The sequence below is a fragment of the Capricornis sumatraensis genome, chromosome 4 (assembly GCF_032405125.1).
Source record: "Capricornis sumatraensis isolate serow.1 chromosome 4, serow.2, whole genome shotgun sequence".
Classification (NCBI taxonomy): Eukaryota; Metazoa; Chordata; class Mammalia; order Artiodactyla; family Bovidae; genus Capricornis; species Capricornis sumatraensis.
The window spans coordinates 13,116,110-13,404,467 of record NC_091072.1 but is presented as its reverse complement, the minus strand read 5'-3'; the positions used below and the strand labels follow the sequence as shown (position 1 = coordinate 13,404,467).

Genomic DNA, 288,358 nt, shown 5'->3' with positions numbered 1-288,358 from the left:
AAAGACACCTGACATTACTAGTCATGAGGGAAATGCAAATTAAAGGAACAAGGAGCTACTACAGCACACGACAGCACACATATTAGAGTGGTTGAAATGAAAAAAGAACAGACAATAACCAGCACTGACAGGTTTGTAGAGTAACTGGAACTTTTATGCACGGTTTCAAGCGAAATTCTATCGTTGAAATTGTATGACTACTCTGTAAAAGGGTTTAGCAGTTTTTTAAATGATAAGCAAACCATAGGACTCATATATTTGACTAGTAGCTATTACACAATAAAAATAAATGTATAAAAATATTTGTACACAGATGTTTATAGTAGCTGCATTTGTAACAACCAATAGTTGTACAGCTTAAATACCCATCAACAGTTGCATGTATAGAATTTGTTTATACATACAACGAAGTACTACTCAGTGATAAAAATGAATGGGCTCCACACAAACCACATGGATGAATACCAGAATATTTATGCTGAGTGAAATAAGCCAGATTTCCCCAGACAACTATATGATTGAATGTATGTGAAATTCTGGAAACTTCAAGTTGACCTGTGGGGATAGAAACAGATCAGTGGTTGGAAAGAGATAGAATGTGGAATATAGGAAGGAGGGATTGCCAAAGAGCATGAAAGAACTTTTGGAGTGATCCATGTTCTTTCATCTTGATCATGATGATGGTCTCAGGGGTGTATACATATGTCAAAACTTATTAACTTATACCCTTGAAGTATGTGCAGTGTATTGTATGTCAATTATACCATAAGAAAGCTTTTTTCTTTTAAAAAAAAGATTTTTTGGGGGGGGAGCCATTTTTAAAGTTGTTATTGAATTTGTTACCACATTGCTTCTGCTTTATGTTTTGGACTTTTGGCCACAAGGCATGTGAGATCTTAACCCAGGGATCGAACCCAAACCCCCTGCATTGGAAGGCAAAGTTTTAACTACCGGACTACCAGGGTAGCTCCAAGCTTTTTTGAAAAGTATGTAACATAGGCATATTGTGAAGAATAAGTGATTTCAGACTTGAAAACTTAGAACAGCATCTGACACATCATAGGCATTTAATGCATGCTAAGGTCTTACTCCTATTACTTGCATTGTTTCAAGAAGGGTGTTGCACAGTCATCACAGGCTTTAAGCAAAATCTGCAGTGATCTACTTTCTACTTTCTGTAGCAATTGCCTTTTTATGTTACTGCTCAACCACGGCAGCATTGACAAAGTCTAGGGTAAAGCCTTAACACTAACCCCGACCAAAGGACACTTTCTCATGTGTGCATTTAACCAATGTGAGAGTTGTTTTAGAAAAACACAGTCTCTTCAGTGTAAAGTTAAATTATTTCTGCTGAGAAAGGCTTTTGATCATTCCTAATGAGCCACAATAATTTAGCACGATTGAGCTCAATAACTTATCTCTGCCAAGCCCCTTCCCTTTCACCCACCCTGAATGCTGACTGGGACTCAGAAGTTTCTGAATATTTCACTGTTTCTTGGGGAACTGGAAGAGAAGCTAGCCCAACTCTCAGGATAAAGAGAATCCACGTGTTTTGTCAGTGGTGTAAATTGTCCAGGTATTAAAGAAGCGATTATTTTCTCTTCACTTCTTTATGCATGCACCATGGTGCTCTAACAACATTGCTGGGCAGTTCACATCATGGCATAGAGATTCCTGTTGAGGTCTTCCAAACCCTGTAAGAGGCGGCCTTGGAAATTTAATAATTTACCAGTTTGTCTTCAGGTTCAAGCTAAAGGTTGAAGCGTTTTTAGGTTCAAGCCATGGGCAAGTAAAGACATTTGTTGAAAGTGCTGGGAACTGGCCAGGAAAGTCACAAGCAAGGTGGCTGTAAGCTTAAGTGAGTATGTGCAGATGACTGCATTTGAGAGTTAGATTCAAGCTGAATAGTGAACTAAAACACAAAGAGGAAACTGAAATTCTACACAGGTTTTGCTTGAAGAACACCAGCGCCATCAGCATCATCAAGCTTTTTAAATGCACTGCCCTGATAACTTTCATCTTCACTATTTAACAACAAGATCTCTTGCCTTCAGCTTTTCCCTGGCTATCTTATGCATACTCTCTGAATCACAGCGGGGGGACAAAGCAGGGGAAAAAGTGAAATTTATATCATTTTTTTCTTTAGCAAATATGAGTTATATTGCTTTTTGCCACTTTCTTAGCAATTCTTTGTGTGGAAGTTAAAAGAGAAGGTCGAGTTCAGGTTGGATCAAATGTGATCCTTGTCCTCATATCTACACATAATCAAGCAAAATGCAAGTTTATTGCAGGCGGGGGAACTGTCTGGTTCATCATTGCATCCACAGAACCTAAAACACGTTGACTAATCGGGCACGGTGTGCTTTAAAGAGAAAAAGAGACAGAATTCTATTTTACATGCTGTGGAATTGTTATTCATTCATGTCTGTTTTAGAGATAGGAGAAATAAGATATAGACTATAACTGATTTTCCAAAGAACAAAAGGCTGGAAAGTCACAGAGCCAGTATTTTTATAAGTAAACCTTTTATTGAAATATTATAAGCATATGAAACACCCACCCATCATAAGTATCTGTCTGGGTGAATTCCACAAATTTAATATTTTATGTGATGATCATCCAGATCCAAAAATTAATAAAATACCTTCATCCAAGAACCTTCCTCAGAAAATATTTTCCTACCAATTAACCATTATTCTGACAACTAGTATCATAGATTACTTTTGCTTCCTTTTGAACTTCATATACACAGAATGAGATAGTATGAGTTTTTTGTTGTTGTTGTAACTAGCTTCCTTCACTCAACATCACATGTGTGAGATTCATACATGTTGTATGTGTGACAGTTGTTCACTCTGCTTGTTGTCTCACAGTCAAAATACACCACCATTTATTTATCTGTCTTACTGCTGATAGATATTTAGATTTTTTGCAGTTTGAGGCTATTACAAACAGTGCTACTATGGATATGTGTGGTGTGAATCTCCTGGGTATGGAACTAGAGGTGGAGATGTTGGATCCTACGGTACACACGTACTCTGCTTTAGTAGGCATTGCTAAACAGATTCCTAAAACGATTGTTCCAGTTTATAGTTCCCCTAGAAGTGAGAGTGTTAATTGTTCCACATTCTTGCCAACACTTAAAATGTTAATTTTAGCAATTATGGTAAGTATGCTACGGTACTTCTCTGTAGTTTAATTTGCATATACAGAATGACTTACGAAGTTGAGTGTCTTTGTTGTTGTTGTTGAGTTCCTAAGTTGCGTCTGACTCTTTGTGACCCCATGGACTGCAGCACGCCAGGCTTCCCTGTCCTTCACCATCTCCTAGAGTTTGCTCAGACTCATGTCCATTGAGTTGGTGATGCCATCCAACCATCTCATCCTCTGTCACCCACTTCTCCTCTTGCCCTCAATCTTTCCCAGCATCAGGGTCTTTTCCAATGAGTTGGTTCTTCGCATCAAGTGGCCAAAGGATTGGAGCTTCAGCTTCAGTATCAGTCCTTCCGATGAATATTCAGGATTGATTTCCTTTAGGATTGACTGGTTTGATCTCTTTGCTGTCCAAGGGACTCTCAAGAGTCTTCTCTAGCACCACAATTTGAAAGCATCAATTCTTCAGCGCTCAGCCTGCTTTATGATCCAACTCTCTCATCCTTAAATGACTACTGGAAAAACCAAAGCTTTGACTGTATGGGCCCTTTGTCAGCAAAATGAAGTCTCTGCTTTTTATTATGCTATTATGTTGTCTAGGTTTGTCACAGCTTGCCTTCCAAGGAGCAAGGGTCTTTTAATTCTGTGGCTGCAGTCACAGTCCGCAGTGATTTTGACACCCAAGAAAATACAGTCTGTCACTATTTCCCCCTTTTCCCCATCTATTTGCCATGAAGTGATGGGACTGGATGCCGTGATTTTCGTTTTTTTGAATTTGAGTTTTCAGCTAGCTTAATCACTCTTCTCTTTTACCCTCATCAAAGGGCTCTTTATTTCCTCTTCTCTTTTTGCCATTAGAGTGGTATCATCTACATATGTGAGGTACATATCTGAGGTTCCCCCAGCTTTATCCCAGCTTGTGATTCTTCCAGCCTGGCATTTCACATGATGTACTCTGTGTATAAGTTACATAAGCAGGGTGACAATATACAACCTTGATGCATTCCTTTCCCAATTTTGAATCAGTCCAAGTGTTTTTGGATATATTTGTTGGCCAAATGGTTAACTCTTTTGTGAGTCATCTCTTCAAGGCTATTGCCTGTTTTCTTCTATTGAACTTTCTTATGTATTTGTCTAGCATCTTTATATATCCCGGATGTTTATCTTTTGATGAAATTATGTATTTCAAATGTCTTATTATTTTTAAATATATATTTGACAGATAAAGTCTTAATTTTAATAGATTTTATTTTATAAATCAATTATTTTATGAATAATAATTTTGGTCCTATTTAAGAAAATTTTGCCTTCTCTATTCTATATTTGTTTCCTAATTCATTAATTTCTACTCTTATATTGACTGTTTCATTTTTTCTACTTTCTTTAGGTTTATCAAACTATCTTTTTCTTAACATTTTTTATTTTAAGTTTCAAGCAATTAATTTTAGCCTGTTAAAAATATAATTATAATATATACTATGAATTATACTCTAAGGAACATTTTTCTTTCCACAAGTTTTGGTATATTGTATTTTTTATTGTCATCCATACAACAGGATTTAAGCCCAGAATTTATCATTTTAATCCCAGAATTCTTTTGTCATACATAAATGAATGGTTCTCAAATTTGTGTGTGAAAAACGGATACCAAAAGCAATAAAATTGCCATTTTTAGTCTGCATATTCTGTGCCAGTAAATGGTCAAGGCTTTTCCTTATTTATGTTTTATATTCAATACTAACAATACCTTGGGGTATGCATTGTTATTTCCTCTCTACAAATGAAAAAGTGTGTTCAAGGAGGTTAAGGCATTGCATCCATCTCACTAACATGTAGTGCAACCAGGATTTGAAAGTAACTGCGATAGGCTTTGCTGCCTCTTAGGTCGATGTTCCTTTTCTTCCATGCTCTCCTATTCCATGCTACTTCTGAAACAGGAGGGAAGGGCTGTGTTTAGTTCCTCAGTCGTGTCTGACTCTTTGCAACTCCATGGACTGTAGCTGGCCAGGAACCTCCATCCATGGGGATTCTCCAGGCAAGAATACTGGAGTGGGTTGCCTTGTCCTCCTCCAGGGAATCTTTCCAACTCCGGGGATTAACCCAGGTCTCCTGCAGTGCAGGCGCAGGGAAGGGGGAAGGCCACTAACTTGGAAAGAAAGACAAAGCCTGAGGACATGACTTAAACTAATTAGAACCAAACAGGTCAAGATGGTGGATAAGTTGACTTCTACTACACCTTGAGCCTCAATATAAGCTCATCATAACTCAGCAGAGATAAATGCCACACCCACCAGCACCATGACAGCTTCAGGCCAACCATCAAAGGCCAAAAAGTGGGTGGTGGCCCAATTCCTGGAAATCTCCACCCCTTCCCTGAAAAGATTAGAATAATCTTCCCACTCATTAGCCTATGAAATTTTACCCAGCCCGTAAATACTAACCATGCCATATTTCAAGCCTGATCTCTCCTTCTAAGCTGGTCAGTCCACTGTCTGTGGAGTGTGTTTCTCTCTAAACAAATCCACTTCTGACCTATCAGTTTGTCTCTCGCTGAATTTCTTCTGTGATGAGACATCAAGAACTTCAGCCTCATTAAGTCCAGAGACCAAGTGTGATCTTAGTTGGAAGACTGAAGGTTTGGCTTGGCTCAAGTCCTGGCCACGTGGGTTTGAGTCACAGTCTGAGGTTCAGTTTCACTTCTACACATATACCATGCATTTACGTCACAGAATCTACAAATTATAGCTGAAATGAGCAAAGTATGCCAGACCCTTATATTTTGCAGGTAAGAAAACAGCTGTATGGCTTATCCAAGGCCATTTTGCCCAAGCTCCTCTATCCATGGAATTCTCCAGGTAAGAATACTGGAGTGGGTAACCATTCCCTTTTCCAGGGAATCTTTCCAACCAGGGATCAAACCTTGGTCTCCTGCAATGCAGGCAGACTCTTTACCATCTGAGCCAGTAGGAAAACTCATGAATGTTTGAGGTAGAACCGAATATAAGATTCCAGATTTCTGACTCAGTTCACATTTCAGGAACAGGCAACAGTGCTGCACCATCAATGATACATACATAACCAGACAGTTCACTTGATTGCAAGACTTGGGAGGTGAACTTGTCAACATTACTACAAAAAATGCAGAACTCAGCGGTGGCCACAGGACTGGAAAAGGTCAGTTTTCCTTCTAATCCCAAAGAAAGGCAATGACAGAGAATGTTCAAACGACCACACATTTGCACTCATCTCACTCACTAGCCAATTAATGCTCAAATTCTCCAAGCCAGGCTTCACCAGTACATGAACCATGAACGTCCAGGTGTTCAAGCTAGATTTAGAAAAGGCAGAGGAACAAGAGATCAAATTGCCAACATCTGCTGGATCATTGAAAAAGCAAGAGAGTAACAGAAAAACATCTACTTTTGCTTTATTGACTAAGCCAAAGCCTTTGACTGTGTAGATCAGAACAAACTGTGGAAAATTCTGAAAGAGATGAGAATACCCCACCACCTTACCTGCCTCCTGAGAAATCTGTTTGCAGATCAAGAAGCAATAGTTAGAACTGGACATGGAACAACAGACTGGTTCCATATAGGGAAATGGGTATGTCAAGGCTGTATACTGTTACCCTGCTTATTTAACTTATATGCAGAACACATCATGCAAAATGCCAGGTTGGATGAAGCACAAGCTGGAATCAAGATTGCTGGGAGATATATCAATAACCTCAGATATGCAGATGGTGACTGCAGCCATAAAACTAAAAGACACTTGCTCCTTGGGAAAAAAGCTATGACAAGCCTAGATAGCATATTAAAAAGCAGAGACATTACTTTGTCCACAAAGGTCCATCTAGTGAAAGCTGTGGTTTTCCAGTAGCCATGTATGGATGTGAGAGTTGGACTATAAAGAAAGCTGAGCACCAAAGAATTGATGCTTTTGAACTGTGGTGTTGGAGAAGACTCTTGAAAGTCCCCTTGTACTGCCAGGAGATCCAACCAGTCCATCCTAAAGGAAATCAGTCCTGAATATTCATTGGAATGACTGATGCTGAAGCTTAAACTCCAACACTCTGGCCACCTGATGTGAAGAACTGACTCATTGGAAAAGATCCTCTGATGCTGGGAAAGGTTGAAGGTGGAAGAAGGGGATGATAGAGGATGAGATGGTTGGATGGCATCAGAAGAAGGGATGACAGAGGATGAGATAGTTGGATGGTATCACTGACTGTATAGACATGAGTTTGAGCAATCTCTGAGAGGTGGTGACGGACAGGGAAGCTTGGCATGCTGCAGTCCATGGGGTGGCAAAGATTTGGACACAACTGAGTGACTTAACTGACTGACTGAGAGGTAAACTTGTCAATATTGCTGCAAAAAAATGCCAAACTGTGATACTCGTCCCCATTACCTGCTTAAAATATATTTTAGTAACTTCTTCAAAAGCTTTCTTATCTCTCACTGGTAGTCACTGAGGGGAATTAACATGGAGAGTATAGAATGAGAGCTCCCAGTTTTTGGCAGGAATACTTCCTGGATGTGCTCAAAACTGTTATCTGGGTTTAAACTTGACTTTGAGAAACAGAATTCAAGTATGTGGATTATACTCGGGTTGACTGATGAAATCCCATCTGCCAGTGTTTTGTGTGTATGTGTGTGTGTGTGTGTTGTGTCTCTTGGCCTCTGGCAGGATTAGCAGCTTACCCCCTACCCAACTCGCCAGGGAATTCTATTAAGGGTACCCAGCATTTTGATATGGGGTCTCTGTGGTCTGTGACAGGAAAGAGGAGATTGTGGCTGTATGATGTAACCTCTCTTCACTATCCAGACTCCTTTCCAGAGAGAATCTCTGTCAAATATTCTAAAGGCAGAGAGGAAGTCAGTGAGAGAAGCTATAAGCTGTAAAACTCTATTCTGAGAAGAGACATCATTCCAATGACTGCCTTGTAGTTTTTGCTGAGAGACAATAAATGGTACTTCTCTATGGTTAGGAGAAATGAGAAATCCTATTCCCATGGGAAAGAAAACTACATCTCCATGTATGACAAGTAGTTAACATTATGGATAGCATCTGCCTGAGCTCTTATCATGATGTAAATTTGTTTTCTATTCACTGGCTTGAAAAGTAACAAAATAACACTGAAATGTGAATGAAACACCAGCTACAAATTTTATTACAACTTCCATAGTAATCTGACTATGGGGGAAAAGTTTAGGTGAGAAAAGAAGCAGGCAGCAGTTAATCAACTCTCGTATTTGTACCCTATATTGGAAAGCCAATCTGTTTATTAGTAACAAGCCAAATGCTTCTTGGAATGAATACTTTTTTTTAAAGCTTTGCCAACATTATATAGTCAGAGTTTACGTAAAGTTCCTGAAGTGCTAACAAGTTCTAACTTGTTGACAAGATTGTTTATCATCTCTTTTGGATGAAAAATAAAATGAATTTTTGGCCACAAGGCTCATAAAAACTAACTTATGCCTGTTTTTTTTTCTCCCCCCGCCCCCCAGGTGTAGATGTACTAGTGGTGAGGTTCTGGATAAATCTACTTCAGATTTATTCTTTATATTAAACTGCTCAAAGACAGGACTCATATTTCTTACAAACCCAGTATAGCACATAAGTTTAGGTGAGTTTGAAGGTATGCATTGACAATAATATATGTACTGGGAACTTTCAAGACTTATGGGATAATAACAGAACTCCTTGAGGTGAACTCTAGCATTTCAAGTGGACATGGGAGACTTTATTAATTATCTTTTAATACTTTATATACATGATTTCCTCAAGGGTATGGCCTGACTTTTACAGAGTTGCTCATTTGTATCATTTGCAGCCCTATGGACTGTAGCCCACCAGGCTCCTCTGTCCATGGGATTCTCCAAGCAAGAATACTGGACTGGGTTGTCATTCCCTTCTCCAGAGGATCTTCCCAACCCAGGGATGGAACCTGAGTCTCCTGCAGATCTTGCATTGCAGGTGGATTCATTACTACTGAGTCACCAGGAAAGCCCCAATTCCTTCATATACGTCCATATATATAAATGAAAGGATTAAATAATACATGAGGAAATTGCATATATATTAGGGAATTATATCAAATACTGATTTTTTTGTCTCTCTGAGTGACAATGTTATATGAGAGTTTTATTTCTATCTTCATCCAGTACTTTCTTTTCCAAATTTTCTATAATAAATATTTATTTTTATAAAATATGGGCTTCCCCGGTAGCTCAGCTGGTAAAGAATCCACCTACAATGCAGGAGACCACGCTTCGATTTCTGGGTCAGGAAGATACCCTGGAGAAGGGATAAGTTACCCACTCCAGTATTCTTGGGCTTCCGTGGTGGCTCAGTTGGTAAAGAATCCGCCTGCAATGTGGGAGACCTGGGTTTGATCCCTGCATTGGGAAGATCCCCTGGAGAAGGGCATGGCAACCCACTCCAGTATTCCTGTTCAGAGAATCCCCATGGAAGAGGAGCCTGGTGGGCTACAGTCCATACGGTCACAAAGAGACATGACTGAACAATTAACTATATATTTCTTAACAAAGTCTTGAATTATTGAGTACCTGTATCTAATTTCTGATGGAGAAGGAAATGGAAACCCACTCCAGTATTCTTGCCTGGAGAATCCCATGGACAGAGGAACCTGCCAGGCTATGGTCCATGGGGTAACAAAGCCTTGGACGTGACTAAGTAACTAACAACAACAGCTAACTTCTGAAAGGGAAGAACTTGCACACAGTCTAATTACATTTTAATCAAGTCTTTCTACATATTCTACATAATCTCCTTAGTACTCCCTCTCAGTTAGCTAGTTTTATGCCTGTGTTCAGTCTAGGGTTTAAATATTTTTTAAAAATCTATTTCAGAAATTACATTTCTCATTTTCTACTTGTTCTTGTTTTATGCCTGCTTTTTTCCCCTCCCATTAATAGTTGCTATGCATTTAACTCCTAGATTATATGATTATTTTATAGCAGTTTTTCAGAATGTTTTATTTATTTAATATTATCTAAAGAACATTTATGTTCTGGTTATTGTGACTTTGCATTTTTTCTTAGTGTGAGTTGTGTGTTTGTGTTTGGAATTGTGGTTTGTGGCTTTCTGCCTTTTACTTTTCACCTATGGTCACTCCCTAGCTGACAGTATCTATCTTTGTTCAGTTTCTTCCAAGCTTCCAGCTCAGAACTTAGTCTTTCATTGGTGATCTCAAGACATCATAGGTCTTGTACTGAACCCATGGGTGACTGTTTTCAGATCTGGTCTTAAATCTATACCCATGTCCTTCCATCCTCTCTCTAGAGATGTTGCCTCATGGGACTGTCAGCAGCAGCATTTTCCAGTTTCCTTTTGCAAATGAGTTTGGGGAAAGGAACTTCACTTCCCTTATTCCTAGTTTCAATTGGTAATTTTGTGTTTTAAGTGTTACTTTTAAGTGTTTGGCTTCAGAGAGAGGCTTACTCCTGAAAATCATGTATTACTTTTAGAAAATAATAATAATAATATGATTTTGTTTCAAACACCATTGAATATGGTATGCATTGGCCAACAGGAGTGAAAATTGATTTTCAGGTAGTCTCAGTACAGAAGGATGATCTCAGGACCTCAAAAACAATTTCAGAGATGGAAGTGTACACAATTATCATAGGTTCAACTTCCTCATTTAAAAACAATGAAACTGAGACCTAGGGAAAATGAGTTGCTTCTCCAACATTTAAATCCCAAGCATGTGGGGAAAATGGGCAAAGTAAAATTTTATTCTTTATTCACCAAGGCAAAGCCTATCATAAGATTTAAGATGAGCTGTTCTCCCTCTTAGAAATGTCCCCCAAGGGCCAAAGGAAATTGTCTGCACTATAGAAGGCAGAAACAAAGAAATCAAATTGTTTCATCTACAAACTGCAAGGCTAGAGGAGCGAGGTCAATCAATATGTGTATTATTGCATTTAGTCCTGGCTGGAACACTATCACAGACAAGCCTTAATTTAGGTTTCTGCTTCTTCTACCTACAAAAGTCGGCCAGGTCCTCTGTGTGGAATTCTCGTTGGTAATAGTCTTCTCCCCTGCTGGAAAGTGTCAGCAGACCGTGTACGGACAAGGCTACTCACATCTATATATTGATTCCGATCCAAATGAGAACCCTCTTCAAGTGACAGGGTCAAATTAACTTAAAATACACACAGAGAGAGTGCAAAGCAACTGGAAAAAATATGAAGAAGGTCTTGCGAAACACTCTGCATTTCTGATCCATTTCACTAAGGAAAAGTGACTGATAGAAACAACAGAACTTTCCAAAAAATCAGTTTTACTTCATAAATTTAGATTTCTTCTCCAATCCAGCAACTAAATGTAATATTAAAATCTTAATGGTGCTTTCTGAGTTTGCATAACTTACATAAGTTTTTCTCCCTTAGACTGTGGGGATTAGTTACTGTTATAGCTACAGTGGGCTTCCCTGGTAGCTCAGCAGGTAAAGAATCACCTGCAATGCAAGAGACCGTGGTTTGATTCCTGGGTCAGGAAGGTCCCCTGGAAAAGGGATAGGCTACCCACTCTAGTATTCTTGGGCTTCCCTGGTGGCTCAGATGGTAAAGAATCCACCTGCAATGCAAGTGACCTAGATTCGATCCCTGGGTTGGGAAGATCCCCTGGAGGAGGGCATGGCAACCCACCCTAGTATTCTTGCCTGGAGAATCCCCATGGACAGAGGAGCCTGGTGGGCTACAGTCCGAGGAGTTGCAAAGAGTCAGACATGACTGAGCAACTAAGCACACGCAGCTTAGCTACAGTGGCCCCACTCGGATCTCCTCGTCAGGACCATCACCCAACCAGCAGCTGCAGGAGAGCACTAGCCCTGGTTGCTCACAGATGCCCACCTCTTGGGGCATTGCCCTTGACCTCAGGGAACTTCCACTCCTAAGAATTTGCTTCCTTCCCAGATATGGCCAGTGGTCACCTCCAGAGAGCGTCCATGCTATTGATCTGGCAAATGCATTATTTTTCCTATTAGAAAGGAGGTTCTGAAGCAGGTCTGGCTCAACTGGTGCTGACTGGCCACAAAATACATTTACATTGTCACATGTCATCCCTTCCACCCTCATTCCAAAAGGCCCTGGACTATCCGGCCTTTTCACAGAAGATTACATTGGCCCATCTTATTGACATAATGTTAATTCATCAAAGTGAGCCAAAACATGGCAATGACACTGGAAGTCTTGGTGAGAACGTGCTTCAGAAGATGGAAGATAAACCCTATGAACACTAAGGCCTCCTCTATTAGTCATGTTATTAGGGATCTAGCGGCTGGGTTATGGTAGGAAATTCTCTCCAAAGTAGAGCAGAGTTTGCCTCTAGGCCTCTGTCACTAAAGGGGAAGCTCGGAGCCTATTCGAGCTCTTCAGGATCTGAAGGCAGCATATCCCCGCTTGGGAATACTGCTCTTACCCACAATGAGAACTTTGTGGATCCACTATGAGCCAGGCCTGGATCAAGATTCCCTGTATTATGAGAACCCCATATATCCCACTTTAATGGGGGACAGGATAACCTTGTATCTCAGAATATCACTGTCAGCATGAACCTGATATTTAACAGTTCTTGAAAGGCCTATATACTATCTGTCTTTCCTTAGCGTACATTTACCCAGGAAAATCATGGTAGGTCCTTCTAGGGAGGGTTGGGAAATTCCTACATTTGTTCTTGCCAGAGAGTTGCAGAGTCATTCTTCATTTTGACTCACCTCTTCTTTGTTAAATGGATTCTGGGCCTGAGAACTGGCTCATGTCTGGAAACTAAGCAAGAATGCTGAACATTTGCTATCATATGGGCTTTCCTCAGCCTCCGGGTCATTTATTCTTCACTTATTGTTGTATGAAGTAAGTCTTGTTCTTGGTGGCTGCCTGTCTCTCTTGCCCCCAAGAATTCTGTATCCTGGTAACCGTTTCATAGCTCCCTGCAGACCAGGACTCTTAGCTACTGCTTGTATCTTGACACTCGTTACAATAACTTTGCCCACTTGACTTTACTCTGTTAAGTGCAGCCACCTTATATATCAGATCTTATATATAAGATCAGATCTTAACCCACTGATATCAAGGGGCCCAATTGTGTAACTTCGCCTGCTCTTCTTCCCTGGCCTTCAGAAGGCAGGTACCACTCAGCGTTCCCATGATACGTTTGCTCAGTTCTCCAGTGGATTCCTCATCTCATTGGCAACTGTAGTGTCCTTCAGGCCATCTAGAATGCAACCGGGCTTTCTCTAGCTTGCTCATCTCCCTGGGCATTTTGATCATGCCCTCCACTGTGTGCTGTGGAAGTTCTGGCATTTCATCTTCACTTAGTGTGGCCTTAGCTTTCTCCAAGCTTTCGGAAGCATCCCATCGGCATATCCCCTGTCAGGGACTGGCTTGGCCTGGTGTGTGTGCTGTGTGTCTCCCCTGTGCCAGGTTGCACAAGGGTGTGGGAGTAATCCTGCAGGCCGGTGACTCAAAGGGGACGTCCTGTCTCAGACGAGCCTCCCCCCAAAGTGGGGCAGAAGCGTGTGGGCACACTTGGCCCCTGGCTCACCTTTCCCTCCTCCTCTCCTGCCCAGCCCAGAACTACTTCGGACAATATGTATTTTCTTAATACCACACATTCTGAGAACTATTGGGAACATGAATACAATGTGAACTTAATGTTAGATGATATGAAGGAGATGTTTCAATATTTTGGTGCTGTAGTGGTATTGTGAATGATTGTTTCAGCAACGATGCTTATTTTTTTGAGCGGATACTAAAGAATTTAGGGTAAACTGTCAGAATATCTCTAGTTTTAAAAACCTGGAACAAAACAGATAAAAGAAAAACATTGACAAAGTATTAAATCTAGGTGATAGGTACATGGATGTTCACTACACTAAACTGTTATTGTACATGTTTAAATTTTTTTCATTATAAATTTTTTAATGAATTCAAAACACAATAAAATTCATAAAATTAAAAGAAATCTACCTTGCCATGTTAATGATATAAAATTATACATATGAGAGAATAAGTAAAGTACAACATAAGGTACATAGACGGTGCTCAGTAAATGCTACATAACATTATTCTCCACTGGGAATTCTCTGTTCTTGAGTAAGGACTCGTGTGTTCTCTTAGAATAAATAGTGTGATCCTCTGAAAGTAGCTTCACTTAACATTCATCTTTTTAGGGTAATGAAGGATAAATCCATGTTGCTTGCCCAACAAATACTATTAGCATGAATACAGAATATGTTAATACTATTGTAGCTTGAAGACAAATGATCAATAAAGCAGACACCTACAGTACCATCCCAGCTGTGAATTTCCTGCTGTTTGGGAAGCATCCATTAAGTGATGGTTATTAAAGGCTGACAGAGCAGCACATTTCTTGATTTTCTGTGCTCCAAAGAGTGTTCCAGTCCATGAAGATATGATTTCAGGAGGTGAAGGTGCATTTAGCGTATAAATAGCTTACAAGCAGAAAGTTGCGTGTTTTCTTACCACCCCATTAGGCTATTTTATAATTTTATATTCTATGAGCTATGAATTGATTTAAAAATTAATGAGATTATAGAATTTATTTGAAACCATTCTCTCACTTCAAAGGTGAGGAAACTAAAATTCAGGGAAACCTAAGGACTGTCCAGACCAGAAAATAAGACCCTCAGTTTTCAGTTCTGTGTCCTGATACACAAAATACACACAAAGCATGGTTTAAAAAAAAAGAAAGAAAGAAAGAAACTTTGGAAGGGACTTTAACATAATCTGGACATTACTGTCTATTATATTCTCAAATAATTTTGGTTCCATCAATACATATTTATTAATTATTTACCAAGTGACAAGTGATCAGGATACTACCAGAACTATGTTTCTTGCCCTCAGTGAGTTCCTAACCCGGGGGGGAAATTAAATGAACAACTGTATATAAGTCAGCTGAGAGCTGTGGCAACATCAGATAGAGAGGCGTGGATGATGCCAGAGCTGGCCCTGAGAGCAGACAGATGTCATGGGGCCAGTGGATCTAATCTGAGTCACAAAGACAATGAACAGGTGCTCCTCGGATGGAGTAAGAATGACAAGGGGCAGTGTGAGTAACGGCACAGAAACGTGAAAGGGCTTGGTGACTTTAGAGGGAAATGAAGCTTGGGGTGCAGACGGTGGGAGAGATAAAGTTACCAGGGGAGTGGTCCTCTGTTAAAAAAGTGTCTCCATATCAGAATCACCCGACAACTTTCAAAAAATACTGATGTCCAAGCCCTGGCTTCCGGACCACATGATACTTGGATATCCAAGGGCAGCTGCAGACATAGGTATTTGAAGAGTTCCCAGATGATTCTGCATGCAAGGTTGAATACAGTGAACTTAGGTGAGCCTTCTATGATAGGAAAAGTTTTAAGGTCAGTAGTTATCCGGGTCTTGCTAGTCTGATCTGGGGTCAGATCCTGACTATTAAGACTTTTATTTCTGAGCAAGTTCTCTTAGTTTAAAAGCAATAACTTTATCTGATGACTCAAAAACCTAGCTTTGGCTGCAAGTATTAGTTGCTGAAACACTCCTGAACTCTCTATAATGAATGGCAAAACCAACACAGTATTGTAAAGTAAAATAAAGTAAAAAAAGAAAAAAATTCAGAATCAGGGTAAGAAACTCAACTTAAAAGTTAAAAGACTCTATTTTCTCAAATTTAGGTCCCCACTAGAATATCTGCGGACACAAGTATCAAAGAAAACCCAGTATAGGATAATGTAAACTTTCTTGATTTGCCAAATTCTCATATTACAAGCCCAACCCAGAAGTTCTCCAGTGTTGTTTTAATTCAATCATTTAACTTTCAATTATTTTAAAACTATTTATTGCATATTTATGGTGTGCCAGGCACTGACCCAGGCTCTGCAGACAAGAGCGGTGAATAACTCACCCAGGTCTGTATCACAGAGCTTACATTCCATCAGAGGACTTCTTTCAGTTCACTTTAGTAGTTCTAATTCCATCCTCTAATTCTTTGACAGATATAAGCGACTCAGAACAAATTTTGGATTTGATTAAAATATGCAATCAGTTTTTTCATCCCTCTTCCTTTTGCCTTCTGCTCCTTTTCTTAGTAATCTCATAAAATACCACTGTCGTTATATGTCATTCCCGGTTCAAAGGTATCCAGCAGATCCCCATGGCTTATAGCAGTGAGTCTGTGGTCAATTTTTAACCTCCTCTCCCATTTCATAGGACTTCCTTTCATAGGACTTCCCTGGTGGATCAGATGGTAAAGCCTCTGCCTACAATGCAGGAGACCCGTGTTTGATCCCTGGGTTGGGAAGATCCCCTGGAGAAGGAAATGACGACCCACTCCAGTACTCTTGCCTGGAGAATCCCATGGATGGGGGAGCCTGGTGGGCTACAGTCCATGGGATCGCAAAGAGTTGGACACAGCTGAGTGACTTCACCTTCTTCCCATTTCATCCCTGTTTGAAGGACCACTGTTGTGTCATCTTCTATTTTTGAGATGAATAGGGCACATTCCCCTGGTGGATCAGATCGGAGAATGAAATACAAATTCCTAGTGACAACTTCAGCCACACCTGACCCTGCTACTCCCTGTTCAGCTTGATCAGCTTCTGATACAGGAGCATTAGTGGTCTCGGTGTTACTTGCGTATTTTCTACCTTCTTGCCTAGAATCTTTCTTCATTCTGCTTCTTCTCCCTTCAAGTCCCCAGTGCTTTTCGTATCTTCTGCTCTTCAGCAATTGCATTTTTTTGCTTTCTTGAAATATTTTTCATGTTATTATTTTCATCTCTATTTACTTCAATAGATCAACGGCCTCTTGAGGGATCAGGGCTGGATTTCTTAAATGTGTATATTATGCATAGTCCGTGAAAGTGGTGGGCACTCAGGCAGTACAGGATGAATACAAGAGCTCTGGGCTCAGAATCTGCAGACCTTAGTTTATCCAGTTACCAAAGAAGGGAAGAAAAATAAATTTATCTTTTTTCTAAGTTGCAAATCAAAGTCTATTAACTTACCAACAAGGGAAGATACAGCAATGAAGAAATTCATCTATTCATTGGTTAGAGAAAGAAATCAAGGGATTTTAAGTGTTCTAAAGTCAGAGTTAATGGTTCTGCTAGTTAATTGTTAACTGAAGACTAGTTTTATAGATAGAATAGAATGAGTCCATGGATCCAGCATGATTAGTTGAAATAAGCCTCATTGTTCACTTTTTTGGACAATGTCTTCAGTTAGGTCCAGTAATGTTAGTTGCTCAGTCGTGTCCAACTCTTTGTGACCCCATAGACTGTAGCCTGCCAGGCTCCTCTGTCCATGGAATTCTCCAGGCAAGAATACTGGAATGGGTAGACGTTTCCTTCTCCAGGGGATCTTTCCAACCCAGAGATAAAACTCATGTCCCCTGCATTGCACACAGATTTTTTGCCATCTGAGCCACCAGGGAGCCCAGTAAGGTCGAGTAAGGGTCTAGGATATTGAGATCACTCAAAGTTCACATCGTCTATCTGTGTCAGCTGTTTAGGGTCAGTTATTATGACACTCAGTAGTGAATGTGCTAACTAGGAACATACTACCTTAAGTAGAAATTTTCCTCTGTGATGATTTGTTTAAAAAATGTTTAATGTTTAACATGTATACATTGCCTAGCATGTCATGCAGACTTAATACAATTAATGCAACATTTTTCTTGAGTAATATTTGCTAACTGATTAATTTTTGCATTGGTCCCAAAAGACATGTCCTTGAATTTTTTTATCTTTGGGAAGAATTTGGAGAGTGAGGAGAACTAAATATATTGATTTTAACAAATATTACTAAGGGGTAATATATAATTCATTTGTAGTCAGTCAACACACTCCGTCTGAATTAAATTTTCTTTAAATTTATTGAGGTTGGATGTATGGCCCCAGTGTGGTTTCTTTTCTATGAAAATGGATTATATCCTGATCATTGATCATATTGAGTTTTTCTGTATTCATGCTAATTTTCTGTCCAATCATTTTATTATTAAGACAAGGGTCTTGATTTTTCCACATACAATTTGGTCTTTTGCCTATTTCTCCTTTCAGTTCTATTAAATTCTTTTAAAATTGACTATTTCTTTCAGGGCAGTTTTCATTTCACAGCAAAATTAAATAGAAAGTATAGAGATTTCCCATATGTTCCTTGTCCTGACACACGTATGGCTTCCCTCCTCATCCATATCCCCCACCAGAGTGGTACATTTTTTACAGTTGATGAACTTGCATTAACACATCAGTATAATCCAAAGTCCGTGGTTTACATATATATAATGCAAAAGTTTTAGTTGTACTTAGGAGGAATAGGGGAAATTGTTTAATTTATCTTCCAAGAAGCAGCAATCCCAATGCAGTATTTAAACAAATCAAAGAATATGCCAAGAAATCCATGTAAACAAAAGGTCAGAACTTTTAAATTAAAGACAGGATCAGCTTTACTGAATTTCCTCTTATTTCAGGCTCCAATATGAACCTCTGCAGCATTGTTATTGATATACTTTATATTTAAAATTTAAGATTTACCTTCATAGAGCAGACAAAACAACCAGTGGCTCCCATAAGAGAGAAATGTCTGACTCGAGTAGAGAAGGTCCTGAGTCAGCTGCTTAGGGCTGGGGAAGAGCGCCATACATGGGCAGGACTTGGGGCTCCTGAGTTTTTATCTCACCATCTTCAGTCTGTATTCCCCTGTGCCCCCCGCCAGGGTCACCTTGTGATGAGCATGACTGTGTCAAGTGAGGAGAAGAAATGACAGAAGAGCATGAAGGGGTCCTCTCTCGGCTGAGACAGCTCTTTTCAAGCAGCCTTTCCACAATTCTACACGTTTCCACATCCATCTTCCGGGTAAAGATTCATCCCTTTGCCATGCATGGCTAGCTGGTAAAGAAGGTTGGGAAGAGGGTCTTTTATTCTGGGCTGCAATGTGCTCAACTAAAAGTCAGAGGTTCCCCATTTAAAGAGGAGAAGACCAGATATTGGGGGGAACGGAATTAGCAATGTCTAACAAGCATTACTTCCATGTTAGATCCCAAAGAGCGAAGGAAGCTGAGCTAATTCTTATTTTATAATGCCATACATACTGATAAATAGTGATAATTTTCTTAGGAGGAAAATGCAAAGTCAAATGCATTAAGTGTGCTTCAAGAATTATAAGATACGTGCATGCTGAGAATTATTGGAAATTATCAACGCTGACAATTTCGCTCACCATCTCCCTAGGGCTGGTTGGGAAGTTCTGCTTTATCATTCTGGTTCATATGAATGGGTGTTATTTTAGATCCAAGGGGTAATTTGTCCCATTCCCTGAGAAAATATCTGTGGGGTTTTTTTTTTCCCCTTTACATCCAGCCCATTGCTCTGAATATTTAAGAGACAAATTCTCATCAGCTTCAGGATACTGTGGTTGATGTCAATATGGACTCATTCCCTGAGTCCAAATCTCCGAACTTCTCACTGCTGAGAGCTCTAGGGCAGTGGCTGGAAAGTTTTCTTGGACAACTGATCAACCAGAGCAGCATATCTATTCGAAGAAGAAACTTACATTGTAACAATTTTGAAGAAGGGTAATAGGTTTTGTTTTGCTTTCTTTGCATCACCCACCCCAGTGCAATATCAGGATGGAAGCTCTAAAACAAATGCTGAAAGGCACGATTTTATTAAATCTTCAAGGCAAAGCTCAATAAAGCCAGGCGTCTGCAATAGGAAAAGTTTTGTTTGAAAGCAAAAATGCATCAATCAATCCATCAATCACAGAAAAAATATAAAGCACCAGTAGAGTAAACTATACCATTTTAGTTCCATTGCTTGCATTTACCTGACTCATAGATTTTAATGTAACAGAGCTTTTGTGAAAGATAAATTCAGAGAACATTTCATTATACCTCAATTTGGGGGAACAAGGGCAGAAAGGGAAGAAATAACCTTTGAAAAGACTTTGTCAATGAGAAAATGCTATTCAGGTGATAGGATCTTAATGTCTCCAACAATGAGTGGTAGTCATGTGGTATCATCTCTCAAAGAGATAAAGATATTCCCTTAAGGTTACACATGAGGAATCCATCACAGTCAAGGCTTGAAGGGACCTACACCTTCTAACTACAGAAAACCATGCTACTGTCCAGGTCAGGGACACAGCAGGCACAAAATGAAGTGAGTGTCATACAGAGAGAAGTCAGTCAGAAAGAGAAAAACAAATATCGCATATTAACACTTGTACATGGAATCTAGAAAAATGGTCTAGACGATTGTGTGCACAAAGCAGAAATAGAGACACAGACACAGGAAACTTGTGTATGGACACCAAGGGGGAAAAGCAGGTGTGATGAATTGAGAGATTGGGATTGACCCATATTTAGTATTGATACTATGTATAAAGTAGATAACTGATGAGAGCACGCTTTATAGCCCAGGGAACTCTACTTTATGCACTGCTGTGACCTGAATGGGAAGGAAATCCCAAGGGGAGGGAGAATATATGTTTATGTATAGCTGATTCACGTTGCTGAACAGTGGAAACTAACAGAAGCCTGTTAAGCAACTATGCTCCAATAAAAAATAATTTCAAAAAAAAGTGAGGCAACGCTCGAGAAGAGCAGAGACGCAGGAGGGGCAGCTCCCCCGGTATCATCATATCACTGACACACACCCTGTCGTCCACCTGAGTGGCCAGTCCCTGTGTTTTCATCTCTTACCATGATTTTCTGAAATGTGATGTTCCTCTCATCACTGTTCATGGCTTTTCAATTCAAGCCACCATGAGATTCCAACCATCTCATCCTCTGTCGTCCCCTTCTCCTCCTGCCTTCAATCTTCCCCAGCGTCAGGGTCTTTTCCAGTGAGTCAGTTCTTTGTGTCAGGTGGCCAAAGTAATTCATTAATCACTTGCTAGTACTGAGTCGCTGTAATTAATTCTTATGAGAGATGTTAAATTTAACAAGAGAAACCAAGAAAGGAATCTCTTCATCCAAAAGCACTTGCTGGTGAATAAAATGTCTTGGAGAAAAGAGATAGGGCTGTTAGCACTTTGTCACCCTCCAGAGACTTCTGCCCGGATGAAGCTGCTTCCCCAGGGGAGGGGGCAGGAGTTCCCTGGCTGCCAACAGTTCCCTGGTTGTCCTTCTGACTTGAAGAAAAGCACGGGCCGTGGTCATATTTTTCCCTTGGAAGCTCTGCTAGATTCTCTAGGCACATGAAAGGTCAGGGGCTGAAGATGGGCAGAGGATGCTTTTATAATTAGGAGAAATATCTTTAGCTGAGGTGCTTCCCTGGTGGCGCAGTGGTAAAGAAGCTTCCTGCCAGTGCAGGAGACGCAGGTTTGATCCCTGGGTCAGGAAGATCCCCTGGAGAAGGAGATGCAACCTGCTCTAGTATTCTTGCCTGGAAAATCCCATGGACAGAGGACTCGAGTGGGCTACAGTCCCTGGGGTCACAAAAGAGTCGGACACAGCTTAGAGACTGAATAACAAGACAGCAATCTATGGATGTAACTTCAGCCTCCTGGATTCCAAGAGATGTTTTCTGTTTTCCACGTCATAATTCAAGACTGCGTGTGTGGGAAGAAAATTTATGTGCTACAGAAGATGCATGAAGTAAATTTTGAAATAGTAAAATAATATATATTCAATCACAACACTATAGATAATTCTGTTTAATAAATGGTTCTTTCCTATGTTTAATTTGGCCTAAGATTCCATCAGATATCTGTTACCTCATCATAAGATTTTAAACCAAAGAGACAAGTTCACTATGTTAAAAGGGAAAAATTCTTTCTCTTCAGATATATTAGCAAAAATGGGTTGGAATGTTGATCAAATAAAGCTTGACAGAATATAAATCTCTCTTAATAGGTCTTATCCTCTTTTGAAAAATGCAGCAGGGGAAAATGAAAATAGTCTCTGCACAAGCTTTGAATGGATTTAATCCTCCACATTGGTCTTCTGACTCGGCTGTGAAACAAAGGACCTGGAAGACCAAGGTAGGAGCTTAGATTCTTGCATAAAATGGGATTTGGGGTTTATTCAGAATATTGCCCAATCCGGAAGAAATCATAATCCAGAACACATGCCAAACTAGAAGCCAGTTCTGAGGTTTCCTGTCACCTGGCATTTAAAATAAAATTTTAAAAAATGTATTTGGCTGCACCAGGTCTTAGTTGCAGGATCTTTCATCTTTGTTGTGGTGTGTGGAAGCTTTTAGCTGTGGCATGCCTTTTGTCCAGACTCAGCATTCATTTGGGTTTTGATCAGATTTGCAGAGTAACCGAGCAGGCAGGACCGACACATCCAGTGTATACAGATTTTCTGTTCTTCAGAGCATGGGCAGCTCCTGTACACGTGTGCTAAGTTGCTTCAGTCAGGTCTGACCCTCTGCGATCCTCTGGACTGTAGCCCACAGGCTCCTCTGTCCATGGGATTCTCCAGGCAAGAATACTGGGGTGGGCTGCCATGCCCTCCTCCAGGGGCTCTTCCTGACCCAGGGTTCGAACCTGCGTCTCTTATGTCTCCTGCACTGGCAGGCGGGTTCTTCACCACTAGCACCTCCTGGGAAGTCCAAAGTGTTAATTGCTCAGTCGTGTCTGACTCTTTGTGACCCCATGGACTGTAGCCCACCAGGCTCCTCTGTCCATGGAATTCCCCAGGCAAGAATACTGGAGTGGGTTGCCATTCTCTTCTCTAGGGGATTTTTCCTACTCTACCCAGAGTGAATTCTTCTATTTTCTTGGTAGTGGGTTGAGTTCAGGGACTGAACTGAATGATTTTTTTTTTAATTGAAGAAATAATACTCAGAACTTGGAGATCACACTGTCTTTAATTAAGTTATAAGCATTTGTCATGCAGTGTCCCTTAATAATGACCAAATTAATTATTGTGTTTACATCTTCCTGAAGTTTCCTTAATTCTTTTTTCTAGCTTTATTAAGATATATTTGACATAATGACATTGTGTGCATTTAAGTTATACAACGGAGAAGGCAATGGCACCCCACTCCAGTACTCTTGCCTGGAAAATCCCATGGACGGAGGAGCCTGGTAGGCTGCAGTCCATGTGGTCGCTAAGAGTCGGGCACGACTGAGCGACTTCACTTTTGCTTTCAACTTTCATGCATTGGAGAAGGAAATGGCAACCCACTCCAGAGTTCTTGCCTGGAGAATCCCAGAGACAGAGGAGCCTAGTGGGCTGCTGTCTATAGGGTCACACAGAGTCGGACACAACTGAAGTGACTTAGCAGCAGCAGGAGCAGCAAGTTATACAAAGTGATGATTTGATACATGTATATATTGCCAAATGCTTACAACAATAAAGTTAGTTAACAAGGTTAGTTCACGTAATTACCATTTCTTCTTGTTTCCGTTATGTTACAGTGAGAACATTAAAGCTCTGCTCTCATAGCAACAGTCTGTGAAGCACTATTGTTATCGTATTGGTAGACAGAACACTATTGTTAGCTGATATTTTCATCTTATATCTGAAAGTTTGTGCCCTTTGACCCATATCTCCCCATTTCTCCAACACCTCAAGCTGTGGGGGTCACCATTCTACTGTCTGTTTTTGTAAGTTCAATGTTTTTAAGTTCCACATATAATTGAGATTATAACTTGATAAGAAGAGTTAGGGGCCTCCATTCATGGCAGAACAACAAACTCTAAGTTTAAAATATCAATACATACCACCTTTTCCCAGAAAAAAAAGAAGAATTTCCTTTCAGATATTCTTCACTTAAAGTTTAAAGTGAAGTAAATATTAAAAACAACAAAATTCATGTATCCTAAAATACAGAGTTTAACAAGTCAAGGATTCCATGGTATTGAATCATAGAAGTCATTAGAATAATCCAAACGCGATTCCTTTTTCAAATTTGAAACACTATTTCAGAAAGTTAGGCAACGTTTGAATCATTGTTTGGTTGAGACCCATGCCTGTGTGCTCGAGTGTTACTGAACCGGTATGATCCAATCACTTTAAGTATTTCTTCTCTTCCCAGAACTAGGCAGTTTGGGCTCAGTGAGGATTCATGAGAATTGCTCTGCCCATTAACCGTAGAAGAACAGAAGAGAGTTTGATAGCCTGAAGCTCAGAAAATCTTTAGAATTCACAACGGTGAGATATTTTAAGGTAGAAATCAACCATGTAGATTCCAATTCCAGATTCCTGAGAACAGAAGCAACAGAAGATGTCAGGTGCCAACTGATGAGCCCTTCCTTCCATGGGTTACCCAGCAGAGCAGGTGTTGAAAAGCAAGGACTGCCCTGAGTCAGAGAGGAAGGATGTCCTACACTTCATAAGTATGTGTTCAACGAGCGGCACTCTAAGTAACATGAGAAAGGCTGGAGATTTCTGGAGAAGACTTGGAATACTTCATGGCTAAACTGAGTCTGTGTGAGGTTATCAAGAGGTGTCACAGCAGAATCATTATAACATTGTGTCTATAATTAACAATACTACATTACACGCTTAAAAATTTGCCAAGAGGATAGAGCTCATGTTAAATGTTCTTACTACAATTTAAAAGAAATTGATAAACTTAATTTAAAAAGAAGTACAAGGAAATCTTAAAGTTTATTCAGTAGTTTTATTTCAGTAGTAATATTTATTTTATTCTGAAACTTTCTTGTGAAAATTGTATTATGCTACAAATAAATAGTCATTTCCGTATCATTTTTTATGTACCATGATTTCACTGTATGGGAAAAGAGACACAGATCTAAAGTTCAAGAAATTAAGTAACTCTTTTCTTATGTCATACTTGAAATGAAAATTGTATAGATAGATGCAAGATTTTTTTTTTTAAATTATGGCATTCATGAAAGGGCTGATGACCAGTGATATCCAAGTAAAATTGAGTACCACTTGTATCCAAAGTTTGCTTTCTCAAAACCATTCTCCACTAAAGGTGACAGTGTTCTTTTCTAAAACTGTCTCCAGATCTGCTAAGGCAAGGAAAAGGTATTGGGACATCTTTTTGTAACAGAAAACAAAAATGCATTCAAAGACTAATTGAATTCTGTCAAAAGGACCCAGGACCCAGTTGAAAGAGATTCTACTGTTCAAACTTGAAACAATGTGAGCAAAATAATAATGATAAATGTATTTCATTGTAGCATGTTGTGAACATACAATTTCAGCCCCCTGAAATACATGTGTGTGGGCTTACTCTCTCAGTTGTGTCCGGCTCTGCGACCCCATGGACTGCAGCCCTCCAGGCTCCTCTGTCCATGGGGATTCTCCAGCTGAGAATACTGGAGTGGGTTGTCATGCCTTTCTCCAGGGGATCTTCCCAAACCAGGAATCAAACCCAGGTCTCCCGCATTGCAGGCGGATTCTGTATCATCTGAGCCATCAGGGAACCCCATATATGTGTACGTATGTGTATGAAAAAGTGAAAGTTAGTCATTTAGTCTTGTGTCTGACTCTTTGTGACCCCATGGACTGAAGCCCACCAGGCTCGTCCATGGAATTCTCTAGGCAAGAATACTGGAGTGGGTTGCCGTTTCTTTCTCCAGGGGATCTTCCCAACACAGAGATCAAACCCAGGTCTCCTGTACTGCAGGCGGACTCTTTACCAGCTGAACCACCAGGGAAGTGTCTGTATGTATATACATATGTATATATAAAACATTGTGGATTGAAATTTGAAATTGAAATTACACACGTGAAAAAGACTTTCATTAGAAATGACAGTTATACTAACTTCTTACTTTAAAAGTAAATCAATAAGAAAGAATTAGTTAGGCATTTATACTTTTGTTTTTCTGACTATGAAATGTCACCAAATGGCCCTAATTGATGAGGAAACAATATCTCATTATAGAAGAGGATCAGCTAATGATTATAGATGAAATGACAGGGAGAAAAACACCGCCACTGACTAGCTCGAGTCAGGCAAGGATCACTGATGAATGCTAAAATCATTACGTGAAAAGCGCCTGTGCTGAAAATGCTGCCACTCAGGTTAAGCCCCACTTGTCAAAGGGGAAAATATCCCCTGAGAATGGAAAGATGGTTTGTCTCCACCATGAATAATGGGTCAGCTAGTCACTTTGTGTTTCTTGATGTGATGTAACATAAAGCACTCGACATCAGCAGCAACTTATTTTGTTAAAATTGTGATAAAATATACAAAACATAAACCTGTTTTAACCATTTCTAAGCACACCGTTCAGCGGCCTTAAGCACAGTCAATATTATTCTACAACCTTTACCATTATCAATCACTAGAACTTGTTTTCATTGTCCCACACTGAAACCTGGTACTCACTTCCCAGTCCTCTCCTCTGCAAGACCCTGGGAACAACCATACCACCCGCTGTTTTTAGTGAAGTTAAGTCAGACAGAGAAATAAAAATATCATATGTCACTAATATATGGAATCTAAAAAGATGATACAAAGTAGCATATTTGCATCATAGAAACAGATTCACAGACTTCAAAAACAAACCTGTGATTACCAAAGGGGAAACATGGAGGTTTATGGAAAAATTAGGAGTTTGGGACTGACATAGGCTGCTGCTGTTGCTAAGTCGCTTCAGTCATATCCGACTCTGAGAGACCCCATAGATGCCAACCCACCAGGCTCCGCCACACCTGGGATTCTCCAGGAAGAACTATTGTATATAAAATAACCAACAAAGCCTACCACAGAGCCGGAGAAGGAAATGGCAGCCCACTCCAATATTTTTGCCTGGAGAATCCCAGGGACAGAGGAGCCTGGTGGGCTACAGTCCATGAGGCTGCAAGAGTCAGACACGACTGAGTGACTAAACCACCACCGCCACCACCGTATAGCACAGGAAACTACTCAATATTCTGTAATAACCTATATGGGAAAAGAATCTGAAAAAGAATAGACATATATGTATATGTATAACTAGATCACTTTGATATACACCTGAAACTAACACAATATTTAAATCAACTATGCTCCAATATAAAATCAAATTCAATTAAAAAGAACTTGACTATTTAAGAAACTTCATATGTGTGGAATTATACAATATTTGCTTTTTTGTAGCTTGTTTATTTCACTTAGTACAATGTCATTAAATGCATTATCTATGTTATGATGTGTGTCAGAATTTCCTTCTTTTTTCAGGTTGAATAACATTGCATTTTATATATATATATATATATATATATATATATATATATATATATAAAACACTATATATATATAACACTATATTTTATTTATCCACTCATTTATTGATAAGCATTATTCCATCCCTAGAGGAGTCTGGTGGGCTAGAGTCCATGGGGTCGAGAAGAGTTGGACACGACTGAGCAACTCACTTTTACTTCCAAGGATGAGACTGCCAATCATGCTTTTTTTCATGTTGTTTTAGATATTCAGATATTTAGATATCCCTTTGTAAATTTTAGGATAGATTTTTCTGCATCTGTAATTTAGGAATTTGGGATTAACATATACAAAATACTATACATGAAATAATTAACAAGGACCTACTGGATTCTACTGTAAGAAACACTGTTGGGATATTTATAGAGGTTGCATTGACTCTGTAGATAGCTTTGAGTAGTATTGTCATCTTAGCAATACAAAGCCTTCCAATCCCTGAACAGAGAATGTCTTTCCATTTCTTTGGGGTTTCTTTGATTTCTTTCAGCAGTGGTTTGTAGCTTTCAATGTACAAGTCTTTTAACACTTTGCTTAAGTTTATTAAGTAGTTTATCCTTTGAAATGCTCATTAAAATGTAATTGTTCACGTAATTTCCTTTTTGGGTTATTCATCATTCTCATATAGAAATGCAAATGATTATTGCATGCTGACTTTGTAGTATCCAACTTCACTGAATTAGTCTATTGGTTCTAACGGGTTTTTAAAAACTCTTTAGTGTCTTCTACATATTAACTATTGAATACAAATATCAACTACTTATAAACATTTAATGCAATTATTAAATTATTTTAAGATACGATCTTTAATCTAGCTAAAGATTGTGTGATTGGTAAACTGAGATATTTTGCTTTTTCCTTTTCAATTTGAATAGCTTTATTTTCTTTATTTTTCTTACCCGGTTTCTCTGGCTAGGATGTCCAATCCTATGTTAAATACAAGTGGCAAAAGTGGGCCTTTTTGTCTTAGTCTTAATCCAAGAGGAAAAACTTTGCATCTTTCACATTAATTATGATACTAAGTATGCTGTTAGCTGTGAGTTTTTCATATATGACCTTATCATGTTAAGGTAGTTTCTTTGAATTCCTGGTTAGTTGAGTGACTTTATCATGAAAGTGTGTTGAATTTTTCCAAATGTTTAAATTTTGTCAAATGCAGGGTTTTGTGTTTTTTTTCTACATCAGTTTAAATAATGATTTTTTTTTTCTTTTCTGTTAATGTAGTGTTTTACATCAGTCAATTCTTGTATATTGAACCAATCATGCCTTCCAGGTATAAGCGTTTGTTAATCATGGGTATTTTTTTTTTAACATGGATTCAGATTGTTTGTATTTTAGGGGGAATATTTCCACCAATATTCATTAGCAGTATTGGTATGTATTATAGTTTTCTTTGCTTTGGATTCAGGATAATTCTGGCCTCATAGAATGAATTAGGAAGCATCCCTTCCCCTTCAACTTTTTGGAAAAATCTGAGATTCTGTCATTTTAAACGTTGGATAAAATTCACTAATGAAGTCATCTGACCCAGAACTATTTTTGTTGTTGGAGGGTTGTTTTTTTTTTTTTAATTACCAATAAAATTTCCATATTCTTTATGGGTCTATTGAGATTTTCTAATTCTTGATGATTTAGACTTAGTAGGTTGTATGCATCTAGGAACTTGTGCATTTCTTACAAGTTATCAAATTTGTTGGTATGCAATTCTTCATAGTAGTCCCTTATGATTATTTTTATATCTGTAAAGTCAGTAGTAATGTTCCCACTTTTGTTTCTGATTTTACTTCTTGGAGACTGTTCTCTCTCTCTCTTTTTTTTTTTTTGCTAAGTTAATCTAGCTAAAGATGATCAATTCTGTGATCTTTTTGAAGGAGAAACAAGGATCTTAGTTTCATTGATTTTCTCTATTGCCTTGCTGTTCTCTCTTTTACTTGCCTCTGCTCTAATCTTTATTATGTTCTTCCCTCTAGCTTTTAGTTTTCTTTTTTTTTCTTGCTCTTTAAGATATAAAGTTAGGCTGTTCATTTGTGACACTTGTCTTTTTTAATATAAGCACTTGGAACTATAAATTTCTCTCAGCTGAAAATGTCTGATTTTTAAAATATATACATGAATTTTGTTCTTAAATATTATACATATATCTGTGTATGTGTGATTATGATAGAATATGGCAAAATATTGACAGTTGTTTCATTTAGGTGGTGAGTATGTGGAGGGTGGTTATACTGTTCTCCTTGCTTTTAAATATGTTTAAAATTCTTAAAATTCAAGAGGTTGTCTAAGTTGAGTAGAGCAGGATTAAAGAGGGTTTCAGAAACCCCTCAGAAGAGCTTAGATGGTGGAAGTAGACAGGGAGCCGAGGTAGCGAAACAAATTTGACTGTGGTTCAAATACTCCCCACTTCCAATAGCCTCTCGTCACGCCTCCCTAGTCACACATGTGTTGGTGGTTATAAGCTAGGGAAGCATGAATCTGTAGACCTTAGATGAGGCAGATGTTTATCTCCCCAGTAGATTATTAGGAACTTGAATATACCAGCAATATTTTTTCTTCCTTTTGTCACTCCTTATAACACCTACAGAGGCTTCCCAGGTGGCTCAGTGGTAAAGAATCCGCCTAGGCTACAATAAATGGGATCGCAAAGACCTGGACATGACTGAGCACACACACACACACACACACACACACACACACACACACACACACAACACCTATACACACAGATACTGCAGTAATTCTAAGTCACCAAGAGACTCATGAGACCTGCAACAGGGAGATGATAGATTACAAAAAGTGCTGTAATCCTTCACTCCGACCTTTATCCATGCCTCTTTGCGATGTGACTTTACAGGACTTCCTGCAAGAGGCAGAACCGCTTCCTCAGTCTTTGCATCTGGGCTGTTCTTTCTTTGATTCAAGGACGTGGCAGGAATGTTGCTGTACTGGGTCTGAGCCTCCTTCTCCACACGCCCTGCATGCCTCTTTTCCCTCTCAAGATCCTCGCGACCCCTGTTGTGTCTCTCAGACACAGGCTAGCCTGCTGTGTATTAACAGGTACTTGCTATTGTCCCCAAAACCTCGGACCTGAGCTCCTCATTGATTGGAAGCTGACTATAGATGCATTACCTAACCAAGCGGAAAACAGAAGTGCTGATGCACAGAACCGTTAGCTAAATAAATGTTCATTGTTTTAAATTACTCTATTTGGGGTGGTGTTTGGCAGAGAGAAAGATAAGTGATGCAAGGAACAAGGGGGAGGAATAAGAAAAAGAAGAGGGAGAACTAGGCAGGAAGGAAGAAGAGAGGACCTGAACATATAGACACTTTTTTCATGGCAGTCCTGCATCCTGTATTATATTTAACCAGGGTTGCGGCTGCATTGGTAGCATTCAGCACAGTCCCCAAAGTTATGTTGCTTTCCTTCTGTTTTATCAAACTCAAGATTTGAAACACTCATACAGATGAGTGTGTGTGTGTGTGTTAATCACTCAGTCGTGTGTGTTAATCACTCCATCGTGTGTGTATGTGTGTTAGTCGCTCAGTCGTGTCCAACTCTTTACGACCCCCTGGACTGTAGCCCTCCAGGCCCCTCTGCCCATGGAATTCTCCAGGCAAGAATACTGGAGTGGGTGACCATTCCCTTCTCCAGGGGATCTTCCTGACCCAGGGATCAAACCCAGGTCTCCCACGTTGCAGGTAGATTCTTTACCATCTGAGCCCATTCTTACAGATAAAAGAACACATTACAATTCAGGAGAAATTCCTTCATTTGCCATCATTTCACATGCACAGAAGCAGCATCTAGCTTCTATCAAAGGGTAGGTACTCAGTCTCACTGAGCAACTTTTCATTTGATTAAGCCGACATATCTGAACACTATTGCTCCCCTGTGTGTGTTAGGACATTGATGCTTTACTTTTTAAGACTGTTGATGGAGGTGTGAGTGGGGTGATTTATTTTATTTTATTTTTTTGGTAAAGACTTTGATCAGGTTTCTGAAACCACAGAAATCCTGGACTGTAATCGGAAGCTTCTAATTTCTTTTTCTCCGTCCTCCTTACGTCTTTCCTCTGAGTATAAAAAATATGTATATCGGGAAATACATGTGGAATATTATCCAGTGAAAAAATACTTAGAAAAACCTGAAAAAATTGACTAATATCAAAATTTAGGCTACCCTGATAGCTCCATTGTTAAAGAATCTGCCTGCAATGCAGGAGATCGTGGTTCAATTCCTGAGTTGGGAAGATCCACTGGAGAAGGGAAAGGCTACCCACTTCAACATTCTTGGACTTCCCTTGTGGCTCAGCTGGTAATATTTAGAAAAAGGACTTAGAAAAACCTGAAAAAAAATTGATCAATATCAACATTTAGATAAGAAATATTTACTTGACCTACCATCAAATGTCAGTGTTCCATCTTGCTACTGTGAGAAGACCTCAAAAAATACCTATGGACAGAGGAGCTTAAAGGAAAAATAGAAGAGGTAAAATCAGAGAAATTTAAAACCCAGTAATCACTCAATTGCTTATCACCCTGCTGAGGGTTTTGAAAATGTACAAGAAGTCTGGGGAAACCAAGAGGCCAAAGTACTTATGTTATCAGAGGATAGTTTGGAGAAAACAGAGGAGACCTAGAACAGAGACCTTTGAGCTGCTATTGCTTCTGTAATTTTGACTTCAGCCATGTTTCTTTTAGATCTTGATCTGTTCATTCAATGGACTCGTCTAACACATCAAAATAAAATTACGAATAAAGGAAATCAGTCCTGAATACTCATTGGAAAGACTGATGTTGAGGTTGAACCTCCAGTGCTTTGGCCACCTGATGCGAAGAGCTGACTCGTTTGAAAAGACCCTGAAACTGGGAAAGATTGAAGGCGGGAGGAGAAGGGGATGACAGAGGATGAGATGGTTGGATGGCATCACCCACTCAATGGACATGAGTTTGAGTAAACTCCAGGAGTTGTGATGGACAGGGAGGCCTGGCATGCTGCAGTCCATTGGGTCGCAAAGAGTCAGACACTACTGAGCTACTGAACTGAATTGAATGCCAGTAAATTTAATTCAATGTATGAGTATTCCTAGACCTGCCAGGCAGTCAAGCTGCAGTAATCAATGGGCTCCCATGCACCTCCCATCTCACCCTCCCTCCCTCCAGGGTCAGAACAGCTGGAGGAAACCAATGGTTCCCAACACATGTACGCAACAGAATTACTCTAGACGTTTTAAACAAGATGAACATCTCTGAGGGCAGGAACCTGATCATCTAAATTCAGAAAACTCTTCCAGTTAGTTTCCCTGCAGCCATCAAGGTGCTGCTCCATGACCAGATTTTTGGAACCCACTGGACAATATGAAATTATGGGCAAGAGTCATAGGGTATTTGTAGAGCTTTTGGTGAATTGATTTCTATAACATTTGTCTGGGTTCTTCCACATAAATGCACCATATGAATGAGATTCTGAAGCACGAAGTACAAACAAAATCCTACAGAATGAAGTGGGCAGATGGAAAGTATAAAAAAAAAAAAACAAAACTGGAGACCAATGCCCTTTCTAAAAGTCATCCCCTATTCCAGCCATCTGGGAGTGAGGGTTCAGGTTTTGTTTTTCAAATATATCTAGAAATCTAGATATTTTAAAGTGAAATTTATCCATTTAAAAAGGTTAACAACTCATTTTTAAAAGTGTAAAAACACTGACCTTGGACCCTACTGGATATTTCTCTGGGCTTGAACAGGACAGCCCTATGAGCTACCTTAGGGTATCTGCAGATGGAGGTTGCCTTTGCAGGAGCTGACTTTGCAATAAGTGTTCTGGGACCTCCCAACCAGCACAACGGTTAGGACACCCCCTTTCACTGCCAAGTGCCTGGCTTTAATCCCAGGGAACTAAGATCCTGCGAGCTGTTTAGAGTGGCAAAAAAAAAAAAAAACTAAAAAATAAGGTATAATAAATGTCCTGAAGTATTGCAAGTATCAAAAGACTTAGACACAACAAGGAAATCACACTAGATTGAATAATGACTAATCTTCACAAAATATAATTTTTTCACCTTGGTATGCATTACTGTAATATGACCTCATCCTAAAGACAGGCTGATATGGGATTCCACAACACTGCTCTCCCCACGTATAACCTCAAGCATGAGCACTTATTTCCTTTCAGTGTCTATTTGCATGAGTTTATATACACAGAATGTTTTTTTGGCTTGAGGAAGTCACGTTATGCAGAGACATTGGGGATAAAAAGGTCTTGGAACAACGTCTTCCACACTCAGTGTTTCCTGAGCTGCGGGTTTTCAGTTCTCATGCAGAAGGGTGTTAAAAACCACAGGATAAAAGAGTTCTTTCCTCGAGAGATCTTGTGAGACTCTCAGCCCAAAGAGCACTCAGATGAGAACGTCAACACAGAGTCAGGAATATTGTCATTCTTTCTGTTGCTCCTCAGGTTATCCCATGGCTCCAGCCCTTGAAGGACTCAAAGACAACGCAGCTTCATTTGGCATCTCAAGAATGTGGTGGCTGTTAGTAGATTAGGTCAAGCATTCAGCATCCTTCGGAGGATGGCACTGGAAGTGACAAATGACCTATTTTGAGACACTTGGCAGCAGCCACTATCCACAAGGAGACCAGGGTTGACCTAAGCCAACTCATTCCTGTATATCAGTGAAACGACCCAGGGAATAGCCAGAAAATTTTATCCATGGCCACCATATACCTACCACTATCACCACTATGGCCCTACTAGAATGCATTACTCACCCTAATGGTACCTTTATTAAGGCTGACCTAGGCAATGGCACCCCACTCCAGTACTCTTGCCTGGAAAATCCAATGGGCAGAGGAGCCTGGTGGGCTGCAGTCCATGGGGTTGCTAAGAGTCAGACATGCCTGAGCGACTTCACTTTCACTTTTCACTTTCATGCATTGGAGAAGGAAATGGCAACCCACTCCAGTGTTCTTGCCTGGAGAATCGCAGGGACTGGGGAGCCTGGTGGGCTGCTGTCTATGGAGTCACACGGAGTCAGACACGACTGAAGTGACTTAGCAGCAGCAGCAGGTTAATCAGCTCTTCAGAGTTGTTAGGTTCTTTTGGGTGGATGTTGGTTGCCTCCAGTGATTAGTGATGGTTGGAGCCATTTATTTTTCTCTGCAATATCATTGCCAGATATTGTGCTTTAAAGAAAGCAAAAACTGTACCTAAGTGCCAGTGTTGATGCTACCAAAAGTGTCATCGATATTGCTGCAAATATTGCCACAAGTACCAATATTGATTGGTGAGCAGGTTTTAAGATATCTGAATAATGTGGTCTTGCAACTCAAGTGAAGCCCCACTCTCCACCCTTTCCACACTCTCCTCTCTACGTACTCAGCAAATCACTTGCACTAAAGGCTCATCCAGCCCCAACAAGTATTCTGATGGCGGAAACAGCTATGTTCCTAGTTTTATTAGAGCAAAGAATTCTCTATCAAGTGGGGAACTTGGGAATGAGTGGAGTTCAAAATCTAGGGTACTACTCAAAAACTATTAGCCTGCTGGGATTGTCAGAGTGTTAATCAAACAAGCATAGAATTTTTTTTCTGTTCAAATCTTTCTGCCTGACATATATTGACACTATTCATTTCTCCAATGACATAATTTAATATTCTTTATGTTAATTAATAAACCCTCTGGTGCCAAATCAGACTGATATGTGAGGCACTTACTGTAGTGGAATGTGAACTATACAGTAAGGTTTTCAGATTCTAACCAACCCACTCTGATATATTCTGAAAAGTACATTAGCAACTAACATACTTCACGTGCTAAGCAACCATTCCTGCACTCTAGATCAATGTTAATTTAGCTATGCACACACACCCCACACTGCGAAGTTGAAGCACTTCAAATAAATTTTAGAAAAGAGAGTAATATTCCAAGAAGCTCACTTTTCAGTGAATTCAGTTTACAGTGAAAGAATCCCTTAGGATTTACTGATCTTATCCTCTAATCCATCATCTAGGAGCAGCTGACTCCGTTCAAGTCAGTTGAGTGCTTCATGAAGACTCTGTGTTAACTAAGGGAAAACACCCAGCAAAACAGAGGTGTTGTGCATAGTATTGGAATTCACTCCACACCAACAACCAGAAATGGAACTCTTCCTTCCTGAAGCCACAGGTGCAGGATCCAAGAGATCAGAGTGAAAGGATCCCCTCTTAGTTTTACACACATAGTAACCATCTCACAAATTTCATCTTACGCAGTAGCACAATGAATTTATCAACAACCATGTTCTTGATCAGTATTCCCGTATCACAGACATTTCTTTTGGTTTAGTCAGTTGCTGGAAAAGCTCAGGGTAGCCAGGTATGTTACAGCTTCAGATTCAGTGGGACCATTCCTGAGTCTCTTCATGGAAGCACTATTCTGAAATGGTGAAATCTGGAAACCGTAGGAGCCTGCAATCTCGGTATTGGACAACAAAAGAGTGATAATTAATAGTAACAACACTTTCTTCCTGATGATAATTTGAATCTCATTTCACTATTTGGGGGATTTCTCACATTATGAGTAGAAGAGAAGCAGAGCCTAATTCCACCCCAAAAGCTCAGGCACTCCCTTTCAAACCCTCCCTGTAGTCAGCACATGGACACGTGATTGCACACCCAATACCGAGCAACCACTGGACCTTGAAGAAGGAACTGGTAAAGCAAAAAATCGAGGCAGGAGGAACTTCTACAAAAGTAGATGTGGGGCGTATCCATTTTCCAAGAGCACCAAAACCTGAAATGCCAGCAACAGCGTTCAGTTAAGTCCCTGACTGTCCTGGTGAATAGAGCTCATATGTGTTCCGAGTGAGTGAAAGTTGCTCAGTCGCGTCCGACCCTTTGTGACCACATGGACTATACGGTCCATGGAATTCTCCAGGCCAGAATACTGGAGTGGGTAGGCTTTCCCTTCTCCAGGGGATCTTCCCAACCCAGGGGTGGAGACCAGGCCTCCCGCATTGCAGGCAGATTCTTTGCCAGTGGAGCCACAAGGGAAACCCATATGTGTGTAACAAATGACAGCCGTCTTAGCACCTTGGAACCTTCCCTGGTGGCTCAGCTGGTAAAGAAACTGCCTGTAATACAGGAGACCCGGGTTTGATCCCTGGGTAGGGAAGATCCCCTGGAAAAGGAAATGGCAACCCACTCCAGTATTCTTGCCTGGAGAATTCCATGGACAGAGGAGCCTGGCAGGCTATAGTCCATGGGATCGCAAAGAGTCAGACGTGACTGAGAGACTAACACTTAGCACCTTAAAACAATGCAAATGTATTCTCTTTGCAGTTCTGTAGGTTAGACGTTTGGGATGACATGACTGATTTCCCCACTCTGGGTCTCATAAGGAAAAAACCATCAAGGTGGTGACCTGCCTGAGCTCTTATCTGGAGACTCTGAAAGAGAATCCATGTACAGGAATGGCTCTGCCATGCACTCTGCTGACCCTGCAGGTTTCTGCGTAGACCAAGCAGATGAAGGCCTGAAGCCCAGCTCTTCTGAGCCTGGGCAGGGTGCCCATGATCTTCCCAGAGCCAGAGAGCATGGGAGCATCGTAGGAAACTTCTGTGAGATCATCTTTCCCTGCACTTAATCTTCCTATAAGACATTTCCTAGGTAAGGATGAGGTATGGGACTTTCTTCCCTGCCCCTTCCCCCCATCAGAATAGAGTTAGAGGATATAAAACTGCTAAGCTGTAGCCTTGAATTGGCGTCTTAGTGGTGAGATAGTCCACAGTTTGCGTTATAGTCATCTGGATGCTTTTGCTTAGTGTCATCCTTTCTGGCATGGAGCGATGTCATCCTTTCTGGCATGGAGAGATGTCATCCTTTCTGGGATGAAGAGATGTCATTCTTTCTGGGAATCTGAGACGTTCCCACTCTGGTGTGTGGGACCAGAACCTTTGACTGCTCTTCCATCTTGCTATTTATGTAAGTAATAAACTGAGGCCCAGTGTTTGCTGAAATGCAGGTTGAAGCAGTTGGGTCTTGGTCTTACCCTTGCCTTGTCTTGCCTGTCATTGTTGATCCCCTTCTCAGGCTCATGCAAAGTGTTGGCAGAGTTCAGTTCTTTGCAGTAGCAGGCTGAGCTCCCCACATTCTGGCTAGCTGTCATACAGGACCCTCTCTCAGCTCCTTAAGGCCACCTACCCTTCTCATCATGTTTCTGGCTCCATCTTCAAACCATCAGTGGTGCAGAGTCTTACTCATGCTTGGAATTTGACTTCTCCCCCGCCACATCTCTCCTGCCTCTGGTCAGAAAAGCTATTTTAAGGCTTATATGATGAGACTGGACAAACCTGGATAAAACAGGGTAGCCTCTTAATTTTAGGGTCCATTATCTGAACTACATCTGCAAAGCCCTTTTTGCCACATAAAGTATTCTATTTATAGTTTCTGGGGATTGGGAAGTGGACTTCGTTGGGGCTCCATTTTGCCAATTATAATTGTCCGTGATGGTTTCCCAACAGACCAGATTTGTGTGTGGTTTTTGCTTTCTATTGCTTTGGCTCCAAGGACCACACGTTTACTGGTCCAGCATTCTCAGCTATGCAAGCTACTGTGAGTGGCTAATATTCTAATATAAATTCATTTTCTTTGTGTAAGGGTCATTTTCTGTTTCTTGCAACTAAAGCTGACTGATACACATGATTTTCAGCAGTATTAACAAATACCCGATGACATTTCCTAGGGTTTAAAATTCTTTTCCAAATTATTACAGCTCATAGTCTGGCACTGTTTAGTAGAATTAACAACTTATGCATTTTTTTTCTTTGTTGGACAGTTCCACCTCTGACTTCTGGTACCAGTGACTATAACTCTAGCTTATGAAATAATCCCTATATTCATGACTGACCATTATAAAAGAAAATGATTGAGGAAATAAGCACCCAAAGACTGACACCTTGCTTCTCACTCTCAGTGAGAATCATCCAACCTGCTCCTCATGCCTCCGTCTGAGCCCCAATCAAGATTGTTACACAAATTATACAAACATCATCTGGAGTTACAGAGAACCATCAATCCACTTCAGTTAATTTCTTGGGACTATAAGTAGAAATAAGCATTCCCCTACCTCTCCCTGGTGGATCAGATGGTGAAGACTCTGCTTGCATTGTAGGAGACCTGGCTTCAATCCCTGGGTTGGGAAGATCCTATGGAGAAGGGAATGGCTACCCACTCTAGTATTCTTGTCTGGAGAATTCCATGGACAGAGGAGCCTGGTAGGCTACAGTCCATGAGGTCTCAAAGACATGACTGAGTTCCTAACACTTTCACTTTTCCTCGAGGAGAGGATAAGAGATAATCCCACAATGCCCTGCTTCCCAAATTACTTAAGTACCATCTGTTTTCTCATCTCTTTACCGCTATCTCCACTGTCACCCTCTTCCTGTTTGGAACATCCCATCATCCAATACGTTCCCCACACCTTCCCACCCTTACAAAGCTTCTACAGTGCCCCTCGGATTTCCTGGAAAAAGTAAATCTTCTAACTCTTCATGGCTTTCAGTTCAGTTCAGTTCAATTGTTCATCTGTGTCCGACTCTTTGCAATGCCATGGACCGCAGCAAGTAAGGCCTCCCTGACTCCTGGACTTTATCCAAATTCATGTCCATTGAGTCTGTGATGCCATCCAACCATCTCATCCTCTGTTGTCCCCTTCTCTTCCTGCCTTCCATCTTTCCCAGCCTCATGACTTTACCTTTATTGAAAACCGTCTTTCTCCAAAGAACTCCATTTCTGCCAAGTGTTTTTTCAAGGGGAGGCCTTTTATGTCCCTCCCCTCCCCAGTACTGCAGGGCAGTGAGGCGGTGTGTTCTCCTTCTCCCTGCTGCTTCCACACCTCTCCTTGCTTTTCTCACGCCATCCCAGCCCCTCTGATACTCAGACCATCAGCGCAGACTAGAGGGGCCAGCCCGTCAGTTGCCGTCACCTGCAGACACCTTGCTGTTTCTCATTCCTTCACTGCAGACGTGCTTTCTGTGGACTCTGCTCCGACTCCATCTTCTTAGAGACGCTTTCTAGGACCAGCTCATCACAAGTCATTCTGTCTCCTCCCCACTCCTCTAACTCTTCACCACATTCATTTCCTTTGTAGCATTTATATTGTAAAACTGTTTATTAACGTATTTTTTCATTCCCTTGAAGTATATTTCTCTGGCTAGAATACATCAGAGTTTTTGTCTATTTATTTCACAGCTGTGTCCTCAATACCCAAAGCAGTATCTGACACCTTAAGTAAAATTGCCTACCTGAAATTGGGTTAAAATAGCTATACACGTACTTCATAGTTCTACCTTGCTGTTTTATCTAAGTAGCCAATTTTCCATACTATTCATAGAATAATAGGATTCCTTCTCACTCACATGCAGTGTTTTCTCTATTACTCATTACATCCTTACTTATGGTCTATTTTATGATTTTTTTCCCTCTGTCGCTTGGATGCATAGGCCTGATAGTTCTGGCAAATTGGTAAATTTTAATCACTAAGAACTGATAAATTTTGCAATAAATGAAGTGCTATATGCTTAGTCGCTTCAGTCATGCCCGATTCTTTGCAACCCCATGGACTGTATCTTGCAAGGCTCCTCTATCCATGGGATTCTTCAGGCAAGGATAATGGAGTGGGTTGCCATGCCCTCCTCCAGGGGACTTCCCGACCCAGGGATCAAACCAGTGCCCCCTGCCTTGCAGGCTGATTCTTTACCACTGAGCCCCCAAAGAAGCCTGCAGTAAATGATCGGGGCAAGTTATTACTTTTCCTCTTTTAAGCTTTTCATTGAAAATCTTTTCCAGATGAACAACAGAGTTCAGACTTGGGGGCATTTTCAACATAGGATGAAAGTGGAACAGATCACGAAGGGAGAAAGATCCTAAATTTGTTTATATAAAAATATGAACTTCTGTACTTGGAAAGCATCAGTCATGGGACTTTCCTGGTGGTCCAGTGGTTAAGACTTCATCTTGCAGTACAGGGGGTGCCTGGTGGGAAAGCTAAGATCTCACATACCCTGAAGCCCAAAATGCAAAATGGAAGACAGAAACAACATTGTAACATATTTAATAAAGATTTTTTAAATGGTCCACATCACAAAAACATTTTTTTTTAAAAATCAGTATCAAACTTGGGAGAAGCACCCTCATGCCGCTTAGCAGTATTTGGGGAAGGGTCTAACGGACACTGTGAGTCCTCCTGACATCAGGGCGTAGCACTTCCTTCACTCTTCTGGGAGGGAACAGCCCTACCTGCGGACAAGCTACCCAACTGCCGGCGAATGCTTCAAGAGGAAAGGGATGCTGCAACCTGCCTTGCATCGGAGGGCTCTGGGAGCCAGTCTGAAAGAGAGAACATGACGATTGGACACATTCCAGTGTGTCTGCAGATCTGAGAGGTAGACTGGACAGAAAGGGGAAAATTGTGTGAGCATGTCTGCTAAAAGAAAGTGTCAGAACTTTGAGATCAGTAGGAAGATGGCTTCTAAGAAAAGTCTGAAGTTGGCCTGGCCCCCACAGCACCACCTCCGCCCTTGGCACACTTGTGCTGTCTGAGAAGTTGTGTTGGAGAGTTGGGGAATCTCACTACCCTGGAGTGGGAAACCTCTTCCAAGGAGCAGCGTAAACATGTAGAGAAGCCCATCAGACTGACCAGAGAGAAGAGCCCCCACGTTGCTTCAGGAATATGGTGAAAAGCATCGGGCTGATTGTCAGGGACTTGGAGACAGAAGGAGCAGCCATCAAGAAAAGGCATGGATATCTGATCCTTATGTGAGTTCCTCCCCTTCCCTAACCAGGTTCCTAAAGAATAATGTGGTGAGGGGGACCCCAGAACTGCTTGAGACTCTGAACCTTAAGACTGGCAGAAAATTTGTCATCCGTGACAGGTGAGACCAAGACACCTATGGATTACCAACAGAAGAGACAAACACAGTAATTCTCACTAACGTGAAAAGTGTTCTCAACACTGAGACAAAGGACTGTCTTTCCCATGGGAAAAGAAGGTCAGTGAATACCAACAGATAATTTACTAGTGAACATAGGAAACCAGGATATGTCACTCCAAAAATATGCCTCTTTGACATAAAAATTATTTTGAACTGAAGGCAATTAAGAAACAGTAAACACAGAAAACACTCTCCTTTTTTCACCTGAAGGAAAATGACAAACTCTCGGTTCTGGAAATAGATTTGTGTTAGCATAGACATGGCACCAGTGGACTCTGCAAACAAACCTTTGTTAAGCCCTTATTTTCCTAGTTACTTCTTCACTGTTTACTACCTCTAGCCCAAACCCTTTGTCTTGTCAGTTCTTTGCAAATGTATCGATTCTTTGTCTAAAAGCCATAAAAGCTTCCTGCTCTGGTCCCTTCTTTTGGTCTTCATTCTCATGAGAAGACTCCCTTGTGCATGTAAAAATTCAATAAAAAGGGTCTGTTTTTCTCTGACTGTCTTTGTCAGTTTAATTTTCAGACCCAGCCAGGGACCCTAAGAAGGTTGAGGAAAAATATTTTTCTACCCTGCATGAAGAACCATGACTTACAAATGCATGTGCATAAACATTCCATTTAAAAATGAAAGAAGGAATGGAAATTAAAATGATAAGATACATGAAATTATCACCTGAACTGACATGCAGAAAATGTGAAACACAGCAATGTAGGTGGAAAAGAGAAGACCCGGGAGCTCAAGAGGGAATAAAAATGGTAAGAGCTTTCCAAGAAGAGACTCGACGATAAATATCAAACATCTAAAAAAAGGCTTGTTTTCTTTGACATAGTAATTTCACTTTTAAGACTCAATTCAAGGAAGTCACTAGAGCAGGGGACAAATATTTACAAAGATACTTATGGTAGCATTTTTATAATTAAAAACATTGAAAACCCGAATACCTAGAAAATGGCTAATTAATAGATTGCACATTACACAGTCTTTGAAACAATATTTTAGAGTAATTTCAGTGACATGGAAAATATTCACTATCTAACGTACAGTAGAAGGATAAAAATAGATGCATACCTGTATACAGTATGACTATATACAAGCCATAAAATCACTGAACTATAACTCAGATATCACCCAGGCCCCTGCAGTCATTTTCCAGATGAAGAAATGTAAGTTCAAACTGAGAAATTAAGGGACTTTCCTAGTGGTCCAGTGGTTAAGGCTCTGGCTTCTCCTGCAGTGGGCAAAGGTTCAATCCCTGGTCAAGGAACTAGGTTCCACATGCTGTGGGTCACAACCAGTTGAAAAAGAGGTTATGGTTCAAAGAGAATAAAAGGACTTTTTCAAAGTTACAGAGTTGGGAACGGACTGGACTGGAATTCTAGCCCTGGTCTTGGAAACTCCCCATTTGTAGCTCCTGGAGTTTGCTCACATACATTTCCTAACTTATGTCATGCATTTTTAGGAGTTTCCAGCCTCCTACCTGCATCAGCACATTACTGTCTTTTCATCTGCGTTACCCTTATCAACCTATTAGGACTCTCGTCCTTCAGACTGTTATCTCCAGATCCATATCTGACAGCATTCAGGGAATTCTTTTCTAACTGCTTTGCATCCTCTCTTCTCTAGATTCTTTTGTTCTTCTTATCTGGACCATATCATCAATACTTCAAGAAATACACATTCCAATGGGAAATGTCCCAAGGCCTTCTTAAATCCACAAATTTGAAAATACCACCGTTATCTATCATTCTCTCCATAAAATGTCATGAGATATAATGTAAAATTTTAAGTAAGCCCCATAGACAATGGCTGATTCTGTAAATTCAGTACTAATGCCTTTTATACAGATATTAAAATTAATCCTGGTGGAAGCAATTGCTGAGATATCACTGATTGCTTACCCTTGTCTCTCTGTAGAGTACATTATAGTTCTGAACTGAACTCACTATTTGAGTCCTTAATATTATTTTCTGGCTGAGAAACATAACGTTTGAGCACCTTAACTTTTATCCCAAACTTAGATGTTGACTTTCTCTCAAGGTCATTTTTCAAAAGATCTAAAAGTGTAGCTTTTTTGGTGTTGCTTTATTTTTAACTTTAATCATTAACTGTAGTGAATACACAGGGCCAGGCAGACAACAGAGTTGAGTCAAGATTTAGATACAGAGAATCTGTTAAGCTCACCTACCAAGAGACTCAGTATCCTAGCCCATCCTAGAACATGAAGTTCAAATTCATAAGGTCTGCAAAATTACTAATGAAGCTATATATTCCTAAATAGTAAAAATCTTAAATGTTATCCACAAAAGTCAAGAAGCCATTGCTTTATTGTCTTGTGGTTCTTGAGTCCCAGAAAGATACTTTATAGTCTTTATTATTATATATTTTATTCCATTTCCGTAGGTGGCACTAATGGTAAAGAATCCACCTGCCAGTGCAGGAGACACAGGAGACGTGGGTTCAATCCCTAAATGGTAACCCATTCCAGTATTCTTGCCTGGAGAATCTCATGGACAGAGGAGCCTGGCGGGCTACAGCCCGTAGGGTCGCAAAGAGTCTGAAGAGAATAAGCACACAGACACACACACACACACACACAGACACACACGCACACACACGCACACCTTATTCCATTTCCAAACAGCTTAAATAGAAGCCAGTGTCTTTGAGATCTAGCCATTCTCCAATATCTCCTATATAATAGTCCTAGACGACCCCCACTTCACTCAAGGATACTCTTTACCTTGTCGTTAAGATCATAGACCTGGTCAGGGATAGAAGCACTGACCTTTAGATCTCAAAGCATGTTTTTTTTTTTTTTTTTTTTCCTTTAAACTATGTCTCTTCTTAATTGCAGTGCTAGATTGTATATAAGAGAAATGAGATTTGCAGTTAAATTTCTAAACTAAAAAGATCCGTGGGGAGGGCATATGCGTTGACTTTGAAGCATCCCAGGTGATTCTCATATGCAGACGGACCCGAGGACCAAGCTTCCCAAGTGGTCTGAGTCCACTCACAATGTTTCTCCTCCCCTTCCCCCCTGCATGTATGTTCATTCTTGAATTTCATGACCTTTTCTCAACTGGAATGATTTTCTCTATTTCCTTCATCCTCTGAACTCTGCCTGCTCCTTATTACTGTCTCCTCCATGAAAAGTCATCTGGCCTCATGTCCCTCTTTCGGGCTGCACACCTGAGGTTCTAATTAAGCACTAAAAGCTTCTTCATAGCTTCCCTCTGCTTTTTGTGTGTCTGCCTTCTCTGCACAGCCATCTCCTCCACCAAACCCATCTTTTTGAAAGAGTGAACAGATTCTGCAAAATGCACTGGAGGAGCCAAAGAAGATCTATTAATCTCAGCTTACTGAGTTTTTTTTTTTTTTATCAAAATGAAACAAATATGCAAGAAGTAAATGCCTACTGCCAACCCTACCCTAAACAAGGATCATGTACCTTAAAAGTAATGATATGTAATTCCAGCTACACACTTCAAGTACTCAATGTCAGATGGTGTTTGATAGGTTATTTTTCCTGTTGCCCAGTGCATTTCAGTGTATCAGAGCTCTTTCCCTGTTATGAACAGTTTCCAGGGCTGAGACCTCAAGTCAAAGTACTTCCACGGGACCTGGGCCAGTCACCCAGAGTCCTCTCTTTCCTGTCTCCCAGGAGATGGTCACGCCGTTAAAGCATCACAGCATCTCACTGTGACTTCTCCTTAGAAGAGCTCTCCTCCGTGCTGCTGCAAAATGCTGCTAATTAGGTGTGAGGGCTGGCCTCATCCCTCAGCGCCCTCCCCTCTTTGCCTCCAACTCATGCCCACTTCTCTCCTCCTTAGTGTGAAGAGCTCCCCTAAGAAACAACAAGATCTCCCAATCAGAGCCCTGGAGGCAATCAGGATAGCTCTATAAGGCCATTAAAGAGCCTTCATTAGTGTCGAGTGCCCCTTTGTAATGAATCACGAGGGCTAAGAGGAGGAAGGAGGTTTAACCTCTTTGCAGGGAAGCAGCCTCAGAAGCCAAGGGTTTTATCTGCACCCGCCCTCCTCTCCAAGATAAAGGCAGCAGTCTGTACGTAACAGGCCAACTGTCAGGCAGCATTGCTGAACAGTGATTCAGAAGAGGACAAAGTTCCCTCAATCCTCTTGAGGCAGAGGAGGAGACAGTGATGTCGAGGAGGAAAAAAATTTCCTTCCATCCTCTTAGGGTCCCTGGCTTGGTCTGGAAACTGATCTGACCAAGACAGTCAGAGAAGAGCATACAAAGAGAACGAAAATTTCACACGCGGATGAAGGCGATCACCGAAGAATGCAAACAGAGGAAGTGACCAGATCGATCCAAAAGCTATTTTGTCCAAGAAATAGCAAATTTGTGAAGAATGGAAAAGACACAAAGGGGTTGGGCCAGGGGTGATTCATGGAGAAGAAATAACTAGAAAGATAAGGGTGATTTTAGCAAGGTTCACTTATAGAGCCTTTTTGGCCCTAAATTTCCTGTCTCTGGTGCTGAGTGTCTTTGTCCTGCCCTGCACAGAGAGGCAGGGGACCTTTTCACAAGGGGACCTTTATGACCTGTTTCAGGGAAGAAGGATGGCAAGGCAGTTAAAACAAAACAAAACAAAACAAAAACTGCTTCTTCCCATTAAAAGAAAAAAGAATTCCTTAAGATATTTAATATGCCAAGTTGCCATATTTTCGGGTGACCTGTCCTGAACCCCATCAATGACAACACTGATTCTGGAGTCAGCTAAAGCATGGACTGGGCTTTGAATCATCAGCACCGCTTGTTAGCTCAGAGACATGGGTTAAGTGTTGAATTTCTCTGGACTTCAAATCTTCCATCTCTAAAGTAGGGGGATTGATATCTACCAGGCACTGTTGTGATGATTTGGTGAGACCATCTACATAAAGTGTTTAATATGGAACCCTGACAGCTGGGATTATCGAGTGTCCAAACTGCCGTCACACTGAGGGCTTAATTCTTTAAATTCACAAGGTGCTTTTTCTCATAGCAGCTAACTTGACTCTCATGCAATCCATGAGATAGACATTTTCGAGGTAGGTATTGTATCTCCCAGGAGACTTTTCTCGCCCTAGCACTGGTAAGTGGCAAAGTCAAGACTCAAAGCCATCACTTGGGGTCCAGGGCACTGGCCCCTGGCCACGAAGGACCTCTGGATTCTCCAGAGGAAGAGTCAGCATCTGCAGAGGCTGTGATTCTCCTGTGACTAATGAATGATGTGTTGTGTTTGTTTTTATTCCACATGCTTGCTTCAGCCAGGCAGCATTGAAGCTGGGAAGTCCAGCTCTCAAATGCTGTCAGTTTGTTTAATGATTATTCTAGGAGCAGCTGATTTCTATTAGGAGGCAAGTGACAGATTGCCCATTAGATAGAAATGCATGTTTTTCAAAGTAGGGAGCCTCAGCCCTCAGGGAAGCTGACCTGGCTTGACCCAACCCCACACCCGATCACAAGGTTAACGATATGATTATCGGAGTGTGGATTGGCCAGGCTGGGGTACTAGATTCTGAGCATCCCTACTGCCAACTGCTGCCTCACTCCAGAACCAGGTGGGGGACTTAGGACGGGAAAGAATGGCAACCAATGTGTGGCAGGTTTAGAAAAAAAGTCTGGAAACCAAAAGGGCCCCCAGAAACTTTTTCTTCAGCTGCAGAAAGGATTAGGGAGGACTCGCAAAGCCAAGAAGAGTCCTGGGCCATCTTTCTTACCGCACTCCTGTCTTTCTAGGGGAGACTTGTTGAATTTCTTCTACCTTTCTCTGCTTTGGTTTGTTTTTGTTGTCGTTTATTCTAGTATCCCCAATGTTACTGTAACATCAGGAGGAGGGAAAGCATAGAGAACACAGAAACATCTATTTGATGAAATGATGTTTGGATGGATGGTTGAAACTAGTTCAAATGAAGAAGCTGAAAGAAAGCAAATTCGCTCAGTCATAACCAACTCTTTGTGACCCCATGGACTGTAGTCTGACAGACTCCTCTGGGGATTTCCCAGACAAGAATGCTGGAGTGGGTTGCCATTTCCTTCTCCAAGGGACCTTCCAGATCCAGGGATCGAACCCTGGTCTTGTGCATTGCAGGCAGACTCTTTACCAGGTGAGCCACCAGGGAGGCTCACTCATATTTTTTCTCTTTATGTACTTTGAATGTTTAGATTTTAATGGGATGAGAAGATACTGAACTCATTTCTTCTTAACCTTGAAAATACTGGTATCAGTAGTTTACAGCACACAGTGTGGCAGCCAAATTTGCATTCTAAAATAGGAAACAACTAGCAAATGTATTAAGGGTGCAATTACTTTGAATAATTAACAAAATCATTGTCAATCCCAAACTCCCAGACTATCCCTCCTTCCCATCCTTCCCCTCTGGCAAACCCTGGTGCTTTGTTTTGTATCATCTCATTAATGATTTTTATAAAGAAGTATTAGTCGCCCAGTCGTGTCCAGCTCTTTGTGACCCCATGGACTGTAGCCACTAGGCTCCTCTGTCCATGTGATTCTCAGGCAAGAATCCTGGAGTGGGCTGCCATTTCCTTCTCCAGGGGATCTTCCTGACCCAGGGATTGAACCCATTTTTCCTGCATTGCAGGCAGACTCTTTGGCAACTGTGCCACCAGGGAAGCCCAGAAATAAAGATTCCCCTATTTCTTAATTTCTTGGGGAGATCTGGATTATCTGTGGTTGAGATCACTCATAAAATAGTGTTTGCAGCAAGAAAGGTCCAAGCAGAAAAAAACATTTTAAGTGGAAATGCAGTAAAATAATTTACTATTTTGGTTCTTTCATTAGATTTATTAATCCAAGGATGGTGCCTCAGGGCAAGGATTAACTTTGCAAACCTAAATTCAGTTTGTCTGATTCCTGAAAATCCAAAGGGGAAAGGTCTCCAGAGCAACCCGATCCCAAACTCATGAGATTCCTGTGCAGGGTCCCAAACATCCCCTCTCTCCAGCTTCCTTGAGCTAAGCCAAGGCAGAACGGACAAATAAAGGAAGACACAGGCTTTGTTTCATCCACCATTTCTCAGGACTCCATTTCTTCCCCAACTCTGAGCAGAAAACTGCAAAGGTGTGATTTTAGAAGGGCTCATTCACCTGTGCCCCAAGGTGGAAAAAACAAACAAAACACACCCAAAACCCTAACCCTTTTTTAAAAAGTGGGGAGCAGGTAGTGGTGGGAGGGCCTTGAAGGCAAAAATTAGTCGCTGTTGCACCCTAATGGCAAGATTTCCAAAGAACTACCTTCGCTTTGGTGGTCTGCCTGCAATGCAGGAGACAAGGGTTTGCTCCCTGGATCAGGAAGATCCCCTGGAGAAGGGAATGGCAAACCACTGTGCTCCAGTATTCTTCCCTGGAGAATTCCATGGACAGAAGGTCACAAAGAGTCAGGGATGAGTGAGTGACTAACACACACACACACACACCTTTGCTTTGGTGAGTACGGTGGCCCCTGGTGTCCCCAGAAAGTTGGTTCTAGGACCACTCACACCAAAACCCCAGATGCTCAAGTCTCTTATATATAAAATGACACAGGATGGTTGGCCCTTCAAATCTGCCGAGTTTCACATCCACAGATATGGAGGGCTGACTGTTAAGTGCGGTGGCATCCGGCCCCAGCTCTTGGCACTAGTGGTTACAGACAGTGTAAGTGCGGAGGGTCCAGGGAGCTTGCTCAGCGATGGCTGCTCCATGGAATTGGGCTTTCTCAACCAGCAAATAATATGTTACCAGCAAATTGCTTTCTCCTTTCCCTGTCTCTCCTGGCCAGAAAGGTTGCGATCCATCATTCTTCTATAGCATTCTCCTGCTCCACCCCCCAAATAAGTTCATTGCTTCTTAGAAGTGAGATCAAAAGATGTTTTAAAATACTCAGGAGGCCCAAAGATCTTACCAAAGAAACTGCCCATTGGAGCTTGATGATGAATAAACCCTTGTAGGTTTATCTTCTTCCTTCCAAAATGCCATGCATTTGGATTGGGTGGGGGTGGGGGGGGGTGGGGATGATAACTTTGCTTTCATAAATTGAAGAATATATTCCTCTGCCTTGATCTCGTCATTTAAAAAAAAAAGAACTTCGGGATAAATAGATTTAATGCTCAATAATTCTTATACCTCAATGCTTATCTACATAGTTTTTGCATATTATATTTTAAAAAGCCCTTACTTCAAGGACATACTACAAGAAGAAAATAAGTGTATTAATGCAGCATTTACATTGAAACTCTATATCAAGGGCATTGCTTATAGAGGCAGTTTTTAGACAAATGCAATTAAAATCACAATGCTGATGAAAAAAGTCAGAAATACTAATAAAGAGGGCAACATTACCCTTTGATGAGAGAAATAATAGAGCTGGGCGAATAAGCCGAGCTCTGTTTTAGAAGATGTTAACCAGTCTCAGAGCATTTCATTTGCCTCATGCATGCTTGTTATTTGTTGGGGTTTTCTTTAAAAATAAGTAGATGAAAAGAAATTTGGTTTCTAGAAGTTATTTTTTATCTGTAGAGTTTTCATTTCTCTCCTGACATACTTGGAAAACTGTTGGATTGTTTCCCCAAAACTAACATGGAGCTAAAAATCCAGTCCTTTCATCTCCTGCTGAAACTCACAAGGAGACTGGGGTATTTGGAGAGGGGTGTGTGGATGAGTGCACCAATTCAGTGGGAGCTGATACAGAAATGATGGCTTTCATCTCCTCTGCTGTTGGCGACAATTCCGTTTTTCAATCTAATTTCCACGCTGGATATGATTTTACCTAGAAACTCGAACACACAGTTCACTGAAATTGGGATATTGGAAACACACTCACATAGTACCCAGAAGACTCATGCAACCAGCTGCTGGTACAATGCTTGGTTATCCACCTTACCTTGGCCATGGTAGACCAGTAGTTCTAAACAGGAGCAGGCGAGAGGAGGGACACAGCAATGGCTTTGTGATTCTTGCATTGGAACCCCAGCCGGAATCGTTGGTTGGAGCTGCCAACACAGGCCTCCCCATGGTTCCTCTCACACCACTCTTGCTGATGGGCATTAAGCATTCCAGTGAGGTCATCAGCTTCATGTTCAGCTGGCCTGATTGCTGGAGAGGCTGATTGCATTGTTCACTGTCCTGAAAAGATTTTTTTCAGACTCTCAAGAATTCATAGAGATTGTATTAAAAAAGAAACAAAACTCCAGAGTTATGAACTGTTTAATTTATCCTTCTATTCTTTCAAAAGGGACAGAGTCACAGAGGATAGAGAAAACCTCAACAGAAAATGGGTTTTTAGTCCATTTAGAAGCTCTGTGCTTTATAGAACTTGTCTCTGAGCTTCTGTTTTTCATTTCTCCTTTCTACTTCTTTTCTGGGACGAGTCTTTCATCTTCTTCAGTTCAACCGCTCAGTCGTGTCTGACTCTTTGTGACCCTATGGACTATATAGCACGGGCTTCCCTGTCCATCACCAACTCCCAGAGCTTGTTCAAACTCATGTCCATCAAGTCGGTGATGCCATCCAACCGACTCATCCTCTGTCATCCCCTTCTTCTCCTGCCTTCAGTCTTTCCCAGCATCAGGGTCTTTTCCAATGAATCAGCTCTTCGCATCAGGTGGCCAAAGTATTGTAGTTTCAGCTTCAGCATCAGTCCTTTCAATGAATAGTCAGGACTGATTTCCTTTAGGATTGACTGGTTGGATCTCCTTGCAGTCCAAGGGACTCTCAGAAGTCTTTTCCAGCATCACAGTTCAAAAGCATCAATTCTTCAGCGCTCAGCTTTCTTTATGGTCCAACTCTCCCAGCCATACATGACCACTGGAAAAACCATAGCTTTGACTAGACGGACCTTTGTCCGCATCTTTGTCCATCCTCTTAAACACAGCAAAACCAGAACCACCAACCAAAACCCTGCTTTTGTCTATTTCCTTATGAAATACTTCCATCTACTGGCCAAGCAGGTAAGGCTCATGGCTCAACACTTTTGTTCTACTTGCACTGGGATTTATGAAGACCACTCTCCAAAAGTCTAGTACAATAATCGGAAATACAAAATCAGAAATTTAAAGATCTTGTAGAAATTCTTTACTTTGAACCTAGCAGTTCACCCAAGTAAACCTACCTACCCCATGTATTTGACCCATGTTTACAGTTTGTAAATACCCCCAAATGAAGTATAAGTCTGCTGAGAAAGCAAATTAGTGAGAAGAGATGGGAGACCAGGCAGAGAGATAGGAAGAGATGGCCTCTCTCCCAAAACAGCATCTTTCTAATCAAATAGCCCAGGGTACAAGGTTCTGGACTTAGAGATGGAATCAGAGATTATGGCTTAGGTACGATTTCCTCTGTGAAGAAAAGTAATTCCTTGAGACCTGAAAAGAAATAAAATTGTGTTCCAAGTTAACTTATCAAAGGAGATACCCTTTCAATAAAAACGTCACTCAGAAATGACGCTTCTTACGTCTTGCTCATTTGTTTTTAATTTTGTACATTTTGTACCTGTGGCTCATTTGTTTTCTGCATCTGGAATTTTGTACCTCTTAATGTCCCTCGCCTATTTCTCATCTCCTTCACCACTTCCTCTTTATCCATTTGTCTACTGATGGGCACTTAGGTTGCTTCCATATTGTGGCTACCGTAAACAATACTGCAATGAACGTGCTTAAGCTTGTATGTACTTTTTTGATATAGTGTGTTTTCTTTGGATCAATACTGAGGAGCGGAATCGCTGGACCATATGGTAGTTCTATTTTCAGTTTTTTTGAGAAATCTCCATACAGTTTTCCATAATGACTGAACCCACCTGCATCCCCACCAACAGTGCATGAGGGTTTCTTTTTCTCCTTGCTACTTCTCTCTTTTTTTTTTTTTTTTGAAGATATTTTTTTGTGGACCATCTTTAAACTTTTTAATTGAATTTGTTACAACATTGCTTCTGTTTAGGTTTTTTGGCTCTGAGGCATGTTGGATCTTAGCTCCCCAACCAGGAATTGAAGCTGTACCCCCTGCATTGGAAGGTGAAGTCTTAACCACTGGACTGCCTGGGAGTGAAAGTGAAGTCGCTCAGTCGTGTCCGACTCTTCGAGACCTCATGGACTGTAGCCTTGTAGCCTATCAGGCTCTTCCGTCCATGGGATTTTCCAGGCAAGAGTGCTGGAGTGGATTGCCATTGCCTTCTCCAGGGGATCTTCCCAACCCAGGGATCGAACCCGGGTCTCCTGCATTGCAGGCAGAGGCTTTACCGTCTGAGCCCCCAGGGAAGCCCTGCTGGGAAGGACTGCCTGGGCAGTCCCTTGCAATTTCTTTTTGATGATAGCCATTCTGACAGGTGTGAGGTGATATCTCATTGTGGTTTTGACTTGCGTTTTCCTGATAATTAGTGATGTTGAGCATCTTTTCATGTGTCTGTTGGCCATCTGTAAGTCTTTTTTGGAAAAAAAATATCTATTCAGATTCTCTGCCCATTTTTAATTGGGCTGTTTGAGTTTCTTTGATATCGCATTATATGAGTTTCTTGTTCATTTTGAAAAAAGAATCCATATGGGAAATGAGGTCAGAGAGTGGAATATGGAAAGATGTTTACAATCTATTAGAGAACTAATCTGGGTTTACAGAATTAAAGATTCATAATGTGTCAGAGGGCTTCCCTGGTGGCTCAGAGGTTAAAGCATCTGCCTCCAATGCGGGAGACCCAGGTTTGATTCCTGGGTCGGCAAGATCCCCTGGAGAAGGAAATGGCAATCCACTCTAGTATTCTTGCCTGGAAAATCCCATGGACAGAGAAGCCTAGTAGGTTACAGTCCACAGGGTCTCAAAGAGTCGGACATGACTGAGCGACTTCACCAATGTGTCAAAGCTGGTAGAATCTCAAACACCAGAACAGACTCCTCACTTTACTGAGGCAATGGTTAGGATTGGAGGTGCATGAGAAGCCCATGGCAAGACTTCCACTTTAGAAGTAAACCCACAAATTCAACAAAAACAAAACTGGAAGTTTCTGTCTGGATTTTAAATACAAGTGCATTGTTTATAAAATATATAATTAAAAAGCCAATAATTCCTAAAAACATATGCTCACCAAAAATAGAATGGGCATTCTGTTGGGCTAAAATCCCTACCACAGTGGACCATCTTCTGTGCTCTGTCCACTTAGAATAAATGAGGAACACCAGAGAAAAGGAAAAAAGTGCAATGTCTTTTTTAAAGGGCGGGTTTCAATAGCTCAGAGATGTAAATAGAATATGGATTAAATCTTCCTCAAAAGAAAACTTTCCTTAAAATTGATTCATCTCCTATCTTGCCTATTCCATGCAAATTTACAGAGAGGAATTAAACCAAAAATGAAAATTGAAGAAGGTGAAAGGTAAAGATTTGGTGACTAAAATAGCTTCTCAGAAACATCTTGAGAGACAGTATAGCATTTCCAAAGTGATGGATGTATTAAGTCAACAAGAAGATGCCTATCTCAGAAATAGCTTCTTCTGTGGAGTGAGTATCCTGTGGAGCTGAAACCATCTTCAACTTTAGACCTGGTTTTGTCATTGACTAGCTGCCTAAACTGAGGCCTAATACGTCTTGACCAGTGTGTTTGACTGTTGCTGTGGATGTACCTGGGGGTATAAAATAAACCCCTGCTTGTCAAAGTGGAAGGGAGGGTTGAATCATTAACTGGGATGGATGCTTTTAGGCCCTTAAAAGATAATATTGCAATATTATTTGTTATTTTCAGAAGCATTAAAAGCATAGGCGCACACACACACACGTTCATGAGTGTTGCTCCGTACACTTAAAAAATGAAGTTCTTACTTTCTCAGATGCATGTTTCTTGAAAAGAGCAAATTTTTTAAATGAAACATTTATTCAATCTCATTATAAAGTATAATTTTTCCAGAATATTTGAGTGCCCAGAGGTAAATTACAGAGATGTGTACAAAGTGAAGCTATTTTTCTAATGAAATCACTGGCATGTTAAAAAATTCATCTGAACTGAAAAAAAAAGAAAAAGTTAATCAGTAGCAGAGTCTTCATTTCCTAAGTGCGATCTTAAAGGCATAGCAGTGGTAGGTCCCCCATGGACCACCCGGAAGTACCAGGTAGAGGGCAGGGTCAGCCTGGACGTGGCCACCCCCTCATTCCCGCCTGCAGACCTGACTCCCTGGACTCCGTTGTCTCACCCCTGCCCACTTGTCTCCACCCAGCATCTTGCCTGGACTGACCTCTTCTTTGGACCAGTGCTTTGTCTGCGTGGAAGCCAGGACCGTCCTTTTATGACAGGCATTCTCTCACTTAACTCTCTTCTTAAAAATCCTTCAACCGTATCCTCTTAAGATAAAGTTTTCATTTGATTTATTTATTTTTGGCTGATTTGGATCTTCGTTGCTGCATGCAGGCTTTCTCGAGTTGTGATGTGCGGGCTTCTCCTTGCGGTGGCTTCTCTTGTCGCGGAGTGTGGAGTCTAGGCACACGGGCCTCAGCAGTTACAGCCCGTGGGCTAGTAGCTGCGGTACACGGGCTGAGTTGCTCTGCAGCAGGGGTACTCTTTCCAGGCCAGGCGCTCAGCTCGTGTGCCCTGGGGTGGATTCTTAACCACTGGACCTCCATGAAAGTCCCAAGATGAAGTTTTTTGTACTTTTTTTTTAATCGAAAACTGGAAAACGAAGTTTCCCTCCTGACATCCCCAGCCTTCCCTTGGGCCTCTGCTTTCCAGCTAACCAGCCTGTGCAGAAGTGCCATTTCCCTTCCACCTCCACCTACGAGAGACCCCCAGCCTCACAGCGTTTGTCCAGCTCCCCCAAGCCCACAGAGGCTCTGGGCCTAGGTAGCTTCCCCCGTTTCAGACCCCAGCTTCAAACACAATCGGCATACTCAAGTCAGCCTCCTGAGCACATCTGGGGAGCCTCAGCTGGGTGAGGGCCCTCCTTCTACATACTTGACTTCTTCCCTAGACACGTGGCCAGTTTCTAATTGTAACTGTTTTCCTTTGATAGCTGGATCCCCTGGGAAGGGATGAACTAGTCTTTTTTATTCTCCATCGTGCTTCCAGTTCTTGGAATATAGTATCTGCTCAACGTGCGTGCTAGGAGGCACATACACACAGACACACACACCATGCCACTGGGTATACACACACACACCCCACTGCCATGTCCTGTGCATATACACACTCGGCTGATAGCACTTCTTTCAGAGGACAGGTAGTACTTTGACAATATTAAATGGCAAACGTCAGGAAGCGGAAAAATATCATTGGTGATGACAGCTTAACCAGACTAAGTCAACAAGGTGAATGAACTTCGACTTGGAAACTGTGATCTTATTTTCCACATATCTATAGGCATATAGTGTGAGCGTGTGATACGAACAAAATCCTTCCTCCTTTGGTCCCTTCCTTCCTTCTCCCCTCCCTCCCTCCTTTCCTTCCCCCTTCCCTTCCTTTCTTTATCTGTTTCCTCCTTTTCTTTAGAATCAATGTCATTCATAACAAGAACTCTACTAGCTAAGCGTACCTTTTCTTGTATTGTTTTGTGCTTTTCACAATACAATCCCACTACCTTATTGAGTTCTTAAAGATGCCATCAAGTCTGTATTATCTTAAAGTAAGACTGTTAAAAAGTAAGTGACGTGGAAGACCCCACATAGTAACTTAACAGAAGGACTGTGTTTGGAGCTCAGAGCTTTGGACTCCTAGAACAGAGTTCTTTATCATGCTGCCCTCTGCTAGCCAACGAGCTTAATGACAGCCTTTTGTGAAAATTGTAGGTAAACTGAAAGGAAGGAAATCTGCCCGTGGTAGCCTTTCTAGGAAAAGCTATCACTATCATTTGCCACAGGTAGCCGAGTCAAGGCGGGCCCCAAAGGACAGACAACAGCATGAAGAAGACTCATCTTCACAATAATTGGGGGAACTAGCCCCTCCGCCGGGCACTGACATTTTGCCCACTACTTGTGCACATCGAAAGGCATGACATTCCTTACACCTTTGAAAACACCAGAGGAAATAAAAGCTATTGCTCTCATTTTGAACTTTGCCTCTACCGGACCAAAGGGTTTGCTGACAGGGCAGGGATAAAAGCAAGCAAGGAGAGAGTCCCACAAAAGAAGAGATGGGGGGAACGGGTTCCTGAGCTCAAAAGCAATCAACCAGTGCTCCCCCTCACAAAGTTGCCTCCTGCAACTCCTGTACTCTGCCTTTCCGACTGAGAGGATATACAAAAATCCTGAAGTCCTCCTCTCATCCGTCCCTCTGAGGTTCCTGAGACTGTGGTATCGCTCAGGAGAAGAGTCAGCCTGTGGACTCACGCACGATTCGAGGTCATCTCAGTCAAAACAGAAGCTCTCTTAAAGTTGCTTGCACAAGCCAGATAGATGGCTCCTTGACCATGGCCACGAAGGATGCAGCTTTCTCAAGGTCATGGAGAAAGTCAGTAACAGCATCCCATCTACGTCCTGGACCTTCTGTTATTCATTCAGTTGCATCCTGTGAGTCGGCACCTCATTGGTTACTGGACCCCTTCACTGTTGCTGCATGAGGGGTTAGGACCCTGACACGCTGAACTCTAATTCCTGGAATCGTTACCATGTGATCATGACATCACAGAGGAGGCCACCGGACAGTTCTGTCTCAAGATGTTTCTAACCAAGACAAAGGATGATCTTGAGGAAGGCGCGGGGAAGTTATCTTGTACAACTGAGATCCAGGCGGTGTTTATTCTTTCCTCCATTGTAATCTTCTTCTGTGGATTCCTCATCTTATTCATATCCAGGTTCATCAGGAGGAGTTTTAAGAAATGGAAAAAGAGCAAGGGAATTTTCCTGGTCAGTTCCCCTGTTACAAAGATCAGAGACAGGTTTGGCTTGTGTTTGTGTTTGGAAGACCACAAAGGCATCTCCCAGCTTTCCTGGGCTAAGAGCTGTGGTGGAGTGACTTAGAAATGTGTCCACCCTGCTCGGGGGCAGGACGCCAGGCCGTCATTCCAAAGGGCACAGCTACACGGCCAGGCCTCCTCTCCCACCTCTGGGAGAAGCAATGTGGGTGATGCTGAATGTTAGCTCTGGAAACAGAGGTCACTGATTTGAAAAAACATCTACTAAGACTGAGTTTCTGGTGGCTCAGAAGGTAAAGAATCTGACTTCAATGCGGGAGAACTGGGTTCGGTCCCTGGGTTGGGAAGATTCCCCTGGAGGAAGGAATGGCTACTCACTCCAGTATTCTGGCTTGGAGAATTTCATGGACAGAGGAGCCTGGGGGGCTACAAGCCATGGGGTCGCAAAGGGTCGGACACAACTGAGCAACTAAGCTCGCACAGCACTCTGTCTATGCTTCTATTTCGAATTTTAAAATGACAGTCGTGTTAGGTACCACGAGGGAGGCAGAAGAGATACCAGGGTCAACCTCACTTTTCCGGATCGTTCGTGCAAGAGGTTCAGGTACTCAGAAGTGTACACTGCCTTTTATACACGTTAAAACAACTCAGGAAGCTGTACACACGCACCCATAGAAACCCATGCACACGTTGCACGTGTCATCCAGCCGCAAATGCAGAGACACTTTTTTATGCCCAAACAAGCTTTGCAAGGGTGGGGGCTGTTGAATAACAGCTGGAAAATGATAATGGTAAAGAGCCATGGTATCTTATCCAGGAAAAACTCTGCTTAAGAGACTGTTGCTGTTCTTCTTCAGTCACTAAGCCTTGTCCAACTCCTTGCAACCCCATGGAGCCCGCTAGGCTCCTCTGTCCATAGGGATTTTTCAAGCAAGTATACCAGGTTAGGTTGCCATTTCCTTCTCCAGTAATCCTCCCAACCCAGGGATCAAACCCTTGTCTCCTGCACTGGCAGGCGGATTCTTTGCCACGGAGCCATCAGGGAAGCTGGCTTAAAGGACTAGAAACACTCAAATGCTACATAATGGCTATTCCGGTACCAGTGGTTGAATGCTCTCAGTTATTTTTCCCCAGCTTCATTTCTCTCATTTCCAAAACAAAACACATTTCAACTGTGTTTTGCAATTAATCCTGAACAGTTCCTTGAAGCACTGACTCTTGATGCTAAACACTAACATAAAAGAATTTATAACTAGGTAATTTTTTCAGGGCATTGGCAATGTCATTACATGAAATTCAGGTATCTGCATTTGAGAAGTGTCCAATATGGAAGTTTATAGATTTTTTTTTTTTTTTTTGGCTAAATGAGCTTGCTGTGTGCTCAGTCACGTTCGACTCTTGGTGACCTTATGGACTTGCAGTCTACCCAGACTCCTCTGTCCATGGGTTTTCCTGGCAAGAATACTGGGGTGGGTTGCCATTTCCTCCTCAAGGGGATCTTCCCCGTCCAGAGATTGAACCTGAGTTTTGCCCGTCTCCTGCATTGCGGGCAGATTCTTTACCACTGAGTTCCCAGGGAAGCCCCAATGCTATTACTAATTATTTCTAGATTAAAGACAACAAGCAGTGGCATTACAACTGGAAAAAGAATCCTGGGGTTCTGACTGCTTAGTGATACTACTGGGATGCACAAATGGGTAGTGGATATAGTGAACCTGCCTTCTATCTTTAGTTAATTTTTTTTAGTGCACAACTGAACTGGTAGAATTATTTAGTCTCCTTAGATTTCTGCTTCCAGAAGTGTATGTTCTCCCCCGTTATATTCATTTTTCTGTGGTTTACAAAAATTTGAGAACCCATTTGTCCACAAACATTTGCTGTATTTTTCATGTCTTTCTTTTGATATGATTTATGTCTGCCTTCCAGTCCAGAGGTACCTTTCACTTCAGATAGGAAGAAGAAGTTGCAAAATGTTAATCAGTGGGGTCATAGCAACCAACAGACTGTGCGGTTCTTTTAAATCCTGAGGAGAGAGTTTGATAACAATTGAATGACTTCTTAATAATTTGTTAGATCTAATTGAATTGAGAGTGTTGTATTTTTCTCTAAGCCTTTGGGAATGTTGGCCTAATGCAAAAAATGCTACAAAGCTAGGTACTGCGGAAAGTTGTTTTAAAAAAATTATTTGGAGAGTCATAATTTTCTCCTTAAATGTGCATTTTAAAAGATTTACTACATTCATAAGTACGATTTTATTATATCTTAGGGCCAATTTGTTTTCCCACAGAAGGCACCTCGATTTTATAATGGAATTCAAATGAGTGTTCCATATTCATGCCATTGAATATCTTTAAAAAAAAAAAAATTGATGCCCAGACAACTTCCCAGGAATGCACAGGATGAGTCATAGGTATTAGAGGCAATCGTTGATGGAGATATGAACTCTATCAAATAGTCATTTAATGAGACTTCTTACCATTCATAAAATATAGATAGAGGAATTATATCATTTCAAGAGCCTGGCTCCACATGAAATGAGCTTTTCTAAAAGTCAGAGGTCTTAGTCTACATGGTGAGATCAATGCCCATTCACTTGTGTCTTTTTGTGGACTAGTTCAAGACTAACAGACCCAGAGGCGAATTCAGCCTCCAGTCTGTTTTCATTGTCCGCCCACGAGTATGTCATTTAATTTTGCTATACCTCAGTTTCCTTCAGTATAAAATGGATTCAATCAGACTTACTTTGTCTACCTCATAAGATTATTATAAATTTCAAATACAGTCATCCCTTGGTATCAGCAACAGGTTGGTTGCAGGACATCCCCCCCCATACCCAAATCTGAGGGTGCTCAAGGCCCTTATATAAAAGGGCATAGTACTTGCACATTCTTTGTGCATGTCTCCAGTACCCTTCAAATCATTTCTAGATGAGTTATAATAACACGTACAATGTAAATGCTGTGTAACTAGAGGCCAACACCCCACAAATTCAAGCTTTGTCTTCTGGGACTTTCTGGAATTGTTTTTCCAACTATTTTCCATCTGATGTTGGTTGAATCCGCAGAGGTGGAACCCAAAGATTGTATAATAAGTAAAGGCATTTTATAAACATGAGGAAGGATCATAGTTTCAACAGGACAGGATACCAGATAAGGAATTAAAATCAACATAAAATGGCTAAACATTTCCCTCTTCTTTCTTGCTAAAAAACAAAACAAAACAGATACTTAACTAACCACCTAGAAATCCACTTGTAATCTTTGTTCTTTGTCCATGTATCTTGATGGAAAAGTATACGACACTTATTCCCAGAGCAGAAAGAAGCTTGCTTCTCTCAACCCTGATCATTACGACAGAGTCAGTGTGAAGGATATGAGACAGACATGGCAAAGACTGGCGGGTTCAGAAAGAAACTACTGCGGAAGAGCAGTAAAATGCAAACCGAGTCAGATTCATCCTGTGAAACATGGAAGAGGGGACTTAAGGTTCCTGGGGTGGGACAAGGTGGAGAGGTTCTGGCTGATGTCACAGCAGGAGATGCCATCGACCACGCATGAAACCCATGACCTCCTCTGAGACCCACTCTCCATTTCTTTCTCTTGCTTCTAGGAATTTAATTCAGGTAACATGAGACGTAACCATTCAAGAAGTCTCACCTTCCAGGGCCACTTTCGTGATCGTATAGAAATGCTGCTCTCGGCACAGACTTTCGTGGGACAGGTATTGGTGAGTACGTTCCCAGTGGCCACTTGCTAAAAGACTTTAGCCACGACTGTGATGCATGGTCCACGCAAAGGCGTCTGCTGTTCCCTGGTAGCCTTTCCCAAAACATCACTACCTCCTAACGGCTGTCTCCCTACGTCTACGCTCTCCAACTTACGATTCTGCTTGCTTTTCCCTTTGGAGTGAAGAGAATCACTTGGCATTGTATTTTCTATTTATTGTCAGTCTATCCCCCAGAAGAAAAACTTGATTAGGGCAAAGATGGTGTGCATTCTGTTCTCCTTGCACGTAGATGGTTTGTTCTCTTTGTAATGTAGATGGATGCCGGGCATATAGCTGACGCTCAAATAATGTTGGTTTGTAGTGGATTCTCTGCTCTGTAAGGGACAGGTATTTCCCCCTCCTTTGATGCTAATAGCTTCCTTTCTTCAGTGTTGACATATATATACACTACCATATGTAACACATAGCTAGTGGGGAAGCTGCTGTCTAGCACAAAGGGTGCTCTGTGATGACCAGGACGGTGGGATGGAGGGGTGGCTGGGAGGGAGGCTGAAGAGGGAGGGGATGTATGTACGCTTATAGCTGATTAATGTTGTTGTACAGCAGAAACCAACACAACATTGTATAGCTATTATCGTCCAATTAAAAATAAATTTTAAAAAGCTAGTCTTTTTTTGCCTCTGACTATTTATCATTTACTTCTTGTTTTCATCCAGGTAAACTCTGATGCATTAAATTCAATCCAGGCATCATCTCATCAGGGAAATTTTACCTTATCTCCCTAGCTCTCTTGGTAAAGACTCTGCCTGCAGTGCAGGAGACCTGGGTTCAATCCCTGGGTCAGGAAAATCCCCTGGAGAAGGAAATGGCAACCCACTCCAGTATTCTTGCCTGGAAAATCCTATGGACAGAGGAGCTTGGTGGCTACAGTCCAGGAGTCGCAAAGAGTCAGACATGACTAAGTGACTAAATTGCAACCACCGTATTAAGCTAAGAGTCCCCATCTCTAGGTTTCTATCATTTCTACTGTTCTTAAAATTATCTGTGCGTAAGCCTGTCTCCCCCCACTGCTCCATGGGCTCCTTGAGAGAAAAAGACCATATTGCGGGGGGAAAGTTTATACCCCATTGTCTAGAAATAAAAGACGCCCTGTAAATGAATATCACCCTGATCATCATTTCAGTAGTATTGTTTGATGTGAAACATTCAAAATCAGAATCTGTAACGTGAGGGTGTGCTGCCATCGCGTGGTAACACGGTGGAAGGAGCTGTGTGGGAACCAACGACGACCGTCTTTTGTGATTCATACATCGTTCTTTTCTAGCAAACTCAATGTTACTTAATTCAGATCTAACTAGCTTTTAAAACTTAAAGTACACAAGTAAAATTGTGTCGATGAACTCTGCAGTGAATACTGAATCATCTGAGAATGTGCCTCTCTCTTATTTTTTTTCTCCTAGAGTTTTGGTCTCTTTTTTGAAATCCTTATCCCCAAGACCTGTTAGAGAAGGATTTTCTGGTTCTTTTTTAAACTTTTATCAGGGATTTGTTGGTTAGGCTCTTGTCAAGTGTTCAAATCATGTCAGATTATATGTGGACAATGTTGGGACTAAAGTAGTCAAGGTGACTGGCATGAGGCAAAAGAGAACTTAACACCGTCTACCGTATAAGCACTGCATATAGAGAGTGGGTGGGAAGGAATAAGTGTTGAGTACATGCCAATATATATTATTTAATGGTGGGAAAATTGTTCTTTTGATCTGACAGTTTATGATTAAATAGTTGGAACAATAGAAAGCAGAATAGTCTGGCACTGAAAGACAGAATTGAGAGTCTCTGTGAGGGTTCCAAGCAAGTGTGTATGAAAGGATGGGGTGGGGGGGGGGGGATGGCTCCTTCCTTCCACCCATCCTTCCTTCGTAATTTCCTTTCTTCCGTCTTTCCACAAATATTTGTTGTTTGCAACTACATGCAAAGCATATATTCTCGACATGGTGAAAAATGCAGGCAAGAGTCTTACACTGTGGGACTGAATCCTCGTGGAGGTAGAAGTGATAAATATGTACATAAACAGAAGGGATAAATACAGATGGTTATCAGTAAAAGAATGATGAGGGGTATGTTTGAGAATTTTGGTGCTTTTGGAGTTAGACCACATTAGATGCAGTAATCTGAGAGGAAATCTCTAAAAAGGTAAGATTTGAGCTGAGACCTGAAGAATCAGAAGAATAAAGAGATTAAAGAGCGGAAGGAACAAGTTTCCTGTTTGAGAGAAGAGACTTGTGGAAGGAGGGGTTCAAATTACTGCAAACGCCAAATGAGGTTCCTGTGTCAGAGGCCAGGAGGTAGGAGAACAGTGCGGTCTGAGTAGAGATGGGAGGGCCCTGCAATGCTTAGGTTGCTCAAATGGGAGGATTTATTCTGATGCAACAGGGAGTCATTGAGGAGTTTTTAAGAAGCATGGGTTGACACAGTATAATTATGTTTTTTTTTTTAATTAATTTTTTTAATTTAATTTTAAAATCTTTAATTCTTACATGTGTTCCCAAACATGAAACCCCCTCCCACCTCCCTCCCCATAACATCTCTGTGGGTCTTTGAAAGGATAAATAAAATTGACAAACCACTAGCCAGACTCATCAAGAAGCAAAGAGAGAAAAATCAAATCAATAAAATTAGAAATGAAAATGGAGAGATCACAACAGACAACACAGAAATCCAAAGGATCATAAGAGACTACTATCAGCAGTTGTATGCCAATAAAATGGACAACGTGGAAGAAATGGACAAATTCTTAGAAAAGTACAATTTTCCAAAACTGAACCAGGAAGAAATAGAAAATCTTAACAGACCCATCACAAGCACGGAAATTGAAACTGTAATCAGAAATCTTCCAGCAAACAAAAGCCCAGGTCCAGACAGCTTCACAGCTGAATTCTACCAAAAATTTCGAGAAGAGCTAACACCTATCCTACTCAAACTCTTCCAGAAAATTGCAGAGGAAGGTAAACTTCCAAACTCATTCTATGAGGCCACCATCACCCTAATACCAAAACCTGACAAAGATGTCACAAAAAAAGAAAACTACAGGCCAATATCACTGATGAACATAGATGCAAAAATCCTCAACAAAATTCTAGCAATCAGAATCCAACAACACATTAAAAAGATCATACACCATGACCAAGTGGGCTTTATCCCAGGGATGCAAGGATTCTTCAATATCCGCAAATCAATCAATGTAATTTACCACATTAACAAATTGAAAAATAAAAACCATATGATTATCTCAATAGATGCAGAGAAGGCCTTTGACAAAATTCAACATCCATTTATGATAAAAACTCTCCAGAAAGCAGGAATAGAAGGAACATACCTCAACATAATAAAAGCTATATATGACAAACCCACAGCAAACATTATCCTCAATGGTGAAAAATTGAAAGCATTTCCCCTAAAGTCAGGAACAAGACAAGGGTGTCCACTTTCACCGCTACTATTCAACATAGTTCTGGAAATTTTGGCCACAGCAATCAGAGCAGAAAAAGAAATAAAAGGAATCCAAATTGGAAAAGAAGAAGTAAAACTCTCACTGTTTGGAGATGACATGATCCTCTACATGGAAAACCCTAAAGACTCCACCAGAAAATTACTAGAGCTCATCAATGAATATAGTAAAGTTGCAGGATATAAAATCAACACCCAGAAATCCCTTGCATTCCTATACACTAATAATGAGAAAGTAGAAAAAGAAATTAAGGAAACAATTCCATTCACCATTGCAACGAAAAGAATAAAATACTTAGGAATATATCTACCCAAAGAAACTAAAGACCTATATATAGAAAACTATAAAACACTGATGAAGGAAATCAAAGAGGACACTAATGGAGAAATATACCATGTTCATGGGTCAGAAGAATCAATATAGTGAAAATGAGTATACTACCCAAAGCAATTTACAAATTCAATGCAATCCCTATCAAGCTACCAGACATATTTTTCACAGAACTAGAACAAATAATTTCAAGATTTGTATGGAAATACAAAAAACCTCGAATTGCCAAAGCAATCTTGAGAAAGAAGAATGGAACTGGAGGAATCAACTTGCCTGACTTCAGGCTCTACTACAAAGCCACAGTCATCAAAACAGTATGGTACTGGCACAAAGACAGACATATAGATCAATGGAACAAAATAGAAAGCCCAGAGATAAATCCACACACATATGGACACCTTATCTTTGACAAAGGAGGCAAGAATATACAATGGAGTAAAGACAATCTCTTTAACAAGTGGTGCTGGGAAGGTCAACCACTTGTAAAAGAATGAAACTAGATCACTTTCTAACACCACACACAAAAATATAATTATGTTTAGAAATTCAAGAGGCACTAAAGTTTGAAAATAAAGGAATTGTCAAAGGCAAACTAGTTTGTTTCATGATGTATGTGTGTGTGTGTGTCTGTGTTAATTGCTCAGTTGTGTCCAACTCTTTGCAATCCCATGGACTGTAACCAGCTAGGTTTCTCTGTCATATGTGAGAGTGTGTGTGTGTGTCGGTTCAACTCAGTCGCTCAGTCGTGTCTGACTCTTTGGACATGGACTGCAGCATGCCAGGCTTCCCTGTCCACCACCAACTCCCAGAGCCTACTCAAACTCATGGCCATCAAGTCGGTGATTCCATCCAACCATCTCATCCTCTGTCATCCCCTTCTCCTCCCACCTTCAATCTTTCCCAGCATCAGAGTCTTTTCAGATGAATCAGTTCTTCACATCAGGTGGCCAGAGTACTGAATTTTCAGCTTCAGCATCAGTCCTTCCAATGAACATTCAGGACTGATTTCCTTTAGGATGGACTGGGTGGATCTCCTGGCAGTCCAAGGGACTCTCAAGAGTCTTCTCCAACACCACAGTTCAAAAGCATCAATTCTTCAGTGCTCAGCTTTCTTTATAGTCTAACTTTCACATCCATACATGACTACTGGAAAAACCATAGCCTTGACTAGACGGACCTTTGTTGGCAAAGTAATGTTTCTGCTTTTTAATATGCTGTCTAGGTTGGTCATAGCTTATCTTCCAAGGAGCAAGTGTCTTTTAATTTCATGGCTGCAACCACCATCTGCAGTGAATTTGGAGCCCCCCAAAATAAAGATGTAAGTGTGTGTGTGTGTGTGTGTATAGTGTATAATTAATATCACAATTGATATCACTTTTATCCTTCTTTATTTCAATATCTTGTTTTCCTCCGTTTATTTTAATTTCTTCCCCCCACCCCCAGTCAGTTTTAATGAAAATCGTTCTATAGCACATGCTACCCCAGCCATTCAGGGTGAGAATTTTCTAATAAACCTTTTCTGAAACAAAAAACTGCTTCATTTCACACTATCCAAGGGTGTCCAACCCCAAGTTTGGGGATGAGTTGACTGGATGGGCCCTGAGTTTATTGGGAGAAATCCTCAAATCTTGACAGATGGCACCTCACAAAGGGCCAGCACAGTGAGTACTAGCTTCCAAAGAAAGAAGGATTGTTAAGGCAATGCAACGTCCTGTGCCTGACGCACAGTGAGGCCAAACAAACTGAAATGTTGGAGTATGGAGCAGACAAAGGTTTATTGCAGGGCCATGCAAGGAGACCAGTGGTTCGTGCCCTGAAAAGCCCAAACTCCCACTTTCAGCAGAGTATTTTTAAAACCCACTGGCTGATGATGAGATAGCAGGGTGGTGTCATGGGGTTAACATTATCAGTCCTTAGGCTCTGGCCTGGGGCCAGGTGCTCAAGGTCATTAAATAGTTAACATCTTCCATTTGCTGGGGGCTTCCCAGGTAGCTCAGCTAGTAAAGAGTCCGCCTGCAATGCAGGAGACCCCACTTGAATTGCTGGGTTGGGAAGTTCCCCTGAAGAAGGGATAGGCTACCCACTCCAGTATTCTTGCCTGGAGAATCCCCATGGATAGAGGTGCCTGGTGGGCTACAGTCCACGGGGTCGCAAAGAGTCGGACACAGCTGAGTGACTAAGCATATTTGTTGAAGAGGAGGAGGTTTTTTCCATTTGCAAAACAACTCAGGAAATGTGCATCAAATGCTATTATCTAGGTGCTTCAGAGAGGAGCTAAAGCAGGAGACATGGAGGAAAGCCTGCCCCACCCACGTGGCCCCATGGGGCCCTGCGAGGCTGTGGGGTCAAGGAATGATAACCAAGCTGCTCCACCTTGTGAAGCTTGGCCTTGAAAAGGATCATCCTTCAGTTCAGGTCAGTTCAGTTGCTCAGTCGTGTCCAACTCTTTGTGACCTCATGGACTGCTGCCATGGGTGGAGTTCCTCACGCTAGCTCCCTTGTTTGTGGCCTCCCGGCCGTGACAGGCACAGACTGCAGCACGCCAGGCTTCCCTGTCCATCACCAGCTCCCAGAGCCTACTCAAACTCATGGCCATCAAGTCGGTGATGCCACCCAACCATCTCATGCTCTGTCATCCCCTTCTCCTCCCATCTTCAATCTTTCCCAGCATCAGGGTCTTTTCCAATGAGTCAGTTCTTCACATAAGGTGGCCAGAGTATTGAATTTTCAGCTTCAGCATCAGTCCTTCTGATGAACATTCAGGACTGATTTCCTTTAGGATGGACTGGGTGGATCTCCTGGCAGTCCAGGGGACTCTCAACAGTCTTCTCCAAAGCTTTTGAACTTCTCCACAGTTTAAAAGCATCAATTCTTCGGCGCTCAGCTTTCTTTATAGTCCAACTTTCACATCCATACATGACCACTGGAAAAACCATAGCCTTGACTAGATGGACCTTTGTTGGCAAAGTAATGTCTCTGCTTTTTAATATGCTGTCTATGTTGGTCATAGCCTTTCTTCCACAGAGCAAGCGTCTTTTAATTTCATGGCTACAGTCACCATCTGCAGTGATTTTTGAAGCTGAAAAAAGTCTCTCACTGTTTCCATTGTTTTCCCATATATTTGCCATGAAATGGTGGGACCAGATGCCATGATCTTAGTTTTCTGAATGTTGAGCTTTAAGCCAACTTTTTCACTCTCCTCGTTCACTTTCATCAAGAGGCTCTTTAGTTTTTCTTCACCTTCTGCCATAAGGGTGGTGTCATCTGCACATCTGAGGTTATTGATATTTCTCCCTGCAATCTTGATTCCAGCTTGTGCTTCTTCCAGCTCAGCGTTTCTCATGATGTACTTTGCATAGAAGTTAAATAAGCAGGGTGACAATATACAGCCTTGACGTACTCCTTTTCCTATTTGGAACCAGTCTGTTGTTCCATGTCCAGTTCTAACTGTTGCTTCCTGACTTGCATATAGGTTTCTCAAGAGGCAGGTCAGGTGGTCTGGTATTCCCATCTCTTTCAGAATTTTCCACAGTTTCTTGTGATCCACACAGTCAAAAGCTTTGGCATAGTCAGTAAAGCAGAAATAAATGTTTTTCTGGAACTCTCTGCTTTTTTGATGATCCAGTGGATGTTGGCAATTTGATCTCTGGTTCCTCTGCCTTTTCTAAAACCAGCTTGAACATCTGGAAGTTCACAGTTCACGTATTCCACAGTTTGTTTCCTCCTAAATCATCATGGTGGTCAATTTCCTGATCACTGGGCTTATTTTCATCGCTGGAGCAGCTTGGATGAACTTGTTATTCCCATGCTCGCGCTCACATTGTCTCCCCAGTCACCTCTGCCAAGGGCCACCAGTCGTCTTGTCAACCTGGAGATCCCTGAATCGGGAACCTTGGCGGCCTCACCTGGCCAGGCACAGCCTAGAAGCCACAGCGCAGCACTGCGCATGCCCAGCGCGGCCCCACTGGGCCTGCGCGCCTGCACCCTGGCCAGTCATCTGGGCTGAGTGCTTTTCAGCAGGTTATTCAGTTGCGTTTCATTTATAAAAATTTTTTCCTCTGAACACGTCTTTGGTCACATTTCATAGGCCTTTGCAAGTGATGTTCTGGTTTTTAGAAATGCCTGATTCGTCTTTAAGTTGTTTAAGTTTTAATTTTGATTTACTGTTGGATTCGTAATCTATCGAGGCGTGCATGCTTTTGTTTCCTTGGGAATGGAAGACTCTCTTTTCTATTTTGGTGAAATTGATGGACCAAGAATATCACTGCCTTTATGATCTCTAGTTGATGAAATTTATGGGGAAATTCTTTGTTACCTAGTACATGGTCAATTTTTATTACTGTGTAATGAACTTTAGATTGGAGAAGGAAATGGCAACCCACTCCAGTGTTTTTGCCTGGAGAATCTCAGGGAGGGGGGAGCCTGGTGGGCTGCCGTCTGTGGGGTCGCACAGAGTCGGACACGACTGACGCGACTTAGCAGCAGCAGCAACAATGGACTTTTGAGAGAATGTGTATGGTTTGACATAAAGGCACTATAATGATGTTATATGTATTTTCCTACCCTTAATTAATTGCTGACTGCTTGGAAAGGGCGTGTCCAAATTTTTCATTCATGATTTTATAGTTTTATCAAATATCTTGCATTTCTATCAGATGTAGAGTTAGATATTTTATATAGCATCAATTGATGCATAGTTACCTATTGTATCTCCGTGGTCGATAGTGCGTTTTACTAATATGAAATATTCATTTTTGTCACATTGACTAGGTGTTTTTTGTCACATTGAGTCGGGGTTTTTTGTAGATTTTTTTACCCCTGGGATATTTTAGGATTAATATTAGCATGTAACATTGCTTTCTTTTTATTCATACTTGACTGAGATGTCTTTGCCCAGCTTCTTTCAGTCTTGATTTCTTATTTCCTCTTATGTGTCTCTTTAAATACCATGTAGCTGGATTTTTGTGTTTATTGATTTAAGAATACATTTATTTGTTAATTTACCAGGAGAATTTAATTATTTTCCTTTATGGTGATCTGTTTCATTGGTCTTTATAATATTTAGAGATTGAATTTACTGCATAATAAGCTATCTAAATATCTGTGGCTTAAGCAAACAAACGGGAGGTCTGTTAGTAAGGAAAGGGAGAGTGGGTATTGGATAAACAACTAGGACCTTTGTAACATATTTGTTCCTTATTGGGGAGGCAAAATGACATGGTGATTGAGAATTTTGAAAGATGTGAACTTAAAACATTGGCTTCTGCACTTCATCTTGAGCAAATTAATTTTTCCCAAACTGCACTTCTTTCATGTAATGTGAATAACCTTCCTTAAAATGCTGCAGGGAGTATTTTAAACCCTTCATGCAGTTCAGTTCAGTTGCTCAGTCTTGTCTGACTCTTTGCAACCCCATGGACTGCAGCACACCAGGCTTCCCTGTCCAGCACCAACTCCCGGAGTTTATCCAAACTCATTTCCATTGAGTTGGTGATATCATCCAACCATTTTATCCTCCTGCCTTTGATCTTTCCCAGCATCAAGGTCGTAGGTGTACTAAATACTGACAATTGGCTGATATCTACATTCCTTATTTGTTGAGGTGAGTGAAAGTTGCTCAGTCATATCCAATTCTGCGACCCCATGGACTATACAGTCCATGGAATTCTCTAGGCCAGAATGCTGGAGTTAGGTAGCCTATCCCTTCTCCAGTGGATGTTAGTGACCCAGGAATCAAACTGGGGTCTCCTGCACTGCAGGTGGATTCTTTACCAACTGGTCCTTATTTGTTGTTTTTTATTCATTTTATTTCTTTTGCATTTTGGGGGTAATATAAATGGCATTTATTTTAAAAGTCAAAGTTTTCCAAAACTTAATTAGAAGAGTAGTACTGTTTTTATAATTTTGCAAATGTCTTTTCTGTCTGGTCTAGTTCAAGACAGCTAGAATCTTAAATTTGTTTCTAGAGGCAGTATGTTGTTTTGAAACATACCAAGAAAACCCAGCTTCATGTAGGTCTGTAGTTAGAAAATAAAGGACCTCACAGATTTCCCTTTTGAAGGCTTTGGGATTCCTGGGGCAGAGTCCTCAGATCACACTCTGATAGTATGTGGCAGGGAGGTGCAGTGCTGTTTTGGACTAGAGAGGGCAGAGATCTTTACCTAGCTCTGGGCTCAGCCTCTGCCACCTTCCCCCAGAGGCCTGTGTTTGTGTGGCAGCATTAGCTTCTGGCCTGTGAGCTCTGAATCTATCAGCCCACAGCATCAAGGGAGCCATTGGCGCCTCTCCACCCTCCCAGGTGAAGTGACTTAGACTGCAGTGTTGCAACTGGCTTGGCCACGTTGTAAGCGGCCATGGAACAGCAAACAGACCCACTATTAGTATTCCCATGACAGATTTCTGGATTTCGGCTCTCTTTTCTGCTTATCTGTTTTGGATGTGGTTGTTGGTATAAACCCCCCTCAGTGTTAGTGACAAGCCTCTAACAGTTGGGCTGAATTAATTGTGGTTAAGTCAATACACAAGTGGCCTCGTGAGTGCTGAAATTGTTGTTGCTTCGTCAGTAAGTTGTGTCCAGCTCTTTTGCAACTCCGTGAACTGTAGCCCACCAGGCTCTTCTGTCCATGGGATTTCCCCGGCAAGAACATTGGAGTGGGTTGCCATTTCCTTCTTTGTCTTTTGCATCTTTTGACTTGGGTTTTTCCATTTTTAATAGAATATCATAAGCATTTCAGGAAATGAAGTTCAGAACAAACTCCCCACCTATATCTCTCTCTAGTCATACCTCTGCCTGTTTTCTAGCTGTATACTGCTCTCCCATGAGACTATTGGCACATTTTTCCTCCACACCACCCCTCTTTTTTTCCTGAAATTGTTGAAATAATCTGAACATTCAGTTCCAGATTGCCACTGTTTTTAGGGGTTTTGTTTTGTTTGGGGCTTTTAGCATTGTACAACTGGTTAGATTTCTTTCTTAATATTTTCTTTAGAGTTAAAAATTCCATTAATTTTACCTGTTTTATTAGGCATCACTTTTCTTATGTAACTTATTTTAACTTTCTATTTTTTTTTTCTTGAGTACTTGCCATATTCATTTGTGAGGGAAATTGTAGGTGTGTACTTTCTGAATTCTTGGATGTCCAAAAATTCTTTTTTGTTGCTCTCAGAAGTAAACTGTAATTTGGTTGGGTTTAGAATTCTTGGCTTATAATCTTTTTTCCTAAAATCTCTGAAAGTGCTGTTTCAAAGTGTTCTGGCTCCTTAAGGGTACTTGCTAGATACTATGTCCTTGTTTCTGGTCTCTGAATCCCCTCTCTCTCCTCTGCTTTGCTATGTGAGGCTAGTGCTCAGCAGCCACAGGTCGCTTGTCACCCTTGTGCTCTAGAGTGGGGGGAGGAACCCCTCCTTCTGTGTTTTGCGTCTGTTTTTTTCAGCCTCACTTCATCAGTTTTCTCACTCCAGCAGCCATGTTTGGTTTCCATTCCCAGTTTTTGCCAATGGTGCTGGAACCAAAGCTAACTAGCCAATCCAGGACGCCTCCGCCCAAGTCTGAAGCCCATCTCCAAAGGGCACCTCTTTTAAGATGCTCAATATTGAGAATCCTGACCTTTCTTTGTTGATCTCCTAGTACCTGGGGGTACAGCTTCTTGCAGTTACTGCCTGTGTTACCCCATGTTCCTCTGCCTTTCCAATCCTCCAGTACAGTTTCACAGATTTTTAGAATCTCACCAGGAACACTAATGGGAATTCTGAAATGTTTGATTATATATTCTGTGAGGCTTCCCTGTTGGCTCAGAGGTTAAAAGCGTCTGCCTGCCATGCGGGAGACCTGGGTTCAATCCCTGGGTTGGGAAGATCCCCTGGAGAAGAAAATAGCGACCCACTCCAGTACTCTTGCCTGGAGAGTCCCATGGATGAAGGAGCCTGGTGGGATACAGTCCACAGGGTCCCAAAGAGTCGGACACGACTGAGCGACTTCACTTTGACTCTTTCACCGGAAGTTATTTCATCTGCTTTGTCGGCCTGATCCTCCTGTTTTCTCATCCTTTCTGTGTAATTGTCAGTTTTCTGTTGTCTGCTCACTGTTGCAAAGGAAGATCTAGGGTTTGCGTAGCGCCCCTTGTCAACTGCGCTGGCGGCTGTTTGTATTCTGAAGACACCCATAACCATCCACCAGCTGAACAGGGGTTTTAAGTCCCACTGGGGCTTCCCGGGTGGTTCAGTGGTAAAGAATCTACCTGCCAGTGCAAGAGATGCAGGAGACATGGGTTCGATCCCTGGGTTGGGAAGATCCCTTGGAGAAGGAAATGGCAACCCTCTCCAGTATTCTTGCCTGAAAAACCCCATGGACAGAGGAGCCTGGTGGGCTACAGTCCTTGGGGTCTCAGAGAGTTGGACTGAGCATGCACACACCAGGTAGAAATCAAAGCCCAGATGGAGGGCTTCTACCTCTCCCAGCCAGCCAGCACTTCCAGACTTTGTTCCTTCAACCCAAGGGAAATTCCTAAGTCTTCTCAGAATATCTCCCATTTTTACCTGAACAGCCTTCACAAACTATTAGCTCCCAGAGCCTTATTCTGGTTTGGGACACATTTTCTTGTTTGTTACACATAATTTCTGGACCATCTTTTTTACATTTTTGCATTTACATACTTTTTACATTTTACATCCTTTTTACATGAAGTTGATGTTCTTCTTGCATAAAGCTAAAATTTCCCTCTTTTATTTATATTTTTGTTCATTTCTATGTCGTGGATTGCTGCAAATATATGGCCTTGCCACCATATTTCTGGAGATTTGTCAATACATGATTTACACATGAATAATCACTTATGGAATCTAGCCTTGGAGATTATATGTATTTACATGTAATTATATGTATGTATTTATATGTAATTATATGTATGTATTTATATGTAATTATATGTACAAGAAGAAAAAATATTTCATGAAAACTGTTAATAATGATTCATCTGCTGATATATGTATATTTTATATATATTCACCCCCAACATTTTTTCCTGAGCTTCAGACTACATTTGTAACCGAATATCTCCATGAGATGCACTAATGTAGTGATGTCTCCATCGATTCATGATTCAGATGTTAAAACAGAACTGACAGTAAGAGTTGAGACCCCAAGAAAAATAGATGTCAGTAACTCCCAGTAAGCTACAGCTTCTGCCACTTACAAAGCAGTTGAAAGAAAACCATTTGAAAGTCTTAGCATCTTGACCAATCCCATGTAAATCAGGGTAAACTGGAAATTGGAGGGAGCTCTTATTGTGGCGGGGTAGTGGTGGGGAGGCATGGGGCTTTCCTGTCCTGGCAAGTGAGAGACCACTTAGAAAGATCAGATTGCATTTCTTAGAACTTTGGGGACACACAAGCTGATGCCTGGTTCGTTGGTGAAGAGAGATGGCCACCCTGAAGATAATCTGTTCTTCTAGTGTTTCTTGGGGCAAAGGGTGCTCGAGCTGGTCCATGGGCCAGACATGGGTCACGGGGGAGACCCTTCTCGAACCTGTCCAAGTAGGCATCTGGAGGGAGGAGTCCCAGCAGAAAACAGGAGTAGGAGGTGTGAGCAGCCAGCGAGAGAAGATGCTTCCACTCAGCTCAGGAGAACCGCAGTGGGGACACTTAGCTATTAAATATTATCTACACGCCGCCAGTCTGCCCTCTCCCCTTGCACTTCTGATGTTTTCATTTGCTCTCCTTTCTTTTCTTAGCACACATCTTCTCACATATCACCTAAGGTACGTGTTAATTACTTCATTGTCCAGACCCTGAGCTCCACAGGGCAGGGATCTTTGAGTATATTTTGACGGATATATCCCAATCCCCAGAATGATTCTTGGGGCATGAGAGGTACGAAACAAATAGCTTTTGAATAGGAATAGAAATTAAATTGGGATCTCTACAGAGCAGTGAATCAACCCAGGAAAGCAAACTAACACCTCCCTTGCCTGGAGAGCCCAAGGGTGAGAGCCTAGAGATCTAACACCAGCCAGGTCCAACATTTCTGGCTATTACCTGACCTACCTCCCTTTCGATTCACTCCCTGACACTGACCTATGAATCTCAAGTCTCTAGAGGCCAGAGGCAGCCTAGTCACTAGGCCAGTAGGACTAAAAAATAAAAAAGGTTAACAGAGAAAAGACACTGACCACTTTTCAAATACAGGTAGCCTGTCCAAGGGGCACCTGAGTTGGAGGGGAGTGAAGCTTTAATTGTAAATAAAATTCTGAGTTTTACATTGGACTGAACATATTTCTTTTTAATGTTTGGAAACTAGAACTAACTGGTTATGTACAGTTGACCTGAAAAATCACAGAGGCTGCAAAAGATTTCATCCAAATGCACTGAAGATTCTAAATGGGTTGATTTCTCATTGCATTCCACAAATTCTTATTTTACAGACCAGATACATTGACAAGTTCAAGCACTCGTTTTTCTCTTCTGACTTTACAGGACATTCTCTCCTGTCAAGAGTCTGATCGCCCCTTAGAGGGGCAGGTTTGGGACTGTTTCTTCTCCACCATCACCAGCGACTCAAATTCAGAGTCCATATTCCATGGCCCTCATTTTCTAGCGTGTAATAAAGTGAATAACACGTATTAAGCACTTAATAAATGTTTGGTGAATGCCTGAGTGAACGATAGGACTTCCAGAGCTCAGAAAACCTTAGGAGCAGCAGAAAGGACCAATTGTTTATTCTGAAGTGTGTGAAAGTTAAAATTAAGGAAGTTATGGGAGGGTACAGGTTCATTTATTGATTATAGTAAAGGTTCAATCAGCTTTTGTTTAAATTTTTCATTTATTTAATTTTTTTATTGTTGTTAAATTCACATAACATAAAACATATGATCCTAACCATACTCAGCTGTAAAGCTCAGTGGCCCTAAGTATAGTCACATTGTTTAGCAACTCTCACCATCATCTGTCTCCCAAAATTTCACCTTCCTAAACTGAAACTCTGTCCCCATCAAACACTAACTCCCCATCCCTCTCTGCCCACCCCTCTCCCAGCACCTACCAATGTACTTTCTGACTCTTTGAATTCAACTTCTCCAGGCATCTCATACAGGTGGACTCAAACAGCATTTGTTGGAACCAATCCATTTTTCTTGAATGAACAAATGAATGTTTGAAAAAATGGCCACAGATATATAGGGAACCTGCATCTGGTGGCTCAGACGGTAAAGCGTCTGTCTACAATGCGGGAGACCCGGGTTCGCTCCCTGGGTCGAGAAGTTCCCTGGAGAAGGAAAAGGCAACCCACTCCAGTACTCTTGCTTAGAAAATCCCATGGACAGAGGAGCCTGGTGTGCATGGGGTCACAAAGAGTCGGACACGACTGAGCGACTTCACTATATAGGGAAGGGAAAAAGGGAAAACACAATTTTGGTGGTATGTTTATTCATCTATGTTCATGTTAACAAAATGGATCTGTACATTTCTCTCTCTCTCTTTTTTTTTTCCCAGGTTATCCTTGTCTTTGTCCTAAGCATCGGGTCTCTTATAATCTATTTCATCAACTCTACTGAGTGAGTAAATTTCCCCAGTCAGTCTTGTCTGCTTATATCAGTAGGCTGCCAGCTAATTTGGAATTTTCTCTCAGGAATAATGTTTAATATACTTTCACAGATACTCGCACACAGAAGCTCATAAAAAAGGATAAGTGTTTCGTTTCCCCCAGAAAGTACTAAACCCAGCTACACACACACACACACACACACACACACACACACACACACACACACAAATGTGTGCATTTCCTCTGTATCCTGTCGTTCTGCACTGCTAGGAGCTGGGGTGCTATGCATAAGACTGCTTTAGTTTCTGGGACTACAAACCTCTAGCTGTTACCCCTCCTTTGGACCCTCTATGTGGGCCACACAGCCTTTGGGCTCCTTAGGTGTTGAAGCAGAAGTTCGGTAGGCATTTCAGGGTTTCTCATAGATTTCAGACAAGTCTGGATGGTCTTGAGAAAGGAAAATGCTAGACCTCATCAGGAACATAGGAGCCCATATCCTGTGTTCTTCCCTGCAGGCATTCCTCTCACTTCTGCCACAGTCAGGACAGCTTCTGGGACACAACCCAACATAGTCTGAACTCCATGCTGATCCTCTGGGAACTATATTGGGTTCCAGCTAAAGTAAAGTGAGATTACAGGACCACATGAGTCAGGCAACTTCAGAGATCTTACAGAAACTAGTCATCTTTGCTTCATAAATTCCTTACTGATCTATTAGGAACGTTTTCTTGGAATTTGGTTCAGATCAGTTCATTTGACCTGGAGTAGCTCTCTCTGTCAGAAGTATACTGAAGCCGAAATGTCTTGGCTGGGTAGATGGTCTTGCAAACCATAAAAAGCCACATAACCCATGTGCCACTCAATCCCATTGATAAAATGGAAATGCAACCAACAAACTGTATGAAAAGAAGAGCAGGTAATTCTCCTTTCTTTCTCAGCTCCATTGACAGTGCAGTCGTTTTGTTCATGCATACCTGTGCTCCGAAGAGAAAAGTAATTTCCTTGAGATGTGCACATAAGAGTCTGGGTTGACCATTCATGGTAAATAAATAGAAAATTGCCCACCTCTTCTCTTTATTGTGTCCTCTGTAGTCACAGCTTTTAAAGTGTCCATCTTTATAAACTGTCCTTGTTTCTTTTCTAGCCCAGTAAGAAGCTGTTCTTCGTACCACGACAGAACCATCCCGATTGATCTGACCTTCAACGCTTTCTTTAGTTTCTATTTTGGGCTGAGAGTAAGTACCTATACGCATCGAATGTGGGAGTAAACAGAGGAGCTTGATGGGCACGTCCAGAAGAGATCTGTGTGATACAAGGAGATGCCTTCTTCAGACAATCTACCTAGGCTCTCAGGCTTTACAGCCAGAGGGTCTGGGTCCTGAATTGTCAAAAGTTATAATGAGACCCCAAAACTCTCTCCTGCACTTGAGCCTGTAAACCAGGCCAACAATTTCAGCCTAAGTGGAAAGGATTCCTTTAGAGAATATCATCGCCCTGTCACCCTGAATTTTTCTTGTTGGCATCCCACCTGCCACTGAGTAGAAGCAGCTAGTAATCACAAAATAGCAGAACCTGGGTAACAAGCTTCTGAAAATGTCGTCAGCTCCACTGATGGCTTATGTGCCATGTGACTCTATAAAATACTCTGTGCTTTTAATTTTGTTGCATTCCTATATTGAGTAGTTGTCTCATTCCACAAGCAATTTTTGAGGGCCCACCCTAGACCTAGATTTTAGATTTATCTATTCCATGTTTTAGAGAGATGTGTGTGTGTGTGTGTGTGTGTGTGTGTATATATATATATATATGTATGTACACACACACTCTCACATATGTGTATATATACATATATACATGCAAACATGTGTACAAACCACAATAGCCATCACAATCTTATTTTTATAGCAGATCCTCCCTTCTAGAAGTGATTCCTTTCTTAATCTAAATAGGGAAGTCCATAAACACAAGCCTTGGCCGGCTGAACTTGTAGACCTTTTCTATTGAAGACCATACATAAATATACATTATCTGCTGTGTGTGTGTTCAGTCAGTCATGTCTGACTCTTTGCGACCCCATGAATTGTAGCCCACCAGGCTCCACTGTCGGAATTTTCCAGGCAAGAATACTGGAGTGGGTTGCCATTTCCTCCTCCAGGGGATCTTCCTAACCTCAGGATCGAACTTGCATCTCTTGCCTCTTCTGCACTGACAGGCAGATTCTTTACCACTAAGTCAACTATTTAGTTATATAAATACATATGAGTGTATATGCATATATAAATATAAAATGTATGTATGTGATAGAATGAGGTCAGAGCTTCAGTTAATGAATGAAAAGTACCTGAAAAAAGCCACTTTTGTGTTCACGGTAAAATTTTTGAGGGTAACAGAATTTAGGGTCTTGTGCTTTTATTTCATAGTTTCTGGCAGCAGATGACAAGCTCAAATTCTGGTTGGAGATGAATTCGATTGTAGACATCTTTACCATCCCACCCACCTTTATTTCTTATTATTTGAAGAGTAACTGGCTGGGTAAGTGAATTGTGGGAATCAGAAGCAATTTCCAAAAAAAAAAAACCCCTCAACATTCATTCCTAAGTATTCTTTATTTACTTTGAAAGCCTGTGTGTACTCAGTTGCTCAGTCATGTCTGACTCTTTGCGACCATATGGACTGTAGCCCACCAGGCTCCTCTGTCCATGGGATTCTCCAGGCAAGAATACTGGAGTGGGTTGCCATACCCTCCTCCAGGGGCTCTCCCTGCCCCAGGGATCAAATCCTCATCTCTTGCATCTCCTACACTGGCAGGTGGATTCTTTACTACTGTGCCACCTAGGAAGCCCCCATTTTTAAAGCCTAATTGCCATTTAAAAAATTCCTCACCGTGTTTGTATGGTTTTGTAATATATTTTCAGAACCCATTTTTTTAAATCCCAGCCCCTAGTGATGGGCCTGATGTCATCTGATACCTAAGGTTTTTATTGTTTAGGGATTATCCGCTCCTGGAGGGAAAGGACCCCAGCATCCGCACCCACCTCGGCACCTTTGTGCTGGGATCCCACGTGACTGGGAGAAGTGAAAAGCCTCCCAGGTCTAAAACCTATAAATCCTCCTATCCAGACATGCAGTGACCTGTTAGAAATTTTTTAATTTAGTTACTTTGTCTTTAAGGTAGATGTATTGACAGTACATGAGCCTGCTGTGGCCTTTGTCAGTTTTTATGTAATCATATTACTTATTATCTACAAAAATATTCCTTACTGATGCTATTATCAGACCACATAAATGCAAACAGCATGCTAGCCCTGGGGAGCATATCACAGAGATTCTGCCGTCAGGAGTTTAAGTGGTTTACAGACCATTTGCTCTCCATTCTAAAAAAGAGTTAAACAGAGTAAAATGTGAGTTGTGCTTATTACATGCTTTGCAGTAATGATAATTCTCAGCAGCACTTTGAGGTGGGTATCATTATAATTCCCATTTTACAGATGAGGAGCCAGAGGAGCTAAGGGTGTTGCTTTAGATGACAATAGCCATTAAGTGAATCAGGATTTGAACTAGTCCTCATGGTCTTAAACTGATGACATTGTGATATATTTGAGCATTTCAGGGAGAGAGAGAACATGAAGAGTCTTAGGTGTAGGGTAGTTCAGACTGCAGCTTTCTTTTTTGATTGCTTTTAGGTTTAAGGTTCTTACGAGCATTGCGGCTGCTGGAACTCCCTCAAATCTTGCAAATTCTGCAAGCCATCAGCACCAGGTAAATGCCAGCCCTGCCCCAAGTATGCCTTACTCGTTTGGATTAGGAAATTCAAATGGTAACTGCACCTTCAACTCGGCTCATTTCCCATCAGAAACTTCAGCGCCAACATCATGAAATCCCTCACTCCCCAAGGTAGCATTCGCTTACTTTTCTCCCATTGCATTAACCTCACACACTGGCTGCAAGTTTGCAAATCATCTTAAAGAGTTTGCTTCTTCTTTGTTTCTTGGACCTGCAATGTGTCCATTTATTTAGGCTTTAACTCTTCCCCCTCCCCCCAAGTTTTTTTCTTAAGTCAAAGCAATTCAGACACAAAAGACTTTAAAATAATGACTGTTATAAGAGACAAAGATTACATAATGATCAAAGAGACACAGACTAGATAATGATCAAAGGTTCAGTCCAAGAAGATATGAGTTGTACACAGGTATGTACTCAACATAGGAGCACATCAATACTTAAGGCAAATGCTAACAGCCATAAAAGGGGAAATCAGCAGTAACACAATAATAGTGGGGAACTTTAACACCCCATTTATGCCAATGGACAGATCATCTAGATGGAAAGTTAATAAGAAAACACAAGCCTTGATTGATGCATTAGACCAGATAGACTTAATATTTATAGGGCATTCCATCTCAAAGCAGCAGAATACACTTTCTTCTCAAGTGCACACAGAACATTCTCCAGGGTAGATCACATCTTGGGTTACAAATCAAGCCTCAGTAAATTTAAGAAAATTGAAATCATATCCGGCATTTTTTCTGACCACAATGCTATGAGATTAGAAGTCAATTACAGGGGGAAAAAAAAAAACTATAAAAACCACAAACACATGAAGACTAAACAATATTTTACTAAATAAATAAGCAGTGGATCACCAAAGAAATCAGCCACTTTAATTCTACACATTCATTGTCATGAAACACACCACAGCTTTCTAGGAATGTAAGATAGTTTCTCCAAGCCTGAGAGCTGCCCATTAACAGCAATGAACTCATTCTTAGAGAAATAGAACCATTTAAATGTCTCCACAAAATTAAAATTACAGTTAAAAAAAAAAAAGAATCCAAGTATTGGGTTGGCCAAAAAGTTCATTTGGGTCTTTCTGTACCATCTTATAGAAAATTTCAAACAAACCTTTTGGCCAACCCAGAACCTTCAAGTGCCAGTCCTGTTAAAGCTGTAAGCATTTTGGTCTAACATTACGTACACACCATCTCCATGACCCTGCATTCTCACTAGAAGCATCATCAACTAGTTCTGGCCAGCTGGGTCTCCCTGCTAAGAGTTGATGCTTTATGGAGAAAGGGCTGTTTCTGTGGGACAGGCAGCCTTGCTGAGATCCCCAGAGATTTCAGCTAAACTCAGAGGCTTTCCTTAGGAGACAGGAGCTTGTTTGATCTTCTTCCTCCAAGGATCCTCTCGTGAGTTTAGCGATATGGAACTTCATTTCTGTAATCAACTTCCATTTCTTCATTTAATCCATTTCTTCATTAATCCATTTCTTCATTTCTGTGATCCACTCAAAATTTCATTTTGCAGGTCCGCTCTCTGGCTCCTTGGGCCTCTGCCTTTGGTCAATATAATATCAGGCTAGGGATCATCCCCCAGAATCAATCAAGGGTTGTGAATAAGAGTGTGTCACGGGGCTGTGCTTCTCCAGCTGTAAGGTGTATATGTGTAAGGAGAGGGGATCCAGGAATATTGCAGAGCAGAGATCAAGGCAGGGCCTGGGGCTCTGCATTTCCAGGATGCTCCCAGGGAAGGTGTATCATTGCTCCTGGTCCAGAACCAAGCTCTGAGGAGCAGCAGTTCAGAGGATGAGGTATTCGTATTGTTCTGGAGCCTGTCAGAGCCCAGCAACACTGTCTTTCTTCCCCTAGCAATTCAGTGAAGTTTTGCAAGCTATTATCCATCGTTCTGAGCACCTGGTTCACGGCTGCAGGATTCATTCACCTGGTGAGCCTCTCATCCAACCCCCTGATGTGGCTGGTGAGCATGCGTGTCTTTTCTGTGAAGAATGGAGGCAAACCTCCCGAGCTCCTGTCTCCATCATTGTGATCAGTGTGAGGTCTGTCTTTTTACCTCCTTTGGGTGGGTTTTCTCCACCCCGTATTTCTCACAAGCATGTATCTCCTACACTCACAGTATCGATGCATCTTCTCCAAGCTCTCAAAACCTGCTCTTAGAGAAGGATTTAATAAGCTTATTCATCTAAGGTATAAGCAATAGGTAAAATGTATCACTGTATCATAGGGTTTCCAGCAACTTGAAAAAGAATAAAGGATCAGAGAAATGAAGAAATAAAGACATAATAAATAATATTATAAATTATAATGAGTATTATAAATTATAAATCACATATTGTATACTTACATATAATAATATAAATAGTAATGTGTGTTTAGTCCCTCAGTCATTTCCGACTCTTTGTGACCCCGTGGGCTTAACTTTCCCCTATGGAACCAGCCAGGCTCTTCTGTCCATGGGATTCTCCAGGCAAGAATACTGGAGTAGGTTGCCATTTACTCCTCCAATAAGTAGTAATAAATGATATAAATATCATTATAAAAAATAAATAGATAAAGAAATACAGGGTCAGAGAGAATTTCGTATTTAGAAAAGCTGGAGGGTTGTGGGGGGAGCAGTTGCTGAGTTGCAAAGGGGAGTTTGGGGACTTTCTTGGTTCTCCTGGAGTCAATCTGAGTACACAGCTGCCTCCTTTGTCCACAAGAAAGATTAGCTCTCATCTCACGTAATCAGCAACATAATAAATGGATTTCAGCAATAGGAAAGAAACTCCTGGACTTAACTGCTCCAGGAAAGTTGAGGAGAGGTCATTAGAAAATGCTGAAGGTAAAGTGGGCTGCTAAAAGCTTGCAAAGGCCTTTGAGAAAAGCAAAGCAAAACAGAAAACAGAGCAGAAGTCTTTTCCACTTGAGCTCTTCTCTCAAAAATCCATTTCAAAATAACAAGAAAAAGGAAAAAATACGTCAACGAAAAGAAACTTAGCCATGTTCAGTTCATCAAGGAAACTGTCAAACACCAAATGTGTTTGGTGTTTCAAGAAACAAACTACAGTGCACAGAATAGGTAAGCAGGAAATATTTACTTTGTGGGGCTCCCCAGAAGGCGCTAGTGGCAAAGAACCCACCTGCCAGTGCAGGGGATGAGGAGAGGTGGGTTCGATCCCTGGTTCGGGAAGGTCCCCTGGAGAACAAATGGCAACACACTCCAGTATGCTTGTCTGAGAAATCCCACGGACAGAGGAGCCTGGTGGGCTACCGTCCATGGGGTCACAACGAGTTGGGCACAACTGAGCAGATTTATATATTTATATATATCTATATATTTACTTTATAGCAAGGGAGTTATATTCAATATCTTGTAATAACCTATAATAAAAATTTATCAGAAGAAGATCACTGAACCACTGCGATGTACACCTAAAATGAACTCAATATTATAAATCAACTGTACATCAATTAAAGAAGAAAGGGAATATGAAGGCTGCCACACCCTTCCTCCTCTTGCAGGCAGGACACGGTTTCCCTGAGAAATGTCTCAGTAGCAAAGGTAGATTCCTGCATCTAGAAGGTCAGCCCAAGAGCATGGGTCCACCCTGGGAGAAGCAGTCACCAGTCTCCCTGTAGAGACCTGTTGGCCCTCACAGAACAGAGGGCAAGAGGATGCTAAAGGAGAAATGGTAATAGGTGTTTGTTTTTGTTTGTTTTTTCTTTCAGTAGCAATTACCAGGCTGAATGGGGCCTGCAGGCCTGTTTATTGGCCCTAACATGTTTGCATTTTGTGTTTGCTATTTTTGTATTGGTTGCTAACCTTTTCATTTTTTTAATGTATTGATTTAATTGGAGGTTAATTACTTTACACTACTGTAGTGGTTTTTGCCATACACTGACATGAATCAGCCATGGGTGAACATGTGTTCCCCATCCTGAACCCCATTCCCACCTCCCTCCCCATCCCATCCCTCAGGGTCATCCCAGTGCACCAGCCCCGAGCACCCTGTCTCATGCATCAAACCTTGACTGGCGATCTGTTTCACATATGATAATATGCATGTTGCTAACCTTTTTAAAAGGAAGTCACATTAAAAACCCAGATTTCTGGGTTCTTTGCAAAAACACAAGTTTTTGGCAACCTGCTCTCTGAAGGCCACCATGGTCCTAGTTGATTAGCTACAGCCTGTACGTACCACAAAGCTTCCCAGATGATGCTAGTGGTAAAGAACCCACCTGCCAATATAGGAGGCCTAAGAGATGAGGGTTTGATCCCTGGGAAGGTCTCCTGGAGAAGGAAATGGCGATCCACTCCAGTATCCTTGCGAGGAGAGTCCCATGGACAGAAGAGCCTGGGGTCTCAAAGAGTTGGACATGACTGAAAAGGCAGTGCAAATGCCATTGCCTCACTTACTCTTTTTGTTTAATGTAAAAAAAAAAATCTGATAAACTTAGTTTCCTTAAAATGTGAAGACATGCGGAACTAAGATCCTGCGTGTGTGTGGCCAAAAAAAAAAAAAAAAAGGTGGAGACTAATCGGGAAAATCAGAGGAAACATTTATCAGAGTTTCTTTTTTTAATTGAAGTATAGTTTCCATACAATATTATATAATTTACAGGTGTACAATATAGTGATTCACAATTTTTAAAGATTATTTACCATTTACAGTCATATCCAACCCCAGGCTCCTCTGTCCATAGGATTCTCCAGGCAAGAATACTAGAGTGGGTTGCCATTTCCTTCTCCTGAAGATCTTCCCAGGAATCGAACCCATGTCTCTTATATCTCCTGCCTTGGCAGGTGGGTTCTTTACTGCTAGTGCCGCCTGCTAAGCCTTCAGTATAGTGATTCACAATTTTTAAAGATTATGCTCCATTTATGGTTTCTGTAAAGCATTGGCTACATCCCCCATTTTATACAGTGTATCCTTGCAGCTTATTTCAGAGTTACTTTTTAATCACTGAAAATATTTTTCCAGAGAGAGAGGAAAAATAATCTGGAAAGCTTATTTGCTCTTCCTTATACATCAGCATCCATGTGCATAAGCTCCCTGAAATGAAGTGCCTGTGTAACTGTGCATTTCTGCATGATGAGCCTGACCTGTTGTAAAATGAGAATGAATAATAAGTGCTCAGCCTGACAGCCTCCGAGTCCCATGGCTCCATGGTTGGATGAAGTACCCACCGGAAAGGAAAAGAGAGGTTGCCAGCCATTTTCTCCAGAGAGCATCCCTTCGTGGGTTCCAGTTACACGGTTCAAGTTACAGGGTTCAAGCCCCTCAGATCTGAGCAATAATCACAAGGAAGGGAAACATGACTTCACAATCATCACCCACAATCTGCAAAAATTTGGATGGGACACACGACTTCACAATCACTACCCACGATCTGCACACCCTTCACAGCAACCTGGGAATCATGTACTATTTCATTTGGATTGAATTAAGTGAAACAAATCCAGTGTTTTGCTTTTTCTTTATAAACTTTGCCTTGGAGTCAATTTACAGACCTTGCCTGAGTCTTCTTTCTTTGGACAGGTGGAAAACTCCGGTGATCCTTGGCTCAAAGGGAGAAATTCACAGAACATTTCATTCTTTGAGTCCATTTATTTGATCATGGCAACAATGTCGACTGTGGGTTTTGGAGATGTGGTACCCAAGACATCCCTAGGACGGATTTTCATCATAGTCTTCACCTTCGGGAGTTTGGTGAAAAATATTTCCTATATCTTTTGAATATCACTACATTACATATACCCAAAACATTTGGCTAATGGGGAGAAATAAAGTGATGTAGGTTTAAGAGCAAGTGTTGCATTGTTCAGAGCAGGTGTCAAGTGAAAATGAAGAGATAAATGAATCCCATGTTTTTCAGACTGCATCCTCTGGAGCCCAGGACGTAATTGCTTGATTGCCAGGGTTGAAGGTAGTAGACAAAGGAGAGCAGACCTCCCTAATTAGCCTCTACACTGATCTGAGCAACCGCATCTTCCTTCATCTTTTGCCCGTCAGATTAAAGTCTTTCTTCCAAGGAGGAAGGGGACTTGCTGGGTGTAGTGTTCTTTCCAGCTCAGATGAGTAAGCTCTCTCCACACCAACATTTTACTACAAATAAGGGAACATCTGTGCTTGGTTCAGGAGTGTGTCCAGGACAAAGGAAGCCTCCTTTTTCAGTGACTTTAATTTCAATTCTTTAAAGACCGTCCCAGAGTTCTCCATTCTACCTTTCTTTTTTTACCTTTGAGTATAACCGATTAATGGTGTTGTGACAGTTTTAGGTGGGCCACAGAGGGATTCAGCCATACATATACATGTACCCTTTCTCCCCCAAACTCCACCCCCATCCAGTCCAGTCTACTTTTCTGACATCCCGCTGTCCACGTAATTGTTACATCCCCTCGTTTCTATCATTTCCCCTTAGTGGGGTTCCACTCTGTCCCATGTGCTTTTTTTTTTCCCCCTCAAAGCCCCAAACAGGATCAAATGGAAGAGTCAGAAGGGCCGTTAGAAGTGATGGCAGGACCAAACGGATGGGGAGGTTGTCTTACTGCTTGTCTTTGCTTTCATCTTTTTGAAGGTTGAAATGCATTCTGTTGAATTTTCACCAAATCCAAAGCCTGAAGTAAAGGAAAAAATTTCTTTAAATTTTAAACTGTGTTTTTAAAAGCATGGTTCATAGTCATGTCTTTGTTATAAGAAAGAGTATTTTATGGACCTTCTTTCTCCTTTGTCATCTTGGAATTTTGGAGTATCCTTGGACATAGTGAGACCTAAGGTTTTATTTGCTGATCATTTCTAGGTACTGTTCGCCAACTACGTCCCCGAAATGGTGGAACTTCTAGCCAACAAGAGGAAATATACCAGTTCCTATGAAGTGGTCAAAGGGAAGAAGTAAGTAGCTTTAGGACATAATTTCTGCAGTTTGACATACTCTGCTGATCACTGTCTCTTTTTGAACACTATTGCCTGGCCTAGGTGGATATATGGGCAGGATCCTCACTCACTAAAAGAGGGCTGTGCTAGAGTAGATACCATGAGAAGATGATATTTGCCACTTGATTCATATATCTAGAGACACGTAAGAAAATTAAATCATTTAAACTTATTACAGATATGTTGTCATTCAGTGTCAAATGTTGATTGTGCCAGTATTTGCACATTCCTTATCATGACTGTTCTGTTAGTAACAAAACCATTACTAATGGTTTTATTCATTCTAATCATGTGGTTGACTCGTGACTGATTTTACATAGTGGGTCAAGTTAAAGTCATGATTTGAATTGAAAACAATTAATTCAATTCAGTTGTCTCAGCCCAAACTCCCCTAAAGCTTGTGGGGCTCATGACAGAAAGAGGTTTGCTTAAGTGAGGAGGAATTTCTTTTCTCCACTCCTTCATAGATTACCTGTTCTGTCCACGCCACAGCCATTTGCTACCAGGAGCAAAGTGGAGTCAGAGTTACTTTTACATGATTTCTCTGTGCATGTATGTTTCCTCCATTGCCATCATGGTTTTTCACACCTAAGAAGAAGGTCAAACCAGTCAATCCTAAAGGAAATCAACCTTGAATATTTATTGAAAGGACTGATGCTGAAGCTGAAACTCCAATACTTTGGCTACCTGACGTGAAGTGCTGACTCATTGGAAAAGACCCTGATGCTGGGAAAGATTGAAGGCAGGAAGAGAAGGGGGTGGCAGAGGATGAGATGGTTAGATAGCATCACTGACTGTATGGACATGAGTTTGAGCAAACTCTCGGAGAAAGTGAAGGACAGGGAAGCCTGACATGCTGCAGTCCATGAGGTCATGGAGAGTCGAACATGACTTAGTGACTGAACAAGAGCAAGATAATGAATTGGAAATCTTAAATTTGGAACAATTCTTACCTGCTGTTGAGGAAAGAGGCACAGTGGAGATGAGCTCCTATGGAATGGTGTCTTCACACAGTTGGATAAAAACCAAGATTGACTCAGGAGTAGGGAGAGAAAATAAAAAGCCAAGATGAATGAAAAACAAATATTGAAAACAATGAAATGAACTAAATAAGCCAAAATCTGACCTGGCCCATCTAAAGAAAGGGATAAAACATGCCAAGTCAGTCAGTGAGGTCTGAAAAATTTAAGTTTGAGGCTAAAATTAGACTTTCAGCTTTCTTACGTAACTAATAGGGGTGGAGGGGAATAGCTTCCGTATGTATACTAAGCCTAAGGAAACTGACAGCTCTTTTTCACTGTAAAGGTTACATGAATAGATTTGTGAGCCTCTCTGAGATGTCTCTCCACTGAACTCACTTTTTTTGTGAGCACTGGGTAATTTTAGCGGAGAAGGCGATGGCACCCCACTCCAGCTCTCTTGCTGGGAAAATCCCATGGATGGAGGAGCCTGGTGGGCTGCAGTTCATGGAGTTGCAAAGAGTCGGATATGACTAAGCAACTTCCCTTTCACTTTTCACTTTCATGCATTGGAGAAGGAAATGACAACCCACTCCAGTGCTCTTGCCTGGAGAATCCCAGGGACGGGGGAGCCTGGTGGGCTGCCGTCTATGGGGTCGCACAGAGTCAGACACGACTGAAGCGACTTAGCAGCAGCAGTGGCAGGGTAATTTTAGATACAGAAGATAAACCAAAATAACCTGGATTCTGGTGCTGCTCAACCATAGTATGTGACTGTGGGGAAATCAGTGAGTCTTGCCAATGATCAGTTGTTCGTCAGTGAAAAAAGACTACACTAGGCAATCAGGAGTTGAGTGGAAAATCAAGTGTAATGAACACACGTGCAAGTCCATCATAGGTTGTAAATAAGCAAGAAAAATCTAGCGGTTGCAATAGTTGTCCTCATATGCCTAAAAAGTTAGGTGCAATTCAAAGTGTAGAATCATTCCCTACAGAATCTGAGGCTGCTTTTGTATATTAGAGATATAGTCCTTGGTGTTTTTAAATTTAAAATCTTGGTGGAACATATACCAGCTTTATTTAAAACTAAATTTAAGCAAAGTTCAGTTCAGTTCAATCGCTCAGTCATGTCAGACTCTCTGCAACCCCACGGACCTGTCTATCACCAACTCCTGGAGTTTACTCAAATTCATGTCCATTGAGTCAGTGATGCCATCCAGCCATCTCATCCTCTGTCATCCCCTTCTCCTCCTGCCTTCAATCTTTCCCAGCATCAGGGTCTTTTCCAATGAGTCAGTTCTTCACATCAGGTGGCCAAAGTATTGGAGTTTCAGCTTCAACATCATTCCTTCCAATGAATATTCAGGACTGATTCCTTTAGGATGGACTGGTTGGATCTCCTTGCAGTCCAAGTGACTCTCAAGAGTCTCCCCCAACACCACAGTTCAAAAGCATCGTTTCTTTGGTGCTCAGCTTTGTAGTCCAACTCTCACATCCATACATGACCACTGGAAAAACCATGACTTTGACTAGACAGACCTTTGTTGGCAAAGTAATGTCTCTGCTTTTTGCATGCTGTCTAAGCTAAGAGTCCATCTCTAAATCTAGACTGGAAGATGCTACTGTTCCTGGGATGACCCACCACACCTTGCTGTCACTCTCTAGGTTCATCGTGGTGTGTGGAAACATCACTGTGGACAGTGTGATGGCTTTCCTGAGGAACTTTCTCCGCCACAAAGCAGGGGAGATCAACACTGAGATTGTTTTCCTGGGAGAGTAAGTATATCTGTATGGTCCATGAGCAGGGGATTCTTAAAATATGTACAAATATTTTTAATGGAAGAAAATTGCCCTTCCACCATTGATCTTTAAAAGTAGGAAGTAATTAATCAGCAAAAAGTAAAGACAAAGCAGTTCATGACCAGAATTAACCTATGAAAATATTATTCTGGACTATATCTTGCCGGATTTTTTTCTGTACAGGTTCTAATATTATTTAAGTGATTGAAAAAGACTGATGCTGCAAAAAGCTGAAGGCAAAAGGAGAAGGGAGCACCAGAGGATGAGGTGGTTAGATAGCATCACCAACTCAATGGACATGAATTTGAGCAAACTCCGGGAGAGAGTGGAGGACAGAGGAGCCTGGAGTGGTGCAGTCCGTGGGGTCACACAGAGTCAGAAGTAACTTAGTGACTAAATAACAACAACAATAACATGTATTATTATGTATAACCATAGTTTTGTGCACTAGTCAGGTGCAATTCGTGATTTTTATTCTGTCAGTTCTCAGAATTGCAGATGCAGAGTTCAGCTAGATGCAGAAGGCTTTGTCTGATGAGATGTGTTTGTTCTATGTGGTTTATCTCTTTATGACCAGAGTCCAAGTCAAATACTGTGTGAAACACTGGGAAGTGCCTCTTTAACACAAAAAGAGTCTTAAGTAGGCAAAATGGTTTCTAATTGTTGTGTATTTGCAATTTTGGTTCCTAATGAGGTTGAGCGATTTTTGTTGTTTTGACGATTTGCTGATTTTTTTGGAATTGTCTTCGTTTCTTTTATGTAAGGAGGGTTGTCTGTTACTTTACTGACTTTTAAGCACTTAGTATACTTTTATATTAGCTTCTTTGTGTCCTGTGTTGAACATTTCCCTCCCCTTTTGTCTTCTAATTTTTGTGTGTGCTTCTATCTTAATAAAGAAGCATTCAAGTTACACAGACTCCAATCTAGCAACTCTTTCCCTTTTGACTTCTTGCCTTTCTGATGTTCTTAGATCTGTCTGTTCTAAAATTAAGTTACTATTTCTTAACATTTTTAGGTTTTTATATTGAAATATTTTGTATTTAAGCTCTCTGGAATTGGCTTTGTGTAATGTGTAGGAAGGGCTCAGTGATTAAAAAAAAAAAAAATCTAGCTGCCAATACAGGAAATACAAGTGACATGATTCAATCCCTGGGTTGGAAAGACCCCATGGAGAAGGAAATGGCAACCTGCTCCAGTATTCTTGCCTGGTAAATCTGGGAGGCAGAAGAATCTGGTCTGCTACAGTCCAAGGGGTTGCAAAGATTCAGACACAGCTGAGCACACACACACGTGAATGTGTAGAGAGCTAACTTCTTTATTTTTCTAAATTGTCAATCCATTATCCAGACATCACTCACTAAAGTCAGGCAGCTATGAGATGACATTTTGGTCCTATCCACGATTGCATGTGGGGTCACCTCAGCCTTCTTCATGCCTTTCGTAGTTGAACACTGTACTCTTTATAGTATGACATCTTCAATCAACCATTACCTTGGGCTCTCGGTTACGAGATGACCGTTAAGCCTTCTGAATTCCTTTATGGTGCTGCAGATAGACAGCCAAGAGTTCTGCTTCAGAATCATTGTCATGCCTCTCTTTTCAGTAATTTTGCATTGCTAGGACCCTTTTTTAAAACATAGTGAACAAACAAAAGACCCAAGTGTTAAAACCAGTGATAAAAGGCTAATAATTGTAATCCAGTTGAGACAGAGAGGAAATCATTAAATGTATGGAAAGTTACATCTTTTACCCACTGCTGTATTTTCATAGAATAATGTAGGTTATTGTAGGTACTTGTCAAGATAATGATTGAAATGTCTTAAATGGCACAACCATTGGGAGTGGCTTGTCCAGACTTCTGTCAATTACATCTACATTCTGAAGACTCCCCTTCATAGCTCAGTTGGTAAAGAATCTGCCTGCAATGCGGGAGACCCTGGTTCAGTTCCTGGGTCGGGAAGATCTGCTGGAGAAGGGACAGGCTACCCACTCCAGTATTCTTGGGCTTTTCTTGTGGCTCAGCTGGTAAAGAATCTGCCTACAATGTGGGAGAGCTGGGTTCGATCCCTGAGTTGGGAAGATCCCCTGGAGAAGGGAATGGCTACCCACTCCAGTATTCTGGCAGAGTCAGACATGACTGAGCGACTTTCACTTCACTTTATGAAGACTCCAAAATTGATATCCCCACTGGACATTCTTTGTGGCTTCATAGTCACACAACTAGTGGCTTACTGGATATTTCCATCCCAGTGTTTCAAAGACCCCTCAAACTCAGCATTTTCAAAAGTAAATTCATGATCTCAAGTCCAGTTTTTCCACCTCACAAGGCAAATTAAAAATAAAACAAGAAAGAAAGCAAATAGCATTTATTATCTCAGCAAGTGGCATCTCATCAATACCAGTCCTTAAAACAGAAAACTAAACGTAGTCTTGGACATTCTTAAAACAGAAAACTAAGCATAGTCTTGGACATTCCTTTCTTCCTCAGACCCTGTGTACCTGCCCTAATTCTGTTTCTATCATTTCGTCTGCCCTGAAGGTGAAAGTGCTAGTTAATCAGTCACGTCCAACCCTTCGACCCACCAGGCTCCTCAATCACAGCCCCATTCGAAGTTCCTATCTTGTCTCTCTTGAACTTCTGTAAAGGCTACTTTATTGATCTGTTCTTTTTGCTCAGAAGCTCTCCTACTAGATGTGAATGATTTATTTTCATCCCCCAGCACTCAGAGTCCTTCTCTGGCCAAACTGTCTAAGTTAGCCTGTTGGAATCCTCCTATCTCATCACTCCATTTGTTTGCTTGAAAGTGATTATCACAGACTGTGATTCTGGTCGACTTTCCTTTGATGCCAAAGTTCACATTGCCTTTCCTGACTGTACATTCATACTGCCTCTCTCAGTGAATCCAGGCTGGCCTCTGACTCAACTTGATAAAGAGGATGTAGCAGAGGGAAAACAGTGGTAGGTGTTTTTTTTTTTTTTTTTTAATAACTACCAGAAATACCTCCCAGCTGTTTATACACATTCTCTTCCTCCCATCAAGAATGGAGTCTTCTCTTCTCCTTTCTCTTGATCTGAGCTGGACTTCTGACTCATTTTAACCTGTGAAATATATGTAAATGACCAAGCCAGTTAAAGAGCCAACCCATAAGAAGCCTGGGTGCTTCTGCACTCAGTATTTTGATGCTCTGGAGCACTACGTAAGAAGTTCCGCTGCTCTGAGGGGAATGAGGGCCATCCAGCTGCCAGCTCCTCCAGAAGTCCAGCTGAGGGAATGGACGCGTGTGTGTGTTGTGTGTGTGTGTGGGTGTTTGTGTGTGTGTGTGTATTTATTAGTTGCTCAGTTGTGTCCAACTCTTTGTGACCCCATGGGAATTCTCTGGGCAAGAATCCTGGAGTGGGTTGCCATTCCCTTCTCCAGAGGATCTTCCTGACCCAAGGATCAAACCCAGGTCATCTGCATTACAGGCAGATTCTCTATCATCTGAGCCACAGATTTCAGCTCTAATGGACATGTAAGTGACACTTTTTTTCAGAAATTCTTCCCACTAGGGTTCTCAGCTAAACACAGTCACATACTTGGCTCCAATGAAACCACATGGAGCAGAAGACTTACCCAGCTGAGCTCAGTCAAACATAAATATTGATTTGTTATTCTTTTTATTGAATGCATACATCCTATGCACTTTGCATATGTGCAATTTTTCACAATTAAATGAAAAAGTAAAAACTTCCTAGAACCAAAAAATGATATCAGTTGTAAGATTGGAAAGGTACCGTAATGCTGATCAGGATAAATGAAAACCGTGTACACACAGGCACATCATCATCACATGTAAAATCGTGTACACACAGGCACATCGTCATCACATGTAAAATCATGTACACACAGGCACATCGTCATCACACATAAAATCGTGTACACACAGGCACATTGTCATTACATGTAAAATCATGTACACACAGGCACATTGTCATCACATGTAAAATCATGTACACACAGGCACATCATCATCACACATAAAATCATGTACACACAGGCACATTGTCATTACATGTAAGAGACACCTAATTCAACAATCACTGGGGGGTGGAGCAGATCCATGTAGGAATCCAGAAGACAGTACTGCTCCAGAAGGCAACATATGAACATGCACATCAATACCAAAATGCTGTTGTTCAGTTGTTAAGTCGTGTTCGACTCTTTGCATCCCCACAAACTGCAGCACAGCAGGCTTCCTGTCCTTCACTATCTCCCTGAGTTTGCTCAAACTCATGTCCATGCACTGGTGCTGCTGTCTAACCATCTCACCCTCTGCTGCCCCCATTTCCTTTCGCCTTCAGTCTTCCCCAGCATCAAGGCCTTTTCCAACGAGTCAGCCCTTCACACCAGCTGACCATTATATTGGAACTTCAATGCTTACTACCAAATATTTAACCAACCCCTTACAGTTTTTTCCAGCCTTACTGCTCAGAGATAATTAAGCTCTTTTAGATTTAATATTTCTTTTAAGTTTAAATTTATGTTTTATCACTCTTTGGACTCCTTAGCTGTACACAGTATTTACTCATGACCTGATATTTTTCAGATGAACATTATTCAGTCCTCTACACCGCGTTGTCTCCTTCACTTTGTTCCAACAGAGTTATCTTCTAATTTGTAATTATAGCAGCAATGAGTATATCATTATGGCTAATAAATGTTGGTTTTATGATAACAGTACATTTCCTCAAATTTGTTTTTTTTTTTCAGTATGTAGTGGTCACCTCATTTTCATATGTGTATCATTAAATATTTTCTAATATCTATATCACATGTGTAGCAATAAATATTTTCTAATTTTTTCAAGATTAAATAATCTCATAAGAGTAAAAGTTAAGTGAAAAATTCCCAAGAGTTGTGCATAAGTCATTGGAGCATGGATAATAATTAAGTACCAGGTTTAAAACTCTTTATCCTAAATTATAACTCAGAAAATTACACAGAATTACAGTGTACATTAAAATGAATTATTGTGAAGCAAAATCCATGTAACCATCACCAAAATCAAGATATATTCCATTGCCAGCTTTCCAGCAAAACCCTCCCCAACTGTTGCCCCATCTTTAGCTCCTAGAGGTAATTATGATTTTGACTTGATGCCTTACATTTATTAATTCCTATCTCCTGACAATTTTCCTGTTTTTAAACTCACATAAATGGGATACAGATTGATTTACCTCAATATTGCATTTGTGAGATCCATCCTTGTTGCAGCTGGGTATAGCGGTACCTATTCATTTTCATTGCTGTGCGGTAAAGCATTCCATTATATGAATACACCACAATTTTTCTTAATCCGTTCTACTGTTGGTTGACATTTCTCCTCAATTTCGGCTATTATGAAGAATGTTGCTTTGAAAGTTCTTGTATATGTGCCCTGGTCCCCAGGAGTAAAATTGCAGGGTGCTAAATCTTCCTGTAATAGAACTGTCAGTTGTCCAGAATGTTTTTGCTGTCGTGTCTGCATTTCCACCAGCAGCCCTGAGCGTGTCTGTTGCCCTGTAGCCTTACTACCAGTTAAAGTGTAACTTCCCACCCTACCTGACACTTGGATACATCGTTTGAGCCATTCATTCTTCAGAATAGCCTTTTATAAGACAGTGTCTCATATTGTGGTTTTTCTTTTATTTATTTATTTATTTTAACCATTTATCATTTATCATTATTATTATTATTATTTTGCTTTACAATATTGTATTGGTTTTGGTTTTGCCATACATCAACATGTTGTGGTTTTTCATCTCATTTTTCCAGTTAGTAATGAGGTCAAGAATATATTCAAATGTATAAGCCATTTGTATTCCTTCTTATGAAATGACTGTTATCCTGACCTTTTTTAAAAAAAAATTGGAGTGTAGTTGATTGATAGCATTGTATTAGTTTTTGGTGTACAGCAAGGTGATTCAGTTATATGTATTTTTCCTGTGGTCATGTATGGATGTGAGAGTTGGACTGTGAAGAAGGCTGAGTACCGAAGAATTGATGCTTTTGAACTGTGGTGTTGGAGAAGACTCTTGAGAGTCCCTTGGACTGCAAGGAGATCCAAGCAATCTATTCTGAAGGAGATCAGCCCTGGGATTTCTTTGGAAGCAATGATGCTAAAGCTGAAACTCCAGTACTTTGGCCACCTCATGCGAAGAGTTGACTCATTGGAAAAGACTCTGATGCTGGGAGGGATTGGGGGAAGGAGGAGAAGGGGACGACAGAGGATGAGATGGCTGGATGGCATCACTGACTTGATGGACGCAGGTCTGAGTGAACTCTGGGAGTTGGTGATGGACAGGGAGGCCTGGCGTGCTGTGATTCATGGGGTCACAAAGAGTCGGACATGACTGAGCGACTGAACTGAACTGATACATATTCTTCTTCATACTGGTTTCCATTATGCTTTTTTCCCCCATTTTTATCCTGAATTAAATACAGATCTTTTATTTAAATGTAAAGACATCTTGATTTTGTTCTCATTCTTGAAAGATGATTTTATGGATATAGGGTTCTAAGCCAATATCTTTTGTCCTGAAGAACCATAAAGTATTATTCTGTTGATTTCCTGGTGTTGTTATTGCTGTTAAGAAGTCTGTTCAATGATCTTTAATGAATTATCTTCTTAAAAGATCATAGTGAAAGTGAAAGTTGCTCAGTTGTGACCGACTCTTTGCAACCCCATGGACTATAGCCTGTCAGGCTCCTTGGTCTGTGGAATTCTCCAGGCAAAAATACTGGAATGGGTAGCTTTTCCTTCTCCAGGGGATCTTCCCAACCCAGGGATCAAACCCAGGTCTCCTACACCGCAGGTGCATTCTTTACGATCTGAGCTACCAGTTGGAGTGGGTAGCCTATCCCTTCTCCAGGGGGTATTCCTGATGCAGGGATCAAATCGGGGTCTCCTGCATTGCAGGTAGATTCAAAAAAGATTTATGTAGTACTTAATATGAAAGTATGTTAAACTTTGACTATGATGTGTGTAGATTTGAATTTCTGATAATTTATTGTGCTTGGACATGAGTTTGAGTAAACTTCAGGAGTTGGTGATGGACAGGGAGGCCTGGCATGCTGCAGTCCATGGGGTTGCAAACAGTCAGACACGACTGAGTGACTGAACTGAACTGATTGTGCTTGGTATTCATGAATCTTTCTGAGTCTCTGGATCAGTGTTTTCCACCATTTTTGGAAGATTCTCAATTATTTCTTCAAATATTGCCCTTGTCACTATATTCTTCACCCTCCTTTCCTGGGGATTCAATTATAAGTGTATTAGTCCTTTTTCTTTAGTGTACCAAATATATTTCTTATCTTCTTTTTTATATTTCCCTTCTTTTTTGTATCCCAGTGTTACATTCTGGATAATTTATTCTGACCTACCTTCCAATTTAGTACTTCTCTCTTTGTGTTTAATCTGTTTACAAACACACTCACTGAGTTTTTCATTTCAGTTATCTTATTTTTTAGTTTTCTAGAGTTTATATTTGGTTCTGTTTCAGATATTCTGTTTTTAGATTCTTGTGTTCCCAGGCTTATCATTTGTTTCAATAAAATAAATATAATTATGTTGTAATTTGTGACTGGTAATTCAATGCCTAGAGTCTTTGTTGTTTTTTTTTTTTTTTCCCAGCTGACCTTAACATGGTGATAGCATGTTTCACATGTTTATTTTATTTATTATTGTTCAATCTTATAGGAATATTTTAAATTGATTTTATTGGCATATAGTTGCTTTACAATGCTGTGTTAGTTTCTGCTGCTGCTGCTGCTGCTGCTAAGTCACTTCAGTCGGGTCTGACTCTGCGCGACCCCAGAGACAGTAGCCCACCAGGTTCCCCCTTCCCTGGGATTCTCCAGGCAAGAACACTGGAGTGGGTTGCCATTTCCTTCTCCAACGCATGAAAGTGAAAAGTGAAAGTGAAGTCGCTCAGTCATGTCTGACTCCTAGCGACCCCATGGACTGCAGCCTACCAGGCTCCTCCATCCATGGGATTTGCCAGGCAAGAGGTGTTAGTTTCTAATTTACAGCAAAATGGATCAGCTATATATGTATGTATATCCCTTCCTTTTGGACTTCCTTCCCGTTCAGATCACCACAGTGCATTTAGTAGTAGTGTCCCCTGTGCCATATAGTATGTTCTTATCAGTTACCTATTTTATACATAGTATCAATAGTGTGTATTTGACAATATGTCTTTGGTTTTTATTGTCAGTTATTTGTACTGGATGTTACACACAGGATCTTGTTTTCTTTGTGTGCTTTCTTCTCATAGATTATGTGCTGACTCTCATCTTAAAAATATATATGTAGATAACTTGTGGCCTAGAAACATATTACATTCTTACAGAAAGGATATGTCTTTATTTCTTCCAAGAAAAATGGGGCACTTCTGCCTCAAGACCACATAAACCCAAATTCAAGGCTTGAGGGTTTTGTACCATGCAGGCGACAAACAAAGGATGGAAGTCCATCTGAAAACTAGTGTATCCAGCTTTACACTTCTGTGTCTCCATACTTCAGTTATGCCAGGTTAAAATTCGGAGGAGGTGTCACACTCTTCATTTTGTGCATGAGCAGAGCTGGGGTTTTCTTGGACACTTTGCTCTGTGATACCACCAGCTGACCTTTAGAATGATGATAGCATGTTTCACCTGTTTATTTTACTTATTTATTCTTTTTCAATCTTATAGGAATTTTTAAAATTAATTGTATTGGTGTATAGTTGTTTTACAATGTTGTGTTAGTTTCTACTTTACAGAAAAATGAATCAGCTAAATATGTTAGCTCATTTCGGTCCGTGCTTCTTCTGAACTACTCAGTGCTTTCAGGGGGAAAAAAAAAAAAGAAAAACAAAACCAGACTTAACCTCTAAGACCTTGATTTGTTCTCAGTTTTGGCCTGGTAATTATTCATGGTCTGGTTTTATCTCTTATGATTTATTAGGAGATGTTTCCATATTTCATCTAGTATTTTTATATATCCTTAGTAGAACACTGGCTGAAGTTACCTAATTTACTGTTCCTGGAAACAGAAGTTCCAGCTCTAGTGATATTTAAAATATGGAAATATGCAAAGCTCTCACTTGTCCACATATGTTTTAAGGGAACAAAGGAAGTTTTAGTCAAGAGGATTGATAATTCTCTTTTACTCAGAGAATTTCAAAATATTGCAGTTGGTAGTGGGCCAGATAATAAAAGTGTTATATAGTCTATCGTAAGGATTTGGCTTTAAGGAAGTTGCCTTTTCTCCAAGTCAGTTCTGAATTCTTGGTGATTTTGAGCAGAGGGATGACATGATCAGGTTTAGTTTTCTTTCTCGGTGTTGAGAAATTGGAATTGGATTTATCGTAATTCTTACAACAACCTTAGTAACTGACTTACACATAAGCACATTTTGGTTATTTATTTTTCTGATTAGTTCGTTTTAAAAATGTTTTAAGCCCCAGTTCATGAACTCACCACGCTTCCCAGGTGGCGCTAGTGGTAAAGAACTGCCCTGCCAATGCAGGAGACATAAGAGATGTGGGTTGAAGATCCCATGGAGGAGGGCATGGCAACTCACTCCAGTATTCTTGCCTGGAGAATCCCCATGAATAGAGAGGCCTGGCAGGCTACAGTCCATAGGGTTGCAAAGAGTTGCCACAACTGAAACGACTTAGCCCAGCACAGCATGTATGAAGTCACCATCAAGACAAAATTTAGGACACAATCTATATCTAACTATATGGTCTTTCCCACATTTCATCCTGCTCTCAGTTTTTGTCCATCATTGTTATCATTCTTTATCTCTCCTGTAGTTTTATTACATTTATATATACTCTTTAAAATGTTTAAATATATTTACTTTTGCAGAAGGAGAATCTCACCAATGAAATATTGTAGTACTTAGACTCTCCTTATTTTATATTTCTAAAATACACTCATATTTCAGAGTGTTGCTATAGTTAATTGGTGTTTGGAGAAGGGAATGGCTACCCACTCCAGTATTCTTGCCTGGAGAATTCCATGGACAGAGGAGGAGGAGCCTAGAGGGCTCTAGTCCATAGGGTTGAAAAAAATTGGACATGACTGAGCAACTAACACTTTTACTTTTTTTTTCATTGTTATGTGATTTCATTGACAGAGCGAACTTTATTTATGCACTCTTGGTGTGATTTGAGTTGTTTCTAGATTTTTCTGTTGGAAGTAGTTTTGTTATTAACATGGCCTGTATATGGCTCTTGGTGGACCTGTGCAAGAGTGTCTATGTGTGTGTGGGGAGGAGCAGTGGTGGCTTAATGGAATTAATAAATGTGAATGTTCATTTAAGGAGACAATACCATGTTTTGCCAAGTGTTTACACCATTTTTGAAGCTTATTGGCAATGTGTAAGGGACTTTGTGTATCTAAACATCTGTGCTTTTTTCTAACAGTTGACACGGTCATACTTTTTCATCTTTGCAATGCAATCAGTGTAAAATGGAATCTCATTGTGGTTTTGATTTACATGCCTCTTATCACGAAGAGTGTAGTTTCTCTTCATGTTCATTACCCATATGTATTTCATCTTTCTGTGAAGTGCCTATCCATGCATTTTGCCCATTTTCTTACTGGATTGTTGGTGGGGGTTTTTCTTACTTAATTTCTAGGAGAGCTTAAAATATTCTGATGCTATTTTCATCAGTGATGTGAACTGTAGCTATATTCTTCCAGTTTGTAACTTGTCTTTTCTCAGAGCATTAGATGTCTTTTGATATTCCAAAGGTTTTAATATTATAGTTCATATTTTCAACTATATTTAAAAACTTTTTAGGTTTTGCTTAGAATTTTTCCCTATCCCAGTACCTGTGGCAGATTCATGTTGATGTATGGCAAAACCAATACAATATTGTAAAGTAATTAACCTCCAATTAAAATAAATAAATTTATATTTAAAAAAATAAATAAAAATAAATAAAAGATTTTTTAAATATTTATTTTTATTTATTTATTTGGCTGTACCAGATCTTAGTTTGCAGCATTAGGGGTCTTTTTAGTTGCAGCATGTGAGCTCTTAGTTGCCACATATAGGATCTAGTTCCCTAACCAGGGATTAAACCCAGGCCTCCTGCATCAGGACCTCAGAGTTTTAGCCATTTGACCACCAAGGATGTCCCTTTAAATAAGATAATCAACTGCATTTCCTATAAAGAAGTTTTGATTTTTTTGTTTTAAATTCCTAATTCTACTGGAATTTGGTTTTTGTGTGACATGACACATGAATAAAATTTCATCTTTTTCCATAGACACCAATTTTATCAATTCTAGTTTTTTAATAAATCCTTTTCCCCTCACTGATCTGACATGCTGTCAGTATGAATAGATCTCCTCTGTTTTTGTTTTTTTAAAATCAGTTTATCTGTCACTGCATTAATACTATACTTTTTTAATTTCTAAGGTTCATAATTAATCCTTATATATCTTGGGGCAAGTTTTTCCTCCTTGCTTATCTTTATTCAATAATTGACAAGCTTTTCTTGGCCCTTTATCTTCCATATAATTTTTATAATCATTTTATCATGAACTATGAAAAACTGCAGAAATTGATGAGAATCTCATTGAACTTTTAATTCAAAATTTACTTCTTTGTGTTACAATTTCTAACTCTGACTTCTATTTCTAACTCTAACTCTTAGATAACTTATGGTTATCTATTTATGTAGTTCTCAAGTAGTGTTTCTTAATAATATTGCAAAATCTCCTAGCTTGCTGATGTTTATTATATATTATATAATTTTACATATTTATATTGCAATAAATGTATATGACATGTTTTATAGGTAATTAATATTTTCTGATACTATTGGAAACAGTGTCTTATTAATTGTATTTTCTAGTTGTTTGCTTTTGGTATAAAAAAGCAAATTGACTTTTGTATATTAATCTTCCATTCATCCATATTGCTAAATTAGAACATGTTATCACTTACATCTGAAATCTAAAAAAAAGTCACCCTTCCATAAACAAAGTGGAGAGATGGTTTGCCAAGGGTTGGGAATTGGGAGAAATAGGAAAAGATTTGGTAAAAGGGTACAGACTTTCAGTTTTAAGATGAATAAAGTCTGAGGATCTAACATAAAACATGGTGACCATAGTTGATAAAACTATTATATAACTGAAATTTGCTAAGAGAGTAGAATTTAAAATGTCGTCACCCCCACAAAAGGTAAATGTGTGAGGTGTGATGGATGTGTTAATTAACTCAGTGGGAGGAGTCTTTCACAGTATATACATCTATCAAATCATGTCAAACACTAAAGTGAAAAAGTGAAAGTTGCTCAGTTGTATCTGACTCTTTGCAACCCCACAGACTATACAGTCCATGGAATTCTCCAGGTCAAAATACTGGAGTGGGTACCCTTTCCCATCTTCGGGGGATCTTCCCAACCCAGAGATCGAACTCAGGTCTCCCACATTGCAGGCTGATTCACTAAATATTTTGCAATTTTAATTGTCAATTTAGCCTCAATAAAAATGAAAAATGTTCTAAAGTTGTTTGCAGAATTTATAAATATCAAACTTGATTATCATTTTCCCCTTTGCTCTGTCAATAATTGAGAGAGATGCATTGAGATATTTTATTGCAGTGGCAGATTCATCTATTTGTCTCTCCAGTTTTGTTAAAATGTTTACATATTCAGAAACTATTTTATTTAGTTGTTTTAAAATGCTATGTCTTTTTGAATAATTGAAATATTCTCATTTGATCCTGAACTTCCTTGTTCATAGTAATTCTTTTTGTGTGTGTGTTAATCCAATTTGTACCCTTTCACATCACTATGATTGATGTACCTGAGCTCCAGACCCATTCCTAGAATTAAGCTAATGGTATCAACATCACCTGAGCATGGGGATTAGTAATGGAAGATGTATATTTTCCAAGAGTATTAGGGTTTTTATTAAATGCACTAAATAATATAACAGTCTCTAAACTGAAGCCACTCTTCTTTTTCCATCTTTGGCATGGCATCCTTTGTCCAGGGTCCTTCCTTCGTTGGAATTGGAAACCATATTTAAGTGCCACATGGCCTATACAACCTTCATTTCTGGGTCTGCACTGAAGTGGGAGGATCTGAGGCGAGTTGCGGTAAGGTCTAGTTCTTTTCCTCCTTGTTGTTTCCCTGCTGCTGCTGCTGCTAAGTCGCTGCAGTCGTGTCCGACTCTGTGCGACCCCATAGACGGCAGCCCACCAGACTCCCCCATCCCTGGGATTCTCCAGGCAAGAACACTGGAGTGGGTTGCCATTTCCTTCTCCAATGCATGAAAGTGAAAAGTGAAAGTGAAGTCGCTCAGTTGTGTCCAACTCTTCGCGACCCCATGAGCTGCAGCCTACCAGGCTCCTCCACCCATGGGATTCTCCAGGCAAGAGTACTGGAGTGGGGCACCTAAGCTATAACAATTAAGATGATAGTGTATTGCTTTTCCCAAAAGTATTACTCCAGACTCTTAACTGGGGGAAATATGACCTCTTCAACTTGAAAAACTGATCATAGAGGAAATGTTAGCAATTGGCCTTCAATCCCTGACAAATACCAAGCCAACCTCACTGTTTACATACACTTACATTTTAATGTTTTATTTCACTGAAATCTCTGTTTACAACAGTTTTATTTTATTGTTCTAATAGATCTGGAAAAGTTGTGGATAGCAGAAGTGTGTTAGATCTTTCTATCCAAGTAGGATTCTTACCAGATGACAGATTTCTAGGAGTCTGTCAGCTTTCACCAACTTCTAAACACACTGATATGTCCTTTCATAGAAAGGGCATGAATGAAGACAGCAAAGATCCCATTTAGGCTGAGACTAAGACAGATACAAACCCTCCAGATATCTTTCATTTAAGGCCAAGGCCAGCATCCTTTCATGTTTTAGGTCTCACAGAATCATATATACCAAAAGCTTCAGTTTTTAAAGCAGAGATTTACAGACTCAACACAAAGAAGTGAAGCAAAAACTGACACAGGCAAAATAACCTTTCTCCTTCTTGCAGCTTGGGATAAGAACCTCTTCAGTATTATTATTATTATTATTATTATTTTGCTAAACTGAAAGGCAATTGCTTCAAAGGTCTTATTGCTCATGCAATTGCTTCAAAGGTCTTATTGCTCATCACTGCTCATAAATTGATGTTTTTGGATGATAGGAAAAAATATCATTATGCACTATTCCCATTTTAAAGCAATCTGCATCTGTGTCAGGGACCCTGATCCATCTAAGGTGCCTCTCTCAGGCATCCTTATCACCAGTCCTTCTCGAGTGCACTCTCTCTCTCATTGGAATTCTATGACACAACCATGAGCTGTCAAGGTGGCTCAGTGATAAAGAATCTACCTGCTATGCAGGAGATGTGCGATACGCAGGTTCAGTTCTGGGTTCGGGAAGATCCCTGGATTAGGGATCTTCTACTCCAGGGCCACCTACTCCACTATTCTGGCCTGGGAAGTTCCATGGACAGAGGAGCCTTGAGGGCTACCATCCATGGGGTTGCAAAGAGTCAAGACACAACTGGGTGACTGAGCATGCACCAGGTGGCAGAATCCTAAGAAAACCCCGAATGGGAACAGGCAAGCATTGCCCATGCAATTAACAAGGCAACTGCTGTTTCATCTTGAAGAATAGGTGGACTCTGCAGAAGCATGCCTGATCATAGCCAACCCTCTGTGCAGTGATTCACACGCTGAAGACTCTTCAAACATTATGAGGTAAGAAGCTGGCACTGTGTCTTATATGCTCAGATTCCGGTCTTCATTTTCTCTGCTTTAAAATAAAGCCCAGTACCTAGGACTAAACAGGTGTCATCTATCATAGCACAGTGGATTCATCATATTCCAGGTTTCTGCCTTATTTTTTGCCCCCAGAGACAGCAGATGTATGAAAAAAGGAAGTCAAAATAGAGTTTCCTGTATGTTGATGTGCTTTCTCGCTTACTTTCCTGGCGTTCTATGTGAATAACAGCTGTGTAAATTTAAAAAGCAAACATACAGATAACTGATAAACTATTCAGATAGCGCCTTTCTCACTAACATCACCTCAAAAATAAAGACAGCAAGTGTGATTTGTGAACCTTATTCAGAGACTTTGTTTACTGGGGTTTTTTCTAGGAGTCTTAGTGAAAGGTTGTGTGTGGTTCAGTAGGGTGCACTTTTGACTTTTGGCCATATTTTCAAGATGGCTATGGATAGTGTTACCATCCTGAACTGAACTATCCATGAGCAGGAGCTTAATTTGTGGTAACAGATTTAAATGATCATTGTGATGGCAATGCCATTGTACCTAACCCAGATAACCTGTTGGCCCTCAGAGCAAAATAAATGTATATAGCTGCAGGTGACTCTACAAAAAGCAAGGAACAGCTAAGAAAATTGCCCTATGCAGTAAATATGAGAAGGATCTTAGTTTCTTATTTTGTAAAAGTTGTTTTGAGAAAGTTGTGTTAAACAGTCTATGAGTTACTTCAACGATAGACAGCAATTTGGTCCCTTTTTTTTTTTTAATTAATGTGTTTGAGTTTGAAAGCTACAATGTATCCAAATTCCTCAAGAATTGGTCCCAGATGACCACAATCTCTTAATACCAAGAGGTGACCTTACCATAGATATAATTTGCTAAGTCACTAAAATCATAGTATTCTTCCACATGTATGCTAGTAAAGATCATAACAAAAAACTGTAATATGTGCTTTTCCTATACTTATGCACACATCAGTTTAACTTTGAATTGAATTATATTACAAAGATGTTAGACATGGCACATCACTAATGAGAATATTTGTTGTTTATGTAGGGTGCTCTCTATCAAGAACTATTACCCTAACACCAGGGTCATCATACAGATACTTCAGTCCCATAACAAGGTATTGCAACATTATAGCCTGTTCAGTCTCCTCCTATTTTGGTCTATAGACCTAGATGAACCTTCGCGCCTCCAAGTAATAAATGAACTTACTATTTTCTAGTGGGTCTACACACAAAAGGTTTTTGCCAGTTGTAGGTGAAATTGGGAATCTCATTAAGATTATTAATCACATAAAAATGTCAATTTGGCAAGAGTTATGTTTATATACTTTAAAAGCTGCCTGATGGTCTGGAATCCGGTCATCCTGAATTTAGATGCTGACTCAGATCCTTCCGTTCGGGTCACTGACAGGTCTTGACACAGCCTTAAATACTGAGAGCCACTAAAATAAGTAGGCAGGTTGGACAAAGGTTTGAGAGACAGCCAAGGGCTAGGGCAGGGTTGAACAATGAGATTCGTCTACTGCGCAAGTCCACTCATTCAGGACTAGGAGAGATGGCTGTTTTATCTGATGCACAGAAACCAACACAGAGAGTCAAATAAAAGGAAGAAACAGAGGACTATGTTTCAAAGAAAAGAACAAGATTAAACCTCAGGAAAAAAACTAATGAAAAGAAAAAAAATAAAATAAAAAGAATTTTTTAAAAAAGCTAATGAAAAGGAGAAATAAGGACACGCACAAGACTGAAAATGAGGGGATGTAAAAATATATTACATGCCAATGGGAAACAGAATAAATCTGAAGAAGCTGTACCTGTATCAGACAAGATAGACTTGAAAACAAAGACTCTAATCAGATTAAAAGAAGAGCATTACATATGATAAAGGGGTCAATCCAACAAGAAGATAGAACATTTGTAAATATTTATGACACCAACATAAGAGAACCTAAATTTATGAAGCAAATGTGAAGAAATCTAAAGGGAGGGACAGACAGCAATACTTTGTTTTGTTGAAGTACAGTTGATGTAAAATGTCATATTGGTTTCAGGTGTACAATATTCAATATTTGTATATGTTGTGAAATGATGTAGTAATTCAGTATTTTTATAGATTATACTCCATTTAAAGTTATTTCAGAATAATGGCTATATTTCACTCTGCCGTACAGCATATCTTTGTTGCTTATCTACTTTATACGTAGCAGTTGGTGTTAAGAGAATTCCCTGCCCCTGTCTTGTCATTCCCTCCCTTTACCCACTGATAGCCACTAGCTTGTTATTAGCTTGTTTTCTGTGTCCATGAGACTGTTTCTCTTACTTTCTACCCTGAAACAGGCCTTTCTGCCAAAGATCCCCAGCTGGAACTGGAACACTGGCGACAACATCATCTGCTTTGCTGAACTAACGCTTGGATTCATCGCCCAGGGCTGCTTGGTGCCAGGCTTGTGTACCTTCCTGACGTCTCTATTTGTTGAGCAAAACAAGAAGGTAACCTTGTAAACTGATGTTGAATCTTGGCTCTGTCCCCATGTCCTCCTAAATGTAAGAACAGATATAGAAAATAAAAATTTAGGAAAGCAAGAAGGCCCCAAGAAATGAGATTTGGCTTCTACTTAAGCTGAGAAGGGATTGAGAGGTCTGGATTGAAGTCCCAGGCACCACACTGACCTTAAAGAAGCTGTTTATCTGATTCTTCCCCAAGAATTATTATTGTTGTTTAGTCACTATGTCATGTCTGACTCTTTTTTTGCCACCTCATGGACTGTAGCCACCAGGCTCCTCTGTCCATGGGATTCTCCAGACAAGAATCCTGGAGTGGGTTGCCATTTCCTTACCCAGGGGATCTTCCTGACCCAGGTATCAAACCTGCGTCTCCTGCACTGACAGATGGATTCTTTGCTGCTGAGCCACTGGGGAAGCCCTTACCTAAAAATATTTACTTGCAAAATAGAAACCATAATTCTGCTTCCTGCTTGCACTCCATGATATTATGAAACTAAATGTATTCATAAATCTAGAAGCACATTGAGTTACTGAAGATAGAAATATAAAATAAATAAATAAATAAATATAAAATAAAACGTATTAGTGGAGATTTCATATAGTAACATATAAGTTAAATACAAAGTAATGGACAATAATAAATATTTTCATCAGGGAAATAATTATACAAACAATCATTAAAATTTAATTTTACAGATTACTTTGGGGCATTCTATGCAGTAATAATAGTAGCCACATGTTGAATGTCTACCGTGTGTCATTTTAAATACATGATGTTTCAGTCACAAAAAACTAAACAAACTGATCACACAGACCACAGCCTTGTCTAACTCAATGACACTATGAGGCATGCCATGTAGGGCCACCCAAGATGGACAGGTCATGGTGGAGAGTTCTGACAAAATGTGGTCCACTGGAGAAGGGAATGGCAAACCACTTCAGTATTCTTGCCTTGTGAACCCCACGAACAGTATGAAAAGGCAAAAAGATTGACGCTGAAAGATAAACGTCCCAAGTCGATTGGTGCCCAATATGCTACTGGAGAAGAGTGGAGAAATAACTCCAGAAAGAATGAAGAGATGGAGCCAAAGTGAAAACAATGCCCAGTTGTGGATGCAACTGGTGATGGAAGTAAAGTCCAATGCTGTAAAGAGCGATATTGCGTAGGAACCTGGAATGTTAGGTCCATGAATCAAGATAAATTGGAAGTGGTCAAACAGGAGATGGCAAGTGTGAAGATCAACAGGTTAGGAATCAGTGAACTAAAATGGACTGGAATGGGTGAATTTAATTCAGATTACCATAACATGTACTACTGTGGGCAAGAATTCCTTAGAAGAAATAGAGTAGACCTCATAGTCAACAAAAGACTCCAAAATGCAGTACTTAGGTGCAATCTCAAAAATGACTGAATTATCTCTGTTCATTTCCAAAGCAAACCATTCAATATCACAGTAATCAAACTCTATGCCCCAACCACTAGTGCCGAAGAAGCTGAAGTTGAACAGTTCTATGAAGACCTACAAGATCTTCTAGAACTAAAACCCCAAAAAGATGCCCTGTTCATTATAGGGGACTGGAATACAAATGTAGGAAGCCAAGAGACACCTGGAATAACAGGCAAGTTTGGCCTTGGAGTACAAAATGAAGCAGGGCAAAAGCTAACAGAATTTTGTCAAGAGAATGCACTGGTCATAGCAAACACCCTCTTCCAACAATGCAAGAGAAGACTCTCCACATGGACATCTCCAGATAGTCAATACCAAAATCAGATTGATAATATTCTTTGCAGCAAAGATGGAGAAGCCCTATACAGTCAGCAAAAACAAGACTAGGAGCTGACTGTGGCTCAGATCATGAACTTCTTATTGCCAAATTCAGAAATAAATTGAAGAAACTAGGGAAAACCACTAGACCATTTCGATATGACCTAAATCAAATCCCGTATGATTATACAGTGGAAGTGACAAATAGACTCAAGGGGTTAGATCTGATAGACAGAGAGCCTGAAGAACTATGGATGGAGGTTCATGACACTGTACAGGAGACAGTGATCAAGACCATCCCCAAGAAAAACAAATGCAAAAAGGCAAAATGCTTGTCTGAGGAGGCCTTACAAACACCTGGACAAAGAAGAGAAGTGAAAGGCAAAGAAGAAAAGGAAAGATAAACCCTGAATGCAGAGTTCCAAAGAATAGCCAGGAGAGATAAGAAAGCCTTCCTCAGTGGTCAGTGGAAAGAAATAGAGGAAAACAATAGAATGGAAAAGACTAGAGATCTCTTCAAAAAAAATTAGAGATACCAAGGGAATATTTCATGCAAAGATGGGCACAATAAAGGACAGAAAAAGTATGGACCTCACAGAAGCAGAAGATATTAAGAAGAGGTGGCAAGAATACATGAAGAACTATACAAAAAAAGATCTTCATGACCCAGATAACCATCATGGTGTGATCACTCACCTAGAGCCAGACATTCTAGAATATGAAGTCAAGTGAACCTTAGGCATCATCACAATGAACAAAGCTAGTGAAGGTGATGGAATTCCAGCTGAGCTGTTTCAAATCCTAAAAGAGAATGTTGTGAAAGGGCTGCACTCAATATATCAGCAAATTTGGAAAACTCAGCTGTGGTCACAGGACTGGAAAATGTTAGTTTTCATTCCAATCCCAAAGAAAGGCAATGCAAAAGAATGTTCAAACTACTGCACAATTGCACTCATCTCACATGCTAGCAAAGTAGTGCTCAAAATTCTCCAAGCTAGGCTTCAATAGTACATGAACCAAGAACTTCCAGATGTTCAAGCTGGATTTAGAAAAGGCAGAGGAACCAGAGACCAAATTGCCAACGTCCGTTGGATCATCAAAAAAGCAAGAGAGTTCCAGAAAAACAGCTATTTCTGCTTTATTGACTACACCAAAGCCTTTGACTGTGTGGATCACAAGAAATTGTGGAAAATTCTGAAAGAGATGGTAATACCAGACCACCTTACCTGCCTCTTGAGAAATCTGTATGTAGGTCAAAAAGCAACAGTTAGAACCAGACATGGAACAACAGACTTGTTACAAATTGGGAAAGGAGTATGTTAAGTGTCTATGTTGTCCCCCTGCTTATTTAACTTATATGCAGAGTACACCATGGGAAATGCCAAGCTGGATGAAGCACAAGCTGGAATCAAGATTGCCAGGAGACATATCAATAACCTCAGATATGCAGATGACACCACCCTTATGGCAGAAAGTGAAGAGGAACTAAAGAGCCTCTTGATGAGGTGAAAGAGAAGACTGAAAAAGCTGCCTTAAAACTCTACATTCAGAAAATGAAGACCATAGCATCTGATCCCATCACTTCATGGCAAATTGATGGGAAAACAGTGGAACCAGTGACAGACATTCTTTTCTTGGGCTCCAAAATGACTGCAGATGGTGACTGCAGCCATGAAATTAAAAGACACTTGCTTCTTGGAAGAAAGATATGACCAACCTAGACAGCACATTAAAAAGCAGAGACATTACTTTGCCCATCAGAGGTCCATCTAGTCAAAGCTATAGTTTTTCCAGTGGTCATGTATGGATGTGAGAGTTGAGCCTAAAGAAAGCTGAGCGCTATGGTGCTGAGAAGACTCTTGAAAGCCACTTGAACTGCAAGGAGATCCAACCAATCAATCCTAAAGGAAAGCAATCCTGAATGTTCATTGGAAGGACTGATGATGAAGCTAGAGCCTCAATACTTTGGCCACCTGATGCAAAGAACTGACTCATTGGAAAAGACATGATTCTGGGAAAGATTGAAGGCAGGAGGAGAAGGGTACAATAGAGGATAAGATGGCTGGATGACATCACCGAATCAATGGACATGAGTTTGAGTTCTGGGAGTTGGTGATGGACAGCGAGGCCTGGCGTGCTGCAGTCCAAAGGGTTGCAAAGAGTTGGACAGGACTAAGTGACTGAACTGAACTGAACTGATGTTTCTCTCAGTATTTCAAGGGAGTATCCCAGCTGTGGAAGCTAACTAGTTGACTGTATAATAAGTTAATGAGTAACAGACAGAAAATTGTCTGACTTACAGTCTTACTACTGTGCCCTGTGCCTCTGGCTATTGGAAGTCTACTCCCCGTCTCCTACATCAGGTCTTTTGATACCTTTGCTTGAGACAAATTAAGTGGCTCAATGGACTACCAGGATGAAATATGATAGCATATGCCATCCCCATGAAGCGCTTCCAGGAAAGATATTCTTAATGCTCAGCTGGGTCTGGAAAACTCAAAGTTTCTCCAGAGAGTGACCTTTCTCTCCATCTAATTATGCATCCACATTTGACTCTTCTTATGCTCAATTTTCTTTATGACTTCTCTTTGCATTTTATTTCCTTTTTTTAAATAAATTTAAAAAAAATTGGCATTCCTTTTCTGGTCCCTTCTCCAGTACAGTAAAGAAAAAGCAAAAGAAGTGAAAGATTCAAAAGGTACTCTGGCCAACAAAATGCTCACTGGAAACCACAGAATTCCTTCTGTGAATATAAGGAGATGAGGCTTCCCAGATGGCGCTAGTGGTAAAGAACCCGCCTGCCAATGCAGGAGACACAAGAGATGCGGGTTTGATCCCTGCATGGGAAGATCCCCTGGAGGAGGGCATGGCACCCACCCCAGTGTTCTTGCCTGGGGAATCTCACTGACAGAGGAGCCTGGTGGGCTACAGTCCATAAGGTTGCAAAGAGCCCAACACAACCGAAGCAACTTAACACAACACGCGCATATACAGAGAAGTAGAACTGGCTATCAGGCAGTGAGAGTGAGCCTTGGTGATGCTACAGCAAACAAGCTTTAACCTACCAACCTAGACAGCATATTGAAAAGCAGGGACATTACTTTGCCAACAAAGGTCCATCTAGTCAAGACTATGGTTTTTCCAGTGGTCATGTATGGATGTGAGAGTTGGACTGTGAAGAAGGCTGAGCACTGAAGAATTGATGCTTTTGAACTGTGGTGCTGGAGAAGACTCTTGAGATTCTCTTGGACTGCAAGGAGATCCAACCAGTCCATTCTAAAGGAGATCAGCCCTGGGTGTTCATTGGAAGAAATGATGCTAAAGCTGAAACTCCAGTACTTTGGCCACTTCATGTGAAGAGTTGACTCGTTGGGAAAAAACCCTGATGCTGGGAGGGACTTGGGGCAGGAGGAGAAGGGGACAACAGAGGATGAGATGGATGGATGGCATCACCGACTCAATGGATGTGAGTTTGAGTGAACTCTGGGAGATGGTGATGGACAGGGAGGCCTGGCGTGCTGCGATTCATGGGGTCACAAAGAGTCGGACACGACTGAGCGACTGAACTGAACTGAACTGAGTGGTCACTGTGTGTGACCCAGAAAGTGGCTGGTGAGGACATTGTCTTTGCCTGTGAGTTATATAAGCTTAGAAAAGCGAGAGTTAACTGCAATATCTGCTGTGGTGACTGTGATTTTACTCTCCATGTCTGGAGGAAATAGAGGGAGAACTCTACATGAAGACTTTGTTTCCTCCGTGGAAATACGGAAGGTACAGATGTACAACCTGCCCTGTTGTGGCTTTGTTTTCTGTCCTTGTTTGTTGTTGGTTTTTCCTGTGGTTTGTTTAAGTTGGAACCTCCTCAGTGATGATGGTCACCTGTCAATATTCATACAGTGGCTTCTTGAAGATAGGAATTAAGGGAGACTTAGGGTCATGATCATTTGTTGATCAGGGAGTTGAAGTCTGAAACCCCCTTTCAGGAATTCTAAACTGGTCAGAGTCAGGGCAAAATTTTTCCATGTTGTACTCGGCTCTGGTGCTTTCGATTCTGTAATTAATTAAATTAATTAACTAAAATTAATTCAATTAATTATTAACTTAAATTAATTAAACCTATTAACTTGGATTTAATGGTCAGGATGCCACTGTCTTATGGCCCACTTTGCTCGGATGAGGCATTTAAACTTTCTCTGACAGTTTCTGCATCTGCAAAATAAGACTTGCTAATCCCTGGTGGCTCAGAGGTTAAAGCGTCTGCCTGCAATGCAGGAGACCTGGGTGTGATCCCTGGGTTGAGAAGGTCCCCTGGAGAAGGAAATGGCAACCCACTCCAGTATTCTTGCCTGGCGAATCCCATGGATGGAAGAGCCTGGTGGGCTACAGTCCACAGGGTCGCAAAGAGTAGGAGGTGACTGAGCGACTTCACTTCATTTCAGTCTACTCATAGGCTTCCCAGGTGGCGCTAGCGGTGAAGAATCCATCTGCAATGCAGGAGACGTAAGAGATGTGGGTTCGATCCCTGGGTTGGGAAGATCACGGGGAGAAGGGAATGGCAACCCACTCCAGTATTTTTGCCTGGAGAATCCCATGGACAGAGGAGCCTGGTGGGCTGTAGTCCATGGGGTCGCCAAGACTTGGGCATGACTGAAGCAACTTAGCACACAATCTACTTGTGACCTGATTTTTCCCAGGTATTGAGTTAATATTTGTAAAACTTCTGAGCAGTCAGACTAGAAAGCCTTGGGTCAGTGCCACATATTCTGACTCTACTGATCTATATTGATTATATGGTGAGAAATTGAAGTCCGAGTAGCATTTCTGGTTGGTTCTAAGCACAGAGCATTGCCTTAAACTTAAACTTGGTTTAGATTTAATCCAACTGATTTACTTGAACTCGTTGAGTCTACTGTCCAAATCCCAAATCTGTCTTGTCTTCCTGTTTCTTTTTCTGATAAAAAAAAAAAAAGACTCAAGAAATCTTCATGTCTATGGTTATTATTTGGGCCATATGCTCAGCTGTGTCCAACTCTTTTGTGACCCCATGGACTGTAGCCCACCAGCCTCCTCTGTCTATGGGATTTTCCAGGCAAGAATACTGGAGTTGGTTGCCCTTTCTTCCACCAGGAGATATTCCCGACCCAGGGATCAAACCTGTGTCTCATGTCTCCTGCATTGCAGGCAGATTCTGTACCTGCCAAGCCATCAGAGTTTTACTTTCTTGCAAAAACTGGAACCTTTGGGTTGGCAGCACTAAGCCAGGTTCTGTAGTCAATGAGGACTTAAATCGTGGCCTGAACTGCCCAAGGAGGTGAGCCTTCCTCACTAAAGGATTTTAAGAAAGTGGGAGGGGACATCCTGGTGGTCCAGTGGTTAAGAATCCGTCTTCCAATGCAGGGGATGCAGGTTCAGTCCCTGGTCAGGGAACTAAGACGCCCCACGCTGGGCCTGCGCACTAAAACTAGAGACCTTCATGCACCCACTAGAGAGAGCTCGTGCACCACGGTGAAGACCCAGTGAAGCCAGTCATAATAGTAATTTTAAAAAAAGAAAATGGGAAAATACAGGAGAGCCTGCAGCTTGGGACTTGGATGAGGTATGCTAGAAAGAAATGGTCCTTTTTAGCAGGGCAGATTTTTTTGTTCATCTGTTTCTTTTTGTTTTTCTTCTTCCTAAACCACAAGATGGCCATCTGAGGCATGTTTCTGGGCTGGCCTTAACTCTCCAGCGCCAAGGTGTTTCACAGTTCCTAGAAATTCCAGGCTTCATCGGAGATTCTGGGCTTTAAGGGGCCTGTCCTGCTCAGAGCAGCGTGGTGGTGATTCTCATGGCTGCAGGGGGAAGAAGAAGAGGACGACGCAAATAGAGAAAAACAGCATCCCGGGGGTCTTGCACAGACGAGAACAGCATTTAGCTTTTTCTGAGAGACAGAGAAATCCTTCCATCATATCCCCCTTTGTCTAGAAACCTGTCGCTGTCCTTGATTTTTCATTGTCATGTCCAAGCATTGGGACAGCTTTTTGAGTTTATTTGAACCAAGAAGGGTTCTGATCCTGAGCAGAAGTCATCAACGTTTTCATCCTTGCAGTATATGATTAGTCAGTGACTAGGAAACTACCTGCTGAAATAACTAGAAGAAGAATTCATTTCTAGCAGGAAGCCTGACTACATCATGATGCTCCCTCTTGGTTATGGGAATCATTGAGATGTATGATGGACTTTAGTTCTTCCTTTGACATCTGTCCAGTTAATCATGAGGACAAAGCTCCTTTCTTTTCATTAAAAAAAATTTTTTATATGGACCATTTAAAAATCTTTACTGAGTTTTTTACACGGTTGCTTCTGTTGTTTATGTGTTGGTTTTTTTGGCCACAAGTCATGTGGGAACCCACACCGCCTGCATTGGGAGGAGAAGTCTGAACTCCTGCACCACCTGGGAAGTCCTGACAAATCTCCTTCCCGGGACCTGAATGCCAGTGGGGCCTGGTTTGGTACTAGTTTGGTACGGGGCAGAACACGCAGCTTGAACTAGTAGACCCTGAACTCCACGTCACCCTGCCTCCCATGGCCTGGCTGTGTGTTCCAGATCTGTCCTCACGAGCCCTGGCAGCAGCTTTTCTGCAACGGCCTGAAGAACAAAATCCTGACGCAACGTCTCTCCAATGACTTTGCTGGGATGAGCTTTCCTGACGCTTGCCGGTAAGTGAAGGGAAAACCTCTCCTTGGTTTCGTGCCACGCACCCTTTCCCCAGAGCTCACAGAGGGCTCGCTATAGGCTTGGTGGCAGGCCCCGAAGGCCTAAGGATGAGTAAGTCGGAGCGTCTGCCGCCTGGGCTGGGGGTTACAGTCCGTGCGGGACAGGTTCGTGGCTGTCCCAGTTGGCTCCCTGGCTGTGAGTTACTCCAGGGTGGACTCACTCTCCTCCAATGTCCAAATGTTCAGAGAACGTTTCGTGTTTGAGAGGCCCTCCCCCTGCCGAGGGGCCAGTGTCCCTCCAGGCGCAGAGCCCAGCACGACACCCGGCCCCCCATCACTGGAAGCCGGTGCTCGCTCTCCTGTCTCACCTCGCCCCTCCTCGTCTTCTCTCCAGGCTCTGCTTCACAAAGATGCACCTCCTGCTGATCGCCATCCAGCACAAGTCCGCCTGCTACGGCTACTGGTATCAGTGAGGCTTCGAATCTCTTCAGATTCTTTGAGGACACTCTTTAAAGATAATGATTTCGGCAGAGACACAGCCGTAACTAAGCTTGCAGCCCTGTGGTGAGAGCTGGCCTCTCAGGCACCTAGGCAGCTGTGGTGCATTTGATACTGTCTGTGAACACTGGGGTTTGAAACGTTGCCCAGTAGGTGGGCAAAGGCTTTGTCTCTGATGCCGTGGTCTTGTCCCAGTGTCTTTCACGATCAGGAGAGAGAGAGGACAAGATCACCTTCTCAGATCTGTTCCTCTTAACATATTCCCAGATCTTGTAAGGCTTGACCGTAGATCATGCAATGAAATAGAATTATTTGTGATCAAACCTTAAAAAGCCTTAGAAACTACTCTGAAAAATATGAAAAGAAAATGGGGATTTGACTGACTTACAGGGCCAAGTTTGCTGTTGCTCAGGTAGATGAAAGAAAGAAGTACCCTTATTAGACCATAAGCATTTCCTGAAAATGCATATAGGAGAATATAAGAAATATGAGAAGTGATCGTACAATAAAAAAAGAAAATCCAGGATCAACCACAATGATATAGAGATAAAACACGCTGGAAAACAAGAAAAAGTGGAGCTTAAGTGGAATGGGAAACAAGAAACATGGGGCTTGTATGTGTTTTTTTTTTTTTTTTTTTTAGTGAAAACTTCCTTTAATTCTGAATTAAATTAGAATCAATAGACTAGGTTCAGAATGTGGCTCTGATTCGCCAGATCAGTGGCCTTGGAGAAGTGTCCATCACCTGTAAAATGAGGAAGTCACGCAAATGAATTCCTAGGATCACTTCCAGCTCTAAGACTAACGTTACCAGGAACCTAGAATCATAGGAAACCCTTAAAATTTCAGTAATGTTGAACAATATCAGTATAAGTATCTGAAATGTTCAAAAGAAGGAATAATGTGTCATGTAGAGAGTGTAGAAGGTATCTGAGTGAAAGGACTCAGCAGGGTATGTCACAAAGCAAGTCCTTAATGAGAGTGAAGACTCGTATCCTCTGGCCACTACATTTTATTTAACAGTTCCACCATTCTCACGAAAATTTCAAAATCTAAACCAATGTCCGAGTTCCCTTTCTGCTGGAAATAGATGCTAGTGAAGAGGTTGGTGTCTTACTTCAGAGGGCAGGCAGTTTGAGTTTCAGAGCAGCCCAAAGCTTGATCAGGGTTTTTACATCTGATCAGGTTTTAACATCTTTGGCCTTCAATGACTGGGATTATACATCAGAATTATTTGCAAAGTTTTAAAGACAGAGAATTCAGAACCCCACTTCTGAAAAATAGACATAGAATTCAAAAACACCACTTATAAAACCCAAATCTTTGAATTGGTTTTGAATCTCCATAATACAGTCATTTTTGTTCACTGGCAGTCAGAAATGACTGGGCCAAATGCTCTTAATACCGTTTCCACATTTAACATCCCAGATTTCTATCAACTTTATTAGGGTGACTGTTAGGACACTGTGGACCAGAAACATGAGTGAGCAGCTAAGTTCCATGTATATTCAAGAAGTTCTGGTGCTATTTACTCCCTAGCAGACATCTACCCTCAATGAGAGAGACACCTGCTCTGACATAGATTTAACTCTGATTTCTCACCAGAGAGTCAGAGTTTCATCAAAAGAATAAAATCCTGATTTGGCAAAGATATTGGTAATAGCAGTCTTACATGATTGCTTGTTCCTGACCAACGCTGGTTTAAGCACTTCACTTACATGAACTCCTGAATCCTCACAACAATGCTGTAAGAAGGGTACAATTATTTGCTCCATTTTATGGAGGAGGAGCTAAGAAAGGGTAAATAGTTTTCCCAAGCCCGCACCACACCCGAGGGGCAAACGAGAATCTAAACTCAGTCTGGGCACTTATGTGATCGGAGCTCTTCTAGTCACCTAGCTGTGTTAAAGCCACCACAGTCACTTCACAGAATGAAATCAGGGAAACTCAATGCTGTGCTTTAGGCAAGTATATTGAAAAACTAGGGGGAAACCTGTATCTCCTCACTTTTTCTTTTCTTTTCTAACTGATGCGCTTGAGTTGACTCTAAGATGGGCAAAAGCCCTGGGTAATCCTCAGAGTCTGTCTTGGGGAATAATTTATCACCTGGTAAGTGGTAAAGCTGCATCACACCCCAGTTAGAGAATGTCCCGAGTCTGTTCCAGGGGCCAGCATTTTCTAACAGAGCAGCTTGTCGCGATTCATGAATACGGGGGCAAGTCTTCGGAAAAAGTTCACCTTTTCTTACAAATGCAACCAGAGAAGTTATCACAACTGTATCTTCATAACAAAGTATTCAATTTGAGTTCAGAGGACCCTGCCTTTAAAAAGAGACATATTAAGATACAACTTGAGCGTATACTTCTTGAGCAGTGGACATCAGCCCATGATATTGGAGTAGGGGAGGCACAATCCATGCTTTTCAGGCTTAAAAGCAATCATTCCGTGTATGTGTTAGTCAGTCAGCACTCAGAGAAAGCCCCACACAGGGTCTCATAGAATAATCTACTTGAACACAGCTATTCAGCATCTTTTACTCCCGGCATAGATCTGAAGAGCTTTTGTTGAGCAACCTCTTTTATTTTTGTAAGGCTCGAACACTGCACATTACTTTGGAATATCCTAACAGACTAAGCTTTGCCCAAACAAAGACTTGACCTCTTTCCATTGTGAATATAATAGGAAGGGTGTGTTTAAAGGAGGAAAGGAGAAGTTTGATCATGTACAAACAAAGTGAGGGAAGGCATAGGGTCATAAGACCTAACCATATTGGAGGTCTAAATTAAAGGAAATAAAAATTGGAAAGCCTGACAAACAGGGAGAATTTGAGGAATTTAGACAGTCACAATGGAGTAGCCCATCAAAAAATATTAAGGTTGAAATTTATAAGACAGTGTTTTCAAACAGCCAAACCATAATAAAACAAAATATTCAAGTAGTGAATATTTGAATAAATATTCAAAATATTCAAGTGGTGTAGAAACAGAAACAGTTCATGTGGTTCCTGCTTTCAAAAATCTTACAATTAAGATAGATGAAAGTGAAGTCGAAGACAAAAGTGAAGTCAAAGACTTGAGTCTAAAAACTGTCAGTCAGTCCAGTTGCTCAGTCGTGTCCGACTCTTCACGACCCCATGAATCGCAGCACACCAGGCCTCCCTGTCCATCATCAACTCCCGGGGTTCACTCAGGCTCATGTCCATCGAGTCAGTGATGCCATCCAGCCATCTCATCCTCAGTCATCCCCTTCTCCTCCTGCCCCCAATCCCTCCCAGCATCAGAGTCTTTTCCAATGAGTCAACTCTTCTCATGAGGTGGTCAAAGTATTGGAGTTTCAGCTTCAGCATCATTCCCTCCAAAGAACACCCAGGACTGATCTCCTTCAGAATGGACTGGTTGGATCTCCGTGCAGTCCAAGGGACTCTCAAGGGTCTTCTCCAACACCACAGTTCAAAAGCATCAATTCTTCGGTGCTCAGCCTTCTTCACAGTCCAACTCTCACATCCATACATGACCACTGGAAAAACCGTAGCCTTGACTAGATGGACCTTTGTTGGCAAAGTAATGTCTCCGCTTTTGAATATGCTATCTAGGTTGGTCATAACCCTCCTTCCAAGGAGTAAGCATCTTTTAATTTCATGGCTGCAATCACCATCTGCAGTGATTTTGGAGCCCCCCAAAATAAAGTCTGACACTGTTTCCACTATTTCCCCATCTATTTCCTATGAAGTGATGGGACCAGATGCCATGCTCTTAGTTTTCTGAATGTTGAGCTTTAAGCCAACTTTTTCACTCATTGTACTGGCCAATAAAAGGAACTCTTGAATCCAGCTATTAATAGTTAATCTGAAGGGCAAGAAGCCTAATGATGTACACCACTAGAATGACCATAAGACTAGCAACTGTGCGTCCTTGGCCTCTCTGGCTTTGGATATCTCAAATTAGCAAAGCTTCCTGCATCTGCATTGCTTTGACTATTTCTGATTCAAGGCATAGTCCAGGGAGTGTCTGCAGCTCAGGTACCGAGTTTTGACCTGGCTCCCTCTCAGGATGTTTGTCAGCAATCGATCAATTAAATGCAGTCAAATCCCCATTTTCTACTGTAAATTCCTGCAGTAAAAGGGGATTCAGTCCTATTAACTCTGCAACTTAGAGAACCCATTGGTAAAAACCGATATTGCCCCAGAATTTGGAGGGGGAAATTACTGTATTTTTATTTTCTGTTTCCAGCGGGCTGATGTTAAATCCACCTGCTCAAGTTAAGCTCCATAAGAACACGCTAGGGTTCTTTATCGCTGAATCTGCAAAGCATGTCAAAAGGTAAAAATTTTTTTATCACTTTATGAGGAGAAAGCCCTAAAGCAAATACAATTTAATGACAGACGGGCTGAGTCAGCCCCGTGCTGCTTCTGCGTGAAACCTCATGTAAGTCGTTCTTGATTTGCTTTTGTTGTCCAGAGCCTTCTTTTACTGTGCCATCTGTCACAGCGATGTGCAGACTCCCGAGCTAATTGAAAAATGTGAGTGCAAAAGCAAGACTCGACACGCGACAGGCAAGTGCGCTTTTTTGTCCTAGCCCAGCTTTGGGGGGTGTGGCCAAAGAAAGGGGAGGGGCTTCATCTCTTAAAAGACGAGATTCGCTTGAACTTGGCCAAGAAGAGACAGATACTTCCCCACTGGGCATCCCAGACCTGAGAATCTGTCTTTTAGAGCTGGAAGAAACCTCACTAGTTCTCGTTCTCTAGTACAACCCCTTCACAGGCTAGACAAAGGAGCTCTGGAAGAGATGCAGTAATTTTATCCAAGGTCACACAGCCAGCGGCAGGCACCTCCCAACTCAGTCCCAGGCACACGGGCGATGAGCCTGTTGACTTTTCTCCATGTATTTTCCCACCTTCAGTCTGAAAGTTCAGCCTCTATTTGACTGCTTGCTGGGCCGTAAGGGCGGCCCCTCATGACCATTTCTCTTGCTTTTTTTTTTAATTAAGATGTCTTTGACATGCAACTCTGCATACATTTAAGGTGTCCAACATTATCTGACTGACACATTTATATCACAATATACGACTGCCATCGTAGCATTAGCTAACACCTCTGTCACAGGGCACAGTTATCATTTCTTCTAGTGCTGGGAACAAAACCGTTCCCTGAGGACTCTGTTCCTCTGCGGATTGTCAAGAGTGTAAAAATTTCTCATTCTGACATAGGAATGAGAAAATGAAACTCTCTCCCTTTACTCAAATTGAACTGGATAGCTCCCCAGCAAACCCTTACCAGTTAATGGAAGGAAGAGTTAACCTCGAGAACGCACGATAATTCAGTCCCTTCTGGTTGAAAATTTAGTCTCTCTCAGGTACATCAAAGATGGTTTGGGTTAATTCCCAGTGTTTCAGCATTTAATTCAGAATTTGAATTTCCTGTCAGGACTCTTCTTCTCTCTAAGGTTCTTCTCTTCTCCCGAGTGGTAGTCTCGCTGAATGCAGGTGTAAACTTGCTTAGCCCCGTGGACAGGGGCATCCTTCCATGAGAGTCCCTACTGGTTCCTGAGCTCCGTAGCTGTCCTCTTCTGTGGCCTCTGCATCAGCAGTGAGTGGTTGCTGATGAGTTCCTCATCAGTTCCTCCTGGATTTAGGTCACCTTTGGTTGTTTGTTGCTGAGATCCATCATCTGTGCCATAGCTTTTAGACTTTTTTTTTTCCAGATAGAATTTTCTTTTAAAAAATTATCTTTTATTGAAGTATAGTTGATTTACCGTGTGGCGTTAGCTTCATGTGTATAGCGAAGTGATTCAAACACACACACACACATGTTTTCAGATTCTTTTCCCATATAGGCTATTACAGAGTGTTGAGTATAGTTTCCTGTGTTATACAGAAGGTTCTCATTTTATCTATTTCATATATGGTAGTTTGTGTATGTTACTTTCAAATTCCTAATTTATCTCTCTTCCCCTCCTTGCCCCTCTGGTTACCATTAGTTTGCTTTCTATGTCTGTGACTGTGTTTCAGTTTTGCAAATAACTTCATTTGCATCGCGTTTTTCCCCGCCCAGATTCTACCTATAAGTGAGATCATGTAATATTTGTCTTTCTCTGTCTGACTTACTTCACTTAGTGTGATAGCCTCTAGGTCCACCCATGTTGCTGCAAGCAGCATTATTCCATTCGTTTTTATGGCTGAGTATTATTCTATGGTATATATTTACCACCTCTTCTTTATACATCCTTCTGTCCATAGATATTTGGTTTGCTTCCATGCCTAGGCTTTTGTAAATAGTGCTGCTGTAAAGATTGGAGTATGGGTATCTCTTTGAATTATGGTTTTCTTTGGATATATGCCCAGGAGTGGGACTGATGGATCCTTAGTGTTTTAAGGAACCTCCGTACTGTTCTTCATGGTGGCTGCACCGATTTACATTCCCGCCAATAGAGTGGGAGGGTTTGCTTTTCTCCACACCCACTCCAGCATTTATTATTTGTAGACTTTGATGATGGCCATTCTGGCTGGTGTGCGGTGGTGCCTTACCGCAGTTTTTAGCCTCTGCTCTTGAGGTCTACAAAGCCCCCTTGTCCTAGTTGTGTCTGACTCTTTGTGACCCCACGGATGCCAGGCTTCCCTGTCCTTCACTATCTCCCAGAGTTTGCTCAAACTCATGTCCATTGAGTCGGTGATGCCATCCTGCCATCTCATCCTCTGCCGCCCACTTCTCCTTCTGCCCTTAATCTTTCCCAGCATCAGGGTCTTTTCCAATGAGCTGGCTCTTCGCATCAGGTGGCCAAAGTGTTGGAGCTTCAGCTTCAGCATCAGTCCTTCCAGTGAATCTTCAGGGTTGATTTCCTTTAGGATGGACTGGTTTGATCTCCTTTCAGCCCAAGGGACTCTCAAGAGTTTCCTCAGCACCACAATTCAAAAGCCTCAATTCTTCAGCTCTCAGCTTTCTATATGGACCAACTCTCACATCCATACATGACACAACCTTTCCCTATCCTCCTAGTTTTTTTATTCCTTATGTCCTTTTGGTCTCTTTACACTGTGGGATTTGTTATAATTTATTAAAATAAATTGCCTTCACTTGCTGCATGCCTGCTAGACAATTTCCAGAGACTTTAAATGGGCTTGTGTGTGTGTATTTTTATTTTCACTAGGTTACTGTTGTTTCATGGAGGAGCAGGCTCATGGATCTTTTCTGCTTTCCATTCCAACCTAAAGGCTCTATCTTAATCCTGTTTATTTTCTCTGACTTTTTGGATTTTTTTCCAGAAAATCTTAGACGGTATTGGGTATAGAAAGAAACTATTCCTGTGTTATTTCCTGAAATCTCTATTACCTGCAGAATTTGCAACTGAACGCTTAAGTCTAAAGAACAGTTAATCAAAAGGGCTTCAAGAGCCTGCTTGGGGTTCAAAAGTTAAACGCTGACTCTTTTGCCTTCTGTAACAATATGAATCATTCTTGAGGCAATGGTTGAGGCTGACTGAGTACAGAGATATCTGATTAAAGAGGTGTGAGTAAGAAAAAAAAATACATTGCATATCATCTCATTATAGTATCTTTATCCCGTATGAAAATTCAGCATGGTTTCATGAAGTAGACATATCCCTGTAAACACAATGTATGAATCAAACTTTTGCAAATCAGTTATCACATTCATATGCATGCAGTGATGCCAGTCATTTTGCAAAACAAAAAGTGTTTTATAAATTGAATAACTTCCCCTTTATTTAGCTGTTTTTAAGTGTATTTTATTATATTCTAAAGCAGGAAGTTAAGTGCTCTAGTATGAATTGGAGATATTTTGGTGTAAAAAAAAGGGTTATGCCTTCATATTTGTAGATATGCCAAATTTCATCCACTTCTATAACCTATCAACCCATTCCAGTACTCTTGCCTGGAAAATCCCACGGACGGAGGAGCTTGGTGCAGGCTACTGTCCATGGGGTCGCAAAGAGTCGGGCACGACTGAGCGACTTCACTTTCTATAACACGTAATTTATAGTATCTAGGGAATCAGTAAAGCTTTGAGTTTATAATCTAATGTTTAATCATCCCCAGAACCTTTCATTCTTCTCATAATAGGGTCATTTTTTTTCTTCCTGCTCCCTACTATTCCTCCATCACCACTTCTACTGCATCCAGGACAATTCTCATAAATCTGGTACCAAGATTCTTAAATAACAGGCAGTGAGTCAGCTAGCTGTTCTTACTTCGCTCTGCCAGACGGTGGCAGCAGAGTACCATTAAACACTCAGGGGCTGGCCGTTCAGGGGAGTGGACTTGAACGTGACTATGAATCTGGAAAATTACGTTCCGTTCAGTTCAGTTCAGTCGCTCAGTCGTGTCCGACTCTTTGCGACCCCACGAATCGCAGCACGCCAGGCCTCCCCGTCCATCACCAACTCCCGGAGTTCACTCAGGCTCACGTCCATCGAGTCAGTGATGCCATCCAGCCATCTCATCCTCGGTCATCCCCTTCTCCTCCTGCCCCCAATCCCTCCCAGCATCAGAGTCTTTTCCAATGAGTCAACTCTTTGCATGAGGTGGCCAAAGTACTGGAGTTTCAGCTTTAGCGTCATTCCTTCCAAAGAACACCCAGGACTGATCTCCTTTAGAATGGACTGGTTGGGTCTCCTTGCAGTCCAAGGGACTCTCAAGAGTCTTCTCCAACACCACAGTTCAAAAGCATCAATTCTTCGGCGCTCAGCCTTCTTCACAGTCCAACTATCACATCCATACATGACCACTGGAAAAACCGTAGCCTTGACTAGATGGCCCTTTGCTGGCAAAGTAATATCTCTGCTTTTTAATATACTATCTAGGTTGGTCATAACTTTCCTTCGAAGGAGTAAGCATCTTTTAATTTCATGGCTGAAATCACCATCTGCAGTGATTTTGGAACCCCAAAAAATCAAGTCTGACACTGTTTCCACTGTTTCCCCATCTATTTCCTATGAAGTGATGGGACCAGATGCCATAATCTTCGTTTTCTGAATGTTGAGCTTTAAGCCAACTTTTTCACTCTCCTTTCACTTTCAAGAGGCTTTTGAGTTCCTCTTCACTTTCTTCCATAAAGGTGGTGTCATCTGCATATCTGAGGTTATTGATATTTCTCCTGGCAATCTTGATGCCAGCTTGTGCTTCATCCCGCCCAGCGTTTCTCATGATGTGTTCTGCATATAAGTTAAATAAGCTCCAACCAAAATGTGCCAGAGAAGACATCACTGTAGAAGGGGACTACTAGGCCTCATATATTTAAAAATCATGATAATGTCTTGGAAATTTTCCCGGAGACTAAACTTTCTAAAAGGACTTAGGAATGTACCCATAGATGACAAAAGAGAAAATTTACTGACTTCAAGTTAGTACAGATTTCAGGTTGAATATTTTACATTTCAGAGTCAGATGAGGTATATGCCTGGTCCACTTCCATTGCAAAATTATCTCTTCATTGAGTTAATCAAGCTCACTCAGCCCCAACAACTTCTTCAAGCTCCTACGCATGTGTGTGTGCAAAGTCACTTCAGTAGTGTCCAAATGACTCTTTGTAACCTTGACCCCTTGGACTGTAGCCCACCAGTCTCCTCTGTCCAGGGGATTCTCCAGGCAAGAATACTGGAATGGGTTGCTATGTCCTCGTCCAGGTCATCTTCCCGACCCAGGGATCGAACCCACATCTCTTATGTTTCCTGCATGGGTACCCCCTAGGAAGGAAGCCCTTCCCCTTGCTGGACTCAATGAGAATTTAGAAAACTTGAATTCTGACCACATCTATGCCACCGATTGGCTGTGCTTCAGAAGAGACACATCACCTTTTGGGATCTGTGTCTTCCTTTCCAAACTCAGCTGTCTTCATCACCACTATGGCTGTTTCAGTTCTGATGTTCTGTTATTTATAATCCCTCCTCCATTTTTTTCTGAATAGAATCATACCAGAGGTCCTCCCCTTAAGTTCAAACGCCAACATTTGAGAGAAGCAGCAAGCTTGTGGTGGTTAAGAACGCTTGGGTCTGCATTGATCACTTCTTAGCTGTGTGACTCGAGGCAAATTGTTTAAGCTCTCAGCATGCTTTAGATTTCTGTAAATAATCTTTCGGTGATAATATTATATATCTCAGAGGGTTAAGTGAGAGCATTAGTACATAAAGAGTATACAAACTGAGGATATTAATATAGAAAGCACTAAGACCAGTTCCTGGCCAAGAGTAAGTACTACATGTAAGATAGGGGCTTCCCAGGTGGTGCTCGTGGTAAAGAATCCACCTGTCAATGCAGGAGACGTGGGTTCAGTCCTTGGGTCGGGAAGATCGCCTGGAGAAGGGAAAGGCGACCCACTCCAGTATTCTTGCCTGGAGAATCCCATGGGCAGAGGAGCCAGGTGGGCTACAGTCCAAACGGTCACAAAGAGTCAGATGGACTGAAGTGACAGCACACACGCGTGTGCACACACACACACATAGTAATAATCGAACCCAGGGGAACCCAAACACAGAACAAATCTCATTATTTTGCTCATCAATGAAATTCAGATGAAATAAGAATTGAAAGAGACATCCTGGTTCAGTTCAGTTCAGTTCAGTCTCTCAGTCGTGTCCAACTCTTTGTGACCCTATGAACTGCAGCATGCCAGGCCTCCCTGTCCATCATCAACTCCCAAAGTCCACCCAAACCCATGTCCATTGAGTCAGTGATGCCATCCAGCCATCTCATCCTCTGTCGTCCCCTTCTCCTCCTGCCCTCAATCTTTCCTAGCATCAGAGTCTTTTCAAATGAGTCAACTCTTCACATGAGGTGGCCAAAGTATTGGAGTTTCAGCTTCAGCATCAGTCCTTCCAGTGAATACCCAGGACTGATCTCCTTTAGGATGGACTGGTTAGATCTCCTTGCAGTCCAAGGGACTCTCAAGAGTCTTCTCCAACACCACAGTTCAAAAGCATCAATTCTTTGGTGCTCGTCTTTCTTCACAGTCCAACTCTCACATCCATACATGACCACTGGAAAAACCATACCCTTGACTAGACGGACCTTTGTTGGCAAAGTAATGTCTCTGCTTTTGAATATGCTGTCCAGGTTGGTCATAACTTTCCTTCCAAGGAGTAAGTGTCTTTTAATTTCATGGCTGCAATCACCATCTGCAGTGATTTTGGAGCCCCAAAAAATAAAGTCAGCCACTGTTTCCACTGTTTTCCCATCTATTTGCCATGAAGTGATGGGACCTGATGCCATGATCTTAGTTTTCTGGATGTTGAGCTTTAAGCCAACTTTTTCACTCTCCTCTCACTTTCATCAAGAGGTTCTTTAGTTCTTCACTTTCTGCCATAAGGGTGGTGTCATCTGCATATCTGAGGTTATTGATATTTCTCTGGGAAGTCTTGATTCCAGCTTGTGCTTCCTCCAGCCCAGCATTTCTCATGATGTAATCTGCATAGAAGTTAAATAAGCAGGGTGACAATATACAGCCTTGACATATTCCTTTTCCTATTTGGAACCAGTCTGTTGTTCCATGTCCAGTTCTAACTGTTGCTTCCTGACCTGCATACAGGTTTCTCATGAGGCAGGTCAGGTGCTCTGATATTCCCATCTCCTTCAGAATTTTCCGCAGTTTCTGTGATCCACACAGTCAATAAAGCAGAAATAGATGTTTTTCTGGAACTCTCTTGCTTTTTCAATGATACTTATTCAAACCCATTCCTTGATGTCTTTTGGATTCAGAGCATGAAGATTGTGGTAGGACCAGCCCTCAGAGCAAGAAGAATCCTATGTAATTAGATAAGTTACTGGGCAGAAACTTTCCCAACCCCAGCTATGCAGTTCACTGCCTGACATTTCAGCACTGAATTCTCTTAATACCTAATTTTTTGAACGGTAGTCCTCAACCAGGGCAGGGAAGGGCACACGGGGTTCTCTGGATGAGATAGGGTGGAGAGAGAGGGCCTTAGGAAAGTCGTGTCCAAACTCCCCGAATCGCCACCCCCTAGAGCTAATTTGTATTCCTCCTTAAAATATTAATGCTCGTGATGGAGTCACCAAAAAGGAGAGGGGAGTGATGAAGAGGAAACTGGAAAGAAGTTGTGAACGGAGCCAGGGACAGGTAGTGTGGAGTATGACTGTCGCTCAGTCGTATCTGATTCTGTGCAACCCCATAGACTATAGCCCGCCAGGCTCCTCTGTCCATGGAATTCTCCAGAAAAAGAATATGGGCGTGGGTTGCCATGCCCTTCTCCAGGGGTTCTTTCTGACCCAGGGATCGAACCCGGGTCTCCTGCATTGCAGACAGATTCTTTACACTTGAAGCCATCAGGGAAGCCCCAGGGACAGGCAGAAACGATGAGAAATGTTTTGAACAGGAGGCCCTAGCTTGAATTTATCCTACTTCATAGTTTTCTTTAGATTTGGCCTTGGGTCGCTTTTTTCATCTGCATCCCATACTAATTGACCTCTTTAAGAAGGGAGTCAGCCCAGCCAGTGCTCCCCGGGGATGAGCATTCCAAACCCCGAAGCCTGAGTTCTCACTTCTGTAATGAGTCAAGCAGCTCACCTCTCTAGCTTGGCTAAAAGTCGTCCGAGCTCTCCTGCAGCACCAATGGCCGTGGGTAGGAGAGAGCACAGGTGTTCCTAAGTGGCTCTTCATCTCTAAAGCAGGGTCAGGGATCATAAATCCATCCAATTCCAGTAAAATGGAAAACAAGCTGATAATGGGTCCATGCCTAGTACTCACTGAACCCACCTACCCTCCCCCCACCTTTTTTTAATACCTGGCACCCTTTGTCTGCTGAAGAGTGAGGCTCTGAGAAAGCAGAGGCTTCCCGAAAGTTCCATTGCTCTCCAGCCAGTTTCAGCTTGTTGCCTTTTACATTCCACAGCTCACTTTCTATCAGGAGCACTAAGCCGGCTAGCCTTTAAAGGCTGATGGTTGGTAAAACGCTAGTCCTCACTCAGATATTTCTTCAGAAGTTCCCTTCCTAAGCCATTTTCCCGCCCAGGGCAAAAGTAACCTCAGAATAAGGAAACATGAGTCAACCTCAAAACCCCATCAAAATTCCATATATAAAGTGAAGGCTTTCTGAGGATTACAGGCAGGAGCGATCTTATTCCAAACCTGGCTGTTAGCACACCTGTATGACGCAATTATTGCTGATTTAAGCCGACAGATCACATCTGCAAAGGATGTCCTTCTTCTTCCAAAGTGTGTTTTGACTCAGTTGATATTTTCTGTAGATTAAAATGGCTCAGAAGGAATTACATCAAAAGAAAAGGGATAGTAGAATATTTCTGTAGCTCGTTCTGTCTGCCATTGTCCCAAACCTGGTGAGGTGCGGGCTTAAAGGATTGTCCCAGAGGAACTCTGCATTCTGAGTAGTCTCAGCACAGAGAGAGTCTTAGATTTCCAGGAGGAAATGTGTATCTTTTCTCCACTTAGGGGGGTGGCCGCGGAGGAGTAGCCATGATGGTTCTCCTTTGACTTTGTCCATCTCCTTGATAACTTCTTCCCGGGCAATGTCCCCCTCTCCGATCATCTGGCAGTCAGGTTCAGGAAAGCAAATCATGCAGGATTTTTGAATAGTGAAAGAAACGCATTTAACTTCCAAAGCATTCTTCAGAATGCTACTTTTCATCACAGTACCAAGTGTCAGTTCTTACTGAGCAAGCATGGCTTCCTAGCCCAGCGCTTTGAAAGGATTCCTAGGTTAAATCTCTGCTCTGGAATAAGAGGGGCATGATGGAGTAACACCATGTGGGTGCAGGAAGGAGTCACGGCTCACATGTCAGGTTTTTGCTTTTTTCCACCTCCAAGCAGCTTCCTGTGGCTCATCTAAAGACTACGTGTCACCCGTCCGTGCGTTCATCCTCCTCAACCGCCCTTTGAAACCCCATTCTCATCCCCATTTTGCAGATGAGAAGGTGATCTGCTCTTGTGTTGTTTCCAGATGTGGAAATTCACACATGTTTTGCGACATATCCCGTGTTAAGATCAAGATCCTTCAAAGTTAAAATAAGAAAGGAAGCCTTGAAGGAAAAATGAAGTAAGAGGAGGCAGAATTGGAGGAAAATGAATTTCAGCCTGACCAGTATCTGGGGAGGGAGGAGGGGACTTGGCTGAGATATTTTCTTAGAGCCTGTAGTGACTCTAGGGGCAAAGAACCTGCCTGCCAATGCAGGAGATATAAAAGACACAGGTTCAATCCCTAGGTCGGAAGGATTCCCTGGAGGAGGGCATGGCAACCCACTCCAGTATTCTTGCCTGGAGAGTCCCATGGACAGAGGAGCCTGGCAGGATACAGTCCACAGGGTCGCAAAGGGTTGGACATGACTAAAGCAACTTAGCACGCACCTAGTGGCTGCAGACCGTGCTAGCAGCAGAAGGCTCCCCAGACGCTACACTCGGGTGAGATGGGAGGAGCAACGGATTACAAAGGTGCAGAATGCATAAGAAAGTACACAATGTGTACTTATTTTAAACAGACCATATGGTAGTAACACCTTCACAATCATTTCACCCGCTCTCTAACTCTGCAGAGGAAAATTAAAGAGCTCTCTACCAACCACCCTCTTAGAACTAGAATATAGCCTGAAATTTTCAGCCTCTCCATAGTCGAGGATGGAGAGCTGTCTCAGTCAATAGGTATAGTCCAGAATGAAGGGGTATTATGCCAACTCACCAGGATGGCTCTGCCATTGCAGGGACAACGGTCGTGGTGATGAGAGACAGCCAGGAGGAATGCTGCAGACCCCAGGACCCCTACTCAGAAGCACATATGAGCTTCTCTAGCGACTTGAGCGTTATTACCAAGTAAGCACCTCAGAGAACCCTAGTTCCCTATCAGTTTTTAAGAATCTCTGGGCAACAAAAATTTGACTTAAACAGGAATATTAGCTTTATCAGCTCCTATCCTGACTAACGCGATTGTTCCTCACCAACATGAATGCATCACAGCTTCTCCCAATATCACTTAGCTAAGCAAATATACCTGCCCCCGGGATTGTTCCAATCATTTTTACCAATGACAACCAAAGGTTGTGCACCCAGTTTTCACTCAGATCACCCCTACGTACTCTGGAAATGTGTGTCAGGGCAAGATTTCAGCTCTTTCATCAGTTTTTTTTTTCTTTTTTCTATTATTAATCCAACCCTTTATTTTGAGCAAATTGATGAGAGACAGAAATTGATGATGGTTTTTGGTTTTAGGTCTGCAAAATAGGGCCAATAAATTTTCTCTCCCCTACTCAAATTCCTACATCTCTTTAGTCCATGAAAACCCTGATTAAGCTGAATTCAGGGTTGTAGGTGAAGAGTGTGTGATCTGTTTAGTTACTTTTTAAATAGAGGGCTGATACAAACGTTCTATCACCCCCGAGTTTATTGTAAATAACTCTGTAGTGTATTGGCAATGTTTCAACTTAGTAGCTGTAATATACCAGGAAAATCTTTCACAACTGAGAATTGTCATCGGCTGTGAGTAAATATTACATTTTCTGCAGAGCATAGAAATTGTGCTGTGGCATTACACAGTGTTAAGGGCAAACACTGGTCCTAAGCTGTGTGATCTTGAGCAAGTTGCTTTACTTCTTGGTGTCTCAGTTCTGATTTAAGTGAGTATAGTAGTGATGAAGACCCTGAGCTTCTTTGTAATGACTGAGTGAGACGAGGTATTTAAAGCACTTTACTTGATTCCTGGCTGAGAGTAAGCATTCGTTAAATGTTCCATATTATTGTAATGATCAGTTCTTGTATCTGGGAAGGTGTATGAAATTGGACTGCTGTATACATGGTAGGTGCAGAGCCCTCCAAAGATGTAGATTTTGAAATAAATCCTTGATCTTATTTATAATCCAAGTCTTTCTTTTAATGCATGAGGAGTCTGGTTTCTGTTTACTGGAGGGTTCTGGATAGATGGGTCTGGTTAAGAGAGGTTTTGCTGTACCTGTCCAGCAGGTGAGGCAGGTGTCAGACGTCTGAGCCACAAAGGTGCCGTCTCTTGGTGGTGTGCTTTCTGAGAGGCATGTAACAGTCTAGAAATTACATTCTCTGTTCTTCTATTCTATGCTATTGCCTTCTATTCCAGGATTTTATGAAACCTAAGTGAGGTGATCTACATGAAAGGATTACAGACTTTTTGGAGGAAAGAGTCTATGGAATCTGAGGAATTTTGCCTTACTCACATTCACAAGCTAGCAGCGGCATTTGTAGACAGTTCTCTGTTTTTTTGGTCTCACCACATGGCTTGCAGGGTCTTAGTTCCCTGACCAGGGTTGGAGCTCAGGGCCATAGCAATGAAAGTGCAGAGTCCTAACCACTGGACTGCTGGGAACTCCCCCTTTCTCCTTTGAAATGGTTGGTAATGCACGATGCATTGAGCAGCTCTGTGCACTAAGTAGGCACTCTGCTAGGTGTGCTGTTCGATGCAGAAATCATGTTTCAGCCCCTGGGAAACCTAGTTGGGTATACCAGATGCATTCAGATAAATTAATCTGAGGCCAAATAAGGCAGCATCCCTTCCAGGGCTACACTGATGATTCTGGCAAGAGGTCAAGGAGGAAGAGGTCAGTGAGGGCTGGGTGGATCGTTCCAGAGTGTTTCCTGTAGGAAGTGGGGTGGGATTGGGAGAAAGATGACAGCATGGGATCTCAGTCCTGTGACACGGGCAAGTCGTGGGGAACACATGGAGCCCTCCGTGTCTGAGTAGCCTGACTAGAGGTGGGAATGTATGACGGAGGGAGGAACAATGTCTCGGATTTCTCAAGAACACACTCTTGGTTGTCGGTATTGCCCACGTGTGAATATATGCATGTACGTTACATTTGTGTGCGAAGTTGTTGCAAAAAACATCATTCCAATCTGAAGTGTTTTGTGACTGTAAAGACAACATATGTGACAACACATAAAATGCTCCACCGTGTTTATACTTCCATTTATTCTTTCCTGTGTCTTCCCTGTGATACGAGAGGATTGGCAAGTCGTGGATAATGAGACCCCGCAGAAAATCCAGTTTCAGCTATTGAGTTTCGCTGACTTTTCTCACCATTCTTTAACACAGCTGTAAGGACAGAATCATGGCCGTTTTCCCCATTGTCTTCAATTTCTTTATTATCTGTGATAAATAAGGAAATGGTGTAAAGCAGGCACCTAAAAGGAAAATTGTAACGAATCCTTAGAGAAATGCAAATCAGAACTACAATGAGATATCAGCTCACACCAGTCAGAATGGCCATCATCAGAAAATATACAAACAACCCTCCTCCACTGTTGGTGGCAATTCAAACTGGTACGACCACTATGGAAAACAGTATGGCGAGTCCTTCAAAAACTAAAAATAGGACAACCATAACACCTAGCAATCCCACTCCGGGGCAAAACCGTACTTCAAAGATACATGAGCCCCAGTGTTCATTGCGGCACTGTTTACACTAATCAGAACATGGAGATAACCTAAATGCGCATCAACAAAGGAATGGATTAAAAAAAGATGCAGTACATATATACAATGGAATATTACTCAGCCATGAAAAGAACAAAGCAATGCCATTTGCAGCAACATGGATGGACCTAGAGATCCCCAGGCACAGAAAGACGAGTACCATATGATGCCACTTATATGTGGGCTCTACAAAAAAAGGCTGCAGATGAACTTATTTACAAAACAGAAGTAGAGTCATGGATATAGAAAACAAACTTATGGTTACCAGGGGATAAGGGACGGGTATAAATTGGGACCGACATACATGCACTATATGTAAAATATATGTAAAATAGATAAGCTATAGGGAAAATTTTTTAAAAGGGAGTGGATATATGTGTGTGTGTGTATATATACACATATATATATGTAACTACTTGACTCGGTGGACACAAGTCTGAGTGAACTCCGGGAGTTGGTGATGGACAGGGAGGCCTGGCGTGCTGCGATCATGGGGTCGCAAAGAGTCAGACACAACTGAGCAACTGAACTGAACTTACTTTGCTGTATACCTGAAACTAACACATTATCAATCAACTATCCTCCATTAATGTCTTTTTTATTTTTAATTGGAGGATAATTGCTTTACAATGTAGTGTTGGTTTCTGCCATACATCAACATGAATCAGTCATAGGTGTACATATGTCCCCAATTTTTAAAAAAGGAGAATTGGTGCACATGGCCTGGTCCATCTGCAAACTGGACCCATCAGCCCTCTATATGACTAGGGGTTCCTGATTACGTCTAAAGCAAGTCAAGGATAGTGATAGTGTCCCATCCAGATTATCTCTAAAGAGGATACTTAATCATCTTCCACCTCTTAATTAAAAAGCAAGACAAATTCTCATGAATTACAGAGCTTAAGAAACTGATCAAAGCCACACTGCTGAATAGATGGTTGTATGCATGTCGATAGATAAATGCCATTTGTGGGTGAATTTTCTGTGATATTTCATCAAGGGAGTGATCAATTCAGTTGATTGAAATCCAGTGTTAATGGGATCAAGAATACATCTTACTCTCACTTAGGACTATAAAATAGAGTGGGTTTTGTTTTCTGGTTTTGGGGGGTTTGTTGTGGTTCTTCTTTTTGTAGGGCAAAGATAATTCCAACCAGCAAACTAGCAAACATATGTCCTGGGAAACAACCACCAGTGGTAAAATAGACTTGATGGGTTAATAGAGATGAGTAGGCATTATTGGGGAAATAATATAAAATGTGTGATAGGTGCAACTTGTAACCCATTTTTGATGTGTTGATAGTATTACATGCACATTTCCAAAACAGCATACAGTTATTTATAGGTTTGCTGACAGTGGGCTTGGTGTTTTTAAAGATGGAATCTTCAGACCACCAGTGGGTTTCCTGGTAAGTTCAGAAAATACTGTCTTCTATTCTTAGTCCCCGAGGCAGTTCAGACAGCCTTAACATACTCAAAAGTTATAGTTCAATATTTCATTGCATCCCTGGTGTCTTTCTTTCCCCACAGAAAAAGCAACAGCAAGCAGTATCATAAATAGCAGTTCAGATCTCAGGCTAGCATGCTAAAGTCTGTTTAATAGATGGTAGTTAAATATGGTTTGTTGAGCAAATAGACAAACACTAGTTGTGTTCTGTGTCCTTGCAGGCGGATTCTTTCCCAGCTAACGTACCAGGGAAACTGGCCTTAAACCCAAGGGGTCATGTGATTTGAGAAGGGGGAAGGTGAATATTTCCTCTTGTTCTTTCAGGGTGAAAAGATGAGACCTATGCACAATGCGGTGATAAATAGAAATGCATACCAATCTCTCTTGGACCTCCTTTACCTTCACTTCTGATTTCTGTCCCGTGGCCACCCCACTGGGGTGAGCTTGGGAGAGTTCTGTCCATTTTACTGTTGCTCATGACAACTATGATGTCTGTGCATGCTCAGTTGTGCCCAACTCTTTGCAAGCCCATGGACTATAGCCTGCCAGGCTCCTCTGTCCATGGCATTTCCTGGCAAGAATACTGAAGGAGGTTGCCATTTCCTCCTCCGGGGGATCTTCCTGACCAGGGATCAAACCCAATATTGACTATTCCCTGTCTCTATCAAAATCCACTTTTTCAGGAAAGCTGGCTTTGACTAGGTATTAGAAAACATTTGGATACAACTAACTCAGATTATGTTGTGACTGACCGATAGCAGAATAACCACACTAACTCTTTCAGTATTTTTAAAAGTTGGGTGTTTATAAACTCAAGTGGACACATAGCTAATCACTGAAACAAGGAGAGGTGGAAATTTTCAAGCAGTGTGTGATGGATCTGGGTCAGGAGAGGAGGCCAACTCTAATGAAAAGGTTTGTTTTCTTTGGGACGATGGCCCTTCCATAGAAGCCCTCCTTCTGGGTCTGCCACATTCAAATCTCACAGATGCTGGTGAAATCCAAATACGTTTCCACACAACTTTCCTTTCCATTTTGTCTCTGAGAAACCTGTGGCTAAGGGCCTATTAATGGTGTCAGCTTTGTCTTCATGCTCTCCATGTCTTTTTAGAGATATCAGAGGCCATGCATATTATTTTTTCTCTCTTTATCCAAATGTCCAGCCCAGCCTTAGCTCTTTAAGGCAAGTGTTCATTGCCCCATGGCAGGCTTGAGCCCTCCATCAATTTCCTCATCTGTAATGCAGAGATAACAATAGAACCGAATTGAAATGTTGTGAGGATTGTAGCAAAAATCGAGCAAGCGAAGGGTTCCTTTGCTGTGACTCTTCCCCTCCCCCTCCCACTTCCCTCTGCCTCCATTTCTCTGGCTGGTAGATTTTCATGCTTTTGCAACTAGTTTCTTTCTCCTTCAAGGGGAGAGGGCTTGAAGTTTAAGATCTTCCCAAATTTCATGCACTGTCTATGGCCCACCAGCCATAGACCATCAGCTCAGTGGAGCATGTCATCAGGGTTTCCAGTGAAGGACTGTGATGTGGTACTTCCCATCGGCATACTCACTTCGCTTTGCCCAAGTCTGTTGGTTGCTCACCATGTACTCTCCAGAACACTCTTTCCTTTGTGGTTCCAGCTTTTCCTTGGCTCTTTCCCAGGGTCTTCCAGCTAATCTCATGGCAGGTTCTGAGCAAATTATAGTCCATCGGGATGGCCAGTGCATACTCTGCCCGCCATGGCTCCTGGGATGTCTGTCCCTACAACTTTTCACCTTCAGGTACCATGCCCCCTACACACACACACACACACACACACACACACACAGATATTACGAAAGGAAGCTGGGCCCTTCCTCTCTTTCTAGTCTCAGCTCTTCACGTTTATTGAGTTCTGTGCTTCAGATGATCCAGACAGGAGAAATGTCACCTTTTAACCTCAGTGATGTCTGAATTCCTACTGAGGACCAGCTTTCAGGGTCTTTCCAGGGGAAGGAGCTTGGATATGAATCACCATATGTGGTTCTTCTCTCTCCACACCTTGTCTGATCTTTCTGCAAAGCTAACCAAGTGAGATTATCTGAGTAGGTACTTTTCTCCCTTTTGTCCATATTAAGCTTTTAAAATAACTTTCCCTCTAGACAGGCACAGACTTCTCTGTTTACATAAAATATGGCCCATTACTGGTAAATCAGAAGCATTCTTTGCTTCTTTCCTTCATACATGCTTATTGAGTATCGCCTTACTATAGGATTTCACATCGCCTTCTAAAAATCCACACCTGCTTAGTACTGTGTAACCAGCATTTAATCTCCCAGAATTATCTTTCTTCAGAGGCCAGGAAGCTCTTATGTTCCCAGTGCTCTGGTTTCCTGCCTTATGTTTTAGAACCTCTGAAGATGCCTTCCTCATTTCAATTGATATTCAATTGATACATAGGTATCACTAGCAGGGGTGTATTTTGGCCAGGAAGTTTAATAAGCAGCTTCATCAAGTCTCAATAAAAAGTTAAAAAAAAAACAGTGATATAAATATATCTGCGTTCAATTATAGGTGTAGATATTGGGGTAGGGATAAAGATAAACACAGACACATCTAGAAATGATATATTTAAGCAAATTAAAAGACGCTTGTTCCTTGGAAGAAAAGTTATGACCAATCTAGGCAGCATATTAAAAAGCAGAGAAATTACTTTGCCAACAAAGGTCCATCTAGTCATAGCTGTGGTTTTTCCCTAAGTATGGGTGTCAGAATTGGACTATAAAGAAAGCTGAGTGTCGAAGAATTGATGCTTTTGAACTGTGGTGTTGGAGAAGACTCTTGAGAGTCCCTTGGACTGCAAGGAGATGCAACCAGTCCTTCCTAAAGGAGATCAGTCCTGAATATTCATTGGAAGGACTGATGCTGAAGCTGAAAGTCCAATACTTTGGCCACCAGATATGAAGAACTGACTCATTTGAAAAGACCTTGATGGTGGGAAAGATTGAAGGCAGGAGGAGAAGGGAACGACAGAGGATGAGATGGTTGAATGGCATCACCGACTCAATGGAATGAGTTTGAGTAAGCTTCAGGAGTTGGTGATGGACAGGGAGGCCTGGTGTGCTGCAGTCCATGGGGTCACAAAGAGTCAGACACGACTGAGCGACTGAACTGAAATGAACTGAACTGAACTGAAGCATCATGAGCCTGAGTATCAAAGATAGATGAAAGAGCATTTCAGGAAATAAAAGAATAAGAATTTGAGAAGAATGAGTAGATTCATTCTTTTGGAATTTCCAAACAGTGCCTTTCTTGTTCTTGTCTCAGATCTATTGGCGAAAATCTGACTTCTTGAGAAGCAGTGTGCCAGACTCCAGCAAAGTACCATACAGACAAGTCTACTTTAACTGTGCTTTGTATATACTGCTTTTTTTTTCCTCTCTTTATTTTTATTTATTTGTTTTTACAAATTGAAGGCTGTGGCCACCTCGCACCAACATGGATTGGTGCTATTCTTCCAATAGCATTTGCTTACTTTGTATCTCATTTTGATAATTTTTGTAATAAGTTTTCTATTATTATTTTGTTGTAGTGACCTGTGATCAGTGGTCTTTGATGCTGCTATTGTAATTGGGGCACCATGAACCGCACCCGTATAAGACTGTGAACTTAATTGATAAATGTCTGTGTTCTGACTGTCCCACTGACCAGCTGTCCCCCCATCTCTCACCCTCTGCTCTGGCCTCCCTTTCCCTGAGACACAGCAATATTGAAATTAGGCCCATTAATAACCCTACAGTGGCCTGTAAGTGTTCAAGTGAAAGGAAGAGCCATCCATCTCTCGCCTGAAATCAAAACCCAGAAATTATTAAACTTAGTGAGGGAGACAGAGCCAGAGCCAGAGCCAAGCCTCTTGTACCGAATGTCAAGCTGAGAATGCAAAGGGAAAGTTCTGGAAAAAAATTAAAAGTGCTACCCTGGTGAACACACAGTTGATAAGAAAGTGAAACAGCCTTATTGCTGATATGGAGAAAGTTTTAGTGGTCTGGATAGAAAATTAAACTGGCTGCAGCATTCCTTTAAGCTAAAGCCTAATCCAGAATTCTCCTCCATTCTCTGAAGGCTGAGAGAGGTGAGGAACCTGCAGAAGAAGTTTGAAGCCAACAGAGTTTAGTTCATGAGGTTTAAGGAAAGAAGCCATCTCCATCACATCAAGTGCAAGGTGAAGCAGCAAATGATGATGCAGGAAGGGATCGATAAAATCTAGCCAAGATGACTCATGAGGATGAATGCATTAAACGGCAGATTTTCAGTGTGGATGAAATAGTTATATATTGTATATATAGGTATTGTATATATATAAAGGTGTTGTATATATATATATAAAGATGCCCTAGTGCTTTGATAGCTAGAGGGTTTCAAAGCTTCAAAGGACAGGCTGACTCTTGTTAGGGGCTAAGGCAGCTGGTGACTCTAAGTTGAAGCCAAATCTCATTGACTGTTCTGACAATCTTAGGGTCTTTTATATGAAAATTATGCTAAATCTACCCTCAGTGCTCCTTGAATGGAACAACAAAATCTAGACAACAGCACATCTCTTTACACAGGGTTTGCTGAGTATTTCCTCCATTGTGGAGACCTACTTCTTAGTAAAATATTTGTTTCAAAATATTTCTGCTCATTGACAATGCACCTGGGTCACCCAAGAGCTCTGATGGGCATATACAATAAGACTCATGTTGTCTTCATGCCTGCTCACACAACATCCACTCTGTAGCCCATGGATCAAGGAGTAATTCTGACTTTCAAGTCTTGTTATTTAGGAAGTACATTCTGTATGGCTGTCACTGCCATACGTAGTGATTCCTTTGACAGATCTGGGGAAAGTAAATTGAAAGCCTTCTGGAAAGAAATCACCCTTGTTAAAGCCATTCACAATTCATGGGAAGAAGCCAACATATCAACATGAACACAAGTTTGGAAGAAGGTGATTCCAGCCCTCATGGATGACGGTGAGGGGTTCCAGACTCTAGTGGAGGATCTAACTGCGGATGTGGTAGAAGGAGCAAGAGAAGTAGTTGGAAAAGGATCCTGAAGATGTAACTGAATTGCCGCAGTCCCATGATACGCTAGTATGAATGAGGAGTTGCTTCTTGTGGGTGAGCTAAGGAAGTGGTTTCTTGAGACGGAATCTACTCCTGGTAAAGATGGCTGAAAGGACCTTAGAATAGTAAGTAAACTTAGTTGATAAAGTAGCACCAGGGTTTGGGGGAACTGACTCCAATTTTGAAAGAAGTTCTGCCAGGAGGAAAATGCCATCAAACAGCATTGCCTGCTCCAGAGAAATGCTTCACTGTTGCTTCATTTTAAGAAATCACTATCATTCTAATCAATCTGCTGCCCTCGGCATCAAGGCAGGACCCTCTAGCAACAAAAGATTATAGCTCATTGGAGTTTCAGATGATGGTTAGAATTTTTTATCAATAAAATATTTTTAAATTAAGGGATGCACACCTTTTAGACATGATGCGATTGCACATTTAATAGATGACAGTAACATAACTTTTGTATCCCTGGGAAACCAAAAAATTAGCGTGGCTTGCTTTCTTGTGATACTTGCTTTATTATGGTAGTCTGAAACTGAACTGGAAAATATCCCTGAGGTCTGCCTGTATAGGAATAATTCATCAGATATGTATTGAATAAATGAGTTCTTTACGTTAACAAACAATATTTTATTCTTATTACTTAAAACTAGAAGATGAAATAGCTTCAGGCTTCATAAAAGTGTCAGAGTAATGCCTGGACAATTCAACATATTCCTTTCATTATTCTTGTCTTTCTCTCCCTGTCTGTTTGACTTAGAAGGCTGTAATCAAAGAGGGATAAAGGCCTTTTTTAAAACCTCTTTGTGAATATGTGGACAGGTTTTAAGAAAAATGAAGTCAAATTCTCCTAGGACTTATGGGTATGGAAATTTCCATTGATTTAGCTAGATGATAAGATGCGGAAGCAGTCCAAGACCCAGAATAAAAATACTAGGACAACTGATTCATTACCAAATGTATTTATTTATTTGAATTAAGTAATTGGTTTTTGCATGTTTTCATTCTTCTTATTTATAATCTTCTAAAAGGTAGGGATGAGACCTCATCATGTACAGCCATATATAAAAGAGCAGCTAACTCAACCAGACAGGGTGAAGACTGCGAGAGCCTTAGTCAGTGTTTTGTACAGCAAACTAACATACTATTGTAAAGCAATTATACTCCAATTTAAAAAGAAATTATTTGAGATTAGAAAAGCTATCCAGGGACTAAGGAGATGGCATCATTTCTAGGGAAAATGAAATGCAATTTGGGCAATTGCCTCAGACTTTTCATTCTGCGTTTTGGGCTCTCTGATGTCCACCATCACCTCTGCTCAGGGACTCAAAATCTCCAGCTACTCCCTGTTTTCATCAATATCTACTATTTGAACTATCCTTCAGAGTCTTTTCTTTTTTTTTTTTTGTTTCCAGCCTGTTCTCTAATGACATAAGAATATAAGAATTTCCAACCTATGTTAGACCTGTGCCTGGGTCTAACCCCAACCTTTTTGGCACCAGGGACCAGTTTTGTGGAAGACAATTTTTCCACAAATGGGGGTGGAGATGGTTTCAGGGTGATTCAAGTGCATCGCATTTAGAGTGCTCACGATAATCTGTGTTTGCAGCCACTCCCCAGGGCTAGCATCACCGCCTCAGCTGCCCCTGAGATCATTAGGCACTGGATTCTCATAAGGAGCACACGACCTAGATCCCTTGCTTACACAGTTCTCAGTAGGGTTCCTGCTCCTATGGGAATCGAATGCTACCGCTGAACTGCCAGGAGTTCAGGCAGTAACGCGAGGGATGGGGAGGCACTGTAAATACCGACGAAGCTTTGCTTGCTCAGCATGCTCACCTCCTGCTGTGCAGCCTGGTTTCCAACAGGCCACGCTACAGAGCCAGTCCATGGCCTGGGGGCTGGGGACCCCTGCTAAAGACCACACAGGCTTTGACTGTGAAACTCAAGAGCAGGGCCAAGATTGGCCTCAACTTAGCTTCAAGATATTATTGACTTTCATGTATTTATACCTTTTCATGCAAACTTGCCAATAGCAAGTAAACTTTTGAGTCTGTAGCAGCCCCAAGTAACTGGAAAAATACTTTCTTGCCAAAAGAGGATTCAGAGAAGACATCTTTAATAAGCTCCTCTTCTCCCCACCCCAGAACCCCTTCCTCTTTCCCTCCCACTTTCTTTCCTGTTCTATAACTGGCTGGTGAAGGCAGACTCGAGGCAGGCAAAACTTCAGAGTCACCAGGCAGCTTTATACCTTAGCAGCTGTCTTCAGCACATGCGCAGCTACTGGGACGATAAAACATTTCACATTGCTTCTACCCCACAACCAATTAGGTCAGCTGTAAATATTGGAATTGCTTGGTAAATGTGCTAGAAGATTGTGCTGACTTGTTAATATAAGTGAAAATGTAATTAGATTTATAACACTTTTTTTCCCCCAAAACCATAATTTACAACAACAACAGAAGAAAAAAAAAAAAAAACTTGCTTGCAACCTGCTGAAATATCATTATTAAAATGCACATGAAAAGTCAATTACGCCAGAGGGAGGTATTTAAGAGAAGTAAGTTTCCATACCCTAGGATTACACCATGGGGATTACATATTTCTTATTTATTTATTTTTTTTCCTTGAGATCTTGGCTGCTGCTAGATGAAAAGGAACAGATATTTTACTTATTTTCCTCTGAAATATTGCTGCAGATAGTGCTAAAAAGTGAACTAGATAACCCGGCTCCCTGGAAACCTACTCTATTCGCCTCAGAGCCCCAGGAAAAGCTGAGCAGTCACCATTCTTTTTTATTTACAAGCCCGTCTTTCTTTAAGCAATAGTCAAGTTCCTTAAAGCATGTAGACATCACAAATCTTTTCTAACTATTATTCTGTTTATTGCTCTAAATGAGTAGATTTTTTTATGTCATTTGATGGAAAATCCTTATGTCAAGATAAGAAATACCCCCTCCCTTTTATTCACTTTAAAACCTGAAGTTTCCTCTGCTTCTAGGGTTGTATTGAGAGTACAGTTCTTTCTCCAGATAAGATGTGACGGGGTTCACCACTGGGGTTGGCTGGGTCAGAGGACGCTGGCATCTGTGCCCTGAGCTGGACTTTCTCTGCTGCAGGAGCCTCCGTGGGTCAGGGAGGCTCTGCCCCTCTTCCCAAGACTGATTCTAGCACCATCACAGGCGGTTGCTCGGTCTCTGCTTTCTAGTTTGCTCTCCGTGAAACAGAGGTATTGTTACAGCTCATGCATGTTTAAGGTGCCAGTGGGGAAAAGATAGTTTAAAAAAAAATCGTAAAGTAATTTCTAAGTGTGAGAGGAGGTGCCATTTCCAGACTCAAACTTCTCCTAAAATGTTCAGTTTAGATAATGGAAGAAATTTTTAATGCACATCTTTTAGAATCGCTGATACATATATTGCGGATAAATTAATCTTTGGGGGAAGATTCTGGTGTTACTGCACAGGAATCAATGGGTAAAGTAAATCCCATACATATATATGTATACGGTTCACTTTACACACTCATAGTTTATACTCACCTGTAGACACATACATTGCAGATGTCCATGTTTACAGGAAGATCTAGGAAAGATTGAAGTGAAAAGGGACAAAGCACAGACTTTCATTTGAAGCAATCCATTGGTGAGGCTCTGTAATTGAAAGCAGTGCAAACGGTCTTCCAACATTAAAATGCTCTCAATTCCTATTTATGTATTAATGTGATCATCATGATTAATACCTGTATGTTTTCATTTTTTACGTGTAAAGAGCATATTAATATTACTAGTCCTTAAAATATTTCATAAAAACCATCTCCAAAATGATTAGCTAGATTTGCTTCTGAACTGAAATATTCTGTTAGATATTGCAATTAGCCAAGCCTGGTGCCTGGCCTTTATGCTGGGGGTAACTCCTCGTGGATCAGTGTTAGTAACCAGTTTTAGGAGACTTAGAGATGGCTCAGAGGTAAAGATAAGTGGAAAGCATTTGAGTGCGTGTGCACGTGCACACACTAGTTGCTCCATCATGTCCAACTCTTTGCAACCCCATGGACTGTAGCCCTGTAGCTCGCCAGGCTCCTCTGTCCATGGGATTCTCCAGGCAAGAATGCTGGAATGGGTAGCCATTGTCTTCTCCAAGGGATCTTCCCAACTGAGGGATCGAACCCAGGTCTCCTGCATTGCTGGCAGATTCTTTACCGCCTGAACCACCAGGGAAGCCCAGAAAGGATGTGTAGGGCCTGGTCAGTATCTGCTTGTCCAGTGAGCTCACTCCTCCTGGAACAGCTCTTGGTACTCTCCACTCAAAGCAGTTGATTTCCATCAGCATCCCTTAAGCTCATCCAGAAAGACATTCTGAGGGAAGCCAAAACAACAAAACGAAATGAAATCCGTGAAACTACTGGCAGAAGGTTCTGACCTCTCCATACGGACTCTGCGGGTTGTTTTGTTTTTGTTTTTAACAGTTAATTTGTAGGGAGGAAATGGTGAACATACTACAGAGTAAAACAGGCAGAAACCATCCCCGGTGAGTTTGCATTCATCTGCTTTCGAAGTTAAAGTTCTAGGTCAGATGACTAAATCTTCAGTTCAGTTCAGTCGCTCAGTCATGTCTGACTCTTTGTGATCCCATGGACCGCAGCATGCCAGGCTGCCCTGTCCATCACCAACTATCAGAGTTTACTCAAACTCATGTCCATTGAGTCAGTGATGCCATCTAACCATCTCATCCTCTGTTGTCCCCTTCTCTTCCCACCTTCAATCTTTCCCAGCATCAGGGTCTTTTCAAATGAGTCAGCTCTTCGCATCAGGTGGCCAAAGTATTGGACTTTCAGCTTCATCATCAGTCCTTTCAATGAACACTCAGGACTGACCTCCTTTAGGATGGACTGGTTGGATCTCCTTGCAGTCCAAGGGACTCTCAAAAGTCTGCTTCAACACCACAGTTCAAAAGCATCAATTCTTCAATGCTCAGCTTTCTTTATAGTCCAACTTTTAAGAGCTATTTAAGGAGTTTATTTATGTATAAGCCACACAAGTAAAGTATCTCTACCAACTAGATGGTTTTTCAAGGTCCACTTTCCTGCCTAGTACCTTTTTCTTTCCTGAGGGGAAGCAGTGTAAAGGAAGATTGTTATTAGCCACTGTCTCACCAGATGCTCTCATCTCCACCTCTAGGTCTGTGGGGCTGCCTCCTTTCCTTACTCCTTCTTTACTCTTCTTCAGTTTATGATTTCAGCCATTGAATCTTGTCGTAGTATTTTTCCAGGTGTATTGTTTTCCAAGCCAAGAAATAGCAGAGGAGTAGAGAAGGCAATGGCACCCCACTCCGGTACTCTTGCCTGGAAAATCCCATGGACGGAGGAGCCTGGTGGGCTGCAGTCCATGGGGTCGCGAAGAGTCGGACAAGACTGAGCGAGTCCACTTTCACTTTTCACTTTCACGCTTTGGAGAAGGAAATGGCAACCCACTCCAGTGCTCTCGCCTGGAGAGTCCCAGGGATGGGGGAGCCTGGTGGGCTGCCGTCTATGGGGTCGCACAGAGTCGGACAGGACTGAATTGACTTAGCAGCAACAGCAGCAGAGAAGAAAGAAAACTAATCCCCAAGGGAATGATGCATGGATATATCACTTGCAGGGGCAAGAGACAGCTTCGAAATGTCTCCTGACCCAGACCCATGATTTCTTAGCTCCCTTGGCTAACTTGTCTTCACTCTAAGCCTCATAGTGTGTGAGGTTAGGTGATGGGAGTGCTAATGTTGAAAGGAAGAGGAGGGAAGAGAACACATAGAGAAGTGGACAAAGTAGGTAGATTCTGGAACCAAGTCCCTATGCCAAGTTAGGGAATAAAATGACAAAATTACAGGGAATCCTCTCAACCCAGGGATCAGACCTGGGTCTCCTGCATTGCCGGCCGACTCTTTACCATCTGAGCCACCGGGGAAGCCCATAGATACATATGGATGGAGATACATAAAATACACATATAATAATATTATATATATATATATATACACACATATATATAATATGTATGATCCTATGGGGTACCCTGTGGATTAGCAAATACTTGTGGTGCCCATTAAACACACTAAATCTGTCTTCAAGGAGCATGTGAGTGAGAGGCAAGAAAAAAAATAGACATCAATTAATTGTAGAATGAACCAAATAAATCAACGCAATGCATATTTCCATCTAATATCTGGTGAGTGCCTTTAATGTGCATTGTGCCCTCAAGGATTCATTACTTAGAAAGTTGTGTTGCGGGGTGGGTCAAGCACTGTTATGGAGATCAGAGAATCAGTAAGATTAATAAGGAAGGCTTCCTGCAGGAGGTGGATCTGGAGCTGGGTTTGAAACACCAAATGCTTTAACAATTGGCACCCCTGCAACCCGCGTGAGAAATAATTAATACAAAGCACACTCGATGAAAGGAAAATGCAGCTTGGCTTTCCCTCCTGTGAAATTTACGTGGCCACTGGTAAACCATTAAGTCACTTTCTTAGGTGTGCTTGACAGGCCTCCTAGAGTGGGCATCGTAAAGATTGGTTTATAGCTCAGATAGCTGTTACATTTTAATAAGGCTCGGAAACTTAGATGTTATTCACTGCAGCTGCCAATCAAGTACCTGTGTCGAAGCAAGACAAACATAACAATAAATGCTAAGCACTCTGGTGTTCAGCAGCCTGGCAGGATGCACCGCAGGCTTTATGAATGTGTGAGAGCGAATATACAGAAGCTTGGGAAAAGGTCATTGGTATTTTTGGAGCAATAAATCAAACATGGAAAGATTTGCATTTTGGCTGTATAACATACAGGACTGGATTAGAGAGAGAGAATACTTTGAAGTAATATTTCTCTGCTGACTTGTTTTATTAGCTTCCTTTAAACATGTTACATTATTGCTTATAGAATTTCATTTACTCGGATTGGCAGCTTGATAAATACGTCTATTGGCGATGATTTGGATTGCTCTGGGCATTAATATTATTAAAACCTGTCACAAGGAAATGTCTGAAAGATGACTTACTGTAAAGATTACAGCATGAAATAAATCATCCAGTGGTATTTGTTACCATTTATGGCCTCTTGGAGCTGAGTCAATCCCTTTTTATGTTGCATTATTTTTCAAGTTTTTATAGCCTTACATTATATATTGCTGTCAGGAATGAACAGATGGGGTGTCGAACACGAGCTCTCTGAATAATTCCCACCCTCCAGTTATTTGTATGAAGGGCAAATGCAAAACTGTGCATTCTCCAGCAAAAAAAAAAAAAAAAAGGAAAGAGAGAGAAGAGAAGCTGCTGTTGAGGAAGAGGGATCCCTTTGTCAGATGGTTCAGGCCAATTCCACCAGCTGGTTGGAATCCCTGACTGGCAGTCACCCTGTTTGGGTTTCAAGCAAGAGATGAGGTGGCGGTATCTGGCTCCAGTGGAACAACAAATGCCGTCTTCAGAGGCATTTTATTTTCTCAGAGTGCCTCTTGCTGAGACAGCTCCCCATTTGGAGGTGAATGTATCATACTCTCTTCCTACAAAGCTGAGCAATTTGGGGGAGAAAAAGAACCTCAGAAAAAGCCAAGAGAACCAAAAAAAGATGCATTGAAAGGATTTGATATGTTTTTGAGTGAGTGATAGATGGGCAGGCATCCTGGGGGGTGGACATGGGGGTTCACAAAGGATTCTGCGCCATCTGAATTGTTGGGGGGGGGTCCTTGGAATCAATGTAGAGGAAGCCAAAGGAGCCCCATGGGGATTTCGAGGCCTCTCATGGACAAGGCTTCCCTGGTGGCTGAGCTGGTAAAGAATCAGTCTGTAATGCAAGAGACCTGGGTTCGATCCCTGGGTTGGGAAAATCCCCTGGAGAAGGGAACAGCTACCCATTCCAGTGTTCTTGCCTGGAGAATTCCATGGATAGGGGAGCCTGGCAGGCTATAGTCCACAGGGTCACGAAGAGTCGGACATGACTGAGCAATTAACGTTTTCTTTCATTTTCATGGACGAAGCAGAACAGAGTCTCCAAGACCTAGCACACTTTGCAGTAGATGTGCCCTGGGGAGCCCGTAGGTCCTCTCCCCCTCCTCTGAGGGGTCGGGCAGCTACTTAATGGTCATACAAGACCCCCTTCAGGGTCCTGAGCCTCCGCCACCACTGGAAGAGGGGAGAAAACTAACTCGCTAAAAAGCCCACCAGCTTTTTAAGAGGAAGCGTGTGTGAATTTCCTTCACTTAGCTTCCTACGCTTCACTCCATGCATTCTGAGAAGTTCTGTAAAGTGCTACCGTGCTGTAGAAAAGCAGTAGGCACAGAGTCTGAATGACTGGAACCCAGACTCACTGCTTCTGATCCGGGGACTTTGAGACACTTAATTTCGCATCATCCCAAATTGTGGATAGGATGTTTTTCCTGCTGACCTCACCATGTTGCTGCAAAAAGCCAAATCATACAATACACACACATGCACACTTTAAAGGTTATTCACTCCTACACCTGTCAGAAGTGGGTTTTCATGGATCAAAAGTTTTAACCACCATGTTGAAACCAGATTCTTGCCTTCCCTCCTATAAAGCTCTGTGTTTTCTCGAGTTTATCACCCTCTGGCTCATCTCCTCATCCCCATCATGTCAAACCTTCCCTCCACCACCTCTTAACATCGTCACCTTCCTGGGAGGGATTTGTAGACAAGCCATCAGAGCTTCCACAGCTGCTTGCAGAGACCAGACCCTTTCTTTCGTGCTGTGCCTCCGACTCCCTTGCCCCCCTTCTCTTCTTCTGTGTCATCTTCCCAAGGTCCTTCCATACAAGCTTCTGTCTGTTGATGTGTCATGTTTGCACGAGGATGCCATCTGGGTACACCCAGGCACACCTGAGACAGGCAGGATGGCGAGGACTGCTTCATTCTAGGCAGAGTTCACAGCTTCGCTGTCTTTCATTTCAGTTCTCTCTGTCCAGCAGCATAGAAACTTTTCTTCCCTTAATTCCGGGAGAGAGTACAAAAGGGTAACTTTCAGGCAGTTCAGGAGTTGATAAGGGCAGTCAGTCAGTTATGCAGAGTTGAATTTCTGTGTTCCTGCACACATCTCTCTCCCCTGCCCTGTTGCCCCATGGATCCCTGCAGACAGACACCTGCATCGACCCTGCCCTCACCCCGACCACGCAGGCGGTGCGGAACCTCCATCATCTAACTGATACGTAAACGTGTATCAGCTCTTGAATTGTACGTCCGTCTATAAAGTAGGCTTGTCTTTTTTCTTTCTTCCTTTCTCCCTCCTTCTCCCTCTCTTTCTATATCCCTCTCTTCTTCCTCCCTTATCTTCGAATTGTTATTTACTTTTGCTTCCCCAGAGATGTACTCAAAGTTCTCAGCCTCTTTTGGATAAGCATTGCGGTATCTCTGTTTCCATAGAGCAGCTCTCCTATCTCAGCTGAAGCCATGATTCTCCAAGCCAGACAGTGGCTTACCTTTCTTGTACTCTACAAACTAAATGTGGACCTGCCTTCCATGTTCTCTCACCCAGTCCCATGCTGAGAAAACCCTGATGCTCTCCGATTTCCTCATCAATCCAGGGCCTTCCATACATTAAAACAGACAAGCTTCGAACCTGGCTCTCTTATTCACTGGCAGCCACATATGTTCTCTAGGCTAAGTCCTCTATCAGTAAAACTAGATGAGATAAAACACGATCATCTAAAGCTCTTTTAAGATTTAAGTTATCTCTTGCTCCTGCTCCAGCTGCCATAGCTTGAAACATCCCCACAGTAAATGATTTCTTCTTGTGGTGCTTTGCTTTTTCTGATCAGAGAAAGGATCTCTTTCTCTGATCAATTCCAAGACAATGTACATGCGGCATTTGCAAATCTTTCTCCTCCTGGTTTTAGCTCTTGCTTAAAAAGTTATCTTAAATCAGCTAAAACCATCATGCCATTCATTAAACCATCTTGCAGGTATGTGTGTGTATGCATGCGTGTGCGCATACATATGTGTGCATATTGTGTTGAGTGTGGGATCAGGAAAAGATGCGGTATGACTCAGAGTGACCTGATGTAATAAAGCTTCATAGTAAGGTCTAATTACCACAACTCACCTCTTTATTATTAATTCCTCAGTCCTGGCACATGAAATAGCTTAATCATTTTCAGAATTTGCATGACTAATGGAGTGAGTTCTGATAGAATAAGGATAAGTTTCATAATTAGGTTTTGCTGGAAACTTGTGCAAACCAGTCTATGTATAATTTGGTCAGCTCTTGATTTTTAATGAGGGTACCGAGAGTGACTGAAGCCTCTGGCAGCCTTTGCTTCATGTTTTAATTACCCACAGTAATCCTGACAATTACATGCGTGTAATAAATCACATCATAATGACTCATAAAGAAAGTATATTTAATTATTGAAGAGGGAGTTGGAGTTCACCGATTAGACAGGTGGAGAGGGGGTGTGCCGAAATATGAGCCATATTTGAAAACTGAGCTGCCTGATTCTGTGACACGGAGGAATCAGCCTCTGAAACTGGCATTATGGAGAATAAGGAGAGGCGTCACCAAATTTTCAGTTTCAGCTTCAACATTTGAAGAGCTCTGAAGTCATCACTCCTGTCCTTACAATAGGAAAAAAAATTGAACAAACTGAAAATTAGAGACTTTTCTTCACCCATCAGAACACTGAGGTTACAGAGCAGATCGTCCTCTGCTTTCCTGAGGGAAGGGCCGCTGGAGCCATAAAGTGGCAGAAACATGTAAAGAGTAATTTTTATTAATTACTGGACGTTGAGTGGTGGAGAAGACTCTTGAGAGTCCCTTGAACTACAAGGAAATCAAACCAGTCAATCCTAAAGGAGATCAATCCTGAATATTCATTGGAAGGACTGATGCTGAAACTCCAATACTTTGGCCACCTAATGCTAAGAACTGACTCCTTAGAAAAGACCCTGATGCTGGAGAAGGGGACGACAGAGGATGAGATGGTTGGATGGCATCACCGACTTGATGGACATGAGTTTGAGCAAGCTCGGGGAGTTGGTGATGGACAGGGAAGCCTGGCGTGCTGCAGTCCATGGGGTCACAAAGAGTCGGACACAACTCAGTGACTGAAATGAACTGAACTGAACTGAGTGTGGCCTAGGTGAAGAGTGAGAAATTTGGGGGAGCTGGAGACTTAGAGGGACATCCACACTTTGGGGGATTTTCACCTATAGGAGCTCTATCAAATTCTCCCACAAAACAAACACTCAAAAATCCCCTCAGTAACTGGAAGAAGGAGGTGAAGGGTGACTATAGCAAAATACACCCAGAGGGTTCTCTGGAACAAAGTCCTACTCTCCCTGGGAAAAGAGTTCCCTAATGCTTTATCTAAAACCTAAGGGGATGGTGAGGGAATGGCATTTCTCCCACTCAGCCTTCTCTAGCCCTCCTCTCTCACCTGGGGGAAAACAGGTAGAGAAAATACACCCTTAACAATTACAGCCCCAAGATACAGGGCCACTGAAAAACTGAGATTTAATCACAAAATTACACAACCTTCCTTTCTCCCATACATTACTACTGTGAGGCTCCAGTATAACAACAGTGAATTATAGACAAAAGAGCTTCAATGTAGATGCTATTTAAGAAAGAGTTCTCTGAGAAATCCTAAGATGAGACAAAAGCACAGATGTTAAAGGAATTTGAATCCTTGGGAAACTACAGGTACAGCAGACATTAAACAGAGTGTAATTGCTAGCCAGAATATCATAAAATCTCATGCTACAGATCTGTTTGCCTTAGTTCCTATTATCTAATATGTCATATCCCATTGCAAAAAAAAAAAAGGCACGGTAAAAGGCAAGGGAAAAGTGTTATATGAAGAGATAGAGCAAGTGTTAGATAAGACTCATAGGTGTCATCAATTTGGAGTTAGTCAGGGATATAAAATGAGTATGATTACTATTTAAGGGCTCTAAATAAAAAAGGTAGGCAGTGCAGAAAAACAAGTGAGTGATGTTAGCAGAGGGTTGGCATCTCTAAGAAAGAATCAAAAACTAGAAAAACTAGAAAATAAAAATGCTGTAACGGAAACAAAAAATGTCTTTATAGCCTCACTCGTGGATTGGACAAAGCACAAGAAAGAATAAGTGTGCTTGAAGATATGTCATCAGAAATTCCCAAACCCATACCAAAGAGAAAAAGGATTTAAAGGAACTCAGAACTGTATTGAAGAAACATGGGAGAATTTCTCACAATGTGTAAATATATGCATTATTGGAATATAAAGAGAAGAGAGAAAGAAGGAAGCAGGAGAAATATTTGAAGTGAATATTGGCTGAAAATGTTCCAAAATTAATGACAACATATCACAGATACAGAAAGGTCAGAGCACACCAAGAATAATACATATTAAAATGTCTACAGCTATGCATATCATATTCAAACTGCTAAAAAAAAAAAAAAAAGACAAACCTCAAAAGAAAATTGTGAAAGAAGGATGAGGAGGAGAAAAAAAAAACAAAAACACTCTACCTCAAGAGAAACAAGGTTAAGAATTACAGTGGTCTTTTTGTCAGAAACTGTAAGGAAGAAGAGAGTGGACTGAAATATTTACAGTATTGAAAGAAAAAATATCACCTCAACCTAAAATTTTATACACAGTGAAGCTGTCCTTCAAAAGTGAAGGAAAACTAAACACTTTCTCAGACAGACAAAACCTAGGGAGTTTACATCACCAGAAGACCTCTCCTTCAAGAAAAATCAAGAAAGGTAAGAAAGTAAGAAGGCCTTTCAAAGAAGAAGAAAATTGATCTAGGTCAGAATCTCAGGTCTACATCAAGAAAAGAGCATTAGAGAAGGGATAATGCAATATTTTAATTTTTCTTATTCTTAAGCTAAAATATACGTGTTATTTCTTATTCTTTAGCTAAAATATACATGTTTACATTAGTAAAATTGTATCGGATGATTATAGCACATAAGTACTTGAAATGACAAATGATAATGTCATCGGAGATGGGAACGAGGAAGAGGGGATACTCCGTTACGAGCACCAGCACTAGGCAGAAAGCAGCACAGATTGGAAGATGGACTTGGCTTAGTTAAACATATATGTTGCCTATTTGAAGATAACTCCTATTCTTTTTTTGTATTATCTTTTTCTAATTTTTTATTGTGGTAAAAGTCACATAATAAAAAGCATACTGTCTTGGCCACATTTAACCATGTAGTTCAGGGGCTCTAAGTACAATCACCATTGTCCATCTCCTGAATTTTTCACCGTCTTAAACTGAAACTCCACCCATATTAAACACTAACTTCCTGTTTCCCCTGTACCTCTCCTCCCCTGCCCTGGCATCTACCAAGGTACTTTCTGAGTCTGTGAAATTGACTATTCTAGGTACCTCGTATAAGTGGAATCAAACAGTATTTCCACCTCATCTATACTGAAATGCACTTTTAAGGTGTAGGAGAAATCAAAAAAAAATTTTTTTTGGTAGAGTATGAGCGAGAGAAGAGATAAAATGGAATGTTATACAAATGCTCAAACTAGAGAAGGCAGAAAAGGCAGGGGAAGAATAAATGCAGAAAATAGCAAACAATTATAAAACATAGTAGACAATCTGATAGATCAATAATCACTTTTAATAAGTGGTAAAGAATCCACCCGCCAATGCAGGAGATGCTGGAGACATGGGATCAGTCCCTGGGTCCTGAAGAATGCCTGGAGGAGGAAATGGCAACCCACTCCAGTATTCTTGCCTGAAAAATCCCATAGACAAAAGAGCCCAGCAGGCTACAGTCGATGGGCTTGCAAAGAGACAGACATGACTGAGCAACTGAACCCAGCACACAAATAAAATAACTGAAAGACCAATACTGTCAGAGGATAAAGAAATAGAACCCAATTACATACTATCCATGAGAAACCCACTTTAAACATAAATATTTGCATAGGTTAAAAATGAAAAGATGGAGAAAGATAAACCACACTAACACTAATCATAAAGAAAGCTTGAGTAGCTATATTCATTTTAATCAAAGACGGTTCAAAACAAGGAAAATTGTCACAGATAAAGAGGGACTTACATAATGATGAAGAAGTCAAACCTTTAAGATAACAATCCTAAATGTTTACCTAAAAGTACATAAAGAGCATCAAAATACACAGAGCAAAAAATTGTTAAAGCTAATAAAAGGGGAAATAGATAAATCCACTCAAAATTGGAGACTTCATGACCCCCTTTTCAGTAATTGGTCAAATTAGCAGGAAATCATAAAGCATGTAGTTGATCTGAACATCATTATCAATCAACTTGTTTTAACTGACAGCAGTAGTATCACTACCAGCAGTAGTGATATGCACATTCTTAAGTGTGCAAAACAGGCGACATCCTGGGCTACAGAAAATACATTAACAAAAAAATGGCACAAATGAACTTATTTATGAAGCAGAAATAGAGTCACGGATGCAGAAAACAAATTTATGGTTAGTGGGGAGGTTGGGAGGGAGCAAACTGGGAGATTGGAATTGACATACATATGCTGCTGCTGCTGCTGCTGCTAAGTCACTTCAGTCGTGTCTGACTCTGTGCGACCCCACAGACAGCAGCCCACCAGGCTTCTCCATCCCTGGGATTCTCCAGGCAGAACACTGGAGTGGGTTGCCATTTCCTTCTCAAATGTATGAAAGTGAAAAGTGAAAGTGAAGTTGCTCAGTCGTGTCCAACTCTTCGTGACCCCATGGACTGCAGCCCACCAGGCTCCTCCGTCCATGCTACTATGTATAAAACGGGCTTCCCTAGTGGCTCAGTGGTAAAGAACCTGCCTACAACGCAGGAGACATGGCAGGAGCCGTGAGTGTGATCCCTGGGTCAGGAAGATCCCCTGGAGAAGGAAACGGCAACACTCTCCAACATTCTTGCCCGGAAAATCCCATGCACAGCCCGTGGAGTCTCAAAAGAATCGGATGTGACTTAGGAACTAGAAAACAAGCAATACATAAAACAGATAACTGGTAAGGACCTCCTACGGAGAAGGCAATGGCACCCCACTCCAGTACTCTTCCCTGGAAAATCCCATGGACGGAGGAGCCTGGTGGGCTGCAGCCCATGGGGTCGCCAAGAGTCGGACACGACTGAGCGACTTCACTTTCACTTTTCACTTTCATACATTGGAGAAGGAAATGGCAGCCCACTCCAGTGTTCTTGCCTGGAGAATCCCAGGGATGGGGGAGCCTGGTGGGCTGCCGTCTATGGGGTCGCACAGAGTCGGACATGGCTAAAGCAACTTAGCAGCAGCAAGGACCTCCTATACAGCACAAGGGAACTCTATTCAATGGTCTGTAATGATCTATACGGCAAAAGAATCTAAAAAAGAGTAGATGTATATGTACATGTCTAACAGATTAACTTTGCTGCACGGTACTAACACAGAATTATAAACCAAATATACTTCAATGAAAATTTAAAAATGAAAACAAATAAAAACATTGAAATCATAAAAAATATTTCTCAGAACACAGTGAAATTAAACTAACAGAAAGAAATTAGTAACGGAGAGCTGAAAAATTTCCCAAATGGGTAGAAATAACTTCTTTTTTTTTAATTTTTATTTTTACTTTATTTTACTTTACAATACTGTATTGGTTTTTGGCATACATTGACATGAATCCGCCACTTCTAAATAACACACAAGTAAAAGCTTTATAAAACAAATGTAGGGTATCAAAATAGGTGGGATAGAGCCTAAAGGGAAACTTATGACATTAAATGTATATATTAGAAAAGAGGAAGTAACTAAAACTAATAACCTAAGATTCTTTGAAAAGAGAATAGAGAAAGAAAAACTTTAATCCTAAAGCAAGCAGAAGAAAAGTAATAATAAAACTATAGGATAAATCAATAAAAATGAAAATAGGAAAACAAAAGAGAATCTGCTCTTCAAAAGACATGAAAATATAAGCCCCAGGTTGGGAGCAAATGTTTGCAAAATACATAACTGAACAAGAACTTGTATCCAAAATAAACAAAGAACTCGTAAAACTCAATGAGAAACAATTCAGTTAAAACATGGGTAGAATAACTGAAAAGACAGCTCACCAAAGAAAATATGCAGGTTGAAAGTAAGCACAGAGAATAGACGCTCAAGTCATTTATCCTGACAGAATTGCAAATTAAAATAATGAAGTACCAGCACCTACCTGTTCATTTAGCAAAAATTCAACAAAACTGACAATATCAAGGATGCATAGCAACAGGAATTCTCATTCATTGATGGTGGGAATGAAAAAAAAGTTCTTTGGAAGATGGTTTGTAGGTTTCTTATAAAATTAAACATCAGTTCAGTTCAGTTCAGTTCATTCCCAGTCATGTCCAACTCTTTGCGACCCCATGGACTGCAGCATGCCAGGCCTCCCTGAAGGATTAAGCAGGCTTACCATAAAATCTAGTAATTGGGATCTGAGATGTTTGCCCAACTTCTTTGAAAACTTCAGTCATTTCAGTTCAATCGCTCAATTGTGTCCAACTCTGCGACACCCCATGGACTGCAGGACACCAGGCTTCTCTGTCCATCACCAACTCCCCAAGCTTGCTCAAACTCATGTCCATCAAGTCAGTGATGCCATTCAACCATCTCATCCTCCGTTGTCCCCTTCTCCTCCCGCCTTCAATCTTTCCCAGCATCAGGGTCTTTTCTAATGAGTCAGTTCTTCACATTAGGTGGCCAAAGTATTGGAGTTTCAGCTTCAGCATCAGTCCTTCCCATGAATATTCAGGCCTGATTTCCTTTAAGATAGACTGGTTTGATCTCCTTGCAGTCCAAGGGATTCTCGATAGTCTTCTCCAGCACCACAGTTCAAATGCATCAATTCTTTGGCACCCAGCTTTCTTTATAGTCCAACTCTCACATCCATACATGACTACTTTTGGTAGGTGCCCAATATGCTACTGGAGATCAGTGGAGAAATAACTTCAGAAAGGATGAAGAGATGGAGCCAAAGCAGAAACAACGCCCAGTTGTGGATGTGACTGGTGATGGAAGTAAAGTCCGATGCTCTTAAGAACAATATTGTATAGGAACCTGAAATGTTAGGTCCATGAATCAAGGTAAATTGAAAGTGATCAAAAAGGAGATGGCAAGACATTTTAGGAATCAGTGAACCAAAATGGACCAGAATGGGTGAATTTAATTCAGATGACCATTACATCTACTACTGTGGGCAAGAATCCCTTAGAAGAAATGGTGTAGCCCTCATAGTCAACAAAAGAGTCTGAAATGCAGTACTTGGGTGCAGTCTCAAAAATGACAGAATGATCTCTGTTCGTTTCCAAGGTAAACCGTTCAATATCACAGTAATCCAAGTCTATGCCCCAACTACTAATGCCAAAGAAGCTGAAGTTAAACGGTTCTATGATGAAAACTTACCTCTCCACAAAAATGTGCATGTGAATCTTATAGCAGCTTATTCAGAATCACCAAAAAAAAAAAAAAAAAAAACCTACAAGCAACCAAGATGGCCTTTAATAGATGAATTGATAACAAACTGCTATATCCACAGAATTGAATTTTATTTAGCAATTTTAAAAACTGAACTATCAAGACACAAGAAGACATGAATAAATCTTAAATTTTGTCTGTTTCTAAGAAGTCAGCGTGAAAAAGCTACATATTGTATGATTCAAATTATATGACATTCTGGAAAAGGCCAGACTATAATGACAGTAAAAACAAAAGCCATTATCAACCCATCAAAACTCAGGCTAAATAGTTGCTTATAAACAAGATCAAATTTATGTCTCTTTTGAAACGTAGAGTTATATCCTGTTTGTTTGCTAATGAATTCATTATACTGCAGAAATGTGTGTGTGTTTTTTAAGGAATTTCCAATACTTTTGCCTTTCTCAATGTTGATATGAATGTTTGAATTGGAGAAGTTAACAATATTTGCTTGCTTTTAAGCCCTTTCATAGGATAGTATTCATACTGGTTACTTGCCACACATGAGAATCTGGTTTTCGGCTTCATAGGCTTTGATTTGCCCTCTGGGAAAAGATGTGTACCAACCAAGCAGTCATATATTACTTTACAATAAAACCACCTAAGAACCTAAATGCTCAGATTGGTGTGGCCAGCGCATCCCTCATTCACAGAGCAACGACAGGATCTTAATCAAGTTAACTAACTTCTCCTCAACTGAAAATTAAGTAATTGCAGAGTCGAGGTGAGGATTAGCATAATAAACATGAAGCGCCTAGGGTAGGGCTTTCCAGGAATGCTCATTCAATACATGGCCCCTATGATGAAAGAGAGCCTCATCTGCATGTGCCTGACCAACATGAACTTAGAGCAGAAGAGGTTGGTTGAAGGACCCTTAGGCTGATAACAGCCTGTTGCATTTACACATCAGGCTCAGAGCCATCTTCCCAACTTGTTGCCACAAGAGTCTGAGTCCAAGAAGAAGAGAAACTTTTCTTATGATAAGACAGAATATGTCAGACAGGTGATGGTGGTTACAGTTACTCATTTCCTAGATCAAAGGAAGATTTATTTAGAGAAGATTTTGTGAAAGTATTTATTAATTTCACTACTAAATCATAATCATATTAAACTTGCTATCCTGAACCTTTATTTCCCAAGGAACGGGGGAGCTCTAGATAACCCCTTGGTTTGTTCTCATGTGTATTGCATGATTTTATACTTTAAGATTCACCTATTTTTTCCCAGTTTGTGGGTGACAGGAACACATCTTGCTGTAATTACCATATATCTACAAGTAGATGGTGAATTTCCCTAAAATCATGGAAGGTGTAAACTATAAAGCAGTTGAATTTTGTTTCTGAATTTCTTGATAGTACGAGAGATGCCCTGGACTTACTGTAACTTTCTTAAACCAGTAACATGGCAACACAACTGGCCAAGTTTACAGACAATGGCTTTCATCAGCCACTCATTCTCTACTCAGTAAGTCAACAAATATTTACTGGGAATTCGGTGGATGTCCTCTTAATCATAATGTGCCAAACACTGTATTACATGCTGGATCACACACATGATCTGTGTTCTCATGCAACTCAAGCATATGGAAGTTCTCTGTAAGCCGTAGAGAGGAAATGTCAATAGTCTTTTATTTTCTGTCAATCTCTGTCATAGGAGATACTCGTAATGGTTGCAAGATATCTTCGACTTCAGTGAATCTAAAGTGTTGGAATGAATCATCCTGGATAACTTTTCCCAGAACTTACCTAAGCATCGTTACTGTTTACATAATTTTAGGTCGGAATGTTCCTAGGAGCATAGTAGGGACTTTTCCTGATTCTTTATGGAAGAATGTAATGACTGTAATTTAACCTCTGGATTATTCATTTATCATTATTAATGTCAGTGATTGGATGTATCATAGTACACTGTACAGTTATAGTTAATTGAATCGGAGGAGAATTTGACCCAGCAGGAAGACAAACAGAGTACCTCGCTTCGTCCCTTCTGTGACTACTTTGTTTTTTTAATGATTATTTATTGAAATAGAATTCACTTACTATACTTTTCACTGTTTGCAGCTCAGTACAGTGGTTTTTTTATAGTCACAGAATCGTGTAGCTGGCACATCGAAGTTTAGAACAGGTTCATCCCTCTGAAAAAAACCATTCAGCCCTTCCCACATCCTCTGAAATCACTAATACACTTTCTGTCTTTATGGATTTCCCCATTCTGAACATGTTGTAAAAATTGAATTAGGTAATATAAGACCTTTTGTATTTGACATCTTTTATTTAGCAGAATGTTTTTAGGTTTATCCATGTTGTAGCATGTCTAGTCTTTATTCCTTTTTAGGCCTGAATAATACTGCATTGTATATGCAATACTTTGGCTACGTGATGCGAAGAGCCAACTCGTTAGAAAAGACCCTGATGCTGGGAAAGATTGAAGGCAGGAGGAGAAGGGGATGACAGAGGGCGAGGTGGTTGGATGGCATCACCAACTCGGTGGATGTGAATTAGTCAGGAGTCAGAAACAACTGAGTGACTGAACAACAACAATATTCCATTGTATCAGCCCACTGCATTTTGTTTATCCATTCATTAGTTGATAAACATTTGAGTTGTTTATTTCCTTGGCCATTATTAATAATGCTGCAGTGGACATTCATGCGAAGGTGTTTGTATAGATACATTTTCAGTTCTCTTTGATATGTACCCAGGAGTAGGATTGTTAGGTTATGTGATAACTCTATGCATAGCATTTTGAAGAGCTGCCAAATTATTTTGCAATGCTGATACACCGTTGGTGATTATGCCAGCAATGCGTAAGGGCTCCAATGTCTTTACAATCTCTCTGATACTTGCTATTGTCTGTCTATTATTTTCTTTTATAGCCATCCTAGTGGGAGTGAAGTGGTACCTCACTGTAGTTTTTATTTGAATTTCCTTGAGGCTTAATGATGAGAATCTTTTTGTGTGCTTATTGGTCATTGATATGACTATCAAGCCTTTTACCCATTTTTAATTGGGTTGTTTTGTTGTTGAATTCTAAGAGTTATTTATTTTTCCTGACCAAGTTCTTTATCAGATATATATTGTTTGCAATATTTTATCATCTGTGCTCTGTATGCATGTTGGGGAATGCCTTCAACACCCGAGCAGTTCCCATCTCTTCCTTAGTCTGTGCTTCCTGCCTGTGCAGTCTCAAAGTCACCCAGATATGAGGGCTGAAGGACGTCTCAGGTGTTTCCTGGATAACATGTGCAGAGCTTTGCACGTGCGTGTGGTTGCTTGTCAGTTCCTAGAATGAATAAGTTCAAAGCCCCCACCCCCATGGACTTATGCTCCAGCTCTTCTGTTTAAGGATTTTGGTTAGCCTCTTGCTTGCCACACTGTTATCTTTGCCTCAAGTATCCACAGTTTTAAACAACTGCTGCTCATCATTTTTGGAAAATTTCCCAGGAGAACCAGTTATTCCCACTGAGGAAACTCGGAGTCAGGTCAAATAAAGGCAAGTCCTGTGATGGGGTGTCTCCAGGGAGCCGCAATAAGCTAAATGGTGACATTTTCTGTAAATAAGGCTTTGGGGGAAAGCTCAAATCCATTCTTATCCCTCCAGTGGTTGCTGAAATGCTGGTTTTCCTGCCCACTGTGATTGTGAGGCTTTTGGACTTCAAGGCTACCAGAGAGCTGGGGAGAGGGGATGGGAATAAGGCAAGTTACAATGCAACAAAACTTACCATTCTTATCAAGATCCTGTCATTTTTCTTGAAATGTACACTTCTCAGATTGCTTCAGGCATCTGGCTAATTTCCAGAGTTCTGAAAAAGTTGATTTTGAGAATTTTTATCAGTATTCTCATTGCTTTTACGGAAGAGCGGAGTTTTGAAGGTCCTTACTGCCATCTGGAAGTGCTCTTCTCCAAGGTTACTTTTTCTAGTTTAGTTTTTTTATTATCTTTCTATTAAAATTTCAGTGATCTCTTAAGTTGATATAAAACTATCTCTTTGCAGCAACTTCTCTCTTCAACTATAATTTGACACTTTTAATTTGCAAATCAAAAAAACCAGGCATATTAGAATTAAAGATAACACATGCAAAAATTTACCATTAAATGCCACATGGACTTTGTGATATTTTTAGTCTGTGCAAATGTTGTTTTAAAATGATGTCAGGGTGTGTTCTAGTCAGGGACTAGAAAATTATGGCCTGCAGGCTAAATCCCCAGCCTACCACTTGTTTTGTATAATGGCTTGCAATGGCAAAGCCGTTTGTTTAATTTGCAGTGACAGTATTTAATGGTGCTGACTGAATGAAATATGTATTGATGGTATCAGATTAGGCACTTATCACAATATTCCTATTCAAAAGCACTTGTTACAATTAGAAAATTTTTAAAGACTATCTCATCACAACAGAATTCGCAAACAAAGTTTATTTATAAATGGCTCATTTGGTAACCAAGCAAGGGAAGTCACTGATTGTGAGCCAATTATATTGTTTGATTGCAACAACCAACAAGTGTGTCACAGAAAATGAAATCATTTAATACCATTAATTTTTCAGCAATAATGGTTGTTTGAATAGTTGACCTTGGAAACTATATCAATAGCCATTAAAAAATAAGACATGATTTTGAGGGATTTCCCTTAGCTTATTATGAGTCAATAAATGTTACTGTTTAATTGTTGTTTATTAAAGAAACGAATACCAAATTTGAAGTAACTGAAAAACTGTCCCCTGTGAATAGTCTGCATGGCACAACGTCCATGTGAAAATATATTCAGAAAAGGTGAGAAAATACTGATTCAGTACAATCTAAAGTGGAATCTACTAAGATGTATTACAACTGATAGTGATATTGATAAAAATACATGTGGAGCAGAAATTCATGTTAGACAAATTTTCAAAACTTGTAAAATGCAAGGTGTGTACTGTGTATATTTATTATATTCATGAATATAATATATGTATTTTTTAATCAGCCGGTAGCATGTGGAAAATGTTTTAATTTATCCTGAGTTATTAGGTCAGTAGCGTCAGTAGTGAGCGTCATTGGCTCTTCCAGACTTCACCATTGCTAGTTCTGTGAATTTTTGTCAGAAACAGAAGCTGAATATCCTGACTTACACTATTGCAAAGCCATCTAAGAACTTAGTAGTGGTAAGGATTTATTGTCAGTTTTTGAACTCTGGGTCAAGACTGAAATTTTTCTGAATAAGAATTGTCCTTGATCACTTTTATTGATCTCTTCAGAATCTATCATTCACTGTTTTTCTTAAACTATCAAACATAAAACTAAAAGACCAAACAGCTTATATATGAAACTCGTTTCATGATAAAAGTCACTAAAATTACAATTATTGTTCTTTGAATCACATCTAATGTCATGCTCCCTTATACATTTCCCATGATGTCAGAAATTAAAACTAATGGTGCAATCACTATTTCCACACATATTTGCAGTGAATATATCTTCTGATCTCGTAGAACTTACTGCCAGTTCCAGTAGTAAGTTCATGTGTTTGTTTAGACCAACTTCTGTATTTTAAGTTCATTTAGCGGTGCAAGTAAGGGGTTTCTACCTATCTTTCAGTTGCAAGTGATTAATCTGCCAGATGATGACATGCTAAAGGCAGATATAGAAAGAAGGGTCTAATAATGTCTCCTAAGTGATGAATATTCTCAATTAGAATCATATGCTCATGGGGCAGTATCAGTATTTGGCAGTACCTATCTGTGTGAAAAAAACTTTTTTGAAGATGATAAATCTTTGAACTAAATCTTGTTAGCATTAGCATGTGAGCATTTGCAATTGATTTTGATGATAAGAACACTAATTTTGTTTGCCAGTTAATCAAAGTACTTTTGAAAATCTATTTCTTCTCATTATTTTTAGATCTATAATAGAAAATTCTATTTATTATGATTATTATTGGGGCTTTCCTGGTGGTTCAGACAGTAGAGAATCCTCCTGCAATACGGGAGACCTAGGTTCAGTCCCTGGGTTGGGAAGATCCCCTGGAGAAGGGAACAGCTCCCCACTCCAGTATTCTGGCCTGGAGAGTCCCCATGGACAGAAGAGCTGGTGGGCGACAGTCCATGGGATCACAAAGAGTTGGACATGACTGAGTGACTTTCACTTTATGATCATTATCATGAATATCATCAATGAGAAATTGTGAAAAATTATTTTCTGTCTTGCTGTATACCTACATAATATCAGTTTTGTCTCTTGGCCTGCAAAGCTGGCCCTTTACAGAAAAAAAAAAAATTGTTTTGATCCTGTTCTAGTTAGGTTGACCACTATTGCATCAGATGTTTGGAAATAATAGGCACAAATTAATTTCAGGATAATTTTGCAAAGACATTACTTTTCATTCCAAACTCTTACTAAAAGTTTTGTGTTTAGATTAATAGGGTGTTGAATAGCTTGGAAAAGTAGAAGTGAATAAAGAGTGTCATAACATGCAGTTGACTCCTCAGTTCAGCTCAGTTCAGTCGCTCAGTCATGTCTGACTCTCTGTGACCCCATGAACTGCAGCATGCCAGGCCTCCCTGTCCACCACCAACTCCAGGAGTCCACCCAAACTCATGTCCACTGAATCGGTGATACATACCATCCAACCATCTCATCCTCATCGCCTTCTCCTCCCGCCTTCAATCTTTCCCAGCATCAGGGTCTTTTCAAATGAGTCAGCTCTTTGCATCAGGTGGCCAAAGTATTGGAGTTTCAGCTTCAACATCAATGCGGAAGACCTGGGTTCAATCCCTGGGTTGGCAAGACCCCTGGAGAAGGGAAAGGCTACCCACTCCAGTATTCTGGCTTGGAGAATACAGTCCATGGTGTTGCAAAGAGTCAGACTCCTTAATTATATAGCCTCAATTTCCCACTGTGTGGGAATAAGATACAAGAATCAAAGAGTAAAAGTAATCATCAAGATATCTGAAATTTGGTGTGGTTTTGTTCCACTTTTGCTCTGGAATCCTGAGTAAAAGAGAACGGGCCCCTGGCAGATGACCAAATAGAAGAGGCTGAGAAGAATTCACAGGACATGTAGTTTATTTTCTCTTCTTTCATAGGGTGATGAGAGCTCATGCATAATTTAGAATCCTTTTCCATAGACATTTTGATATGGAACAGAAAGATGATAAGAAGGAATTTGCATTCTTGCAAAATAGTCCGGAAATGACTCACTGGCTAGTTAAATATCACTTGTGTTTGTGTTAAGTAGCCATATAATTCTTAACAGATGCCAGTTTACTCTAATTTGTAAAAGCCAAAGCTTCTTAGATGAAACCCTTGACAGTGCGTTACTTGGGGGCTTCCATTTGGTCTCCAGGGGCAGGGAAGAGGGGCATGCATGCACATCTCCCTGCTGGAGGACTCGTGATGGGCCACTGGGTGCTCTTGTCCCTGCTTTGAGACGTAGCAAGAAAGATGCAAGTTACAGCTCCCTTACTAGCATTCACCATGGTTCCATGGGACAGGAGGCATTTCAATGTGTGTACATTTGGTGGTGATTTTGTTTTTGATTTGTGTAACGAGGTATAGTTGATTTATGGGCTTCCCAGGTGGCACTAGTGGTCAAGAACCCGCCTGCCAATGCAGGAGACATAAGAGACATGGGTTCCATCCCTGGGTTGGGAAGATCCCCCAGGGAAGGGCATGGCAACCCACTCCAGCATTCTTGCCTGGAAAATCCCATGGACAGAGGATCCTGGCAGGCTACAGCCCACACGGTGACATAGAGTCGAGCACGACTGAAGCGACTTAGCACTCACGCACGCACGCAAAGTTGATTTACAACGTTGTGTTAGTTTCTGCTGTACAAGGAAGTGAATCAGCTTAGTGTATACATATATCGCTCCCTCATGAACCTCCCTGCCCCCCACCCCACCCCTCTAGATCCTCACGGAGCCCCGAGCTGAGCTCCTTATGCTTTTCAGCAGGCTCCTGCCAGCTATCTATTTTACAAATGGTAGTGTATATATGTCAATCTAATCTCCCAATTTTTCCCACCCCTGCTCTCTCCACACCATATCCACACATCTGTTCTCTGTTTCCAGAAAGTTTATATAATCCTTCCTGCCTCTTTCCCTTCCTCTCTCCTTCCTATAAATGACTGCACCCAAGTAGACAATATTGGGAAGGCAAACATGACTCCCCAAATTTTCCATCTGGACCTTAAGCAGTAGGGGTAAGTGATGGGGTATCCAGATGGTTTCCTGGTGCAGCAGGCCTCAGCCTCCAGAAATCCAGTGACAAGTGTCACCTGCATAGTCACACATAAGGAAAGTCAAGTGCTTGATGTGCTGCAGAAACTTAATTTCAAACTGTGCGTGCATTCTCAGTTACTAAGTCGTGTTCAACTCTTTGTGACCCCATGGACTCTAGCCCACCAGGTTCCTCTGTCCATGGGGTTTCCCAGGCAAGAATACTGGAGTGGGTTGCTATTTCCTCCTCCTCCAGGGATCTCCCCGCCTCAGTGATCGAACCTACTCCTCCTGAATTGGCAGGCAGATTCTTTACCACCGCACCACCTGAGAAGCCCCAATTTCAAGCTAGAGGTGAACAGAACAGAATCAACATTCTGCTCCTTTCCCCTAGTTCTCTCTCATCTTTAATGTAAAGACCTAACACCCAGGGGACATCTCAGTAACAATGCTGGAGACTGTCTTACCCCTCCCATCCTGGGACTCCTGTCTCCCACCAAAGAAACTGAACTCAGCTTTCATCACTAAAATCAGCCCAAGTTTAATCACTTTAATCACAGCCATTTCTCTCCCACCAGAGACCACTAATCCTAACTTTTCATCTCTAATCAAGGCAGACCACTTTTTAAAAATAGCCATTCTATAAAACACAACGCGGGAGGAGGGCTCCGCATCGCGATAGATGTCGAGTGGCCTCCGCCTCCATGCCGTCCCTTGCTTCCTAACAGGTCACAGGTGCTAAAGAAAAATGCTGTTGCACCTAGAATGCCTTTACTCCACAGGCTTCCCTCCAGAGATGGCTTCCAGATGTGGGGAAAAGTCTAAAGTCCGTGGCCCTCAACACATCATTAAGTCTTTCCAGGGTTTCCAAAAGTCTGTAATCACCAGCACACTAATAATTTGTCTCCATCTTGAACTTCAGCCTCAGGGATTTCAGAGAAACTAAGGAATGTAGATAAGAAGTTTTCGCAAATAACACCCTATTTCCAGAATTTGTGTCCCTTTCAGTTTAATACCCCTCACTCTCTGTCTCTTTCTTACACACACACACACACATACACACACACACACATTCAAGAATATGTGTACACTCACAACTGTAACATTCTGATGGATGCTGTTTTTTCCCAGTCCTAATTTCTTGAGGGGGGACTTATTATTAGTAGCTGTCAAGCCTCTTGCCCCACTGCATAAAGAAAGCATTTTTGTCACCCTAATCTGACCCAGGCTCAACCCTTTAAAACCTCAGAAAGTACATCAATATAATGAAAAAAAAACTACTTTTCAGATATTTCAGTGTCCTATTTCCCACTTGTATATCATCCCCGCCAAAACTAAATCTTTTGCCTGAAATATGCATTTGTTTCCTTTAACGTGTTTTTTCTTTTTTTTTTCTGTAATGTGTTTTCCTTTTAACATCAAAAGTATTCGAGTAACTGATTCCATCATTCAGTTCCTAGCCCACTGAACAGGGAAAATTGTATCCCAAACTGTCTGAGGGAGGAAAGTATTTTTCATTCCGATCTACTTCTGTGTTTACGGGGTCATTTGATATTTAGAACATGCTGGAAAGAGCACTTGAAAACACAACCTCATGCCGCAAAAATTAGCTAAGGAAATGGTTCCCGGGAGAGGTGAGGCTGTCCCAACCCCACCCCAACCCCGGGCTTCTCGCCCAGGGCAGTCTCCAGCCTTTATTAAAGGTATCCGCTGCTCTAGGTCATGCTTCATTTGTCCTCACGTTGTAGGAAATCCCAAATGCAATATCCATAAAATAAAAAGAGGTTTAAATGAGGGTCCTTTTGGGGAATGGGTGAGGAAGAAGGGAATTATCCTTTTTTATCTTCCTCCTCCATCTCCTGTCTGGTAACAATTTTCAGTTCTGAGATGCCTGCATGAATGCTTTCACAGAATATGCTCTGCAGAGAATCTGTCAGTTTACACTCATCAGAAATAAAGTAAAACTTAGCAGAGAGATGCTCGCATGTGAGCTCGGATGTGGGTTAATCTCATGGAAACACCCTCCCCTTCTTGCCTTCACCTGGGCCAGGGCCCTTCTGACCTCAGGTCTAACTTCTAAGGCAAGAGGATGGAAAGAAATGTCTTTGTGGAGATTTCACATGGTAAATATGGAAAATAGAGGCAGTGGATTTGGTCAACTCCATCTGGAAAGCAGCATTTACTAGCAAACAAAATGCCCTCCTCACGGCTGGCTTGGTTTACATCAGAACACAGTTTACATTCTCCTGAGTAGACTGAAATAAGACTATGCTGATGTCCTGACATTTAACACCTCTTCTCTTTTATAAAAATACCATTTTCAGACTTTTTTTTTTTTAAGTCATACCAACACTCTTTACCACCAAAGTTCATCATTCTTCAATGACTTTGTGAAGACTTTACATATGCCAGGAATTAGGAGACAGGAACCAGAGGGAAGTTGGAAGGTGTAATTGACTGGAACCTACTTGTCTTAAGACATTCAGGACTCCAGTCATCCCACTGTCCTTTCTTCAGTTGAATATCAGCCAGACTTATCTATATATAGGTAGAAGCGTGGAAAGTTTTCAGGGTTTCCCTGGTGGCTCAGTGATAAAGAATCCACCTGCCAGTGAAGGAGACTCGGGTTTGATCCTTGGGTCGGGAAGATTCCCTGGAGGAGGGCATGGCAACACACTCCGGTGTTCTTGCCTGGAAAATCCTATAGACAGAGGACCCTGGTGGGCTATAGCCCACGAGGTTGCGAAAGAGTTGGACACGGCTTGGCAACTAAACAACAACAGCGGCAATGTGGAAGCTTTTCTGGGCTTTCAAGCTTTCCAAGGCTTTATTCTTCCTTCCTCTCTGTCTATGAGCTTTTCAGATTAGCAGGGAAAGTATCCCCATTCTAGCTGTCAAGTGACCAGTATTAATACTTAAGCCTCTTGTCTGGGACACCAGAGCCTTAAGCCAACCAGAGTCCGTCACCCTAGCTGCCCCACAGTGGGTTTCTTTTCTTCTTATTATTACTTTTTATTGGAGTATAGTTGATTTATAATGTTTAGTTTCTGCTGTACAGCAAAGTGAATCAGTTATACATACACATGTATTCACTCTTTTTAAGATTGTATTCTCCTATATGGTGGCTTCCCATGTGGCGCTAGTGGTAAAGAATCCACCTGCCAATGCAGGAGACACAAGAGATGGGTTCTATGCCTGCATTGGGAAGAGCCCCTGGAGCAGGAAATAGTGCAGAGAATCTGACACAACTGAGCACACACACTTGCACACACTCTCATATAGGGTATCACAGAATATTGAGTAGCATTCCCTCCGCTATACAGTAGGTCCTTATTAGTTACCTGTTTAATATGTGAAAGTGTTAGTCGCTCAGTCGTGTCCGATTCTTTGCAACCTCATGAACTATATAGCCTGCCAGACTCCTCTGTCCACAGAATTCTGCAGGCATGAATACTGGAATGAGTAGCCATTCTCTTCTCCAGGGAATCTTCCCAACCCAGGAATCGAACCCAGATCTCCTGCATTGCAGGCAGATTCTTGACCCTCTGCATAGTAGTGTGTATATGTCAATCTCAATCTCCCAAATCGTCCCTCCCGCCTCCGTGTTTCTTATTCCTTCTCCTTCCCTAAGGTTCCCACATGAGAACCAAGAGGGCTTGGTGCTTTCTAGATAACCAGCCTGCTGTCAAAGTGTGTCACACCCCATGAGATTGTTGTGGCAGGTTTTCTCACTTACCCAGTAAAGGTTTCTCAGCAAGGAGATCCAGTCAAACTGGAGGCTGGGGGCAGCCCGGAGCCTGGTGCATGCTTTCCCCTTCTTGCTGAAAAGGATGCAACTCCTGAGGCCTTTCTATGAGGGAAGGTGGGATAGACGCTTCGCCTTCCTGAGTTCCTGTCACAGTTACTTGGTCTTTGAACTGTGGTGTTGGAGAAGACTCTTGAGAGTCCCTTGGACTGCAAGGAGATCCAACCAGTCCATTCTGAAGGAGATCAGCCCTGAGATTTCTTTGGAAGGAATGATACTAAAGCTGAAACTCCAGTACTTTGGCCACCTCATGTGAAGAGTTGGCTCATTGGAAAAGACTCTGATGCTGGGAGGGATTGGGGGCAGGAGGAGAAGGGGACGACAGAGGATGAGATGGCTGGGTGGCATCACGGACTCGATGGACGTGAGTCTGAGTGATGTCCAGGAGTTGGTGATGGACAGGAAGGCCTGGCGTGCTGCGATTTATGGGGTCGCAGAGTCAGACACGACTGAGTGACTGAACTGAACTGAAGGCTTCTCAGTGCTCCCAGGGGGCCCTTTTCTGCTTGCCTATACACAGGTTCCTATGTGAAAAGACTGCAAAATTTATCCATGTTTTTACACCTTAAGTTTCTCTCCAAGGTGAAAATAATGCTTTGAAATGAGTAAATGGCAACCGGGTGCAACCCAGAAAAATGAAATCATAATATGACCATAAAGGTTCATATTCTGAAGTTTGACTCTAGCATTTGTGTATGTGTGTGTGGTGTATGTATATGTGTGTAAGTTTGAGAGAGAGGCAGGGAAAAGCAGAGAGTAGGCAAAATGCCCTCACCTTCCCCTATTTAAATTTCCTCTCTCCCGGAACACAAAAGATGGTAGTCCGAATTGATGATAAGTGACTATTTCCGGGTTAAATATGAACTGCAAAGCCCTGTTGCTACGTCTGTGCTGAGTCCTTGGAGAGAAAGCAGCTGTAGCCCCCAAGATTCAAAATCCTCTGCAGCTCCAGAGGCATCTGGGACTGAAGATTGCCCCCTCCGTTTTCGGTGAGAACTTGAACACTGCTTTGAAGAAGCAGTAGCAGTGGATTTTCCCAAAGATTGAACCGAGAAGGGCACTGGAACTCCTGGACACAGGGACCCATCCTTCCTCTCCTCCCCAACAACATCCTTCCTCTCCTCCTCGGCCAAGGGACTTGTCCTTCTCCCTGTGCTAAGACTTGATGAAGCGTGTTATTTTTATTCAACTCAAGTCTTGAGCAAAAAAAATATATGGTTCTGCATCCAGGCCAGCAACCTCTCTTCTCAGAATTTACTAGCCACCTGTGGAGTTTTAGAGAGGTTTCAGATGGAAGCATCACAAGCCAGGGTTTCCTAACACATCCAAAAATGAGTCCTGCAAAAAAAAAACCAAAAAAGGAACTGTGGGTGCCTTTTGAACTTTCTAATAGATGTTGTGATCAGTGGAGGATCTCCTCTATTGGCGGATCATTTTCAAGAATAACCAGAGTCAAGAATGTGTGTTGGATGAAATATGGAAGCCGACTTACACTCTGGGAAACCATGCTTCCTGACTTGGCCCTGAAACCTCGCCCACCTTGTACATAGAGGTTTCCCTGCACGGCTGGATCTCTGTCACCTCAGGAGCCACCACTGGAAATCAAAGGTGCATGGTCCCTTTTTTCCTTTAAGTCAGGGGTCTCCATTCCCAGAATCTAAAGCCTGATGATCCGAGGTGGAGCTGATGTAATAATGTTCAAAATAAAATGCATAATAAATGTAATGCACTTGAATCATTCCCAAACCATCCCCCCACTCAGTCTATGGAAAAAATCGTCTTCCACAAAACCAGTCCAGGGTGCTAAAAAGATTGGGGACAGCTGCTAAGGGACAGGATTCATACAAGATAGGTTGCTGTGGCCCGGGCGGAGTAGCAGTTTTCTTCAAATGGTTCAGAGAGCAGAGAGGAAAGAGACTGCCTTCCTTAGCTGGGACAGGTCCAAGCTTGGGTTCACAAGACGTTTGCTTCATGAATATCAAAGCAGCCTGAAGCAAGGCAGTTGTTGGCAAAGAATGCAGGCAGCTTCCTTCCGGTACCGCTCCGCACACCCGGGGTGGGCAGCTGCCATGCTCTTCGCAGCCAGCACACTAAGCCCATCAGCTCTCCAAGGCGGAAGGCGAGACCTGATCCCAAGGACATGTCAAGGTTCAATGCCTCCTGGGGTCTCCCCATTGGAATTTGGTTCTCCCAGTTGGCTCAGACAAGAGGAAGCCAGTCTTGTGACCAAACCCCCACCCTCATCCCCAACAGGGACCTCTCAGGGGACTCCCACCTGGCTTCTTGCCAAGGTCTCTTACCCAGAAAGTGCCCTCACCCAAGAGGCTCCTCAGGTTGCTCCGATAACCTGGATGGTGCCGTGCGGCTACCTCTCCATCCAGCAGACCCAGCCTTTATGTTCCAGTGCTGGTTTACAAGTCCTCAGACTGCTGGTGCTCCACATTCTCATGCATGATTTATTCGTCTCTTTAGGGAAGTATATTTCTGCAAGGATCATGTCATTTGTGAGGCATATGGCAGGAGGGAGCTTTAGTTAAGGGGTGGTGAACTGAATTGCATCAGGTTTTGCTTTGGCGAAGACACCAGATGGATGCCTTTATGATGAAGCGGGTCTCCTCAGCCTTCTCTTTAATGCCTGTCTCCAACAGGTGTTTCCTCTAAGGCTTATCTGTTTTCCATAACGTCGGAATGAAGAAAGACGTTGTCTGTGACAGCTTGCGTACATAGATCATGCTTTTTATTATTATAGAAATGTGTATAGTGACTTATTTGATACTCTGAGTCAAGTTAAAATGTGCTTGGAAGGAGATCATCTTCCATTTGCCAAAAAGGCATTTCATTTCCAGACCAAGGACTCTTTATTCATTATGGGGGGTGCGCTTGGGAGAGGAAGAACTAGAGGAAGTGGCAAAAAAAAAAAAAAAGAGCTGAAGGAAGTGAGCAGAAGAGTAGGGCAGTTGTTGTAGACTTGAGCGCCGAGGGCCACCTCCCAAAGGTAACTTAGCTACGCTATATTAGCACCTGAGGCATAGTGTCAAGGAAGCTACACATGGCGGGGAAAAAAGATTCTATGAATGAGTAATACAGCCCGTTCTCCAAGTCCTGATAAAAATCAAAACCAGGTATGGGTCTTTGGTGTGTTCCCCTTAACTATCACCATGGTCCTGTTTAGCCATCACCGTTAAGAGTGTGCCTGTTTGGCTCTTAGGGTTCTGGGTTGGGGCTCATGACTTACGGATACTGAAACCACAAAAAGCCACGTTAATTTGAATGAATAAGGTAGCTCATTTTGGTCAAGCTGACTTTGAGGCTTATATTTCAACATCTTCTGGCTAGGTAGATGACTGGAATCACTAAGCTTGTAGGGAGATTAAATAGAGAGAAAAATTAAGAATTGCACCTAGTCCTTGGCTGATCTCATCAGCAATTAGCCTCTCTGCTTTTCCAAACCCTTCTGCCTCAAGCCTCCTACCTCAGCTTCTCTATCTGTCCTCTATTACTTTAGATCTGACATGTCAATCTAAGTTCCTTTTTCAGAAAAATTATGATTTTACATAGCAGTTTAGAAATTAACCTGGTCAAAGAGAGCAAAAATTGCTTGTTATTATGTTGGAGTCTGAGTCTTTGACCAGGTATCGAATAACAAGCTGTATTAATTCACAGAGAATACCCCTAACCCTTCAGCACAAAGAGAAACAGGTCATATTATTCCATGGATGAATAGCAAAATCTCACAGGAGAATGCTGTCTTAAGCTACTGGTTACCAGGGCTGAACCCATAGTATGCCATGGTACACTATGTTGGAAAAGGCAGAGTAACAGATGTGCTTAAATAAGTATAGGTAGTTAAGCAAATAGTAACATTTCTGTGGTCAAAAAAGTGTGAAACACTGAATTATACAAATTTCTTTTTTGCAAGACTTTTCAGAACCTTTCATATGCTAAGGTGTAGGGTAAATTTCAAAGAGGAGTTACTGTTCTCAAAATTTGCCTCCAGAAAACATTTCCTAGGGACTTCTCCAGTTGCTCACATTATGGAATATTTTGGAAAGGGTAATTGTGTTAGAATAGGGCTGACTAATACTGTGGTAGCAACCATGAAACCTTAGCGGCTTAGCACAACCCGTATTTCTTGTTCATGTTACATGTCCAGCATGGGCCAGGAAGGCAAGGAATCAGCTCCACATCATCACTCATATACTCAGGCTGGTCATCTCTGCAGCGGGTTAGGAGGAGGTATGGAGGCTCACCTGAGGACTTCTCCCTATGTCAGCCATCACCGCTCACACATCATTGGCCAGAACGAATCACGTGGCCTCACCTAACCTGTCCATCTGCTAAGGCAGGAAAGGAGAGTGGGAAATTGTGAATACCAGTAATCTCAACCTCATCAGTATATTCAAGTGTCAGGTTTACGGTCTGTTAGCTCTTTGACTTTTATCCGTGAACTAAGGGGTACAGTCTCTGAAACAGATAGAAATGCTCAGCAGATATTTGAAATGCTCCCCGATTCCTCAGTCCCATAAAGCTTGCAGGAGCCCTGTGACTCGTTCTGGCCAGTGAAATGTGAGATACAATGGCTGGTTGACTTGGGCCAAGGCAGTTAAATGCCTGAGCCTGACTCTCTCATCTCTTTCTCTTCTCTTGCCTTGATGACAAGCAGGACATGAGTTCCAGGGGGGCATGCCAATCAATTTAATATAGTAGATCCTCTTTCCCTTTAAGACGCTGAGTGACTGTATGGAGCAGAGACACCTGTTCATCTCAGCAAAATGAATAGTGCGTATGAGAAATAACCCGTGTTGGGTTAAGTCCTTGGGATTCTGAGGTTGTTTCTGCAGCCTGGGCCTGGATTCTCTCAACTTGAATAGTCCTTTCTAACCCAAACCTCTCAGTGATCCTTTTAGGGTGTCCCTTCTTCTCTCACAGGCACATATTCCTCAGGATGGGAGTGGAATTTTTCTAAGCCTCCTCCAGCCTTTTTGGTGATTGACTCTATGGCATGACAAGTGTTGTGGCTGACTGCAGTGTGGGGGTGATCACATGGAAGGGTTTGCCAAGACTTAGACCAAGGTTTGAGCAAGTTTTAGTCAAATGCAGGCCAGGGAGATGCAAGCTGTAAAAGATGCAGAATGCATTTAATGAGGAAGGATGTTTCAACCGAGACCCATCAGAAAAGATCTGGACAGGAGAGGAGAAGAAAACAGGCTAAGGAGAGAGATATACCACTCATGACTGGATCTCCTAACCCTTTAAGTTCTAGATTCAGGTGCACAAAACATCTCTCATGAGCTGTCCCAAACAGCAGTAGCATCAAAACAGTAACAAAATTAAGGGCAAAACTTAAGCAGACATAACTACCTTTAGAACACATCTAATCTAAGGTAAAAAGAGAGACTGGTATGTCACACACACACACACACACATGCACACAATTCTTGTTGGCTTTTGCCCAAAGTGTTTAATGCGCTTTCAGCTCTGAAGACATTGACCCCTTGCTGTTCTTCAGACATGAATCTTTATTCTGGAGTCTCACAGACCTAAGGTTGCTTTCCTTGTGTTATTCACTTTGGGCTCGAGGCTCAATGAGTTTGGTATTGGGCATTGTTAACCAGAGCCCCGAGTGTTCCCAGGCTAACTGTCCCTTCTCCACATTTAGGACTTTTTTCTGCGAAACGGAAGAGGAGGTCGACCGCCTTGATAGCAGCGGCATGTTTCACTGGTGCAGAGCCACCCCTTTGAACAAGATGATTCTGGTAGGTGACCTGCAGCCAAACCTCAGATGAAACTGAGCTCCTCTTAGGGTAGACGGTGTCCTCCTACTAATCATAAGCACCTGCCCTTTTTCTTTGTAAACTGTGCATTTTGAAGGAAAAATATAACCTCACGAGCCATCTAAATGTATGCAGGGTATCAGATGGGGCGTTTGACAACAACCTTGTGGGTAGTATGCCAGCATTTAAAACACTTTAGCTCAGATTCTTCAACCACTTTCTCCTTCCTTTAATAGTTCAGCTGAGTCAGTTATTCAGAATAATGTTCTCCTGAAACTTTGCTGTTTTCTAGTAAATCTGGTTAATTTACATGCACCAGGGGAACATACTATTTTCAAGAATTCTGCAGTCTTTCCTTTTTTTAAAGTAGATAAATGTTTCCTTAATTTATTGTTTTCAAAGTTGGGATTTTTTAATAGTATTTTTTCTTAAAGCTGGTTATACGTATACTGAATGTACTAGCCAAGGATGGAGCTCTGTAGTGCTTGGTCCCCCCACACCACACAGCATGAGTGAATCCGTATAGATGTAGAATTCTGTCCTTGACTCTGTCCTCCCAAGGAGACAAACTTAACTCAGTTCAGTGAAATGCCAGCAACCAAGATGCAAACACCTCAAATCCTTATCCCAGGCTCTGACACCCACTTTCTTTATCTCCATCTATTCTCAGAGTTGGAAACTCAAGTACAAAATCACTGGTTTACTTTCAAGGAGTAGCTGGTAAATTTGACTAACAAAAAGTTATTTTTTTAATTTAAAATAAGCTAATAAAGGTTTACTTACATGTTGTAAGAACCCTGTGTAATTTGTTCAGCTATGACTAATTGATAACTATGTATTTTTCTTGCTTTCCAAAAATAGTTTAGTTCACTTTTTTCTGTTACACACACGCACGCACACACGCGCGCAAATCTTGTGCTCAGTGCCAATGTCCTGACAAAATATGTTCCATTTCTTGTAAAAAGCATAATCAATCATTTGATCAGAAGCACAAAGTTGTCAGAGCTGTCATATCAACTGGAAAACTATTAGGACTGCTGAAGCTCATCATTTTAGAGAGTATGTCTTATTTTAAATGAAACAAACATCCGTTGAGCAGGAAGGCAAACATGTTTTCAGTGGGAGGGACATCTTTAGAAAGGTTGGGAGGTGACTGCAGATGGAAGCATTCAAGAGACCAAGAGATGGAAATAGCAGATGTTTCTTTATCCCCTGTTTAGTAAGTCCCCAGACAGCTTGCTCTGAGAGATGTCCCCTTATGGCACTCGATGTGAAATATAACCGAGTCTTCCGATGAATTTAGACAGGCTTCTAGTTTAAGAGGTTCTGAGAGTTTTGAAACTGTGACCATAGAAGAGACATGTACAGGTTGCAAGTTTCCCGCCAACTTTGAACTTGGTTTGCTTTGCAGAAAAGTCAAGCAGAAGTTGTCAATTTGTTACTTGGAGCAAATAGGGCACTCCCCACTTTCCTACCAAAGCCACCATCTTTCTCAGTGGGAAGACAGTTTTGTGCCACAGTTCCCTAGAGAAATTGCCTTGCTCAGTTCAGTTGCTCAGTCGTATCTGACTCTTTGCAACCCCATGAATCGCAGCACGCCAGGCCTCCCTGTCCATCACCAACTCCCGGAGTTTACTCAGACTCACATCCATCGAGTCAGTGACACCATCCATCCATCTCATCCTCTGTCGTCCCCTTCTCCTCCTGCCCCCAATCCCTCCCAGCATCAGAGTCTTTTCCAATGAGTCAACCCTTCACATGAGGCAGCCAAAGTACTGGGGTTTGAGCTTTAGCATCATTCCTTCCAAAGAAATCCCAGGGCTGATCTCCTTCAGAATGGACTGGCTGTACCCATTAATGCCCTGTGCCATGTATCTTGTTCCTAATTGCTTAGTTCTACTCAGAAGAGCAATTTCTGGACTTCAGAGCTGTTCCATTAAATACTATTAGAGGCGTCATTATTCAAGTTAAAACTAATCGGATTAGCCAGAGACAATTATTTAATGGATTTGGTTAAGATTCATATCACTTTCTAGAAAGGATCTCCAGACCAGTAGCTTCATGTCCCCTCATGGGACCATTCCCTTCAGAAAGAGTATTTCCCAGTCTATGCTAATAGAACAAACTCTAATTGTTGAGATATCAGATGTGACTTATCTATCCTGTTAAATTTCAGTAGCCCCTGTTTCACAGAAGCTTGTCCTTTAACCAGAGATGGACTGGCATAAGGATGAATGATACATCCCTTTGAAATATTTTGAGTCTTCATCTACTCAGGAATGTAGAACACTCTCAAGCAGGAAGGACTTGTCAATACATTTAGCAAGTTCTCTACCAGTTTCCAAGAGTCCTTCTCTGAAAATCTAGGAATTCAGTGTGATTCAGATTGGATTAAATAGTTATTGAAAACAGTTAAAGACAAGTGTACTGAAATTTCAACATATTATCCCATTTCCACAACAGAATTAACTTTTATTTTTAAATCATTTAAATGTAAAGAAATTGGGGGTTAGAGAGGCTAGCTTGTTTATGGTCATACATTAATAAAAACCAGAATACAAAATCAGTGCTTTTTCTACTCGTCCCAGCACCATGAGAGACGACATTGACTCATTCGCTGAAATCAGTCACAGAGACTTAAAATGTTTCTTTCAGAAATATTCCTTTAAAAAATATTCCTTTAAATAAAAGTGACACTTACCATGTTTAAAAGTCTCTGTGAATGTGGGAGAAACCTGATCTAAATATCCATCACATATATTGTTTTGTCTTCAGCTTAAAAGTATAGGGGAGATGCTGAAAATCAGCCATACTGATAAGATTCTGAGGACATAGTCAGATGACTGAGATGAAATAGAATGTTTGTAACCTTTTATTGTGTGTATTTTTCATGATAAATTTCCTCAACTCTGGAGTTCTCTTGAATCCATTCAATGTATCAGGTGGAACCACATGAAGTTGCCAATAGTCAACAGTTTTTGACCCAGAAGAAGGCAATTTCATATGGTTCAAACTAATATACATGTTTTCATATGTATAAAAATCCACTGAAATCTGCATCATACTGAACAACGTGGTGTAATTTTCAAGATTCACTAGAAAACATAAGTTGAACAACAGGATTGGAATATTTCAAGTTTTCAGGGAGTTACATGATAGCATGTGTGTGTGTGTTAGTTGCTCAGTCACGTCTGACTCTTTGCAACCCCGTAGACTGTAGCCAGCCAGGCTCCCGTGTCCATGGAATTCTCCAGATAAGAATACCGGAATGGGTTGCCATTCCCTTCTCTAGGGGATCTTCCCAACCCAGGGATCAAACTCAGATCTCCTGTATCACAGGCAGATTCTTTACCATCTGAGCTACCAGGGAAGCCCACCATAGCATATATGAGTCTAAAAACACGTAATGAAAATGAAAGCTATTTTCCCCATTTGGTTCAGTGGTTTCACAACTTGAGGAATGATACCAATCTGAGTTTTCACTGAGGCACTCCAAGCTAATATAAAACTGGAAAAAGTGAAATAAGCAGGAGCACCATGAAAAGATATAAAATATAATTGTCCATGTTTCATGTTATTAGGAGGATTTGCAGAATCTGATTACTGTTATGAAAGTGATAGTGTTAATATACCTGGAAGAGTTGGAATGTGGGGAAGGAGCCTTCTTTAAGGGACTGTCATCTTGTTTCTAAAAATGACCAGAATCTGGCCTGCTTATGCTTAGAAACGAACTGACAAGGCAAAATACGAGTTTCGGAACCACATTGTAGCATGTGTCTTTGGAGATGCCCACTCGACACTGATGGGACTTCGGAACTTTGTAATGCCATTGAGAGCTAGCAACTATACCCGTCAGGAGCTGAAAGACATTGTGTTCATTGGGTCTCTGGATTACCTGCAGAGAGAATGGCGATTTATCCGGAATTTTCCCCAGATATACATTCTGCCTGTAAGTGTCACAGTAAGGAATAGTGAATGGTTATAATGATAATAATAACATTGTATTATTATGTATTTTATATATATATTATTATAATACTTGTTAGGATTAATAATAATAATAATAATACATCAATAATGTATTATACAGTATTTTATACAATTATACAGTGCTTACTGGTATCAGAAATGATTTGAAGCAGGTTGCACATACTAATTCACTTAACCCTCCAAATAACCCCATAGTATAGATTTTAAAGATGCTGAACTGTAAGCACAGAGAAAGGAAGTTACCTGTCCAAGTTTACATGGTGGATAAGTAGCTGGACTAGGATTTAAATTGACATATTTTCATGTTTATATTAATGACCATGTGTGTGGCCTTTATGTAAAGAGTTTCTCTGCACTTCTGAATCTGATTCTGACCTAGTGTGCACACCTGAGCTGATCCTAGCCAGCCTTTCTAGGCTGTGCTCTAACTTTCTCATTGTTTCTGCACACTCGTCTTTTATGGACCACATAATGCCATGAGGTCCTTGATAGATGTATGAAAAGGAGGAATTCTGAGAAATGGGTCCGTTAGGCACCTGTGGTACTGAGGATTGTAATTGTCTTTGCTCTGAACCAACATAGATCTGTATCTCATTATAGGCCAGCATTTTCCTGGATTAAAATATACATAGGCAGTGTGAGATGCACCAAAGCATTTGATTTTTCAAGAAACGCTATCAATATATCAGAAATATTCTTTAAAAGCAGTTGTCTCAGGAAGCAAGTTGTATTGCTTTTAAAAGAGTCACCACAAAATTCCCTGTACCACCTCAGTCTGTAGAAAGGGAGGAAAGAAAATGACCAGAAGTCTCCAGATTCAGCTGGTGTCAGGAATCACCAGTAACTGCATCTGAGCCACCTGATGGTGGGACCAGCTCTCTCCCTATTTCTCCACCAAAGGAGCAACTGCCACTTTACTAATTAATCCAGGTTCCAGGTGGGGCCACCTACAAGCACAATTGTGAGGATGCAGAGGTGACCTTTAGATCTTTAGATGTGATGTTTTCCTCACCACTGTTATCCTTAGCTGTTGTTCAGTAGCTCAGGTGTGACTGACTCTTTGCGACCCCATGGACTGCAGCATGCCGGGCTTCCCTGTCCTTCATTATCTCCAGGCATTTGCTCAAATTCATGTCCATTGAATTGACAATGCCTTCCAACCACCTCATCCTCTGTCGCCCCCTTCTCCTCCCACTCGAGTCATCTAGGTGACTTGATGCAAGCTTTGGTTCAGAAGCTTGCAGCATCCCCAGTGCCCCAGCGCCGTCTGAGAAGTGTCCTCTCACCCGATTTTCTCTCCTTAGGGATCTGCGCTCTATTCTGTAGACCTCCATGCGGTCAACATAGAGGAGTGTTCCATGTGTGCTGTCTTATCCTCCTCCTGTAAGTCACCCAGTAGCCCGACTTTGGTGGACACAGAGCCCATCATGGCCACGCTCAACATCGGATACCTGAGAATTAGCTGCTCGGCCCAGACACCCTCAGGGCCACGTAAGGACCACACCCCGATAGAAAGGGGCTGGAGAGGATAGGATGAGCAAAGAGTCAACTCCTCTCTAATAAATGCTCATGATGGGGAGGAGGAGAAATGGAGCCAGATGGCCTGGAAAATCCCTTCCAGCTCTGAGAATTCTGTACTAGGATTAGTGGTTAGTGGACAGTTCAGTCCTGGGGAACCCTAGTCCAGTGAAAAGTGATGTCCATCTCCTAACTGGAATGTGCCTAACACTGTTTTCTCATATTAAGGAAAATCATGGAGTCATAAGTGCTGTTTATTGTTGTGAATCTATTAGTGAACATAGCCATTGGTATTTCATTATTGTTAATAACAAGTATTATTGTTGCCAGTTAGTTCTTGCTGGAGCTAGTAGATGTTCAAGTTACTATTCTTAGTTTTGTGCTTGGAGAGAATGAAGCCTAACTCTCTTTCAGTCTTCAAAATACTTTCACTACATGAATTTTTAGAAGATTAGCACTAAAGTCCTTTTCAATTTCTATAAACTAAAAGTGTCACATTTCAGCTTCAGGTTGGGAAGAGATGGTGAGAAGTGGGGAAGTTGCTTCAGGATGGGGTTTGCGTCTCTTCCTCCCTTGTACTCCTCTCAGCACAATTAGGGTCCTTCTGTAGATGCCTGAAGTGAAAGTTGTTCAGCTGTGTCCAACTCTTTGTGACCCCTTGGACTGTACAGTCCATGGAATTCTCCAGGCCAGAATACTGGAGTGGGTAGCCTTTCCCTTCTTCAGGGGATCTTCCCAACCCAGGGATCGAACCCAGGTCTCCCGCATTGCAGGCGGATTTTTACCAGCTGAGCTACCAGGGAAGCACCTGGGAAGCACCTATGGATGCGTAACACACACTTATTAAATCAAAGTAAGTGAGCCAGTAGGTGGACTCTGAGGAGTTTCCGTGCACCTCACTTGCCCAAAATGTGCTTCAGCTATATTCCTGTGGCAGACTTGTGGCTGTCCTTCTCCCCAAATTGGGAAAAGGCTTAGCTATCAGTCCATTTCTAAAAATTGATGACTAGCCACTTAACTTAATATGAAAATATTATTGGTGAATAATTTTCAGTATTTAGAACAGATTCTCAATTCATGAAGTGAACACAACCCTTGGTTGGAGATGCCTCCCAACCCCAGATCCACCTGTTTCCCTTGGGGATGTGGATGCTTCGTATTAAGATAGGGCACTGCATCCTCCAACCACGTGGCTTGCTGACCACAGCTGTCCTACTTCACATGGAGCTTGAAGAGGGCAGACAGTCCAGGCTTCACAAAGCTTTCACGGTCATGACAGTGGATGGACATGTTCACGAGTGAAATCAGGAAACCAAAAGACCACTCTCTGACTCCTAGTACTGTTGCTAGGAAAGAAAATTGAGGGCTCTTGGGACAAAGGAATAAATGAATAATCTCGTCAAGTCTTTGGTGGATGAATTAAGCCAGCTACTGCATGGACCTGCACTACACAGCCAAACACCACTCAACCTAAACCAGAGTTTCAGGGGTTTTTGTTAAGTGGAACTAACAGCAAAGCAGTTCCTGAATATCAGTTACATTGAAAATCCTCGCTAAGAAAATGTGAGCCATACCTTTGCTGAGCGAATCTGTAGATGCATAAAAATGACATTGTGTTCTGAACATCAGTCCTTAGCAATTAGGGTACTCAGATTTACACAAAATTTGTATGGTGTGTGTGTGTGTGTGTGTGTGTGTGTGTGTGTGTTTATCGTGCTTTCAACTTTCTCAAAGTGGACAGAGAAGTATTCACTCTGAAGGCAATGTCATCAATATACAGATGAAAATGCTCACTCAGTAACAGCTGGGGGTGGACTGTCATAAGCCACCTAGCTAATCATCGGGTGACTTGTCCTTCTATTATTTTTTAATCTTACATCCTATACAGGCTAAACCATATAGAAACCTATGATTTTACTTCTAGATTCTTTTATTATGTATCTAGGGATTCTTATCCTCTCATTTATGCATTTATTCATTCAACAAGAATATATTCACTTTGTACGTGTCACACACTCTGCTGCAGGCTAGGTTACCCTTAAAGGAGCACATGATGGGTTTAGTAGAGAGAGAGAGAAAGAGAGAGAGAAAAGAGGGGAAGAGGGTTGGAAGGGAGAAAGAGATGATGAAGGGATGTCAGAGTGTTTGAATCATCATGAAGTATGAGTAGGTGCTCTCCCCAATGACAAAAGGGACAGTTTAGAGAAAAGTATATTGGGTAGACCTTGCATATTTCCTTGCGTGGTTGTCAATACACCCATTGTGTGATAAGGAAATAGAGGTCTGGACAGGCTCTCCTGTGCTACCTAAGAGAGGTAGCCAGCAGTAAACTCACATTGTGCACACATGGGGATAGCCAAAGACTGTCACTCAGAAACCTCATCAGTTGTTCTGGCATCACAGGAATCTCCCTGGAGTTTGCGTAGAGAAATTCCCAACCCTCAGAGAAGCCTGATCAGTTCTCTTAACCATTATTCCCATTTCATACTAATACTCCCCTTGCACCAAACCAAGCAGGTGGCGATGGGAATTATCACCTCCAAGAACTGAGAGTATAAACGATCGTGAAATTCTACAATTTCACAATTGTAGAAGGGAGGGAGATGAAAGGAGGGAGAAAAGCTCTTCCACGCTGAGCACCAACATGCGTCTAGCATCCTGGCAATTTTCTTCTCCTTTCTCTAAGACAGTGGTTCCCAACCAGGGGCAGTTTTACCCCCATAGGTCAGCTGACAATGTCTGGAGACAGTTTTGGTTATCATGACTTGGGGGGTGGTGCTGTTGGCATCTAGTGGGTAAGGGTCAGAGATGCTGCTAAAATCCTGCAGTGCACAAGTGCGAAATGGCGATAGGATCAAGACTGAGAACTCTTGCTCCGGACGTGTCTGCTGAGCCTTTTGTGGCATCAGCGGGCGTTTCCATGTCTTCATGATCGTGCCAAAGTCACACAGAAACCCTATCTAGGACCAGCAATGCTGTTGCATCCAGTGGCCCCCGAGGGACTTTGGACATGGAAGGACAGAGAGACTGAAGACTTGCTAAAGGATGACATCATGGAAAGCTTTAGATTTTTCAGCTGATGCTCTAATTACTGCCCTGTCATGTCACAAGAACAGGTTGGCAAACCTAGGTACTGAACTAAATAATCTGTGGCATAATCTAAACATATAACGGTAATTAAGTCTGACAACTTAATATGCTACTGAAATTTAAACGTACAGCAGTAATCTACAATTAAGCAATCTTTTGTAATAGCACCCTGCCAGCCTGGAAGATTTCAGGTATAATACTGTATACTACTAGGTGGCAAAAATATTGACATTAGCAGAATGTACCCAGGCTGTCATCAGATACATATTCAAGTTACCATTCACAGTAACCATTACTTTACAAGGAAGGATGGAGTTCAGGCAGAAACTGTTTCTGTGCCCCAGCTGGTGTCAGAGAAGATACTTACACAGTTATGCCAGCTGATGTGGACATGTCTCTATCCAAGAAGAACATGTGCCTCTGAAAGTCGGGATTTTCCAAACCCTTTTAGAGGGAATTGGAATCAGAAAGTGGAATTTGAAGGAGGATTTCCCCTTTGAGGGAAACTGATCTCAGTGTTTTGTTGAAAATGCCAACCCAACCTGGTATATTTTAACAGGACTACAAAGAAGCCCTGAAAAGAACATGGGCTTTGAAATAAGTACTAATTGGTATGTAAGAACCCATGCATCCTTTGCAAGCCATATAATCTTGGGCAAAGTATATAAACCTTGAGTCAGTTTCCTTGTCTTCAAAGGTGATCTCACGCAACATAATTTATTCCATGTCACCATTCGATGTCATCATTCTTAGTTCCTTGCCGTTTCTACTGTTCACAGCAGCCAGAGGGATTTTTTGTAAGTATTTATTGGATAATGTCAGTTTCCTCCTTTCAGTCCTATAATGGCGACCCATAACAATTATAGGAAAACCATAGAGGGTCTTGCAGGCCAGTAAGGAGCTTGAACTTCCTCCTCGTTCAGCCTGTTTATACGGGCTCTTTCCTGCCTTTAGTCCCTTCTGGTTGGATATCTTTTGCTCATCACTCAGGATGGCATTTCAATGTCAGAGAAACCTCTTCACACCCTAAGTAAGGCCACCTCCCTTGTCAGTCCTGAAAACTTAGGTTTTTTCATACTGCTCTTCACTATCTGAACATATCTTGTTTATTTGCGACACGTAGTAATTGGGGAAAGGACTGTTCACAGTTCTAATCTGGAGCTGATACTCCTTAAAGAATCGTAGACAGAGGACAGGTAAGAAGGAGATGAGGGTGGAAAGAAGGAAGGAAGAGAGGGAGGGAAGAAGGAAGGAAGGAAGGGACATAAAGCAGATAAAACACCTCGTATGGCTCTGAAAATCAAATAGAATCTCAGTTCCCCCAAGCCTCTCTGCATTATGACAATCCCAGAAATTTAGGAAAAAGAGTGGAGTGTATTCAGATCCCATCAGCAATAAGATTTCCCAGTGAGTTTGGATATCTGATCTCTAGCCATCACGCAAACCCTCCTCTTTAATAGCTGTGTGGATGAGGTTTGCCCCAGGCCTTCTGTTTCCTCGCAGAAAGCTAAAGGGGTTTGCTGAAGTCCTAAGGCCATTTGCTTCTGGTTCTAACTTCTGCGTTGCCCCCGGCCCCGTGTTGCTTCTGTGTTCACCCTAAATCTACTCAGCATTTTGGTGGCAATCAAAAATGTCCTCAGCTCTACTCTGCATTCACCAGGAGTGGCCCTTTTACTGACTTTCTGGGGGAGGTGGGAGAAACGGTAAGCCCTGCAGAGCTTAGCATTCCATCTGGGAACAAAACCGCCCTCTGGATTTCCCCTTTTCCCGACCCCGTCTCAGTGGCCAGCGTCCCCGTGACCATGCCTCGGTCTGTTTCACAGACTGTCTTACCAAACCAAATTTGTTCATCTCGCTCTCCCACCCCACTATTTCCCTGGCTTGGGAAACAAAAGATTCTCCACATATGTCACCTTCTTCCAACGCAACAGAGAATCTTGATGACAAATAGACTGTTAAGTTTCACAATAATTTTTCCCTCTTACAAGCATAGTGTTCTCAGTAAAGTTCAAGAAAGGTAACAAGCATTTTTTTGCTTGTTTAGGCTGCACTGGGTGTTAGTTGGGGCACACGGCCCTTGAGATCTTTAGTTTCGGAATGTGAGATCTAGTTCTCTGACCAGGGATTGAACCTGGATCCCTGCATTGGGAGCCCAGAGTCATAGCCACTGGACCACCAGGGAAGTCCCTAAGCAGCAGTTTTAAAGCAGAACTCCTGATGAGAGCATCGTGTATTTGTTTTGCTTGGTTGTGTTTCTTTGCTTTTAATCAGGATCCTAGATTCCTATTTCTCTCTTCCGTTTTCTTTCTATACCTTTTTTGAGGGTTTAACTTGGCGACCAAGACTCTGGTGTCATTCTTGTTTTCAAAACTCCTCATTTGTCAACACGAGCTGAGGCTGTGTTCCGGGCCGGGGCTGGGCACCGACTCTCTTTGGCATTCGAGGCTTGTGGACAGAGAGGAAGGGCCTCGTCTCCTAAGGTAGGAACTGAAAGCAAAGTATGGAGGCTCCTGTGACCTCCAGTCCCAGTCTTTAAGGCATTCCCGAGACGTTACGGATTGGGAAGACCAACCAGACCTGGAAGGCAGGCAGTCTTGCTGAAGAAGAAAGAGGATGTGGGCAGAGCCTCAGGCCAGGAGGACCCCAAAGAGGCAGAAGCATCAGGAGCCAGAAGCCCCCCAGTGGCCATGTATCCCCAAGAGCTCCTGGGGAGGCATTCTTTCTTATTCACAGTTTCCTGAAAGTTCTACAAGCAAACGGATGTGGTTTGAGGCACTGCCTGCCTGAGCCATCACCCAGGACCCCACACGTTGCAGAACAATCGTATTTAAACTTTGTTTGCCAATAAACAACTATGGGGAGAGCGCCACCTGTTTTTGCAATTTACCTGGAAGGTCATTTAGGACGGGGGTCCCCAACCTCTGAGCCACAGACCGGTCACCCCCGTCAGATCAGCGGTGGCTTTAGATTAGGCATAAAGTGTGCGATAAATATAATGCACTTGAATCATCCCAAAACCATCCCATGGAAAAATTGTCTTCAATGAAACTGATCCCTGGTGCCAAAAAAAATTGAGGACTGCTGATTTAGGAAACACACACACACACACAACTAAACTGGAAAGCAGAGGGTGAGACTTTCTTTTTTTTTTTCTTCTAATTATAGAAAAAGATTTGGGATTTGGGCGTGAGGGTCGGTTTGCTAAGATAAAGCACCAAGAGCCACGGTGCGTTCCCCCATCCTTGTCTGTGTCACCAACCACTGCGTTTACGTTTATCGACCCCTTCCCTCCCTGTTGTCTGTTCTGCAGAGTTTGCCCAGTACTTCAGTAGCAATCCCAGGAAATCAAAGTGCCGAAGGATCCCCATTCTCACTGAACTGAGTAAGTTGTGTTTCAAGGGGAGAATTCAAGGGAGAAGTCTTTGCCTGTGTGCTCGATGTCCCAGGGTTGCCTTTAGGATCCACCGTCAAAGGACTGAGGACCCAGAAGGAGGCCCAGAGACCATTCTGTGTTTGAAGGACGTTATATTAGGCTTTTATTCGATTGGCGATGTTGACGTCATCCAGCAGAGCCTGTCGTGTGTGTGTGGGGGGGGGGGTGTTGGGCGGGGGCAGTTGGGGCAGAAGTGGCTCCTGCCTTCCCCACTCCTGCAGTTTCCAGCAGAAGGGGACCAGCTCTTGGCTCAGCCTCATTCAGAAGGAACCCCCCAGGGGAGGGGACATTGATTTGAAAACTGCAAGAAAGGCTTTCCCTGAACCAGCTTCTCTGCCCATCAGTCTTCTTCCTCTCCTGTGGTGACCCCAGGGTAGGCGCTGGGGTGAGGCCAGTGAGGCCGGGGTGCAGACTTTAGGAAGAGGCTTGCTCCTGAGTTCCCTGTGTCTTCTTGATCCCAGCCCTGAGCAGTGCTCTTATGAAACAGAAGTGCTCCATAGCAGAAATAACAGACCAGGATGTTACCTCTCACCAACACCTTATGGAAAACGAATGTATATGGAACCTCCCCAGATGTGAGCAGCCCCAGGGGCAGCAAGAAAGGCAGGGGGTGCCCGAGGACACTGGGGGGTGTTTGTGAGGCACTCGGGGAGACCCTGGGTTTAGTACTGGTAATAGTTGGTGAGCAAAGGGGAGGTTACAGAAGAGGGGGCAGTACCTTTAACATAGGTTGGATCAGCTCAAAGTCAATCTCTAAAGTTGGCCCTGGGCATGAGATTTGACTTGATTCAAGGATGTAACAAATGTTTTAGTGGGAATGTTATGATTCAGCATATGTAAGCCGAATGAAACTTTAACCAAACAGATGAACAGACCTCAGAGTTTCAGAAACGAAGCAGGTGAACATAGAGAGGAACCAGTGGGTGACACTACTCTTGTGGTTTGGGAGTGGCTGTGCATAGGGAGGCGGGCAACAGTCCCCGTGCCCCGGAGCCCTGGCCCTTCAAATCCAGGTTGGACGATCTCAGAGCCCTTGAGCCTGACTCTTCCCTGCCCGTCTGTCTGTAACTACCCTAAAACTGTTGGCTACAGTTCTCATTTTTGTTTTATTTTTGTTCCCTTTTAAGCCGTCTGTCACCCTGATGTGTATATACCCTAAGTTTCATATAAGTTAGAGTGGTTGGGAGGGGACCAGCGAGCTTCTCACTGGCCCCAGAAATGCATCTGGTCACTCTCCAGGGACATACAGCTTTGTTCAACTAAACACTTTCACGCACCTGGCAGCACCTGTCAAATTAGCCGAACAATTCTCCTGCCAGTTCACTCAGTTTCTGTTCTTTGGCTGCAAGGAAGGATCACAGCGACATAAGAGCTTCAGATATGAGAGCCAGCCTTTCAGTACAGAGTGCACAATGCAGGAAACAGACTGGGAACACTGAAGCCACTGGTTTAGGATGACACAGCAAGAACTGGACAAGGGCTCCTGGTGTGTGTGTGTGTGTGTGTGTGTGTGTGTATGTGTTGAGGGTTGGCAGTTCAAGAGGAAGAAAGTATGTGTGCATAGGAAATTTGGGTTGATATTAGTCATACCTCCCTCTTCTTTTATAAATATACATAGTTCTTGGAAGAAAATTGTTCCCTAATACCAGAAGTCTATTGCTTCCCCCAAACTTGACTAAGGAATAATTTTAAGAATGAAGAACCAATCCAAGCTCAGTAAAGAGTGTGCTCTGAGTTGCATATCCAATAGATTTGTTTGGATCAGTAATAAGACAATCAAGCACTTTGAAGGATCGAAAACATCTTGCAACTTGCAAGCTATAATAACAGGTTAATCTGCCCAGTTTACGGAAGACACAAGACCATCCAGGATCCACCATGAATTGCTTTGTTGGAGAGGAACCCTGAGCTTTGGGAACCAGAATCTTTTATAATGGGCAGTGAGCGTGCCTTCCCTTGGCTCTGGTAGGAGACATTATCACTGTCTGCCAATGCTGTCCTCTACACTAAAACAGTTTTGAAGCCATAGTCTTGGAACGAAGATAGCCAGTGCCTCTGCTATCTTAGAAATGAACGATTGCATTGAGCACAGAGGTTGCCTACAGGGGTCTGAGCTATAGCTTGGGGCCAGCACAGATTTGCTAATGGATAATCCACCCGCTGCCACCCTGGTCTGGTTAGGATGATTCTCAAAGCCCTTGCTACTCAAAGTGTAGTCCACGAATCAGCCGTAGCAGCAGCATCTGGAAGCTTGTTGGACACACGGATGCTCAGGCCCACCTTAGACCCCGTGGATCAGAAAATGTGTCATAACAGGATCCCCAGTTAGTTCACTTTGCACATTCAGTTTCGGAAGCCCCTGATTAACTCATTCTAGGCCCACATGACTCTAAGAACCTAAGTAAATACCAAGCCATCTGTGAGACAGTATATGGAGAAAAAGACAATAACAGGGGCGAGCAGATGTTCTATTTATGTCTTTTATCCCTGTGTGATTATTGAAAGTGTTCCCCACCTTCCCCGCAAAGTGTCCTGGCTTGAAAGACAAATTATACAGAGTGACTTTCAGGACACATGCTTGGAGAAACTGGTCCTAAGATCCAAGAATAGCTCCTTGATGATGAAGGTACCCAAGAGGATATCCCATCTTCAGGGGATGAAGATACTTAGAAAGAAAAAAGAAAAAGGACTAAAATTGAGGCAGGTCCCACCTTGACCCCATAGTGGCATCTGTCCCTTTGAACAATGGTTCCCCCCTCCCTCCACCCTCCCGCACTTGGTCAGTCTGCTCTGAAAGTCCTGTGTTCCTAAACTTGTCTGCCTGCCTTTCCCTTTTGCCTTTTTTCTTGCAGAAAATCCTTCCAACATCCACTTTATTGAACAGCTCAGTGGGATGGAAGGGAACTTCTCCGAAACGAACCTGCATCTGAGCACCTCCTTTGCCACAGGCACCGTCTTTTCTGGCAGCTTCCTGGATTCCCTCCTGGCCACGGTGAGTGCCACGAAGCCCAGGAGCCCGCACGACCAGCCCCTTGCCTAGGGCAGAGCACGTGGGGGTCCAGGGATGATGCTAACTGAAGCCTAGCAATTCTGCATTCTCTGATTTTCCAGAAACACTTGACATTATTTTGCCTTTTCTCCTAACTGTGTGGCAAGGGAAGCTTACATTTTTAAGATTAGAAACTTAAAGCTCTTGGAGCCAAGACACTCGATACCAGGGGAAACGTGCACATCAACAGCATAGAACCCACCTTGTAGCCTGTGTTAGTCGCTCAGTCGTGTCTGACTCTTTGCGACCCCGTGGACTGTAGCCCCCAGACTCTTCTGTCCATGGGATTCTCCAGGCAAGAATACTGGAGTGGGTAGCCTTTCCCTTCTCCAGGGGATCTTCCTAACCCAGGGATCAAACCCTGGTCTCCCGCTTTGCAGGCAGACTCTTTACCATCTCAGCCACCAGGGAACCCACCTTAGGAACAGTCATAACGTCATCCCTCAGGCTTTTCCTTGGGCCCAAGATCTCTGCTAAATGCCTTACCCACATTATCTGTTTAATTCGCCCATCAACCCAATTAGGAGGATACAATTCATAGCCTTCTTTTTATTTATTTATCTATTTTTGGCTGTGCTGGGACTTCATTGCTGGGCATGGGCTTTCTCGAGTTGTGGTGAGCAGGGGCCTCTCTTCATTGTGGTGCACAGCCCTGGGGTGTGCAGGCTCAGCAGTTGTGGCCCACGGGCTTAGTTGCCCCGTGGCATGCGAGGTCTCAGTTCCCCGACCAGGAATCAAACCTGTGTCCCCGGCATTGTCAGGCAAGTTCTTAACCACTGGACCACCAGGGAAGTCCCATTAGCCTTGTTTCCTAGATTAGGAATCTGAAGCCTAAAGGGGTAACTAAGGTGCCAAAGGTTACTGCACTCACACATGACAAATCCCTAAGGTTCCAGAGTTAGATCTTGCAACCAGATCCACTGCCACTCTAGAGGTCTCTGTGATGATGAGTGTGCTTTCAGTACACTGAGGTGAAGTTGTGCTTGGAGGAATCTGCCTCCTGGGGTGCTCCGGAGCCCCCATAGGATGGACAGGGAGGAGGGGACCAGGGTGCTCCAGCTCCCAATGTCTCCCCATCACTTTCCCCCAATCAGAACAGCTCTACTCTCAGCTGGATCCTGTTTGAGGCTTCTGCATACAGCTTGATTAGAAGAAGGATTTCAGTTGTTAAGAAGACTTTAGAAACTACTACTTAGAAGTTAGAGAATCTTCCCAACAGAGAGGCCAAAAATTAGAGACCCAGATTCCTGTTCCCCTATGTTGCGAGTCATGTCTCCAGGTCCCAGTTGGGAGTCTTGTCTGCCACTCAGCTGCATGTCTATTTCGTCCCATCATTTCCCTCCCCAAGGAGCATCTTCTAGACTGGGCTCTTCCAGCCTGCTGTCCAGCTTGATGCACCAAGAGCTCGGTTTCCTGTGGCAGCAGAGGTTATAATTAGAATCAAAACATGTGTTTCCCTGGTGCCCTCCTCTGCAGAGGGTGGGGCTACCGACAGGTGTGTTTAGGACAGGCTGCCTTGGATGAAGGGGGCTGACACCTCTGCAGCTTCTGGAGCAGGGTGAGTACCTCCTTGACTCCAGTCTAGGTGACCTCTATTTCCTCCCCCTCCTCACAAGTCCTCTGAAAACTGCTCTGTGCTAAATCACCAGTGAGAAACACAAGGAGAAGAAACTCACAGGTCCTGGGAGAGAGCTGAGCCTGAATAAAGTGGTGGGAACTTGTCCCTCCTTGGAAGCACTAAAGTTCTGTTTGAGATTTTCATGTACTTCCCCCTTCTATCCCCTGATACACCTGTCTTTTTTTTTTCTTTTGATAAAAAATAGTGGATTTTCCCTCAAATATTCTGATTCAGCCAACACAGTATCTTTAGGTATCCCCTGGAATATTACTGTAAAAACTTGGCCCAGCTGGAGAAACACACCTATAATGTGTAAGTGAGATTTGCTTTTAATCCTCTATAGATTATAGAGGATTTTGCCAACAAAGGACCATCTAGTCAAGGCTATGGTTTTTCTAGCAGTCATGTATGGATGTGAGAGTTGGACTGTGAAGAAAGCTGAGAGCTGAAGAATTGATGTTTTGAACTGTGGTGTTGGAGAAGACTCTTGAGAGTCCCTTGGACTGCAAGGAGATCCAACCAGTCCATTCTGAAGGAGATCAGCCCTGGGTATTCTTTGGAAGGAATGATGCTAAAGCTGAAACTCCAGTACTTTGGCCACCTCCTGGGAAGAGTTGACTCATTGGAAAAGACTCTGATGCTGGGAGGGATTGTGGGCAGGAGGAGAAGGGGATGACAGAGGATGAGATGGCTGGATGGCATCACCGACTCGATGCACATGAGTTTGGGTGAACTCCGGGAGTTGGTGATGGACAGGGAGGCCTGACATGCTGCAATTCATGGGGTCACAAAGAGTTGGACACAACTGAGCGACTGAACTGAACTGAACGATAAATCCTTTATAGTTCGATGCTATAAAGATTAATATCTGGAGGGGGCCCTGATGGCTAATGCAGGGGACACGGATTTGATCCCTGATCCAGTAAGATACCACGTGTCATGGAAAAACTAAGCCCGTGTGCCACAGCTACTGAGCCTGAGCACAAGAGTCCGTGCTCCCCGAAAAGAAGCATCACAGTGAGAAGCCCACGTGCCACCTCCAGAGTAGCCCGCTTGCAGCAGTGAGGACGCAGCACAGCCAAAAATAAATACAAATATTTAAAAAATAAAGTATAAGAAACTCTAGGGGTGGGGCACCCAGACCACCCCACACACATACATGGGAGCAGAACTTTATAATAATAGAATTTCAGAACTAGACATGAAAGAGGGAGCATTTTCCTTTACTTATAAGAAGATAAGGACAGTAACAGAAGTTACCTGGTTTCTCGAGTTCACTCAGTTTTCCTCCCATATAGCCTCATTCTCAGAAGTATTACTCAAAAAATGTTGGTCTTCAGGCCTTTTGAGAAACTCTCAGAAGAAAAAGCAGCAAGTAGCTAGGCTGCTAGGATCTGTGTTGTTAAGGAGTGTTAATCCTGGGTTATGAGCGAGACCTCAAGCTTCATTGTAGTTCAAAGTTAAAACCCTTTTCTACAACATTTTCTAGCATTGGAAGTCCAAATTCTAGTAAATCTTATTATATTAGAGACATTCTCCAAGTTTAGAAGCCCTAAACTATTTCAAGCACATTTCAACTTGAGAAAGTAAAAAAAAAAAAAAAAAAAAAATGAAGGGAGAAAAGGAAGGAGGAAAGAAAAAAAAAAGAGAGAGAGACCCATAGGGTAGTGCTATGAAACCCTGAATAATAAGGATATTAGATGAGCTCGCAGAGTAAGGGTGACATGTAAATCCCATTATTTCCCCCAATATAGAATTGCAAGCCTTTTGATGTCAACACTGAAGAAATGATATATTCAAAAGCTAAGCCTCTCTCCATTAAATATGTAAAGTACTTTTCCGCAGAGCCATGGACACCAGGATAACCCTAGAAGTTACACCTTTTTCTTTAATCAGTAGAGAATTATCCTAACAGCATTATGTGTGATCATTCTGCACCACGGCCCCTTGTTCTTAAACGGATTGTGGCCCAGCCTGGATTTACAACCTCTGCAACCCTCCTGGATTTCAGGGAGCCAGATCCTTAAGCATCCTTCTGGGTGGTCACAGGACACAACAGAAAGGAATGTCACTTAGGGAATCTTTGCAGTCTGGACATGAAGATGGAGAAAGCATTTGAAGTCATCTGTAATCTGAAAAATATTATAGAAATTCTTTTTATTTTCTCTTAATTGGCTTAGATTATATTCTTTCCCAGTTTACCTTCTCCAGTGGTCTCTACATTTTCCTAGCAATACACATTTACTTGTTAAAAATCAGCTGCCAATTGCACTCAATATTCTTACAGCTGTTTTTGCACTCAATTTTTAAAATTATTTGCAATAATTAATTATTTGCAACCATCTTTGCACTCAGTATTTTTACACCTGCTTGGTCCAATGCATTCCTGAGAACATGAGTATTGAGTAGATAATCTCTTTCTGAAAGACCACTTCATTTAAGGCAGCATTGCTCCCTCCCAGTGTGGTTTGAGGACCACTGGTGTCTTTGGAAATTCTGATAGAGTAGATCAGGGGTCTTGGAAATCTACTGTCACAAATATCACTCCAGGTGATCTAGGTACATGAGAACCAATGTCAGAGATAACAGAATTCAGTGTGTGTGCTGTGTATCTCATTTAATCCCACAAATAGTGCTCAAAAATGGGCATTATTATGTCAGCTTTAAGATCATAAAACTGTGGCTAAGAGAACGCATGACTTGTCCAAAGGTATTCTGCTAGAACACACCAGCCCAAGATTCAAACCTGGAAGTGTTCCCTGCAAACAGTTAGCTCTCAAATGCAGAAGAATAAAAGCCAGTGACCATGGGATTGCAAAGCAAGGAAAATTTCACTCTGATAAGGAGGCCAGTGAAGAGTCTGCCAGTTTCATAGAGGAAAGATGAAGCCGATGTTCCAAAGCAAGGGCATGAAGGAGTAAGTGTGTAGCTTGAGTGGCTGCAGAGAGACCAGTGTGCCCTGGAGGGACGTCAGATCTTGTGAATCTTTGAATGCCACAAAAATGAGTCTGAATTCAGTTTTCCAGCAGAGGTCTGACAGTGAAAGTCCAAATTTGGGTTTCTAGACAATCTTTCTGCAAGCATTTTGAGTGATGGATCACAAATGAGAAGACGACTCGTAAAGAGGCCCCTCTCACAACCCAGGCTTCAGGAGGCAAATCCCTGAATTTGGACAGAGAAAGTCAATGGTAAAATTTCTCAATAGTGATTAAGTCATTCCTATTGTTCATAATGAAAACAAAAGTGCTGATTTTTACATAAGTGCTATATAGCCACGTAAATTATTTCTACTGGAGTGAAAGTCCAATTTAACTAAGACAAAGGTAGGAAATTCAAAACTTTACATAGAGAACAATAGATTTGAGAAAACTTCATGGGCAGTTATTAAATGATGTTTCCATGTATGTCACTGCCTAGTCAACACGCTATGTAGGAATCCTTTGGAAAAGAAGCTTAAGAAAATGGCTATGCTTCTTTTGACTCAAGCTAGTTTCAAATTAAGCTGACCCACACATCAATCTCTGGCTTCATTTTGATGTCAAATATTCTAAAATTCCATTAATTTACTCAACACATACAGTTTTTGAAGTGTTCTATAACAGCTATGAGAGATAATACCTGTCTTCACATAGGTCAGAATCAAAAGGAATGTAAGTAGAGCTACCCTACATCCAGAAGATTCAAGAATAGACAATAATAATATCTATAGTCCCCTAAGGAAATGCTGAAGCTGAAGCTCCAGTACTTTGGCCACCTGATGAAAAGAGCCGACTCATTGGAAAAGACCCTGACGCTTGGAAAGACTGAGGGCAAGAGGAGAAGGGGACATTAGAAGATGAGATGCTTAGATAACATCACTGACTCAATGGACATGAATCTGAGCAAACTCTGGAAGATAGTCAAGGACAGAGGAGCTTGGCATGCTGTAGTCCATGGTGTCCAAAAGAGTCAGACACGACTTAGCAACTAAACAACCACCAAGGAAAATGTATTAATGTCTCATTAAATGCATATTTCTAAATACATGTTGATATTATTAAGGTATCTATGGCCTGCTATTCTCCTCTGATCATTTTGGAAGTGGGGACTACCATGGTGTCAGCATCATTTGCCCATTAATTTCTTTTGCTATAGCACTCCCTCAGGAGCGGGAATAGGGTCAGGGTTATTTTCTCTGCACTTTGCTTAACCCAGCAGCATACCCAAACCACCAGCTTTTTGTTGATTTTAATAAGGATAATGATGGGACTTCCCTAGTGGTCCAGTGGTTAAGACTTCACCTTCCAATGCAGGTGGTCCAGAATCAATCCCTGGGTGGAGAGTGAAGAAGATCCTACATGCCTCGAGGCCAAAACACAACACATAAAATAGAAGCAATATTGTAACAAATTCAATAAAGACTTTGCAATTGATCCATGTCAAAAAAAAATCTTAAAAAAAAATTAATGATAATGAGAGACAGAGCTTTGAACCATCAGATCCGTTTCAGACAGCCATACCCACTAATTCCCTCCTCTCTCACCTCCACGGCCTGCAGAGCAGCTCTTCTGACTTTGTACGTGTCTCCTCCTTGCTCTCCAGGCTTTCTACAACTACCATGTTGTAGAATTACTTCAGATGCTAGTGACAGGAGGGATGAATTTTCAGCTGGAACAGCATCTGGATAAAGAAAAACTATTTGAGCTGAAAACCGGCGACTCTACGATTTTATCTGGAAAGATGCGGTGTAAGCTGGGGCTGCTCTCCTTAAACCAGACCATCCTGTCAGACATTGAAGTGAGTCAGATCTTCTTTTATAAAAAAAAAATTGGAGAATAATGACTTTACAATATTGTGATGGTTTTTGCCCTGCATTGACATGAATCAGCCACAGGTATACATGTGTTGCCCCCATTCTGAACCCTCCTCCCACCTTCCACCTCCCACCCCATCCTATCCTTCTGGGTTGTCCCAGAGCACTGGCTTTGGGTGCCCAGCTTCATGCAGTGGACTCGCACTGGTCATGTATTTTACATATGGTAATGAACATGTTTCAACGCTGTTCTTTCAAATCATCCCACCCTCACCTCTCCCGTTGAGTTCCAAATTCTGTCATTTACATCTGTATCTCCTTTCCTGCCCTGTATGTGGGATCGTTGGCACCATCTTTCCAAATTCCATACATATGTGTTAATATACAGTGTTGGCCTTTCTCTTTCTGATTTGCTTCACTCTGTATAATCGGTTCCAGGTTCATCCACCTCATTTGAACTGACTCAAATGCATTCATTGTTATAGCTCAGGAATATTCCATTGCGTATGTGTACCACAACTTCGTTATCCATTCATCTACCAATGGGCATCTAGGTTGCTTCCATGTCCTGGCTATTGTAAATAGTGCTGCAGTGATCACTGGGGTACATCTGTCTCTTTCATTTCTGGTCTCCTCGGAATGTATGCCCAGCAGTGGGATTGCTGGGTCATGTGGCCATTCTATTCCCAGTTTTTAAGGCGTCTCCACACTCTTCTCCAAAGTGACTATACAGCTCTTCTTTCTCATAATAGTTTCCCATGTCCTTACCTCCCTGAGTTTTGGAAAGGATCCAACCTGTCTGCATTCCTAGACAGCTTATAGTGTATAAATAATAACAATGATAACAAAAATTAATGTAACATAGTCATAGTTATTCCCAGTTTACAGGGCATTTTCACATGTTATATTTATCTTGAGATAGATCAGGTAGTTGATATGATCCTCATCTTCCAGGTAAAAAATAAAGTGCCCTGGAAGCATCCGAGGGGTTCAACCACTTTGTCCTTTGACAAGGTTACTAATGATAAGTATAATGATTAATATTCACTGAGCATTTGCTTAGGCCTGTCTGCTTTTTTTTATTCACTTAATCTATCCAAGGATTTACAAGGTAGGTATCATTATTTAATTCCATCGAACAGATCAAGAAGCTGAGGTACTTACCTGAGACCATATTGTCTACCAGTGGCCAAGCAGGGTCCCTCTAAGGCACTCTGACCGAGGGCCTGCCCACTCTCCCTACACTTTAGCTATTAAAGAAATTGGATCATGTCATCTGAAATCAGGCAGAAGGACTCCGTGTTCGGGTCTAAGAATCTTATTGAGCCAGCCAGTGAAAAATGCCTAAGTTTTCTCGGTCCTCAGAACTAGCAAACAGTGGATTACAGCAAAGAAAAGATAATTCTGGAAAATTCCAATGAGGCATCTGGCATTTGGTGATCTGAGTCAAGTCCAGCCCTGCAAAGAGAAGTCCACTTGTCAGTGTGGCGCTCCTGGGTCTGATGTTGAGTGGCGTGGCCTCGGCTCCCCAGTGTCACTGTCAAAGTCTGGCCTTTACAGGGACATGAGCAGAACCCCTTCTTCACAAACCTCCAGCCTCTGTGCCTGCCGTGTCTCGGCAGGTACCACCAAGAAGGGTGAACCCCACGCCCCGTGCCTCTGACTGCCCAGTGCACACAGCATTCCAAAGCTCCATCCATGGTCCAGTCCTTCAAATCTCTGTGGTCCTGGGTTCCTTGTCTAAGGCTGACTTGTGAGTGATTCTAAGCGCAGGACAGCTGCCGCTGGCCACGTCCTGTTGGAACCAGAGGTGGCAGTGGAATGGTAAGCCCCTTCTTCTGCACTGATGTGTGGGCGTCGCTCTGTTCTCTACCCTGAGGAATCACAGACCTAAACAGACTGTTCTTTTTCGAATTCCCTGGATCCACTTGCTGCTGCTTTGGAAACCTGAGGTCCACTTGTAGTGCCTTGTTGGCAGTGACCTGAGAGCAGGGTCAAAAGAAGACTGCTCTCTGGAGGTCACTTAACATCCCAGCTCATTGCATGCCTTGAATACAGCATTTCCAACCTGGCGCTCATTGTTCCTTGTTAGTCATTACCAAAACATATCAGTATTGATAAAAGCGAGCATAACACTTCACGACACCCCATGCATCAGAGGCTCTTCAAAGACCACAGTGAAACAGTTGCTGGTATGAGATGCTCAAGACTAATGGTAAACCTGGTTTCCTGGCCACTTACCACCACAAAGGTACTAGGAGGTGGCTCTCGGGTCTTCCAAGCTTCTATTGGGAGGAAAGGCAGATGACAACTCCAGTGCTTGCTGTGGCTTAATTTTAAGTGCCACTGGGCATATGTTTTCCTCTTTTCTCTCCTCAGCCAAGAAGGACTTTTGGACAAATATTCTGTGGCTCATTAAATAATTTTGGAGTCCTGTGCCTCGGCTTATACCGCATGATAGATAAAGAAGAGCGAAATCCAGAGCACAAAAGGGAAGTATGCTGGTGCAAAAGGTGCCGGGCCCTCATCCAACCATACGGGCCAAAGCGACTTCATTCAGGGATGAAAGGGGTGGTCAGAGCTCAAGGCCCCTAGTTGCAATGAAGGGTGTGGGGACAAAGATATGTAGGATCATTATAAATAATAGGAACGAACCCTGATGATTGGGATCCAGTTAGTACTGGCCATGTGAGGAGAATGGGATCTTTATCCCCAGTGAAGTTTGAGACGTACATCCAGATTTTAAGTCCGAGTTATTTTGCAAATTACCCCTGACCCATGGCTGTGCAACTTTTAAAGCTGAAAGCCGCTGTCCACATTGGAAAGATCTACTTGTTCACTGCTGGGCTCACTGGGTAAATGTTTATTGAGTGCCTCTTCTAGCCACTGTGCTTGGTCCATCTAAGTCATGGGAGTGATATGTAGAGATTTCAGTTTAAAGAAAGATCAGTGTGACAGCAGGAGGGAAGACAGAGAAAATATGTGTGGAGGGAGGAGGAAAAAAAAAAAGGATGGTGCCATTTGTAGACAGCATAGCGATGGACTTCCAAGCTGAGAGTCTCATGGTGGGAGTGGGCAGGACTTGGTAGAGAAGGAGAAATTAAAAATACCAGAGTGGAAATGGACTGTATCAGGAGAAAGGGGAAGGAAGTCGAATCACTCCAAGCGGAGCTGTGGTGAATACAAAGAAAGACGATTTCTCTGCTCAAAGGAGAAGAGAAGGGAAAGAAAGGATGCCAAGGTCAACCTGGCTGCAGACGAAGGCTGAGCTTCTGGGAATGTTTACATAACACAACACAGGATTTCTCAGCAACAGATGGCTAAGCCCCTGCTGAGAGAAGAGAGAGAGGGGAAAGTTCACAGGGAGTAGAAAAAGAGGCAGAAGTTACAGTAATCGCTGCAAAGGATGGAAGAAGGAGTTTATGGTGGATTCGTAGAAGCAAAACTACAAAAGGACAGGGGGATGGGAAATCCTGATGAAATTCAAGATCAATGGTCCTCAGAGTAAGGAAACAGGAGAGAGAAAGAGTGATGGGAAGTTGTGGGCAGAGAGTGACTGATTGAAGTGTAAGATTGTAGCCGGCAGGATACGTCAGGAAGTCATAGCATCAGTATGTGGCTGGGAAAGTGGTTAGGAGATAAAGATCGCTGGGGACTGGAAGTCAAAGAAATTGGTCTGCCTGTTGGAGCCGTAAATCATGCAGGCGCTGCCGACACATCAGGTGACAGCGGCCCTGAAGTTGGAGAGAAAACGCATCCCACGTGCCAAAGGCTGAAATAAGCATGGAGCTCTGTGGATGACACTGATGAGTCAAGAGGGAGGGTGGTATGGCTGTAGAGCGTTGACCACAAAGATGGCAGAGGAGAATGATGCTCAGGAGATGGCACTGGGAAGCATGAATGATGCTGACATCTCCTCCCTCCATCTCTGTCTGTCTGTCTATGTCTGGGCTCCATCTGCTTCCCCACAACACCTCTGGAAATGCTGTGGACTGTGGCGATTGGGAGAATAGGCAAGCCCATAGCCTAGAGTTAGAAAAGGCATTAGAAAATGACTAGCCCAAACCATGGTCCTACCCCACTCCCATTAAAATGATGGGAAGAGCAGGACCCAGAAGGGAGACAGCATGTCCAAGATCAAAGATGGTTGGTTTCAGAGGCAAGGATGAAAATACCAGTCTCCCAGTTACTAGTCCAGGGCCTCTCCTATTGCACCACACCAAAGATTTTTTTTTTTTAATTATTAATCAGAAACCAAATAAAGCAAGGCAAAACAAATTTTCCTTTTCTGTCCCCCAGCAAAGTGACTTTCCTATTTTGGTCACTGCCTGCACCCACACTGTCCCAGCTGCAGTGGTACAGAATTCATGTTTGGCTTTTCTTACAGGTTTGTGATTATCCGGCCAGAAAATGAGTTCAGCCTGCTGCCCTCGGATCTTGTGTTCTGCGCCATCCCTTTCAGCACCTGTTGTTACAAAAAGGATAGTAAAGCTTCACCTCCATGTGAGATTATAAATATAAAGCCACAAAAAGAAGAGACGGTCCCAGATGTAAGTCCTGACCAAACACTTCTGGTTGACCAGGCCAGGGAGAGTGTATCACAATTGCCCTGTAGGCCAGTCCCAGGCCTAATCCCTTCTACTGATTCTAAGCAATCAAAATTGACTCTGGGCAGTAAACGTTCATCTCATCACTATTGCACATACCCAGGTGAAACTGTGGAAGAAAATGGAAAAGAAAGCATGGAGGAAACCACAGTGGAAGATACCTATGACTTTCACCATTAGACTAGACTGGTCACTATTCCCCAGGGGCCCCTGGCTCACTCTTTACACAGCATCTCCAGAGGTGGTGACTTTGATCACAGAAGATAACCATGGAAGTCTGCCATTGTGTGCCAGCTGCGCAGTGGAGGGTAGACCAGCAAGCCCACACTGTTTAGGAAGAGACAAAAGTTGGATCTAATCCCACTGGGCCTGGTGTGATAAATAAAGAAATAGATGATAAATGCCTCTGTAAGGGAAGTGCATCGCTGTGTCTCTTAGGCAGGAAACATGATGGTTAGAGCTATGTCAAAGACGTTCTTCAGTACTTGACTGGGTTTCCTCCAGACAGGGGATACGAGTCATCAAGATAAAAGTGAGAAGGACTTAGACATCAGAGACAAGACATAAAGAGCCCCAAATCAAGCATCTTACATTCTTTATCTTCAAACAAGCAACTAGTGAACTAGGATATTATCATCTTCTCTTTTTCCCTCATGCTTTTTGTCTCCTCATCTCTTTCGGTAGGAGATGAGAGCGGCCACTTGGAGAGATACTTGTTTGAACTGGAAAGCAATTTGTGTATACTGAAAGCCTAGGCATAGCCTGGCACAAAAATGAATATTAGAGTATCCTCAAATGGGGCACCTGGGTGAAGTCAGGTAGCTTGAAATATATAACCCTCCAGATTCTCTTACTGAAGAACAAAGACAGCTCATGAGAGGTAATAAAACATTTCCCCATGTTCCAAGAGGAACCAGTCCACTTCCTTGTAAACTGCATCTTTAGGTCATTTTGCCTGGGTATTACTCTGTCAACAGAGACAAAAGTTCAGCACATCCAGGAAGTGTTTACTCCCAATTGGTGAGCTTCCCAGGTGGCACTAGTGTTAAAGAACCCACCTGCCAGTGCAGATAGTCATAAGAGATGTGAGTGCAGTCCCTGGGTTGGGAAGACCCCCTGGAGGAGGGCATAGCAACCCACTCCAGTATTCTTGGCTGGAGAATCCCATGGACAGAGGAGCCTGTCACCCAACTATGGCCCATAGGGTCACAAAGAGTCAGACATGACTGAAGGGAATTGGCACACACGCACGGTGAGCCTTGTAAACAGTGCCTTCTTGTGTTATAGATACAATATAGGGAGAAAGGAGGAGGAAAGAGAATAATAAACCATGTTTCTCTTAAATGGTTTTACCTAATGTTTATGATATCCTTGACATTTTTCACAATATCCTTGTCGATTTGGTATCACTACCTCCATTTGACAAAGGAAGAAACTATGTCACAGAGTTCCCAGAAAGGATACCCAGTTAAATTTTAATTTCAGATAAACAACAAACTTTAGCATGAGTGTATCCAAATTACTGAATTGAGCACGTAAGTGATCGAATCCATATTTAAACCTAGTTAATTCAACCCCAGCACCTATAAACATGTGCCTCTAAGAACACAAGTAGAGAAAATGAAACAAAATATTCATCTATGAAAAAAAAAGTTGTATTGGGAAAGCTTCATTTGTAATGTAATTAATATATGTAGGAAAAAAAGAGTGATTGTAAGAACAGTTGTCAGAAACCAAGGGTCTTTTTAAAATATTTTCAAATTTAGCTAAGTCGTCTTCATCATTCTCTTTTTACAGATTGACTTTCTTTGTTTTTCTGTATACATGGAAACATGTATTTCCTTGCAATTCCAAAGTTACAGCTAGACTTGTAGGTACATCAGAGATTTAACTGGCCTGTATCAGATCTTGATTTCTAAAAGAAAGTACGAAGAGGGCTCAGCTTTGGCTTCTCCATCCCAGATACCAGTGGATGAGGAACAGGGTACCTCTGAGTGCAGGACTTGTCCTCAGGGAAGGGAGGCTAGTTTATGACCTAGGAAGAGGTGCCACCAAATATCTACTGAAAAGACAGTCCTATTTCTTTGCCACATTTCCCTGAGCCATTTTATCCATATATCAGTTTCAGTAGAAACAAAATATTCCTAGGAAGGGATGGACAAGCCCTATGCATATTCAAATGCACAGACTCATAGTTTGTATGTATATTTTCTAATCTAAAGTTAGCCTCTGGACCTTCAGAGTAAAAGCTTAGCCCTCAAATGGTCTCACTTTCAATGTAGCAGAGAAATTTGAATGAAAAGTTCTTTACTTGCCAGCATTTTAGGGAAATGCGTACCAAAAGTACAGCTAAAGAAATATTGTGGTATATGCAACCATTGCCAGTATGTGAGCATTTCTGTTGCCAGTCTTGAAAAATAAAGTTGGCAGAGGGCCTCCTAGACTTATGTGCCAAGTGACACCATAACTCAGAACCAAACCCTTTACCTAGAGATATAATGTACCCTTTACATTTTAATACAAGTCATAACACCAGATCCTTTGGTAATATGGCAGATACTTAATTCATAATGATTATTCAATTCTTATCAATTGAAGAACTGACATGAAGACAAGATAAAATGTACAATGAATTTAACAGTATGTGACTCAGTGGTTTTTATGATTTTTTTAAAAGACATTGACCTTTCTGAAATTGTATAAAAGCTACAGTCTTCCTCCCCAGAGGAAATTAAGAGACGTATGTATTACATAAAAGACATCATATAAATGGGAGGGAGGTCATAAATGGGATGGGTCACCTTACAGTTTCTCCGTCATCTTCCCAGACCCCTGATATAGACCTTCAATAACCAGTGGAGTGATCACCAGAAAGGACATCGGAGTCAGGAGACCAGAGTACTTGTTTCGGGTATTTTGAGAAATAGCAAAAATCCCGCCTAGCCAATGGGTGATTCGCGTAAGCCTAGAGAAACACTGGAGCAACATTTAAAGGACTAAGAAGGAAGACAACCAGGTTACCCTGAAGAAGCTGGAAGGCAGTGTGTGATGATCTCTTTAGGATTTGATGTTCAAAATGTGGTCCCCAGACCAGCAACATCTACAGTATCTGAAGGTCATCCCAGACCTGTTGAATCTGATTCTGATTTTAACAAGATGTGTAAGTGATCCATACATTTAACTTTAAGAAGCAGGGCTTTCAAGGAGCATATAAGTGTTTATGTATATACGTGCAACATAGATATATGTAATATATATCTGTAATATAAATTGCACACCCACATAAACACCTACATATACACATATGCATACACATATAAGCACACACACATGGTGACTTCTGGCAAAGGAAAAGATCTGGAGGTTTGGATTTTAATGAAAACTATGCCCCACAACTTTAGCTCTTTGGCGTGTTCATTCCTATTTAAGACCTACAATACATTCCAAACATCTCTAATTAGTTATAAAATCTTTAAGCTGAGTACCTTTCAAACCATAAAGGAGTTAAGGGAGGTTAAAGTTCAGTCAAGTTGGTGAATATTTTCCTGGAGGAATAATAAACAACTTCTGCTGCAAGGCGTGGGTTGTTCCTTCCAGGTCAGTAAAACAAAGAGCCCAACCTCTCAAAGCCATCTGTGTGGGTTCCTAGACTGGCATGCTTAGGGATCACGGGCAAGAGAGGAGAGGAGGCGAGAGAGAGGGAGGAGAAGCCCTCACACTAATGAGGTTTGAAAGGATACAGGATGGGTCCAGCGCTGCCTGCTGAGAAGAAAGGAACCTAGCAGCTGATGCTAAGTTCAGACTAAACTAATCGCAAGTCCCCTGGGGACATCACAAGGTAAACCTGATCGTCTCTGTCATTTACAATCAGGCAGACTGCTCCTGTAATTTTACTGGGGTGCCAATTAACAGACCCCTGAAGCTCGAGGCGGCGGGGCGGGGGGTGGGGGGTGGGGAGGGAAACGTCCCAGGCCTCCTCTGGTGTTTGAAAAGGCAAAACCAGGCAGCCTTTTCGCTGCTGTCTTCTGATTATTACCTCTGTGAAGGCGGGGGCGGGGGATGATTTCATCCAGGCATACAGGGCAGGCTGGCTCAGCTCAGGTGAGTGGCTGGAGTCAGGCTTTTCTCTCTGCCTTCACTTCCTCTGTTCTCCAGCAACCTCTGGGAGCCTCTGCAGAGCCCAGCAAGCCTTGTTTCTTTCTTTCCTGAGATATGAAAGTACTGATCAGCTTTCCCTCTTCCTCATCTTCAGGAAAATATCTTTGCCACATTTCATCTTGCAGGAAACCCGGGAAAGGCCATCATGCATCAAGAAGGCAGCCAAGAAGGACCACTGGCCTCTGAAATGTATCCCTTGGCCGCCATCCTTCCTGACACCAGTCTTTCTTGCCTTCCTGACATGGCCAGGCTTTTTCACTAGTCATCTACATCACTGCTTCATTCCCGCTGCTCTGATTCACTCCTTAAGCCACCCCAGGCTCTGGTTGCAACCCCCATGATTCTGCTAAAAAGACTGTAAGATCATCAGTTCCTTTGAAGTCACTGAGAGTTCAAAGGTTGAGAAGAGTATTAAGTACTGTCCCACTTGCAGCCTGGGTGGCATTCAGCACAGCTGATCCTCCCAACCCCTGTCCTGTTCAGAAACATTCTCTTCTCTCGAGTTGCGTGATACAACGATCTTTTAATCGTCCGTTCACTTTCCTGACTACATATCCTCAACACCCCCTTCAACTAGCCTTTTATACAATGCGATTAGGTATTAGCATCACTCAAAGCTTGACTGTGGACTTTTTTCACTCTCAGGGATCAGTGAATGATCCACATAATTAAACCGGAGAGCATCTTACCTGAAATTTGAGGACAGGGACTACTTACCTGTAGCCATTATTTCTATGCAAGAACGTGGGCCCAGATGGCCACAATTTTTTTTTTTTAATTTTAAGAGAAATTGAGAATTCTGATTTTTACATAAAATATGATGCTGTTAAACATGTTTCTCATAGTCATGAGAGAGTAACTATAGCAGATGAACCCCTACTCCAAGGAAAATGTTTAAAATTGGTTAAAAAAATTTTTTTAAATACCTGTTTCAAGTCATCATAGAGCCACACAATCAGTAAGGACTTCAAAGGCTAAGATTCAAGAGAAAAGAAAAGCACTGAGGTGAGTTCAGCATTCTCTGATGTTTTTCCCTCAGGGCATTTGCCAATTACTAAGTGAGACTAAGCAAGAGATCAGGTTGGAATTCAAGGTTAAGGGCATTCAGCAGTCTCATGGGGCTGGACAGGGAAAAAAAATGGAGGTGAGGTTTATCCAGGCAGGCGGGAATTGAAGGGACTAAGTTTTAGAGTAAAGAGAATGGAAACAATGAGTGTGCTGCTTTTTTCCTTGAGGATATTATTTATTACTAATATTTCCAACATAAGAGGCTCAGCAAACAAAAGAAAAGGCCAATGAAGAATCTAAAAGACAAGCAGAGCTCTGGCCAGTTTCAAAGTGCTGACGGGGTGAAGTCGGCGTCCAAGGCTGGATGAGGGCGATGGGCCCAGTGTTCTCAGCTGAGACTCTTGAATGCTTTTCCTTAGGGATTCAACTTCAAACTAGAAGTAGACCAGTCCTCACAAAGCCTGAAGTCAGCTCTGCTGCTGCTGCTGCTGCTGCTAAGTCGCTTCGGTCATGTCTGACTCTGTGCGACCCCATAGATGGCAGCCCACTAGGCTCCCCTGTCTCTGGGATTCTCCAGGCAAGAGTACTGAAGTGGGTTGCCATTTCCTTAATGCCTCCCATTCCTAGACTGTATCAAGGGGACCAACCCCTACTCTAAGTAACTTACTGAGTTAAAAAGTCAATAGATTGTCTCTGCTGGAAGTTAGCAGGATTCAGAGTGTCTACACTTTTTTATGTACAGAATCCAACATTCAATAAAAATAACTGGAGTCAGTCTCATCTCTGCCTTGTTTGATGCTTTTCTTGAGCAAGATAAATGAGCCTCCAGACAGACCAGCAAGCCTTGCTGCCTTCAGGTTTCTGAGATGCATCATTGTCCACAGTATCTTTTATTTCTTTTTTGCCTTCAATAAATAGTAAATAATTACCATTTACTGAAGCTAAGATGCTTCAGTCATGTCTGACTCTTTTGTAACCCGATAGACTGTAGCCCGCCAGGCTCCTCTGTCCATGGGATCCTCCAGCCAAGATTACTGGAGTGGGTCACCATGCCCTGTTTCAGGGGATCTTCCTAACCTGGGGATCGAACCAGAGTCTTCTGTGAAGGCGGATTGCAGGCAGATTTCTTTATTGCTGAGCCACTGGGGGCGGGGGGGTCCCAGGAATGATAGCAGAGAGATTCAAATGACCTCACATCAACAGGAAAGAAATAGATAATGGAGACGAGTCACAGATGATCTAGATATACTACGAAAGATACAGACTTTAAAGCAACTGTAACAGACACGTCAAGAGGCTGGATGCCACTTCCCATAGGACACCGGTGGCGGAACTGAGGGATAATGTTATTCTGACACAGGGAAGGAGGGATTTCTGCCTGCTTGCTAACCTCCCAGACAGTCTGGGAGGCTGGTGCAACAGTGATCCCAAAGGAGGGAGGCTTAAGAGGGAGGGGATATATACACAGTCATGACTGATTCTGTATGACGGAAACACCATCACAACATTGTAAAACAATTATTCTCCAATTTAAAAACATTTTTTTCAAAAGGTTGCTGGGGTGCTTTGGGGCCTGGAGCAGCAGGACAAAGTGGAGCAGTACCACAGAAGAGAGGTCTGGAGAGAGGCTTCTGTGAACTGAGGACGCTATCCAGTTCTAGTTGGACGGCAAGCCATGCGGGGTACCACATGGGCTGGAACCAGCTCCAAAATGCACTGAATGAAGTCACAGACATCGCGAGGGCCCTGGCCAAGATCAGCAAGGACTGGAGAGGGAGGGAATAGCCACACCATCAGTCGACAGCATCGAGGATGTGAAGGATGGGGACTTCCCTAGTGGTCTATCGGTCAAAGAACCCTCCTTCCAGGGCAGGGGACACAGCTTTGAGCCTTGATTGGGAAATTAAGATCCCGTGTGCTGTGAAGCAACTACTGAGCCCCCATGCTCTAGAGCCCAGGCTCCAACGCAAGAGACGCCATCGCAATGCAGAAGAGCTTGTGACATACTAGAGAAGCCCTGCACTCTGCAGTGAGACGCAGCACAGCCGAACAAAAGTATGGATGAAAGATGCAACCGTGCAGCACAGACAGCTCACTGCGGCTGTGGATAACCTCAAGAATATCTTCCTGGGGCCCCAGATTGTGAGGGGTCCCTGGACTTCATTAAGCAAGGGGTGCTCCTGCAGGCCCCCCGGAACCTGAGGGACCTGAAACAGGGGTGCCCCTGGGAAGGGCTAATGCATAAGCACCACCACGTGGACATGACCCTCATCCATAGCTCCTTCGGGAGAAAACAGGGGATCTCAGTTGAGCTGGCCAAGCAGCTGTGGATGATGCTACAAAAGTCCCTGGCCACCGTCCCTGTGACCCCCTTTTCCTGGTCTCTGTTGTCAGGATCTGGCAAGGAAAGAAAAATTGGTGCATATTTGACCAAAAAATTTTGCAAACTAGCTTTGTTCTTCCTAGAAGGTCCAAGAATTGGAAGGAGGAAATGTTTGCAAAGAGCCGACTCATTGGCAAAGACCTTGATGCTGAGAAAGATTGAAGGCAGGAGAAGAAGGAGGTGACAGAGGAGATGGTTGGATAGCATCACTGACTCAATGATCACGAATTTAAGCAAACCCTGGGAGATAGTGAAGGACAGGGGAGCCTGGTGTGCTGCAGTCCACGGGGCCACAAAGTCAGACATGACTGAACAGCAACAATGTTTGCTCTCTCGGACAGAATCAAGGCTGCTAGAATTGAGGGCACATAGGCAGACCACAGGTAATCCAACAAGGAGTGGTCCATCTCCCACCTGGAAGTCCTATGGAAGCATGTCTTGGATGACCTCATTGCAGCCAAAGACCCCATGATTGAGTGCTTTCCTCCCCATTATGAGATTTTCAGAAACCTCCTCAATCACCAAGCTCTGAGAACCTGGATACAAATCTCGTGGGAAGATCTAGAAGCGAAAGAAATGATGAGCCTGTTTGACGTGGGTCTTGAACACCAACACAAGCACAGAGATGGTGTGGAACATGGAGCTGGTCCCAGAAATTGACGTCAGTGCCCTAGAGGTTATACTTACTTCAGATGTGGTGTCTGAACTGCTCCGTAGGTGCATGTCAGCTCCCACTTCAAACACCGTTGTCTGGCTGTGGAAATCACTAGATGCAGACACTAAAGATGACATGAAAGGGACTGAGCCCAGAGCTGACCCACGTGGGAATGCTCCCTGCCATCATCTTCTAGATTTTCCAACAGATTCTTTAAGTTGTTACTCAGATAAGTGAAGAGTTTAAAATAAAGGTACTAGTTAGTGTTTTCAGTAAATGAATTCTTTAAAAAAAATGTTTTATCGTGGTAAAAGTCACACAATATAAAATGTACTATTTTAACCATATTTAACTGTATGGTTCAGGAGACTAAAGTACTTTTACATTGTGAAGCTCTCGTGGTCATCCATTTCCTGAATCTTCCACCTTCCTGAACTGAGACTCTGTCCCCATTAAACACTAACTCCCCACCCCCCTGCCCCAGCCCCTGGCATCTACCAATGTACTTTCTGACTCTGTGAATTTGACTCTTATAGAGATGAAACTCAGTTGTAGATAGAACATCTGAAATACTGGCAATACCCACACTGTTATGGGTTATGTTATGTTCAGGATATGACAGCAATCGTCACAACTGCCAGACCTTTATGCAACCCTGGGTCAGTTTAAAGAGGAAGTATTTTAAAAATGAAATGGAGGCTATTCTCTCAAATCATCCCACCCTCATCTTCTCCCACAGAGTCCAAAATTCTGTTCTTTACATTTGTGTCTCTTTTGCTGCCATGAATATATTCCCATCTTTCTAGCATTGAAACACGCATATTACCATGGGTAAAATAGATGACCAGTCCAAGTTTGATGCATGAAGCAGGGGACTCAAAGCTGGTACACTGTGACAACTCAGAGGGATGGGGTAGGGACGGAGGTGGGAGGGGGGTTCAGGATGGGGGGCCCCACGTGCACCCGTGGCTGATTGATGTCGATGTATGGCAAAACCCACAGTATTGTAATTATCCTCTAATTAAAATAAATTAACTTAAAAAAATGAAATGGAAGAGTGAACCAAATATGGATGGGGTATTAGACAACATTGTTGCAAGGAGGCTGCAGCAGTTACCTGGAGGAGGTCTTCTGGGATCTGGAGCAACACCTAGGTGAGCCGATGGCAAAGAAGTGGCTGTTAGGCTCAAATACTGTAGCCATCATCTGTGTTACCATAGAAGCATATTTCAATGATGTTGCCAAAATTCAAAACCATATAGAAAGAGGGTGACAGCAAGTGGGGGTGGGGTCCCTAATCGGCCACCACGCAGAAGCATGTCTCATCCTGGAGCACCAAGGAGCACAAACAGGGTGCCAAGAAGACCATCAGGGAGGCTGAACAGCTCCACTTCCTGTTCTGGAAGTCTCCAGATTCGGTAAAGATGCAGGTGGGGACAGTATCATTACTGCCACCCTTGCAGAAGTCATTAAATTAGCAAACCCTCTGTGCTCTGCCTGGAAGTTTCAACTTTGATCAGCAAATACCCAGGCATCAAGGATGACTGCACTGGCACACTGCTGGCCACCCAAGGGGACACCTACCAGGACATGGTGTCAACCATCATTGAGGCTCTGGAACAGGGCCTGATGGCAGGAAATCCAAGCTATGTGCCCATCTTCAAGGGAATCACAGCTCTCAGTCTGAATGTGGTATGACTTCTCAAGTAGCCCTATGGTTTCCAGTTTTGTGTACCTCATTCTGCACGCAACCACCCCACCTCCACCCTAAGAAATGTGCTAAAGCGAAAGAGACTCTGGTGGTTCTCAGTGGGTGTTTCAGGTCCTTGTGCTTGTATGCTGTGGGGTCTATCTGATGTCTACAAGGTGTCCGAACACACGGCTTTTTGAAGAACAAGTTCCCTACTGCCTGTGGTTCCTCCAGCTCTCTCATTTCAGTGTAAACATCCTTTGAGAGTCAGGACTCTGCTGGAAAATGCCTTACGGTTGAAAGTTTATCACGGTGGAAAAGACTTGTAGAGAGGGAAGAGGCCCTGTCTTCCTTCCCTGGGGGGTCTCCACCCTGCTGCTTAATAAAAGAGTTGAAACTTCTCCATAGGCCTGAAAACAAACAGGAGAAATTTACCAGAGAATGACAATCTATCAAAAAAGTATTTTAAAAGTACAAGAAATAAAATTATAAATATCAGAGTTGGGTTAACAGCTGTTTGAGTGGAGAGAAAGGTAAAATTAGTGAATTGGAAAATAGGTTAGCAGAAAAAAAAAAGTGCAGAGTAAATCCTGGAAAAGAAAAACATCCATAAATGTGTTTAGGAGACATATGAGACATGGAAATAAGGTGCAAAAATGTACTTAAAGTCCAAGAAAAATAGGAGAGAGAGAAAGCGTGAGCATGTGGGACAGAGAAAAACATTTGAGGAAATCTTAAACTGAAGACATCAACACATATATTTAAGTCTCTGTGAACCCCAACCATGTCTAATGAAAAAAATTCCTAAACACCTCATAGTAAAAAAATCTTCAAATTAAACTAAGTTAGAATATTTTAAAGGCATCTGGAGTTGTTGTTGTTGTTTTTTTTTGAAGTCACATTATATCCAAAAAAGTTACAAGATTGAAGGTTGACTTTTCTACAGAAACAATGAAGCAGGGAAACAGCACATTTAAAGTTCTAAAAATAAGAAAGCTAAAGATCTATCATTTTATGCCCAGAATGATAATTTATAGACAAATGCAAAATATAAAAATTATCAGACAGACAGAAAGTGAAAGAATTTATCACCTTCAGACTAATATTTTAAAAGAAGTGCTAAAAGGAATTATTTAGACAAAAGGAAAAGATTCATAAATGGAAATGCAGTAAATAATGAAGAGCAGAAAAATGTAAATATATAGATAAATGCAAGTTAACATTGTTTTTTTTAAACAATCAGTTCAGTTCAGTTGCTCAGTCGTGTCTGCCTTTTTGCGACCCCATGAACCGCAGCACACGAGGCCTCCGTGTCCATCACCAACTACCGGAGTCCACTCAAACCCATGTCCATTGAGATGGTGATGCCATCCAACCATCACATCCTCTATTGTCCCCTTCTCCTCTTGCCCTCAATCTTTCCCAGCATCAGGGTCTTTTCAAATGAGTCAGCTCTTCGTATCAGGTGGCCAAAGTACTGGAGTTTCAGCTTCAACATCAGTCCTTCCAATGAACACCCAGGACTGATCTCCTTTAGGATGGACTGGTTGGATCTCCTTGCATAGTAATATCAGAGAGAGATAAATGGAATTTAAGATAGCTAACATTTGTGTCTTGCTGGAAATTGATAGAAAACAGTGGTGAAAATACTACTTTTCAGTAACTTTATTGTGAGAGATGCACATCATAATTTCTTGGATAAATACTAAGAGAATAATATAAAGTGCATAATGAACGAGAAAAGAGCAAAATGGAAAAAAAACTTTGATTAATCAAAAAGAGGAGAAGCATGTAAAAAAAAATTTAAGGCCAATAACAATCAACTAATAAAATAGTGGCTGCACCAATTTACATTCTTTTGTGGTTTCAACAAATTTCAGAATTGTTTGCTCAATTTCTGTGGGAAATGCCCTTTGAATTCTAACAGGGAACAAATATAGTCCAACAAAGAAAAGTCCAGGATAAGATGGCTTCACTATCGAATTCCAAACATTTAAAATGTACGTAAGGCCACCCCTTCTCAGTCACTTCCAAAGAGAGGCAGCTAGCGATGCCTCAAAGCACGTTTCCTCTGCAGGGTGTATTTGCTCTGCAGTGAGAGGGCCTCCCCAGAACACCCATTGATTCTAATGACGGAAGCAAAAGTCCTAGCTGATTTTGGCTGGAAAGCAAATAACTCTGGCCCAAAGCAGTGCTATGCAGGGCCCAAGTGAAAGTGTGACTTGGGGGCAGGGTCGATGGATGCCAATCAACTATTCTTGAATTTCCAAACTATCTGACATTTGAGGAGCTACATTTTGAAGGAGTTAGGTAGGAAAAGGCCCTCTTGGTGTATACACTGGTATCCTTATGAAGGGCTTCCCTGGCAGAGATTGTGGCTCAGTGGCTTCCATTATCAGTGGATGCTGTCTGTAGGGAGGGAACATAATACAGTTTATTCCATAACACTGTTTATTTGCTTCTGGAGTTCTTATATGATTCCTCTTTCTATGCCCTTTCTTTTACCTTTCTTAAAATGTGGCTTAAGGTAATCTATTACAGAAGCAAGGAAATTATATTTCCTGTTTCTACTACCTGCATCTCCTCTGGGACATGCCAGGTTGTCGGTCTCTCCATGGTGACTGAGCAGGGCTGGAATTAGATCAGACTACCTTGCCTGGAGAATCCCAGGGACGGGGGAGCCTGGTGGGCTGCCGTCTATGGGGTCACACAGAGTCGGACACGACTGAAGTGACTTAGCAGCAGCAGCAGCAGCAGCAGTGCCTTTGCATCCAGTGGAGGACCCAGCTCCTGAGCCTCCCTGTATCTGGCTGTCTTCTACCCTAGCAGGGACTGCTCCATTATTTTGAACAGAAAAGGTCACCTTGATAGTTGAACAATTCTTCTGAGTGGTCAGTTGATTTTACACAGGGATTTTCTCCTGTGTTTGGTGTTTGGATTTGCTATCACTAGAGAGGCTACATATGAGGACATCAGCTGACTAAGTTGATTTTCCAAAATTTTTACAGGGACAGAGGGTGGTAGGGGTTTTGGGTGTAGGGAAGGACGGTTCAGGAGGTGAAGCAAGAGATGGGGAGGGACAAGGAGAGGCAGATGATGCTTCACTCACTTGCAGGCTGCTCACCTCCTGCTGTGTGGCTGGGCTCCCAACAGGCCATGGACCCAGTCTCCAGGGATTGGGGACCCCTGACTTAAGGCAATGACTATTTACCAACCATCATGGAAGTCTGGGGGAGTTCGATTTTTAGATCACGCTATGTGTACACAGGATCTTAGTTCCCTGACCAGAGATCAAACTTGTGGTCCCTTACACAGGAAGCTCAAAATCTTAACTACTGGACCATCAGGGAAGCCCCTTAAGGGAACTATCTTAACGATATATCAAACAGCATTGCCATACAAATGCTCATATGGCTGTTACACTTCCTATTACTAGAGCCCAGGGACAGGGCCTCCCTCTGCCCAGAATCCAGACAATTTGAGGATAATGACAAACAGGGGAATTCTGAAATAGCTGGAAAAAGCCTCACTCCTTAAATGAAATTTAGTCACCTGAGCAGTCACACCAGAGGCAATCAATAAACTTTTCAGAATGAATTAATAGCCAGAAATGGATGCTTTTGCTTCATCATTTACCTACTAGAGGCATCCGGCCACAGTGTCATCAGTTTGTCCTGCTTCACAGGTCAGAAACTCTTAGATTCGCGGGCTGGTACACAAAGAAGGACAGCAGTGCCTAGGGAGTGGCTAGACAACAAGAAAGGAGGGGGACTGGGAGGGCTGTGAGTTGAGAGGGGAAGTGGAGATTTGATTCTGAAGAGAAAAATCCTTACTGGGTCAAGGCCGCTTTTGCATAATTCTATTATCACCAGGAAGAAGAGAAATAATCATATTAGGTGAGTGCTGCACCGCTCGACGTGGCTTGTCTTACCTTACTTTTGAAGTCAGACAGGTTTAATTGCTTTGTGTGAGTGAGTTGTTCAGAAGGCACCCAATCAATAAGGCAGGTACTGCCAGAGCGAAGCGGGGGAAGTTTTTGATGTTGACAATGACATACAATCTTGTGCAGAAAGGAGTAATCCATTCAGTCACAGTTATGGGGGGAAAAAGTTATCTGTGTGTTGCTGTGGGGAGCGGAGGCAGTGTCACCTGGGAGGGTGGGCTCCAGGCAGGCTGGGCACAGGGCATCAGTGTGCTGGCAGCTCAGCCCAAGAGCAGGCTTCAGGCAGGCTGGGCACAGAGCAAGGGCTGTGCTTTCTGGAGCCTCCTGGTCTTCTGTGCAGAGTAGTGGGCCTCCACACCTGCACAGGAGGCTGTCAGCATCAACTCCACCGCATCTTCTGCTTACAGAGCCCAAGCATCTCGTCAATTTGTGTTTCAGTTTCTGTGAAGTCCAGCGCAGTCCCCAGTAAGGCTCTGCTCATCCACTGCTCAGCTGACTCCAGGTGAAGCTTGCCAGAAAGTTCCCCTACAATGGACCATAGGTAGTCAGGGAATTGTTTTTTTTTTTTGTCTGTTTTTTTTTTTTTTAGCCTAGATCTCACTGTAGAAATACTCAGTATGAGGAAAGAGAACCAAAGTTGTGATAGTCAATTGCAAATGTCTTCCAAACTCAGGTGAAGGTTGCTTGAAACTGGCCCTAGTGGTAGTATTTGCACCACAGAACCCAGTACACTATACAATTAAGGGGTTTGTTTATTTTGTGAGAGTTGGTTGTTAAGCACCTACCAGCACAATCCTGGGTGAGGGCAGAGGGCAGAAATAGGAGCCTAGAATTTGACATCCTTAATTAACCCTCTATTCCCACTCTCCTAAGCAGCTGCTCACATGGCTCAACTGAATCTCTCCTCTATACCCTGACGAGCACCGCAGGTCATAACTCACTGCAGAATATTTCACGTGTGCTTTTGTCTTCAATCAGATTCATATTTTGGAAAGGTGACCCTGGCCACAGTGTGTTGGATAGACTGAAAGGGTATAAAATCAGAGATCCTATCAAAGGCAAAGACATCAGATAGTAATATAATTGCTTTTATCCAAATAAAAGATGAGACCTGAATTAAGGCATGATAAGTGGAAAGAGAGGACAGACCTAACGGATGCTCAAGAAATAGAACTGGCAGGATTTATTGATTGATGGGGTGTCAGGGTGAGAAAAAGATAAGAGTAGATGATAACATCCAAGTTTTTTATAATTCTGCCATTCCTCAACACAGAAGGAACAGCAGATTTTGGTGGGAACTTGATGACTTTGGAGCCAGCTGAGAAGCCTAAGAAGCAGGTAGATGGAACTAGCTCTCAGAGGAGAAGAGTTAACTTGAATACATTTTGAAAGGAAGAACGCGGTGGTAAGTGACAGCAGGTAATAAGAAGGTATCACCCAGAGATGCTGTGGAATGATAAGAGTCCAAGGAAGACACGGTCATAGAAAACAACAGGAAAAGGCACTTGAAGAGAATCAAGACTCCACAGATGACAGAAGAATGCTGGTCACTGAAACAGTAGAGTTCTAGGAAGAAGCAAAGTGAGACAAGTCATAGAATTGAACAGCCATTTAAATAACATTCCAGGCCATCACAATATTGTAAAGGAATAATTCTCTAATTTAATTAATTAAAAAATAAAACATCAGGCCCATGATCAGAAAAGATGAAGTCAAACGTAGACTTGCAGACATTTGAAGAACAAGTGAGCAAAAAGTAGAAATAACAGAAAACAAGCAAAGAAGGAATTCTAGGCTTGGAAGGTAGGGAGAGTCATTCCCAATTAGACTGTAGACAACACACGTGGTAAAAAACTATTTGCTTTTCCTAACCTAACCACTAAGTAGCTAGTACAATGCAGGGTCAAGGGAGGACTTTATTTCTAAGATGGACTACAGACTGGGTCATAACTGAATGCTATGCAGAAGGGACCAATGGGGACAAAGTTGGCAACTTGGGAGAGAGAAAGAAAACAGAGATGCAGTAAGGTCTAGATCAGGGTCCCGTAACCTCTGGGATCCAATGCTTGATGATCTGATGTAATAAAAATAGTAATAGAAATAAATGTAATGCATCTGAATCATCCCCAAACCGCCCCCCCCCCCCGACCCTCAGGCAATGGAAAATTGTCTTTCACAAAATGGGCCCCTGGTGCAAAAAAAGTTGGGGACTGCTGGCAGAGTCAGTCAAGAGCCTAGATCTTAAAGAGGGAATGGCCTTAATACAAGAAATGATATCTCTTTCTGTAAGACCAGAAATATGGATATGCGAATACATGCAAATATAAATAGCTTCTGGATGCTGGAAACTGAGGGAGCTTATGCCTCATTTTCTCTTAAAGTTCCAAAAAGTTAAGGAGAGTGGCAGGTTTTTGAAATAAGCATCACGAGGAAGGGGGCATAACACTCTACTCTAAGGATACATTATCGTTTAATGCTCTAATGCACAGACATAAATTTATTGTTTGGTGTATGTATAAGGCCCCCTTTAGCATCTGTACTGTCATAGATATAATAGCACATCTTACCGAGAATTACTATTACTCATTTGTATACCCACTTTTCTATCTAGAAATAAACTTCAGTTCAGTTCAGTTCAGTTCAGTTCAGTCGCTCAGTCATGTCCGACTCTTTGTGACCCCATGAATCACAGCACACCAGGCCTCCCTGTCCATCACCAACTTCCAGAGTTCATTCAAACTCATGTGCATCAAGTCAGTGATGCCATCCAGCCATCTCATCTTCTGTCGTCCCCTTCTCCTCCTGCCCCCAATCCCTCCCAGCATCAGAGTCTTTTCCAATGAGTCAACTCTTTGCATGAGGTGGCCAAAGTATTGGAGTTTCAGCTTCAGCATCAGTCCTTCCAATGAACACCCAGGACTGATCTCCTTTAGGATGAACTGGTTGGATCTCCTTACAGTCCAAGGGACTCTCAAGAGTCTTCTCCAACACCGCAGTTTAAAAGCATCAATTCTTCGGCGCTCAGCTTTCTTCACAGTCCAACTCTCACAACCATACATGACTACTGGAAAAACCATAGCCTGGACTAGACGGACCTTTGTTGGCAAACTAATATCTCTGCTTTTTAATATGCTGTCTAGGTTGGTCATAACTTTCCTTCCAAGGAGTAAGCATCTTTTAATTTCATGGCTGTAGTCACCATCTGCAGTAATTTTGGAGCCCAAAAAGTAAAGTCTGGCACTGTTTCCACTGTTTCCGCATCTATTTCCCATGAAGTGATGGGACCAGATGCCATGATCTTCGTTTTCTGGATGTTGAGCTTTAAGCCAACTTTTTCACTCTCCTCTTTCACTTTCATCAAGAGGCTTTTTAGTTCCTCTTCACTTTCTGCCATAAGGGTGGTGTCATCTGCATATCTGAGGTGATTGATATTTTTCCTGGCAATCTTGATTCCAGCTTGTGCTTCTTCCAGTCCAGTGTTTCTCATGATGTACTCTGCATAGAAGTTAAATAAGCAGGGTGACAATATACAACCTTGACGTACTCCCTTTCCTATTTGGAACCAGTTTGTTGTTCCATGTCCAGTTCTAACTGTTGCTTCCTGGCCTGCATACAGATTTCTCAAGAGGCAGGTCAGGTGGTCTGGTATTCCCATCTCTTTCAGAATTTTCCACAGTTTATTGTGAACCACACAGTCAAAGGCTTTGGCATTGTCAAGAAAGCAGAAATAGATGTTTTTCTGGAACTCTCTTGCTTTTTCCATGATCCAGCGGATGTTGACAATTTGATCTCTGGTCCCTCTGCCTTTCCTAAAACCAGCTTGAACATCAGGAAGTTCACAGTTCACATATTGCTGAAGCCTGGCTTGGAGAATTTTGAGCATTACTTTACTAGCGTGTGAGATGAGTGCAATTGTGCAGTAGTTTGGGCATTCTTTGGCATTGCCTTTCTTTGGGATTGGAATGAAAACTCACCTTTTCCACTGCTGAGTTTTCCAAATTCGCTGGCATATTGAGTGCAGCACTTTCACAGCATCATCTTTCAGGATTTGAAATAGCTCAACTGGAATTCCATTACCTCCACTAGCTTTGTTCATAGTGATGCTTTCTAAGGCCCACTTGACTTCGCATTCCAGGATGTCTGGCTCTCAGTGAGTGATCACGCCATCGTGATTATCTTGATCGTGAAGCTCTTTTTTGTACAATTCTGTGTATTCTTGCCACCTCTTCTTCATATCTTCTGCTTCTGTTAGGTCCATACCATTTCTCTCCTTTATCGAGCCTGTCTTTGCATGAAGTGTTCCCTTGGTATCTCTAATTTTCTTGAAGAGATCTCTAGTCTTTCCCATTCTGTTATGAAATAAACTTAGAGTTTAAGAAAAGGCTTCTAGCCCAGTGGATTGCCTGAAATCTACTGGGTGATTAACAAATATTTGCTGAGTGATTGACTAAATGAGCAGATGTTGCATTAGTCCAGCCTCCCCAACTCAGCTGTAGACTGCATCGTGTCTTAAAGTTGGTAAGTGTCCTCAAAATGAACTGGGCATCTTAGAAACCAAAGTGTTGTAGTAAAAGATCAAGAAATGCATTCTCAGAGAGAAGCTTCAAAGGAGGGAGGAGTGGAATACAAAAGCAGCCCCTGCTAGGGACCTCCCTAGTGGTCCAGTGGCTAAGACTCCACACTCACAATGCAAGGGAACTGGGTTCAATTCCTGGTCAGGGAACTAGATCCTGCATGCTGCAGCTAAGACCTGGTGCAGTTAAATCAAAAATACACTTTTAAAAGGTACAGCTTTTTTTCCTGTCTGACATCTTAGTGAGGCGACAGTGGTAGCAGCTGCTCTCCCAATTTCACTCTGCCACCCGAGGAGGACAAGAAGAAGAAAGATGCCAGAAAGTCAGTCAAGCAAGACAAAGTTCCAGTGAACAAATCTCGGAGCAAGCCTAAACAGAAGTGTTCCAGAGGCAAAGGTGGAAACGAGCTCAATAACCTAGTCTTCTTTGACAAAGCAACCTATGACACCCTGAAAAGAAGTTCCCAACTATAAGCTTGTAACTCCAGCTGTTGTCTCTGAGAGACTGAGAAACCGTAGTTCCCTGGCCAGGGCAGCCCTTCAGGAACTCCTTAGTAAAGAACTTAGTACACTGCTTTCAAAGCACAGAGCTCAAGTAATTTATTCCAGAAACACCAAGGGTGGATATGCCACAGCTGCCGGTGAAGATGCAGGAACCCAGTCCACCAACTGCATTTGGCGAAATAAAACTATATGAAATCAAAACAAACAAATCACTCAACCTGTAGCAGAAAATACAACGATCTTCCCCCTCCCAACAGTTCAGTTATGGATTTTTTTTTTTTCAAGTTTTAGGGAACGTATCCTTTGAGCATCCAGAAGCGTTGGGGTTTCTGTTTCTTAGTGGAATCAGCAGGTGACATGCCAGGGTTATCAGCATCCCTCGCCCAACCTGTTGGCTGGCTTCTTGAACCATTATCCCCACAATCTATAGAGACTGAGGCCCAGAGGAGGTAACCAGTTAGTGTCAGATGTGTCCCTGGGTCGTAGGTTTCCCAGTTCGAGGCCTGGGCTTCCTATTGCCAGCTGTCTGTGCTGACAGACAGAAAAATCCCTCAGGCAGGTTGTAAGAGGCGGTCTCTCTCTGCCCTGCTCTGAGTGTCCCACAGCAAATGCTAGTGACAGGGAAACGTCTTAATACAGCATGTTGTTTAGCATAATTGATGTGCAGATGCGGCGGCGGGAGAAACAAGCCCAGTTAATTGGTCTCTCAACCTACATTAGCTTTTGCATCTCAGCCAATTAGGCAGGGGCCAGAGGGCCCTGTGCGTGGCCATTAGATCCTGCCATGCAGGGCCTGGAAAGGTGCTGGCAGTCAGGTTCAGATGACTCCGATGCGCGCTATGTGCAGCTGCACTGAGGCCAAGCCATCTGTCCATTCAAGAACAGGAGACCTTAAACTACCAGCCCGGAAGGTGAAAAGCAAGGAAGGGGATATTTAGGAGAGGAAAATCTGGGCTCTCTCATGGGCTGGAGGCATCTTCTAAGCGTCTGGATTTGAAGGGTATAAAACTAATACTAGTCCTACAGCCATCTTCCTAATGAACCCAGAGCCCGGCTCTGTTCTCTGAGCTTCAGCATATTTAGAAATGCCCAGGACACAAAGGAAGGGCGTGTTCCAAGGAGACACTATAAGATCGCTGCTCAAAGTGAGGTCCTCAGATCAGCATCAAGACCACCGTCTGGTTGGAGGGTCAGGAAGGCAGATCCCAGGTGCACTCCTGACCAGCTGAATCAGAATCTGCATTTTAATTATTTATTTATTCATTTGGCTGTGTGGGGTCTTAGTTGTGGCACTCCAGGTCTTTGTTAGATTACGTGCAATCTTCATTGCAGTGCATGGACTTTCTCATGGTGTGCAGGCTTCTCAGTTGCTCCATGGCAAGTGGGGTCCCCAACTGGGGATCAGACTCACATCCCCTGCATTGCAAGGTGGGTTCTTAACCACTGGGTCATCAGGGAATCCCAGAACCTGCAGTTTACCGAGATTCCTAGGCGTTCCATGTGCCCGTGAAAGTCTGAGAAGAAGCACTCCAGGTCAGGGGGCAGCAAATACATTTTATCAGAACTCAGCATGTCCATTTGCTGATCTCTTAATTCGGTGGCCTTCTCGCTACAGTCATGGGGTTGAGAAGTTGTGATGGAGATCTTGTGACCTGCATGCCTGAAATAAAGAGTTGGCTCTTTATGAAGAGTTGGCCCACCTCTGTTCTGGGTAGAAAATCTCTGCCAATTCATGTGGTCAACATTCCTGTTAGTCCTCAGAGGGCAGGTGAGTGGCAGGTGTTAAATTTACTGTATAAACATTGTCACGGGCATTAGGGACAGTGGAGAAAATGTCAGATGATTTCAATTCAGGTGCTGAGGCATTTGTAAGGTTACATAGACACCAGCAAAAGTTGGCCAACATTGAACTTTCTGCTACTTTGAATCAGATGGTTTGAAGGATCCTTTCTCTCCCTCGTATACAGAGTATAAAGAAAAAATGACAATCTTGCAGTCTTAATCAAGCAGTCATTGAATTTCTATATCTCTGTTGCATCCTTGAAAGCATGTTCATGGTGACTGAGAAAGATTCCCTTTTTTCTAAATATACTAAGAGGTTACATTGATTTTATGTCAATTTGGGGAGGTAATTTTATACAGGATGAATTTTGCAAAGAGACTACATTCTCCCCCAGTTGAATTTCACCAGGGTGAAATATGAAAACAGGTGTGACTGTTCTGCTTTATATATGGCAAAGGGCTTGTTGAAAATATGCATTCCTTGGTGCACAGCATAAAGAGCTTATGCAAAGTCTCCACGAAGACTGTAGTGGCTCATGGTAAGGAAGAGGCCTGCTCAAGCAACATTTCTGAAATTGCTGAGACAGTTTGATAAAAAGATCCTGGCCTGGAGCTTCTAGACTTGTGCTTGCAAGCATATTTAAAAAAAAAAAAAAAAAGCACCTCCCTGGTTTTGGAAACCTTTGGAGTTTTCCAAGCTAGTGCTTCCCAAGTCAGTCTGTCCTTCTATCTCTGTATCTCTCTCTGCCTCTGTCTCTCTCTCTCTCACACACACACACATGCACCATCAACAAAAGCCAGGCTGCAGAGACTCCAGACGCATGCATCAATCATAATTGTACTAGTGCCAGCAGTCATGTAACTGCTTAAAGACCTCAACAGCCTTCTGGCACTTAAAGGGGGGAAAAAAATCATCTAATTAATCACAGGTGAAACAGCTTGGACTGTCTCCAAAAGACCCTGAATTTACTGCCAAGCTTTGATGCTAATTTTCTTTCTAAGTAACCCCCTGAAGAAATTTACGATTAGGTAATTAAAGTAATGAATAAAGAGATACTTAGGTAAAGGGGAAAGAGGAGAGGGAAAAGTCCATATTTCCATCCTGTAATAAACACATCTGGGCATGCACCATTTGAAGACCCTAACTTAAAGGTCCCCAAGAGGCTTTCTCTTGAAGAATATTGTAAAAATCAATATTTGAAAGACCAAAATGAAGCATACAAATGAAGTTGGAGCAGGTCACTTGGTAGAGTCTGTAAGACAAAGAAGGAAATCTGCCTTCTACCAGATATTTGTTCTTGACTCTTTTTTTTAAGGCCACAGCTTGTGTCCTATTGGGAGGTCAGTGCTGGTTTCTCCCTGTGAGCTGATTGGCTAGCATCACAGGTTGGAGGTTAGCCAATTCCCCATCTCCCTGCTGTGATAGATCCTAGTTTTCTAAGTTTAATTGGCTGGAAGGAAATTGCTCCCATCTCTGGTCAGGAAGCGTTCAGGGGAAGGCCTTGAATTTTCGCATCCCGGACCTGATCCTTCCCTCTGTCTCTAATGCTCAATACTGGAACATTCCAGGAATGGGAGCTTTAGTTAATTGGCTGCTTTGGGTTTCAGAGTTAAACAGTAATACCCCTCATTTAAAGGAATCAGAGTTTCTGCTAGCCTCCAAAGTGCCTAGAGCTTCAATCCTCCCTGGAAGAATTTGTTAGCAAGTCTTGTTCATCTTAGGAAAAATACTACGATAAGCATAATGCTTTTTAAAAAATAATTCAGAATTGTGACTTTTTGAATGGAAAGCTCTTTGCTCTGATTCATATCTTATACCTTCAAGATAGTTTATATGTGTTTTTTTTGCAGGTCAGATCAGAACAGGTCTCTTTTTCATTTCCTTACTGAGTCCAGCAGAGGGTGGGTACTATTTTCAGACTGTTACTTACTTGCATCACAGCGTTATATTAACAAGGTATTCAGAAATAGAAAAACAAATACTGTATGTGAACGCATATATGCAGGCTTCCCTGGCAGCTGAGTCAGTAACGAATCTGCTTGTAATTCTGGAGATGTAGATTCGATTCCTGGGTCACGAAGATCCCCTGGAGAAGGAAAGAGCAACCCACTCTAGTTCTTGCCTGAAGAATCACATGGACAGAGCTGCCGGGTGGGCTACAGTCCATGGGGTCACAGAGACTTGGACGTGACTTAGCGACTAACCCACCACGTGTGGGATCTGGAAAACTTGGTATAGAAGATCTTCGTTACAAAGCATAAATAGAGACACAGATGCACAGAATGAAAGTATGGAGAGCAAAGGAGGAAGGAGTAGACGGAATAAATTGGGAGATTGGATTGACATATACACACTGCTGACACTGTGGATAAAATAGATAACTAATGAGAACTTACATTATAGCACAGGAAACTCAGTGCTCTGTGGTGACCTAAATGGGAAGGAAATCCAAAAGAGGGTGGATATGTATGGCTGATTCACCTTGCTGTACAGTAAAAACTAACCCAACATTGTAAAGCAACTATACTCCAGCAAAAATTCTTAAAAGAGAAGATATGTATAATGGCTACCCACTCCAGTATTCCTGCCTGGGAAATCCCATGGACCGGAGGAGCCAGACAGACTACAGTCCATGGGGTCGTAAGAGTTGGACATGACTTAGAGACTAAACCAGTAGTAGTTGTGGGCTTCCCTGGTGTAATCTCGATGATGTGATCACTAATCTAGAGCCAGACATCCTGGAATGCGAAGTCAAGTGGGCCTTAGGAAGCATCACTATGAACAAAGCTAGTGGAGGTGATGGCATTCCAGTTGAGCTATTTCAAATCCTGAAAGATGATGCTGTGAAAGTGCTGCACTCAATATGCCAACAAATTTGGAAAACTCAGCAGTGGCCACAGGACTGGGAAAGGTCAGTTTTCATTCCAATCCCAAAGAAAGGCAATGCCAAAGAATGCTCAAACTACTGCACAATTGCACTCATCTCACATGCTACTAAAGTAATGCTCAAAATTCTCCAAGCCAGGCTTCAGGAATACGTGAACCATGAACTCCCGGATGTTCAAGCTGGTTTTAGAAAAGGCAGAGGAACCAGAGATCAAATTGCCAACATCCGCTGGATCAGGGAAAAAGCAAGAGAGTTCCAGAAAAACATCTACTTCTGCTTTATTGACTATGCCAAAGCCTTTGACTGTGTGGTTCACAATAAACTGTGGAAAATTCTGAGAGAGATGGGAATACCAGACCACCTGACCTGCCTCTTGAGAAATCTGTATGCAGGCCAGGAAGCAACAGTTAGAACTGGACATGGAACAACAGACTGGTTCCAAATAGGAAAAGGAGTACATCAAGGCTGTATATTGTCACCTTGCTTATTTAACTTCTATGCAGAGTACATCATGAGAAACCCTGGACTGGAAGAAGCACAAGCTGGAATCAAGATTGCCAGGAGAAATATCAATCACCTTAGATATGCAGATGACACCACCCTTATGGCAGAAAGTGAAGAGGAACTAAAAAGCCTCTTGATGAAAGTGAAAGAGGAGAGTGAAAAAGTTGGCTTAAAGCTCAACATCCAGAAAATGAAGATCATGGCATCTGGTCCCATCATTCCATGGGAAATAGATGGGGAAACAGTGGAAACAGTGTCAGGTTTTACTTTTGGGGGCTCCAAAATCACTGCAGATGGTGATTGCAGCCATGAAATTAAAAGACGCTTACTACTTAGAAGAAAGGTTATGACCAACCTAGATAGTATATTCAAAAGCAGAGACATTACTTTGCCAGCTAAGGTCCGTCTAGTCAAGGGTATGGTTTTTCCTGTGGTCATGTATGGATGTGAGAGTTGGACTGTGAAAAAGGCTGAGCACTGAAGAATTGATGCTTTGGAACTGTGGTGTTGGAGAAGACTCTTGAGAGTCCCTTGGACTGCAAGGAGATCCAACCAGTCCATTCTGAAGAAGATCAGCCCTGGGATTTCTTTGGAAGGAATGATGCTAAAGCTGAAACTCCAATACTTTGGCCACCTCATGCCTAGAGTTGACTCATTGAAAAAGACTCTGATGCTGGGAGGGATTGGGGGCAGGAGAAGAAGGGGACGACAGAGGATGAGATGGCTGGATGGCATCACTGACTCAATGGACGCGAGTTTGAATGAACTCTGGGAGTCGGTGATGGACAGGGAGGCCTGGTGTGCTGCAATTCATGGGGTCGCAAAGAGTCGGACACGACTGAGCAACTCAACTGAACTGAACTGGTGGCTCAGTTGGTAAAGAATCCGTTTGCATTGTGGGAGACTGGGGTTTGATCCCTGGGTTGGAAAGATACTCACTCCAGTAGTCTTTCTTGCCTGGAGAATCCCCGTGGACAGAGGAGCCTCGCAGGCTTCAGTCCACGGGGTCATAAGAGTAGGACGCAACTGAGCAACTAAGCACAGCCCACAGATCATACTGACTCAAAGATATACCCTGGAAATTTAATTTTTCACTAAGTTAGTGTTTGACTTCATGTATCTACTTTTGTTCCCTCCTGCAAGTGGAGGGGTGAAAATAATAGTCAGAATTTTGATGTCGGAGGTTAGAGATTTCATCCTCTTGAGTTCATTTCAGAGCTGAGGGGAGTGAGGCTCAGGGAGGTAAAATGATTTAGGAAAGATGCACAGGTACCAAGAAAGTAATTAAGATCATAGACTCCAAAGCAAGATACATCTGCACTGGTAAACTGCTCTGCTACTTACCAGCTGCGGACCTTAAGAAACAACTTGCCTTCTGACAGTTTTCCTCTGATTTACAAAATGAACATAATGATATTCTTGAGTCTGAGTAAAGGTTAAAAACGCTAATATAGGTAAGATAATTAGCACCATGCAAACACTAGAAAATAGCTTTTATGAGTTTTATTTATTGATTTTTAATTATCACACAGTTCATTGTAGTTTTATTTTTATGGAATGGATTATTTTCCATTATACACAATTCCTTACTGCCTTCCAAGGGAGGTAGGCTCACCCCCAGGGTGGCCTTTGGTTGCTTGGGCCAGATGGGGGCAGTCAGTGTTTCTATGTAGAGGAGCTGAACCACAGCTAAACTGCTCTGTGTAATGAAATGTCACCCATTTAAGAGGCCTCTAAGTCAGACCTTCATCTTCTTCCTAGCCAACCCAGAATGATACAAGACTTGAATCTCATTCCTTGTTGAGAAGTGAAAGATCTTTTTCCCCAGAGAAAGCAGTGTCAGGATGTGTGAATCCCAGAAGAGAGGTACAGGGTGGATGGGGGGCCATTCAGCAATTTTGGTTCCTTCCTGGGTCCTCCTGAATCAGCCAGGGTTGAAGGTCCTCATTTACTCAGCCTTCCATCACCCCCACCTACTCCCCACTCCTAGAGGCCTGCGGGCTTAGTTCTCCTCTGAGCCTGTACTGAGGGAGTAGGAGAATCCTGCCAAATAGGAATTAAAAATGACAAAACAGCTGATTAGATCTGAGGTGACAAGAATGAGAAATAAAAGCCATTAGAGCCCATTTGCAACGTGCCCTCGGCAAGTCAAGTTTCAAGGTGTTCCTGCGAAGGTTATTAATGGCATGACAGTGTTTTTCGTGCAGGCATCTGATACGTGAAATCACACCAGTGTACACGCACTGTATTCTAGATGCTAAGAGGGGCCTGCCCTCATTTATTTAGCCTCACAGACTTAAAGAGACACCCTACCTTGGCTGTCAGGGTGAGAGCGGGTGTCAATACCTACTCAGTGCTAGAAAAAACAGATGCCCACAGTAAATAGCGTTTCTTCTACAGCCAGCGTCGGTCGGCCCATTGGCCAAGCCTGCTCTGCTGCCTGATTCTTGTATGGCCGGTGAGCAGAATGACTCTTTTATTTTGTTTTTATTTGTAATTGGTTAACTTTGGGCTCTTCATGGCTGCTTGTGGGCTTTCTCTAGTCCCAGTGCTTGGCCTTCTCATTACAGCGGCTTCTCTTGTTGCAGAGCACAGGCTCTGGAGCGTGGGCTCAGTAGCTGCCGTGCACACGGGCTTAGTTGCCCCTCTGCAGGTGGGATCTTCAGGGATCAACCAGTGCTCCTTGCATTAGCAGGTGGATTCTTAACCACTAGACCACCAGGGAAGTCCCTTATATTTAAAAAAAAAATTTTTTTTAATCAAAACATATTAGGACATATGGAAAGTTTATGACCTTCAACTACCAATGCCCATAAATAAAGTTTTATGGGAATATGGTAAGGCTCATTTGTTGCCACATAATCTATGGTTGTTTTGTGCTACAACAGAGACTGGGTGGCCCAAACACCTAAATTATTTAATATCTAGACCTTTTCAGGAGAAGTTTGCTAATACCTATTCTCTAGGATTTCTTCAATCAAACTGCCTTCCTTTGTAAAAAGAAGGCACAACTTAGCAGAATACCGTAAGGGTTTTCTGTAGAACAATATAGCCTGGTTTTAGAGTCATAGCATGAAAATCAATTATTCCGTCTTTCCCAAGGACAATCGCTGAACCCCAAGAGCAGCAAGTTCCAGGTTTCATGACAGGTCACTGGAGTTGAGGTCCAGAAGGCCCCCTGTGGCCATCCAAACACACAGAAAAGCAGCAGTTCTAAAAGGCAATGGCAGCTTCCTATTCTTTCAGAAATCATCACAGGGGATTGATCAGAAATCTCTCTGCACTTTGGCACCCTCATATTTTACCTTTATCCATAAGAGATAAGTGAGAGCCCAGGAAAGACTTAATCCTCAATATTTTCATATCCGCTGCTGCACCATCTGGCGTCCCTATCTCATTCCTAGATCTAGACATTTTGCCAAGGTTTCTCCATGATTTCCTTTCTTTCTCGAAAATGGTTGTGGTTCTCAACCTTCATTGGTAGTTGTGTCCAAGAGATATGCTGTCCTAGGGTCTCAGATTGCTTCCAAAGTCTTTTTCCAATCAGTATTTTTTTAATGCACCATTTATTTTTTATGAGGGCCATTTTAAAAGTTTTTATTTAACTTGTTACATTATTGCTTCTATTTTTCACTTCTATTTTATGTTTTGTTTTTCTTTTTGCATCGAGGCAAGAGTTGGACACGACTGAGCGACTGAACTGAACTGAACTGATGTGGGATCTTAGCTCTCCGACCAGGGGTTGAAGCCACACTGCTGGCATCAGAAGGTGACGTCTTAACCACGGGACCACCAGCAGAGTCCTTCCAATCAGTTTTTATAAGTGAGGGCAGTTGCACTGATCTGAAATGGAAAATAGTGTGGCTGTGGTTTGGAGGCCAGGACAGAGGGTGCTGGTCCAGGAGACTTGGACACCATGTCCCCCGAGGATCAGTCATGAAAGCCTTCACTCAAAGACATGTTCAGAAAAGCTGTTAGGTATCAATGACCGGCAGGCTCATCATAGAACAGATGCGCGGCAGGACCCATGGAAAAAGGACAAGCCAAAGGCCTCTGAGGAGGGCACAGCCCCTGGGCAACTTAATGGAAAAGGGGCAAATGGAATGGAGTGGAAGAGTGGGGCTGGAGGATGCTAATCAGAGAGGGGAATTCTGGGAATTTTTACAATGGAAAAAAAAAATCCTTTAAAACTGAGTTATTTAATACCTTCCTGAAATGAATTGGTGGCAGAACAAGACTTTTGACTTCCTAACTGAATGCTCTTTTATTAAAGTGAAGAGTAGACAAAGAACCTTTAGCCAGTGTCTCAAGAGCTTGAGGGAGAGGATTTTGTCATTCAGTTCAGTTCAGTTCAGTCGCTCAGTCGTGTCCGACTCTTTGTGACCCCATGAATCGCAGCACACCAGGCCTCCCTGTCCATCACTAACTCCCGGAGTTCACCCAAACTCATGTGCATCGAGTCGGTGATGCCATCCATCTCATCCATCTCATCCTCTGTCATCCCCTTTTCCTCCTGCCCTCAATCCCTCCCAGCATCAGGGTCTTTTCCAATGAGTTAACTCTTTGCATGAAGTGGCCAAAGTATTGGAGTTTCAGCCTCAGCATCAGTCCTTCCAATGAACACCCAGGACTGATCTCCTTTAGGATGGACTGGTTGGATCTCCTTGCAGTCCAAGGGGCTTACAAGAGTCTTCTCCAACACCACAGTTCAAAAGCATCAATTCTTTGGTGCTCAGCTTTCTTTATAGTCCAACTCTCACATCCATACATGATCCTTGGAAAAAACATAGCCTTGACTAGACGGACCTTTGTTGGCAGACTAATATCTCTGCTTTTTAATATGCTATCTAGGTTGGTCATAACTCTCCTTCCAAGGAGTAAACATCTTTTAATTTCATGGCTGCAGTCACCATCTGCAGTGATTTTGGAGCCCAGAAAAATAAAGTCTGATGCTGTTTCCACTGTTTCCCCATCTATTTCCCATGAAGTGATGGGGCCAGATGCCATGATCTCAGTTTTCTGAATTGTCATTATGTTCTTTATTTTTAGCCGTGTTGGGTTTCCATTGCTATTTGAACTTTTCTCTGGTTGTCAAGAGCGGCAGCTATTCTCTAGCTGTAGTACAGGGGCTTCTCATTGCACTGGCTTCTCTCGTTGCAAAGCACGGGCTCTAGGGCACGCAGACTTCAGTAAAGCTGCACGTGGGCTCAGTAGCTGCAGCTCCCAGGCTCTAGAGCACAGGTAAATAGTTGTGGCGACACTGGATTAGTTGCTCTGTGCGTGTGGGATCTTCCCAGATGAGAGATCAAACCTGAATCACCTGCATTGGCAGGCAGACTCTTTATACCACTGGGCCACCAGGGAAGCTGGCCATTAGCTTTTTAGAACACAGAATGCTTCTCCAGGAGTAGCCATGTTTTTGGTGAGGTGGAAGCACGACCAGGAGAAGGATTTTGCACCCTGCTCTTTTATCAGAAGAGATACAATAGGCACAATCTCACTCCCGGACTAATGGAATCACAGCAGCTTCAATGTTTAGCGCTGCTCTGCAGGATAAAGTATCTCTGGTTTACACTATGGGATGTGGGCCAAGAGCCACCCAAGGGAGTCCTGAGCCAGAGGCAGGAGATGGATCCTGGAATAGCTTTTTCCCCCCTTTCATTTCCAGAAGTTCTTTCTCCTAGGTCGTCGTGGTGTTTTTTTCTCCTTTCCATGGTGCAGAATCTCTTCCTGATGGCTTTTAAGGTTTCTTTCCATCTCACTTGGAAAAAAAAAATCTATTTTGTTTTTCCCATATACAGAGATGGGAAGAAAAGTATAGAGTTCATTGAAATGACTTCAATGGCCTTTTTTTTTTCTTTTCTCTAAATTTTTTTATTTCAAAATGCATTGTATGGCTACGATGGTACCTGAGTTATAAGCAGGTACTGTCACATCCAACGGGATGGAAATTATGAAATGCTCGAGTTATGGTCTTGTCAAACAGCAGGTTGTAGAGGAAGCTGGCAGAAATGGTGTCTGAAAGCGGGGACTGTAACCTAGTACCCAACTCGCAAATAGTATCATCATCACCTCTGAGCATCACAGGGAAACAGGCCCTCTAAGAAAGAGGCTTCATTTCAAGAAGGGCCCCCTGGACCTCACCTCTGTGGGGTTGCCAGTAGGTAAACCTTTGGAGGCAGAAATTTTACAGGGATGGGTCCCTGCCTTGGGATTTCTGCACAGCCCTGCATGTGCCGTCAATTCCCATCCTCTGAAAAATGCTAGGACTCTGCATGTCAGTGGGTTATGGCCTGTGCTTCAGGGTAAATCTCCCAGTAATTGAGACCCCTGCCAGCCCTCTCACCTGGTCATCCCGCTAATAGAAGGGCAGCTTCACCAGAGACTCAGCAGTGAGCATGTATTTCTGCTCACTGCCTCCCAAATAGCCCAAATGAATCTTCCAAAAGGCTCGAGACCACCTCGAGCAGAGAAAATATCCGCAGAGAAATGAAGGCAAGAACAACTGCTCTATGCAGGCATCAATGTCTACTGCTATACAGAGAAGGCAGCTACCCTTTCTCCATCACGTGGCCTGGAATACAGAAGTGTTCTATAGGGTGACTACCCTCCAGGAAAAAGAGAAAACACTAATTGGCAGTATGCAATTGTTACCATTAAAAGTCTCTTGAACTCGCAGCAAATGTGTTTCCATTGAGACTCAGAGGAGGCAGAGGAAGCTGAGAGTTTCACGTGAGGAGTGTCAGCGTGTTTGAACTCACCCATCTCCCCTGCTCTCTCCTGCCAGTCACAGGGAGCCTGAAACCCTTCTGACACTCACCGCGAAGACGATGACAGACACTCCCCCGAAGACTCACCAGCCGCCTGCAAGCACATCGTTCTCCCTGTCAACCTGCTCTCGCAAGGTAATCCACAGCCAGCTGCAATTGGCTTCATTTGTTAGTGTTCACAAGCATGAGCTGCAATTGGCTTCATTTGTTAGTGTTCACAAGCATGAGGCGGAAGCTCTTTATCTCGCGAAAACCAAGAATGGGTTCCTAAAATCAGGGACCTATCATCAGGTCTGAGATCTGAATGCGCCACCTCCGGCTGGTGACAGAGACCGGCTTGTCCCTCCCTGAGCACCTGCTTCTTCCCACCTCAAATGTCCCATCTCCGGGAAGTGCAGTCACAGAGGTGTGTTTGGGATCCAGAACACAAATGCTTTATTTTCTGGTCCGGTTTTCTCTCCATTACTACAGGCTGTCTCCTTGCAGAGCGAGGGAACCCAGGGGCTGTGCCTTTAGAAGCACTTGGACACATGGCCTCAGGCAGAAGTGGCCTCTCTGTCATCCTTGTCCCCACGCACCTTTGTAACAAGCTGGTAACCTAGTGAGCAAACAGTTTCCTGAGTTCTATGAGCTGCTCTAACAAATTGTTGAACCCAAGGAGTGGGCATCCTCTTATTTATAGCCAGTCAAGAAGCCCTGGCTTCCCACGTGGCTTAGCTGGTAAAGAATCGCCTGCAATGTGGGAGACCTGGGTTCGATTCCTGGGTTGAGAAGATCCCCTGAAGAAGGGAAAGGCTGCCTACTCTAGTATTCTGGCCTGGAGAATTCCATGGACTGTATAGTCCATGGGGTCACAAAGAGTCAGACATGATTAAGCGACTTTCACATTAACTTTTCAGTCAGAAGCCCAGGTGCAACCTGGGTTTGCAATTGGCATCAGAAGAAGTGGAGGGTGGTCTTGTGGCACTGAGCTCTTTACCCATGGAATCTCCAGGTAGAATCTCAGGTCAGAACTGAGACGAATTTTAGGATGCCCAGTTGGTGTCCCCAGAATTGCTTGGTAGTACGTGGAGGGAGGACTTGCTCCCACACATTGGAATTGGATCCAGAACCCAAAATGGCAGCCCTAGAGAACTAATACAGGGAAGCTGAGCCCAAGCTGTTTCAATCCTAACCATCTAGGTTCATGGTTTACAACTTTGAGGATCACACACCCCTCTGAGAAAATGCTGAAAGCTAGGGATTCTGAAAAATATGCAAACACACAAAAGTTTGCAAACTATTCATAGCCTCAAGGATCTACCTATGGGTTCTTAGCATCCTATGGCCCCTGAAAGCTTGGACTTGATCTTTCAATAGGCAGGAAGACAAGCAGAATGAAATCCTTGGGTGGGAATAAGACATTTCTGTAGAAGTCAGCCCTTAGCAAGAGTTAACATCTGGAAACGATGCCATTCTCACTTTAACTCACATTCCCTGAAATTGACTTCAGTCCCTTGTTGCAAGAAAAACAAATTGATCCTTGGATTTTTTTTTTTCCTAATTGGATTTAAAAAATTTATTGGTGTATAACTGCTTTAGAGAGTGAAGTAAGTCAGAAAGAGAAAAACAAATATCATATATTAATACATATATGTGAAATCTAGAAAAATAGTACAGATGATCCTTGGATTTTTACAAAATATCTTTGCACAGCTAAAGACTAACCCCGCCCAGAGCATTTTCATTACTTTTCTGGCTTTGCTTGAAAATATGAATAAATGAGCTGAAGCTTAATATGCTATGATTTGCAGGGAAATGTCCCTTTTCTGCCCAGATCTAAAGGATGAAAGCATTTGGCCATGTCACAGAAGTGAAGGCATGTGCTATGTGATTGGCTGAGGGAGAGAGTGACCGAGGTTCTGGTTTTAAAGACTCAGGGGTGGACTAGAAAACTCTTAAGATTTATCACGTTTTCCCTCAGTCTTTCCACCTGGCTAGCCCTCTTCTTGGTCTAGCACTTAGTATCACCCCCCCCCCCCAACCCAGGGCTCCCGGTTCTCAGCTCTCCTTCACATTCTCCTTCTTGAATCCCCGCCTCCACTTCCCCATCCTGTAAAATCAGCAGGCTGAAAAGATCTCAACGGTCCCTTCCGACTAAAAAAAAAACTCTATGATTTTATGATTCTCTGAATCCCAGTGCTGCGGTAGCTCTAATTTCAGGCTTGTCTTGAATTCTTGGCTTTGCTTCACAGAGCAGGAGAATAGCTGATGCTGCAAAACGCATCCGAGAGAGGAGCGCCCCAGAGACCAGAGCAGGGCGAACGCAGGCACAGCCCATGCCTAGCGCAGCAGCCTGACCAGGCGGAGGAGGAGGGCGCGGGCTGTGTCTGCGGACTGTAAAAAGCTTTGCTCGGCAATTTGGTTACGCTGATAATTGCAGGGCAGGGAAGCTGAGAGGGAGATGGTGGTGAAGGTTGTGGTTAAGAGCACTGTTCGAGGGGTGTCTCCCTGGTTTGATTCTCTTGGACAATCCGGGGAGCTGGCAGAGAACCAGGGATAATCCTTCAAGGGAGCAAGTCGGCTTCCTTACCTACCTCATTTTAGGAGATGATTCATGTGTCCTGCGCACAGTGCTGTTTTTTGTTTTGATTGTGTGTGTGTGTGTGTGTGTGTGTGTGTGTGTGTGTGTGTACAGCCCTGGCAAGTAGCTGCCCTTGACATGAGATGAAAAGTCATTGATTGACTTACCCTGCCACTTAAGGGATCATGTGTTCTTAGACAGTTCTATCAGACAGAAGGGTAAGTAACGCATAATTTAAAGAACTTCTGTAAGAACTGCATGACATAAAATGGAGGTTGTCGTATACTAATCCAGTGAAATAAGGCACAGCAGAAGCACTAGCGCTATAGACAAAAGAACTGTTTTATTAATGAGATCTAGGGACTTCCCTGGGGATCCAGTAGTTGAGAATCTGAGCTTCCTCTCAGGGAGAGCATGTTAGATCCCTGTTTGGGGGACTAAGATCCTGATGCTGTGCTGTTCAGCAAAACAAGACAAACCAACCAACCAACCCCTCCAAAAAATGATCTAGATTTGCACTTGGCACTTAATGAGACCTGATAGCCAGCTCTCCTTAACTCGTGCCTTCCCTAACTTTAAAGCAGTGTAAAATTGCCTTTGTAATCACAATTACAGGGTGAGTTGGGATGGTAGTAATAACGATAATCGTTTTCTTTCAAAAGAGAAAGGAACCACGTTCTCCAAAAACCTGTTTATTCTTGATTCTGAAGACTTTTCTCCTTGATGGTCTCTCCCATGGAGTTTGCTGGGTAAACAAGTTCTGGTCACAATAGTTGCTAATGACATTTTCAAACGTTAATGTTCTGAACCAGACCTCATAGCAGATTTTTAAATCACTTAGTGAAGAATCACTCACCCTGGGCCACCAAGGAGTGATTTGCCTTCTTTTAATGTTTTCAGTGGACATCGAAACGATGGGGAAGCTAACTGGTTGGTCTTTCATGAGGTTGCCACGAGAACAAGTCCAAGTGTAGCACAGGTGAAAATATTATGTGTCTCAGTTCAGTTCAGTTCAGTTCAGTCACTCAGTCGTGTCCGACTCTTTGCAACCCCATTAATCGCAGCACACCAGGCCTCCCTGTCCATCACCAGCTCCCGGAGTTCACTCAGACTCACGTCCATTGAGTCCGTGATGCCATCCAGCTATCTCATCCTCTGCCGTCCCCTTCTCCTCCTGCCCCCAATCCCTCCCAACATCAGAGTTTTTTCCAATGAGTCAACTCATATATAAATACATGTTGCAGAGATACAATGGATAGCTTCAGGTGATGGAATTATGAATGATTTCTGGCATCTTTTCATCATGGTTTTTCCCCTAGGTTTTCTTCAATGAGTCTATATTTTTCTTTTGAATGCTAAAATAAAGAATAAAATTGTCCCTAACAATCATTGAGTTAGTGCAGCATTTTCATGCAACCATAATCTTTTCTCTCAGTTACAATTATGGCTCTTTTCACTCAAAGGCTCCAGTGGCCCTTTAATACAAAGGAGGGTCTTTCCCTGAGACATCCATTTCCTTAAATACACCTGGGAGAAGCCAGCCTGAAGTGTGTTAAAAGATAACTGAGGCAAATCAAAAGATGTTGAGTTTATTTGAGCAAGTCAATTTGAGTCAGGCAGCACCAAACCAGAAGTCATTAGGAGTGCTCCAGGAACAGGGGCTAGGGGAAAGATTTTATAAGAAAGTCGCAGAAGCAAAACAAGGAAATTGTTGGATTGGCTGTAGCTTAAGCATTTGCCTTATTTGGAAGAAACACGTTGGATGTTTGTGATTGCCTGTCCTTGGGCTTTGAGTTCTTAACCTTGAGACATTTCAGGCTAAGTTTTGATTAGCTTACTGGGTTTCTAAAGACATGAAAGGCATCTCAGGCTAATGGCCTCTTTGTTTAATTAAACAGGTGGATTAGTTAATGTCCAGAGCCTTGTGGGATGACAATGTGAGTGTCAAGAAATGCCCAGGAGCTTTAGAAGTGCCTTGGAGAATGAGGTGCCAAGGAACATTGAACATAACCTATGGTCGTTTGTGGTAAGCTACAAAAATCTTTCTTGGGGTCGATCTCTCCAGAATACTGGAGTAAAGAGACGCAACTGTCTTCAAGGAGTGAGAGGGTGAGTAGGGTTTAAAAAAAAAAAAAAAAAGCATGTGGTACTCTCACTGCTACAGACAATTCCAAGGTTTGGGTGAAGGTCATGAGGAAGCCTGATGTTCTTTGGAAAGAACCTGCAATAATGTAAGGGCAAAGCATGTTCACCTTCCCCATTAAGATAAAAATTAAGACCCCAGAACAAGAAACATGCAAACAAACTGAGAAATACACATCTGATCCAAAAACTTGGCTTCCAATGCCTAATTTCTTCACTTGCCCCTAATAGGCAGGGAGAAACTAAACACCTCACCTCCTGGGTGGCTAAGGGCTTTTTCTTTCATTCTACACTTTCAACTGATTTTATTTATTCTTTGGGTTAAGAAAAGAGAGAGAAATAGAAAAAGGAAAAGGTCTGTGACCGTGTGCAGATCTCCTCTAGGGGGAACAGGGGCCCTGACTGTTAGCAGAGGAGTTGTGTGTGTGTCCAATTCTACCTGAAAGCCAGACCTGTTTTCTGCTCCCTTGTGGCAGACACATGAGTGATTTATTGCTTCTAATGTCTCTTAGCTTGTAATAAAGTTTTCAGCAACTCTTTGTAGCTGCTGCAACCTCTGCCCCTACAAACATTCACATACACACACACACAGACACACACACACACACTGACTTCACTTTGTTCTTTTTTCTCATAATGTCAACTCATAAAGCTTTCATCAAGTCAACCAGCTGGAAAAATCCCATTGCTGAAAGAAGCATTCATTCAGGGTGGTAGAGGCGAGCCGTTGGGCAAGAGAAAGGCGTGGTAGACAAGGTGTAGAAGGAAAGAAAGTGGGTGGATGGGAGAAGTGTGTTCTGTGTGGGGAAGTGAATGTAGGCCTCCCAGGGGTGTGCCCTCTTGATGAAAGATCTCCTCTCCTTCTTATGCGTGCCTGCCAACACCCACAGAAGCTGACAGGTCTGTCATTATAGGAATGGAAGATAGAATTCATAATACGCAAATTCGAGGATTCTAATACCTCATGATGATGAGAAGGCTTAAGCAAAGCTCATGTTCCCTCCCTGTGTTGCAGTCCAGCATCTCTGTAGGTGCTTGCTTTCTCCTTCCTTCCTCCTACGTCCCTGCTCTTGCTGGGTTTCTACCTCCAGCTCTGATACAACCTGCCATGGTCATCCCAACCACTGGACACCCTGCCCCCGGCCCATTAGAGCCTTCTCAGCCTCCTCATTTAAGGCTAGCCGTTATATGGCCTCTGTCGATTGCCTTTCCTTTTGAGTATAGCTTGTGTTTCCTTATGGAACATGTTTAGTAATTCTAGATTGCATCCCGGACATTGTAAAAGATAATTATAGGGACTGAAGGTGCTTTTGTATTCCTGTTCCTCCCAAGAATGTTCATATTGGGCATGTGTGCTAACAGTCTGAATTTTCAGGGCTCAATCACCAAACTCTGCTTCTCTGTAATGGACACCAGCTACCATCTCCATTTAGCTCTTTAGACCTACTTGACGCTTGGAATCTGTCCTGTACGTGTGTGGTGCAGACACAAACCAGATATGTGGGATGTTGATGTACAGAATCTGTGATTCTTGCTCTCTGTATATCTATTTTCTAAGGCACGCCCTCTCACTTTCTGGCTTCTGTGCTCATTCCTCTGGTTCTTCAGTCTGCAAAACTGCACGGGTCTATCAGAATTTCAGTTACTTTACATGAGGACAAACTAAGGTCTACTCTCAGCCAATAAACCTTAAAAAAAAAATTCATCCAATTCACCTTCTGTCAAGTGTAGACCTCCATGTTAGTTCCTGGCTTGGACAGGAAAAACATAAATGTCTTTGGGTAGCCATTTTTTATATTCTGTCCAGAATTAATGATTCTTACCTATGAAATGGTTCGCCCAATAGGGGCTACTCATCCTTCCTGGAAACAGAATCTTGCTACTCCTTTTTTCTTTCAGCTAAAGATTTTATTTTTAATTTTATATAATAGATTTACAACTCCTACTTTTTAGTAGAAAAAATGTCCACTGACCCTAATATTGCCACATTTTGAGTTGTTTAGAAAATAATTTTAAAAACTTAAAAAACAAAATTCCATACACTACACTCTTAATAAAGTGTGAGATTTCATCAAGAATTTGTTTTCAACATCTATGGATTTTGCTGGGCATATGTTATACTTATGACCCTATAAGCTCCATCTGCCTTCAGAGAGAATACAATCAAATCAGAAAAATAAGACTTGGCCATAACAGGTAAGCAGCAGCATGCCACAGAACAAACAAATACTGACCAGGTGATGTGATAATAAATACTGAGGAGGAGAAGGCCTTAATGGACTGAGGTAGTTCAGGAAGTCTTCCTGCAGGGAGTAGAAACTGAACTAATCTTAAAGGAAAAGGAAAGACTTAAATAAATGAACAAAAAATGAAATAAATTTTCAAGAGGGGAATAAAATCACAGCTTGATTTAGGGATAATAAGTAGACCAGTTAGGCTAAAATAGAAAATTCAAGTAGAGAAATAATGACATGTAATGCTAGAGAGTAGAAAACCAGGGCTCCAAAGAAAAGTTCTTTGCATCCCATGTTCTTACGAGCAACAGAACTGAAGTCCATGATGCAGGTTACATGATAAACTCAGGACATGATTATTAATAAGAGTACCCTGTGGTTCTCTTTTTGGCTGTGTTCTGAAATGACAACTGTCAAATACGAGAAGGACCCATAACCTTTTGACTGAGGGCGAGTGAGATCTCTACCTGAAATGAGTAGACAACTTCCTGAGTGGCAAGAGGTGGGTTTAGAAAGGAAACTGGAACTAGTCTTGAACTACCCAGAAAGGAAAATTACCTTACCCTGATTCATTCTCTCAAGTCTCCGCTTTTACTGTGTTTCTAGAAGATCAGAGAAAGATGATTCCTCCCACAAAGGATAGGCTGGAAATGAGGTAAGGAGATACTCAGACTGTAAGTTCTATAAGATCAAAGACACACACATCCACGTGGTTCAACAGCCATGAGCTATATAGTGCCTGGCATCTAGTGGACACAGAACAAGCATGGGCATGTGTTACAGATGAATGAGCTGCACCCATATAAGCTAATTGCCTCTTACTCTTCATGCTTCTTTTCCTCATTTTTTAAAAAAATTTTCCCCTTACCTTATCTCTCCCCCTCTCTCTTTGGTTTGTTAAAAATAACTCAACCTATCAGGTTAGGGTTAAATGTTAATTAACAGTGAGCAGTGGCGGTGGGAGTAGAAAGGTGAAATCCTCAAGGAGAAGGGAGCTCCAGGGTCACAAATTTCGTCAAACTTGGAGTCTCTGGGTTTACTGGCATTAAGGAAAATGAAAACTTCCTCAAGGAGTAATTCAAAATGCTCTTCATTTTAAATTTATTTCAACCATGTGAATGTGGTGTCATCATTCATACATTACATAGGGGGAGAATGAGATCCAGGGAGATTAAGTACCTCACCCAACACACAGCTAGAGGGTAACAAAGCTAGCATTTACAACCAGATACCACTCAACTAGATCATTAATTAGAACCAAAGACTCAACTCACAGGCTTGGTGAGGTGTCATATCAATGACAGAGTCTAGAAATGAAGGGGTGCTGAGTTGAACAAGCTAGCGATGGAGTCCGCAGTGGGGAAGACTGGGGGTTAATGAAGAGATTAGTAACATCAAAATGCTTCCTCTTCTTGACATAGTCCACAACAAATAGTCAAAGAGTAGAACCTGGTTGACTAGATAAAATTTAGACCAAATTTTCTTGAATCGTCTGTTATGAGAGCTTACTACAGGAAAAACAAAGGCTGTAAAGAGAGCTTCAGCTGTCATAAGAAGAAAATTGCCATGCTTTCCGTCTTGGAAATTCAGCATTTCCTATTATCACTTTTTCCCCTTCCCCAGTATTCCAAATTAAAATTAAATTCAGGCTAAAGCACATTTCAGATCACTGAAAACCCAGAATTCATCTCCACAGGATTTATCTCCATAAACAGGACAATGGGCAAGGAGGCTGAATTTGGTCCCCATTTTTTCTAATTTGATTAACTCATTCAATAAAATTTATCGAAGACTTACTATATCCCAAGCATTTTTTCCAGGCCTGCAGGTTGTAAGACACTATCTTTACCCTCAAGCAGCTCATAGTACAATTACATGATCTAAATTGTGACTTCCTTTCCTTAGACTTGATTCATCTGCAAAACAGAGAGAACAGTGCTCATCCTTTGGTGAGAGGCTAAATATTCCCTTAGGTGTCAAAGCAGCCTGTACTGCATTGCAGAATGAAAAGTAACCCATGAGAAAATTATTTTTACCTTTTACAGACTGCTTCATTTAACAGTCAATAAGCTAAACCTAAACTCTGTGGATAAATTAAGCAATTTTCTGCCAAATGCTCTGAATTCCTGTGAGGCTACTAGCAGCATAATATGAAATCACCTCCTTTTCTTAAGGATCAGGGAAGTGGAAGTACAAGAAAGGGCCTTGTTTCACAGACTCAGTAAGTATGACATTATTTAGGATTAAGCTTGCCCATAAGTAACCGGGACCCAGAAAAGAGTAATTTAAGTAAGGTTTATTTCCTTCTCACTTAAGAGTAGTTGAAAGAAGCTAAGTCCAAGACTCAAACAGTAGTTCTAAATTGTCTGGATGAAATTAAGCTCTTTCTATAAAACCCAGGATGTAGTCTTTGTCCACTTGGCTCAAGAGAGTTGTAATCATTCCAGGCATCACATTTATTTCAAAGTAGCAAGATGGACAAAGAGAATCAGGAAAGCAAACCCTCTTCCACATGACCTGTTTACTTGCAGTCACTTGGTCAAAACTTACATGGTCATGCTTAGCTGCAAGGGAGGCCAGGAAACATTTGTTAGTCAAGGCACAACGTGTCTGGCTAAAAATCAATTTTCCTTTGAGAGAGAAAATTAGGACAAGTATTTATAAGGCTACTAGCAGCATCTCCCACAGGGAGCTGCAGACAGACTACTGATGCATATTCATTGTCATCTCCTTTCCTGAGTGCTACCATCTGCTACTGACTAGAACACCGATGCCCAGCCAGTGGTTGTCAAACTTTAGCAGACATCAGAGTCACTTGTTGAAACACAGATTGCTGAGACCCAGCCCTGGAATTTCTTATTCAGGAGGTTTAAAATGGGACCAGATGATTTGCATTTCAAGAAAGTCCCAGGTGATAGTGCTGGCCTGGAAATCATACCTGAGAATTCTCTCTCTAAGCAAATGGAGGAGAAGGGGATAACAGAGGATGAGATGGTTGGAAGGCATCACTGACTCAATGGACATGAGTCTGAGCAAGCTCCAGGAGGTAGGGAAGGACAGGGTAGCCTGGCATGCTGCAGTCCATGAAGTCGCAAAGAGTCAGATACAACTTAGAGACTGAACAACAACAAGCAAATGGAAAAATCAGGAGCAAAAGGAAAAAGAGAGAAAGCAATAGATTGTGAGTATTAATGATGGGGTGGGCAACAGAGAGTTGAACTGATAAGTAAGAATAGCATCAAACCATTGAGATGGGAATGCTATACGTTAGCACCTCTAACTCTCATCCCAAGCCTTGGAAGAGTTCTAGTGCTCCAGCACATTTGGGCACATCATGTAACCTAGATATTGTTGTTCAAGAGATCCTGGTTGTGCCCTGGCCTGCTCAATCTGCCTTTGTGGAATTAGCAGAGGCCACACTTTATAGCTCTAAATTGCTGAAATCTGACGTCTTCCTTACTTCTAACATATGACCAATAGCCCCATTGGACTTGCTGACCTATGACCTGCTGGGATATTTGACTCAAGTTTCTCCTTGGAAGGTAGAAGGATGACAACAAAATAGCCATAATCAGCTTCCCCTCCCCTATAGTCTCATAAAGTCCGTGACCTGGAAGATCCTTCTTTCCTCATCATCTCACCAGAGTCCCCTAATCATGAGCTTCTCCATGTGTGGGGTTGCCAAGGATGCTAAGTCAGAAACTTAGCCCTTGATCAAGGACAGTGACATTCTCCAGCTGGATGGGGCATCTTACTTTACCACTGGGGTTTTAATTTTTTTCTATTTGTTTTGTGAATTTTCTCACCCTAAACATAATTTTACACATGTAAACATAACTTCGATGAGCCCTTACTTTGTATCGATCCATGCTACCTGCATGCTTCTGAATTGTGATGTTGGAGAAGACTCTTGAGAGTCCCTTGGACTGCAAGGAGATCAAACCAGTCAATCCTGAAGGAAATCAGTCCTGGGTGTTCATTGGAAGGACTGGTGCTGAAGCTGCAGCTCCAATATTTTGGCCACCTGATGCGAAGAACTGACTCATTGGAGAAGACCCTGATGCTGGGAAAGATTGAAGGAAGGAGGAGAAGGGGATGACAGAGTACAGGATGGTTGGATGGCATCACCAGCTTGATGGACATGAGGTTGAGCAAGCTCCAGGAGTTGGTGATGGACAGAGAAGCCTGGTCCATGGGGTTGCAGAGAACTGAACTGAACTGAACTGACCTGACCTGACCTGCGTACTTAGTTATCTATGTATATCCTCTCTCCTCCATCCTATGTGAGTGCCTGAAGGATCCAGCATGTTGCTACTGTTTAGTTGCCCAGTCGTGTCCAACTGTTTGGACGCCATGGACTGTAGCCCACCAGGCTCCTTTGTCCATGGGATCCTCCAGGCAAGAACACAGGAGTGAGTTGCCATTTCCTTCTCCAGAGGGATCCAGCATAGTGCCTGACATCTAGGCAATATGAAAGTGTTGAAGTGTTGATACCGAGCTGGAGTTTTTTCATACACAGTTTGTCAATAAGGCTTTGAGAGTCTCTGCTGGTTTCCCTGTCAACAGCTCCAGGCCTTACCAGCACCTGTGACCACTGGCAGATCCTGGTCTCATTCTCTTTACCCCTCCCTCATCTGAAAAAAGACAGCATGCAAAACAGTGGGCACACTGCTTTTGAAAGAGTGGTGGGCCCTAATGCAAGTCTTTGGCAGGGACAGAGGTAAAAGGGACAGAATCCAAATTCCTAAAGATTTTCTGTGCAGGTGGAATGGCAAGTGCCTGAATGCCACCAAGGGGAGCCCAAAGGTAGCCACAATCTCATGGACTGATCCTGACCTATGGGCTAGTGCGTGGTCAATGAGAAGTTGCTTTATAGTGTGGTGTGAGTTTGCACATGTGTGTGTTGCACATAAAATATAGGATTTAGATCTACCAGCTTCATTCCCTATTTCCGTTCTAAATCATCACCTCCCTTTACAAGGCTGCCATGTCCAAGACCTCTTGGAAATGATTTACTGAAAGATCTTCGAAGAAGGCATAGGAAATTAAGAAAATATTAATTCTCTAACAACTTGCTTCTTCCTCATTCTTCTCTGCTCCTGTGTTTGGCATTAGAAAGCTAAAGCTCAGCCAGAAAGCCCAAACAAATTAGTTTTTAAAATCACCCATATCTCAGGTGCCGGGCCGTCTGTGGGAAACAAAATTGATCTGTTTGAAAGACTTGATTGGGCTTAGGAAGATAGTTCCCTGAGCTCTGTTTATCTGCCCTAATCATCTGCAATTCTTTTTTCAGTTTCATTTAACTTTTCTTGCCACAGGGATAAAATAGTGAGAACAATAAAAAGGGAGGGGGGTAGGTAGGAGGGATTAAAGCGCTCCTGTGTGAATAGGTAATTTGATTCACTGTTTACATTGCTGGTAGAGATATTTAAACAGTTGACCTACTGATGACCCTTCAAATTGAGATTTCAGAGAAAAATTTAAAACCAAATAAACTTTAAAGTAATGAAAACTATTTTGTGGACTCTAAACTAAGCCAGGTGGTCAGACTAAGAAGGGGTTGGGCAGGGGTCAGTATTGGGGAGGGATCTATAAAGATCTAGTTTTCCTTTTTGCTGCTTAAAAGCTATCTTTTATAAGCATCAAAAATGTGTGGCAACCTATCGTGTGTAATGCCTCACATTGGGCAACTAAAATATAGCTGGAGAGAAGACGGAGTATAACATACACAGAAAAATAGCATATCTTTTTATGTTCCAAGTACCAAACGTTACACCCAGTAATAATGTAAAATGTTGAGGATTATGTAAACTGGGAAAGATTACCGCAAGGTGTGATGTTCAAGAAAGATTTCACGTAGTGAGAGAGACTCTTTCAGGCTTTCGCTTAATATATAAAACTCAGACAGAACAGAGGTGGTTGTTATTCTAGGAAAAGGAAAAGGCATAAGATTAGCTAAGGAAAGAGAAGGCACTAGAGATTACTGTGTTACTAGCTGCTTAGCAAAGTAACAGCAGAGTGCCATGGAGAATTTTGGGGAAGGATGGTAATGTAAATGAAACTTTACAAAACTCCCCTCTTAAACACTACTGACAAGAACCCGAAAGAAGCAGAAGAGAAAACTACTTTATTAATCTGAACGGAGGGAATGATCCACTTTATATCATTCAGCCCTGAGAAATATGTGTCAGAGACAATCTGATCCAAATTGAAGTGAGTCATCAAAGGCAGCCGACCCATCTTCAGTTCCTAAGAGATCTATGCAGTGTCATGGGAAGATTAAGAAATTCTGATGTGAGGCCTAGAACCTTCACAACAGTGTGAGAACCTCTTTGGTATTAGTATTGTTCTCCAGTTTGTGAGTAGCCCACCCGGCAGGCACAGGATTTTACTTTAGCATAGGTTTCCCCCTCCTACCATTCCGCTCTGGCTTCTCCTTTGTCTTGGGATGAGGAGTTTATCTTTCTTTGGTGGGTTCCAGTGTCTTCCTATCCATAGTTGTTCAACAGCTAGTTGTGATTTTTTTTTGTCAAGAAATTCTGTATAATAATTTTCTAAAGACTCTGATCCTCGATTTACGAAAATGAAGATTGAGTATGTGAATTAGCCATAAGCAAAAAAGCGGACAACGTGCTTTGGTTGTTTCTTTCCTGGCTGAGGTCAGACACACCCTGTAAGCCCAACAGTGGGGATAGAAGCTTGCATAGTCATGCTGCATTTTTTTCTCTCTATCGTGACTTCCTAATGGTGACAGAGGCTGATTGCAGCAAAGGCAGACTCTTCCTAATGTGAAGAACATGGTTTGAAGCAGAAACAGCCCTGGTAGTGTTGTTTCCATTACTGCAGAGAGACTGAATTTGCACCAAATTCTTCAGCTGCTGTTGGCTATAGCTCCAGCACCACTGACTACTGAACAACCGAACTAATCATTTCAATCCATCATCCAGGCTCCAGATCAAATTGAAAGGGGAGATTAAAATGGTATACAAGTAAACTGAAAATAGAAACAAGAAGTGCAGTTCACTTCAGCTGGGTAAGTTGCAAGCCCAGAAAAGGTTTCGCTGATGTGTGGCAGCCATCACCATACTGTAATTATCCTCCAATTGATATAAATGAATAAATTAAAAAAAATAATGTATCAGAAAACAAACAATACAAGCAAGCAAACACAAACTTCCCAAAGAAGAATATTCTGAAGGAGATCAGTCCTGGGTATTCTTTGGAAGGAACGATGGTAAAGCTGAAACTCCAGTACCTTGGCCACCCCATGCGAAGAGTTGACTCATTGGAAAAGACTCTGATGCTGGGAGGGATTGGGGGCAGGAGGAGAAGGGGATGACTGAGGATGAGATGGCTGGATGGCATCACTGATTCGATGGACGTGAATCCGGGAGTTGGTGATGGACAGGGAGGCCTGGCGTGCTGCGATTCACGGGGTCACAAAGAGTCGGACACGACTGAGTGACTGAACGGAACTGAACTGAGTTTAATGTGTATAAACACAAAGTTGGGGCTCAGGTAATTTTGCTAATTATGTTGAAGGAAAAGATTGTAGATATCTAATTCTTCAAGGTCAAGGTATGTAATATAGAATATAACAAATGAGATATAATTTAATAACTTAGAGTAGTAATAATAATTTCACTAAAAGAGCCATACAAAGATAGAACAAAATCCAGACAGCAAAGTGTAAATGATCTAATTTCTGCATCTTTAGTAGAAAATAATATCTACCAATATTATTTGCTTTCTCAATTTCGCTAAGTGATAATTATAAACACATCAAATATTCACAATCAGGAGACACAAAGTGCAGTTCACAAAAAACTGACACACAAGGAACATAAGCATATAGCAAAAGATACGCAAGCAAGCACAGACCACACGGAAATAAGAAAATTATCTCAAAACGAAAGTAAATGGTGTATACTATATAATTTTAAACTCTGTATATCAAGCTTCAAATCTCATAAATAAAAATATACTTATTAATACCTTTTTCATGTAAATGCTACGTTGCTTTAAAAAGTTGATTATATAACATGTGAAAAAATTTAAATAAATTTCAAAGATAACCAGACACTTTTTTTTACCACATGCAACAAGAGATATCAATGAATAACAGAAGGACAAGTAATTCACAAACAGAAATATTTTAAACACTGACAAAAACCTCAGGTCAAAGAGAAAGTCAAAATCTTACACATTAAATAACAATAAAGGAAGCTTCACATTTGAAATTAGTGAATGTGAACAAAATTGTACTCAGAGGAACATTCATAGCCTTCAGTTCAGTTCAGTCGCTCAGTCGTGTCCGACTCTTTGCAACCCCATAAATTGCAGCACGCCAGGCCTCCCTGTCCATCACCAACTCCTGGAGATCACTCAGACTCACGTCCATCGAGTCAGTGATGCCATCCAGCCATCTCATCCTCTGTCGTCCCCTTCTCCTCCTGCCCGCAACCCCGCCCAGCATCAGAATCTTTTCCAATGAGTCGACTCTTCGCATGGGGTGGCCAAAGTACTGGAGTTTCAGCTTTAGCATCATTCCTTCCAAAGAAATCCCAGGGCTGATCTCCTTCAGAATGGACTGGTTGGATCTCCTTGCAGTCCAAGGCACTCTCAAGAGTCTTCTCCAACACCACAGTTCAAAAGCATCAATTTTTCGGTGTTCAGCTTTCTTCACAGTCCAACTCTCACATCCATACATGACTAGTGGAAAAACCATAGCCTTGACTAGACGGACCTTTGTTGGCAAAGATAATGTCTCATGCTATCTAGATTGGTCATAACTTTTCTTCCAAGGAGTAAGCGTCTTTTAATTTCATGGCTACAGTCACCATCTGCAGTGATTTTGGAGCCCCAAAAAATAAAGTCTGACACTGTTACAACTGTTTCCCCATCTATTTCCCATGAAGTGATGGGACCGGATGCCATGATCTTTGTTTTCTGAATGTTGAGCTTTAAGCCAACTTTTTCACTCTCCTCTTTCACTTTCATCAAGAGGCTTTTTAGCTCCTCTTCACTTTCTGCCATAAGGGTGGTGTCATCTGCATATCTGAGGTTATTGATATTTCTCCTGGCAATCTTGATTCCAGCTTGTGCTTCATCCTGCCCAGCGTTTCTCATGATGTACTCTACATATAAGTTAAATAAGCAGGGTGACAATATACAGGCTTGATGTACTCCTTTTCCTATTTGGAACCAGTCTGTTGTTCCATGTCCAGTTCTAACTGTTGCTTCCTGACCTGCATATAGGTTTCTCAAGAGGCAGGTCAGGTGGTCTGGTATTCCCATCTCTCTCAGAATTTTCCACAGTTTATTGTGATCCACACAGTCAAAGGCTTTGGCATAGTCAAGAAAGCAGAAATAGATGTTTTTCTGGAACTCTCTTGCTTTTTTGATGATCCAGTGGATGTTAGCAATTTGATCTCTGGTTCCTCTGACTCTTCTAAATCCAGCTTGAACATCTGGAAGTTCATGGTTCACATATTGCGGAAGCCTGGCTTGGAGAATTTTGAGGATTACTTTACTACGAACAAAGCTAGTGCAGGTAATGGAATTCGAGTTGAGCTATTTCAAATCCTGAAAGATGATGCTGTGAAAGTGCTGCACTCAATATGCCAGCAACTTTGGAAAACTCAGCAGTGGCCACAGGACTGAAAAAGGTCAGTTTTCATTCCAATCCCAAAGAAAGCTAATGCCAAAGAATGCTCAAACTACTGCACAGTTGCACTCATCTCACACACTAGTAAAGTAATGTTCAAAATTCATAGCCTTAAATGGCATCATTTCTAAATAAAATGGATATAAATAATTAATATTTAGCACCCAAAGTTGGAAGTGTAAGTAAGAAAATCTAAGTAAACATAGGAAATAAATTCTGGTGAATTAAACCTAAAGTCAAAACAGATAACCAACAAGAACCTGATGTATAACACAGGGGAATCTGCTAAATATTCTGTAGTAACTTTTAAAAATAAAGATAAACTCTAAAAGTCAATGAATTCGGGTTTTGTAAAATCTAGCAGCAAAACAGCTGAACTAACTTATCTATCAGGAAATAAAAAGTAAAACACAAGTTTACAATTACACTACTAGACAAGATAAAGGGTATATATTTACAGATTTAATGGATGTTGGAAGACTTTTTTAAAAAGCCTTCATTTGATACTACACTAGTAAAATTGAAAAATGGATAAAATACAGCTATAAAATAAATAAATAATGGTATGTAATATATAGCAAAGACAATATAGTGAGTAATGTTATTATGACTTCGTATGGTAACAGATGGTAATTAGACTTGACATAGCAATAATTTTATAATGTATAAAAACATTGAGTCACTATGTGATACACCTGAAATGAGCATTATAAGTCAGTTATATCTCAATAAATTTTTTAAAAAATATAAAAATGGATGAAAATTAAAAATTTTATATAAAAATGTAAATTATGTAAATTATAAGTAAGAACATTCAAAAAAGTAAGAACATTTAAGTGATAAATAGCCACTGCGGGGAAAAAATCAAAATACTGCAAAAACAAAAATAGCAGTCCCTCCAAAAAATAGACAGAGTTCAGACATTTCCCAATGTGATTCATAGGAGCTCAGTAGTTTTTTGAATGAAATACCTAATTCTGAAAAAACGAGTGTTCTTTCTAATGTTTTCCTGAGGCTGTAGCCCTGGGAAAAGCCTGGACTCATGGCCAGCTAACTCAGAAATAAATTTTAAAACCTTTATTTTTCTAGGCAGCATCAGGAGCCTGGAGAAGGTGGACAGTTAAATAAAACATCAGTTCACACCTATTAAAAGCAGTCGAGGCAAAGTTCTGGGCCAAATTGGCTTGGAGAAATAGTGTGGCAGGTATGCTTTTAATGAAGATCATTTCTCCACCTTCCTTGTTTTAATTTGATTTCCCTGGCAGACTTGTGCTTCTTTGGCTTGGAGGAAATCTGCTTAACTACCACCATCTCAACCAGGAGCCAGACAGAGCTGGATTCCTTCACCATTTCTGCAGTTTGCCTTTTGAGGTCCACAGGGATCACTGCATTGCCTCCACCGGAGGCCTGGAGAGAGTCCAGCAGGAAAGGAGAGGCTGGTCCTCTGCCTGGGACAAGCTCCATGATGTCAGTGGCAGCGGCTTTGCCCACTCTCAGCTAAATTACAAACTCTCTCCTCATCCCAGATTACTGGCGGCGACACAGAGTCTCTTTGTCCACTGCTCCAAATCACCCAGCAAAGTGCCTCTCAGGCTAAGAGGACGGCTAAGACCCAACAACTGTAAGTTTCAGAGCAGGCTGGGGTGGCATTCTTAGCTAGCCTCTCAGGCTCTCTACAATACAACCACAATTTCCTAACAGATTACATAAAAATTTCATGGCCATTTCATTGTTTTCCAAATAGGTTCAAACTTCTATCAGCCTGCAGAATGTCCCACAAGGCCTTAATTAGGGCAGACAAGTGTTTGCTGGGCCAGTCGGCATTTGTTTCCTTGTGCTGCCCGAGCAAATCGCCACCAATGTCAAGGCTTAACCCAACACACACTTTTTTTTTTTGTCTCACACTTCAGGAGGTTCCAAGTCCAAAATAGATCTTATGTGCTAAATTAAGGTGCCAGCAGAGCTGCGTTCCTTCTGAAGTTTCTGGAATATCCACTTTCTTACCCTCTCCAGGGCCTAGAGGCCACCTGTGTCCTTTGGCTTGTGGGTCTTCCCTTCATCTTTAATGCTCATCATGCCAAGCCCTGTTTCTCTTGTTACATCTTCTCTCCCAAATTTACCCTCTGACCCCACCTCTTAGAAAGACTCTAGTGATTACACTGGGCCCACACAGATAATCCAGGGTAATCTCACCATCTCAAAATTCTGAACACACCTGCAAAGTCCTTTTAGCCATGTAAGTTGACACATTCACACATTCCAGGGAATAGGATGGGGATGTCTTCCGGGAACACTTTTCAGACTACTGTGGCATCCTCAAGGGATAGTATACTTCAACCAGGTAAGAGCTGCAACATGGTTGTATGTGATTAAGATTCAGTGGAAGGGACTTCCCTACGGGTTCCATCCCTGGTCCAAGAAGATCCCACATGCTGCAGATCAACTAAGCCCGTGGGCCACAACTACTGAGCCTGTGCTCTGGAGTCTGAGCTCTGCAACAAGCGCAGCCACCTCAATGAGAAGCGCATGTACTGCAACCACAGAGTAGCCCCCTCTCACTGCAACTAGGGAAAGCCCACACGCATCAATGAAGACCCAGTGCAGCCAAAAATAAACATTTTTTAAAAAGAGCCTGTGAAAGAACAAGAGGTATAACAAATGCTAAGATGTCAGAGGAAAGAGAGGATACCTAATCTGAGAGTTGTTGGGTGAGCCATCATGGAAGGACGGTTAGAGAATTGAACTGGATCATGAAGGATGAGAGGAAACTTTGCTTCCTTGGGCCCCAAATGGAGCCTTGATGGACAGCAGACAGTGAAGAATAGAAAGTGCCAACACGTTCATCACTCTGCTTGTAGAGGCACTTCCAGACACACAAACACCAAATCAATGGCTCTTGAGAGAGAAATAAATCAGTTTATCTTAGGAGCCACCCCTATCACTTCCACTTACACCTTTCCTCAACTCCCAGAGGAATCAGTCTTCATCCTTCAGAATACCCTGGGAGTAATGGATTCAGAGTTATAACCAAATGGAGCATAAACTTCCTCTTGGAAGAAAGCTCATCAGTTCCTCTATTTAACAGAAAAGGCATGTGTCCTGACTTCCTCAGTTGGAACTCAGCATCCCCTTCTCACCGAAGCAGTTTTCCTAATGAAGGTAAGATGTTGCTGGAAGAGCCACAGATTCTTGATTGGAAATGACTTCAGAGAGCCTCTAATCCAGCCTTCCTCAAAAAGCCAGCTGGTAGCACAAAGTAATACCAAATCATGTAAAATAGAACACACTTACTATCCTGTGCTTTTTTAATAGTTATTTTTTAGTTTAATTCAAAGCTATCTGAACTCTACCATTTATTCAGCAAATATTTATTGAGCCAGACACAGGCTTATTCACAAGTCCAAGAGGACATGGCCAGGGAAATATATTTCCTCACTAATAAATGCAGGCAAACTTAACAGGTCCCTTAGCAAGCCAGTCCCAACACCATCTCCCTGATGCGTAATTATACTGCTCCTCTTAATTTCTAATGGAGATTGTCAACGCCCTCTTAGTTCATTAACTTTACACATTAATTTTATATTCCATACTATCTTTCTCCAGATTTGCCTACCAAAGCCTCAGTTCAGTTCAGTCACTCAGTCATTTCCAACTCTTTGCAACCCCATGGACTGTAGCACGCCAGGCTTCCTTGTCCATCATCAACTCCCGGAGCTTGCTCAAACTCATGTCCATTGAGTTGGTGATGCCATCCAGCCATCTCATCCTCTGTCGTCCCCTTCTCCTCCCACCTTCAGTCTTTCCCAGCATCAGGGTCTTTTTCACTGAGTCAGTTCTTCGCATCAGGTGGCCAAAGTATTGGAGCTTCAGCTTCAGCATCAGTCCTTCCAATGAATATTCAGGACTGATTTCCTTCAGGATTGACTGGTTTGATCTCCTTGTTGTCCAAGAGATTCTCAAGAGTCTTCTCCAACACCGCAGTTCAAAACCATCAGTTCTTTGGCACTCAGCTTTCTTTATGGTCCAACTCTCACATCCATACATGACTACTGGAAAAACCATAGCTTTGACTAGATGGACCTTTGTCAGCAAAGTAATGTCTTTGTTTTTAATATGCTGTCTAGGTTTGTCATAGCTTTTCTTCCAAGGAGCAAGCATCTTTTAACTTCATGGCTGCAGTCACCATCTGCAGTGATTTTGGAGCCCAAGAAAATAAAGTCTGTCACTGTTTCCATTATGTCCCCATCTATTTGCCATGAAGTGATGGGACTGGATGCCATGATCTTAGTTTTTTGAATGTTAAGTTTTAAGCCAACTTTTTCACTCTCCTCTTTCACTTTTATCAAGAGGCTCTTTAGTTCCTCTTCACTTTCTGCCATAAGGGAGTTGTCACCTGCATATCTGAGGTTATCCATATTTCTCCTGGCAATCTTGATTCCAGCTTGTGCTTTATCCAGCCTGGCATCTCACATGATGTACTCTGCATATAAGTTAAATAACCAAGGTTACCTCCATTCAATCTCCAACCCCAGCTCAGATCTTCTCAGTGTTTTGTATCTATTCTCAGAGTTCTTCATGTTAATGAACCAGGAACAGTGTATACCTGGACCGCAACCTTCTTGCTATCATCAGCTAGCACACCTCAAGAACAGGGATGATGCTATGAGGCTAGACACTGTACATGCAGGAGAGACAAAGTCAGGCACAGGTTTATGCTTGAATCTTGGGTTCATGGTCTTATGGAGATTCTAGTCCAGCTCAAGAGATAAACTTAAACAAATAACCATGCAAATGAGCACATACAGTGATTCCACATTTTCACAAGCATTATGAATATATCATGAGCTCTTAGGGAGGAGAATGGGCAGGCGGCAAGGATTTTTTTCTTTGGAGGATATAAAGGATGGCTCTACAGATAGCTGAGAAATGAGTGTTCAGTGGGGAGGCTCAGCCAAAAGCTAACTGGGAAGGAGAAAGCCTTCCTGGTAGAGGAGCATGTATGTGAGGGTCATAGAGCAGAAAAGAGCTGAACAGACCAGTGTGACCTCAGAAATGCATCCGTCAACCTGGTCATGTTTCCACTTGGGGGAAGTTCAATTATTTTTAAATTAATTTATAGCTTTTATTTTATATTGGACTACAGTTGGTTAACAATATTTTGTTAGTTTCAGGTATACAGCCAAGTGATTCAGCTTTACACATACATTCTTTCTCAAATTCTTTTCCCATTTCGGTTGTTACATGATATTGACCAGAGTTCCCTGTGCTGTACAATAGGTCCTTGTTGGTTATCCATTATATTAACAAATGTAGCAGTGTATACATGTTGATATCAAACTCCCTATCTAACCCTTTATCCTTTCCTTCCCTCCTGGTAACCATGAGTTTGTCCTCTAAGTCTGTTTCTGTTTGGCAAATAAGTTCACCTGTATCATGTTTTTAGACTCTGCATATAAATGATCTCATAGGATATTTGTCTTTCTCTTTCTGACTTACCACTCAGTGTGACAGTCTCTCATATATGTTCCTCATCCCCATGTGAAGGATCTGCTCATTGCAGAATTGCAAATAAACCAACTGACTGTATAAACATATTTTTCACAGTTGGCTGGTCCCTAGGTCATCAGTTCCTTGGTGCCAGGGAACTTGCCTTCAGGGGTGAACAGCTCTTACACTTAAGTGCCATCAAGCCTTACCCAGCTCAAGGCTTCACCTTCATTAACGTCATTAAATCCTAGACAACATGCGTGTCTCCTTGCATGTCTTGTTTTACAGAACAAATGTCCTGATAATTGAAATGAATGGGTAACTTTTCAGGATCTCAGTTCGTAAATGACTGATTTTGAACCCAGGACTGTTTCCAAAGGTCTCGCTCTTTCCATTACATTGAATACAGTGGATCCCATCCACACCAAGTTGTCAAGTCCAGATCAGACTCGTTTCGCTCTCTGGCAATTCTTGTAAGTGCTGGTTCTCTCTCTTCTTTTTTTTAAAAATATAAATTTATTTATTGTAATTGGAGGTTAATTACTTTACAATATTGTATTGGTTTTGCCCTACATCAACATGAATCTGCCACAGGTATACACGTGTTCCCCATCCTGAACCCCCCTTCCTCCTCCCTCCCCATACCTTCCCTCTGGGTCATCCCAGTGCATCAGCCCCAAGCATCCAGTATCATGCATCGAACCTGGACTGGCGATTCATTTCATATATGATATTATACATGTCTCAATGCCATTCTCCCAAATCATCCCACCCTCTCCCTCTCCCACAGAGTCCAAAAGACTGTTCTATACATCTGTGTCTCTTTTGCTATCTCACATACAGGGTTATCATTACCATCTTCCTAAATTCCATATATATGCGTTAGTATACTGTTAGTAACAGACTAATGTCTGTTAGTAAACTGTTGGTGTTTTTCTTTCTGGCTTGCTTCACTCTGTATAATAGGCTCCAGTTTCATCCACCTCATTAGAACTGATTCAAATGTACTCTTTTTAATGGCTGAGTAATACTCCATTGTGTATATGTACCACAGCTTTCTTATCCATTCATCTGCTGATCTCTCTTAATATGTGAGCAGTATGTCAGAGAAATGCTTCTAGGCTTCAGTAGACATACGCTGTGAAGGGCTGTCAGGACCACCTGTCCAGGGGAAATTGTTCAAGTTAAGGTGGGGTCTGGCCAGTAAATATCCAAAGCAAATCTAACCTCAAAAGTAGAGCTGGAAGTTATCAGGCAGAAGGTCAAGGTCACCAGATGAACAGGCAGGTTCTATTACCATCAAGAAACAGGATCCAGTCAGACCGTCAACACACAGTGATGGATAAGGGACCATAGTTCCATGCTCAGTTGGCCCTTGGGGCTAGACACTCCCCAGACCTTCAGTCCAGTAAACAAGATACTCCCAAAAAGGTCTTCCTTTCAGTGGATCCAGAGAGAGGGATTTATTATATCCAGCAGCTGGGCAGAGGTGGAGAGGCAATGAATCCAGCTCAGACTAATGTCTGTGTTTGGAATCAAGCATGTTCATCTTGCTTCCTCGTGAACAGGATTCTATTTTCCAGTCCAAGCATAGCTGCAGAGATGTGGCAGCAAGGGGCACCTGCCCAGGTACGTGAGACCGGGGCACACTGAATGCAGGTTTCAGCTGTATCAGGGGGTGGCATTCTGAAATGTTTGAGACATTCTCAAGTTCCCTTGAAAGATAAAGACCATTTCACATGAGTTCTTTTCCTCTTCATCCTCTAAATCTGAGGAGTAGATAGCCATCCTGCCAAGGCTCTTTGCTGATGCTTTAGAACCTTCTGTGATGATGGATAGTTTCCATATTTGTGCTGATAAATATAGTAGCCACTAATCACCTGTGGCTGTTGAATACTTGAAATGTGACTAGTGTGACTAAGGAAATGAATTTTTAATTTTATTACATTTTAATTAATTTAAATGTAGATGCAAATAGCCACATATGGTGAGTGGCCACTATTGCACACTACAGTTCTAGATATTCCAGCTGTGTAAGAACAGCAGTCACAATTTATTCATCCTCTGTTCCCAGGGTTACCACAGTGCTTGTGACATATTTCACACTAGAGATATTTCTTACTGGACTGAATGAAGAGAGGAAAGAAGAAATAATTAAATGATCCTACTGGGCTAACATGGAAAGGAGACAGCAATTTTTTGCTTGAATTTTGTCTGTACCGCTTACCAGTGGTATAAATTTTGGTGTGCTATTGTTTACAAATGACATCATATAATTGCTAATGTATCCACTGCTTAATGTGTGAAGTCTCTTATGAGCATAAGTTTGCTTGGTGTTTTCAACAAGCCCCTTTCTCAGTTCAGGAAACTGGGACTAATGCAAGGGTTAAATCAGGGATTTGGGATTGAAGGTCATAAGAAGTTAAATCAGGGATTTGGGATTGAAAGTCATAATCCACTGTTTTTGTTGGTTAGTCACTAAGTTGTGTCCAGCTTTTGTGACCCGATGGACGTAGCTCACCAGGTTCCTCTCTCTATGGGATTTCCCAGGCAAGAATACTGGAGTGGGTTGCTATTGCCTTCTCCAGGGGATATTCCTGACCTAGGGATCTAATTCATGTCTTCTACACTGCAGGCAGATCCTTTACCACCGAGCCACCAGGAAGCCCTCATGATGCATTACTTGCTATAAAATCAGTTAAGTTGATTCCAAATGTGTACAACAAAAATTCCATTTGATACATATATGTATAAATGCATATATGTATATGTATTACACATATTAATATATGTATGTGTATATATATATACACATACATATATAGAGAGAGATAATATGTATGTACGTATAATCGAAAGTGTCTGAAAGCCACTAGACTAGGTAACTTTGTCAAGCCAGATAAATAAATGTTTTTAAAATATCTGAGAGTGAAAGTGTTAGTTGCTCAGTTGTGTCTGACTCTTTGTGACCCCATGGACTGTAGCCTGCCAGACTCTTCTGTCAATGGAATTCTTCAGCTAAGGATACTGGAATGGGTTGTTATGCCCTTCTCCAGGGGGTCTTCTTGACCCAGGGATCCTCCCGCATTGCAGGCAGATTCTTTACCATCTGAGCCACCAGGGATGTAATTTCAAAAATGCTTTCTCAATACACAATTTCACATGATTACATTAAATAGAAAGAAGAATCCTGTTGCTAAAGCTGAGGTTCAAACCAAGTAATATTTACCTGGGATCTCATGCGTGTTAAGAACAAGGTGATGTCTGCAGACTCTAAACCCAATGACTTACTGAGGAGAAGGTGGACTCAGAGGCAAAACCCCTCCCAAAGCCAAGGTTGAGACCAGTCTACATAAAACAATCCCAAGCTCCTGTCTGCTTCTTAGAAGAAAGGCACACAGTATCTGAGATGTTTCAAGCTTCCCCAAGTATTCTCACAACTGTTATCTCATTTGAGCCTTGCAATGACCCTGGGAGGCAAACAAAACTGATGCTGTTAACCCCATTTTACAGACGTGTCACCTGAAGTCCAGAAGTAAAGTAACATTCCCAGGTATATAACTTAGTGAGAGAGTTAAGATTAGCCTCCAGGCCTCCTTATTCTAGGTCTAAATGATTGTTGCTGGATTGTGCTTCTCAATTCCTGATGTTAGGGAGTTTCTTGCATAAATTAAACCCAGCCAGGGTTTAATTTCTCTAGAACTCAGTAGTTCTGCATGAACTAGACATCTTCCTCATGTTTCTTCTAATGCCTTCATGTTCAGGGAAATCAATGGTTTTAATGGAAATGATCCATGATAAATGAGTTGCTTCTTTCCCTCATCTTTTTTGATGTTCCTCTGCTGCTGCTGCTAAGTCGCTTCAGTCGTGTCTGACTCTGTGCAACCCCACAGATGGCAGCCCACCAGGCTCCTCTGTCCCTGGGATTCTCCAGGCAAGAACACGGGAGTGGGTTGCCATTGCCTTCTCCAATGCATGAAAGTGAAAAGTGAAAGTGAAGTCATGTCCGACTCTTAGAGACCCCAAGGACTGTAGCCTACCAGGTTCCTCCGTCCATGGGATTTTCCAGGCAAGAGTGCTGGAGTGGGTTGCCATTGCCTCCTCCGTGATGTTCCTCATCCATGTCCAAAGAACATCTCAGTTTAGTGCTGTGGGGTTTGATGTTGCATGGATGGTGTTGCTATGGGAAGTTGCCCATGTTTAGGTGGGGGGCAAGGATAGGATGGGTCAGGAAGGAGAGATACAGTATATCACAGACCCTTGGCTAAGAGACCAGACCAAACGCTTATTTTCCATCCTGGAATCCTACAGCTGATTGACAAGAAAGAAAGGGAAAAACTGATAGCGTGAGAGCGGCCACCACTCTCAGGCCCATGTGTGCTCCACTGCCCTTGGGATTTGACCAGATGGAAGATCATTCTTGGGACAGAAGATCATACATTACTTTAGTGATGCAGCTCAAGAAGGAACAGACATGGGACTTCCCTGGCGGTCCAGTGGTTAAGACTCTATCTTCCACTGCAGCGGGTATGGGTTCAATCAATCCCTGGGCAGGGAAGTAAGCGTCCACATGCCACTCAATGTGCCCAAGAATAAAAAAATACAGATGCACACTCAGACCTATGCAGTCAGAATCACTTGGACCTAAATTCCCTGTAAACAGAAAAAAATAAATAGAACATCCTTTAAAAAAAAAAAAAAAAAGGAAGGAATACACATTTCATGATACATCAAAGTGACCATAAGGTTGATCCTTCTAACTTCTCTCCCCAGAGAACACCACAGAAAAGGTGGTTATGCATCTTACCTAAACACCAAATTATTTATTAAAATTCATCACTTTTCCCACACTTTTTGGGATGGATAGTGGAAAGGGAACCAGTATTGTATTTAGACAGATTAAGTCCCGGTTCTAATACTTAGCTGCATGTCTTTAAGCTAGTTACTTTATCTCTCTGAGCTCCACTTTTCTCTCTATAAGTAGGGCCAGTGTCTACCCTATATAGTTTCAGAACAAAGTAAGTGATGTATATAATCCGTGTAATATATACACTCAATCCACATTAGATCCCCTTTTGAAAGCAATATTGGCTTCAGTGTCTCATGGGACCTGGTATCTGAGATGACCAACTTTACATGAGGAACACAGAACTTGCCCTGCACTTCTTTTTAAATTAAGTTTTGGCCATGCTGGGTCTTCCTTGTTGTGCAAGTGCTTTCTCTAGTTGCCAGGAGCAAGGGCTACTCTTCACTCGCAGCGTGCGGGCTTCTCACTGCAGCGGCTTCTCTTGTTGCAGAGAGTGCTGGGCTTCAGCAGTTGTGGCACATGGGCTCTAGAGCACAGGCTCAAGAGTTGTGATAGGCAGGCTTGGTTGCCTCGTGGCATGTAGGATCTTACTTCCCGGACCAGGGATCAAACCTGTGTCCCCTGCATTGGCAAGTGAATACGTAATCACTGGACCACCGGGGAAGTCCCCTACCCAGCTCTTCTTAATCAGCAGCAATGACTGATTAACTTTCCAACCTCCCTCTCTCCAGGGAAATCTACATGGAAATCTGATCTATTTCCCTCCTGAATCAGATCTCATGTAACGTATTTTCTTAGCACCAAAAAAAAAAAAAAATTCAAAGATTTAAAACTGGACTCTCTGTCCTTTCATGTGATGCCTTCATTAAGTTTTACATTTACAAAGACCCCACTAACCACTGAGAGCTGTTTTCTTTCATTACCAGGGGTGGCCGCAGGGCAGTCAAAACCTCCTGTGAACAGGCACTATCAGCAAACTGAGGGCAGACCAGGCGAGACAACTCAGAGCCCAGACTTCACGCTGCAGCTGCCCCTGGCCTCTCTCTCCAAGCTTTCTTCCTGCCCAGGGAACAGGCAAAGGTCTCAGGACCTCAGCTCTTCTGGCGCAGAGAGAAACACAACAAAATCCACCAGCTTTTGCCTCCTGTCTCTTTCCATTTTGTTAGGCCAGTGGAAAGAAGAACCAGCAAAAAACCATTTTTTCTAATTTTAATGTTGTCCATTGTAATAAACTCATTTAAGTTTCACTAGCAAACCGTTTTCTGTTTGTTCGTTGGAGAATTAAGCTGTAGTCTTCAAACCCTGCCTTAAGGAGATGCGTGGTTTTGGAATAAAATTACAGCCTTTCACTACGCGGATGAGACCAACTGACCACTAAAGACCGGAAGTGACACACACGTGACTCACTGAATACAGCACGGACTTAATACAAGGGGATGTGCCTTCTGAGGCATCGGGAGCACTGAGACCATCTCTGAAACAAGGGGCCCCATTACCTTTGCAAAAACATGCAGTTGAGACTGAAGTGTTAGTTCAACAATGAGATGAACAAAACTTTATTAAGTTGGAGCTAAATATGGATGGGGTGACCTCATCAGCTGAGTATCAGGTGAAGACAGTCAAACTGAACCCCAAGGAGGGGTTTGTCTCCAAGGGGTCCCCTGGTTCCTTCCCAGGACCTCCCCATCCAAGACTCTTCTCGGACTGACCACCATGGCTGGGTGTCCTGGTTATGTCTGGATCAGAATGAGAGCAGAAACACAGTCACTGCTCCCAAGACTTGTCATTTCCAGGTTGGAAGATACAAGGGAGTTACAAGGAATCTGAAGACAAATCACAAAGCCATGAGCTTGCTAAATATTTTAAACCTGAGAAAGAAGAGTAGGAGCATATTGGCTGGTAGGACTTGACCGTTCCCTGAACATGAATTTCAGGGCATTCTTCTAGGTTAGAGACCTTTAAAGGTGTCAACTGAAACAGAGATGCTGACAACTCCTTAATACAATGGGCAAAATGTGGTTAGATGCCTGCCTGTTTCTCCACTCTTGTTATGCTTCCAGTTCTATTTCAAAACCCACTAGGATGACACTGGAGTCTATTATACAGAGGGAAGTAAGTCAAAAAGAAAAAAACACCAATACAGTGTATTAATGCATATATGTGGAATTTAGAAAGATGGTAACAATGACCCTATGTGCGAGATAGCAAAAGAGATGCAGAGATAAAGAACAGACTTTTGGACTCTGTGGGAGAAGGTGAGGGTGGGATAATTTGACAGAATATCATTGAAACATGCATATTATCATATGTGAAATAGATCACCAGTCCAGGTTCGATGCATGAGACAGGGCGCTCTGGGCCGGTGCACTGGGATGACCCTGAGGGATGGGATGGAGAGGGAGGTGGGAGGAGGGTTCAGGATGGGGGACACATGTTCACCCATGGCTGACTCATGTCAGTGTATGGCCAAAACCACTACAATATTCTAAAATAATTAGCCTCCAATTTAATATAAATAATTTAACTTTTTAAAAAACCCGCTAGTGGTCTCTCAGCCCCTCTGGCCCCCAGCCTCCCTCTTCTGAAGGGTCCTGAGCATCATTCCCTCTGCCAGAGCATCCCTCTCCTTCTGAATAGCTTCTGTTCCCCCGGCTCCAGCGGTTTTGTCAGCTTTGCCCACAGCTGACTGAAGCTCTAGTCCATCTCTGTCCTCAGTATCTTCAGTTTTCTGCTTCTTCCAACTCAAATCTGATTTTCACGGGAAGTGGGGATGTTGACCTCATCTATACCGTTGCCCTGGTACCAGGCAAGGCTAGGGGCACATGCATGAAATATTTGGAGTCTGAGTGGCTAACAGAGAAACTGTGTGTCTATAAATATATACTTGCTTAAGCCCAGTGGTGGTGGTAGGAAGGGAGAGGAGGACTCCAAACCAAGCTGCTGATGGTCTCATTTCCTGAGAAGAGCCACTTCTTCCCTTATCAATAGGCACCTGACTGTTAGAGATTAAAAAAACCAAAGAACTTTCTGGTTATTTTAACTATCCTTAAAAGACGAGACAGCTCAGTAATGCCTGCAGTCCCCATAACCTGTAAAATACTTGGGTATTACCAACACATCTGCTTGGGCCCAGGGTACCCCTTACGGCTCACCACTGCAGTCCTCTGCTGTGCAAGGGTTGTTTCCTCTGTCCATTTAGCTTGATTTACTCATTAGGCTCAGCCCCTGAGTCTTGGACCTGCGCTCCATTCTTTGGCTGGGGCTGAACATGCAAGATTTTCTCTTCATCAGGCTAATGAAGTAAGAGTCTTATGTCATCATTAGTGCTGGTGTTAATCCAAGCAGAACTAATATTGGTGTTGTTCCAAGTAGAATTAACCCAGCCCAGCCCCCCACAAGCCAGATGTTAGGCAGGCATTCCTTACTGATGTTAATGAATAGCTCCCTTGGGTTTCACAAACAGCTGAGTTCACCAAATGAACTTCAGGGCCCCAGAAGAACTGCCTGCCTAATAGAGATTGGTCCTTGAAGGATACTGAGGGCTTAGAATGTCTGAACTGAAAGCAAGAAAGAGTTCCCTTTTCTGCAGAGCAAATGGCCATGGTACTCAGCTGTTCAAAAAGCAAAGAGACTACATGGGCAACTAACAAGCTCCAGAGGCTGCTTAGGGAATACTTCTTTGCAGATCTGTCTCTTTTTCTCTGCCAGTTTCCATAGGGATTATGTGTTTGCCCATTTATTCTCTCCCATTTGAGTGCTAGCACTGTGTCTTTTCACCTCTGCATCTCTGCAACAAATAGAGAGATTGGCTAACTCCTGAGTGAAAATAAATGACAACAGAAATTCTTCCTGAGATCGCTGCCTCGTGGTCCAATTGCACGTGAGCTTTTCTCTTCCTCTTCCTCAATAACATTCATCAGCACTAGACTTTCCATTTCAGCTTGATCACTGCTGTCATAGGAATGTGATGCAGTAATAAGAATAGAAAGCCTTTATTGGAAGGGCGAGGCACTGTGCTAAGAAATCTGCATGCATTTTTCAACAACCCGTGAAAGCAGCATAGCAAGATTTTAAAATATATGACCAAGTCTTCAGGTCTAAGTGGGATGAGCAGAGAGGTTGCTTAAGTGATGTGCTGATTTTGCTTAAGGTCACAGGACTAGCCCAGAGCAGATCCAGAGTAACTGGTGACACAGCTGTTCATTACCCCAATAGTTGGGTGATCTGTTCAACAGGAAGTTGTGGACCTATCTCATCTGGGAAAAAAAAAAAATGGAATAGGTGTCTGTAGTATTTCCTCTCCAAGCCATAAAATCCCCATAGTGGAAGAATTTGTAAATTAGAGACTTAAAGCCGTAAGGGAAAAATAGACCAAGTGGGGAGATGAATGGAAGACTTTAAGAGCAATTTTGGGTTTGCTAAAAAAAAAGAAGAAGAAGACAATATACTAGCAAGACTATCAAACACTGATTTGCAGATGTTTCATTATATGCTATTGGCCATGCTATGGTTTCCATGTACTCTACCACTGCCCCATGCCAGAAGGTTTCCAGGCTCTCAGTTTCAGTGGGATATGTATAAATATCTTTTCATTAGTGGTAGATGATACAGTTACCAAGAGGATTTTTCCCCGTGTGGCTCCTCCATCCAAATTTTTACAGTCTTATCTATTGGGTTGGTCAAAATGTTCTTTGGTAACTTGGAGAGGACCATATCTCCTTCAGAGGGTCATTACATTACAGCAGTTGCATGGAAAGTGACCCAGCCCAGTGCTTGGAGCACAGCGTTGGGTGTTCAATAAATGGGTCTGCTATTAACATCACAGACTGGCTCTCAGAAAACAGGAGCGCACAAGTGGCTTGAGCGCTGACCTGGGGAAATAATCTATAGACAAGAACTGTCTCCAGCCACCCATGTCCTTAAAAAAAAAGACCTACTATAAACAGATGTATTTGTATATCCGTGCTCTCCCACTGAATATTTAGGTAACATATTATGGGATATTTTCCGTAACATATTATTGAAAAACCCACACCAACCTTTGGGCCAACTCAATGTAACAACTCAACTATTGCCTCTCTCCTCTGGGATCCCACCATGGACTGGAGATGAAGAGGAGTTTGGTCTCCTCAACTAGTAAAGGGGGGCGGGGTCTTAATCAATCCATTTGCCTCCCTGTACTGAAGCCTTGTTCCACCCTTGATAGCACAGTAGAACCCTGACCTGACCCTAACCCTAACTGGCTCAGCCCATCTTCTTACAAGTCTCTGCTCCCCTTTGGCTGTGAAGACAAGAATGTTTCCTGAAGCCCAGGTTTAGTGAGTTTCCGTTGCCGATTCCTCCTCTAAAGCAGCATCGCACAGGTGCTTCTCTTCTCTCCTCTACTTTGTACTCTTTCTTTTTGCCCAACCTGTAGGTTCCTCTCTTCCTAATTAACCTTGTCGAGAGTGACAAAAAGTTTCAGAACACTCAAATTTAAATATTCAGTTGGAGAACATGGGTGTGTAAGTACATCTTTTTATAGCAGGCTTTTTTTTTTAAGGGTACTGGTGGTTGGGGACTTAGTTTCAATCACACAGCTGGGCTGTGCTCAGTCCTGTCTGACTCTTTGCAACCCCATGGACTGTAGCCCGCCAGGCTCCTCTGTCCATGGGATTCTCCAGGCAGGAATACTGGAGTGGGTTGCCATTTCCTTCCCCAGAGGATCTTCCCAACCCAGGGATGGAAACTGCATCTCTTTTGACTCCTACATTTGCAGGCAGATTCTTTACTGTTGAGCCACCAGGGAAGCCCAGTGGTTGGGGACAGTTTTGCCTATAAATTCTTTCCCTGGGTCAAAGACCAATCCATTTGTGCAAACCTGTTTTCTGAGAGTCAGGCTATGACATAATAATAGACCGCTCAGCCCTGTGCTCCAAGCACTGTGCTGGACTGGGCACTGTCCATGCGATCTCTGTAGCTTAATGACCCTCCTCTCCATGTTACCAAGGGAGGCACTGAGGGCAGCCTCCTCCTGGACAGATGAGACTTCAGAGCCCCACAGGACCACTGAGAAACATGCCCCATGGTCTGTCCCCCTGTGCTTTTCCATACCAGTGATGCTGCATGTAACCTAAAGTATAACATGATAAGGTGCTTTCTGACAGGTAAAATGCCATGTTTAGAAAGCCTCCACTCTGTATGGGCTTCCCTGGGGGTTCAGCAGTAAAGAATCTGCCTGCAATGCAGGAGATGCCATAGACTCAGGTTCAATCCCTGGGTCAGGAAGATCCCTTGGAGAAAGCAGTCCACTCTAGTATTCTCGCCTGGAAAATCCCATGGGTAGAGGAGCCTGGTGGGCTACAGTCCACTGAGTCACAGAGAGTCAGATACGACTGATGACTTAGCATGCACACACCACTCTGTATATGGCTTTTATCCTTACCATCAGGTCATTCTATTTTCTCAGCCCTTTCAAGCTTTAATTTTCTAGTTTTAAATTGAGACATAGTTCATAGCCCTATATGACATTTTATGATGATAAATGAAAGATCCAGGTAGTCTTTTAAAGAAATAGTTTCCCAGCTGAGCATAAAGAAATAGAGATATGTGTGAAATCTCTAGGAGGGAACTCTAGTCCTTTGAGACCCATAGATCCTTTAGTTTGAGATGTTCCTTGAGCATCTGCTATTTGCCAGCATTTTTATGATGTAATATATGTATGTTGTCACATTTCATCTTTACCTCTCAAAGTAATTATAATTATCTGTTTATCAATAAGAACACTGAGAATTAAAAAGCTAAAACGCGATGGAGCTAGCATTAGAACCCAAGACTGTCTAACAATAAAACCAGCAAGGGGGCTGGCTTGGAAAGTCTAAATAAGTCTTTGTCACAAAACCATAAATTTCCCCCCACCGCCCCCACTACTCCCAAAAGAATTCTTCGACTGTCATAGTTATCCTACTTAGCTTGGCATTTGACATCAGCTTCTTGACTAGCCAGCTATTGGCCTAGTGCCTGTTACTTTAGACACAGAAGTTGGTGCCTCTGACCAATTTGTTAATTGGAATGAGGAGTAAATGACTCCATCTTAAATGCAGAAGCCTGCTCTTACGATACAATCGTTTGTAATAGAACTTTATCCTGAACTAACCCCTCCTTTCAAGACTAAATTTAACCCCAGCTTGAAATAGTCTACCTTACAACATCATCTCTCACTGATTCCACGTGACTTGTGTCTGTGAGTGAAAATCATTCAGTTGTGTCCGACTTTTTGCAACCCCATGGACTATAGCCTGCCAGGCTCCTCTGTCCATGGAATGCTCCAGGCAAGAATACTGGAGTGGGTTGCTGTTCCCTTCTCCAGGATTTGTGTCTGTATATTCTCAATATATTGGTTTGGGCACAAAATTCATTCAGGTTTTTCTATAAGATGATATGGAAAAACTCAAACTTTTTGACCAACCCAATACAATATATCTGGAGAAGGAAATGGCAACCCACTCCAGTATTCTTGCCTGGAGCATTCCATGGACAGAGGAGCCTGGTGAGCCACAGTTCAGGGAGTCACAAAGAGTCAGGCACAACTGAGCAACTGACTCACACAACGTACAATATATCAGTGATCCTCTAACCTCCCCAAGACCTAGACCTGACAACACCTAGAAAGATTCCGGCAAAAGCAGAGCTTAATAGCAGGACCCCATAGACCTCCTTTCAGGAAACGAGGGAGATTCAAGGAAGGGAAGAACAGCTGCTGGAGGCTGATACTGGACCCACTAGAGCTGCAGGCTTTGTGCTGTCTGCGGCTCCCTTGTCTTGCCAGGGAATGCTATCAGTGCTGAAGCTGCCCAAGGGGGGACCCCTCAGGGAGGAGGTTTGCACAGCCAGCATGGTTAGGGTAAAAAAAAAGAACAAGCCAAAGAGTGGAAGTTCTTTAAGTTTTAATTTAAAGCAAATGATGCATGGTTGTCTGTGGATGTAGCCAAGTAGAAGGGATTCAAGAGCAAAGAGTTATAACTGAAGGTTATTTATAGGCCTTGCCATGAGCAGAGTTAACAAAACTGTTGTATATACTTGCAAGTTGCTAAAATGGTAGATCTTAAATGTCCTCACCGCAAAAAAAGCAGTGGTAATTTTGTGATATGATGGACACGGTTGCTAATGCTATGGTAGTCATCATTTTGCAAAATATAAATGCATCAACACATTGTACAGCTTTAACACAACGTTATATGCCAATTATTGGGTTGGCCAAAAAGTTCATTCGGGTTTTTTCCGTAAGATGCAATGGAAAAAATAACACTCAATAAACCTGGGAAAATAATTAATTAGTTAATACCTTTTCCTGTAATCTTTTTATTTCTCTCTCTTTTCTGTCCTACTCTAGGGTATAGGAATGACACAGTCTGAGAAATTCGTGCCACAGAATTATTTACCCCTTACCCAGCTTTGTCTCTCATAGTCTCAGACACGTGCACAAGTCCACCACGGTGGTTGGAACCAGTACTTGTTATCCAGAACTCAGTGTGTCCTGGATGACAGCATCACTAGCAACATTTATGAAAGTCCCATGTCAAGCAATGGAAATCATCACTGAAAGTTAATCCACAGGTATATGCGGAAAATACCTCAAGGATATTTTCCATTAGCCTATTTTCTTATCAAAAACCCATTCATCTGAATAAAATGATTAACACCTGCCAAATGCCATGTCAAAGCCCCCACCCCAAGAGATCCAGTCCATCGAGACCCATGAGAGCCACACCCACGTACACCCACCCACATGGCAGCATCCACTGCCCACCTCTGTCCAGCTGATCCCTGGACTCGGATGCCCTCAGCGCCCGCTCTTGTCTTGCAGGCTGTCAAATCACCAGCCTCCTCTGATCCCTGCCCTCCTTTGCCTCCAAATTAAATTTCAACTTTTTGTAAACCTCTGTGAAAATGACAAGCCCATGGCAGAGCTGTCTTTTAATACACAAAAGCATAAATAATGCTATCCATCAGGCCTGTCACTCAGAAAGATAGATTGCTGGTTGTCCGGACCCCAGAATGACACCGAAAGCCAAAGTTAGAAAGTGTCTCTTTTCTTTCCCGGAGTCGCTCTCTCACTCACACGCTGGCTCTCTCTTTTATTTGCCGGACTGCTTGATTCTGATTAATGGTCCTGTCAGGGTGGGATTCCACTTGCCCGGATAATGAGTCAAGAATGTATTCCCTGTCACAGGCGCAGCAGATGTCAGGGGCAGAAGGGCTCAGGGATGCCAGAAACAATATACAGTTTCTTCCTAGTCCCCTGACAGGCCAATATGCTGCACAAGGTCTAATTTATGTAGACAAAATGCAGGCGGGGGTGCAGCAACCGGAAAACTGCCCCCCAAAGCCCCAGCTTCAACGCAGCTGAGAGCTCCGGCTGCCTGTCGGCCAGGCGGGCTGGAGGCAGACGGGTAATGAACGTCGGCCGTGAGCTCGAGAGCCCTGCCTCCCGATGTCTGAACACAGCAAGCAGCCCGGGACCCCTCTGACTTCATTAAACTGCACTTTATATCATTATGGGAGGATATCAAACAGGGCAGAGGGCTTCTGTTTCCTTGAATGGCTTGATTAGGTTCCTCCCTGTTGGGCTTGGGCCTTGTTTCACAGGCGGCTGCTGGAGGGGGCTGAGGAGTGTGAGCTGGCCTAGCTGTTCTAGCCACACACCCTCTTTGCTTTGACAGGACTCATTTGACCTCAGAAGTGTGCGCATCCACAGAGGCCTTCAGAGTTCCTGATGTTCTGCCGGGGCTCTAGGAAGCAGAGCTGCTCCTTGGCTAGAAGGTAGACACTTGGTCTCAGCCCCGAGGTGGAAATGCTTGCATCTAATCACCCTGTCCCCGTGTCTGTGCGTGTGTGTGTGTGCGCGCGCACAGGCACGCACACGCTTCAAGAGTGTCTGATTCTTTGTGATCCTCTGGACTGTAGCCTGCCAGGCTCCTCTGTCCATGGGATTCTCCAGGCAAGAATACTGGAGTGGGTCACTATGCCCTCCTCTAGGGGATCTTCTCCACTCAGGGATCCAACCCACATCTCTCACATCTCCTGAATCAGCAGGCAAGCTCTTTACCACTAGCGCCACCTGGCGGATCGTTCTGATCCAGGGATGGAACCCCGGTCACCTGCGTTACAGGCAGATTCTTTACCACTGATCCAACCGGGAAGCCCCAACTCTGTCTGCATCTGCATACATCTTCTTTGTTGAAAAAAATCTCTTGGAGTGTTTCTTGAGCTGTACCATGAAATCAATGTACATTACCTTTAGAAATTAAAATATAACCACATTCCTTTAACCAACAACCCAAGCAATTAAATGTGAAGGACACACTGAACTTCACAATCAGGCAGGGAAGCTGACATATCACCAAGACTGGGAATATAATGTTAAACCAGGTCACAAATATCTTCCTTTTAACAAAAAATTCAAAGAGATGCTGAAACTCCATGTATTAAGCAGGTATTATTAGTGCTTAGCTTCTAGACTTCATTTCCGTGGGCCTGAGTCCGAGGGTGGACTCCGCTGATAAAAACCTCTGGCATCCAGGACTAGGTTGTAGATCCTGCTGGTTAAAAGGGAGCAGGCAGCGTGCTTGAGCTTGAAAGCTCATTCGAAATGTTAGAAGCTCAGCTGTTTCATTCTTTCTTTCTTTAATGAAAAAAACGGTTATTTATTTAGCTATGCTGAGTCTTAGCTGCAGCATATGGGATCTAGTTCCCTGATCAGGGATCAAACCCAAGCCCCCTGCATTGGGAGTAGGGAGTTTTAGCCACTCGACCACCAGGGAAATCCCTGTTTCATTCTTTCTAATGATGTTTTCCCTTCCTATTTTATTAATGGGTCTGTCTGCTTTACAAAGACTCGTTCAGGTTTAAAAGGATGTCCCCATAATGGGAGCCGAAAGGATGTGGCAGAAAGAGTATGGATCCCAGCGGTGGTCAGGCTGGTGACTGACCAGGTACCAGTTCCATGCGAGGTTTAAGGCTGTGGGCAAGTTGCTTATGCTCCCTAAGGCTCATTCCTTTTAACTATAAAATGAAACCAATGCCATTTATATGCAGGCATCTGGGTTCGTACATATACCATACAGAATATGTGTTATGTCTTACAAAGGCATTTTCTGGAAACCAGGTGATCAAGAAATGGTAGTTGTCCCAGTGCCTGACTTTGTACCAGGCTAAAGCTACTGCATATGCAGGTGGATACATTTCGAACTATTTAGAAGGGGGAAAAAATGTAAATGAGCCCCTGTGGCCATCACACCCTTCATCCAAGTTTAGATCCTCCCATGTTAAGTGAATCAATACCAGTCTTCTCTTTACCCACACCCTCCAAAGCCCATCCCTGTTCCACAGGTACTTCTCAACATCCGCCTCTTGGCTTCGCATTGAACTCTGTTGCTTCCTAAACCTGGGTCCTGGTTGGGTTTCTTCTAATTCCATCCATATGCATTTCACCACTTGAGATTTTCACAAGAGACATAATGGACAAGGAAGGCAAGAAGAAAGTTCTGAAGGATTTAGTGCCCTTCCACTAAGGTGAAAATATGTCCTGTGAATTGGGGTGGATGGGGGGGAGCAAGCTGCAGAAGCATATGCATAATAAAACCCAATTTCTGGGACTTTCCTGGTGGTCCAGTGGTTAGGACTTCGCCTTCCCGTGCAGAGGGTGCAGGTTCAATCCTTGGTAGCTAGGATCCCACATGACTCGTGGCCAAAAACCCAACACATAGAACAGAAACAATATTGTAACAAATTCAATAAAGACTTTAAAAAAAGAAATGCCATTTAAAATCTAATTTCTATCGAATACGTGTGTGTTTACTTAAATGTATTTATGTTCCAGAAAATTACATAAGAGATTGAACAGTAGTTACCTTGGGGAATAGATGGGAGGTCAAATTTTTTGTTGTGAGTCTGTGTTACTTTTATACTAAAACCTAATTTTAAAATAAAGAGAAAGAAGTTGGAAGGCCAAATTAAGCAAACCCACTCACTGAAATCCCCCCAACATAGAACACTGACCTCTCTCTAATGGTCTGGAATTTACTAGCGAATCATTAGGCCAAAGCAAATATCCTGATATAAATGAGTCCCACTTTATGAAAATTCAGTGTGTAAAAATCCAAACAGCAGGCAGTGCTCCAGCAAGAAAAGAAACTGCTTCAAAGAAGCAGGCTCTCATGTGGCCAAGAAGAAGGGTCGGATGGTGGGAAATGAAGTTGATGGTGGACAAGGGTTTCCCAGATGGCTCAGTGGTAAAGAACTTGCCTGCCAATGTAAGAGACATGGGTTCGATCCCTGGGTCAGGAAGATCCCCTGGAGAAGGAAATGGCAAACCACTCCCGTATGTAATTTCCAGGGAAATCGCATAGACAGAGGAGCATAGCAGGTCTGTGGGGTCACAAAGAGTCAGACACGACTGAGCAGGCACACACACACACTAGGGCAGCCACCACATGGAACAGGGCTACACACTAGGGACTCCCCCAAAGGAGAGATCACAGAACAGAGGGGTGTGAGGGTACTTAACAAATATTGGAGGACTTGCATGTTATAAATGATTGTTTCAATGGCAAGATTCTGCAGTATGTACATTTGCATACACCACTCAGGGGCTGGAGGGTGGGACAAGTAACATTTGCAAGACTTCGGGGCCATATCAACAGATAATGAACAAACAGGTGGCTGGGTTGGCAGATAGTGCCTGCCTCCTCCAAAAAGTAAGCCCGGAGGTGTCATTTCCAGGCAACTTGCGGCAAACAACTGATTGTGTAAATGAGCTGCAAGTGCTCTGGTTTGACCTTTGAACACGCCTAGTTTGATTTATCTGCGTGGCGATCATTCATCATAGATTACAAAATCCCAGAGCTGAGGCACGGAACAAGGTCACCAGAAAGATGCCAGGGCGAGCACACGGGAACACAAACCGAGGAGAAGAGCAGAATGGAAAATTCATTTTCAATGCCAGTTACCGAACTGTTTCCAAAGGCCTGTCTGCTCCAGGTGCAAGGAAGTGTGATGTGGATACTGGCCCTGGCTGATTTTAGGCTCCTGTCTAGGGCTTTACCAAAGTGTGCTGGGACCAGAGGTCAGCCCCCAGCCCTCTGTAAAGACAATCCTGGGGAACGATAACATCGTTGGTCCGAAGGCTTAAGGATTGCAGCGAAGAAGCGCATTTCCCTGGTGAAGCTGTCTTCCTCCAGGCAGCCCCTGAGATGTCCCTACCTATCCCTAACTGTAGGCAAAGAGCTGGGGGTGAAGGATGGTTCATCTATGGCTACACATGCATGGTATTTCCTGCCTCAGTGCCAACAGCTGAAATGTCCCACTTACCTGGGTGGGGGTCCTCCACGTCTCTTTCCTTCTTAGTAAATCACTCCTTCCATGTTGCCTTCAAGACCAGTTCAGACTCAACCTTGTCTGCCTTTCTTGGTACAAGATGCCCCAAGCCCTTTCTGGAAGCAGTTCCAGACGTGACACACAGAACTGTGTCCGAAGGCTTCCTGGACGGTCCCTTGGGGCATGCAGTGGGGGAGGTTGAAGGACTGACCTTATCCTTTTTCCAGTCAGGGAAGCACAGGTCACCTTTGACAGGTTCCACGGCCCCCAGTGAGGCTGCTGTCTCCAAGACAACGCTGGTATTCAGCACAGGGAGCGGGGCTGGTAGCAGATGGTCACCAGCTCAAGCCTGGAAGTCACGGTCACCAGGATCTCCCCAAATCAGAAACCCATGGGGCCCTTATGACAGGTTGTGCAGTCATAAGGAAGGAAGACCTTGAAGCTGCATGCCTGTGGAACTGGGAAATGCAGCCGTCTGTCACCTTGAAGGCTTTCAGATCTCTGAGGAGAATGAGAGGTGGATTAGATGCTATTGGAACCCTATGCTTCTTCAAGAAGAGAGTTGTCAGTTTCTTGGAGAACCTCTGGGGCTTACAGAAGAGTGACAGGGGAAGTGGGGAGAAAGAGGGAAAGAGGAGGAGAAGGGAGAGAATGGGGCAACGAGAGAGGAAAGGAGAGGAAGACAGGAAGGAGAAAAGCTGTCAGTGAGGAAGGATCATGTCTCCCATCAGGAGCCATCTGCTTTCTCCTTTGCCTTGACCCCTGCACTTCAGAACTTCATACCCTCCCATCTTGATCACGGTTGCGATATTTCCCCAGCCTCTTAACCCACGTCTATGTAGGGAAGATCCCTGGAGGAGGGCACGGCAACCCACTCCAGTATTCTTGCCTGGAGAATTCCGTGCTCAGAGGAGACAGGGGATGCTAAAGTCCATGGGGTCACAAAGAGTCGGACACGACTGAGTGACAATCACTTTCGCTTTCACACAGTTACCGGCTCGGGCAGATTACCTCCCTACTCACAGCTCTTCTCTGGTTTCCTCTCAACTGGGATCAAGACTGAACTCCTTCACCCAAGACGCTAGGACCTCCAGATCACACTTCCAGCCGCACTCCCTGCACACTCTGTACACCTCACGGCACCCTGAACTCCAGCCCAACTCAGCCACAGGCTGTGATTTCTCATAAGTCTACCTGCCCTCCTGCTGGAAAGAAGCTTCCTCTACTTCACCCGAGGAGCGTCTGTGTTTTCCTGTAGGGTCAGCACAAACATCCCTCCTTTGGGAAGACTTCCATGGTGTCATCCCTACCCTAGTCATGGTAGAAGGAATTTTCCCCTCTCCTGTAATCCTATAGAACTTCAAAAACAGAGCCTACCACCCTCTGCTCTGCTTCTCTGGCAGCGGAACAGTTTCGCTCAAGGGACAGTTCTGTGAGTGCCTGTTGGGCCACTTTAGCCCAAGACCCGGGATCAGGTCTGAAAAGCGGAAGGTTTTCAATAAATGTTGAAAAAAGAAATAAATAAAAGCACATGGATGAGAATAATATATTCCCAGCTCCATGGTTTACCCCTACAGCCCCCTTGCTGGCCAGATGTCCTCCAGCCGGTGCCATTTTCCAAGTCGAGAGGAGACATTCACTTCATCATTGAACATGACTGCCATCTTCCTTCCCATAAGTCTGCACTAGGCTCTCGTCAGGCTCAGGGTTGGCTTCAGTGGAGGAAAAGGCAGAGGCCTCCCCTCAAGCATGACAAAGCCAGTTCATTCATATGAGAGAGATTCCAGGCCCCCTGCTTCCTGGCCTGAAAAGAGAGAGCAAATGAAGGGCCCCCTTCCCATGAGTTTCTAGACTCAGCCTGGTGCTCTCTGACATCAGGGCCCACTGCTCCTTTGACCAAGGTTTTATGTTCTAAGTCATTAAGTTTTTCTGCCAAAACACAACATGTTTCTCTTTAAAGGCCCTTGTTCCCACTCAGAAGTTTCTTAATCAGAAACAGGGACTTACTGTTAAACTCCAAATAAAGGAAATAAAATTAAACATCCCAATTGCTTTTTGCTGATTTGGGCTTTGGTTTCATTTTACTGTTTTCTTTACAAGCCTTGGGCTTATGGAGGAACTCCGCGACGTCCAGCTCCCCACTCTGCTGTGGAGGGGAAGAGGTGTAATGCCCAACGTGACCTGTGAGTTATGGTTTCACTAAACCATATGCAAACGTTGATGAAGAGAAATATAAGGTGCCAATGTTTAAAACTAGCATCTCTGGCATATGGTTGGGAGACTGCTGTGGATTCCTATGTGCAAAAGTGTTGGGGCATTTCCAGACCCAAGAGACAATGGTTCAGGAGACAAGAAAAAGATTCTGCGCATTTATGTCTCTCTGAATGGATCCCAGCGCCTTTCCTGTTTATGAAAGACCGCTGAAGTTGGACTCCTTCATCTAATCGTGGAAACCCTGGGAATATGCCCATTCAGGGACATTCTACATTCTATAGAAAACCCCAGAAAAAAAGAGAGGACTGTCCAGAGAAGAAAGAAATAATGAGAGGGATTGAGCAGAGAGACTTACAAAAATTAATATTAGGACCAGAGCCCATCTACCTCACTGTTTGTAGTTTTTTAGTCCCTAAGTCACATCCAACTCTCTGCAACCCGCATGGACTGCAGCCCACCAGGCTCCTCTTCCCTGGGATTTTCCAGGCAAGAATACTGAAGTGAGTTGTCATTGCCGTCTCCTGGAGATCTTTCCAATCCAGGGATTGAACCTGTGTCTCTTGCATTGGCAGGCAGATTCTTTACCACCGAGCCACCTGGGAAGCCCGTCTACAGGGAAGAAACAAGGAGCATGGGTCCCAGAAAGACCTGGAATCCCAAAGGGGATGTAAGTTGTTCTATGTCATCTTATCATTATTGGATGAAACAAAGCTCAGAGGAGCAGGGCAGACCAATGCCAAAGCTTGTCACAGTTCCTGGCACAAAGCGGACAGTAAATACTTGATTAAATAATGTTAAATAATAGTTCACACAAGGGATACACTTATTCAATATTTGCAGGGTCTCTCAGGCAACAGCCCACAAAGAAAGCCTGAAACATACCTCAGAGAGGTTGCAAGTTTGGTTCCAAACCACTGCAATAAAGTGAATAATACCACAATGTAAGTTGCATGGATTTTTTTGGTTTCCCAGTGCATGTAAATGTTATGTTCACACTGTACTGGAGCTTATTCAGTGTGCCATAGAATTGTGTCTAAAAAAGCTCATACTTTAATTAGAAATATTTTACTGCTAAAAAATGCTCCCCTCTGAGCCTTCAGTGAGTTGTAGTAGTAACATCAAAGGTCACTGATCACAGATCTTCATGACACATGTAATAATAATGAGAAAGTTGAAAATATTATGAAAATTACCAAAAATGTGACACAGAGATCCTAAGTGAGAAAATGTTGGTGGAAAAATGATGTCCACAGACTTGTTCAAGACAAGATTGCCACAAAACTTTGTTTTTTTTAAAAAAAGAAAGCAATACCTGTAAATCACAGTAAAGTGAAGTACTTGTCTGCTCCATTGCTTGCTGAAACCACACCTCTGGTGAACTAAACCGAGCTGACCAACACCCACAGCATCAGTCAGAATTTCTCGGGCCCTCACTGACTGGGGTGTTAATGGTAGAACTGAAGACGTGGCATGGATTGAAAAGAAGAGTTTCTCCTTCTTCATCCACTTCTGCCACTCTAAGGCTTCCTGTCCTCACTAGGAAGGAAGGGGAGATGAAGAAGAATGAAGAGGGGAAAGAACGACTGAAAGGGGAAATCCTGTTTACCTAGTGGTGTGTTTGGTGTTTCATATAATTTTCAAAATAAGTAAGGCTGACATTTCATAGATGGAAGCTTCAAGGGTTCAAATGAGTGATTTGAACAAATGCAGTTCTTCTAATTGGACACTATGTGCTCTTTTAATGGCACCAGGCTGTCGGCAGGCAACACACTTGAGAATGTCTCCTATACTTATTATTCTTTTGAAGATCTATCACAGACTTAGCAGGGTTCAGTGGAAGCCCATCGTCTAGCCCAGGTACCGTTAGATTCATGTGAGATTTCTTGAAGTCGGTAGCTTGAAACCCAGAGCTCATCTTCTTGGCAAAAGAATGTATCTGAGAGTGACTGAGAAATTAGCTTAAGCTCAGCCCAGCCTCCCAGGGCACCATGCCTGCCTGACTGAGCATTGAGTGAGCACCTTGGTGGATCACGTGACTCATGTGAGCAGGAAGAGCATATTGTGGAGATCAGCCCCATCTCAGCTTGTGTGCAAATCAGAAATGCCAGAGCATTCTTCCATAGGCTTCTATAATGTTCATTACAAAAGAGTTCCCAGATGGCAGATGGCTATTAACTCACCATGACCTATATAAATGTCAAACGTAAAACTATTGCTCCAGCAAAAATCTCAAAATAAATAACAACAGGAGGGATGAGATTCTGCTGTCATCAGTATTTACAGTTTATGCATTTGGACTCTTCCTTTCTCAAGCCAGCGCAAAATGCTTTCATCCCACAAGGGAATTCAGTTAGCCAGAACAAAACAGGAAGTGGAGTCCCGCAAGGCTAGCTAGCACAGATGAAGAATGGCTGCCCTGAAAAGGCAAGCCAGTGGCTGGGAAGAGTGGAATGGCTCGAGGGAGTTGCTTAGCCCACATTTTAAAGGCTTATCTCCAGATCTTTATCCTTAGGACCAGGCTTACTAAGACAAAAGGAAGGTTGGGTTTTCTAGCTTTATTCCTGGATAACCTGGAGCAGGGTCATGCTTCACCCTCCGAGGGAAGATTCTAGATAGTAAGAAATACAGAATAAGTTATTTTTGAATGAGCTTAGAGGATCAACTTCTTTCTTATTTGAAAGTCACAGAGTCTCTGCCTGCCAACTGCCAAATCTTCAGAGATGTGTTCTCCACCATGGTATGTGTGTGCGTGTGTGTGTGTGCATGTGGGTGTGTGTATATATACACACAATTTATCTATATAAATCTGTATCTATATATGTATTTAGATTTTATATGTATATAGAAAAATCTTTTTTAACATATCACTATTTCTAACACAACATGATTTAAATCTGGTTTTCCAGATGAACAACTGGAAAAATGTTCACTCAATCTGTTCAGTGAACTAGAGTCAGCTTGCACTGCCTGTTGGCTCTGTGGTGTAATGAGTCTGTATGGATTTTTCTCTTGCATTTCTGAAGATCTAGACGATCCTAGGAACCAAGCCGTTAAGATTAAAAAGAAAAACTACCCCTAAGACTTGGGTAAAGGATTCACCAGGCAGCAACTGAATGAGCAGTGTGAACTGTAAGTTCAAAGAGAAGGTGACAGACTGGGACAATTCTAAGAGTGAAAGGCAGTGTCATTAGTAATGTCAGCAAGGCAACAAACATACTTCAGGGGTATCCATCCAGGGCAAACCAAGACATAAGGTCACCTTATTCAAAGATGATTTATAAACACCACATACAGCTTATTTAAACAGTGCATGTATCTGAGGAATAAAAGTGTTCATTATAAGAAGTAACCAAGGCAGAAAGGCAGCAGGGTAGAGCAGACAGAACTTAGCAATTTGACAATGCTTTGCTTTGAAAGTGGCTCTCTTCCCTAACTAGCTGTGTGACCTTAAAACCTCTAATTTCTCATTTGGAAAGTGAGAATAAAATATCTTGAAAAGCTGTCAACAGAATTCAATAAGATAAAATATGTGAACTGTCTAACACATGGCCTGGATAGAAATAGTGCATAATAATTTTAATTTCTCACTGTTAGGGACATGCAGATCCTACTTTGAATCTATTTCATTCCATTATTCCCTGGTTTTAAATCAACAACTACTAAAAATGCACTGGAAAATGAATTTCCAGCAAAGCTTTTCCTAGTAACTGACAGCTGGCAGATTGCAACGTGGCTCCACGTGAATTTTTGTGAGACCTGTCTTGAAATAGAAGTCTTTGATCCAAATGTTTTTGTTTTCACTTTTGAAGAAACATGTGATGATACAAGTAACACCTCAAACCATGGTGTCAAGCCAAGGCTTAGACTGGAAGCAGAGATGTCCATCCCTAAAGAAACCTCTCAGTTCAGAGAAAGTGTTTGGTGAGCCACGCATGGTTCATGAATCTCATCACGCGTGTCTTCCTTCACACAGGGTGCTGACATTGTGGTAGTATTCCAAGTGCATGTTATGGTAGATGCAGAAAGTAAAGGTTTTATCACAAAAATTCAATTTATATTCACTCATTTAGCTTCATAGAAACTTCCCAAATGGCCAAGGAGTCCCTAACAGTGGATGGCCCATGTTCCAAGTCAATGCTGTGCTTCCTCCAGCTCTCCTTTCCCCAACTCAAGGGTCTTGCTGGTGGACACTTTATGTGCAAATCCCTTGTAAAAGCAAACCTGTGGGACTTCCTTGGTGGTCCAGTGGTTAAGATTTCTCCTTCTAATGCAGGGTACCCCACGGGACCTATGGCCGAAAACCCAAAACATAAAACAGAAGCAATATTGTAACAAATTCAATAATGACTTTTAAAATGATCTACATTAAAAATAAAAAATAAAACCTGTGACTGTTCCATTGGAGTTGCATCCCAAAACTTCCTCTCACACGATGGAAAAAAATCTAGAGAAACATTTGACCCCAAGGGTCGAGTCTTATTACTAAAGTTAGACTCATACTCTGGAATGATGTTGGAAGTGAAAACATTTATTTATTATTCAATAAGTGCTTATAAAATGCCCATGACATGCCAGCATCACAGTAGGTCCCAAGAAGACCAGATAAAGCGACTCAATCCAGACATTTAGGAAGTTTAACGATGTAGGAGAGAAAGCAGCAATTCGTTACAATACACCAAGAGATGGCTTGAATGGATAAGGAACAAACTGAATCGCATAGAGGAAGAAGCATCCACGTAGATGTGGGGATGAAGGGGAGGTTGCAAAGAGAGGGCGGTGTTTGAATTGGGATTTAAAGATCGAATTTGGGGACATTCCTGGTGGTCCATGGTAAAGAGTCTGCCTTTCAATGCAGAGGATACAAGTTCAATCCCTGGTCAAGGAACTGGAATCCCACAGGCCATGAGCGGAGCAATTATGTCCATGGGGTGAGACTATTGAGCACACGTGCCACAACTAGAGAGAAGCTGCAACTAAGACCTGATGCAGCCCAAAATAAAATTAAATAAACAACTAAAATAAAGATTGAGTTTGCAAATTGGTCAAGATGGAGGAAAAAGAAACAGGGCATGCAAAGGTAGGAGGAGGCTGGGCACAGTGTAGTAGGCTGTGGATGTGACAAGCATCACTGTGGCCCTTCCAGTGCAGGGCGATGGGAGCCCAGGAGGCTGGCATGGAGTGATGACCTGGTCCCAGGGCACTCTCTGGTTCTGATCAAGGCACGCAAGTGTCTCTTTCCCAGAAGTGTAGTTTTCTGACAGTGTCCTGGGTCTGCACCGACACTCCACCACCCACCCTTCCCTCTCCTGCTCAGACCACACCATCTTTCACCGGCTGTTCAGGTCTGTCTTCTAAATGGTCTCTCTTCTTCCACCTTGGCTTTCCCATCACCTACCAGCGACACACCTGTTTTCTTTTCTTTTCTTTCTTAAAACAGATTTTTTTAAAAAATGTGGATCATTTTAAAAGTCTTTATTGAACTTACTACATTGCCTTTGTTTCACATTTTGAATTTTTGGTCGAGAGGTATGTGGGAATCTTAGCTCCCCGAACACTGCACCTACACCCCCGACACTGGAAGGCAAAGTCTGAACTATCAGACCCCCAGGGAAGTCCTCACTTTATTTTCAGAATCACATTCTGTCGATCTTCTCAAAACTCTTCAGGGGTTCTGTGCTTTGCTCAGAGGACCGGTGGATCTGAGTCGGCACAATGACCCTCCACGTCCAGGTGGCTTCCCGGGAGTCCCTGCGCCTCTCTGACCTTGCCTCATCCCCTCACCCACTCAGCGCCAGCCACACCGGCCTCCCGGCTTTGGGACCTCAGTGTGTTGACACTCCATCCCCCAGGCCTGGAGGGCCTAGGTGACCCTCTGTGTCACCTCCTTCAGGTCTCCAACCAGAGATCTGGCTACTAGAGAAGCTATCCTTGGCCACATTATGCTAAGCAACAAATGCACCCTCACCCCAGCTTTCCTAGTCTCCTACTGTGCCTCATTTTTCTTCTCGCCATCCGACATTATATGCATTCCCTTTTTTTTGTTTTCTCGCCTTTCTCCTACATGTCTACCATCCCAAGATCATGAGCCCTAGGACAGCAGGGGCCTAGGGTTATCTTTGCTCTCCTTATTCCCACTGCCTAGGACAGGGTGGCTTGTGCAGAGCTGGCACTCAGCCAGCAGGTACCCATGAGTGAGTGGACAAAGTCACTCACTTTGGGGGCAGGCCAGGCCGGTGAACTTCAGTGCGTTCTTCCATGTTTCCATCTGTTGTATATATCAGGACTTCTCATAAGCCTGAAGGCAAATAGGAGTCCCCTGCTTTAAAAGGAGGGAAGGAAGGGAGGAAGGAAGGAGGGAAAGGAGGAAGGAGGGATGAAAGAAGGAGTGTGTAGAGTGAGAAAAGAAAGAAAGAGGGAAGAGAGGAAGGAAGGAAGGAACCTACTATGCTGGCCCTGAAGAATTCAGTATGATACAGCACTTGATGTTGCAATGATCACAACTTGCTGATGAGATAAAGGTTTTCAGGCTAAAAGTTAGAAAAGCAGGTAGGAGGGTCCCAAAGGGGCCAAATGGAGAAGCTGAGAGTGTGTTATTCAAGCCCAAGCTGTGAGAGGAGAGGGAACGGAGAACAAGAGAGAGAGGGGTTTAGGAGGGTTCTTCTCCCTGTCTGGGCTCAGGTGTGACCAAGTCCAGAGAAAAGAGGATTCTAAGGACTCTGCCCCGTTTCTGGCTTAAATAACTTGCCTGAAAGGTGACAGCCTTGATGGTGACAGGGAGGAGATGCAGGGAACTGTCTGGAGCCAGTTCAGGGTGAAGAGCCCGGGGGAGGTCCAGGTGACCAGCTCCATCTCAGCAGCTGGACTCAAGGTCTAGAGCCCAAGAGAGATACAGAGTCATCGGCGTTTGCGAGGGGGAGGAAGGCACGGCCTGGAGTGAGATTACTCAAGTGTGTGGAGTACATAGCGCATGAAAAGTCACAGGAATCCTAGAAAGCCTGTGATAAGAGCCTGACCTCCTCAGCTTTCATCCCGGCTCCATAGTTTAGTGGCTGCCTCATTCTATTCTGCTTATTAAACCTTGCAGGAGCTTCCCTGGTGGCTCAGACAATAAAGAATCTGCCTTCAATGTGGGAGATCTAGGTTCCATTCCTGAGTTGGGATGATCTCCTGCAATAGAAAATAGCAGCCAACTCCAGTATTCTTGCCTGCAAAATCTCATGGACAGAGGAGCCTGAAGGGCTACAGTCTATGGGGCCCCAAAGAGTCAGACACAACTAACACACACACACACACACACACACACACACACACAAACCTTTCAGAGCCTCAGCTTTCTCCTCTGCTAACTAGTGCTAATAACAATAACTACCTCATAGCGTCGCTGTGAAATTTAAGAGAGAATGATGTATAGTATCTAGAACATGTTAATAAATATTGCTAAGAACCCTACCATCTGTGATACCCACATCAGATACAGTGAAGCCAAGAAAGCTGACACTTCACAGAAAGGATAAAGCCACCAAACTTCAGGAAGGAAAACATTTCAGGAAAAGAATGAGTGGTCAGCAGTGTGAAAGATCACTGACCAAAGAAGGGAAATATTAAAAAGTGTTGGTCAGCTGTGGCAACTAAAATCTGTAGTGACTCCACCAAAATCAGCGTAGACAGATTGGCGGGCATTAAAACCAGAGAGAGTCAGTGGGATGAGGACAGAAGGAAGGAAGGCAGACTCGGTTCTACATCAGGATTCTTTTCTCTCTAGCTGGGTGAGCTTAGCGAAGTTACTTAACCTCTCTGTGCCTTAGTGCCCTTACGGATAAAGTGGAAACAAAGAAACGAAAAATGCTTCTGACAGTGTCTCGCCAAGGTCAGGTGGCTAACTAAATGCTAGCTCTCTTCTCTTTTCCTCGTGGTGATAATATAAAAAGGACCCAGGCGTCGTGTTTGATGCTGCCTCAAATTCTTCAGCACAAAGATGCTCTCATGGTATAAGAAGTAAGTATGCTCAAAGGGAACATAAAATAAATTATAATTTGCATATGGTATTCAGATCATCACTTAAATCATCGCATTCCAAGTTTTTTTTTCTTTCTTTATATCAAATTTCTTCACTTAACAATTACTCTCAGATATAAGTATTTGCATGTGTGTTAAGACCCCTTCAGTTGTGTCCAACTTTGTAGCCCCCCAGGCCCCTCTGTCCACGGGATTCTCCAGGCAAGAATACTGGCGTGGGTTGCCATGCCCTCCTCCAGGGGATCTTCCCAACCCAGGGATCAAACCCGTGTTTCTTGTATCTCCTTCATTGGCAGGTGGGTTTTCACCACTAGTGCTGCCTGGGAGGCTTCTAGACAAACTTTTAAAATGGCCACATTCCTTTCCTTTTATTACGTACATAGATACCCATTACATATTTAATTCCTTTTAATAAAACATTCAGATAGAAGTTTTAAGTGAACACTTTTTTGTCTACTCATTTCGAAACAATTTATATAATAGAAGCCCAACAAAGCACAGTATTGGATTGTGTTTCATCTTTTTGTTTTACTGTGGAATTGACTGGTTATACTATATATCACATGTAAGAGGCAGATGTTAATTCTAGGTATTTTTATATCTCTGAAATTCTGCTAGTATTTTACTTTTATACTGATATATAAAAATGATTAATTTTCTTATAAAATATAAAAGAAAAAATTTTCTTGTCTCTTCTATCTGTTTCACAAAATCAAGTACTTTAACATAAAACTTCTGCTATTGCCATTCTAATGGCCATGCGTATAGCAAACTAGAAATTGCTGCAACTGAAACTAGAAACCTAACGATCTACACACACACACACACACACACACACACACACACACCTTTTGAACGTCAAGGTTTCTATTTAACAGCGTGTAAATAATAGGTATGAATAATGTAAACGCAAATAAATATTTGTAAAATTAAAAAAAAAAAAATCCAACTACTCTCCGTTTAACCAAATGTAATTTCACACCGACTGGATCAACTCTCCAAACGTAATTTTTTTAAACATCATTCATCAGCAACACCAACCAGCATGCCCACAGCCTTTACTCAAACTTAACTCCTTTTCACTTCAAAGGTCCCTGTTTTGAGTTTGGCTGTAAATTGCTGTGTTGCCCTAATGAGGAAGTATTTATAAGATTTCTGGGTCTTGCTGTTAAATGACTAGTCTGCTTATTTTCTTGCTCAAATGACTTGATTTTTCTCAGAACAAAAAAGGGGAGCTTAGTAGCCTCCCTTCTTAAGCGTCCTGCTCTGGGGAACCAAAAGAGAGTCAGAAACCATTCGGTGTGTTTCCCCAGTTCTGGAGCTGAATCTCAGAGTACTCATTTCCTGCCCAGCCTCCCTTTGGGGAAAAGGAGATCCCTTTGTTCTTGGGTTCATGAGGACAGAGTGAACATAACCCAGAAGAAAGAGAATAAAGTCTATCCCCTTCCCCACTCAATTCTTCTGGCGTGCCCACTTGCCTAGTCTTCAATTTGGTGTCTATTTGCACCATCATAAATTCTAAACTCAGGAGGATAATCCCAGCCAAAGTCTACATGTGCCGGATACCATAATGTAAACGGCATATGTTGTGAGAAGCTGTTAAATGGAACCAGTGAATGAAAACAGGGCCAGCCCTAGGCTTGGGCCCCTGGATTTCCTCTCCTCTGTAAACCAAGGCCTCTCCCCTCAATTCTAACTTCCTGACATGGCCATAAATAAAAGCATTTTTGGCTACCAGCCCCCCTTGAGATATTTAGGAACAGCATCAATTGCAGAGTTAAAGTTCAGCCTCTGCTCAAAAGTACAAACGGCCAGCCCGGAGCTCCCTCCGACCTAACCATGATGCATAATAAAAATTGCTGCAAAAAGCTGCAATTTCTTTCCTCTTAGGCCCAGGCCCCACTGTCTTCTCTCCCCCAGCTTTGCCCTCATTCCAGTAGGAAGGAGACCCAGTTGATGGGCTGATGGGTTCAGCTGGCAGGAATCCAGTCCATGAGACAAGGTTAACAACAATTTGAACCCCCAGTCAGGTGTGGAGGAATAAACTCATCATCAAATGAGTCATTTCAGCCCTTCTTCCCCTACCTTCCTGGGGCTGCACCCGAGTTCAAAGCTATTAAGCAATGTCAGGGCCGTTGGGGCAGACATCTGGACCTTGATGTCTTCTGCCTAGAGGGGCGTCCACTGACACGCACACCTCCTTTGCTGGCCCTTGGCTGCTGGTCTATGCATGGTGATGCTAAGATGTCTCTATAGCCATGTGGCCCCTTCAGCATCAACCGCCATCATCTTAGCCTCACTTGTCCTATGACATCTGATTTCATCCACTATTGCCATGTTCTGCTGGGTTCTCAGAGTTTCTGCGAAGAGGGCCTTATAGTCCCGTGTTGCTTCCTCAGGTCTCCGCCCAAGAAGCAGGGGCCAGGCACTCCAGGAGCTGCTGGTTTCTACACTATCATTGCTTTCCCCCTAGAGCCCAGCATTCAGTACTGCAGTTATTGTGAAATGCCACTCTGCAGTTCACTACCAGTTTTGCTCAGGAGAGAAGGGAATATCACACTCCTAGATGCCCAATGCAGGTCTCTCTCAGAGCTGGTAGTCTGTGCTCCTGAGAGGCATGCTCCCCGGCAACCATCCTATCGCATGTCATGTTCTCTTTTGCAACACCAGGTCTGAAACAGATTTTGTTATATGCATCTTTGAGCAAGGAGAACTGAGATATGCCTGATTACAGGGCTTCAGTTTCCATTTTTTAGGAATAGACAACCCTAAAAAGTTGCACTCCATGGCCACTCCACAAAACAAGAAAAATAACTAACGGGAAATATAACTATAATGATCATTTTAAATATTTCATTCAGTATGAAATATAGATCTTCACTCATTAATGTTTTATTGGAGAAATGAGTTACTGCAGGTCAGACAGTGCACACAAACATACACAAAGAGAGGAAAGTAGAAAGAAGCTGGGCTCATCATCCTAGGGTTTTGAGGATTACAGATTACTAGAATCATATTCCATGGTGCCAGAAAGCTAGCCTGGCTCCTCTAGGGAATCACTATGTACAGCTCCAGGGATGGAAGTGTCTGTACCTTCATCCCCACCATATCACTGAGACCCCAGAGTCCGTGCTCAAGCGATACCCACATGTCCCGTTATCATTTTACCATAAAAACTAAAATCACTGTCTGCCTCTCCTCTCTCAAGACTGTCCAACTCATAGCATCTCACTTTGGTCAAATGGTTAAGTAGTACAGTGATTAGGACCTCAGCATAACAGGGATCATAGAATTAAAAAAAAAAGTAAAATGTGTTCACAGCAATATATATATATATATACATACATATAAAGAAAAATAGCTATTGCCTTAATCTCCCAACTCAGAGATATCTGCTTCTAATATTAACAGTAAGTGGGTATGTTCTTCCAGTTTCATAGGTGAGGGTATGCATTTAGTTGTCTTCAAATCTATTTTAACAAGATTTGAATCATAGCTTGGTTCCCTGCTTTACATGCTTAACATTTAAACATGGCTAAGTTTGTGGTGATTTGTTACAGCATCCATAGCAAACTAATCCATTAGATTTAACCAATCTTCATAAATGTATTGACCACCATACTCTTTCTGTGTTGAAAATGCCTACCTGTTATGCTTCTTTCCCATTTCCTACTATGGAATTTAATTTTTTCCCTTTGAAGTTTTCAAGCATATTTATAGCTTCATATTTGTACATGTATAGTTACATAGTAGCGGCAGTCATGAAATTAAAAGATGCTTGCTCCTCGGAAGGAAAACTATGACAAACCTAGACAGCATATTCAAAAGCAGAGACATCACTTTGCTGACAAAGGTCTGTATAGTCAAAGCTATGGTTTTCGGTAGTCATGTGCAGAGGTGAGAGCTGGAACATAAAGCAGGCCGAGTGCTAAAGAACTGATGCTTTTGAACTGTGGTGTTGGAGAAGACTCGTGCGAGTCCCTTTGACTGCAAGGAGATCCAACCAGCTAATCCCAAAGGAAGTCAACCCTGAGTGTTCATTGGAAGGACTGATGCTGAAGCTGAAACTCCAATACTTTTGGCCACCTGTTGTGAAGAGCTGACTCATTGGAAAAGACCCCGATGCTGGGAAAAATTTGAAGGCAAAGGAGAAGAGGGAGGCAGAGGGTGAGATGGTTAGACAGCATCACTCAATGGACATGAATCTGAGCAAACTCTGGGAGACAGTGAAAGCCAGGGAGGCTTGGTGTGCTGCAGGCAGCGAGGCTGCAGAGTCGGACACGACTTGGTGACTGAGCAGCAACCTCTGTCTATGTAAGTGGTGCAAATAGTTCCCCAATTTATCATAAACTTTCAAACTTTATAGTTTTTTGATTAATATGGGTTTTCACTCTTTCATGTTGTTGAAATCTATCAGTATGTTCCCCCATATTTTCTCATTTTGCTTTTCTGTCATATCAGATAGATGCCAATCACATTTTCTTCCAAGTCATTCATGACTCATTTTTATGTTTATCTGTTTAATCCATCTAAAAATATCTTTGGTAAGTGATATGAAGCAAGAATTTAGTTATTTTCTCCAGTTTTTAGTCAATTGTTCCAACGCCACTTATTTAATAATCATGTCTCTCCACTGATTTAAAGCATTAAATTTCATTTGATTAGTTATACACTATGGTCTGTTCCAGACCTTTTTATGTTATTCTATTGTCATCCCTGCTTAATTACAGCCACTTTATAAAATCTTTTGAAACCTACAAATACATCTCCATATGTATTTTTCTTTGCGGAATATTTCAAAAACTTTCCAGATGAACTTTCCGATTATTTTGTCAAGTTAAAGGATAATTCTTTTAGAATTTTGTATTGGAATGGCATGAAGCTTATCAACTGATTTCAAAAGCCAAGCAGTTGAGTTCCATTTACACATTTTAAGTGCTGATAATGTTTAAAATTCTTTTTTTTATTTTTAATAGATTGTTCTCTTTCTAATATTACAAGCAATACATGTTCATTACAGACAACTAGTGAATGTTGATTTTTTTTCATTCTTTTTTTTTCTTAGTGGCTCCTCATAGTATGTAGGGTTTTATTCATGAACAGGGATCAAATCTGTGTCCCCTGCAGTGGAAGCACAAAGCCATAACCACTGGACTGCCAAGGAAGTCCCAGAGATTGACATTTTAAAACAGGAACATGAGTGTCTAGAATCTGGGAAGAAAAGAGATCCAGCTCTAGATAATGAAAATTTTTCCTCAATTCCAGATTCCATCAAGTGTGTTTCAGGTATTATTTTCATTCACCCTCTAGCTCTCTGTGAACTCTCTCAAGAAACTTTTCTTCTATTGCTTTTCTGCTTGCTTGACTGCCTTATGCACATTTTGGATTTCCCAGATCCTTTCGCAGTTCCCTCACCACTTTCATTTATTGTTTGCTCCTTTCAGCTCTGGAAGAGTGTCTAGAATATGCCTTTATTTTCAAAATTCAGCTTGTTGGCAGTATCCACTCAGCTGTTCACTGCCACATGGAAGTTTTAAATTCTATAGTTGCAGTTTTTAAATTTTCATTCAGTCTTTCATGATTTTGCATTGTTACTTCTGTGATACTGCTCAAATTTCAAAATGTAGTTTCTATTTAAGTGTTGCAGAGAGTGTACATTAGAAAAGTTCAGCAACTGCAGCAGTTTGAGTTTTATAGGAAGAAACTTGCTCTGATTCTGTGGGATGGTGTCTTTTTAAACTGTAGAATATGTTTGTGCCAGTGATTTTTCTCCATGTGTGCATTTTTCAAAAAGAGTTCTATATGAGAACAAACCAGCCACTACCAGTGGGGAGAGGGCTG

The 288,358-nt window shown here is 42.2% G+C and overlaps 1 protein-coding gene and 2 pseudogenes across 1 annotated transcript; all 3 read left to right on the top strand.

Annotated features, from left to right (window-relative positions):
- The first annotated feature begins 56,903 nt into the window (after nt 1-56,903).
- KCNU1 (potassium calcium-activated channel subfamily U member 1) lies at nt 56,904-201,353 on the top strand. The gene is made up of 27 exons (XM_068971753.1): nt 56,904-57,092; nt 60,710-60,826; nt 76,149-76,210; nt 77,345-77,435; nt 78,621-78,732; nt 79,884-79,959; nt 81,849-81,924; nt 85,520-85,690; nt 86,781-86,872; nt 89,539-89,649; nt 102,696-102,801; nt 104,334-104,416; nt 105,498-105,567; nt 106,787-106,939; nt 115,307-115,419; nt 115,811-115,879; nt 120,144-120,233; nt 120,372-120,466; nt 130,589-130,697; nt 174,962-175,058; nt 178,801-179,025; nt 180,371-180,557; nt 186,985-187,056; nt 189,960-190,099; nt 196,356-196,550; nt 198,946-199,070; nt 200,954-201,353. Exons 1-27 carry the CDS (start codon nt 56,904-56,906, stop codon nt 201,351-201,353), a joined length of 3,426 nt encoding a protein of 1,141 aa, XP_068827854.1.
- A 2,896-nt stretch (nt 201,354-204,249) lies between these two features.
- Nucleotides 204,250-211,087, top strand: LOC138078052 (exocyst complex component 3-like; annotated as a pseudogene).
- Nucleotides 211,088-211,723: 636 nt separating this feature from the next.
- On the top strand, nt 211,724-220,280 carry LOC138078051 (small ribosomal subunit protein eS25-like; annotated as a pseudogene).
- The last annotated feature ends 68,078 nt before the right edge of the window (nt 220,281-288,358 follow it).

What these genes read in the sequence shown, in the direction of transcription:
- KCNU1 (XM_068971753.1), top strand. Translation starts at nt 56,904, where the DNA reads ATGTTTCTAACCAAGACAAAGGATGATCTTGAGGAAGGCGCGGGGAAG. An exon ending in CTGCAAGCCATCAGCACCAG is followed by an intron (nt 79,960 to 81,848) that starts GTAAATGCCAGC and finishes TTCTTCCCCTAG; the next exon opens with CAATTCAGTGAAGTTTTGCA. An exon ending in CCAGACACCCTCAGGGCCAC is followed by an intron (nt 180,558 to 186,984) that starts GTAAGGACCACA and finishes TCTGTTCTGCAG; the next exon opens with AGTTTGCCCAGTACTTCAGT.